The sequence below is a fragment of the Camponotus floridanus genome, unplaced genomic scaffold (genome assembly GCF_003227725.1).
Source record: "Camponotus floridanus strain SB8 unplaced genomic scaffold, Cflo_v7.5 scaffold8, whole genome shotgun sequence".
Taxonomy (NCBI): Eukaryota; Metazoa; Arthropoda; class Insecta; order Hymenoptera; family Formicidae; genus Camponotus; species Camponotus floridanus.
The window spans coordinates 3,006,476-3,294,833 of record NW_020229849.1 but is presented as its reverse complement, the minus strand read 5'-3'; the positions used below and the strand labels follow the sequence as shown (position 1 = coordinate 3,294,833).

The window sequence follows — 288,358 nt, the reverse complement described above, 5'->3', positions numbered from 1 at the left end:
TCGACTGTTTATATATCAACATTAATCGAATTCTGCTACTTTCGGTCGGTTTATGGCCTTATCAGCAATCGAAACTCGTTGCATTTCAATTAATCCTGTTTTCTGCTATTTTGACAACTTGTATTATATTTCAGGTACGTCTATATTTTTAATTGTACGAATAAACAAATAATTTACTGTTAGTTTTATTTACTGTAATTTTCCATTTTGGTTGCAAACATATTAATGTAATTATTTTCATCTTACACTCTTTTATTCTTTAACGTTAAATACATGTACACATACATACATACGTACATACATACATATATATATATATATATATATATATAAACAAATTTATTTTTAATATTTCCAATATATATAAATACAAATATGTATGTGTATATATATATATTTACATATATTAGAAATATTGAGAGTAAATTTATATTTTTATATATATATATATATATATATATATATATATAAATTAATCTGATTATAAATTACAAGTCCTAAATCATATATATATACATGATTTAGGACTTGTAATTTATAATCAAATTAAAAGTAATAATTTAATACAAATAATAGAATATAAAATAATTTATTTGCAGTTTACAACACTTTTAACTTCAAAATGTACTTCGAATCTTTTGATCGATGTTTTTTCTTCTGCATCATTTTACATTATTTTTGTTATTAAATACAGTTGGTTTAGAATTAACATTAATATTGTAAGTAAACAGAAATTTTGCACAGCACATTTGTGTGAGTACACAAACAAACATTTCACAAAAATAAATTTTATCATAATATGAATATATCTCTTCTCTAAATTTAATTAAAATAATACGGTATAAAAAACGATAGGTAAAATATTTATTGGAACAACTGCAGAAGATCTATAATCAATTGACAAACGAAAATGAAATTTGTATTATAAGAAAGTATGGCAACTATGGAAAAAGTTACACCATTGGATTAATACGTAAGACAAATTTTTTTGGACTTTCGTTAAATGTTAAGCATATATGTTTTGTTTGAATGAAATTAGTAAATTTATGTAGTAAATTTTTTCACATAGTGCATGTGTTATTGATTATTAAACGTTCTATAGTGATTGCCATATTAGTTATACCCGTTCCACTTTCGTATCCATTTTGGCTGTACTTTCTTGATACTCCAGTAACTATAAATGACTCTCGATCACGGTTTCCGCTTCCGCATAATACTGAGTACTTTGTCGATCAAAAAAAATACTTCTATTGGATTTTATTGCATGCAAACGCAGCTCTATTAATAGGAATAGTTACAATATTAGCGACAGGATCTATATTTATAGTCTATCTACAATATGCCTGCGGAATGTTCCGAATCGCCAGGTAAGAAGATAAAATGCAGAAACTATGAATTTTTGAAAATATGAAGATTTAAGAGAAATATATAAATGGAAAAAGAATCGTTTGCAGTTATCGTATCGAACAATCACTAGTTGATATTTCACGAAAAGGCAATCTACAAAACAATAATTTGATTTACAAGAAATTGATTCGTGCCGTGGTTATGCATCGCGAAGCCATGAGGTGAATATTTCATGAATAATACATAGATATATGCGTAATGCTCTCTTTTTTTTCAAAGATTCTCAGACTCATCCATATCTAGATTTAAAGTAATGTTCTCCTTTATGATAGCAGTCGGAGTGATTAGTACAAGTCTCAATCTTTATCGCGTAAGTCTTAAATTTTCTCTTAAAAGTACATTTATAAACATTATCGTGGAATCAGTTACTATTAAATTTTCCAATAACTATTAAATTTTCATTGATTATTCTGTCTGATTCGAAATTCCATTTGAAATTAATGCTCAGCTCTTACTAATTTTATTATTACACTTGCATTTTAGATTTCTCAGATACTGTCATTCGGATATGATGTCAAGAAACTTTTATTTCCTTTAATACGTGTGATAATTTTCATGTTCTACATGTTTATAGGAAATTATGTTGCGCAAAAAATTATAGACCATAATAATGTTGTGTTTGCCACTGCGTAAGGAAAATATCTATACCATACAATCATGTACGCGAACTCGTTCTGCCAATTATAAAAATAGAATTATAATTATACTATAATTAAAAAGAAACGAATATAATGTGCGTGTGGAATACAAAAGTAATTATCAAATTTTTTTACGCATCTCCAATTAAATTAATTTGTCGTTATGTAGATACAATATTCGGTGGTATGCAACTTCTTTAAACGTACAAAAGATGATTCTATTCCTATTACAAAGAAGAACCAAGGTTTTTTCTTTAAATATTGCTGGATTATTTGTGGGATCATTAGAGGGTGCAGCTATGGTAAGAGATACATTACAATATATAATATGTTTATTTCAAATGTATAAAGTCTGTTAAATTTTTTAAATAATAGTGTTATAAAATAGAGTATTTGGAATAAGGCTCACTTTGTTTAAAAAGATTTATATAAGGACTATGTATATTTATATATAATAAATATATATAGAAGTTTTTAATTCTTTTTTGATGTTATGACGATTCTATTTTTAAAATCGAAAAATATATGCATTTTATTTTAATCTTATATAGTATTTTATGGGAAAGTCGATAACTTACAATAAAGTAAGATTTTCACTAGTCGTTAGAAATATCTTCATTTATGTTGTTTTTATATGAGGGGAGAGACAAAATATCTCTTATAAAAAATTGTTTATGAGTCTTAATTTTAAATATTATTAAAAATTATTTATTATATTATTACATAAATCTTCTTAAACAAAATAACTAATATTCTTTTTACTTATCATTTCTTTTTAACAAATATTTTTTTATAACATTATTATTTAAAAGATTATTTGAATGTATACATTTAATCTAAACATGGTATATTATGAAAAAAAGTATTTATTTATTGTAAAATATATTTAATTATTAAATAAAACAAGTAACATGAAAAAAAAGAAAATATAAATCTCATTACAGTTGTTGAGTAGCGAAATATCATACTTCACCGTTCTTTACTCGATGCAGACTTGATACAAGATGTATTAGTTACTAATTTAATTGAATTAAAATAGTCAAAATAACTAGTGGTTCATCACAAATAATATAATTTATTATTCACAAAATACTAGTGGATCGATAAATGAAACTGTAATCTAAGTATCTAATTGTTAAGGAAATAAAAAAGCATATAAAACAATGTTGACAGTAAATTAAAAAAAACATGTTCTTTTTATCTTGTTATTATAACAATTCATTATTGTATAACAAATTAATAGCATCTAAACTACATGGAGCAAAACTGAAACGCGTTGAAATGTCATCATGAACTTACAAGCGTAACAGTAATTCCGTTAAGATATAAGATTCCTTGTTCAGAGCTATTCTATAACAAATATAAGCTTTCATCGACGTATTATTGTAAAAGTGCAAGTAATGTGAAATAAGATTACGTACAAAACTAAAAAAAAGAAGATTTTTAATATCGAACACTTCAAAAAAATATAGAAAGTTCCGAATTATAGTGATAAAGCTCCTTCATATTTTACTGATAATAATTTTATAATTGATAAGTCGATGCATGATGAATTAAAAGTTGCTTTCCAAAGTGAAATAACTCTTATACGCGCAAGGATAAAACACGTGAGAAATCGTGTTATCATGTTACTGGGAAAGAAATAACTACGCTTGCGCAAAGTTCGATCGCAAAGTTACCCCTCATTTTTATTATTCATATATGTGAAACAAATACTTGTCAAATTTCATTCCACGTGAAATCAAACGTTTAATCATCCCTTCTTTGATAAAATTGTTAAATTATAAAAACTTTGTTTACATTATTCTGTATTCTAATTATCACTGAATTACATAATGCAAAATTATTATAAAATTATTATAAAATATTTTTTATACTAACCAAAATTACAGAAATTCGCAGATGACAAAAATACAAGTAAAAAGTAATAAAAATATTTGATGATACAAATATCAAATCATACAATCAGGTTATAAATTTTTAAGATAAGAAAATATTAGCATGTAACTTTTTTCTGTATTTCTCGCTTGTAATTCTTTCTAACATTATTATTTCACTGGTTAAAAATATGAAAAATAAAAATGAATGATAACAAATGACAATTACAATCACGATTTTTGATTTGTCGAAGTTTACTGTTTGGAAATAAGAAAGCATTCTTTGTTACATTATTAGTTGTATCTATTAATATGTCGATATTTTAAATGGAACAATTGATGCTCTAGTGGATAGTCCATCACTTACAAGTGCAAGCACTAGACTAAAGCGAATTGATAATACATCGTTGCAAAGTGTCAAATACGCATGTGCGATTTATTTATAAGAGAAATGAAGAGAAATTCTTTCATGGAGTTATTATTTATGGGAAATAAACATGTGTTATATTTCCGCCAACATCAAAATCGATTACTTAATTATACAGTATATCGCGAGGAATGGTGTATAATACCACATGTTTCTTTAAAATGATTTCACGATTATATTACGCTACATTTATATGAAATCAAGCAAATTGCATTAAAATATAGAATAGTAAAATAAAGCTATAGTACAATTGGTCAATCTAAGGGAAATTGGTTGATAGAAAGGAATGAACAAAACAATACTTTCTTTCGCGTCAAATTTATTTTGATGTTCGCGAAGAGATGATCTGGATCGATTGTTTATACATCAACATTAATCGAATTCTGTTACTCTCGGTTGGTTTGTGGCCTTATCAGCAATCAAAACTCGTTGCATTTCAATTAATTCTGTTTTTTGCTATTTTGACAACCTGTGTTATATTTCAGGTACGTTTATAATTTTAATTGTACGAATGAACAAATAATTTACTGTTAGTTTTATTTATTGTAATATTTCATTTTCGTTGCAAACATATTATTGTAATTATTCTCTTTTTACATTCTTTCATTCTATAACGTTAAATACATACATACACACACACACACATATATATATATATATATATATATATATATATATATATATATATATATGATTTAGGACTTGTAATTTATAATCAAATTAAAAATAATAATAATTTTAATACAAATAATAGAATATAAAATAATTTTATTTGCAGTTTACAACACTTTTAACTTCAAAATGTACTCCGGATCTTTTGATCGATGTTTTTTCTTCTGCATCATTTTACATTATTTTTGTTATTAAATACAGTTGGTTCAGAATTAACATTAATATTGTAAGTAGACCGAAATTTTGCATAACATATTCGTGTGAGTTGACAAACAAACATTTCACAAAAATAAATTTTATCATAATATGAATATATCCCTTCTTTAAATTTAATAAAAATAATACCGTACAAAAAACGACAGGTGAAATATTTATTGGAGCAGCTGCAGAAGACCTATAATCAATTAACGGATGAAAATGAAATTTGTATTATAAGAAAGTATGGCAAATACGGAAAACGTTACACGGTTGGATTAACATGTAAAATAACTGTTTTTGTCTTTTGTTAAATGTTAAGTATACATGTTTTGTTTGAAAGCAATTAGTAAATTTTTACAGTAAATCTTTTCAACGTTTTATAGTGTTTGTCATATTAATTATACCCATTCCACTTTTGTATCCATTCTGGCTGTACTTTCTCGATACTCCAGTAACTATAAATGACTCTCGACCACGTTTTTTGCTTCCACATAGTACTGAATACTTTGTCGATCAAAAAAAATATTTCTATTGGATTTTATTGCATGCAAACGTAGCTTTACTAATAGGAATAGTTACAATATTAGCGTCGGGAACTATACTTATAGTCTATCAACAATATGCCTGCGGAATGTTTCGAATCGCCAGGTAAGAAGATAAAATGCAGAAACTATGAATTTTTGAAAATATGAAGATTTAAGAGAGATATGTAATTATGGGGAAAAATCGCTTACAGTTATCGTATCGAACAATCAGTGGCAGTCAATATTTCACAAAAGGGCAGTCTACGAAACAGAAATTTGATTTACAAGGAATTGATTCGTGCCGTGAATATGCATCGCGAAGCCATGAGGTGAATATTAAATAAATAATATATAAATATATGCTTAATGCTCTCTTTTTTTCAAAGATTCTCAGACTCATCCATATCCAGATTTAAAGTAATGTTTTCTTTTATGATAGCAGTCGGAGTGATTAGTGCAAGTCTCAATCTTTATCGAGTAAGTCTTAAATTTTCTCCTAAAAGTATATTTATAAACATTATCATGGAATTAGTTACTATTGAATTTTCTAATAGCTATTAAATTTTCGCTGATTATTCTGTCTGATTCGAAATTCCATTTGTAATTAATATTCAGTTCTTACTAATTTTATTATTACACTTGCATTTCAGATTTCTCAGATACTATCATTCGGATATGATGTCAAGAAACTTTTATTTCCTTTAATGCGTGTGATAATTTTCCCGTTCTACATGTTTATAGGAAATTATGTTGCGCAAAAAATTATAGATCATAATAATGTTGTGTTTGCCACTACGTAAGGAAAATATCTATACCATACAATCATGTACGCGCACTCGTTCTGCCAATTTAAAAAATAGAATTATAATTATACTCTAATTTTAAAAAAACGAACATAATGTGCGTGTGGAATACAAAAGTAATTATCGAATTTTTTTACGCATCTACAATCAAATTAATTTGTCGTTATGTAGATATAATATTCGGTGGTATGCAACTTCTTTAAACGTACAAAAGATGATTCTATTCCTATTACAAAGAAGTACCAAGGTTTTTTCTTTAAATATTGCTGGATTATTTGTGGGATCATTAGAGGGTGCAGCTACGGTAAGAGATACATCAGAATATATAATATGTTTGTTTTAAATGTATAAAGTCTGTTCTATTTTTTAAATAATAGTGTTATAAAATAGAGTATTTGGAATAAGACTCATTTTGTTTAAAAAGATTTATATAAGGACTATGTATATTTATATATAATAAATATATATAGAAATTTTTAATTCTTTTTCGATGTTATGACGATTCTATTTTTAAAATCAAAGAATATATGCATTTTATTTTAATCTTATATAGTATTTTATGGGAAAGTCGATAACTTACAATAAAGTAAGATTTTCACTAGTCGTTAGAGATATCATCATTTATGTTGTCTTTATATGAGGAGAGAGACAAAATATCTCTTATAAAAAATTGTTTATGAATCTTAATTTTGAATATTATATAATTTTAAAAATTATTTATTATATTATTATATAAATCTTCTTAAACAAAGTAACTAATATTCTTTTGACTTATCAATCTTTTTAACAAATTTTTTTTATAACATTATTATTTAAAAGATTAATTAATTGTATATTTAATTTAAACATGGTATATTATGAAGAAAATATATTTATTTATTGTAAATTATATTTAATTATTATATAAAACAAGTCATATGAAAAAAGAGAAAATATAAATCTCATTACAGTTGTCGAGTAGCGCAATATCATACTTCACCGTTCTTCACTCGATGCAGACTTGATATAAGATGTATTAGTTATGAATTGAATTGAATTAAAATAGTCAAAATAACTAGTTGTTCATCACAAATGATATTATTTATTATTCACAAAATACTAGTGGATCGATAAATGAAACTGTAATCTAAGTATCTAATTGTTAAGGAAATAAAAAAGCATATAAAACAATGTTGACAGTAAATTAAAAAAACATGTTCTTTTTATATTGTTATTATAACAATTCATTATTGTATAACAAATTAGAAGCACCTAAGCTACATGGAGCAAAGCTAAAACGCGTTAAAATATGTCATCATGAACTAACAAGCGTAACAGTAATTCTATTAAGATATAATATATAAGATTCCTTGTTCAGAGGTATTCTATAACAAATATAAGCATCCATTGACGTATTATTGTAAAAGTGCAAGTAATGCCGCGAATGTGTGAAATAAGATTATGTACAAAACTAAGAAAAAGAAGATTTTCAATATCGAACGCTACAAAAAATGTAGAAAATTCCAAATTATAGCGATAAAGCTTTTTCATATTTTGCCGATAATAATTTTACAGTTGATAAGTCGATGTATGATGATTCGAATGTTGCTTTCCAAAGTGAAACAATTCTGGTAAAACTGCTGTTTAGGGGACCCAGCCCCAATGACCTTGATTTTAACATATGTTGTCTGGGTCACCGTCCTGAGAAACGTGGATGAGGTTTTAGCCGTCGCTCGTTGTTTATTAAAAAGTTATTAACAAACGAAGTTTTACGAATGGAACTTAATTTTCGGACACTATTTTAGATAATTGTACATATAAAACAGTAAATCATGGAACTTAATTTTCGAGCACCATCTATGCTAAATCTGTACTTCTTGAGGGGAAATCAACACACACACACACACACACACACACACACACACACACACACACGCGCGGTGGATGCAAGGGGGCCTTCGGCCCTGCTCTTGCAACCACCCCATCGGTAGGGGACGCATTGCGAAGAGTTCCATCACAATGGATGTATGCTGTAAGTTGTAAAGCGAGGTCCACTTTGCCTACCGATGGGGTGGTTAGGGGGAAGGGCGAAGGCACCCTTGCACCCCCCGCATATGTGTGTGTGTGTGTGTGTGTGTGTACACATACATTTGTGATATTTTTAATTGTATTAAATTCTATATAAATTAGAAATTAGAAATTTATTGAATATTCAAATTTTCTAATGGATACATCAAATTCATAATATCGAAAAAGGCATTAATCCGTTCATCGAAATTGTATGTCCTTTTAAATAAGAATTCTGCGATGTAATGTGTGAAATGGCAATCATAGATATCATAACGAGGAATTTTCGCTCGCATATCTCTCTACAATCTTTTTATATTCTGCGTGTGAACGCCAGTTTCAGGATCTACAAAGTTGGTGGCATGGTTTACTGTTTTATGTGTATAATTTTCACAATTATCTAAAATGGTGTCCGAAAATTAAGGTGTCCATTCATAAAACTTCTTTTGTTAATAACTTTTTAATAAACAACGAGCGACGACTAAAATCTTCTCCATGTTACTCAGGACAACCTTGACAACATATGTCAAGGTCATTGGGGGTGGGTCTCATAAACAGTAGTTTTATCACAACTCTTATAGGCGAAAGGATAAAACACGTGAAAAATTGTGTCACTGTGTTACTGGAAAAGAAATAACTACGCTTGCGCAAAGTTCGATCGGAAAGTTACCCCTCATTTATATTATTCATATATGTAAAACAAATACTTGTCAAATTTCTTTCCACATGAAATCAAACGCTTAATCATCTCTTCTTTGATAGAATTGTTAAATTATAAAAATTTTGTTTCCATTATTCTGTATTGTAATTATCACTCATTCACGTAATGCAAAATTATTATATAAAATGATTAATTATAAAGTTATTATAAAATGATTATAAAATATTTTTTATACTAACCAAAATTAAAGAAATTTGCAGATAACAAAAATACAAGTAGAAAGCAATAAAAATATTTGATGATACAAATATCAAATCATGCAATATCATATTATAAAAATATGTTATAAATTTTTAAGATAAGAAAATCTTAGCATGTAACTTTTTTTTGTATTTCTCGCTTGTAATTCTTTCTAACATTATTATTTCACTGGTTAAAAATATGAAAAATGAAAATGAATGTTAACAAATGACAATTACAATCACGATTTTCGATTTGTCGAAGTTCACTATTTGGAAATAAGAAAACATTCTTTATTACATTATTATTTGTATCTATCAATATGTCGAAGTTCTAAATTCACACTACTAATGAGCAACTAATGATCTGGTGGATAGACCGTCATTTACAAGTGCAAGCGCTAGACTAAAGCAAGTTGATAATACATCGTTGCAAAGTGTCAAATGCGCATGTGCAACTTATTTATAAGGGAAATGAAGAGAAATTCTTTCATGGAGTTGTTATTTATGGGAAATAAACATGTGTTATATTTCCGCCAACATCAAAATCGATTACTTAATTATACACTCCATCGCGAGGAAAGGTATATATAATTCCACATGTTTTTTTTAAAATGATCTCACGATGATATTATGCTGCATTTACATGAAATCAAGTGATTCAGAATTTATAATAGTAAAATAAAGCTATAACATAAATGGCCAATCTAAGGGAAATTGGCCGATCGAAGGGAATGAACAAAACAATATTTTTTCATTAAATTTATTTTGATGTTCGCGGAGAGATGATCTGGATCGACTGTTTATATATCAACATTAATCGAATTCTGCTACTTCTGGTTGGTTTATGGCCTTATCAGCAATCGAAACTCGTTGCATTTCAATTAATTCTGTTTTTTACTATTTTGACAACTTGTGTTATATTTCAAGTACGTCTATATTTTTAATTGTAGGAATAAACAAATAATTTACTGTTAGTTATATTTATCGTAGTTTTTCATTTTCGTTACAAATATATTATTGTAATTATTTTCTTTTTACATTCTTTCATTCTTTAACGTTAAATTCATACACATCTACATACACACACACATATATATATATATATATATATTATATATATATATATATATATATATATATATATATGATTTAGGACTTGTAATTTATAATGAAATTAAAAATAATAATAATATTAATACAAGTAATAGAATATAAAATAATTTTATTTGCAGTTTACAACACTTTTAACTTCAAAATGTACTCCGGACCTTTTGATCGATGTTTTTTCTTCTGCATCATTTTACATAATTTTTGTTATTAATTATAGTTGGTTTAGAATTAACATTAATATTGTAAGTAGACCGAAATTTTGCATAACACATTTATGTGAGTACACAAACAAACATTTCACAAAAATAAATTTTTTCATATAATATGAACATATCTCTTCTCTAAATTTAATAAAAATAATACCGTATAAAAAATAATAGGTGAAATATTTATTGGAGCAACTGCAGATGATCTATAATCAATTAACGGACAAAAATGAAATTTGTATTATAAGAAAGTATGGCAAATATGGAAAACGTTACACGGTTGGATTAATATGTAAGATAACTGTTTTTGTTAAATGTTAAGTATATATGTTTTTGTTTGAATGCAATCAGTAAATTTTTGCACAGTAAATCTTTTCACATAATGTGTATTATTGATTATTAAACGTTCTATAGTGATTGCCATCTTTACTATACCCATTCCACTTTTGTATCCATTCTGGTTGTACATTTTCGATTCTCCATTAATTATAAATGACTCTCGACCACGTTTTCCGCTTCCACATAGTACTGAGTATTTTGTCGATCAAAAAAAATATTTCTATTGGATTTTATTGCATGCAAACGCAGCTCTATTAATAGAAATAGTTGCAATATTAGCGACAGGATCTATATTTTTAGTCTGTCAACAATATGCCTGCGGGATGTTTCGAATTGCCAGGTAAGAAGATAAAAAGAAACTATTAATTTTTGAAAATATGGAGATTTAAGAGAAATATATAATAATGAAAAAAGAATCGCTTGCAGTTATCGTATTGAACAATCACTGGTAGTTGATATATTACAAGAAGGTAGTCTACAAAACAAGAATATGATTTACAAGAAATTGATTCGTGCCGTGGATATGCATCGCGAAGCCATGAGGTGAATATTTAATGAATAATACATAAATATATGTATTATTCATTAAATATTCACCTCATGGCGTAATGCACTCTTTTTTCAAAGATTCTCAGACTCATCCATATCCAGATTTAAAGTAATGTTCTCCTTTATGATAACAGCCGGAGTGATTAGTACAAGTCTCAATCTTTTTCAAGTAAGTCTTAAATTTTCTCTTAAATGTACATTTATAAACATTATCGTGGAATCAGTTACTATCGAATTTTCCAATAACTATTAAATTTTCATTGATTATTCTGTCTGATTGGAAACTCCATTTGAAATTAATGTTCACCTCTTACTAATTTTATTATTACACTTGCATTTTAGATTTCTCAGATACTGTCATTCGGATATGATGTCAAAAAACTTTTATTTCCTTTAATACGTGTGATAACTTTTATGTTCTACATGTTTATAGCAAATTATGTTGCGCAAAAAATTATAGATCATAATAATGTTGTGTTTGCCACTGCGTAAGGAAAATATCTATACTATACAATCATGTACGCGCACTCGTTCTGCCAGTTATAAAAGGAGAATTATGATTATACTACAGGGTGCATTAGACCACCCGTGCCAGCCGAATATCTCAAAAACCGAGAACGGTAGACAAAAATGTTTCCTACAAAAGTTGTAGGGTTTCGAGTAACGCATTGTCGTGGAACGGATGGTCTGATATACGCTGTATAATTCAAAAAACGAATATATGCGTATGAAACAAAAAAGTAATTATTGAATTTATTTAATCATATCCAATTAAATTAACTTGTCATTATGTAGATACAATATTCAGTGGTATACAACGTCTTTAAACGTACAGAAGATGATACTATTCCTCTTACAAAGAAGTACCAAGATTTTCTCTTTAAATATTGCTGGATTGTTTGAGGGATCATTGGAAAGTGCAGCTATGGTGAGAGATACGTATATCAGAATATGTAATATGTTTATTTTAAGTATATAAAGTCTGTCATATTTTTTTAATAATAAAATTAAGTATATAAGTATATAAGTTATATTTTTTTAATAATAAAAAAAAGTATTTGAAATAAGATTTACTTTGTTCAAAAAGATTTATATAATGACTATATACATTTACATAATGAATATATATGTACATATATATATATGTACATATATATATATATATATATATATATATATATGTAAATGAAACTGTTACAATATCAAAAAAAATGATAAAAACTTTCTATATATATATATATATATATATATATATATATATATATATACCTATATAGAAAGTTTTTATCATTTTTTTTGATATTGTAACAGTTTCATTTTTGAAATCGAATAATATATGCATTTTATTTCAATCTCGTACAGTATTTTATGATAAAGTCGATAATGTGCAATAAAGTGAGATTTTCACTAGTTATTGTTAGAGATATTATCATTTGCGTGTTTTTATACGAGAGGAGAAACAAAATATCTCTTATAAAAAAGTGTTATGAATCTTAATTTTAAATACTGTTAAAAATTATTTATTATATCATTGTATAAATCTTCTTAAACAAAATAACTAACATTCTTTTTAATTGTCATTCTTTTTAACAAAAATTTTTTATAACATTACTATTTAAAAGATTAATGGAATGTACAATGTGTTTCCGCAACATACAGATCATTAAGTCAGGATGCACATCGTCAGGGGCATATTTTATTGGGCTCGCTGAATATGATTAGAATGCGAGTTTAACGGGGAAAGAAAAGGGAGGGAAATCGTACCATTTGATTATAATAAACAATTGCGAAATTTAATAATATAGATAAAATATATATTTAATAATACATATTATATATTTATATGTAATATATTTTTAATATTATAGATAATAATAATATATATAATATAATAATATAATAATAATATGTATAATATATAATGTAATAATAATATATATAATATATTCAATTCTAATAAACTGACAAATTTATTTAATAACAGATTATAATATTTAATCATAATATTTAATAATAATAACATATAAATAATAACATATAAATAATAACATATAAATAATAACATATAAATATTAATAAATATTAACACATATTAATAACGTAAATTTAATAAATAAATTCGAACAAATTTAGTAAAAAATAATAAACAAATATTATAAAATATACTTAATAAAATATATAATAACAAATAATTTTGATCTTTAAACGTAATAAATTATAATAAATGTTCAATATAATCATCATCTTCTTCTAAACATAAAACAATTCTGTGCATGAAATTTTCTTTCACGCGACCTATGAGAGAAGTGATCTCCGCACATGCGTTCGAATTCTATTTTCAAGAATTTCTGCACTTTCCGGTAGAGTGCGATACATTTTATTTTTTAAGATATTCCACATAAAAAATTCCATAGCCATAAGTTCCATGGGCAGAGATCACTCTTCTGATAAAACAAGTGAGAGACATTTTCAGCCGGATTGCTCTATGTTTAGAAGAAAATGATGATTATATCAAATTTTTATAATTTATTATCTTTAAAAATCAAATATATTTTTCATTATAAGTATTTTTTAATATATTTGTCCAAATTTGTTTATTAAGTTTTATTGATGTTATTTTATGTATCATTATTTTATTTATTATTAGGAAAATATTTTATTTATATTATTAAATTTCACAACTGTTTATTATAATAGAGTGATAAAAACAAATTCCTTTTTCCTTATTCCCATTTTGATCTTATTCTGCGAGCCGAATAAAGCATGCCTTTGAGTTGGCAGATAGGCCACCCGACTTAATGATGTGTATGTTGCAGAAACATCTTGTACATATACATTTCAACTAAACATGGTATAATGAAGAAAATATATTTATTTATTTGTGAAATATTTTTATTTACTAAATAAACCAAGTAGCATGAAAAACGAGAAAATATAAATCTTATTACAGTTGTTGAGTACCGAAATATCATACTTCACCGTTCTTTACTCGACGCAAACTTGATACAAGATGTATTAATTACTAAGTTAATTGAATTAAAATAGTCAAAATAACTAGTCGTTCATCACAAATGATATTATTTATTATCCACAAAACACTAATGGATCGATAAATGAAACTGTAATCTAAGTATCTAATTGTTAAGGAAACAGGAAAGCACATAAAACAATGTTGACAGTAAATTAAAAAAAACATGTATGCTTTATCTTGTTACTGTAACAAATTAATAGCACTTAAACTATATGGGGCAAAAAACGCGTTAAAATGTCATCATGAGCTGACAAGCGTAACAGTAATTCCTTTAAGATATATAATTCCTTGTTCAGAGCTATTCTATAACAAATATGAACATCCATCAACGTATTATTGTAAAAGTGCAAGTAATGTGAAATGATTATGTACAAAACTAAAAAAAAGAAGATTTTCAATATCGATCACTTCAAAAAAATATAGAAAGTTCCGAATTATAGTGATAAAGCTCTTTTATATTATGCCAATAATAATTTTACAATTGATAAGTCGATGCATGATGAACTGAAAGTTGCTTTCCAAAGGGAAATAACTCTCATACGCGCAAGGATAAAACACGTGAGAAATCGTGTTACCGTGTTACTGGGAAAGAAATAAGTACGCTTGCGCAAAGTTCGATCGCAAAGTTACCCCTCATTTTTATTATTCATATATGTGAAACAAATACTTGTCAAATTTCTTTCCACATGAAATCAAACGTTTAATCATCTCTTCTTTGATAGACTTGTTAAATTATAAAAATTTTGTTTTCATTATTCTGTATTGTAATTATCACTGAATTGCGTAATGTAAAATTATTATAAAATTATTATAAAATATTTTTTTATACTAACCAAAATTAAAGAAATTCGAAGATGACAAAAATACAAGTAGAAAGTAATAAAAATATTTGATGATACAAATATCAAATCATACAATATCATGTTATAAATTTTTAAGATAAGAAAATCTTAGCATGAAACTTTTTTTGTATTTCTCGCTTATAATTCTTTCTAACATTATTATTTCACTGATTGGAAATATGAAAAATAAAAACAAATGATAACAAATGATAATTACAATCACGATTTTCGATTTGTCGAAGTTTACTATTTGGAAATAAGAAAGTATTCTTTATTATTTTACATTATTATTTGTATCTATTAATATGTTGAAGTTTTAAATGGAACAACTAATGTTCTGGTGGATAGACCATCACTTACAAGTGCAAGCACTAGACTAAAGCGAGTTGATAATACATCGTTGCAAAGTGTCAAATACGCATGTGCGATTTATTTATAAGAGAAATGAAGAGAAATTCTTTCATGGAGTTATTATTTATGGGAAATAAACATGTGTTATATTTCCGCCAACATCAAAATCGATTACTTAATTATACAGTATATCGCGAGGAATGGTGTATAATACCACATGTTTCTTTAAAATGATTTCACGATTATATTACGCTACATTTATATGAAATCAAGCAAATTGCATTAAAATTTAGAATAGTAAAATAAAGCTATAGTACAATTGATCAATCTAAGGGAAATTGGTTGATTGAAAGGAATGAACAAAACAATACTTTCTTTCGCGTCAAATTTATTTTGATGTTCGTGGAGAGATGATCTGGATCGATTGTTTATACATCAACATTAATCGAATTCTGTTACTCTCGGTTGGTTTGTGGCCTTATCAGCAATCGAAACTCGTTGCATTTCAATTAATCCTGTTTTCTGCTATTTTGACAACCTGTGTTATATTTCAGGTACGTTTATAATTTTAATTGTACGAATGAACAAATAATTTACTGTTAGTTTTATTTATTGTAATATTTCATTTTGGTTGCAAACATATTATTGTAATTATTTTCTTTTTACATTCTTTTATTCTATAACGTTAAATACACACACACACACACACACACACACACACACACACACACACACACACACACACACATATACATATATATATATATAAATATATATATATATATATATATATATATATATTTAGGACTTGTAATTTATAATCAAATTAAAGATAATAATAATTTTAATACAAATGATAGAATATAAAATAATTTTATTTGCAGTTTACAACACTTTTAACTTTAAAATGTACTCCGGATCTTTTGATCGATGTTTTTTCTTCTGCATCATTTTACATTATTTTTGTTATTAAATACAGTTGGTTTAGAATTAACATTAATATTGTAAGTAGACCGAAATTTTGCATAACATATTCGTGTGAGTACGCAAACAAACATTTCACAAAAATAAATTTTATTATAATGTGAATATATCTCTTCTTTAAATTTAAAAATAATACCGTATAAAAAACGATAGGTGAAATATTTATTGGAGCAGCTGCAGAAGACTTATAGTCAATTAACGGACGAAAATGAAATTTGTATTATAAGAAAGTATGGCAAATACGGAAAACGTTACACGGTTGGATTAATATGTAAGATAACTGTTTTTGACTTTTGTTAAATATTAAGTATACATGTTTTGTTTGAAAGCAATTAGTAAATTTTTGCAGTAAATCTTTTCGCATAATGTGTGTATTATTGATTATTAAACGTTTTATAGTGATTGTCATATTAGCCATTCCACTTTTGTATCCATTCTGGCTGTACTTTCTCGATATTCCAGTAACTATAAATGACTCTCGACCACATTTTCCGCTTCCACATAGTACTGAGTACTTTGTCGATCAAAAAAAATATTTCTATTGGATTTTATTGCATGCAAACGTAGCTCTATTAATAGGAATAGTTACAATATTAGCGTCGGGAACTATACTTATAGTCTATCAACAATATGCCTGCGGGATGTTTCGAATCGCCAGGTAAGAAGATAAAATGCAGAAACTATGAATTTTTGAAAATATGGAGATTTAAGAGAAATATGTAATTATGGGGAAAAAATCGTTTACAGTTATCGTATCGAACAATCAGTGACATTCGATACTTCACAAAAGGGCAGTCTACGAAACAAAAATTTGATTTACAAGGAATTGATTCGTGCCGTGAATATGCATCGCGAAGCCATGAGGTGAATATTTAATGAATAATACATAGATATATGCGTAATGCTCTCTCTTTTTTCAAAGATTCTCAGACTCATCCATATCCAGATTTAAAGTAATGTTCTCCTTTATGATAGCAGTCGGAGTGATTAGTACAAGTCTCAATCTTTTTCGAGTAAGTCTTAAACTTTCTCTCAAAAGTACATTTATAAACTGTATCATGAAATCAGTTACTCTCGAATTTTCCAATAACTATTAAATTTTCTCGAATTATTCTATCTCATTCAAAATTACATTTAAAATTAATGCTCAGCTCTTACTAAAATTATTATTGCACTCCCACTTTAGATTTCTCAGATGCTGTCATTCGGATATGATGTCACGAAACTTTTATTTCCTTTATCACGCGTAATCACTTTCATGTGGTATATGTTTATAGGAAATTATGTTGCGCAAGAAGTTATGGATCATAATAATAATGTGTTTATCACAGTGTAAGGAAAATATCTATATCATACAATCACGTACTCGTTCTGCCAGTTATAAAAATAGAATTATTAGATTATACTATAATTCAAAAAACGAATATATACGTATGGAACACAAAAGTAATTATCGAATTTTTTAATTCATATCCAATCAAATTATTTTGTCATTATGTAGATACAATATTCGGTGGTATACAACTTCTTTAAACGTACAGAAGATGATACTATTCCTATTACAAAGAAGTACCAAGATTTTCTCTTTAAATATTGCTGGATTGTTTGTGGGATCATTGGAAGGTGTAGCTATGGTGAGAGATACGTATATCAGAATATATAATATGTTTGTTTTAAGTGTATAAAGTCTGTTATATTTTTTTAATAATAAAATTATAAAAAAAAGTATTTGAAATAAGACTTACTTTGTTCAAAAAGATTTATCAAAAAGATTATAATGACTATATACATTTATATAATATATATGTATCATGTATAACCATTTTTTCTGATATTGTAACAGTTTTGTTTTTGTAATCGAACAATGGGTATGTTCTTTTTAGCTGCACTGCTGCACTAGTGCAATAAGTTAGAAAGAGATAAACATACTTTCTTTCACTCTAACTAATTGCACTAGTACAGTAGTGCAGCTAAAAAGAACAGTCTCAATATATGCATTTTATTTCAATCTCATACAGGATTTTATGATAAAGTCGATAATATGCAATAAAGTGAGATTTTTCATTAGTTATTGTTAGAGATATTATCATTTGCGTGTTTTTATATGAGAGAAGAAACAAAATATCTCTTATAAAAAAGTGTTTATGAATCTTAATTTTAAATACTGTTAAAAATTATTTATTATATTATTGTATAAATCTTCTTAAACAAAATAACTAACATTCTTTTTAATTATCATTCTTTTTAACAAAAATTTTTTTATAATATTACTATTTAAAAGATTAATGGAATGTACAGGGTGTTTCCGCAACATACACATCATTAAGTCAGGATGCCCATCGTCAGGGGCATATTTTATTGGGCTCGCTAAATATGATTAGAATGCGAGTTCAACGGGGAAGAAAAAGGGAGGAAAATCTTACCATTTTATTATATTAAACAATTGCGAAATTTTATAATATAGATAAAATATATATTTAATAATATATATTATATATTTATATGTAATATATTTTTAATATTATAAGTAATAATAATATATATAAAATATTCAATTCTAATAAATTGACAAAGTTTAATAACAGATTATAATATTTAATTATAATATTTAATAATAAATATAAATATATATTAACACATATTAATAACGTAAATTTAACGCGTAAATGTTAACCCAATAAAGCATGCCCCTGAGTGGGCAAATAAGCCACCCGACTTAATGATGTGTTTGTTGCGGAAACATCATGTACATATACATTTAAACTAAACATGGTATAATGAAGAAAATATATTTATTTATTTGTAAAATATTTTTATTTACTAAATAAACCAAGTAGCATAAAAAACGAGAAAATATAAATCTTATTACAGTTGTTGAGTACCGAAATATCATACTTCACCGTTCTTTACTCGACGCAAACTTGATACAAGATGTTAATTACTAAATTAATTGAATTAAAATAGTCAAAATAACTAATGGTTCATCACAAATGATATTATTTATTATCCACAAAACATTAATGGATCGATAAATGCAACTGTAATCTATGTATCTAATTGTTAAGGAAACAGGAAAGCACATAAAACAATGTTGACATTAAATTAAAAAAACATGTATGCTTTATCTTGTTACTGTAACAATTCGTTACTGTAACAAATTAATAGCACCTAAACTATATGAAGCAAAACTGAAACACGTTAAAGTATGTCATCATGAATTGACGAGCGCAACAGTAATTTCTATTAAAATGTAAGACTCTGTTCGCAAGTATTTTATGAGAAATTTATCCAATAATATTAGTATGTGTGTGCAATTGGACGTATGTCCAATAGAATACTATTATATATACTATACCAGAAAAATGAAAATTATTTTTTAATATTTTTTAATATTAAATGTTACGATAAAATGTAGGAAGTTCTAAATTAGAAATTAAACTTCCTACCTTATATTCCGCTCGCAATAATTTTATAATCGATACGTTTATACACATGCATGACAAGTCAACAAGTCATAACGCTCCTCTTTAAAATGAAACATCCCCAACGAGTGCACGCACAAGACTGAGGCATATGAAACCATCGCTGGAAAAGAGGCAATTACGCTTGCGCACACTTCGATCGACAAGTTACCCCTTCTGTATGTTTCTGTATGTGAAAGAAACATTTGTTAAATTTCTCCCTACGTAAAATCGATCATTTAATCATCCCTTTTTTAATAAAATTGTTAAATTATAGGAGCTTTATTTCCATTATTTTGAATTATCTTTAGTTTATATTAAATGACGCAATTTTTGATAAAATATATTCCGGAAGTTATTTTCGAGAAAATTACAAAATATTCAATTTGAAGGAAGAAAAAAAAGAAACGAACCCTTGTCGTCATTTTTTGCAATCAAACACGTTTCTATGTTCTTAGAGTAATGATTTGCATCAAGACTCAATATTTTAACCTGAATAGAATTCTTTTACTTGCAGTTGGTTTATGGCCCTATCAGCAATCAAAATTCGTTCGCCTTCAAATATTCTTATTCTTTAGCATTTTGACAAGCTTTATTATATTTCAGGTACGTCTATATTTTTAATAATATTATTGTTTAATATAAAGTTCAGTTCCGTTGTAGCAAATGCCTTAATGCTATTCCTAAATATAATTAATTATTTAAATAAATTTAATTATTTAAGATAAAATGTTAATATTTATAAATATTTATAAATAATATTTATAAATATTTTATTAAATTATTATATATAAATTATAAAGTAAAAAAATTTTATTTATTAATTGAGATAAAAGAGCGTGTTTTTTTTAATCCAATTTCTTTATTAAATTATTGATTGATTCTAGCTCACAGCGCTTATAACTGCAGAATGTACACCTGAGTTTATCATCAAAGTTTTTTCTACCGCAATGTTTTTTGGTGTTTACGTAATTAAATATTATTCTTTTTGGATGAATGCTCATAGTGTAAGTTGATTCTTCTCATTGAATTTGTTCAACTTTTCTAAATAAATAAATTTGTAGACGTAATAATTTAAATTGTTGAATTTAAGATAATGTAGAATATTATTATCATGGTTATTTTTATAGGTAAAATGTTTACTAGAGCAAATTCAGAATATTTGTGATGAGTTAAAAGACGAAAATGAAATTGCTATTATGGAAAAATATGGAAGTAATGCAAAGTATTTTACAACTATATGTAAGATATTATTTCTTATTACAATCAAATATTAAAGTGAACTCACTACAATCGCGATAGAAATCCAAATATTTCAATAAAATATTTAAAAAATTAACTTAATCATTCAACATATTTATTTTGATTGCTTTGATTAATTTGATTACTTTATATATATTTAACATAATTCTAATAAAATAAAAAGTTATAAAAATTGCAATACGAAAGAATTTATATTTTACATTTTTGTACGTGTTTAATTATTGAGAGTAATCATTATATTATTACATTAAAAATATACCAAATTTTACAATCAATATATTACAAAAATATTAGAAAAAACAAACACTGAAGCAATAAAGCTTTTAAAAAAGATATCGATGTTTCTTGAAAACATGCAGAAACGACATATTTTGAAACATAAACAAATAGCAGTTTATATAACTATTTCTTCTAAATGTCCTTAGCGCTCGCTATTTGCGGTGTATTTATTGCCATTTTACTGCCAATTTGGCCACAGGTTCTTGGTAGTGATTTACATATAAACGAATCTCAACCACGCCAGACAGTGCAAATCGTGACTGAGTATTTTGTCGATCAAGAAAAATATTTCTATTTAATTTTATTACATAAAAACATAGTTATTTGTATAGGGGCAACTACATTGACAGGAACAGGAACAATACTCGTAGGATATGTTATATATGCATGTGGAATGTTTCGAATGGCAAGGTGAACAAATTGAATTTAGAAATAATTATGAAAATAATTGCAAATCTTTTGTTTTTCTTCTTAATATATGTGAATATTACTAATATTACTAATTTTATATAAAAGTTATACAGTATGTCTAAAAATAAATAATATTATTTCGTATTTTTATCCTATTTTAAATAAAAATATTTTTTTTATAGTATCAAAGAGCTCTAATTTCGATGCAAGAGTATTTTATGAAAAAATAAAGAAAAGATATTAATTAAAAATGTTTAATGACTTTGCACTAAGTTTCAAAAGTTTTTCAAAAAAGTTTTTGTATCCACTGCAAAGCCAATAAAATTTTAACGTTATTTTAAAATTCGATACAATAGATACAAAAGAAAATTTATCGAATTTTTTGAAAAAATTCTTGCCATAACTACAACAATCTCCTAAAGATATATGTGTCTATATCTTTAGACACATATATCTTTAGGAGATTGTGTCCTAAAGATATACATACGTCCTTGATATACGTCGAAACGAACGATTATTATTATGATTAGTCTCGCTGTATGAAAAATATTTGAATCCACAATTTCTTATCTAAAATAGGAACAAAAAATACGAAAAAATGTTATTTCTTTGTATATATCTTATATAACTATAGAAAAAAATTATATTCATAGTTATCGCATCGAAAATGCAATGACCACTAAAATACTCAACAATATTAATCTGGAAAATCAAACTATAATTTATAAACAAATCATTGATGCTGTTGAAATTCATTGCAAGGCTATAAAGTTGGTATGCATGCTATAGCAATTACATAGTGATTATTGTAATTGCATTTCATTTTTCTTAAAGGTTTTCCGAATTTTTAACATCTGCTTTTAAAGGCTCTGTCTCCTTATTAGTAATAATTAACGTGATTTCTTTGAGCCTGAATATTTTTGGAGTAAGTTTTTTCTTAAAAATCTTGAAATTTATATTTTTTTCGAATTCTGGGAACTTATTGTTCAAGAATGTAACATATATAAAAAATATTTTATAAAATTCGACGAATTCGTAAATGACAAAAATACAATCAGGAAGTAATAAAATGATAATACAAATATCACATAGTGCAATTATAATTCATAAATTTTATAGAAAAAAAAATCTGAGCAAGTGAATTTTTCGTATTTTTCGCTTATAATTTGTTTTCTAACATTGTTATTCTTTATATAATTATTTTTTATAAGAATAAATTATTCTTTATAAAGAATAAAAATAAAGAATAATAATGTAAGAAAAAAAATTATAAGTGAAAAATACGAAAAATTCACACGCTCGGATTTTTTTTCTATAAACTTTATAAATTTATAATATTATATATATGAAAAATGATAACTACACTCATATGTAATGTTTTAGATTTTTCGAAGTGCATTGCTTGGAGATAAGGAAGCATTTTTGTTACACGTGTTATTTGTGTTTGTCATTCTTTTATATATGTTTGTAGCTAATTATGCCGGCCAAGAAATTATAAATCATAACAATCACATATACTTTTTAGCGTAAGATGTAGATATTGCATTCACATAATTGTGTGTATATACACATATAATATATTCTACATATCTCCTTTATTGATTATTATATATTTATCTATTTTATTAAATAATAATTTTTTCATAGATACAATAGTCGATGGTATATAGCACCACTACACGCACAGAAGTTAATACTTTTTATATTACTAAGAGGCAGCAAAACTGTAAATCTTAATATCGGCGGACTGGTTGTGGCATCTTTAGAGTGTTTTACCATGGTAAGAGTTATAAATTACAACTCAAATTTAGAATAATACAAATTAATAATGTAATAGAAAAATTATTTTCGTTTGCAGCTAATAAAATTATCAATGTCCTACTTCACCGTTATGTATTCTATGCAAGAGTAATGTAGAAGTAAAGATACATTATCTCTTGACAGAAACTGGCTAGATACAAATCGTTTATAATACTTACTTAATATTTACTTTTCACTTTGAATACATAAAATATATGATATAGACAAATATTGAGCGATTTAATTAATACACTATCATATCATTGATTTTTTTTCTGTTGCAATGTTTATAAAATCAAATTACAATCATAACGTTTGAATATTATATATCAATTTAGTCTTAAAATACTTAATTTAAGATAAATTAAATATTACATTAAATTAAGTCATTAGTTTGCATAAAATTTAAGATAAAATAAAAAATAAAATAATATATGGCACAACTCAATTGCTCGATAGAAAAAAGAGAAATATGAGAAAGAATGAACCAGTTCTTTTTTTACATCAAAACGTATGCAACAGAAAAAAGAAAAAATTTTTTATAATAAATTTTATAATAAATAAGAAAAACGAAAAAAATCCTGAGTTCAATAGCTTAGTTCTTATCTCATGTTCCACCGATAATAATTTTATAATTGATACGCCTATACACATGCATGACGAATCTATTAATATTCCTCTCCAAAGCACGAAACATTTTTCACGAGTGCACGCACAAGACTGAAGCACGTAAAACCGCGTCGCTGGAAGGGGCAACTACGCTTGCGCAGACTTCGATCGATAAATTATCCCTTCTATATATTTTTCTTATGCAAATACTTGTTAAATTTTTTGAACCACGTGAAATCGATCGTTTAATAAAATTGTTAAGTTACAGAAATTTTACCTTTATTATTTTGTATTATCTTTAATTTATACTAAATTACGCAATATATGGAAAAAATGTATTCTGAAAGTGAGAAAATTAAAGAATATCCAACTTGAAATAAGAGAAAAAGAAATATGCGAATCCTTATAGACATTTTCGCGATCAAATGCACTTCGATGCTCGCAGAGTGATGATTTGCATCAAATCTCAATATTTTAATCTCAATAGAATTCTTTTACTTACTGTTGGCTTATGGCCCTATCAGCAATCAAAATTCGTTCGCCTTCAGATCATCTTATTTTTTAGCACTTTAATAAGCTTTGTTATATTCCAGGTTATATTTGTTATACGTCTATATTATTAATAATATTAATATAAAACATGCCATTTTATCAGTCATAGCCAATTCTTTTACTCAACTTCTGTATATATATATAATTAGATTATTAATAATACGATGTTATATTATTGATGATTATAAATATTTCATTAAACTATTATACGTTATATATATTGTAAAACAAGAAAATTTCGCTTCCTAATTAAAATTAAAAAATAGTATTTTTAACGGTAAAAATAGACATTTTTAAATAAATTGATTAATTATAGCTCACAGCGTTCATAACTACCGAGTGTACATCTGAATTTATCATTAAGATTCTTTCTACCGCAATGTTTATTAGTGTTTATATAATTCAATACTATGGTTTCTGGATGAATGTCCATAATGTAAGTTGATTTTCTTCACTTTATATTAATTGATATAACTTTTCTGAATAAATAAATTTTTAGATGCAATAATTCAAATGGTTAAATTTAGAACAATATTGAATATTATTATTATGAATATTATTATTATTATGGTTATTATATTATTATTATTATTATGGTTATTATTATATAGGTAAAATGTTTATTGGAGCAATTTCAAAATATTTGTAACGAGTTAAAAGATGAAAACGAAGTTGCTATTATTGAAAAATATGGAAATATCGCGAAATATTTCACATTATACGTAACTACTATATGTAAGATTATTATTTTATAACTACACTAAAATAAAATTAAATGAACAAATGAAATTAAACAAACTACAATCGTGATATAAATTAGAAATTGTAATTAATCTGATTAATCACACATTTTTAATCTACATATATTTATCAGATTTCAATTAAAATAAAAAATTATAAAAATTTCATTATAGGTAGTATATTTATATATATTTTTTTATATTATTTTATAAATACTGTTTTATAAATAGTTAATTATTTATATGATTATTTTATAAATAGTTACAATTGCATTATCATATTAGAAATATACAAAATTTTGCACCTAACATTTAGCAAAAATGTTAAAATAAACAAGTAATTAAATATATGAAAGATAATACAATTATTTAAAAAATATCGTTATAAATAAATATCGTTAATTGGAACATGTATGAACAATATATTTTAGAACATAAATGAACTATAAGTTTATATAATTATTTTTTTTTAAATGCCCTTAGTGTTGCCTAGTAGTACACTTATTTTCATTTTGCTGCCAATTTGGCAGCAGATTTTACATATTAATTTGCACATAAATGAGACTCAGCAACATCGGACAATGCAAATCGTGACTGAATATTTTGTCGATGACGAAAAATATTTCTATTTAATTTTACTGCATAGAAATATCGCTATTTGTATAGGGGCAACTGTGTTAACAGCAACCGGAACAACACTTGCAGGATATATTATATATGTATGTGGAATATTTCGAATTGCAAGGTGAAAAAATAAATTTAAGAATAAATATGAAAACGAATCTATCGTTTGTTTATTTTTTTTCATATATAAATATATTTTATAAAAATATAGCGCGTCTATGAAAAGTAAATAATATTTCCCATTTCTTTCTATTTTAAATAAAAACCTACAAAATTTTTTTTTAATTAATAAAAAATCCTATTTTATTGATCTACGGACATGTGTATGCGTATATGTGTGTATGTAAAAAAATGTTAAAATTTAAATTTGCACCATTTTTAATGTGAGTTTATGAAAATAAATAATATATTCATAAATATAAGTTATATTATTTTCAGAAAAAAACAAAAAATTATTAATTAGTTTTTCTGTATATCATAAAAAAATATCAGAAACTGCAATTTTTTATCTAAAAAATGGATAAGAAATGCGAAAAGACATTTTTCTAATATATTCCTTATATTGATAGACGAAAAATTATTTCTAGTTATCGTATCGAACAAGCAATGTCTATTGAAGTAATGGAAAACATTAATCTTGAAAATCAGACTATGATTTATAGAAAAATAAGTGATGCTGTTGAAATCCATCGCAAGGCTATAAAGTTGGTATGCATACCATAACAATTGTATATAATGTTGATTGTAATAGTGTTCTATTTTTTTTAAAGGTATTCCGAATTTTTATCATCTTGTTTTAAAGGCACTTTCTCCTTATTATTAATAATTGGTGTGATTTCCTTGAGCCTGAATACTTTTGGAGTAAGTTTTTTCTCAAACAATTAAAATTTACTGTTGAGTTTAACAAATACAATACTTCATACTAATTAAAATTCAAAGAATTCATAAATGACATAAACACAATCAGGAAGCAATAAAAATAATTAATAATACAAATATCAAATCGTGCAAATTATAAAATGATAAATTTTCAAGAAATAAAAATTTTACATGTAAATAGATTTTCCGTATTTCTCGACTATAATTTTTTTTACAGTATTATTTTATGTTATTATAAAATAATAATAAGTAATAGTATTATAAAAATATGATAATTACAATCAAGATGTTTTAGATTTTCCGAAATGCATCGCTTGGAGATAAAGAATCACTTTTGGCGCATTTCTTACTTGTATTTGTGATCCTTTTATATATGTTTATATCTAATTATGCTGGGCAAGAAATTATAAATTACAACAATCACGTATATTTTACAGCGTAAGTTATCGTTCATACAAAATATTGTGTATATACGTACACATATAATATATTCCATACACACATACACACACACACACACACACACACACACACACACACACACACACACACACACACTATATATATATATATATATATATATATATATATATATATGTATATATATATATATATACATATGTGTATATCTGTTTCATTATTAATTATTTATAATTTATTGAATAAGGATTATTTCATAGATACAATAGTCGGTGGTATGTAATACCATTGCATGCACAGAAGTTGATACTCTTTATTTTATTAAGAGGAAGTAAATCTGTAAACCTCAATATTGGTGGAGTAATTGTAGCATCTTTAGAGTGTTTTGGCACAGTAAGAATTATAAATTATCATATACTTTTAAAGAGACTGCTTTATATTATAGTATTAGACATACATTATAATATTATAACAGATGTAAAATAGTAATCGAAAATTTATGTTTTTGCAGCTAGTAAAAACATCAATGTCCTACTTTACTGTAATATATTCTGTGTAAGTATAATTGCAAATTTATATATAGAATATATAAAACATGGAACTATATAGGTAAAAATTGACTAGCTACAAGTCATATGTAACTTACTTTTTGCTTTGAATACATAAAATATACGGTATGGATAAATATTAAATGAATTAATTAATACATCAATAAAATGTGATTGATATTGTTTTCTGAACGTTGCAATGTTTATGAAATTAAATCATAATTATTTCCTGTATTACATATCAATTTAATCTTTATGATAAATATATTAAACATGTAGATATATAATACGTCATATGTTTCTCAAAAAAGCATAAAATGCACAACGAATGATATTTAATAATTTATAGTTGGCCTTATAAGGAATTAGCATGTTTATTTCTATTTAATTATACTACAAAAAAATTACAAATCAGAATGAATATGTGTTTGCTGTTGTAAGGAATATTTCAACTTTATATGTGAATTAAATTAATGTATTATTGTATTTGTTTTGTTAAAGATATTTATAACACAAATCAAAATTAAAAAATTCTGATAAAGATAATTTAAAAAAATAAATATGTATATATGAATATGTGTGCATATATGCGCGCATGTAATAAAAAAATTATTTACAAATTATTTATAAATTTTATGTAATTAGAATATTTCCAATTCTTTATTTCGTAGATAATTAATTATATGAACATTGGAGCTCTATATGCGAATAGGAAATGATACTTTTTCTGCTGTAAAGTTATTCTATAAGTTTCAATCTTTTGATTCTCAGTGAAGTGTTTGTACCATTCACGCATATCACTTTTCGAAGAACTTTTCTTAAGAAACTTATGTGCAATGTTATAATATATATAAAATGTATTACAATTTTTTTAATAATCTAATAAATATTATAATGAATTTTGATATCAATTGAAATTCATATTCTCTAAATCTGAAAATGAAGATTTAATACCAGAAATAAAGAGATCAATATTTACAAGCAGAATTTGTTTTTTAGATTTACTTATTCTTCTCTTTCATCTATTATGTAATCAAGAATTTAGTTAATTAGTCATAAATAAAAATTTGTGAAAAGATTTTTGTAACGATGCGCAAATGTACATATGTCGATAATCGTCTTGAAAAATTTTATATTTATACTAACAAACTGATAAAAATACGTTGATGGAACTATTGTTAAATTGCTCTGTAGAACTGACTGTACTTCACGAGTGTATATATTAGACTAAACCGTGTTAAAAATATCGCACGTAAAATGCGTGTCGAACGTGCATATGCGGTTTTCAAGAGAAACTTTTTCATGGAATTATTCCCTATGGGAAATATACGTATGTTATTATTATCGTATATATTATTTCCGCCACCGTCGAAATCGATCGCTTAATTATATCCTCTTATGCGAGGGAAGGTATAAATTTTCAAGTGTTCCGCTCTCACGACGATTACATATTGCGCTGCATTTACATTAAATTGAGCAATTTGCACTAAAAATTATCTCATAAAGTGAAAATATAGCGTAATTCAATCAGCCAATCGAAAAAGAGGATTAGATAGGCAGAGTAGATAGTGTTTGTTTCTGTGTTCGAACGCATCTTGTTGATAGAGAAATGATCTGCATAAACTGTTTGAATATCAGTCTTAATCGTATATTGTTACTCGCAGTTGGTTTATGGCCTTATCAACAATCGAAACTCGTTCGATTTCAATTGATCTTAGTTTATGCCATTCTGACAACCTGTATTATGTTTCAGGTACGTTTATATTTTTAATTATATCATTATGCAATGAATAAACTAGTTTATTACTAATTTTATTTGTTGCGATTTTTCATTTTGCATTCATGTATGTGTGTATGTATTTGGGAATGATATCTATGATTTCGAATATGTAGAAGAACTTTTTTTTATAATTATATAAAAAGCTAAAAATTTTTGTAAAGATAATTAATTTTTTTTAAATTATTATTTGTAGTTTACAGCATTATTAACATCAAAATGTACTTCTGATTTTCTCATCGATGTTTTTTCTACAGCATTACTTTATGTTATGTTTCTAATTAAGTACAGTTGGTTTCATATTAATATTGAAGTTGTAAGTATTACATATTGAATTCATGTACGTAACAGCATACATTTTGGAAAAATAAATTTTTATAAATAATATGAATACATCTTTATTTCTCTCTTTATTTCCCAAACTGTACAAACAACTTGTATAAAACAATAGATAAAATGTTCTTTGGAACAATTGCAGAACATATATAATAAGTTAACGGATAAGAATGAAATCACTATCATAAAAAAGTATGGCAGCTATGCGAAACGTTATACGGCTGGATTAATATGTAAGACAATTACTTTTTCTTTCATTAAATGTTAAGCGTATGTACATTGTTTAAAAGCATTTACCGAGATAATAATAATAATATATTATTGATTTTAAAACGTTGTATAGTCAGCGTCGTATTCATTTCACCGGCTCCAGTTTTATATTTATTCTACCCATACATTCTTGACATTGTATTATCTATAAATGAGTCTCGATCATATTCTCCAGTGCTTGTTACCGAGTACTTTATTGATCAAGAAAAATATTCTTATCTGATTTTATTGCATATAATCGCGGCTCTATTCATAGGAATAATCACAGTACTAGCGACAGGAGCGATATTTATAGTTTATTTACAGTACGCCTGCGGAATGTTTCAAATTGCCAGGTAAGAAACTATGGATTTGAAAATCGGGAAATATGAAAAAATAATATAATTTAAATATAAATATAATTTAATATAATTTAATATAATTTAACATAATTTAATATAATTTAATATAAAATTTAATTTAAATATAATATAATTTAAATATAATGTAATTCAAATATAAAAAAAATAATACTATTACGGCAAAAAAATCGCTTGCAGTTACCGTATGAAACAAGCAATAACAATCGGTAATTCACGGAAAGGCAACCTTTCACGAAACAAGAATCTGATTTACAAGGAATTGATTCGTGCTGTGGATATGCATCGCGAAGCCATGAGGTGAATATTTAATGAATAATACATAGAAATATGTGTAATGCTCTCATTTTTTTCAAAGATTCTCAGATTCATTCGTATCCAGATTTAAAGTAATGTTCTCCTCTCTGATAGTAGTCGGACTTACAAGCGCAAGTCTCAATTCTTTTCGAGTAAGTCTAAAAACTTTCCCTCGACACCTATAACTTTATCATAAGATCAATTATTTTCAAATTTTCTAATAACTATTAAATTTTTACTGATTTGTTTTAATTCAAAATTTCACGTAAAATTAAAGCTTACCTGTTACTATGATTCTTATCCTACTTGTATTTCAGATATTTCAGGCTCTGACACTCGGATATGATATTGAGGAATTTTTAGTTCCCTTAGTGTCCATGATCACTTATATATCATACATGTTCTTAGCCAATTATATTGCACAAGAAATTATGGATCACAATAATGATGTATTTGACACTGTGTAAGGAAAATATCCACTTCATACAATCACACATACGTTTCATTCTGCATAGATAATAAGAATAAAATGATCATAATTACCATAATTCAAAAAACAAACATGATGAATATACATACGCATGATAAAAATAATTAATAAATTCTCTTAGTCTTCTCTAATTATTAATGTCATCATTTAGATACAATATTCAATGGTACGCGGTTTCCTTAAACGTACAAAAGATGATACTGTTCTTATTGCAAAGAGGTACCAAAGCTTTTAATTTAAATATTGCTGGACTATTTGTGGGATCATTAGAAGGTGCAGCCACGGTAAAGAATATGTGCACCAGAGAATATGTATTATGAGAATATGTATTATGTTTGCTTTAATTGCATATATTCAATTTTTTTTAAATAATAGAGTTATAAGTAAGTCTTTCGAACAAATGGTATTTTACTTAAAATATACAGAGTGAGTAAAGCGAGTGACTTGAAAAGAAGACATTTCAGAAAAAAATGTTTCATATAAAAGTTGTAGAAACATCTATTTACTTACCTTATTAGTTTGATTTTGGAAGGCCAAGATCAAGAGAAGATCACAAGTTGAATTTTTAAAATAGAAACCCCTTTTTTATTGTACGTTCTTATAGCTTTTCAAAACACACTATAATAAAGTATTTTTTATTAAGTACTTTTGAGTTACACGATTTAAAATAATTTCTTTATTATATTATTTTGAAAAGCTTTCGAAATAAGTTATAAGAATGTATAATAAAAAATAGAGAGTTGCATTTATAAAAAATTCAATTTGACTTTATCCTAATCTTCGCAACGCCTCTAAAGTTCAAACTGATAAAATCGATAATTAGATCTTTTTAAACTCTACAACTTTTATATATATTTTTTTTTAATGTTTTGTTTTCGAAATATTTCACTGATCCGGGACTTTTTATTTACTTTGCATAATGTAATAGCAATTTTAAATTATTTTTTTTAAATATTATTCATGACAGTTTTATTTTTTCAAATGGAGAATATATTTATTTTACTACAATTTTATAAGGAATTGTATACATTTGTATAAATTGGTATGAATTTTAGTAATTTGATAAATTAGTATGAATTCGAAATTCGATAAAGAATAATATAATAAAATAATAAATATTCACAAAATATCTTCACTTGTGTTACATTTAAGTATGAGCGGAAAAGTATAACTCGAATAAAAAAGTGTTTATTAATTTTTATTTCAAATATTGCAAAATTATTTATTACTATAATTATATGAATCTTCTTAAATAAAATAACTTTAAACACCTTTATAACTCTATTATAAAATAATATAATATATATAAATTATGTTATAAAATAATATAAACTAATAAAATTAAACAATGTATATCGAATAGAGTATGTTTAACAAATAAAACGAAAGAATATACGTTTTATTACAGTTGATCAGTACTGGAATATCATATTTCACTGTTATTTACTCAACGCGAATTTGACACAAGATAGGTAAATTAATAATTTAGTCGAATAACAATAGAAGAAATATCCAGTTGGACTTCTAAATATAATATTAATTATTAAAAAGCACTTAATTAAACCTATGACTAATACTATAATAGATATGTAATTGTTAAGAAATAGAAATGCATATAAAGAATTTATTAGTCAATTTTGGATAATAATTTTTTGATAATAATTAGTAACTAATGAGAGCACACAGTAATTCTGTCAAGATGTAAGTCATTTTGTTATTAGGAAATGTTTTATAAGATATATATTCACCAATGTTAATATATATTAGTGTGTGTAATGCGGCATATATGTGGGATAAGATTATGTGTACAAAACTATATGATATTAAAGGACAAAATTTTTAATATTAAATGTTACAAGAAATGTGTTGAATCTTCTGAATTATAGTTTACGATTTTTTATTTCATGTTCGACAATACTCTTATAATTGATATATATATATATATATATATATATATATATATATATATATACATATCGAATCAACTAGCATTTCTCTTCAAGATGAAGCATTTCTCACGAGTGCACGCACACGACTGAGATAAGTGAAACCGTGTAACTAGACACAAAATAATTACGTTTGCACAGACTTTGATCAAGAAACTACCCCTTATATATGTGCCTCTATGTAATATAAATACTTGTTAAATTTCTTATCTCGTGAAATCAATTGTTTAACCACCTCTTTTAAGCTTCTTAACAAGTTCTATTATATTCCAGATATGCCTCTATATTTTTAATTATCTTATTATTTAATATGAATTTTTAGCCTTTAAGTATTAAGAAATACTTTTGCGCAACTTCTAAATATAATTAAATATAATTTGTTTTTTTCCTAATTATTACGCAGGAGAAAACATAACTAATTATAAATAATACAAAATCATAGCTAATCATAATATATAAATAAAAATATATAAATGTTTAGAAAAATGCGCAAATATGCATAAATCGTTAATTTCTTTGATAAAAATCGTATATTTATATATAATATATATAAATAATATATAAAACAATATATATTGATATTTGATGTTGTAAATGAAACTACGTATAAAGTTGGTAAAAAATATGTCGATGAGAAATACATGCAAATATATTGCACATACACAATGTATTTCAATTTTCTCAATAACATAAAAAATGATAATAAAAAATAATATAAAAAATAATATACATATAAAATAATTCCCTTTATAAAAACTTTATATTTACCAAAAATTTGAATAATCAATTCGTCGCTGTTTTATAAATAGAATAATTAATATGTTATTCCATTGGATTGACCATAACTTATGAACGCACGTATTAGAATGGAGCGCGAAATATATCGTTGCAAAGTATCGAATGCGTATGTGTGGTTCTCTATTGGGAGAAATTTTTTTATGGAATTATTATTATATTCTCCATGAGAAATAAACATGTGTTATATTTTCGTCGGCGTAGAAATCGATCGCCTAATTATAGTTTCTCTCGCAAGGAAAGACGTAAATTTCCAAGTGTTTCGATCTCACATAAATTGTTATTACATATTTTACATAAATTACGTTGCTCTTACATTTAGCAATTTGTATTATAATTTACGAAATTATCTTAATAAAATGAAACTATAGCGTAATTCAATCGGCCAATGGAAAAAAGGAAATAAACCAGTATCTTTTCTGCATTTGTCAAACGTATCTCGATACTCGTGGAGTGATGATCTGCATCGATTGTCTGCATATGAATCTTAATCGAATGCTGTTACTCGCGGTTGGCCTGTGGCCTTATCAACAATCGAAACTTGTCCAATTTCAATTAATCTTATTTTTTACCATTTTGATAACTTGTATAATATTTCAGGTCTATATTTTTAAATATATCTATGTTATGTAGCGATGAATAAATTAGTTCATTATTAGTTTTATTTGTTACGATTGTTTGTCTTGCGTTTGAATGTAATAATATCATAAAATAACATATGATAATTATTGTATAACGTTGAATATAAACATACGTGCATATAAATATATGTACTCCATATATATTTAACATTATATAATACAAATAATTTAAATTAAAAAAAAAATACTTTCTCTCTGCAATTTTCAATTTTCAATTGTATGAAACTATATTTGTGCAAAAAAAGAATTTTTCATTAAATTATGTACATACATACATATACATTTGAGAATTATTTTATATTTACAATCTAAGATATGTACTCTAATCAAATAATAAAATAGTCATATTAATAAAAAAACGTGAATATAATAAATTATTGTTTACAGTTTACAACATTTGCAACATCAAAATGTACTTCTAGTCTTCTCATCAACGTTTTTTCTTCTGCATTATTTTATATTTATTTTCTTATTCTGTATAGTTGGTTTCATATTAATATGGAAGTTGTAAGTACATATAGCATATTGAATTCGTGTGTATGTACATACATTTTGGAGAAATAAATGTTTATATATAATATGAATATATCTATTTCCCAAATTTTATAACAAAATGCATAAAAATGGCAGGTGAAGTGTTCGTTGGAACAATTGCAAAACATGTATAATGAGCTAACGGATAAGAATGAAATCACTATTATAAAAAAGTACGGTAACTATGGAAAACGCTACACAGCTGGATTAATATGTAAGAAAATTGCTTTTTATAATATAATTTTTGACAGAAAACCTTCTCACCAAATGCGTATATTATTGATTTTGAAACGTTTTGTAGTGACTGTTGTATTCTTTGCACCGAGTCTAGGTTTGTATCTACATTGGCCATATCTTGTCAATCGTTTATTACCTATAAACGATTTTCGATCACGTTCTTCTCTGTTTGTTACCGAATATTTTATCGATCAAGAAAAATATTCCTATTTAATTTTATTCCACACACTGACGGCTCTATTCATAGGAATAATCACAATAATAGCGACAGGAACATTATTTATAGTCTATGCACATTATGGCTGCGGAATGTTTCGAATCACAAAGTAAAAAGATAAAATACATAATTTATAAATTTCTAAATATTAAAAAGATACATATATAAATTATAGCAAAAGAATTGTTTGCAGTTATCGTATCGAGCAAGTAATGGCAATCGATACTTTACAAAAAAAGAGTATTCTACGAAACAAGAATTTGATTTACAAGAAATTAATTCGTGCTGTGGATATGCATCGCGAAGCTATGAGGTGATTTAATTATTTAATAGATAACAGATTATTTAATTATTTAATAGATAACAGACTATTTAATTATTTAATAGATAACAGATAAAAGTATGCGTAATGATCTTCTTTTTTTCTAAGATTCTCAGAATCATTCGTATCTAAATTTAAAGTGATGTTCTCCTGCCTCATAGCAATTGCAGTCGCAAGCGCAAGTCTCAATCTTTTTCGAGTAAGTCTTAAAACTTTTCTCTCATGCGCATCTAAAATATATTTTATCATAGGATCGGTTACTTTCGAATCGAGTTTTTCTCATTTAATGATTATTTTTAATAATCCTAATGATTATGCAATACAAAAAAATTTATTTTTCGAAAATCCTGAGGAAGCTAAAAAAACTTTAATGACTCTCCTTTTTTCATCAATCTATTTTAATTCGAAATTAGTTTAAAATAAATCCTCAGCTTTTACTAAGATTATTACACTTGTAATTCAGATTTCACAGGCACTTTCATTCGGAAATAATGTAGATGAACTTTTATTTCCCTTGATAACCGTGGGCATTTATATAGCGTATATATTAATAGCCAACATTATGACGCAAAAAATTATGGATTATAATAATAATGTGTTTGATACTGCGTAAGAAAAACATTCATACAATCACGTATACGTATTAGTTCAGCGGGTAATAAGAATAGATAAATCAATAGAATGATCATAATTACTATTATTCAAAAAATAAGCATAATCAATTATAAACATGTACGTGATAAAAATAATTAATAAATTTTCTTATTCTTCCCTAATCATTAATTTGTCATCATTTAGATACAATATTCAGTGGTACGCAGTTTCTCTAAACGTACAAAAGATGATACTGTTCTTATTGCAAAGAGGTACCAAAGTTTTTAGTTTAAATATTGCTGGATTGTTTGTGGGATCATTAGAAGGTGCAGCCAAGGTAAGGGACATGTGTAGAGAATATATATTGTGTTTGTTTTAAGTAAATACATATTTAATTATTATTTTAAATAATAGAATTACAAATAAATCTTTCAAGTAAAAGTTATTTTATTTAAAAACTATATATCATGTGACTTAAAGCAATTATAAATTATTTTTTTAAATGTTATTTATGATAGTTTTATTTTTTTTATAGAATAATCAATCCATTTTATTAGTTATTATATTCAATTTTATAAGTTATTTCATGACAGATTCGAGAGAAAAAGAGGTAATGTGCAATATATAAATTCAATAAATAAATATATATATATATATATATATATATATATATATATTCAATATATATTCAATATTTCAATATATATATATATATATATATATATATATATATATTCAATATATATTCAATATTTGTTCAAAAAATATTATTATTTTGTTGTTTTTAAGTATAAACGACAAAAAAATTTCTTGAATAAAAAAAAGTTTATTAATTTTTATTTAAAAAATGTTGCTAAAAATTATTTATTATTATTACTTTATATATGTTGTTAAATAAAATAACTTTTATTTGAAACATTCTCCATAATTCTGTTATATAAAAAAATTGCTAAGTGTTAAATTAAATAATGTACATCCTAAACATATAAGCGGGTCAAATTTTTGACAAAATAGAAAGAGTAATATGTAAAATGAGAAAATATATATCATTACAGTTATTGAGTACCATGATGTCATTCTTCACTGTTCTGTATTCTACGCGAGTTTGACGCAAGATGTGTCGATTAATAGTTTAATCAATCAATAGGAAAAAAAAATAGTTAATTAGATACAAGTGATATTAATTCCTCAGAACACTTAATTGATCGAATTAAACTTTAAGAGATAATGTATAATTGCTCAGGAAATAAAAATCATAAAAATCAACAATATTTATAGTAAATTCTGGAAACGTGTACTCTTTACCGTAACAAATTAGTAGCACATACGCTATATGGAACAAGACTGGGACATAATAAAATACGACATCGTAAACTAACAGACACACGATAATTCAGCCAAAATATATTCTTTATCACACACAAGAAATAATTTATCAGAAATATATGTACAAATGTCATTATGCATGTTTATAATGTGGTGTATGCGGCGTAAGATTATGTGTATAAAAATAGACAAATTTTTAATATTAAGTACTCCAAGAAATATTAAAAGTCTTGAGTTATAGTTGAAAATTCCTACCTCTTATTCTTCCGATGATAATTTTATAATTGATAAATCGTTACACACGCATGACGAATTAACTAACGCGTTTCTCTTCAAAGCGAAACATCCTTTATGAGTGCACGCACAAGACTGAAGCATATGAAACCGTATTGCTGGAGGAGAGCCTCTGCGTCTGCGCAGAGTTCGATCGAAAAGCTACCCCTTATGTATGTATTTCTATGTGAAGCAAACACTTGTTAAATTTCTTTCCACATGAAATCGATCGTTTAATCATTTCTTCTTTGCTAAAATTGTTAAATTACAGAAGTTTTGTTTCTATTATTTTGTATTATCTTTAGTTTATACTAAATTCTGCGATATATAATAAAATGTACCCTGAAAGTGAGAAAATTAAAGAATATTAAATTTGAAGAAAAAAAAAGAATATGCAAGTTTTTGTCGACAGTTTCGTGCTCATATGCGTTTCAAATGCTCGTAGAGTGATGATTTGCATCAAGACTCAATATTTTAATCTTAATAGAATTCTTTTACTCGCGATTGGCTTATGGCCCTATCATCAATCAAAATTCGTTCGTTTTCAGGCATTCTTATTTTTTAGCATTTTAACAAGCTTTATTATATTCCAGGTACGACTATATTTTCAATCATATTATTATTTCAATCATATTATTATTTCATATAAATTGTGTCAGTTGTAGCAAACATTTTTACACAAATATTAGTAAATTATTAATACTATAATAAAATATTACTGACGATTATAAATATTTTATTAAATTATTATATATATATATATATATATATATATATATTATATATATTTTTTTTTAAACATACAAATATTATTTGCTAATTAATATTTTTAAAAATCATGCCTTAAAAAAACCTTTTCTTAATAAATTGATTGATTGCAGCTTACAGCGTTTATAACTACCAAATGCACACCTGAATTTATCATCAAAGTGTTGTCTAACATAATGGTTTCTACAGCTTATATAATTCAATACAACTCGTTCTGGATGAATACTCATAATGTAAGTTGATTCTTCTCATTGTGTTGCATGGTTCAATTAACTTTTCTAATAAATTTTTAGACGCAATAATTCAAATTTTTGAATCTAGAACAATGTTCAATAATATTATTATAATTATTATTATAGCTAAAATGTTTATTGGAACAACTTCAAAATGTTTGTAACGAGTTAAAAGATAAAAATGAAGTTGCTATTTTTGAAGAGTATGGAAACATCTCGAAATATTTGACAACTATATGTAAGCCATTATTTCTTTACGACATGCGAAATTAAATAAAGTACAATCGCTATACAAATTAAGCATTTTAATTAATATGATTAATTATTCATAATTCTACATATTTATCATACATTTCGACTAAAATAAGAAATTATAAAAATTACATTATAGAAAGTATATTTACATACATTTCCATTTCTGTTTAATTATTATTACATTATTAAAAATATACAATATTTCACACTCACCTTTTGCCGAAATATTAGAGAGAACTAATAATTAAAGCTTCAAACAAAATAAAATTAAAAATAATTAATTAAATCATGTATAAACAATATATTCTGAGACATATATTAATTGTAGTTTATATAATTATTTTTTTTAAATGTTCTTAGCGTTTGCTATGTGCGGAGCATTTAATGCTCTTTTTTTGCCAATTTGGCCACAGATTCTTGGTAGTGATTTACATATAAACGTGTCTCAATCACGCCAAACAATGCAAATAGTGACTGAATATTTTATCGATCAAGAAAAATATTTCTATTTTATTTTACTACATAAAAATGTAGTTATTTGTATAGGGGCAACTACGCTGACAGGGACGGGAACAATGTTTATAGGATATTTTATATATATATGTGGAGTGTTTCGAATTGCTAGGTAAATAAATAAATTTATGAACAAATATACGAAATCTTTTGTTTATTCTTTCTTAATGTGTCATTAATATATTTTACAAAAATTATACAGCGCATTATAAAATAAATAATATTCTTTTGCATTACTTTCCTATTTTAAATAAAAATGTGACATTTTTTATGATATCAAACAGCTATAATTTTTTTATATTATACAAGAGTTACAATCTCCGTCAGGAAAAGATAATATATTAGAAATTGAAAATTTTTAAATTCTACTTCCTATTAAGTTACTTCTTTAAAAAAATTTTGTTTTTACAAAGCCAATACAATTTTAATGCCTTTTTAAAATGAAGAGTGTAATAGATTCAAAATAAAATTTAAATTTAAATTTATAATATATTTTTGCTGCAATTACAAATATAATATAAATTTATATCTTTGATAACAAGCTGTTAAGTTTAATGAAAACTTATTAAAAACTGTTTAATGAAATCTTATTAAAAAATTTAAATCTTTTATTGATTTTTGACTATTCTGAATATGTATGTGTGTGTGTGTGTGCGCGCGCGCGCTCGCGCGCGCGTGTGTGTGCATAAGGAAAAATGTTAAAGTTTAAATTTCCTCTATTTTTAATGGAATGTAAATTGATAAAAGTCAATTATCTGTTTGAAAAAATGAATGATTATTAATTTCCCTTTATTATAAGTAACAGACACTGCAATTTTTTATTTAAAATAGGAATGAGAAAAAGATGTTATTTTTTATCGTATCTTATATATATATATATATATATATATATATATATATATATTGAAATTAAAAATTATTGACAGTTATCGCATAGAACGTGCAATGACTACTAAAATACGAGAAAATATTAATATTGAAAATCAAACTATGATTTATAAAGACATAATTGATGCTATCGAAATCCATCGCAAAGCTATAAAGTTAGTATGCATTCGATAACAAGTATATATATTGTTGATTGTAATAATTCTATTTTTCTTAAAGATTTACCGACTTTATATCGTCTACCTTTAGCGGCTCTGTCTCCTTATTAATAATAATTGGTGTGGTTTCTTTAAGCTTGAATATTTTTGGAGTAAGTTTTTCTCGAGTATTATTGAACAAAAAAATAGATGTATATACCATTTTATAATAATCAAAATTTTAAAAAATTATAAATGACAAAAATGCAATCAGAAAGAGATAAAAATGTTGAATAATACACTGAGAAAAATCGTTTGATTGTACCAACAAGACGTATATGATTGAAGGCATTTTGATTAAATCAAACAAGAATTTCTAGTTATCATAATAAGATTTTTTATAACTAAAACGTTTAATAGATTTTACTATAAGAATTTGCTCAGTATTTTCTGGTTGGATCTATAAAATTTCTTTGCTTGCCGCTAGGCGAGCCATTTTAACTTAACTCGTATTCAATATTTGCCATGAAATGTATATAAAGAACTAGTATTAACATTAAATCCAAAGTATATATTTTTTCCTCTTACGAGCAGTAGTGCCAGAAAGAGGACGCTAGCTCTCTGATTATGTATTTGAGTTCCTTTTCTTGTATCACTGTTTATCAATTTAATTTCTAACAAATTAAATTTAAAATAATTTATTCAATAATCTTGTTGGAATTTGAACAGACTATTGAACAGACTTTTGAGATTAGATGGTCAGAATATTGAACAGACTTTTGAGATTAGATGGAAAAAATTTTAAATGACTTGGCTGACGAGTTTAATATTATTAACTAGAAAATTTGGTAAATTTAACAGGAAGAAATTAATCAGATTCATCTGGTAATTCCTACAAGAATTCTGGTTCCATTTTCCAACAGACATACTGGTTGAATCTAGAATTCTAATTAATGCAACCAGATTTTCCTCAGTGTAGAAATATTAAAATGTGCTAAATATAAAATTATGAATGCTCAAGAAAAAAATTTTAGCATGTAAATAGAATTTTCGTATTTCTCGATTTAATTATAATTTATTTTCTAACATTATTATATTCTATGTAAACTGAGCAATTGCACATGAAAAAATGATAACTACTAATCATGATATTTTAGATTTTTCGAAATGCATCGCTTGGAGATAAGGAATCATTTTTGTTAAATTTTTTATTTGTACTTGTCATCCTTATATGTATGTTCGTAGGTAACTATGCCGGGCAAGAAATTACAAATCACAACAATCACGTATATTTCGCAGCGTAAGATGTAGACATATTATTCACATAATTGTGTGTACATACGTGTAATGTATCCTATATAACTCCTTCATTATTAAATATTAATTATTTATCAAGAGATGATTATTCCATAGATACAATAGCCGGTGGTATATAGCACCATTACACGCACAAAAGCTGATATTCTTTATACTGTTAAGAGGAGGCAAAAGTGTAAACGTTAATATCGGTGGACTGATTGTGGCATCCTTAGAGTGTTTCACCAATGTAAGAATTATAAATTACAATTCAGATTTAGAATGATTCACATCAATAATATAATAGAAGACATTCTTTTATAGCTAACAAAAACATCTATGTCTTACTTTACCGTCATGTCTTCTATGCAAGAATAATGCGAAGATATAATACTTATATAAAGAAATTGGCTAGATAAAGCGGTTATGATTTACTTTTTACATTTGAAAAAATAAAATATATGATATAGACAAATAAACGAATTAATACATCGCTATAATGATTTTGTTTTCCCATTGTTGCACTATTAAGAGGAATTCACTATTTTGTTTCTAATAATAGAGATATTTATTCAATATTTATATATTATCTTTTTATATTAAATATATTATTTTTTATTTTAATCTTTATATATTAAGTACATTACGTTAATTGTATGTATATATGTGTGTAATAATGCACTATATGTTTTTCGAAAAAGCTGAAACACTGAGAGAAAGAGAGAAACACAACGAATAATATTTAATAATTCGTAGTTGGCCTCAAATATATACACAATTATAATCTGCATATTTATTAAATAAATATATTTCAAAATATTTTATATAATACTTTGGAGAGAATAATTTTGCTAACTGATTTGCTGACACATGAGAAATAGATCGACGTGATGTTCCTCTCCAAAGTCGAATTTCTCCTATGAAGGAACATAAGAATGAAACACGTGAGTCTTTGCTGGAAAAGGAATATTTGCGCCGCATACTTTGATCGCAAAGCTGAGTATTTCTTTGTATGAAATACATATCTAATAAATTTTTTTCTATGTGAAATCGACTGTTTAATCGCCTCTATTCACGAAATTATTAAATTACTAATGCTATGTTTCATATAATATTTTGTGCACTTCGATAATTATATAAAATTACATAAAAATGATATTGCTGTATCTGTATCCCTTTTCTTTTTCCTTCTCCAAATTAAGTATGTATTAAGTATATAATTTGATATAATTTATTCTATAAAATTAAAAAAGTTCGGAAAATTAAGGAATACGTACTTAATTTGGAGAAGGAAAAAGAAAAGGGATACAGATATAGCAATATCATTTTTATGTAATTTTTATGATTAAATATGACCAAATTATATCTTTGATTGCATTTAAAATATATTACTAATAGATATACTAATAAATATATTACTAATTAATAAAATAAAATTGACTCAAATAATAATAATAAAAAAAAATAATTAAAAATTGACAAGTAAAACGCAGTAAAACACGTAATTACAGCGCAAGGAAGAAATTCATCACAGGAAGAAAAATATCTCCTTCCTCTTTCTTTTAATTACTAATATATTTCAGGTTAAAATGGAACTTATTTGGTCAGCGAGCGACCTTTCAAGGACCTTTCGTGGCAATCGACATTGCATCCATCAAGCGACATATCAATATCGCTCTGGAATCGCAAACATTGCCTATTTGTAATAGTATTTTATTTTTCTTAAAGGTTCACTGATTTTTTCATAATCAATTTTGAAGACTCGATTTTATTGTTAATACTGCTGAGCGTAATTTCTTTGAGCCTGTGCGAATATTTATGCAGTAAGTATTGTCTTGTGTTTCAAAAATATATTTTTAAGTGAGATGTGCATGCATTTAACAAGAACTAAAATTTAAAGAAGGTATATGTAAAAAAATATTATAAAAAAATAATACATAAAAATAATTAATAATATGAATATCAAATCGTGCTAATTATAAACTCAAATAATTTTTACGAAAATTTCAATAAAAATATTGTTTCTATATTTTTTATCTATAAATATTTTATAATATATATATATTTTTTATAATATATATTTTTATATATATATATATTTTTTTTTATAATGAGTAGCATACTTTTCTTATAATGAATAATTCAATATACGAAATATACGAAATTGAATATACGAAATTCAATATATGTTAATCACAATCATGATATTATAGATTTCACGGAATGAATATATTAAATAAGAAATAAGAAAAAAATTTTATTATACTTGATGGCTACAATTTGTCGATTTTTCATACTTATTTGTAGCTAATTATGTCGACTAAAAAATTATAAATCATAGTAATCACATTTCACCACGTAAGAAACATACGTTGTTTCGAATTGTAAATATAAATATAAATATATATATGTAAATGTATATTTACTGTTATTTAATATCATTAAAGCATCACATACAGGAAATGATACTCTTTATTGTGCAAAGAGATAGTAAAATCTCGATCTAAAGATACGCAAGACACTCTTTATAAGATATTAGTATCTTATAAATAGTGACAGATATATCGATGTGTGACGTTTCCCTTCAAATTTGTCTACGAGCGTAAATATGAGAATGAAGCACATCGATAAACTGTGTCACTGGAAAAAGAGGGTAATCGCGCTTGCGTCGACTTCGATCGCTATTTCAATATTTTTCTGTGTAAAATTAAGCAACGCGACGCGAAGTACATAGAAAATGAATCCGACCAATGAGAGTCATTACATAATTAAATACCAAGTGATAAATTAAATAGCTTATAAATTAAATAGCTCCGGAAATTTACGTCAAAAATAAACTTTCGATTAAAATAAGATTTTAATAAAATAGGGTTTTAATCAATTCCGTATAACTTAAATAATACACTTTGATAACAGTTAAGTTTTATCACTTAACTATTGCACTGCTTAAAATTAAATAATCAAATTCATAATTTACTTTTCGATAATGTATACCTATTTTGTATTATGAAATATATACGTGATGAGAGAGATGTTTCTTGAAAAAAAATATAAGACCATCAAATAAATAATACTTTAAAATTAATTTTATATATGTATATATAGAATTACGCGAATATTTTTGAAAGAATACGATTGAATTCATTTCTCATCATAAGTGATGCATCATAAGAGATCTTGATATATAGATAAAAAAATATAGGTATAATATAAAACAATATAAAAGGATGCACGTTTTAATTAAAAGCATTAATTATTGAATCTCGCTTGTTAGAAAATATAGAAAACATTTATTTATGTTTCGGACAAGAGATTACGAATCATGGTAATCATATATATTATACCGCAAAAAAGTCATTTTTGTACTTTGTTAACAAATATGTTATGTAATGTACACACATATATTTATCATATTACTTTATAAATATAATGTTCGATGGTATAAGGCACCATTATATGTACAAAAAATGATACTTTATTTTGCAAAGAGGCAGTAAAACTTTTTATATAAATATTTCCGGAATATTTGTAATATCATTAAAGTGTTTTGCCGTGGTAAATCTTATCGTGCTAAACAATATGTTTAAAAGTTAATAAGTTTCAGTAAAATATAAAAAATGCACTTCATTATTACACAAAAGCATCAATATCTTATTTTATCATTTTATATTTTACGCAGCAATGATGCGAAAATTTTTTATATTTGAAAAAGTAAATAGTAACTTCAGTAATTTCGCATAAATTAAATAATACACTTCGATAACAGCGTTTAATTTTTTTAATGTTGCGCTGTTCAGAAAATTACTACTTAACTGTTAAGAAATCACAATTATTTTTTTATTTTCCGATAATGGATACTTGTTTTGTACTATGAAATATACACATCATGTGAGGATGCGTCTTGAAAAAATATGAGACAGATTAAAAGACATCTAATAATTCAAAATTGATTTCATAAATGTATAGAAATGTATAGAATTAACATATCTTTGAAAAAATAGAATCAATATTCATTCCAATTTTTGTTTCATCAATAGAAATAAATAATACAGCACGAGAGATATAATGAATAAAAATGTTGATATAATATAAAACAAACGTACATACATAAACGTACATACATACATACATGCATATTTGAATAAAAAACAACAGTTATTGAATCTCATTGCTACAAATATAGAAAGCTTTAAATTAAGGTGCAGGTAAAAGATATAAGGCACCTTATATCTTTTTAAGGCAATAGTTTCATAGCTTTGCTAAAACATATAGGCCTCAATTTTGTTCTTCTAGAATAATCTAGAAGACTAACTTCTTCCACGAGCACTCGCACAAGAATGAGACATATGGAACTGCGTTATTCCAAAAAAGAGCGACTGCGCTTGCGTCATCTTCGATCGAAAAAGTGCTTAAATATTTCTCTGTGTGAAATATTTATTTAATAAATTTCGTTGCATATTGACCGCACAATTGTCTTCTTTCATTGTTAAATTACACATATATTACTTCCGCAATATTTTGTGCAATTTTCTGTGAATTAGGTAATTTATGAAAATTCGTCCAAGAGCGATAACTTTATAAATATTTGATTTGGAGAAAGAAAAAAGGATAGATATGAATCTTTATCAACTTCTGCGCAGTCCAGCACGATTCTATGCTCGTACAATATGATTCACATCAAAACTCAACATTTTAGCCTCAATCGAATCCTCCTACTAGCAATCGGCTTATGGCCCTATCAGAAATCAAAATTCGTTCGGCTTCAGGTAATCGTAATTTATGGTATTCTGATAAGCTTTGTTATATTTCAGGTACGTACATATTTTTATTCGCACTATTATAGAATATGCTTTACATATATTGTTATCATTTATATCATACGCAATTTTTTTTGCAATTTTTAGATATGATAAAGTTATATTTAATTATTGATAATAGGATATATTATAATTGATGTAAATAATTATTAAAATTTTATTATGCTATTATATATTATATATTATTTTATATATTATGTGTATATATATATATATATATATATATATATATTACAAAATATGTAGATTATTATCTTAATCTGACAAAGAATGATGATATTTCTATTTTCAATAAATTGATTAAGTTTAAACAAATTGATAATAAGATTTTAGTTCACAGCTCTGATAACCACAAAATGTACTCTTGATTTTATTATTAAAATTATCTCTACTGCAATATTTTTTAGTTTTTACATAATTAAGTACAACATGTTCTGGATTAACATTCATCGTGTAAGTTAATCGTTTACCAACTTGTATAAATTAAGATTTTAATCACTAAATTTTTATATATAGCAATCTTCTCCAACTATTCCAAAACGTCAATTAAATATCAGTTATGTTGATAGGTGAAAAATATGTTGGAGCAACTACAGGATATCTGTGATAAGCTAAAAGATGAAAACGAAATTGCTATTATTTTAAAGTATGGAAATAACGCGAAACATTGTACAGCTATATTTACATGTAAGATAGCAATCCTTACCAATTAGTATACGTTATAAAATGTAGATCGTAATAAAAGTTAAATATCTACATTAATATGATTAATAATTTTGATTCTTACTTTATATTTATCTCATTAAATTTCTTAAAAAAAACGATAAAAATAAAAAATAAAAATCTTTTTCTTTTATGAAAATAAAATAATTCTTTTTTTTTAACTAATATTTTAGTAATAGCACGTAATAGTAGAAAATGAATAAAGACGTTTTTCAAGAAATTTATTTAGTTTTATTTTCTTTTTATTTCATTTTCTTTTCACCTTTTGCTCTTCCTTCATCAGAGGTTTTTGAGCAATAACTTCTTAAGGAAGCATTTTTCGACCCATGTTTATCGAAAATTTTTTGTTCAGAATTAAATTTCCTATAAGATCTCAAAGTCTGGCTGGAACGTTCGGAGCCATCCTATATATATATATATATATATATATATATATATATATATATATATGTGCGTGCGTGTGCGCGCGCGCGCGCGCGTGTGTGTGTGTGTGTGTGTATGCATACTCGATTTTTTAACTATCTTAAAACTTCTTATATTAAATATTATTCGAATTCGATTCATATAAAAGAATAAAATTAATTTCATTAAAAAAAATTAGATTAATCTTCACATGATCTACACCCAAAGACAAATTAATATCTCTTTCTTTTCCCTCTTTCAAATTAAAAAAAATTTTGTCTAAAATGTATTTCTGTATTCTTTATTGAGATATTCATTTCATTTAAGATATTTACCTGAGATAATTAAAATGGAGCACCCTATGTATATTTACCATTTAACAGAATAAATAAATTAAATGAAATATATATTTATCTTTACTTCTATTTAAATACATGTTTATTACATCAGAAAAAAATTATTAAAAAAATCATAAAAGGCATGATTGCATATGAAATATATATTTATTTATTCTTATTGTTAATTTTTATTATCGTAGATATTAGAAATACACAAAATTAAAAATCAGTGTAGAAAATAATTGGAGAACAGCAAAATTTAAATTATATATATATATATATATATATATATATATATGTATATATATTATTTTATATATATATACTATTATTTCTTTTAAATGTTTTTAGCGCTTGCTATATGCAGTACATTTATAGCTATTTTAATGCCTATTTGGCCACAAATTTGTGATACTGTTTCGCATATAAACGGATCTCGACAGAATCACACAATATATATCGTGACCGAATACTTTATCGATAAAAAAGAATATTTCTATTTAATTATATTGCATATAAATGCAGTTATGTGTATAGGAGCGACTACGATTATAGCGACGGGAACGACGCTCTTAGGATACATAATACACGTATGTGGAATGTTTAAAATTGCAAGGTAAACAAATAACAGCAAATAAATAAATTTAAAAACAGACGAAATATTTGTTTACTTTTTAACTTAATTTATCAATTTTGAGAGAACTTATTTACGGTAGACAAATTAATCACAGTTATCGTATAGAGCAAGCAATGGCGCCCAAAGTGCTCGAAAATATTAATGTGACGAATCGGACTATGATCTATAAAAAAATATTTTATGCCGTTGAAATCCACCGCAAGGCTATGAAGTTGGTATGAATTGATAGCAATTAAATAACATTTGTAATAATATTTTATTTTTCTTAAAGATTCGCCAATGCACTAATATCTAATTTTGAAGGCTCGTTCTTGTTGTTAATAATACTTAGTGTAATTTCTTTGAGCTTGAATATTTTTGCAGTAAGTATTATTTTTTTCCTGCTCTTTAAAAAAATTTCTAAGCGGAATAGGTATGATATCTACTAATAAAAAAATACTAATAAACGAAATTTAAATAATTTAAAAATATAACTATAATAAACTATATAACTTAAAAATATTATAAAACGTAAACTATAAAAATAATGAATCAGAAATATAAAAATAATAAATATTCATCTTTACTCATCCCCCTTAATAACTTTAATCTTGACATATCTTGTCACGGTCCTCAAATAACATTCAAAAAGTTTCAGTCATTCCTCGTTTATTAAATAATTATTTATATTAAATATTTATTAATACAATAAATTGAAGGAATTATAATCTTCTAATTGAATGAATTGTAAACTTCTAATATAAATAAAATATAATTATTTAAATAGGCACGTGTGACATTGATAATATATGTGAAGATCAAAGTCATTGATGGAGGATAAGGGAATAAAAATGAATATTTACCAATAATATGTATACAAAATTGTGAGACTTTAAAATATTTAATTTTATAAAATTTTAGAAAAATTTCAATATAAAAATTGTTCTTGTATTTTTTGTCTATAATATATATATATGTGCGTGTGTATGAACTTATAACGGAGCATACGAAATGTTAATCATAATCATAATTTAGGTGTTTCGGAATGCATTGCTTCGAAATAAGGAAGGATTTTTTTTACACCTGATAGCTATGAATATCATATTTTCGTTCTTATTAATAGGTAATTATGCCGGTCAAGAGGTTATAAATCACAGTAATCACATATATTTCACCGCGTAAGAAATAATTTTATGTGCTATGTTTGCAATTGTAAATATATTAATACACATATATGTGCATTTTTATATTACAAAATTTCAGGTACAATGTTCAATGGTATGTAGCACCGTTACGCGCACAAAAAATGATACTTTTTATTCTGCAAAGAGGCAATAAAACTTATTCTCTAAATATTGCTGGATTGTATGTACCATCATTAGAATGTTTCGCCATGGTAAGAATTATCATATGTCATATATTACAATATTTATAGCTTAAAATGTTTCACAGTGGAATATGAAAAACGTACTTCATTATTACAGCTAACAAAAGCATCAATATCTTATTTTACCGTACTACAATCTATGCAGCATTGATGTAAAGATACATTGTAACGGACCATAAAATCGACTGTAAAATAAATTTTCCGCGTTTGGAAAAATAAAATGTGATTTTAAGAAATTTTCCGTTAGAAATTAAATAAACACATTTCGACAACAGCGTTTAATTTCTTGAATGTTATGTTTAAAAAATTAAGAAATCACAAACACATAATTATCTATTTTCTGATAACAGATATCTGTTTTATGTTATGAAATTTACTAATGATATGAAATGTGTCTTCAAAAAATACAAAACAGATTGAATAACATCTAATAATTTAAAATTAATTCTACAAATGTATATAAAAGTAAGGTATATATATTTTTTTGAAAATATACACAATGATATATCAACTACTGTTCCATTAAGAGAAAGTGATACAGCACGAAAGATCTAATATACAAAAATATTGATATAATATAAAATAATATAAACACACACATACACACACACACACACATATATATACATATTTAAATAAGAACAACAACTATTGAGTTTCATTGCTACAAGTATAGAAAGCTCCGAATCAAAGTTTTCGGCATCTTATATTTTTCAGCGATAGTGTTTCATAACTTTACCAATACACAGGACGGATCGATTGTGCTCCTCTGGAAGGGCAACCTTCTTTCACAAGCGCATACATAAGACTGAGGGACTGAACCTGCGTTACTCAAAAACAGAGCGATTGCGCTTGCGCCGACTTCGATCGAAAAAGTACCTGATGAATGTTTTTCTATTTGAAACACTCATTTATTAAATTTCTCTCTACATGAAACTGATTACTTGTTCACCTCTTCTCGCAAAATTATTAAATTACAATGCATTGTTTCTACAATATTTTATGCAATTTTGCATTTAACCTGAATTTAAATAATTTATGGCAGAATTTATTCTAAAGAAATAGTAAGTTCAAAAATAATTTAGAGAAAAAAAAGAGGAAACGGGGGTGAATCTTTACCAATATTTTCGCAATTTAACACGTTCGCGAAGTATGATCTGCATCAAAACTCAATATTTTAGCCTCAACCGAATTCTTCTACTTGCAATCGGTTTATGGCCTTATCACAAATCAAAATTAGTTCGGCTTCAAGAAGTCATGTTCTTCGGTATTTTAACAAGTTTTGTTATATTCCAGGTATGTCGTAATCATATTCTTCGGTATTTTGATAAGCTTATTATATTCCGGGTACGGCTTTATTATGTGCCAGGTCTATACTTTTACTTGTATTATTAGAAATATGCAATACACACATTATTATTAATTACAAACGCTTATTTTTTTAGAACTTGTAAATGTCAAATTACGTTTAATTATTCAATAGAATTATAAAATAGAATACATTTGCAACTACAATAGATAATTAATAAAATTTTATTATGTTATTACATGTTATTATGTTATTACATTATTATATTTCGAATCAAATGATTGTCTGAAAATCGATCTGACAAATATGAAAAAAATGAATTGAAAAAAGGATTGTTCTTTACACAATATTTTCAATAAATTGATTGATTACAGTTCACAGTGTTGATAACCAGAAAGTGCACTCTTGATTTATTCATCAAAATTTTCTCGAATGCAATGTTTTTTAGTTTCTACATAATTATATATTACATGTTCTGGATTAATACGCATCATGTAAGTTAATTGTTTATGAAAGTATAAATGAATAATTCTAATAATAATTTTTATTAATTAAATTTTTATATATGACACTCTTTTCTAATTTTTTTAAAAGAGTGTTAATATTGTTATAATGATAGGTAAGAAATTTGTTGGAACAAATACAGTATATCTGTGATGAGCTAAAAGACGAAAATGAAATTGCTATTATTCTAAAGTATGGAAATTTTGCGAAACGTTGTACGGCTATTCTTACATGTATGATAACATTTTTTGTCAACTATGTCTAAGTATACGTGAAGTGGAGCAAAATCTAATAATAAAAATTCAATATTCAAAATAATATGATTAAAACTATCTTAATTCTTAATTTATATATATTGTATATATATATATATATATATATATATATATTTTATTACTTTCTCTCAAGAAGATATAATATTCTATTAAAATAAAAAACTTGTCTAATGAAAAGCATATTTATGCTACATATGTAAATATATTTTTATTGTACATATTTTTATTGTACATAAAATAACTTGTACATATAAAGAATATGTTTTATCTTGATCTTATCATTATTGATTGCTATTATTAATATTGCGAATGCACATAATTTTAGTCGATAAAAAATTAGCACAGAAAAATGAAGATCAGCGAAATTTCAATTATGTAGGCATTATGAATATCGTTTAGAATGCGAAAAAAATAATTTACATAAATTTTTTTTTGAAACGTTCATAGGGTATGCTGTATGCAGTACATGTATTGCTATTTTATTGCCTATTTGGCCACAAATATTTGGTAATGTTTTGCATATAAACGAGTCTCGACTACAGAGTCAGATAATATACATTGCAACCGAATACTTCATCGATAAGAAACAAAATTTCTATTTATCCTTACTGCATACGAGCGCAGTGTTTTGTATAGGCGCGGTTACGTTCACAGCAACAGGAACGATGCTCTTAGGATTCATCATACACGTCTGTGGAATATTTAGAATTGCAAGGTAAATAAAAATATGAATTTATGAATTTAGAAAAGGATATGAAATGTATAGGCTCGAATAGAATATATTTATTTATTTGGTTTTAACTTGTCAATTTTGAGAGAACTATGTATCTATGGACAAATTATTCGCAGTTACCGTATTGAACAAGCAATGACGACTAAAATACTTGAAAATATTAACCTGGAGACTATGATTATAATTTATAAAAAAATATTTTATGCCGTCGAAATCCATCGCAGTGCTATGAAGTTAGTATGCATGAAATAACAATTATATATGTAGTATTAGTAATATATTTTTTATTTTTCTTAAAGGTTTGTGAACGTACTCGTATCTAGCTTTGAAGGTTCGTTCTTGTTATTAATTGTATTGATCGTGACTACTTTGAGTGTAAATATTTTTGCGGTAAGTGTATTTTTTTTTAATTTACGCAGTTCAAACATATGAAAACAAATCTTAATATTCATGTATGTACCCAGAAAACCAATATGAAATGAAATGTTCATATGACCTTAATATAAATTTTCATGGGAAATATATATATAATCTGGATAAAAATCAAATTTAAAAATTCACAGATATAAGAAACATATAATCCTAAAAAATAATACAAAAAAATAATTAATATTATAAATATTAAATTTTATGATACTTATAAGATTATATATATATATATATATATATATATATATATATAAATACATATAATTTCAGAAAACAAAGAAATCCCAACATAAAAATAATTTTATATTTTTTGTTCATAATTTTTTTATAATTATGGCTAGAAAATAAATAATTATACATAAGAAATGTATTACTCATGATCCTGATTTTAGCTACATTATAACGCATCGCATGGGAATAAGGAAGCGTTCTTATTACACCTGATATTTGTATTTGTCATAGTTCTTGTCATGTTTTTAGCTAATTATGCCGGTCAACAAATTATCAATTATTGTAATCATATATATATCACTGCGTAAGAAAAAATTTTTTATGTTGTTCGAAAATGCGTGTATAATATTATATGAATATCACTTCTTCATTAGTAGTTTATCATTATTAAATTATCTTTATTATTTTATAGATATAATGTTCGATGGTATGAGGCACCATTACATGCACAGAAAATGATTCTCTTCATTTTATTACAAGGCAACAAAAGTTTCACTATAAATATCGCCGGAATGTTTGTAATTTCATTAGAATGTTTTGCAATGGTAAAAATTTTTTCATGTTATAAATCGTGATGTTGAAATGTCATGTTTTATAGTGCAATTTTCAAAGCGAATATTTTTTATTATTACAGTTAACAAAAGCATCAATGTCTTATTTCACCGTTTTACATACTACGCAGCAATGAAGCGAAGATAAATTATTTGATATTGACTGTAAAATATTTTTCACGTTTGTAAAAATAAGAAATGTAACTTTGATATATTTTGTAATAATATATAAGTAAATTGAATAATACCACAATGGCTTTGTTTTCTAATTAATAAATGATTTAAATAATTAAAAAGTCATAAATAAATTATTTATTTATTTTTCGACGGACATCTATTTCATTTTTCTGTTACGACAGATATACATATATCTCATGCAGTATGTTGTATATATAGAATGTTATATAATATAGAATAATATAAAAAAAGTATATATGTGTGTGTTTCAATAAGGACAACAATTAAAAAATGAGAGAGAGAGAGAGAGAGAGAGAGAGAGAGAGAGAGAGAAACTCGAGAATCTTTTGTTACAATTGTGGAAAGCTCTGACTCCAGGTTTACGGTATCTTATATTTTTGCCGATGATAATTTCATAACTTTGTAACAATACACATGGTGAATCGATTATGTTTCTCTGAAAGGGCAAACTTCTTTCACGAGCGTATGCACAAGAATGAGGCATGTGAAACTGCGTTACTCGAAGAAGGAGCGATTGCGCTTGCGCCAATATCGATCGAAAAAATACCTGTTGCCAAATAATTCGTAGTATAAGAAATGCTCAATTATTATATTTCTTTCCATGTGAAATTGTTCAGTTCCTTCTCACCAAATTTTTAAATTGCAAGTATTCCATTTTATAATATTTTGTGTTATTTCGTATTTATCTTAAATTATAGAATTTACTCTAAAAGAGATATAAGAGAATGTATAATTAAAGAGAGAAGAAGAAGGGATAAGTGAATGCTGATCAATTCTTCCGCATTTGAACACGTTCCTATACTCGCGCAGTATGATCTGCATCACAAGTCAACATTTTAGCCTCAATCGGATCCTGCTACTCGCAATCGGCTTATGGCCCTATCAAAAATCAAAATTAGTTTGGCTTCAAGAAATCTTATTTTTTTGTATTCTATTAAGCTTTGTTATATTCCAGGTACGTCTATATTTTTATTAATATATCATTACAAAATATATATTACATGTATTATTAATTATAGCAAATGTTTATTTGTTTGAAATTTTTCAATTTGATTAAATTATTCTAAATCACTGATTGTAGACTATATTGCAACTGCTGCAGATTGTTCTTAATATTCCATTATTATATAGAATGTTTCAATAAAAATGAATTCTTTTGGATATAAAACAGATAAAAATAATTCTAAGTTTCTATAAAAGCTTTTTCTACAACACTTTGCAATCTTTAGAATCATCATTTTATTTTCATCATTATATATTTTCTATCAGTCAAATATGTTTTCCTCGCAAACAACTAGTTTTGACGAAATGAAGCAAAAATATGCTTTTCTTTAAAAAAAAGATGTGGAAAAAAATCTAAAAACATATTTTAAAATAAAACAAACTTAGTCAAATATGTTCTTCTCATATGTTATTATAAAATAAATTATTATTTTTACTTTAATGAAATATAGAATAATATATCCTAATGGAATATTTTCGATAAATTATTTGATTAAAGCTCACAGCATTTATAACTACAAAATGTACTGTTGATTTAATTATTAAAGTTCTCTCTACTGCAATAGTCTTTAATTTCTATGTAATTATATACAACATGTTCTGGATTAACATTCATCATGTAAGTTAACTATTTATTGAGTCGTACAAATGAATAATTTTAATAATAATTCCTAAGAATTAAATATTTATATATGACAATATTTTCCATCTTTTTGGAAACAACATTAAATATTGTGGTTACGGTAGGTGAAAAATTTATTGGAACAACTACAGTATATCTGTAATAATTTAAAAGACAAAAACGAAATTGATACCATTCTAAAGTATGGAAATAACGCGAAACATTGTACAGCTATAATTACATGTAAGATAGTATTCCTTTACGACTATTATACGAAATGGTGCAGATTCTAATTATAATTAAAATTGTAATTAGAATATTATTAAAATATTGTAAGTAAAATATAGTAAATATAGTAAAATAAAATATTTAAATGAATCTAATCACATTTTAACTTATGTATATATATATATATATATATATATATATATATATATATATATATAATACCTATAATTATCAATTTTCCATCAAAAAATAAAAATTATAAATTTTACGTGGTTAAAGGTATGTTTATATATTCATGCGTACATTTCTCTACATATGTAAAATATGTATATTTGTTATTATCATATTAAAATATCACATTAAATTCTCTTTATAGAAATATTAAAGTAGGAAGATGATTGAAGAAAATCAAAATTTAAACTTTGCGCGCGCGCGCATGATTAACATAATTTCAAAATATAAAAATGTGCATTTTATAATCATTTTAAATGTTTCAGTAATCTCCATATGCAGTACATTTTTTGCTACATTATTGCCAATTTGGCCACAGATTTCTAATACTGTTTTAAACGTAAATGAGTCTCGCTTACAAAGTCATACAGTGTATATCGTAACTGAATATTTTATAGATAAAAAAAAATATTCTTATTTAATTCTACTGCATGCAAACGTAACGATATGTATAGGAGGGACAACGGTTATAGCGACGGGAACGATGATTTTAGCGTGCATCATATACGCTTGTGGAATGTTTAAAATTGCAAGGTAAATAAATAATAGATAAAAATAGATTTAGAAAAAGACATGAAATATTTGCTCGTTTTAATTTGTCAATACAATTTTGGGAAAATACATTTACAATAAATAAATTAATCACAGTTATCGTATGGAGCAAATAATGTCGACCAAAATGCTCGAAAATATTAACTTAACAAAGAATCAAACTATGATTTATAAAAAAATATATTATGCCGTCGAAATACATCGCAAAGCTATGAAGTTGGTATGCAACAAATAACAATTATAGTAACATTTATAATATTTTATTTTGTTAAAGGTTCACAAATACCATGCTATCTAATTTTGAAGGTTCGTTTATATTGATAATAACATTTAGTGTGATTTCGTTGAGCTTGAATATTTTTGCAGTAAGTATTTCTCTCGTATTCTTAGAATGTTTTTTCTTAGCAAAATATATATGACGTCTGATAATAATCAAATTTAAAAATTCATAAATAAGATAAAAATAAAAAGAAAAAATAAATATAATCACAAAATAAAACAAAGATTAATTGATATTGTGTAGCAAGTTATAATAATTCTAATTTTAATAGAAAACATAATTTTTTAGAAAACAAAAAAACTTCAATATAAAGATAATTTTACTGTATTCCTTGTCTACAATTTTTTCATAAATTGTCTATAATAAATATATAATTGTAATATATAATTGAATATATAATTGTCTATAATTTTTTATCGCACATATGAAATATATTAATCATAATTATGATTTTAGATCTTTCGTAATGTATCATTTGGGAATAAGGAAGCTGCTCTATTACATCTGTTAATTGTATTTCTCATATTTATATACATATTTATAGCTAATTATGCCGGACAAGAAATTACAAATCACAGTAATCATATATACTCCACTGCGTAAAAAACAATTTTATTACCTTTTTAATGTTGTTCACAAATGCGTATATATTATTATTATATGAACATAATTTTTTCGTTATGATAATTTATCATTATTTAACGTATTATTTCCTAGATACAATATTCGATGGTATAAAGCACCATCACGCATACAAAAGATAATACTCATTATTTTACAAAGGGGCAGTAAATCTTTCAATCTAAATATCGCTGGATTATTTGTGTTGTCAGTTGAATGTTTTGCTACGGTAAAAATCATCTATAAACTTAATATTTAAATGTTAGCATGTGTTTCACAGTGCAATAAAAGATGTTTGTCCTTCATTATTACAGTTAACGAAAACATCACTGTCTTATTTTACCGTTATTTATTCTACACAACAATCATACGAAGATACATCGTATAACCGGCCATAAGATGGGCCATAAAATATTTTTACATTTATAAGAATAAAAAATATGACTCTATGAATTTCGTATAAATTATATTTCGATCATATTTTGTTTTCCTAAAAATTCCACTGGTTAGATAATACTGATTAAAAAATACATATTTGTCAATAATTATGTTCTTTTTCTAATTAATACTTATTTTGTATTATTAAATGAGAGCATTATGCAAACGCATATAAACTATGCAGCAATAATATAATATTTTCTCATAGAAATCAGCCATAATATATTTTAGTTAGAAAGAATAAAATATGTGATTTCAATAAATTTCACATAAATTAAATAATACATCCCAAAAAAGAATTGATGAAAGAGTTTATTGATTGTTTCCTAACTCAAATAAATAAAAAATTAAATTCATAATTATTTATTTGCGATAATAGATATCTAATTTTTTTAATTGATAGATACTTATACACTAAGTCGTTTATGACTTGAAAAAGAAAAATAAAACATATGACATCTAATATTCTAAAATCAATTTTGCAAATGCATGCAGAATTAATATGTTATTTATGAACAATATTATTTATGAACAAATATGGTAATATGAATTATTACTTCAACAGTTAATGAGTGATATAGCATGAAGGATTATGCATAAATATATAAAAATATAAAATAATATGCTCGTTTTAATTAAGAGCAACGATTATTGAGTCTCATTTATTACAAATGTAGAAAACTCTGAATCAGTACTTTACATTTCTGCGGGCGTTTTACAGCTAGTTTTACAGCTTCGCCAACACGTACATACATAAGGCAGTTCGATTATATTCCTCTAGGACGACCTTCTTCCACGAGCGCACGCACAAGAATGAGGCATGTGGAACTGCGTTTCTTGACAAAGGAGCGATTGCGCTTGCGCCGACTTCGATCGAAAAGGTACCGGATTAATGTTTTTTCGTGTAAAACACTCATATATTAAATTTCATTTCTCATTCATGAAGTGAAGTTCATTACTTAATAGTCTCATCTCACAAAATTATTAAATTAGAAATGTTTCTATAACATATTGTGCAATCTTGCATTTATCCTGAATTAGATAATTTATAATACAATTTACACACACACAATTATTCTCTCTAAAAAAAGAGATAAATTCAAGAATATCTAATTTGGGAATGAAAAAAGAGGGTAAGCTTTATTAACTTTCTCGCAGATCAACATTTCTGTTTGCACAGTATGATCTGCATCGAAACACAACATTTTCACTTGAATCGTATCCTTCTACTCGCAATCGGTTTATGGCCCTATCAAAAATCAAAATTTGTTCAGCTTCAGGTAATCTTGAATTTTGGTATTTTGACAAGTTTTGTTATATTTCAGGTACGTGCATATTTTTATCTTCGATTATTATGAAAAATATGCATATTATTATTTATTTACATTATTATTTATAGTAAACTCTCACACTTTTCCAATTTTTAAATATGATCAAATTATATTTAAATTAATAATAGAATATAATTATTGAAGTTTTATTCCCATACAACATAGAATAGAATATTGCAGCTATATTGCTACAATATTGCAATATTGCAAATTGCAATGCAACATTATGGAAACATTGTAGACATGTAAATTAAAATAAAATACTTGTTAGATACTACAATGTAACATATTAATATTTTGGAAATAAACCATAACTCTTTAATCTTATAAATAACTCTTTATCTGTAAATAACTCTTTATTTACAAAAATAGAATGATGTAATAATTTGTTAAATTTTTGTATATGCGATGATTTTTAAATTCTTTACAGGTAAAATTAAATCAAGTAATGATAAAGATAATATTCGTTGAGTTAATATAATTCTAAAAATAAGCATTATTATTTTCTTATATTAAAAAATAGAAAATATTATATATATTAACGTTACACATATTTTATAATGTATTTTCTATACAACTTATGTATATAAATATTGATATTAATGGATCTCTAAAAATATATTTTATAAAAATTTCATGAAAGATTCATATGATAAGCAATAAAAAAAAATATGTAAGGCTGATAACTAAATGTAGAAGTCATTACGTAAGTTTGCATTTAATAAATTACTTACAAAAAAATTAATTACAAAGTTCGCAAAAAGATACAAACTTTTATTAAAGCTTTATTATTTCATATGTGTTTTTTTAATTCCAAGATATTCATCTCTCAGAAATATTCTTTATCTAATATATAATTGGATTTATTCAAATATATTATATTGCAATGTTGCTATGATATTTTAGTACAATATTACAAAAAAACAGATGTCTTAACGGTGCCACAATCTTACAATAATGACTCAGTAGTGTTTTGCAACTAATTTGCAATATTGCAATGTTTCAATGAATTTATTCTGCAATATGTCTACAACTTTTTCGTGTTAATGGTTACTTTGTTAGATATTATTATATAACAGAATATTATTGTACATATTATAAAGCAGATTATTGTTTTAATTTGACAAAAACTTTGAGTAAAAAAACATGATTATCTTATGCAATATTTTCAACAAATTGATTGTAGTTTACAGCGCTGATAACCACAAAATGTACTCTTAGTTTTATCATTAAAATTTTCTCTACCACAATATTCTTTAGTTTTTACGTGATTTTCTACAACATGTTCTGGATTAATACTCATAATGTAAGTTAATTATTTATCGACTGGTGTACAAGTGAATAATTTTAATAATAATTTCTAAGAATTTTTTAAATATTTATATATGACACAATATTTTTCATCTTTTCCAAAACAGCATTAAATATTGTTGTTACGGTAGGTGAGAAATTTATTGGACCAACTACAGTATATCTGTAATGATTTAAAAGATGGAAACGAAATTAATATTATTCTAAAGTATGGAAATAATGCGAAACGTTATACAGCTATATTTACATGTAAGATAGCATTCCTTGCCAATCAGTATATGTTATGAAATGTAGCAAATCGTAATAAAAATTAAATATCTAAAATAGTATAATTAACCATTGTTACGTCCAGCCGATTCCATGATTCTTTTCTTTTCGGAAAAATGCGGCAACAAAAATAAAAAAAGAATATCATTGATCATAGAGTCTCTCGCGCTCGATAATCAATCAATATTCATTGTCTGATCTACGGATAATCATAAGAAAATCACTTTAACAAATTTCGAAATTTATCAAGGAAGAAATTGATGACAAACCTAATAAAATGCCTAAATAAATGCTAAGAAATCGATGACAAATTTAATCAACAAATATTTAAAATATAGAAAATTCACAAATATCTAAATATCTAAAATATCTAAAATAGAAAAAGAAACGACAAATCTAATCATCAAATGCTTAAACAAATTCTAGTAAGAAATTGGTAATGAATTTAGTTCAGGAAATTTAATAACAAACGGACTGAATAAATAACACATTTTGCTAATAAAGAATAAAGAATCTAAAATGTAATCAAAGTACAAAATACATTCTAGAAAAGTTATCTAAATTTATTAAAGAAGGAAAGCTCGTAAAGAACAGACGTCAAGATCAATCAGTTCAGTCAATCACAGTTCAATTCAATTCGTCAGTCATTTTGTCTTCAATCTTCAGCTATCCATTCTCAATTTTAATGATGCAGCCATACATTTTCGATGATCAAATAAATGTTTTAAAGATCCTATCATTCTCACTGCAATAGCAGCGATCTATTCTTGTAGTATTAAAAATTGAATTTTGTTTTTTTAAATAACTTACACACACACACACACACGCACGCGAATGATCTCCGCATTTATGTAACACCCGAGATAAAATACATACAGTATCGTTCGTTATTATGTTCAATTTAATTTTGTTTATACGATTATTTTAGTCTTTTAATTTAAAAATCAAATTTCATGAATAAATCTAAGATTTTCTTTTATATAATCTGTATTCATTACTCGCTTTCTTAGTTAAAAGATCGCACTAGGTCCCATATAAAAGAGATTAGATTCTCTAATCAAAAAAAACCTCAAATTAACGTCCGAGTTAAAACAACATAGTAACAGACTGAATCAGTTTACCTGTTTTCCGGTCTTATGTTTAGTTCGACCTGAATCGCCCTCCGTTTATCACGTGACTTCGAGACTGTATGTTACGCCCTTTCTTCGATCCATCCCTTTTCGGTCTGGACGTAATACCTCCCATTTTTAGCTTATAAATATATATCTATCGCTTCTTCCCCAAAATAAAAAAACTTGCGTGGTATAAAACATATATATACGTACATTTCTACAATATGTTTATATAATATGTTTACCCTTATAATTGTTTTAATATCATATTGAAAATATATAAAATTTTACAGTCAAAAAGAAAATTGAAGAATGACTGAAGAACAACATTTTTTAAAATTATTCACACATTATAGTATATATTTTCGAACGTAAAAAGAAAGCAACTTGTATAATTACTTTTTTTATGTGTTCTTAGCGTTCGCCACATGTATTGCATTTATTGCTACTTTAATGCCTATTTGGCCACAAATTCTTGGTACTGTTTTGTACATAAATGAATCTCAACTACAGATTAATACAATACAAATTACTACTGAATATTTTATCGATAAAAAAAAATATTTCTATTTAATTTTACTCCATACGAACGTAGTTATTTGTATAGGATCGACTACGGTTACAGGGATAGCAACGATAATTTTAAGCTGGTTCATACATATCTGTGGAATATTTAGAATTGCAAGGTAAATAATAAAATTATATAAATGACACGGAAAAATATGTGACAGTGAGAACAAAATTTTTATTTCCTTGTTTTAATTTATAAATCTTGGGAGAATTGCATATTTACAACAAACAAAATCATCATAGTTATCGTATGGAGCAAGCAATAACGCCAAAAATGCTCGAAAACATTAATATGAAGGATCAGAATATGATTCGTAAAAAAATATTTTATGCAGTCGAAATCCACCGCAAGGCTATGAGGTTGATATATATATATATATATATATATATATATATATATATAAAATAACAATTAGGTAGCACTTTAATAGTTTTATTTTCTTAAAGGTTTATCGATGTATTATTATCTAATTTTGAAGGCTCGTTTTTTTTGTTAATAATGCTTAGTGTGATTTCTTTGAGCTTGAATATTTTCGCAGTAAGTACTTTTCTTTTCATATTATTAATATACATACATATATACATATATATATATATATATATATACTCCTAAGTTAAATATATAACATATATATATATACACATATGTAACATCTGAAATAAATTTTAAAAATTCATAAACAAAAAAGTATAATCAAAACATGATATATTATTTAATAAATAATAGAAATATGAAATCATATAAATTATAATTATAAATTATACATTTATGTGATAATTATATAATTCTCAAATCACAAAATTTTAGAAAAAAGGAAAATAAAGATTGTTTGAATATAAAGGTAGCTTTATTGTATTTTTTGTTTATAATTTATTTATGGCAGAGTTATGATTGTAATTGTCACACATATAAAATATGTTAATCATAAACACGAATTTAGATTTTTTATAACGCATCGCTTGGAAATAAGGAAGCCTTTCTATTACATCTATTAATTGTAATTATTATACTATTAGTTATGTTTCTTGCTAATTATACCGGACAAGAAATTACAAATTACAGTAATCATATATACTCGACTGCGTAAGAAACAATGTTATATGTTGTTTAATTGCAAATATATTACCATATATACACACACATCTTCATTAATTAATAGTTCATCATTATTTATCATATCATTTTCTAGGTACAATATACGATGGTATAAGGCACCATCTTATGTACAGAAGATGATACTCTTTATTTTGCAGAGAGGCAATAAAACTTTCAACATAAATATCACCGGACTGTTTGTATTATCAATAGAGTGCTTCGCCATGGTAAAAATTATCATAAGCTATAATATTTAAAAGTTTTACAGTGCTATATAAGAGATATATGTCCATCATTATTACAGTTAATAAAAGCATCGATGTCTTATTTTACCGTTATGTATTCTACGCAACAATCAAATGAAGATATATCGTATAACAGATCATAAAATCCATAAAATACTTTTTATGTTTGTAAGGGTAAAAAATATGTAGCTTTAATATAAATTTTGCATATTAAAATATAAATATTGCATATTAATGATATCAATTTTTGCTGCATTTATAATTATATCAATAGCAATATATTACGAGAGACTACTTTATTATATAAAACTACCACTATATTATATAAAAATGTAGATATAAAATAATAAAAAAGCATGTACACGTTTTATTTAAGAACAACCTTTATTGAGTCTCACGTGTATCAAAATGTAGAAAGCTCTGAATCAAAGTTCACGGAACTTTATATTTTTGCCGGAGATAACTTTGTAACTTCACCAACACGTAAAGCAGATCAATCGTGTCCCTCCAGAAGAACAAACTTCTTCCACAAGTGCACGCATAAGAATGAGGCATTCGATACTGCGTTACTCGAAAAAAGAGCGAATGCGCTTGCGCCGATTTCGATCACAGAGATACCTATTTTTCTACGTATGTATGTGAAATACTCATTTATAAAATTTCTTTATATGTGAAATTGATCGTTTAAATTCTTCTTCTCATGAAATTGTTATTCTATAAATGCTTTTGACAAAATTTTGCACAATTTCATATTTATTACGAATTAGATAATTTATGACAGAATTATCTTTAAGGATAAAGTCGAGAATATTTCAATAATTTGAAGAAGAGAGGATAAAAACGTAACTTTATCAATTCTTCCGCAATTTAATTACGTTCAGTCATTCAGCACGTTCCTATACTCGCACAGTATGGTTTGCATCAAAACTCATTTTAATCTCAATCGGAAACTCTTACTCGCAATCGGTTTGTGGCCTTATCAAAAATCAAAATTTGTTCTATTTCAAGGAATCTTATTTTTCGGTATTCTGTTAAGCTTTGTTATATTTCAGGTACGTTTACATTTTTATTCTCATTATTATGAAATATGTATATATATATATATATATATATATATATATATATATATTTACGAATGATACCAACCGCTCACTTTTATGCGATTTTTAAATATATTAACAAATATGAAAATATTAAATTATGCTTAATAATTGATACTAAAAGATAATCGATAGATAATAGAGATTTACATCAGAATTTAATTACAGATTAATTATTAAAAATTCAATACGTTATTATATACTATAAAATAGATTATTATAATATTATCTCGTTATAAATAAAATGTAGAATAATATTCTTCTAATGCAATATTTTTAATAAATAAAATAGATTATTGTGTTAATATTATCTCGTTAAGTAAAATGTAGAATAATATTCTTCTAATGCAATATTTTTAATAAATTGACTAATTCAAGCTCACGGCACTTATAACCACAAAATGTACTTCTGACTTTATCATCAAAGTTTTTTCTACTACAGTAATCTTTAATTTCTACGTAATTAAATACAGTATGTTTTGGATTAACGCTCACAATGTAAGAAAATGTTTTTTTACTTGTACATATGAATAATTTTAAAATTAAATTCTAATAATTAAATATTTATAACAATCTTTTTCAACGTTTCCAACGTCAAATATTGTTGCGATGATAGCTGAGATATATGTTGGAACAATTACAGTATATTTGTAATGAACTAAAAGATGAAAACGAAATTGCCATCATTATAAATTATGGAAATAACGCTAAACGTTATACAGCTATATTTATATGTAAGACAGCATTTTTTTCTTGCAACTATTTTATCATAAAATTCAATAGATTCCTATTATAATAAAAGTTAAATATTTATAAATTAATCTTTCTTTATATATATATACTCCTGAACAAAAATAATTTTTTTTCACTTTTTCTTTAAAAGCTGATATTTAAATTTTGACGAAAAATTTTAAAGAAAAAGTGAAAAAAAATTATGCGTTAATTTTATCCAGGAGTATATATATATATATATATATATATATATATATATATATATAATCTTTAGTGGGAAGTGGTATATGTATAATCTTAGTGGGGAGCAAATGATGAGTGTACATATAAATAACAAGTTTATTTGTGATCATACTAAATTTATTATTATTTTAATTAATTATTTTATTTTTATTATTATTATTTTATTATTTAATTTAATATTTATTATTATTATATTCAAAATGTACAAAATAGTATAGTCAATATTCTACGAAAATATTAGAGTTAAATTCGATAAGCGTGATTGAAGAACCACAAAATTTGAATTATGCATATATAACACATTTCTAAATATAACAGAAAGTAATTTTTATAATTATTTTATATGTTTTCAGTGGTCAATATATTCTGTACAGTTATTGCTATATCAATGCCAATTTGGCCACACATTCTCGGTATCTTGCACATAAATGAATCTCAACTAGAGATTCGGAAAATAGAAATCGTGACTGAATATTTTGTCGATAAAAAAAAATATTTCTATTTAATTTTATTCCACACGAATGCAGTTTTTTGTATAGGAGGAATTACGATTACAGCGACGGGCACCTTGCTCTTAGGATACATGATACACATCTGTGGATTGTTTCAAATTGCAACGTAAATAGTGAATTATGAAATATACATCTACGAGCAATATTTTTATTTCTTTAATTGTTTTAATTTATCAATACACATATTTTTGGAAAAACTATAATATATATTTACAACAGACAAATTAATTACAGTTATCGTATGGAACAAGCAATATCGACCAAAATGTTCGAAAATATTAATATAAAGAGTCAGACTCTGATTAAAGAAAAAATATTTTATGCCGTCGAAATCCATCGCAGAACTATGAAGTTAGTATGCATAAGATAACAATTATATATAGCTTTTGCAATAATATTTTATTTTTCTTAAAGGAGCATCGACTTTATGTCATCTAGTTTTAAAGGTTCATATTTGTTATTAGCATTCTTTGGTATAGTTTCCTTGAGCTTGAATATATTTGCAGTAAGTGTTTTTAAATTTTTGAAACATATTTCTCAACGGAATATGTATGACATCTAATGATATCAAAGAAGAAGTGTCAATAAGGAAATCGGCTTCAATAATTTTTGTATTGTTTTTGTTATAAATTCATATATATTACTAAGAACATTAATAATAAATGTAACATGCGTAAATGAATATTATTAATAAATATAAAAGCTTTATTGAAATATTTCCTTTATTTATCAACCAATGACGTGGTAATGATGATCTTTTAAACAATGATAGTAAGTTATGAATCTAATAAAATAGAATTAAATGGTAATTATCAAAAGTGTTATTGAAATAAAAAAGTAAATGTATATGTGTGTGTGTGTGTGTGTGTGTGTGTGTGTGTGTGTGTGTGTGTGTGTGTGTGTGTACTATTATTTTTATTTCAGTAACACTTTTGAATTACCATTTAATTCTAATTTATTAGATTAAACTTTAATTCTATTTTATTAATATATACAGAGTGTCAGGGCAATCTCTTCCCAAATAAAAGCTCTTGTAGCTTACCTCGAGAGCTTTTCAAAACACTCTAATAAAGTATTTTTTCATTAAGTACTTTTCGAGTTATAAGGCTTGAAATAATCTCTTAATTTTACATAAACCATAAAATATATCTAGTAAAATATTCATTTTTCGATCTTATCTTAATACTTTTATGTATGTACAAAATATAATGAGAGGAATCAATTGGTCTAAAGAAAACACATAATTGTTTCGAAGAAAAAATATGTAATTTGCAATTAACAATTATATATTTTTTATAGCATAATTATAATAAAGAATTCTACATACGAAATATATTCATAATCACGATTTTAGATCTTTCGTAATGCAACACTTGAAAAGAAAGAAACATTTATTTTACATCTTATATTTGTATTTGGCACCCTCTTATATATGTTTATATTTAATTATTGCGGAGAAGAAATTACTAATTATAATGATCATATATACTCTGCCGTGTAAGAAACAACTTTATGTTTGTAATTATATATATATTGTTATTCGATATATATTTTGTAATTCCATACATGTATATACATATGAGTTTCATTACTAATTCATCATTATATTACTTCATAGATATAATTCTCAATGGTATATGGCACCATTACATGTACAGAAAATGATACTATTTATTTTGCAAAAAAGCAGCAAAACTTTCAACTGCACTATCGCCGGATTATTGGTAATATCAATGAAACTTTTTGCCACGGTAAGAGAATTATGTGTGTCAGAAATTGCGATATTTATAGTTAACATGTTTCATAACTTAATGTGTTTCATAATGCAATATAAAAAACGTATATCGTCATTGTAGTTAACAAAAACATCGATGTCTTATGTCACCGTTATATATAGTACGCAGCAATGATACGAAGATATATTATCTTATAGAAATCAGCCATAATATATTTTAGTCAAACAAAGTAAAATATGTGATTTTAATAAATTCTGCATAAATTATATAATACAATAAAGAAGATTAATTTCCTTTGTTTTTTAATCATTTAAATAAATAAGAAATCAAAGTAATAATTATTTAATTGCGATAATAAATAAGTACTTAATTTTTCTATTATGAGAGATATACATATATTTATGTTATTTATGATTTAAAAAACTACTTGAAAACAAAACGACATCTAATATTTTAAAGTTAATTTTACAAATGTATGCAAAATTAAAGTGCACATTTATGAACGAATACGATAACATCAATTTTTGCTTCACCAATAATCAATACATGACGAAAAATAATGCATAAAAATGTAGATATCAAATATAAATATAATATGAGAAAATATAAAAATGGGCATGTTTCAATTAAAAGCTACAATTATTGAATCTCTAATAACTCTGAACTATTGAATTTCCTCTTAAGTAGAAAACTTTGAATTAAATCCCATAGTACCTTATATTTTTGCCAGCAATAATTTTATAGTTTTGCCAACACACGTAAGGCCGCTCGATCTTCTAAGGACGACCTTCTTCTATGAACGCACGCATAAGAATGAGACACATGACATTAAGTTACTCGAAAATGAAGTGAATGCGCTTGCGCCGACTTCGATCAAAAAGGTACATATTTCTCTACGTGAACTATTCATTTATTAAATTTCCTCACATGTGAAATTGATCACTTAATCGACTAATCTCACAAAATTGTTATATTAAAAGTGCTTTCGACAATATTTTGTGCAATTTTATATATATATATATTCTCAATTAGATAATTTATGACAGAATTTACTTTAAAAGAATAAATTGGCAAGTTTGAAAATATTTGTGTGGAGATGGAAGAAGAGAAGATAAAAGTGAATCCTCATCAATTTTTTCGCTTTATTTAACCGTTCCTATGCTCGCACAATATGATCTGCATCAGAACTCAACATTTTAATTTAAATCGGATCCTCCTACTTGCAGTTGGCCTATGGCCTTATCAAAAATCAAAATTCGTTCGGTTTCAGGGAATTTTGTTCTTCGGTATTCTGTCGAGCTTTATTATATTCCAGGTATGTCCATATTTTTATTCGTATTAATAAAAAATGTATTGCACATATATTATTATTAATTATAGAAAACGCCCACACTTTTGTGCCACATATGTGCGGTACATTCAAATAATTTTGAATATGATCAAATTATGTTTGATAATAGATGATAATAGATGATTATTGATAATAGATGATATATTGGCAATTGCTAAATAAATAATTACTAAAATTTTCCATTATTTTATTATATATTATTACAAAAATTATTGTTTTAATCTGTATATTTTCTATTGTTTTAATTTATTATTTTAATCATAGAATATTATTTTAATCTTATAGTAAAATGTAACATGCGCGCGCGCGTATGTGTGTGTATATGTAAGTTTGATATCTCCTTAATATAATATTTTCAATAAATTAATTGATTAAAGCTTACAGCACTTATAAAAAAAGATTGCACTAGTGAGTTTGTGATAAAAGTTTTTTCTATTACAATGATTTTCAATATCTATGCAATCAAATACAACATGTTTTGGATTAACACTCATAATGTAAGTTAATGTTTATCTACTTGTATGTATAAATAATTCTAATATTAAATCCTATTAATTAAATATTTATATATAACGATCTTTTCCAAAATAACGTTAAATATGTCGTCATGGTAGCTAAGAAATTTGTTGGAGCAATTACAATATATCTGTAATGAATTAAAAGACGAAAATGAAATTGCTATCCTTATAAAATATGGAAATAACACGAAACGTTATACAGCTATATTTACATGTAAGATAACATTGCCGACTATTATACATCATGAAGTTATGCTTAATTGTGATAAAAATTAAATATTTAAATTATTTCGATTTCTATTTTGACTCGCAGCTTAAATATACAGGATGTCTTATTTTATTTTTTGACAGTCAAATATCTGTGAATCATGAAATTTTAGAAAGAAATATTTTAAATGAAAGTTATATGATTTCAAGAGGGACATAATATCGCGATTTTGAATTGTCTTTGAATGGGTTTTTAATTAAATATATTTTAAAAGTTATATATAATCTTAATTTTTAAAATAGAAAGGAGCATTTTATTGCAGAATCAAAAAATATTTTTATGTAAAACGTTTCTAAAGTTTAAGCGTTAATTTTATGTAAAAAGATACTAGAATATTTTTAGTGTACATTTGTAAAGATAATTTATGAAAAAGAAAAAGGTTTTCTATTGAATAAAGTATATATAAAATGTGTACATGCATCGTTTCTTATCAGAAAATTAAATTAGGTCACGAGGTTAACAGTGTTATTGTGGAATATTTTTCAAACTAAAAATTTATACTGCATACCAGAGAAGTTTTGGAATCTTAAAATACTATATAACAAATTATGAATTTATAGATGTAAAAACTCCCACGTTTCTGTTTATGATCCTAGGTCCTAGTTTTGCCTGAGAGAGAAGCAACACGCGTATACATCATATATACTGTTCAATAAGGAAAAAGAGAGAAGCTTTTTCTTTTTTATAAATTATCTTTTTAAATGATGAGTTTATAAAAACATTTTTTTACGTAAAACTAAATGCTGTTTTCCGTTTAAAATAATAAAGTTGGCCTTCAAGTGGCTTTGAAAAATGTCATTTAAAGACAATTCAAGGTAATTATGCATAAAAAGGAAGGAAGAAGATATGACCTTGACAACATATGTCAATGACACATTTGTGCGAAGGTGGGTTCTTATGCATAATTACCCAATTCAAGAATGCGATGTTACATCCGCTTTGAAAACATTCCAATCTCTTTTCCGAAACATTTTATTCTAAAAACCCCATAATTTTCTCAAGACTCTTTGACTTTCAAAAAGAATAGGACATCCTGTATATGTATTTGTAATTTTTCTACCAGAATTTAAAAATTTCGAAACTTTAGAACAATTATAAAGCTTGTGTATAAAAAGCATACTTATTCTTCACATACTTATGTATATATTTCTACAATATATATTAATATATTTATTCTTTGTTTATATTGAAAAATATTACAATCAATATTCTACAAAAATAGAAGAGTAATTGAAGACTAATTGAATTAAAGTTTGAATTATACACGCGCATAAATATCACATTTTAAAATATAAAAAAGAACAATATTTATAATCATTTTAAATGTTTTCAGTGCTCACTATATGCTTGACATTGTCTACTGTAATATTATTAATTTGGCCACTGATCTTCGGTACTGTCTTACACATAAATGAATCTCAAGTAATAACAATGCTGACAGAATACGTAGTCGATCGAGAAAAGTATTTCTATTTAATTTTACTACATGTAAACATAGTTATTTGTATAGGATCGACTACGATTACAGCGACAGGATTGATGATTTTAGGATGCATCATACATATCTGTGGACTGTTTAAAATTGCAAGGTGAATAATAAATTAGAAAAGGACATGAAATATTTGGTCATTTTTATTTCTCAATATAATGTTGAGAGAACTAGATATTTATAGCAGACAAATTAATCACAGCTATCGTATGGAGCAAGCAATGACAACTAAAATGCTACAAAATATCAACCTGGAAAATCAAACCACGATTTGTAAAAAAATATTTTATGCTGTCGAAATCCATCGCAAGACTATGAAGTTGGTATGCATGTACAACAATTGTACAACATTATAATAATATTTTGTTTTTGTTAAAGATTCACCAATTTACTCTTCTCTAGTTTTGAAGGCTCATTCTTCTTATTAATAGCTTTTCTTGTTACTTCTTTGAGCCTAAATATGTTTGGAGTAAGTATTTCTTTTCGAATTTTCAAACATATTTCTACGAGATGATGTCTGATAATAATTAAATTTAAAAATTTAAGAAGAAATAAATGAAATATAATGAAAAATAATAATAAAATAATTGATAAGATAAATATCTGATAAAATGAGTAATTAATAAGATAAAACTATGTGTGTATATATGTTAATTATAAGTCATAAAATTTTAGAAAGCAGAGAATCTCAATCACGAAACCATAATTTTTCGTATTCCTTATTTATTTTTATTTATTTATTTTTTTAACATAATCATAAATCTAAAATGAGTTATTGTTATACGTACGAAATATATTAATCAGAGTTATATTTTTAGATCTTTCATAATGCATCGCTTGGAGATATGGAATCAGTTTTATTACATTTAATAATTGTATTAATCATGCTTTTATACATGTTTGTGGCTAATTATGCCGGGCAAGAAGTTATAAATTATAGTAATCATATATATTCTACCGCGTAAGAAACAATTTTATGTGTTGATCGCAATTGCATATACAGGATGAGTTTTATTGCTTGTTTGTGTATTGTCAATCTTTTTATCATGCGGAAGATTATCGACTGCATAATAAATTGATCGATACATATATGTTAATAATTTGGATCGATTATATCGAAGGTCAATTAAATTATTATGCAGTCGATAATCTCTCGCATGATAAAAAGATTGACACAAGCAATAAAATTCACCCTGTATATTAGTGTACATGTGTATGTACATACTTTCCTTATTAGTAGTTTATCATCTAGATTTTTTATTTCCTAGATACAATGTTCGATGGTACGAGGCACCATTAAATGTACAGAAGATGATACTCTTTATTTTGCAAAGGAGCAGGAAAAATTTCCACATAAAAATCGCCGGACTGTTTATAATTTCATTAGAATGTTTTGCTACGGTAAAAATTTTTTTATGACATAAACTGTGATATGTGTATCAAATGTTAACATATTTTATAATGCAATATGAGAGAATATATTTCATTATTACAGTTAATAAAAGCGTCGATGTCTTATTTCACCTTTATGTATTCTACGCAATAATGATGCAAAGGTCATTAGGCCAAAAAAACGACTGTAAAATATTTTCTATACTTTATGCAATAATGATGCAAAGATCAATAAACCATAAAACGATTATAAAACTGTACAATATTTTCCACGTAGAAAAGAATAGATAAAGTAACTTTACATTTATACGTTTCACATAAATTAAATTAAATAATATTTCAATAACAGAATTTTTTTATTATTATACTGTTTAAATTAAGAAATCATAACCAGGCAATTATTGCTACGGTAAAAATTTTATTTATTTATTTTCTGAAAATGGATATCTAATTTTTTTTCTATTATTAAATATATATATATATATATGTCATTTGATATGCAATATTTGAAAAAGTATGAGATAAAACGAGTGATGTCTACTACTTTAACTTCACAGTTATATATAGATTTGATATATATATTTTTGAATGAATATAAAACGATAATATCAATTTTTGTTTCATCAAAAGAAAGAAATTACGAAAAATTTAATGTATAAAAATGTAGGTATAACATAAAATAATATGAAAAATATATATGCATGTTTATTGAGTCTTGCTTATTACAAGTGTAGAAAGCAGAGACAATGTATCAAGATTCACGATACCTTTTATTTTTGTCAGCGATAGTTTTGTAGCTTTGTCAACACAAAAGATGGATCGATCGTGCTCCTACAGAAGGGCAAACTTCTTCCATGAGTGCACGCACAAGAATGAGGCATAAGGGACTGCGCTACTGGAAAAACAGAGCGATTGCGCTTGCGTTGACTTCGATCAAAAAACTACTCTGTGAGTGTTTGTCTGTGTGATAACACCTGTTGATTTTCTTTTGTTATAAAATCACTTGTTTCTCTATTTGTCTCTTGCCAATGCACATGTTAAAATATACATATGTTTCGATATATATTCTCGTAATAATATTTTATGTGGCATTTCATTTATACAAAATTAGACTATTTATGTTGAAATTTACGATGAAAATTATTGAATATTCAATCGAGCATTTAGAAAGAATAGATATGTATATCTGCCAATTTTGCATATCTTTCCAATCTTCCACTTCCGCATTTATAGATGTGTGTTTATGGGCGCAAAGAGATGATTCGTATCGAGACCCAATATTTTAGATTAAATCGAATTCTTTTACTTGCAGTTGGTTTATGGCCCTATCAACGTTCAAAACTCGTTCAATTTCAGGCAACTTTGCTTTTTGGTATCCTGATAAGCTTCATCATATTGCAGGTATTAATATTATGTTATTATTGAGTATAATAAATCTCATTATATATTTAATTTAATTTAATTTAATTTAAATTTAATATTGCATACGATTATAATTATAAAATTATAAAATTTTTTTTATTATTATTGATTTATTATTTGGATCAATCATACGTAGATTTATATTTTAAATTTTTTTATCCTTAAAAAGATAAAAATTTTTTTGTCATTATATAAATTTTAATATAGTTAAGTTTCTTTATAGAAAAATAATTTATTATATATATTTATTATATATATATATATATATATATATATATATATTATGTTTTATAATTTACAATCTGCAATTGTAAACAAGTGACTTCTACAATACTTTTACATAATTTTTTAAATAAATTTATTGATTATAGTTTACAGTATTTTTCACTACAAAATGCACACCAGATCTTGTCATCAGAATTTTATCTTTTATATTATTTTTTATTGCGTTTATGATTAAATACAATTCATTTTGGATCAATACTAAAACTGTAAGTAAACTTTATTAAATTCATCTTTAAAATTATTATCTATTATTCTATCTATTTTAAAATTATTATCTATTATTCTATCTATTTTAAAATTATTATCTATTATTCTATCTATTATTCTTTAAATAAATATTTAATTAGAAATAACATATTTTTTTCAATTTATAACAAGAAGTAATTTAAAATATTTTTTGATATAAAAGGTGAAATGTTTATTGGAGCAGCTTCAACAAATCTATAATGAATTGAAAGATGAAAATGAAATGGTCATTATAAAGAAATACGGATACAATGCAAAATGTTATACGATTAGAATTATACGTAAGATAAAATTTATTAATTTATATTATTTACATTTTCAAATAAAACAGATTAAAATTGCAGATTATAGTGATAAAATAATTAAGAAATTTAAACTGTACAACACAAATCGATATTCAAAATAAATTTACAGATTATTAATTTAGATGATTACTTTCTTAAAATAATCCTTACTTATCTTGTGATTCGTTTTCTTTGCAATTCCTCATATCTTCTCGATTATGCCTAAATATATTAATTACTAATTATGCCTAAACATGTAACAAATCGATATTTCAGAAAATTATAATAACGATTTATATGATTACTTTTTTTTAAATGCTTAGTAATTACAGTGTGCAGTGTATTCGTTATTTCTTTCCTGTCAATTTGGCCGCGTCTTCTCGATATCATTGTGCCCATGAACGAATCCCGACCACATTATGAAATAGAATTCATTGCTGAATATTTTCCCGATCAAGAAAAATATTATTACGTAATTATACTACACATGAATGCAGCCATTTGCATAGGAGGAATCGCATTTATAGCAACAGGAACAATGCTCATTGCATATCTCAAACATGCTTGTGGAATGTTTAAAATCGCCAGGTAAGGACATGTAAAAATATAGATAAAAGACAAGTGTATATTTGATAAACAAAAACTCATTTGTCTTTTTTCAAATATATTAAAAAAATAATATAAACAATTGTAACATAAGTATTATTTATAGCTATCGTATTGACCAGGCAATAGCGATCAACTTTTTACAAAATATCGAGAAGAATGAAATTATAACTTATAAAAAAATAACTTATGCAGTAGATATCCATCGAAAAGCTATGAAGTATTTATATGTATATAATATAACACAACACACACAATAAAAAAAGTGATATATAATCAAAAATGATATATAATAAGAAGATAAAGATTTTTTTCGATCTTTATTCAAGTCGTTCTCCAAAAATCAGCAATTAATTAAAAATAGAATTAGTTGCAAATCTTTCATCCAGAAGAAAATAAATCCTGAATAAAAATTGAAAATAATTGTGCTTGAACATATATATAATTAATAGGCTTGCGTATTTTCAATTAAACAATGATTGTAACTGAAAATGTGTCTACAACTATTATAGAATATTACAAAGCTTTTATCACCTATCGATAAAATAATAATATTTTTGCTTTTCAAGATTTGCCGAATATTTGATATCCAATTTTGAGGGATCATTCTTCGTTTTAATAGCAGTGACTGTCTGTTGCCTGAGTCTGAATCTTTTTCAAGTGTGTATTATAATATGTTTATACTTCTAGATAAATAAAATAATAATATAACATTGAAATATGAATAATATAATATTTTATATGATATTAAATTTAATGCATATATAATGATAGTTGAAGATATAATACATACGAATTCATGAAACATTAATATTAGTCATGCTATTTTAGATCTATCGAGCTGTATTGCTTCAAGATAACGAAAAAGAATTTTTACTACACTTTTTGATAGTATTTATTATACTTCTATACATGTTTTTAGCCAATTATGCCGGGCAAGAAATTATAGATCATAATAATCATATATACAGCACTGCGTAAGAAGCTTCATATATTGTTCACAAATTGTATTTCTCAATTATCTCTAGCAATAAAAAATAGAGCTTTGGTATATTTATATCAATATATTTTTATTTCTAGAGATTATTTCCTAGGAAACATATATATCTAAAATTATTATTAACACATTTTTTATTTATCATCTAAAATCGTTTGTTCATAGATATAATATTCATTGGTATGTCATGCCGTTACACGTACAAAAATTGATATTATTTTTATTGCAAAGAAGTAGCAAATCTTTCAGTCTAAATATCGGTGGATTGTTTGTAGCATCCTTACAATGTTTTGCCTCGGTAAAAATTATAGCATATATTAAACTATAGATCATGTAGCATGCATCACACAACTGAATGAAAGAGAATGTCTCTTTATTGCAGCTCAGTAGTACATCGATATCTTACTTCACTGTCATATATTCTACGCAGTAAAGTGAAAATATATCATCTAATATATTAAAATATAAAGTTTAATTTATTGCAAAAAACAAGCCTACCTTGTAAAATAAGAATTAGGTAAGTAAAAAAAAATTAGTTAAAAAAACCACAAATGTCTAGATTCCCTCACCTCCAATTAATTAAGTCTTATGTCTTAATAATTGGAACAAATTATTCAACATATATAACGTCTTTTTTAAATCATAATAGTCCTAATTTTCTTTTTAAATTATAACCCATGCAAGTAAAAAGAAAAAATTAATAGATTTACATATACATAGATTTTAAATTACGAAAAAATCAATCAAGTGATAATTTCATGTAAATATAATATAAAAATCAAATATTTATCAAGTGATAATTTCAAATATTTATCAAATATTTATCAAGTGATAATTTCATGTAAATAAAATATAAAAATCAAATATTTATCCAAAGTATGTAATACGCGTTAATTTTATTTTTACATTGTTTATAAATATTCACACATATAGAAAATATATAAAATTATTTATATTCCAAGAATAAATATTTGTTTTTGCATGTAACGCATATAATTAACAGCAAAAATAGAGAAATATATCGACAACAGATAGAATAATGATTATAGAAACATATAAAATGTTATCCTCAGTGTTACTACGCAACGAGAATATTGTTGGAAGAAGGCTATTAATATAGCATACTACTTCAAAAATGGATGATGTCACCCAAAGTATAACAGGTAAATGTAATATTATAATTTTATATTACAATTTATATATACATATATATAAATTTATATTACAATTTATATATACATATATTGACAAGCGAACTTCAATACAAAGTATAAACCGCTATTGTGTGCCAGAAATTAACGTCCAAAGTTAGAGAAATAATATAATATATAATAATCTATAATAATATATATACTTAACAGACAATATTATTTTCACGGCTGATATACTAGCGCGTAAAGGCGATCAATCAACACTGTCTTCAAATAGACAAACGTATCCTACGGGTGCACGAACTAGAATGAGGCACGGAAAAAATGCGACACGGAGGCAGAGGCGATTACGCTTGCGCAAACTTAAATCAAGCATTTTCATATTACGAATACTTTTGTGCAAGAAATAAATATCCGTCAAATATTTCTTCACCATTAAATCGATAGTTAAATAATTACCTACCTATATTGCCGAGCAATGATACAAAATTACGAATATCCTCATTGTTTGCGATCTCATGATATTTTGTATTATGATATTATGCATTTATATTAAATATTTTAGTTATAATCTACGATAGAAGAAAAAATTATGAAATATTCAAGAGAGAACTTAGGAAACACGGCCAGTTAGTTAAAATATTTTTTCATTGTCAGTTATATCTCAATTTTCATCGAAAAATGACATGCTTTGTGAATCAGCACTTTAGACTCAATCGTATCCTTCTACTCGCAATTGGCTTATGGCCTTATCAGCGATCATTACTCATTCGATTTCAACAAATCTTGCTTTTTGGTATTTTGGCAAGTTTTATTGTATTTCAGGTATGTCAATATGTTCAATTGTTGTGTGACTAATAAAATGTTTAAATTTGATTATTTATCATGTATAGTATAAATATAATATGTTTAATTATTATCAAATCAAATTAAATACAATATCAATACAATACTACTCAAGAAAAAATAGATTTATACTTAAATTATGTAATTATATAAGATCATATATAAATATATAGTTATATAAAATTATCAGATCTTTTCACATCTAACTACATATATTTAAATCTGACCCTGTATATTTAAATCACATTATACCCATTTTTTCTAGGATATAAATGCTGCATTATAAACATTTAAAATAAAATAATTATAATCAATTGTCACGTTATCATGAATCGGAAAGCAATTGATTGTTTCAAATTAATAATTAAATAAAGAAATAATTATTAATCAAATACAACTTTTAATACAACTTTTTCAATTGATTTATTAATTTCAGCTAACAAAATTATCGACGTCCGAATATAAAACAGATCTTATTATCAAAATTCTTTCTACCGCATTATTTTTTGTGATGTTTATGATTGAATATAACTCATTTTGGATTAATTCTCAAACTGTAAGTCACGCTATAATCAAATATGTTGAAAACATAATTAAATTAATCTCTTTCTTATATAATTATTCTAAATTTAAAAAATATATAATATAAATAAAATACTATTAACTCAATAGATGAAAAATTTATTGGAGCAACTTCGAAATATTTGTAATGAATTCAAAGATGAGAATGAAATTATTATCATGAAAAAATATGGAAATATGGCACAACGTTATACAGCTATAATAATAGGTAAAAATGATTATTCAACACTCATCGCAAAAAACAAAAAATTAAACGATGACAAAAATCAAATGATTGAGAAAGAAATTTCACTATTTTGTGCGAATTTACTCATAAGTATGTATGCTAAAATTGATCAAAGTACAAAATACGGAATCAAATTTTTTTAAATTACATAATTTATTTCCTTTAAAATGAGATTTATTTAAATAATTATTTAAAATAGTATATATACTTAGACTTTTTTAGATAATATTTTAAATAATAGAACAATATAAAAAAGTACGATAAAATTTTTTGTGCAGTTTTCTGCAAAAATATTCAAATAAAAGTGGTCAAAGAACTGATGAATTGAAGAACTGATGAACATAAAATATATCATAGAATCATAATTATAAAAAAAATATTCAAAATGATATTTCGAATTGTTATAAATTAATAGCGAGTAAAACATTTTAAAGAGAACAATATATATACCTTTCTAAATATATTTAGTGATGTCAACGTGCGGTACATTTATTATCTTTATTATACCAATGTGGTCGCATATTCTCGATATTATTCTGCCCATGAATGAATCTCGATCACGTTTTACAATACATGTACTGACTGAGTATTTTGTCGATCAGGAAAAATATTTCTATTTAATTCTTTTGCACATGAATGCAGCTATTTGTATAGGAATGATAACAGTTGTAGGAACAGGAACAACGCTCTTAACAATTCTTGCACATATTTGCGGAATGTTTACAATCGTCAGGTAAAAAAAATTTGTAATGCTTTTTCAAAATGTAAAATCTTTTTTTTCCATTTTTTTTATCTATTAAAATAATAAAAGAGTAAAATCATACCTATAGAAAATAAACATTATTTACAGTTACCGTATTGAGCAAGCAATGACAATTAATAATTTACAAAATAAATCAAAGAATGAAAATGTTATTTGTAAAGGAATAATTTATGCTGTAGACATTCATTGCAAAGCTATAGAGTTGGTATATTTATCCGATAATATAATATTTGCAAAAGTATATGTAACAAAAAATATATTTATGCTATATGTCCTTGAAGGTTCTCCAGATATTTAACATCTAGCATTCAGGGATCATACTTTCTTTTAATTGGAATTGGTGTGCTGTCATTAAGTCTCAATCTTTTTGAAGTAAGTTTTTAAACATATTTATAACTTATGATGACATATATAATATTACAATTTAAACAATTCGTTAATATAAAAAAATAATAATAAAGCTAAGTAAAATATTTCAAAATTTAAATTCTAAATTGAGTTAATTCAAAAATCATAAATATGAAAGAGATGTAAGAAGAAAAATTATTAGTGTACAATTTATACATTTTGTCTCTAAATTTCTTGCAACATATAATTTGCATACAAAAACTGATTGATTTAAGAGCAAATTAATTTATACATAAAAAAATTGATCGCAAACATATTATTTTAGATGTATCAAATTCTATCAGGTGATGGAGATAAAGAAGCATTTTTCATACATTTTCTATTTATATTCATAATTCTTTTATACATGTTTGTAACTAGCTACGTCGGACAGGAAATTATAGATCACAATAATGACATTTATTATACCGCGTAAGAAACAATTTCATATAATAATAATATTTAAAATTACGCACTATCCTTTATAAAATAAAAATATAAATTCATAAAATTCAAAAGACATATATTTTGCGATTAGTAACATACCTTTCAAATTATCAATCCTCGTTGTCTAGTCACTTGTTCGTAGATATAATGTTTGTTGGTATGTAGCACCATTACATATACAGAAGCTGATATTATTTCTGTTACAAAGAGGCAGCAAAGTTGTCAATTTGAATGTGGGCGGACTGATCGCAGCATCTTTAAACTGCTTTGCTTCCGTAAAAATTATTTATAAAAATATGTAATAGTAACATAACTGTATAAACAAATTAAAAAAAAGATGTATTTCATTACAGTTAGCAAGTGCATCGGTATCTTATTTCACTTTCATATATTCCACTCATGAATAAATATTAAGAATTATACATTTAATAGTATATAATAGTAAAAAGTAAGTAAGTATGTATGTATCAAATATCAAATGTCAATTTTCTTCTTTTAATTATTAAAATTTTAAATTATATTATGTAATGTTAAGTTGAATGTACTAATCAAATAAATAAAATTATTAAAAACATATATACAATCACTTTTTCAATTTTTTTAAATTAAAATTATCTACATAAAATGAATAATGAGAAAAAGATTACTTGAAACCTATATGCATTTAAAATCAATTATATTAAAGAAATCATAGATAATTTTTCTATATAAATAACATATATGTTTTAATGCAGACATCGGAAATCTTTTAGATGTTCTATGTGTATGTTAGTATTAAGTAAAAATTTAAAACATTAAATATATTTTACCCATATTTTCATGACTAGATAAGTATATACAATGTATTTCAAACCGATTTTTTTTCTTCTCATAAGATTAAATCTTTAGTATTTAAAGTGTAATGAAATCTAATGAAATCTTTAGTATTTAAAGTGTAATGAACGTGGTGAACAAAGTGTATTTGTACATTCTATTTGATGAGAAGAAAGGAAAAATGGAAAGAAATTAAAGATTGAAAAGAATAGATCTAACATTTAAAACAACATCGAAATGCTGAATAAAAAATATTCATGCAATATTTTTGTATTTTTTATAAAGATGGGAACAGCTTTATTTGAATATGCATAGTAATTATAAAAAATTAAAAAGAAAAATAATTATAATACGCAGTACTATTGTTTCTTTCCAATTTTTCAGTTTAGCATTTTCTGCTCGATATTATTCTGCTTATGACTCCCAATCATGTCTAGCAAAAAAATTCGTTACTGAATATTTCGTGTTAATTAAAAAAATATTTTTTATAATATTTTGAATTCTGTATATATATATATGTCTAAAAATAAAAAGATATATAATAAAATCAAGAGAATTGCGAATCTAATAATAAATAAAAAAAATACATTTCAAATTAAATCTTATAAAAGTCATTATTATAAATTATATACATTTAATACAATGTATATATACAACTTATTTATACATGTACAGATATTTTTGTCTCCCATAAAATATTAATATAAGTCATTTTAACTTTGAGCTAATTTAATATTGTCTTATTAATATATTGTCTTATTTAATATTGTCTAATGGCTATTGGCTAATTTAATATTGTCTTATTAATATATTGTCTTATTAATATTATCTTTGGCGCGTTGTATATATAAGAGACAGATACAGTGAAATGTCGACAATTGATAATGTAGTGCGATTTCAGAAATATATAAATCCGCATAGTATAGCGAAAATATATTGTTAGAGGAAGGACGTCATTAATCACCATATAGCGTGTTATATTAAAAATACTACAGAGGACACAACAGGTAAGCGTAATGCGTATTTAACATGATAAAATGACAAACGTACTTTAATATCAAATATAAGTCGTTATTGTGTGGCAAAAATTAGCGTGAAATTACAAAAAATATATTGTAATATATAGTTTATACTTAACGAGCAGTATTTTTTCATGGCTGATATATTAGCGTGTAAAGTCGATCAATGAACACTGTCTTCAAAAAAGAACCGTATCCGACGAGTGCAGGAACTAGAATGAGGCACGCAAACATGCGATGCGGAGACAGAGACAACTGCGCTTGCGCAAACTTGAACCAACAATTCATATTTTGAATAACATTGAGAAATATCCGTCAAATATTTCTTCACCCAAATCGCCCAAATCGATAACTAAATAATTGCCTATCTATTATGGAGCAATGATATAAAATTGCGAGTATTCTATCGCAATTTTACGTATCGTATCTTACCGTTTACAATCTTACGTAATATTTTGTACTATATATTATCATGAGCTTATATTAAAATTTCGTTATAATCTATAACACAAGAGAAACAAATTATGAAATATTCAAGAAAAAACTTGAAAATACGGGAATAGTGGAAATCTTGCCAACTTTTCAGTCGTCTCTCGATTTTCATCGAAAAATGATATGCATCGTGAGCCAGCATTTTAGACTCAATCGTATTCTTCTACTCGCTATTGGTTTATGGCCTTATCAACAGTCATTACTCGTTCGGTTTCAGCAATTTTTGTTTCTTAGTATTTTGGGAAGTTTTATTGTATTTCAGGTATGCTAATATTTTCAGTTATGTATTATGTGTTTAATAGGTTGTTATATATTTAAATGTTGTTATAGGTTGTTATAAATTTAATTATTTATAATATACAATTAAATATTATAATGATAATACGTTTAATTATTAGCAACACGAAATGTTATATAAATGCTGTTATTTAATATGATCAGAATCATTTTGTTCTGTTATCATGAATCAACAAATAAACTGAATGCTGTCAATCAATAAAGAAATAATTGATTAATACCACTTTTAATCAATTTACTGATTGCAGTTGACAATATTTCTCACTTCAAATTGTACATTTGATTATGTTCTAAAAATTTTATCTACCTTATTAACCTTTACAATATTTATAATTAAATACAATTCATTTTGGATTAATTCTCAAACTGTAAGTTACTATAATTATATATGTCTATAGAATTGAATTAAATTAATTTCTTTTTTATATAATTTTTTCAAATTTTAAAACAAAATATTTGTAAATAAAGTATTATTAATACGATAGGTAAAAAATTTATTGGAGCAACTACAAAATATTTGTAATGAACTAAAAGATGAAAATGAAATTATTATTATGAGAAAATATGGAACCAATGCAAAATATTATACACTTAAAATGATAGGTAAAAAGACAATTAACATCGAAAAAAAATAAAATTAATGATGAATGAAAATCAAATGATTAAAAAAAGAAAAATAAGAGAAATTTCACTATTTTTGCGCGATTATATTCTTGTGTTATAATATATCAAAATATAAATAGTATAAAAGAAATAATATAATTTGTCTAGATCACATAATTTATGTCCTAATAAATGAAATTTTTTTAACTAATTATTATAAAAGTACAAATTTTCAAATTTTTAAATGATATTTCAAAGTGTGAAATAATTTAAAGTTTAATGAAATAGTAAAAATTTTACGCAATTTTCTATAAAAATATTCAAAAGTGTTTAAAACGAATCAATAAGTATAAAATATATCACAGAACTATAAATATGAAAAAATATTCAAGACAATATTTCGAATCAATTATAAATTACGAGCAGAAAATTAATAAAGCGATTTATTTATGTTTTTTATATATTTAGTGGTTTCAATGTGCAGTATATTTACTGTTTCTTTTATGTCAATGTGGTCGCATATTCTCGATATTGTTTTACCATTGAATGAATCTCGACATTCTAAGATACAGATACTGACTGAGTACTTTATCGATCAAGAAAAGTATTTCTATTTAACTTTCCTGCATATGAATGCAACTCTTTGTATAGGAGCAACAACAATTATAGGAACGGGAACAATGCTCATAGCGTACCTCAAACATGCTTGCGGAATATTTACAATCGCCAGGTAAAGAAAATAATTTATAATGTCCTTTCAAATGTTTTTCATGTAATTAAGATCTATTTTATTATTCTACGAATAAAAAATTCATACTTATGTCAGAGAAATTATATTTATAAAGGATAATTATTATTTATAGCTATCGTATCGAGCAAGCAATGACAACTAATAGTAATTTGAAAAATAAGAATGTAATTTATAGTAGAATAATTTGTGCAGTGGATGTTCATTGCAAAGCTATAGAGTTAGTATATCCAGTCTACCCGATAATACAATATTTTCAATAGTTTATATAACGATATTTTCTTATTCTTCAAGGTTTTCTAAATCTGTAATATCTACATTTGAGGGTTCATTTTTTATTTTAATTGGATTTGGTGTGATTTCCTTGAGTCTCAACCTTTTTGAAGTAAGTTTTTAAACATATCTTGTGATAATATATATTATACTACAAATTAATGAATAAAATAATAAAACTTTTAAACATATATTATTTACTTTTAAACATATGTAAAATATTTGACAATCTAAATTATAAATCGGTAATTTAAAATATGAAATTATATAAAAAAGAGGGAAATTAAAAAAACTTTCTCCATTAATGTACGTTTCATATTTTTTATCTGCAATTGTTTTGCAATCTAATTCTCATAGAAACTGATCAGATTTAATATATGAAAAACATTAATCATAATCATATTATTTTAGATGTATCAAGTTCTGTCACTTGGAAGTGGCAAAGAAGAATTTTTATGGCACTTTGTATTGATAATCGTAATTCTTTTATATATGTTCTTAGCTAATTACGCCGGACAAGAAATTATAGATCATAATAATCATATATATTATACCGCGTAAGACATAATTTTATATAATATTTACAATTTTTTGCAATCATCTCTCGTATAAAATAAAATATATGAATTTTGCAAAATTCAAAAAACCTATACATCTAAAGAACTGCTGATATACTACTTAAATTATCAATTTACGTTGGCTATAGCTATTTGTTCGTAGATATAACGTTCGCTGGTATGTAGCACCATTACACATACAGAAGCTGATATTATTTCTATTACAAAGAGGCAGCAAAGTTGTCAATTTGAATGTGGGCGGCCTGTTCATAGCATCTTTAAACTGCTTTGCTTCCGTAAAAATCATTTATAGAAATATATAATAATAGTATAACATAACTATAAGAAAATTAAAAAAAAGATGTATTTCATTACAGTTAGCAAGTGCATCGATATCTTATTTCACTTTTATATATTCCACGCAATAATAAATAAGAGATATATATTTAGTAGTATATAATAGTAAGAAATAGGTAAGTATGTATCAAATATCAAATACCAATGTTTTGCACTTTCAATGATAAAAATTAAATTATATTAAATAATGTTTAGTTATGTTAACTAATTAACTGAATGAAATTGTTGACAATATATATGCTTAATATCTCTTTTTTTTTAATTTTATCTATATGAGTAATGAGAAAAAGATTAATTGATATCTATATGCATATTGCGGAAAACAACAATACTTTATATTCTTCAATTTTTGCCGAATTTTTGCCATCCAATTTTAAAGAATAGTAGTAGCTATGTGTTAGCGTAATCTGAATATTCTTCAAATATTCATCTTACATGTATCTATAAATGAATAAAATAATAATATGATGTTGAAATATAAATAGTATTACATTTTATAATATTATTTTGAATTCTGTATATATATATATATATATATATATATATATATATACATATATACATATATGTGTGTGTGTGTCAGAAAACAAAATATATAATAAAACCAAGGGAATTGCAAATCTCATTATAAATAAAAAAAATACATTTCAAATTAAATATTATAAAAAACATTATTATAAATTATATGCATTTAATACATATATATACAATTTATCCATACAGATACACATATTTTCCTCTCTCATAAAATATTAATATAAGTAAATCTAACTACGAGCTAATTTGATATTGTTTTAGAATTTCGGCGTGTTGTATATATGAGAAACAGATGTAGCGAAATGTCGACAATTAATGATATAGTATGATTTTAAAAATATATAAATCCACGGACAACAGCGAAAATATATTATTGGACAAGGAATGTTAATAATAAGCATACAGCGCGTTGCTCCACAAATACTAGAGGACACAACAGGTAAATGTAATACATTCAACATAACAAAATATAATATGACAAAACCCATTTTTAATATCAACTACAAATCATTATTATGTGCCAAAAATTAGCGTCAAATTAGGAAAAATATCTAGTAATTTACAATATATACTTAACAAGCAATATTTGCATGGCTGGTATACTACCGCATAAAGTCGATCAACACTGTCTTCAAAGAAGAACCGTATCCGACGAGTGCAGGAACTAGAATGAGGCACGTAAAAATTCGATGCGCAGACAGAGACAACTGCGCTTGCGCAAACTTGAACCAACAATTCATATTTCGAATACTATTGCGAGAAATATCCGCGAGAAATATTTCTTTATCGTTAAATCGCTAATTAAATAATTGCCTATATATTCCGGAGCAATAATACAAAAGTGCGAGTATCTACCCCAATTTTACGTACCGTATCTTACCGTTTGTAATCTCACGTAGTATTTTGTACTATATATTATCATGAACTTATATTAAAGTTTCATTATAATCTATAATAAAAGAGAAACAAATTATGAAATATTCAAGAAAAAACTTGAAAATACGGGAATAGTGGAAATGTTGTCAACTTTTCAGTCGTCTCTCGATTTTCATCGAAAAATGATATGCATCGTGAGCCAGCATTTTAGACTCAATCGTATTCTTCTACTCGCTATAGGTTTATGGCCTTATCAACAGTCATTACTTGTTCGGTTTCAGCAATTTTTGTTTCTTAGTATTCTGGGAAGTTTTATTATATTTCAGGTATGTTAATATTTTCAGTTATATATTATGTGTCTAATAGGTTGTTATATATTAAAATTAATTATTTATAATATACAATTAAATATTATAATAATAATACGTTTAATTATTAGCAACACAAAATGTTATATAAATGCTGTAATTTAATATGATTAGAATCATTTTGTTATGTTACCATAAATCGACAAATAACTGAATGCTGTAATCAATAAAAAAATAATTGATTAATACCATTTTTAATCAATTTACTAATTGCAGTTGACAATATTTCTCACTTCAAATTGTACATTTAATTATGTTATAAAAATTTTATCTACCGTATTATTCTCTACAATATTTATAATTAAATACAATTCATTTTGGATTAATTCTCAAACTGTAAGTTACTATAATTATATGCATATGTATATAGAAATTAAATTAAATTAATCTCTTTTATATATAACTTTCTCAAATTTTAAAACAAAATATTTGTAAATAAAGTATTATTAATACGATAGGTAAAAAATTTATTGGAGCAACTACAAAATATTTGTAATGAACTAAAAGATGAGAATGAAATTATTATTATGAGAAAATATGGAGCCAACGCAAAATATTATACAATTAAAATGATAGGTAAAAAAACAATTTACATAAAAAAAATAAAATTAATGGTCACAGAGAATCAAATGATTTAAAAAAAAAGAAAGAAAAATTTCACTATTTTTACGCGAATATATTCTTGTTATATTTTATCAAAATACAAATAGCATAAAACAAGTAATAAAATTTGTTTAGATTGTATAATTTATTTTGTAAAAGTGAGATTTATATAAATAATTATTAGAAAAGTACATATATCTATATTCTTAAAGGATATTTTAAATTGTGAAATAATCTAAAGTCTGATAAAATAGAAATGAATAGAATGGATAGAATAGAATGAAAGATTTGTACAATTCTATAAAAACATTCAAAAAAGTTCAAAATGAATCAATAAATATAATATATATCACAGAATTATAAATAAGAAAAAAAAATATTCAAGACAAAATTTCGAATCAATTATAAATTGCGAGCAGAAAATTTCTAAAGTAGCGACTTATTTGTCTTTTTACATATATTTAGTGATTTCAATGTGCAGTATATTTACTGTTTCTTTTGTGTCAATGTGGTCCCATATTCTCGATATTGTTTTACCTATGAATGAATCTCGATCACATTCTACGGTACAGGAACTGACTGAATACTTTATCGATCAAGAAAAGTATTTCTATTTAACTTTCCTGCATATGAATGCAACTCTTTGTATAGGAACAACAACAATTATAGGAACGGGAACAATGCTCATAGCGTACCTCAAACATGCTTGCGGAATATTTAAAATCGCCAGGTAAAGAAAATAATTTATAATGTCCTTTCAAATGTTTTTCATGTAATTAAGATCTATTTTATTATTCTACGAATAAAAAATTCACACTTATATGAGAGAAATTATATTTATAAAGGATAATTATTATTTATAGCTACCGTATCGAACAAGCAATGACAATTAATAGTTTCCATAGTAATTTGAAGAATAAGAATGTAATTTATAATAGAATAATTTGTGCAGTGGATGTTCATTGCAAAGCTATAGAGTTGGTATATCTACCGATAATACACAATATTTTCAATAATTTATATAACGATAATTTCTTATTCTTCAGGTTTTCTAAATCTTTATATAACGATATTTTCTAATTCTTCAAGGTTTTCTAAATCTTTAATATCTAGCTTTGAGGGTTCATTCTTTATTTTAATTGGATTTTTTGTGATATCTTTGAGTCTCAACCTTTTCGAAGTAAGTTGTTAAACATATCTTGTGATAACATATATTACATTACACATTTATTAATGACTAAAATAATAAAACTATTAAAAATATATAAAATATTTGAGAATCTACATTTTAAATTGCTAATTCAAAATCTTAAATTATATGAAAAAAGGTAATTAAAAAGAAAATAAAAAATTTCTCCATTTATGTATGTTTCATATCTTTTATCTCTAATTTTCTTGCAATCTAATTCTTGTAGGAAATAATCAATTTTAATATGAAAAACATTGATCATGATCATATTGTTTTAGATGTATCAAGTTTTATTATTTGGAAGTGACAAAGAAGAATTTTTATTACACTTTGTAATGGTAATCGTAATTCTTTTATATATGTTCCTAGCTAATTACGCCGGACAAGAAATTATAGATCACAATAATCATATATATTATACCGCGTAAGACATAATTTTATATAGTATTTAAAATTTTTTGCAAACATCTGTCATATAAAATAAAAAATATAAATTTACAAAATTCAAAAAACTTATACATCTAAGAAATTACTGATATACTACTTAAATTATCGATTTACGTTAGCTATAGCAATTTGTTCGTAGATATAATGCTCGCTGGTATGTAGCACCGTTACACATACAGAAGCTGATATTATTTCTATTACAAAGAAGCAACAAAATTGTCAGTTTGAATGTAGGGGGACTGTTCGCAGCATCTTTAAGCTGCTTTGCTTCCGTAAAAATTATTTATAAAAATATGTAATAATATAATATAATATTATAAACAAATTAAAAAGAAGATGTATTTTATTACAGTTAGCAAGTGCATCGATATCTTACTTCACTTTTATATATTCTACGTATTAATAAATAAAAAGAGGTATACATTTAATAGTATAAAATAGTTAAAATAGGTAAGTAGGTAAGTATGTGTCAAATATCAAATGCAAATGTTTTCCCCCTTTAATTATCAAAATTACATTGTATTAAGTAATATTAAGTTATGTTAACTAATTAACTAAATAAAATTGTTGACAACATATACATATTTTTTTGCATTTTTCTTTAATTAAAATGTTATCTACTTAATATGAGTAATAAGAAAAAGATTAAATGATACTTATAAACGACATGTATGTTGTAATGCAAGTCGAAATCTTTGAGGTGCTCTATGTATACGTTAATATTAAGTAAAAATTTAAAACATTAAGTATATTTTATTGATATTTTCATGACTAGATAGATATATCCAACGTATTTGATGAATCGATTTTTTACTCTTCTCAAAAGAATAAATTTCTGGTATTTAAAGTGTAATAAACATGTATTTGTACATTCCATCTGATAAGAACCAGAAAGGAAAAAGAAGGTGAATAATAAAATCAATAATAAAAAGAATAGATCTAACATACATATAATATATTGTCGAAATGTTGAATTAAAAATATTCATGCGATATTTTTGTATTATAAAGATGTGACTTTGTTTGAACATGCACAGTAATTATAATATATAGTGCTTTTATTTTTTTCCAATTTTTCAATTTAACATTGTCTTGATATTATTCTGCTCATGATTCCCAATCATGTCTCACAATAAAAATCGTTATTGAATATTATGTCAATAAAAGAATATTTTTATATAATCATGCTACACATAAATGAAATCATTTTTATAGAAGAAACTGCAATATAGTAAAATATTTTTACACAATCATTTTTCATAATCATATGAATGTAAACATATATATATAGGAGAAACCGCATTTGTAATAACACGAACGATGCTCACTGCATATCTCACACACGCTAGCGAAATATTTAAAGTCGCCAGATAAGAAAATATAAAAATATAAATAATGAAAACCAAATGTATATTTGGTAAAATTCAAACAAAAATTCATTTGTCGTTTCAAAAAAAATAAAAAATATTAGCAATTATAGTATAGAAAATGAATTATAGAATTATAGAAAATGTATTATTTAAATGGCTATCTTATTCAGCGATCAATGTTTTTCAAAATAATCAGGAAAAAAAATTATAAGAAAATAATTTATATTCTAGATAACCTTCGAAAAATTATAAAATTGATATTATTATTGAAATTCTTTTCCAAAAATTAGTAATCAATTGAAAATATAACAATAGTTGCCAATCTTTAATTGAAAATAGTCAGAGTAGAGATTAAAATTAATTTCGCTTGAACACATGTGTGCTTAATGACATTTTTAATTAGAAATAATTATAATTGAGAAATTATACAATATGTGAAAAAAATTTTGAGACTGTTGCGGATAATAACGATACTTTATATTCTTCAAGATTTGCCGAGTATTTATCATCCAATTTGAAGGAAATTTTTTTGCTTTAATAATGGCTTTAATAGTGGCTGTGTGTATTATCAGAATCTGAATAGACTTGAATACACATGAAAATCTTTTTTAAGTGTACCTCTTACATGCATCTATAGATAAATAAAATAATAATATGATATTGAAATATAAATAATGTAATATTTTGAATTCTGTATATATATATATATATATATATATATATATATATATATATCTGTGTGTACGAAAATAAAAAGATATACATAATAAAATCATGAGAATTGCGAATATAATTATAAATTAAAAAAATACATTTCAAATTAAATCTTATAAGAATCATTATTATAAATTACATACATTTAATACACATATATACAATTTATCCATACAGATACACATATTTTTGTCTCTTATAAAATATTAATATAAATCAATCTAATTTCGAGCTAATTTGATATTGTTTCAGATATAGTATATATAAGAAACAGATGTAGCGAAATGTCGACAATTAATGATATAGTATGATTTCAAAAATATATAAATCAACACAGAACAGCGAAAATATATTATTGGACTAAGAATGTCAATAATAAGTATATAGCACGTTGCTCCACAAATACTATAGAGGACACAACAGGTAAATGTAATACATTTAACATAACAAAATATAATATGACAAACACATTTTTAATATCAACTATAAATCATTATTATGTGCCAAAAATTAGCGTGAAATTACAAGAAATATCTAGTAATTTACAATATATACTTAACAAGCAATATTTGCATGGCTGGTATACTATCGCATAAAGTCGATCAATCAACACTGTCTTCAAAGAAGAACCGTATCCGACGAGTGCAGGAACTAGAATGAGGCACGTAAAAATTCGATGCGCAGACAGAGACAATTGCGCTTGCGCGAACCAACAATTCATATTTCGAATACTATTGCGAGAAATATCCGTAAAATATTTCTTCATCGTCAAATCAATAATTAAATAATTGCCTATCTATTCCGGAGCAATAATACAAAATTGCGAGTATCTACACCAATTTTACGTATCGTATCTTACCGTTTGTAATCTCACGTAGTATTTTCTACTATATCATCGTGAACTTATATTAATGTTTCGTTATAATCTATAATAAAAGAGAAACAAATTATGAAATATTCAAGAAAAAACTTGAAAATACGGCGATAGTGGAAACCTTGCCAATTTTTCATAGTCAGTCGTCTCTTGATTTTCATCGAAAAATGATATGCATCGTGAGCCAGCATTTTAAACTCAATCGTATTCTTCTACTCGCTATTGGTTTGTGGCCTTATCAACAGTCATTACTCGTTCGGTTTCAGCAATTTTTGTTTCTTAGTATTCTGGGAAGTTTTATTGTATTTCAGGTATGCTAATATTTTCAGTTATGCATTATGTGTCTAATAGGTTGTTATATATTTAAATTTAATTATTTATAATATGTAATTAAATATCATAATAATATGTTTAATTATTAGCAATAAAAAATGTTATATAAATGCTGTTATTTAATATGATTAGAATCATTTTGTTTGCTATCATAAATCGGAAAATAACGGAATGCTATAATCATTAAAGAAATAATTGATTAATACAATTTCGAATTTACTGATTGCAGTTCAGAATATTTCTCACTTCAGAATGTACATTTGAATATATTATAAAAATTTTATCTATCACATTATTCTCTACGATATTTATAATTAAATATAATTCATTTTGGATTAACTCTCAATCTGTAAGTTACCATAAATATAAGTGTATTTAGAATTAAATTAATTTTTTTTTATACAACTTTCTTAAATTTTAAGACGAAATATTTATAAATAAAGTATTATTAACGCATTAGGTGAAAAATTTATTGGAGCAACTACAAAATATTTGTAATGAACTAAGAGATGAAAATGAAATTATTATTATGAAAAAATATGGAACCAACGCAAAATATTATACAATTAAAATGATAGGTAAAAAGACAATTGAGATATGGGGACAAAAATAAAATTAATGGTCACAGAAAATCAAATGATTAAAAAAAAAAGAGAAATTTCACTATTTTTTGTCTTATGATGTTTTATCAATATATGTACAAATAGCATAAAACAAGTAATTTTGTTTAGATTTCATAATTTATTTTCTAGAAATGAGATTTATTTAAATAATTATTAGATATGTACATATCTGTAGTAAAGGATATTTTAAATTGTGAAATAATCTTAAAATCTAATAAAATAGTAAAATATTTGTGCAATTTTCTACAAAAATATTCAGAAAAGTATTTAAAACGAATCAATATTTATAAAATATATCACAGAAATAAATAAACTATAAATATGGAAAAAAATATTCGAGACAATATTTAAAATCAATTATGATTTGCGAGCCAAAAATTCCTGGAGTTGCGATTTATTTGTCTTTTTATATATAGTGATTTCAGTGTGCAGTATATTAACTGTTTTTTTTATATCACTGTGGTCCCATATTCTCGATATTGTTTTACCTATGAATGAATCTCGACATTCTAAGATACAGATACTAACTGAATACTTTATCGATCAGGAAAAGTATTTCTATTTAACTATCTTGCATATAAATGCAGCTTTATGTATAGGAGCAACAACAATTATAGGAACGGGAACAATGCTCATAGCGTACCACAAACATGCTTGCGGAATATTTAAAATCGCCAGGTAAAAAAATAATGTCCTACCAAATGTTTTTCATATAATTAAGATTTTGTTTCATTATTCTACGAACAAAAAATGTACACTTATAGAAATTATAGGATAAATATTATTATAGGATAAATATTATAGGATAAATATTATTTATAGCTACCGTATCGAACAAGCAATGACAATTAATAGTTTCCATAGTAATTTGAAGAATAAGAATGTAATTTATAATAGAATAATTTGTGCAGTGGATGTTCATTGCAAAGCTATAGAGTTGGTATATCTACCGATAATACACAATATTTTCAATAGTTCATATAACGATATTTTCTTATTCTTCAGGTTTTCTAAATCTTTATATAACGATATTTTCTAATTCTTTAAGGTTTTCTAAATCTTTAATATCTAGCTTTGAGGGTTCATTCTTTATTTTAATTGGATTTTTGGTGATTTCTTTGAGTCTCAACCTTTTTGAAGTAAGTTGTTAAACATATCTTGTGATAACATATATTACATTACACATTTATTAATGACTAAAATAATAAAACTATTAAAAATATATAAAATATTTGAGAATCTACATTATAAATTGCTAATTTATAATCTTAAATAATATGAAAAAAGGTGAATAAAAGAAAATAAAAAATTTCTCCATTTATGTATATTTCATATCTTTTATCTCTAATTTTCTTGCAATCTAATTCTTGTAGGAAATGAACAATTTTAATATGAAAAACATTGATCATGATCATTGTTATAGATGTATCAAGTTTTATTATTTGGAAGTGACAAAGAAGAATTTTTATTACACTTTGTAATGGCAATCGTAATTCTTTTATATATGTTCTTAGCTAATTACGCCGGACAAGAAATTATAGATCACAATAATCATATATATTATACCGCGTAAGACATAATTTTATATAGTATTTAAAATTTTCTGCAAACATCTGTCATATAAAATAAAAAATATAAATTTACAAAATTCAAGAAACTTATACATCTAAGGAATTACTGAAATACTACTTAAATTATCGATTTAGCTATAGCAATTTGTTCGTAGATATAACGCTCGCTGGTATGTAGCACCGTTACACACACAGAAGCTGATATTATTTCTATTACAAAGAAGCAACAAAATTGTCAGTTTGAATGTAGGGGGACTGTTCGCAGCATCTTTAAGCTGCTTTGCTTCCGTAAAAATTATTTATAAAAATATGTGATAGTATAATATAATATTATAAACAAATTAAAAAGAAGATGTATTTTATTACAGTTAGCAAGTGCATCGATATCTTATTTCACTTTTATATATTCTACGTATTAATAAATATAAAGAGGTATACATTTAATAGTATAAAATAGTAAAAATAGGTAAGTATGTGTCAAATATCAAATACAAATGTTTTCCCTCTTTAATTATCAAAATTAAATTGTATTAAGTAATATTAAGTTATGTTAACTAATTAACTAAATAAAATTGTTGACAACACATACATATTTTTTTGCATTTTTCTTTAATTAAAATGTTATCTACTTAATATGAGTAATAAAAAAAAGATTAGTTGATACTTATAAACGACATGTATGTTTTAATGCAAGTCGAAATCTTTGAGATGCTTATTGTATACGTTAATATTAAGTAAAAGTTTAAAACATTAAGCATATTTTATTGATATTTTCATGACTAGATAGATATATCCAACGTATTTGATGAATCGATTTTTTACTCTTCTCAAAAGAATAAATTTCTAGTATTTAAAGTGTAATAAACATGTATTTGTACATCCCATCTGATATGAAGCAGAAAGGAAAAAGAAGTTAAATAATAAAATAAATAATAAAAAGAATAGATCTAACACACATTTAATATATTGCCAAGATGTCGAATTAAAAATGTTCATGCAATATTTTTGTATTATAAGGATGTGACTGCTTTGTTTGAACATGCACAGTAATTATAATATATAGTGCTTTTATTTTTTTCCAATTTTTCAATTTAACATTGTCTTGATATTATTCTGCTCATGATTCCCAATCATGTCTCACAATAAAAATCGTTATTGAATATTATGTCAATAAAAGAAAATATTTTTATATAATCATGCTACACATAAATGAAATCATTTTTATAGAAGGAACTGCAATATAGTAAAATATTTTTACACAATCATTTTGCATAATCATATGAATGTAACCATATATATATAGGAAGAACTATATTGGTAATAACACGAACGATGCTCACTGCATATCTCACACACGCTTGCAAAATATTTAAAATCGCCAGATAAGAAAATGTAAAAATAAAAATAATGAAAGCCAAATATATATTTGGTAAACAAGAAATCATTTGTCGTTTTGAAAAAAATAAAAAATATAAGCAATTATAGTAGAAAATGTATTATTTAAATAGCTATCTTATTCAGCGATCAATGTTTTTCAAAATAGCCAGGAAAAAAAAATTATAAGAAAATAATTTATATTCTAGATAAGCTTCGAAAAGTTATAAAAGTGAGATATTATTAATGAAATTCTTTTCCAAACATTAGTAATCTAATTGAAAATATAACATTAGTTGCCAATCTTTAATTGAAAATAGTCAGAGTAGAGATTAAAATTAATTTCGCTTGAACACATGTGTGCTTAATGACATTTTTAATTAAAAATAATTATAATTGAGAAATTATACAATATGTGAAAAAGATTTTGAGACTGTTGCGGATAATAACGATATTTTATATTCTTCAAGGTTTGCCGAGTATTTATCATCCAATTTTAAGAAAATCTTTTTGCTTTATTAGTGGCTTTAATAGTGGCTCAGTGTGTTATCAGAATCTGAATAGACTTGAATACACATAAAAATCTTTTTTAAGTGTACCTCTTACATCTATAGATAAATAAAATAATAATATGATATTGAAATATATATAATGTAATATTTTGAATTCTGTATATATATATATATATATATATATATATATATATATATATATATATCTGCGTGTGCGAAAATAAAAAGATATACATAATAAAATCAAAAGAATTGCGAATCTAATTATAAATTAAAAAGATACATTTCGAATTAAATCTTATAAGAATCATTATTATAAATTACATACATTTAATACATATATATACAATTTATCCATACAGATACATATTTTTGTCTCTTATAAATTATTATAAATCAATTTGTATATATATCAATCAATATAAATCAATTTGTTTCTTATAAATTATCATAAATCAATCTAATTTCGAGCTAATTTGATATTGTTTTAGATATAGTATATATGAGAAACAGATGTAGCGAAATGTCGACAATTAATGATATAGTATGATTTCAAAAATATATAAATCCACGGACAACAGCGAAAATATATTATTGGACAAGGAATATTAATAATAAGCATACAGCGCGTTGCTCCACAAATACTACAGAGGACACAACAGGTAAATGTAATACATTTAACATAACAAAATATAATATGACAAACACATTTTTAATATCAACTATAAATTTCATTATTATGTGCCAAAAATTAGCGTGAAATTACAAAAAATATCTAGTAATTTACAATATGTACTTAACAAACAATATTTGCATGGCTGGTATACTACCGCATAAAGTCGATCAATCAACACTGTCTTCAAAGAAGAACCGTATCTGACGAGTGCAGGAACTAGAATGAGGCACGTAAAAATTCGATGCGCAGACAGAGACAATTGCGCTTGCGCGAACCAACCATTCATATTTCGAATACTATTGCGAGAAATATCCGTCAAATATTTCTTCACCGTCGAATCGATAATTAAATAATTACCTATCTATTCCGGAGCAATAATACAAAATTGCGAGTATCTACCCCAATTTTACGTATCGTATATTACCGTTTGTAATCTCACATAGTATTTTGTACTATATATTATCGTGAACTTATATTAAAGTTTCGTTATAATCTATAATAAAAGAGAAACAAATTATGAAATATTCAAGAAAAAACTTGAAAATACGGGGATAGTGGAAACCTTGCTAATTTTTCATAGTCAGTCGTCTCTTGATTTTCGTCGAAAAATGATATGCATCGTGAGCCAGCATTTTAAACTCAATCGTTTTCTTCTACTTGCTATTGGTTTATGGCCTTATCAACAGTCATTACTCGTTCGGTTTCAGCAATTCTTGTTTCTTAGTATTTTGGGAAGTTTTATTGTATTTCAGGTATGCTAATATTTTCAGTTATGTATTATGTGTCTGATAGGTTTTTATATATTTAAATTTAATTATTTATAATATGTAATTAAATATCATAATAATACGTTTAATTATTAGCAATAAAAAATATTATATAAATGCTGTTATTTAATATGATTAGAATTATTTCATTTTATTTGCTATCATAAATCGGAAAATAACGGAATGCTGTAATCATTAAAGAAATAATTCGTTAATACAATTTCGAATTTATTGATTGCAGTTGACAATATTTCTCACTTCAAAATGTACATTTGATTATATTATAAAAATTTTATCTATCACATTATTCTCTACGATATTTATAATTAAATATAATTCATTTTGGATTAACTCTCAATCTGTAAGTTACCATAATTATAAGTTTATTTAGAATTAAATTAATTTTTTTTATACAACTTTCTTAAATTTTAAGACGAAATGTTTATAAATAAAGTATTATTAACGCATTAGGTGAAAAATTTATTGGAGCAACTACAAAATATTTGTAATGAACTAAAAGATGACAATGAAATTATTATTATGAGAAAATATGGAACCAACGCAAAATATTATACAATTAAAATGATAGGTAAAAAAACAATTGAGGCATGGGGAAAAAATAAAATAAATGGTCACAGAAAATCAAATGATTAAAAAAAAGAGAAATTTCACTATTTTTTGCCATATCCTTGTGTTATTTTATGAAAATACAAATAGCATAAAACGAGTAATTTTGTTTAGATTTCTTAATTTATTTTCTAAAAATGAGATTTATTTAAATAATTATTAGATAAGTACATATCCGCAGTAAAGGATATTTTAAATTGTGAAATAATCTTAAAATCTAATAAAATAGTAAAACATTTGTGCAATTTTCTATAAAAATATTCAGAAAAGTTTTTAAAACGAATCAATATCTCGAAAATATATCACAGAACTATAAATATGAAAAAAAAATATTCGAGACCATACTTAAAATCAATTATGATTTGCGAGCCAAACATTCCTAGAGTTGCGATTTATTTGTTTTTTTACATATAGTGATTTCAATGTGCAGTATATTAACGGTTTCTTTTATGTCAATGTGGTCCCATATTCTCGATATTGTTTTACCTATGAATGAATCTCGACATTCTAAGATACAGATACTGACTGAATACTTTATCGATCAGGAAAAGTATTTCTATTTAACTATCCTGCATATAAATGCAGCTTTTTGTATAGGAGCAACAACAATTATAGGAACGGGAACAATGCTTATAGCGTATCTCAAACATGCTTGCGGAATATTTACAATCGCCAGGTAAAGAAAAAAATGTATAATGTTCTTTGAAATGTTTTTCATATAATTAAGATCTTGTTTTATTATTCTATGAATGAAACAATTATACAGGAATATAATTGTTTTATTACATTTATACATATTCTATGAATAAAACAATTACATAGGAGAAATTATATAGGACAAATATTATTTATAGCTACCGTATCGAACAAGCAATGACAATTAATAGTTTACATAGTAATTTGAAGAATAAGAATGTAATTTATAATAGAATAATTTGTGCAGTGGATGTTCATTGCAAAGCTATAGAGTTGGTATATCTACCTGATAATACACAATATTTTCAATAGTTTATATAACGATATTTTCTTATTCTTCAAGGTTTTCTAAATCTTTAATATCTAGCTTTGAAGGTTCATTCTTTATTTTAATTGGATTTTTTGTGATTTCCTTGAGTCTCAACCTTTTTGAAGTAAGTTATTAAACATATCTTGTGATAACATATATTACATTACAAATTCGTTAATGAATAAAATAATAAAACTATTAAAATATACAAAATATTTGAGAATCTACATTATAAATCGCTAATTCAAAATCTTAAATTATATGGAAAAGAGCTTAATAAAAAAAATAAAAAATTTCTCCGCTTATGTATGTTTCATATCTTTTATCTCTAATTTTCTTGCAATCTAATTCTTGTAAAATATGATCAATTTTAATATGAAAAACATTGATCATGATCATATTGTTTTAGATATATCAAGTTCTATCATTTGGAAGTGACAAAGAAGAATTTTTATTGCACTTTATAATTGTAATTGTAATTCTTTTATATATGTTCCTAGCTAACTACGCCGGACAAGAAATTATAGATCACAATAATCATATATATTATGCCGCGTAAGATATAATTTTAAACAATATTTAAAATTTTTTTTTGCAACCATCTCTCATATAAAATAAGGCATATAAATTTATAAAATTCAAAAAGCCTATATATCTAAGGAACTATACTACTGATATACTATTTAAATTATCGATTTACGTTAGCTACAGATATTTGTTCGTAGATATAACGCTCGCTGGTATGTAGCACCGTTACACGTACAGAAGCTGATATTATTTCTATTGCAAAGAGGCAACAAAATTGTCAGTTTGAATGTAGGAGGACTGTTTGCAGCATCTTTAAGCTGCTTTGCTTCCGTAAAAATTATTTATAAAAATATGTAATAATATAATATAATATTATAAGCAAATTAAAAGGAAAATGTATTTCATTACAGTTAGCAAGTGCATCGATATCTTATTTCACTTTTATATATTCTACGCATTAATAAATAAAGAGATATACATTTAATAGTATATAATTAATAGTATATAATAGTAAAGAATAGGTAAGTATGTATCAAATATGAAATGTAAATGTTTTCCTCTTTTAATTATTAAAATTAAACTATATTAAGTAATATTAAGTTATGTTAAATAATTAACTAAATAAAATTGTTGAAAACATATATATAATTTCTTTATCATTTTTTAAATTAAAATGTTATCTACTTAACGTGAGAAATGAGAAGAAGATTAGTTGATACTTATAAATGACATGTATGTTTTAATACAAATCCGAAATCTTACAGGTGTTCTATATACAATATATTTTAATATTAAATAAAAATTTAAAACATTGTGCACATTTTACACTGACTTTCGTGACAAGGTAGATATACCCAACGTATTTGATGGACCGATTTTTTCTCAAAAGAATAGAAATCTTTAGTATTTAAAGTGTAATAAACATGTATTTGTACATCTTATTTGATAAGAAGCAGAAAGGAAAAATGAAAAGAAGTTAAAGTAATTGAAAATAATGAATCTAACATTTTGATCTAAAATATTGTCGAGATGTTAAATTAAAAATATTCATGCAATATTTTTGTATTATAAGGATATGACCGCTTTCTTTGAACATGCATCGTAATTATAATATATACTTTCATTTTTTTACAATTTTTCAATTTAACGTTGTCTCGATATTATTTAGCACATAACTCCCAACCATGTCTCGCAATAAAATTTGTTACTGAATATTATGTCAATCAAAAAAAAATATTTTTACATAATCATTTTGCATAATCATATGAATGCAGCCATTTATATATTATAGGAAGAACTGCATTTGTAATAAAACGAATAATGCACATATCGAACACGCTTGCGAAATGTTTAAAATCGCCAGATAAAAATATATAGAAATATAAATAATGAAAGGCAAATGTATATTTGATAAACAAAAACTCATTTATCGTTTCAGAAAAAATAAAAAATATAAACAATTATAGCAAAAATATTATTTATATAATTATCTTCTTCAGCAAATCAATTTTTTTTAAATAGCCAGAAAAGAAATAATTATTTAATAGAAAAGAAATTATAATTTATAAGAAAATAATTTATATTCTAGATAACCTTCGAAAAATTATAAAATTTGTATTTTTATTGAAGTTCATTTTCAAAAATTCGCAATCAATAGAAAATACAATATTAGTTGTCAATTTTTAAATGAAAAGAAATAGAGTATTGAACCAGAGAGATTGAAATTAAGTCGCTTTAGCTCACGTGGAAACACAAGAAGTAAACATTTAACATAATAAAATGTAATATGACAAACGCACTTTAATATCTAATATACATCATTATTATGTGCCAAAAATTAACATGAAATTACAAAAAATATCTAATAATTTACAATATATACTTAACAAGTAATATTTGCATGATTGGTATACTACCGCATAAAGTCGATCAATCAACACTGTCTTCAAAGAAGAACCGTATCCGACGAGTGCAGGAACTAGAATGAGGCACGTAAAAATTCGATGCGCAGACAGAGACAACTGCGCTTGCGCGAATCAACAATTCATATTTCGAATACAATTGCGAGAAATATCCGTCAAATATTTCTTCACCGTCAAATCGATAATTAAATAATTGCCTATCTATTCCGGAGCAATAATACAAAATTATGAGTATCTACATCAATTTTACGTATCTTACTGTTTGTAATCCCACATAGTATTTTGTACTATATATTATCGTGAACTTATATTAAAGTTTCGTTATAATCTCTAATATAAGAGAAACAAATTATGAAATATTCAAGGAAAAACTTGAAAATACGGAGATAGTGGAAATCTTGCCAATTTTTCATAATCAGTCGTCTCTTGATTTTCATCGAAAAATGATATGCATCGTGAGCCAGCATTTTAAACTCAATCGTATTCTTCTACTCGCTATTGGTTTGTGGCCTTATCAACAATCATTACTCGTTCGGTTTCAGCAATTTTTGTTTCTTAGTATTCTGGGAAGTTTTATTGTATTTCAGGTACGCTAATATTTTCAATTATGTATTATGTGTCTAATAGGTTGTTATATATTTAAATTTAATTATTTATAATATGTAATTAAACATCATAATAATACGTTTAATTATGAGCAATAAAAAATTTTATATAAATGCTGTTATTTAATATCATTAGAATCATTTTGTTTGCTATCATAAATCGGAAAATAACGGAATGCTGTAATCATTAAAGAAATAAATGATTAATACAATTTCGAATTTACTGATTACAGTTGACAATATTTCTCACATCAAAATGTACATTTGATTATGTTATAAAAATTTTATCTATCACATTATTCTTTACGATATTTATAATTAAATATAATTCATTTTGGATTAACTCTCAAACTGTAAGTTACTATAATTATAAGTGTATTTAGAATTAAATTAATTTTTTTCTATATAACTTCCTTAAATTTTAAGAAATGTTTATAAATAAAGTATTATTAACGCATTAGATGAAAAATTTAATGGAGCAACTACAAAATATTTTTAATGGACTAAAAGATGAAAATGAAATTATTATTATGAGAAAATATGGAACCAACGCAAAATATTATACAATGAAAATGATAGGTAAAAAGACAATTGAAACATGGGGAAAAAAATAAAATTAATGCTCACAGAAAATCAAATGATTAAAAAAAAAGAGAACTTTCACTATTTTTTGCCATATCCTTGTGTTATTTTATCAAAATACAAATAGAATAAAACAAGTAATTTTGTCTAGATTTCATAATTTATTTTCTAAAAATGAGATTTATTTAAATAATTATTAGATAAGTACATATTTGTATTAGTAAACGATATTTTAAGTTGTGAAATAATTTAAACTCTAATAAAATAGTGAAACATTTGTGCAATTTTTTACAAAATTATTCAGAAAAGTATTCAAATCGTATCGTAAACCATTACGTATAAAATATATCACAGAACTATAAATATGAAAAAAAAAATATTTGAGACAATATTTCGAACCAATTATGCATTGCGAGCAAAAAATTCTTAGAGCTGCAATTTATTTATCTTTTTACATATATTTAGTGGTTTCAATGTGCAGTATATTTACTGTTTCTTTTGTGTCACTGTGGTCCCACATTCTCGATATTGTTTTACCTATGAATGAATCTCGACATTCTAAGATACAGATACTGACTGAATACTTTATCGATCAGGAAAAGTATTTCTATTTAACTATCCTGCATATAAATGCAGCTTTTTGTATAGGAGCAACAACAATTATAGGAACAGGAACAATGCTTATAGCGTATCTCAAACATGCTTGCGGAATATTTACAATCGCCAGGTAAAGAAAAAAATTTATAATGTTCTTTGAAATGTTTTTCATATAGTTAAGATCTTGTTTTATTATTTTATGAATAAAACTATTATACTTATATAGGAGAAATTATATAGGACAAATATTATTTATAGCTACCGTATCGAACAAGCAATGACAATTAATAGTTTACATAGAAATTTGAAGAATAAGAATGTAATTTATAATAGAATAATTTGTGCAGTGGATGTTCATTGCAAAGCTATAGAGTTGGTATATCTACCTGATAATACACAATACAATAATAATACACAATTTTCATTAGTTTATGTAACGACATTTTCTTATTCTTAAAGGTTTTCTAAATCTTTAATATCTAGCTTTGAAGGTTCATTTTTTATTTTAATTGGATTTGGTGTGATTGCCTTGAGTGTCAACCTTTTTGAAGTAAGTTTTTAAACATATCTAGCTTGTGTTAACATATTACATTATAAATTCGTTAATGAATAAAATAATAAAACTATGAAAAATATATAAAATATTTGAGAATCTAAATTGTAAATTGCTAATTCAAAATCTGAAGTAATATGGAAATGAGGTAAATAAGAAAATAAAAACTTCTCCATTAATATATGTTTCACATCTTGTACATCCAGTTGTCTTGCAATTTAATTCTTATAGGAATTGATCAATTTTAATATATGACAAACATAATATATGAAAAACATTGATCATAATCATATTGTTTTAGATGTATCAAGTTCTATCATTTGGAAATGATAAAGAAGAATTTTTATTGCACTTTATGTTTGTAATCGTAATTCTTTTATATATGTTCTTAGCTAATTACGCTGGACAAGAAATTATAGATCACAATAATCATATATATTATACCGCGTAAGACAATTTTATATAATATTTACCATCTTTTTTTGCAACTATCTCTCATATAAAATAAGAAACATAAATTTATAATATTCAAAAAACCTATGCATTTAAAGGATTACTGATATACTTCTCAAATTATCGATTTACGTTGGCTATAGTTATTTATTTGTAGATATAGCGGTTGCTGGTATGTAGCACCGTTACACGTACAGAAGCTGATATTATTTTTATTACAAAGAGGCAGCAAAGTTGTTAGTTTAAATGTGGGAGGACTGTTCGCAGCATCTTTAAACTGCTTTGCTTCCGTAAAAATTATTTATCAAAATATGTAATAATATAACATAACGTTATGAGCAAATTAAAAGGAAAATGTATTTCATTACAGTTAGCAAGTGCATCGGTATCTTATTTCACTTTTATATATTCTACACATTAATAAAAAGAGATATACATAGTAATTGTATATAATTAATGATATATAATGGTAAAAAGTAAGTAAGTATGTATCCAATGACAAATGCCAGTATTTTGCTTTTATAATTATTAAAATTTTAAATTATGTAATATTATGTAGTGTTAAGTAATTAATTAAATAAAATTGTTGACAACATATATATAATCTCTTTTTCATTTTTTTTAATTGAAATGTTATCTACATAATATGAGTAATGAAATCGAAATGAGAAAAAGATTAGGTGATACTTATATGCACTTGAAATCAATTACATTAAAGAAATCTTAAGTAATTTTTTAAAATAAATGACATGTATGTTTTAATGCAAACATCGGAAATTTTTCAGGTGTTCGGTGCGTCTGTATATGTTAATATTAAGTAAAAATTTAAAACATTAAGTATATTTTCATGACTAGGTAGGTATATCCAATGTATTTAATGAACCGGTCTTTTTTCTTCTCAAAAGAGTAAATCTTTAGTATTTAAAGTGTAATAAACATGTATTTGGACATCATTTTTCATGAGAAGAAGAAAGGAAAAATGGAAAGAAGTTAAAGTAATTGAAAAGAATAGATCTAACAATTAAAATGTCGTTGAAATGGTGAATTAAAAAACTTCATGCAATATTTTTGTATTTATTATAAGAGTATGATCGCTTTCTTTGAACATGCATAGTAATTATAATATATACTTTCATTTTTTTACAATTTTTTAATTTAACGTTGTCTCGCTATTACTCAGCACATAACTCCCAACCATGTCTCGCAATTAAATTTGAATATTATGTCAATCAAAAAAAATATTTTATATAATCATGCTACACATGAATGAAATCATTTTTATAGAAGGAACTGCATTTATAGTAAAATATTTTTACATAATTATTTTGCATAATCGTATGAATGCAGCCATATATATATATATAAAGAAAGAACTGCATTTGTAATAACACGAATGATGCATATTTCAAACACGCTTGCGAAATGTTTAAAATCGCCAGATAAAAAAATATAGAAATATAAATAATGAAAGGCAAATGTATATTTGATAAACGAAACTCATTTATCGTTTCAAAAAAAATAAAAAATATAAACAATTATAGCAAAAATATTATTTATATAATTATCTTCTTCAGCAGATCAATTTTTTTTAAATAGCCAGAAAAGAAATTATTCTTTAATAGAACAGAAATTATAATTTATAAGAAAATAATTTATATTCTAGATAACCTTCGAAAAATTATAAAATTTGTATTTTTATTGAAGTTTATTGTCAAAAATTAACAATCAATAGAAAATACAATATTAGTTGTCAATTTTTAATTGAAAAGAAATAGAGTATTGAACCAGAGAGATTGAAATTAAGTCGCTTTAACTCACTTGGGATCACAAGAAGTAAACATTTAATATAATAAAATGTAATATGACAAACGCACTTTAATATCTAATATAAATCGTTATTGTGTGACAGAAATTAGCGTGAAATTACAAAAAATATCTAGTAATTTACAATATATACTTAACAAGCAATATTTGCATGGCTGGTATACTACCGCATAAAGTCGATCAATCAACACTGTCTTCAAAGAAGAACCGTATCCGGCGAGTGCAGGAACTAGAATGAGGCACGTAAAAATTCGATGCGCAGACAGAGACAACTGCGCTTGCGCGGATCAACAATTCATATTTCGAATACAATTGCGAGAAATATCCGTCAAATATTTCTTCACCGTCAAATCGATAATTAAATAATTGCCTATCTATTCCGGAGCAATAAAATAAAATTGCGAGTATCTACACCAATTTTACGTATCGTATCTTACTGTTTGTAATCCCACGTAGTATTTTGTACTATATATTATCGTGAACTTATTTTAAAGTTTCGTTATAATCTATAATAAAAGAGAAACAAATTATGAAATATTCAATAAAAAACTTGAAAATATGGGGATAGTGGAAATCTTGCCAATTTTTCATAGTCAATCGTCTCTCGATTTTCATCGAAAAATGATATGCATCGTGAGCCAGCATTTTAGACTCAATCGTATTCTTCTACTCGCTATTGGTTTATGGCCTTATCAACAGTCATTACTCGTTCGGTTTCAGCAATTTTTGTTTCTTAGTATTCTGGGAAGTTTTATTGTATTTCAGGTATGCTAATATTTTCAGTTATGTATTATGTATTATGTATTATGTGTCTAATATGTTGTTATATATTTAAATTTAATTATTTATAATATGTCATTAAATATCATAATAATACGTTTAATTATTAGCAATAAAAAATTTTATATAAATGCTGTTATTTAATATCATCAAATTTGAATCATTTTGTTTGCTATCATAAATCGGAAAATAACGGAATGCTGTAAATCTTTAAAGAAATAATTGATTAACAATTTTACAATTCCGAATTTACTGATTACAGTTGACAATATTTCTCACATCAAAATGTACATTTGATTATGTTATGAAAATTTTATCTGTCACATTATTCTCTACGATATTTATAATTAAATATAATTCATTTTGGGTTAACTCTCAAACTGTAAGTTACTATAATTATATGTGTATTTAGAATTAAATTAATTTTTTTATATAACTTTCTTAAATTTTAAGACGAAATGTTTATAAATAAAGTATTATTAACGCATTAGGTGAAAAATTTATTGGAGCAACTACAGAATATTTGTAATGAACTAAAAGATGAGAATGAAATTATTATTATGAGAAAATATGGAATCAACGCAAAATATTATACAATGAAAATGATAGGTAAAAAGACAATTGAGACATGGGGAAAAAAATAAAATTAATGGTCACAGAAAATCAAATGATTAAAAAAAAAGAGAACTTTCATTATTTTTTGCCACATCCTTGTGTTATTTTATCAAAATACAAATAGCATAAAACAAGTAATTTTGTCTAGATTTATTTTCTAAAAATAAGATTTATTTAAATAATTATTAGATAAGTACATATTTGTATTAGTAAACGATATTTTAAGTTGTGAAATAATTTAAACTCTAATAAAATAGTGAAATATTTGTGCAATTTTTTACAAAATTATTCAGAAAAATATTCAAAACGTATCGTAAACCAATACGTATAAAATGTCACAAAACTATAAATATGAAAAAAAAAATATTTGAGACAATATTTCGAACCAATTATGCATTGCGAACAAAAAATTCCTAGAGCTGCAATTTATTTGTCTTTTTACATATATTTAGTGATTTCAATGTGCGGTATATTTACTGTTTCTTTTGTGTCACTGTGGTCCCACATTCTCGATATTGTTTTACCTATGAATGAATCTCGACATTCTAAGATACAGATACTGACTGAATACTTTATCGATCAGGAAAAGTATTTCTATTTAACTATCCTGCATATAAATGCAGCTTTTTGTATAGGAGCAACAACAATTATAGGAACGGGAACAATGCTTATAGCGTATCTCAAACATGCTTGCGGAATATTTACAATCGCCAGGTAAAGAAAAAAATGTATAATGTTCTTTGAAATGTTTTTCATATAGTTAAGATCCTGTTTTATTATTCTATGAATAAAACAATTATACTTACATAGGAAAAATTATATAGGACAAATATTATTTATAGCTACCGTATCGAACAAGCAATGACAATTAATAGTTTACATAATAATTTGAAGAATAAGAATGTAATTTATAATAGAATAATTTGTGCAGTGGATGTTCATTGCAAAGCTATAGAGTTGGTATATCTACCTGATAATACACAATACAATAATAATACACAATTTTCAATAGTTTATGTAACGACATTTTCTTATTCTTAAAGGTTTTCTAAATCTTTAATATCTAGCTTTGAGGGTTCATTCTTTATTTTAATTGGATTTGGTGTGATTACCTTGAGTGTCAACCTTTTTGAAGTAAGTCTTTAAACATATCTATCTTGTGTTAATATATTACATTATAAATTCGTTAATGAATAAAATAATAAAACTATTAAAAATATATAAAATATTTGAGAATCTACATTATAAATTGCTAATTCAAAATCTTAAATTATATAAAAAAAGATAAATAAAAAGAAAATAAAAAATTTCTCCATTTATGTATGTTTCATATCTTTTATCTCTAATTTTCTTGCAATCTAATTCTTGTAGGAAATAATCAATTTTAATATGAAAAACATTGATCATGATCATATTGTTTTAGATGTATCAAGTTCTATCATTTGGAAATAATAAAGAAGAGTTTTTATTGAACTTTATAGTTGTAATCGTAATTCTTTTATATATGTTCTTAGCTAATTACGCTGGACAAGAAATTATAGATCACAATAATCATATATATTATACCGCGTAAGACAATTTTATATAATATTTACCATTTTTTTGCAACTATCTCTCATATAAAATAAGAAACATAAATTTATAATATTCAAAAAGTCTATGCATTTAAAGGATTACTGATATACTTCTCAAATTATCGATTTACGTTGGCTATAGTTATTTATTTGTAGATATAGCGGTTGCTGGTATGTAGCACCGTTACACGTACAGAAGCTGATATTATTTTTATTACAAAGAGGCAGCAAAGTTGTTAGTTTAAATGTGGGAGGACTGTTCGCAGCATCTTTAAACTGCTTTGCTTCCGTAAAATTATTTATCAAAATATGTAATAATATAACATAACGTTATGAGCAAATTAAAAGGAAAATGTATTTCATTACAGTTAGCAAGTGCATCGGTATCTTATTTCACTTTTATATATTCTACACATTAATAAAAAGAGATATACATAGTAATTGTATATAATTAATGGTATATAATGGTAAAAAGTAAGTAAGTATGTATCAAATGTCAAATGCCAATGTTTTGCTTTTTTAATTATAAAAATTTTAAATTATATTATGTAGTGTTAAGTAATTAATTAAATAAAATTGTTGACAACATATATATAATCTCTTTTTCATTTTTTTTTAATTGAAATGTTATCTACATAATATGAGTAATGAAATCGAAATGAGAAAAAGATTAGTTGATACTTATATGCACTTGAAATCAATTACATTAAAGAAATCTTAAGTAATTTTTTTAAATGAATGACATGTATGTTTTAATGCAAACATCGGAAATCTTTCAGGTGTTCGGTGCGTCTGTATATGTTAAATAAAAATTTAAAACATTAAGTATATTTTCATGACTAGGTAGATATATCCAGTGTATTTAATGAACCGGTTTTTTTTCTTCTCAAAAGAGTAAATCTTTAGTATTTAAAGTGTAATAAATATGTATTTGGACATCCTTTTTCATGAGAAGAAAAAAGGAAAAATGGAAAGAAGTTAAAGTAATTGAAAAGAATAGATCTAACAATTAAAATGTTGTTGAAATGTTGAATTAAAAATCTTCATGCAATATTTTGGTATTTATTATAAGGATTTGACCGCTTTATTTGAACATGCATAGTAATTATAAAATACAGTACTTTTGTTTTTTTTTCATCAATTTAGCAGGATCTGCTCTACAGAGTGTTTCATAAGTGATGGGCAAAATTTCAGGAATGGATTCCTCATGCTTAGAAAAGAAAAAATAGTTAATCAACATAGGTCCAGAAATGATTAGTTTTTGAGTTATTAAGATTTTTGTAATAACAAATTTTCTCATTTCTCGTCTTAGAAATCCTTTTAAATCTTCCCCTTCCCCTGTTTCAATTTTTATTCGCAGTTCGCACATTAATGAATGATTACGATTCGATAAATATTTATCGTTGCTATACAGTTTCATGTCGTTTATTAAAAGTTAATTAATTTTTAATTATTAATATTTATAACAAATTATGTTTCGATACTAATTGTAATCGTGTTTAGTACAAAAATTACAATATACGTTTCTCATCACTATTTTATTACTCAAGTGCCATTGTGCGAATGATGACAAAGCCACGACATGTATAGCGCGCTTGCTATACATCGCCAAGACCAAATATATTATTATTGATAATTCTCTGCCGAAATATTTTACATACTACATATATACGCGGAATTTTAAATTATAGAGGTATATATTTTATTTTAAATTAATTATTAAACGATTGATGTATCACGGAACTTTTTGTTATGCTAACGATTTGAATTTATTCAATTGTTTTACCGCGCTCTTCCGAAGTCAAATTTTATAATATTTAGTTTTGCATTTTAAAAGACTGACTTAGAGCGAGCTAAATAAATAAATAAATAAATAATGTTGAGAGAAGAAAAAAAGGCATATAAATAAATAAATAAATAATAGCGTGAAAAGAGAGAACATACTAATATTTTTATATAATAAATTATTATTAATTAGATTATTTATATTTTTATTTATATTATTTATATTATCAGAGAGACATACATGTTACCCTCTGAGAACATTCGTAGACTTTGGCTTTGTAGTTCATATCCGTTTGACGTACGCTTTTTACGTAATCGGTCATCGGTAAAACCATTCATAAATTAACATATGTTGGTAAATGATTTTACTCTCTGAAATTGGCAAGACTGGCGTTTTGACAGATCAGGTTATACACAGCACACAGCGTATACAGCATCTGGTGCGGCTATGTAAACAAAATTGTTTATGTGGTAACGGCAAGAACAACGTGCGCGAAATGAAAATTATACGGTAGAGAGACGTCAATTGAATGTAATTTTGCTTTTCTGAAAATGCAAATTGCAAATGTGATAGAGTGACAATATCGTTGCAGCAAGTATCGTTGTCAGGATGAAAGTAACGACTTTGAAAGGCATTTTTCCCGATCCAAGTAAGTAATATATTACACATTCTTTATTCAAAATAATTGTAAAAGAAGCTCTAAAAAAGAGATTCTGTTTAATAATTAAAATAAAAATAAATTTCATTTAATCATGATATTAAGTGAAGAACTGATTACATGTAAAGTTGTACACAAAAAATAACATGAAATTACTTAATTAGTGCTTGTTTCAGTGTCTGACAGATAATTAATGATGTGCAACATATATTTTATGTGTAACATTTATTTATATGTGCTATTATAGAGCCAGTCAGAAGGAAGAACTTCATACAGGAAAATGTGAAAAATCTACGGCGAATGGAAAAATGCTTTCAAACCAATCGAGAGGTGGAAGAGCTACAAAAACTACAACTGCACAACCATCACAAGCTGACAGATAGATATCAGAATGTATCCGCAAGGGTGGTCACTAGTTTCCGGGAGAAAAACAAACATGAAAGCAATCATATCTGTCAAGTCTCAAAAAATAACATTCATTCGAAAACTAATAATCCAACATCGATTGACAAGGTGGAGAATGAAGCACAAATTCAAGATGGAAACAATATACTGGAATTAGACAAAAAGCATGCTGTTAAGAAAATTGTTAAACAAGGGATAAATAATAATACATCAGATAGACAAAAGAAAACTAGTAAATATAATAAGAGTCAACAGAAAGTGCAGCCAAAAATTTTATCTGAACCAAATGTCTTGCATAAATCTGAAAATGACATGAATGCACAGGTTATTGTAAAATATAGAAATCAAGGGGTTCAGACTTTAGATACAGACCAAACGGAAAGTATATATTCTGAAGGCGTTATTCGGTAAATATATACATTGTGTTATAAATTTTAAGACTTTAAGAACTATTATTAATCTATAAAATAATAAATGATTTAAATTAGGACAAAATAGAGATAATAGAAAAAAATTTGGAATGGAATTCTCTATATTTATAATTGATTATCTGTTAATTTCCATTTAATTAATTGTTTCACTTATATTATTTCAGTGTTTGTTTTATATTTTTAATAAACTTGATTTATACTAATCTTTTTGATGTTTATTCTGCATAGATATCCCTCCAAGAAAATTACAAAACATGATGAAACAGCAAATGGTGACTTAAATCCACAAGAGGAAAGTACTTTAAGGAATCAATTCAGTTCACCTACAGATAGAGGCGACATGCGTAATCTCGAAGATATGCAAAATGTTCATTTACGAAATTCTGTATCGCCGGCACCTAGGGAAGAAATTGACTTTATCAAATTGAATAAAGAACGTTCTTCCATTGCCACTAAATTGGCGACGCAGCTTAACAATGGTGTACCACCACCGAATTATCGCAAGGGTGTTATTCCTAAGTATGACATTGCAAATAACTTTTCTTCTTGACATCTTTCTGTGATTTTGAAAGAATTTCCTTTATTATTTTTTATATTTTTTAACCGTTTCTTTCTCATTGCATTGTAATATCTTATAGTATTTTGTCAGAGTACTTTATGTAATCTATATGTATACTATGTATACTATGTATACTATGACACTGGTAATTCTTCGACTAATTATGTTTTATACAAACATAATTATTAATAAGTAACAAATTATAAATATAGCTGAATAATTATGAAAGAAATATTAATCTGGTAAAACCTTAACATTATAAATTTGCTTGATTCTTTTTGTAACAATTTTTTAAATAGATATCTTCGAGATAGAAAGGAAGCGCAAGAAAAAGAGCAAAAGACTAAGGCAGAATCGCATTCTGATTGTCCAGAAGGTCATGTGTCCATACCTGACCACGAACGTAAGGAAACGCTGCGACTATTAAAAAAAAGTGTGTATATATTTTAATATATATGTATATGTGTGTGTATGTGTATGAAATTGAATAAGAAGCATATGATTTGTTCTGAAAATTAATTATATTGAATTAATTAAATCTGATATTTGATTATGTGATGCAGATTATCAAGATTACGTCAATGAATTAAATATGATGCCTATAAAAACAGATACTTTAAGAGCACAGAGACGTAAGATTGAAATAGAGAAGCAATTGAATAAACTGGAAGAGGGAATCAAGGTGTTCTCGCGTCCCAAAGTTTATGTGAAAATAAATGCATAAATTACAACTCAGAATAGGATGCACGTTTATTGATTATTATTCGACTATGTTTTAATGCATTGCCCAGTTTTAAGAATCCACGTAATTGTACATCTTGTTGTAAAATAACGAGAATCACAGTTGTATATATTTTACATGTGTATGAAAAATTGATTAGTCTAATGTTTATGTCTAACAGTTTCAAGATATGCTACAATGAAGATTGATCAACTATTTCATCAAACTATTTTCTTACAAAACTGCACGTACTCTGAGTTTGACAATTCTGTAGATAGTAACACATCTATTACAAAAAATAAATAATATTTTATTTAATAAATTAACAATGCTGATTATTCTCTAATATATTCGTTCTGTTTTTCTAAGTAACTCCTATCGATGGTATGCACAAAGGATATTGGATCGAAATGCAATTTTCCCAGATTATAAAATATCTCTTCATTGTCGTGCCACTTCTTCAAGTCAAAATCTTTAAAAAATATTGCAATCTCTCTCTTTGCCGATTCTGTTGAATCTATAGTAAATAATATATTTTTTTTATATAAAGTTTTTTATTTGAATATTGATATTATATTAATATTGTATTTATTATAGTGTTATATATATATACCAGATCCGTGTGTGGCGTTTCTAGTATCAGATAGACCAAACATGCCTCTGATAGTGTCTGGTGCACTGTATTGCGCTTGATAGACTTTAGTAGGACCCATCAATTGTCGCCACTTAACGATAGCATCATGAGCCGCCAGGATGTGAATATCGGACGGGCCGCTGCACATGAAAGAAACGAGACGATTGTAAAAGAACCTGTCCCTGTGCTCCTTGTAAAACAATTCGGCCTCCTCTCGAGATATCGTCGTCCTGCGCGATCTGACAACTTTGAAATTATTGTCGATTATTAAATCTCGAATCTTCTGAAAAATCAGAGCGAGTTTCAGTCATGGTTTTCTAAATTCTTTCTTCGCACGCTAAGAGCGCGAATCGGATTTGTTTATATTCATATCCTGCGGAGCTTAAAATTCTGTCTGTAGTTTTGGCGTATCTTGGAAAATAAGGTTAAGTTCTCATACCTGAAGAGCGAAGGGAGATTTAACGACGTGCGGCTTAAGTATCGCCAATGTTAACTGGAGATATTTCCTCGATTGCATATCAACATTCTTTTCAGATTGTTTACCGAGATCGAGAAACGTCACGGTATCATTACCGCGCGTACGACAGATAGAGAAATGCGACTACCACGTGTCTGACATACGCATGCGCGCCTGCGCGCCTCCGAGAGATGGTGCACGTCGCGCTCATTCATAATTATCATTGAACTATACATACTGAATGAGTCATCAAAAAGGAGTGGGGGCGGCACAACTTTGAAAGACTCACATCGTAAGATCTCATATCTATCCTTGTTGTAATTTTTTAATTGTTTAAGACAGAAAATTCACTTCGATAAAAGCCTTTTAAAAATATTTCCCCTTTCAAAAAATTCATTTCGACAAAGCATTCAAGAAAAGTCATAAATAATAATTCTTAAAATCTCTAATTGTTAAAAATAATTCTTACTTTTTGTGTATTTATTATATATGCATTTTCTATATTTTTGTGAAACTGCCGCAAATAAGTATTGTATTCTTTTAACAGGTATCCAAAGTATAAAACCTTGCAACAATTTTTCTTAATATTTATTTATTGCAAAATTATGAATTTTTAAAAAAATTTTTATTTTTTATTGATTTTTGTTGAAACTTTGATTTTTATTAAAAAAAAAGTAACGTAAAGTTATAACAGTAACGTAAAGTAAAGTTGTAACATTTGTTATAAAGTAACGTAAAGTAAAGTTGTAACATTTGACTTTAAAAACAAGTGGATGGTGTTATGGAGATTTTAAAGAAAAATCTCAATTTTTTCAAATTTTTTAAATCCTAGTAAAAAAATGTAAGGACTTAAACAATTTAGTTTGTAGACCGTATCAATAAAAATAATGTTTTGCAAACAGAAGGTTAATATCTAATTATACAAGATTTATAAATCGTGCACATATAATCTTCTTTTTCTTATATATTATTATAAATACAATAAATTTTTCGAGGCCTAATGATAAATAAATTTATAGATATTTGTTGTCATTTTGTATTATGCGTTCGATTGTTCACAGTTTAAAAATATATTACGCAATTTTGCTATCTTTATTTGCCCGAATTGACTATATTTAAATATATTAATTTAAAAATTTAAATATATTTAAATATATTAAAAATATATTAAAAATATATTAAAAATTTAAATATATTTAAATATATTAATTTTAATATATTAATGTAAATATATTAATTAAGAAATATAATAATTCTAAACTTTTTCTATTAATTAACTTTTGCTTCAACAGGAGTTTAACATATAAAATAATCAAACTTGAGATTCATCAAAGATTACGGTTGACAATTGTCTTGAGGACATCCTGTACATTATTGTATATTCAAACGTCGTCGAATTGATTGAAAACAATGGGAAAGATATGTCACGCGGCTACACCTGTACATAGACATACATATTTTCATGTATATGTTCGTATAAGTAAAATAAAGTAAGATGGGAGAGACGCGAGAGGCACTAAGGAGCGATTGAATAGGAAACATATGCTGCCAGTAGTCTAAGAACCAAGCAGCCAGCCGCTATCCTCCGTTCCAATTCTCTCTCCCTAATCGTTTCTTCCCCTCTCCTCACAATCCTCTAGTTCGTCAGACGTACAATGGCCGATTTTGCTTTCCTTTCTTCCCCATTGCTCGTCCTGTTGCGCTCCTCTTTCGCATCTTTCAGCTTCTTTCCTCCCTTCCTATTTCTGGTATCCTCGGTTATACTGGAGGAGCGAGGCAGTCGAAATACAATGGCCGGCTATAAATTACCTTTGGGAATGCCAGCATTAAATTCTGCTGGATTTACCCTTTATACACAGCCGCCCCTCGTGAGAGAGAAGGCTTAATTGAGCGATCTCGAATCGTGATACGTATCACGGACTATTCCAATCGTATTTTCGTATGTTACATAAAAGATTCTCTATGTTTGCACTTTTCAAAGTCAAATCCTTCATAATTATGAAAAAAAATCTCTACATTTTAGCAAAAAATAAAACGTTAAGCTGGATATGCAACAATAAATAATGTCACTGTCAACGTAACAACGTCTCAAATATTCTCATAAATATCGGAGATTTAAAGATTATATGTATAAAAATATTTCCGATTCTGTGACTGGTCACAATATCTATTGCCCCATTTGAAATCCATACAAGAATATTTGACGTTATATTGACATGAAGCTGATATTACATACAGAGTGTATCCATTTGTAGAGAATTCGTAATTCATTTTTACTATTCGTAAAATTCGTATCTTAATATATTCAGGACAAAACATATAAAATTAAATCGAAATTTTAATTAAATTTTTTATGAAAGTTGTTTTGTCTTTTTCCATTAGTAGAATTTCAATTAATATTCAGGCGTACAGAAGAAAATTCCAAAGGTTTTGTAGAGTGATTTTGAATCCAAAACTATAGATTTATATACTCCTGGACAAAATTAACGCATCATTTTTTTTACTTTTTCTTTAAAATTTAAATATCAGCTTTTAAAAGAATCGAATACTCGGCCTTACTTAATTCGCAGTTTATTTGTGGTTTATTTCGGCAATATTGTGAATCGGTAGCACCCCATCGGAAAAAATCTCGCGCCTTTCGGATTGATTTATCGCAACTATTAATTCCTATCGGAATGGTAATCGTGTGTCGCGCACGCATCTGCGGTCGATCCTGTCGTTAAATTCGTGCATACGTACGTATAAATGCACACATATATATAGATAGATAGAGCGAACGTGTTACGAGAACGAGCCAGCGAGTGACAAATTACGAATAAAATATTGATTCGCCGTCGGTTTGTCGGCGCGAGCGTTACGCCGAATTAATGTACCAGCGTATAATTGGACTACCGTTCGTATTAATTACCCGTTCGCAAGTTGCGTCAATCTCGAATTGCAACAGTAGCGGTCTCATAATCTCGATTATTCAACTACGTCCACATAGATGCAATCTTTATTACATTTTCCTGTAAAAGACATAACGATTCCGTTAATATACTATTTGCCACAAGATATGAGAGACACATGAAGAGATGTAAGAAAATCTTTTTCTAATATAAAAAACAAACATTGAAAAAAAAAAAACAAATTCATTTTTTTATTATTTAATAAAATACATTATTATTATTTAATAAAATATTATATTTTATTATAATATAAAATATTACTTTTAATATAATATTATTTTTTGAATATAAGAAAAAAAATGTCTCTAAAGTTCTTGTATTTTTAATTTATTTTTTTCTTTTAAATATTTTAATGAATTAATGAAATTTTTGCGATAAATTTAAACACGATCTAATTCGAATAATTTTCAATTGGACGCATAACAAAAATTTTTATTATGTATCTGATTGAAAATTATCTGAATTATGTCGTGTGTGGTATCATTTTAAGTGCAAAAATCATTAAATAATTAAAATTACTTTCGGAAAAATAAAAATAAAAATATAAAAACTCTTTTCAATTTTTTTACTAGATTAAAATAGTAATTAAAGTATATTTTTAAAAATTATTATGTTTTTGCAAAACTATGAAGACAAAAATATATTCCAAATTAAAATAAAAATTCGTCCAAATAATGAGTAATTTGAAATATAATATTAATAATTAAAAGAAAGAAGAAGATGTTTTTATTCTTTCTTTATTCTGCTTTACTGACTCTTTTTTGTCAATTTTTAATTAATTTTTCAAAAATATATTACACAAATTTCCAAATAAAAATTATTTTTTAAATCTCACAGAAGAATAGTTTGATTCTGTCAGCTTAAACGAATCGTTCTCGTCATACTATCGCCACATGTTTATCACTGGTATTCATGATGTACTGTCAGATTATCCGGCTCGTTGACCATGTATCTACAGCGGCGCGAACGGACAATTCACTGAATAAAAGAATACAAATGAGATCGTGGAAACTTTCAAATCGAATTCGGTCGGAATTTTACGAGCGGATTGTCCATAAAAGCGGCGGAATTGTGTTTTGTATTTTTTTAACTTCTTTTTTTCTTATCTAGACCAATTTTAAGTCACTTCAGGATCGTCTTTCTTTCTTTTTCTCTCTTTTTCAACTTTCTCTATTTTCTATCTCTCTTTTTGCGACTTACACGACAAACGCTTCTTTCGTTTGTTTAAAAAAACGACTTTAATCGTATCCAACTGTGCGAAAAACGCAAAGCTTTTCATCACCGAAAAAAAAAAAAAACAAAGAGCGTATGTTGACAGAAAAAACGCAACGAGAGATGATTCAGAATGAATACAAAGAATAAATATAAAATCTATGAAATATGCATATAAATGCAAATTTAAAGAGAGAGAGAGAGAAACATGCTTATAAATATTCGAATAATTAATTATGGAAAATAAAAATTTCATATAATCACAATTTTGTTAAGTGAAAAACTTAATTTTATAAGATTGTGATTTGCAGACAATACATTATTATCAGTGGTTGGTTTCATAGAAACTATTATGAACAGATTATAAGTACATTTATTTTATTTTGTATAAATTGCACCTAATCTTGTCTTGATATGATTATTTAAATTTTGAGAAAATTTTTTTAATCCCTCCTTTTAATAAAAGTATTTAAAAATTTCATATATAGTTTGTTTTTACATTAGAAATGCATCCAAATATTTATTCTGCGGAAGAAAACGCTTGAGAAATCAAAAGTTAAGAAAGAGATGCCGGCGATCTCCTTAAGAAGTTTATCCGCTACGGGCGAATCTTCTCTCTTTCGGTAACTTTAGCCATGAACTTTCACCGGAATGTTTTCCCGCAGCTGCAAAAAATCGTTTTCCAAGCATTTTAGAATAATTCAGCAAATTACTGGCAATCAAAATCCACATTATTTTTTACAGAAATTCATGGCTCATGTAATTTTTTAATGCACATATAAACACAAAAATTTTTATTTTCTCACTGTATTTTATATATGCTACAATTTATATTCATGAAAAATATATAATAATAATAATAATAATAAAATAATAAAATAAAAAATTAAAAGGGGAATAAATATTTGGAATAATTAGTCATGAAAAATAAAAATCGTATAATTATAATCTTGTAAAGAGGAAAAAAAAATTGATTTTATTATTAGTTTTATTATTACTATTATTACTATTATTGATTGTTTTCATAGAAATTATTATGATTATAAAACGTAAAAAATTTGTTTGTCGAATTGAATTTATATATATGTACAATAAATATTTTAAAAATTTATTCTTTTCACCAATATATCCGAAAAAATTTGACTTCTTTAGAATGCCTTATATTTGTTAAACAAGACACGCTGCTTATACACCTTCGTATAAATTTTACGAAGCATCTCTGCTCACGATGCGAACAAAATGACGCGATTTCTTCCATTTTCTAAAACTCATGAGCTAAGTTTCCAAACGTGTATAAAGAAAAGTTTTCTTATTCCTCGATAATCTCATTAAATACAGCTTCGAGTCGATGGGTAACAATAAATTTCCTTGGCAGTTTCGAAGTGCCGCTTTCTGTTTGCAACGCCATTCACGTTTCCGTCATATGTCAAGTGAGAGATCGTACGAGTCTCTCGTTAACTCTACGCGAGGATGAGTTGGCAGGAATTTTTAAAAACTACAGAGGCTTACAACTTCTTTATAGCGATTATTACTTTGATGATCTGATACAACTCTTAAGATTTCGAAGAGCGTGAAAAATATCCTTTTTTTCTCTAAAAGATTTTTTCAACATTCATACAATTAAAATTACTAAGAGATTAATTTCAATTTTATAATCGTAGTTCTCTCACGATATTGTGCATCGATTTTCATTTATTAAAGTATAATATTTTTTCGCAAAGTATTGCTCTAAACACTTTTATTAAATTTTTGTTAAACTTTTATTATTCCTAGAAATAATATTCCCACAAGAATATATATTTTATTAGCCTTGTATTTGGCTTTATATACGTATATATTATTTTATTATATTATTTATTATTTCTATATATTATTATTTTTGCTCTTGTTATTTATACAAAATATTATTTCTTAATAATAACTTGACTAAATTTTTGTACATATATCAATTTAAAAAAAAGAGATATTTGTTCAGCTTTCCCAAAAATCTTTATTCAAGTTTTTAAATTTTGTTTGTCATACGTTGGCGTGCTTTTATATTTAATTTCAGTAGTTAATATTAAGGCAGAAATTACAATCTCTTTTGCAACGAAGTGTTAAGCTGTACTAGTTGTCGTAATGAGAGACGGAAATCAGAAACGACGAGCGAACCGAGGAAACTTAATTCACCGCCAACACACCGCCAAATCTGAACGACTCGAACTGGATTCGCTGAAGATTTTATCCCTTCCCGAATCCTTGTTCACGAAGGGCGCGTCTTCAGTCTGAGAATGCCACTTACTCATTCTCTCCTTTGTGGTCACCTCACTCCAATCTTCTCCACCGTTCATTAGGATTTCCCACGTTTTCCATCTCCCTCACTCTAATCTAGGAAATCTAATTCGAAGGCTCTCAAAGCAATCCTTTAAGCATACATCTGTCTTTTTCTTATCTGGCGGCAGATGTAAAATTTTTATTATTCATGAAACACGTGCTGTCTTGAATCGATATAACAAATATGTTATAGCTAAAAAAAAAATCGGATATATTTTTAATACAGTACGCATGAGTAAATACATATATATGTTCATTATTCTGATCTAAAATCTTCTATCATATTTTTCGCTTTCAACTTTGTTTCAATTTTTTTCGTATTCATGTCTGCCTTTGAGCCTCGAGTTAATCTGAACGCCCTTGTGAAACTTCAGACGATCCTTAAGATTCTACCCTGCCTCTCGCACGTTGCCAGCGAATTAAATTTCGTCCTTGCGCTTTTCCTAACACGGACGTTCCTTTGAGTTCCTACCCTTCGAAATAAAATTCGTTTACTTATGGGAAGTACGATGAAAAGGCGAGGATAGGTGAGCGACCGGACTGAGAGCAACAAGACGAGAGGACTAAAAAAATCCTTGGCTGATCGAATAAAAAGTAGCCGTCCCTCGGGGAGAACTTGCGGCTTGACGTGACAGGAGAGCAAAAGTGTCAAGGGTCACGGAAAGACACCCGGTATTCAAAGGAGGGACCTTTAACAGCCTCGAGGGTCTTCTCGAGGAACGGCGGCACTAAAAGTCCTTGCCGTGCACAATGCTTTGATAACAGGAAGAAGGAAGGAAGGAAGGAAGAAATGTCTTAAACATCACAGCAACATTTGCGAAACTTGCAACGGATAACGCGACAAGAAGATTCTGTCCCATCGAGACGAACGAGAAGAAAAAAAGTTGGTTACAAAATGTTTAATATTGAAAATTAGCGGTACTGCAAAAAAAGACGGCGTCCAATTAAACTTTTCCCGAAGAAAAATGGTCACCGTATTCATTGGGGATCTGAAGCCGCTCGGAAGTTTGATGAAAATCTTGCGGTAGACGTAATCGAGATTATGGCAAATCATTCTCGATCGCAGTCTATGTGAATTTTTTCTTTTCTTCGCAACCTCTTTTAATTCTCGATATAAATGAATATTTTAGCGAACAGCTCATAAATTGAATCTTTTTTATTTATGCCATTTTTCTTCACAATTTTCTTTCGTAATGAATAGCATGGGAAAAAGGAACTTAGGTAGATAAGATTTATTAGTGTCTGCTTGATTTAAAAATAGTGCTTCTATTTTTTTTACCTAAAGTTTCCCTCCGAAAGTCTCTCTACTCTCTCCGAGATTTATAATTCAAATTCCCACCACGATATTTTCATTCGGCGAATATTGACTCCGAGATAATCGAAGAACTCTCGCAGCTATAAAGAAGCGAAGATAATTCCAGAAAATCCTGTACGTACACAGTGGCAACGTGCTCTATTAGAGCCACTAAATCACGCATGTGAGAAGGTGTAGTTTCATTACAAAGAATTTATAACCCTCGACTTTCCCTTTACCGTTAGCTTACGTATACGAAGGGCACCGATTTCTGTGCACAGAGCGATAAAACGATGCTCGCACGACAACGATCTATCTCCGTGGAAGCGTACGAAGAAACATCTCGGCGCAGCCGAGAGTTCTTTATCGTTTTTAATATTTTTCGCCCCCATGGGCGAAACCTCCAACCCTCTCTCTTCTTCTTCCTCACGTTCGCCCGGTAAATCTACAGGGATCGGAGCGAGTTTCCATCCTTTAGACTGCGGAGCGGGACTCTGCAAGTGTAAATAGCACCAAGCAAAAGGTGTTAAGCGAGATGAACTGGGATACCGAAGAATATACGGCGAAGAATATATGTCTTTATCTTTTTTCCACCATTCGTCTCTGTTTATGTTTTTATCCAATTATTAGAAAAATTTATTCGACATTTAATTTCATTTTTGATATTTAAAGATTTAATATTAACTTGATTAATTAGATTTTTCATGTATTAAAATTTTAGCATTATTCTAGCTTGTAGGAAATAGGAACTGAGATATCGAACGGGGTGTTTCTATTTTTTTGCTAATATTTTTCTACATTTTTATTCATAATTGTAGGAAAATTTTTTTGGATATTTAATTTCATTTATGACAATTGAAATTTTAAAATTAATTTAATTAGTTACGTTTTATATATATATATATATATATATATATATATATATGTATATATATATTAAAATTTTAATATTATTCCTGTGCAAATATTAGATGTTATCATACGTTATATATTAAATGTTCATTCTTATCTTTGATAATGGATAGATTGTAATAAATTGCAGTTAGGGATTTTAGATTAAAATTGAAAATTTGAAACACACAAAAGAATTCACGAAAACTTGGTTAACTTGGTTGCACAATAAATGAATTTTTTTATCTCGTACACTTTTTTTAATCTGAATATTGATATAGATTATTAATATTTAGACAATAACATTTCAAGGATTTTCATCTTTTATCTTTGACATTTATATTTGCATTTGTAGCTCTCTTTGCTTTTTTTAGAAAGGAAATTTAAGCTTATAAAGAATAACATTGCAGGATTATTATAATACCTTTTTATATACTTTTGGAACAATTTAACACACTTCCGTGTGTGTCTCCTTCCCAAATCTCCTCTCGCTTTCCTTATCCCCCTCTATCTCGAGTCTTTGATGTAATATCTCGCATGGGGTACAAAGAGCCATAAAGATAGACCTGGTGAGAGGCCGAGCATAAAACAGCTACTGCATTTGTGTAGGCGAACAGGACAAGCATAAAGTTTCCAGCAATACGGGAGTGTAACAAGAAATGACACGAGGGGGGAAAAAAAGGAACCAGGGACAAATAAGTCGCGTCAAGCAAGAAATCGCGTCCTCATCTCGCGAAGAGAATCTCTTTTTTCTCGTTTTTCTCCTCCTTCTCACCTATCGTCGTTCCTTCCGCTCTTCTTCCGCTATTCATTTTGCCCCTTTGCCTTCGTTCCCTCCCCCATAGCTTAAGGAAAGTTGCGCAATTTGTTCCTCTTCCTTTCTGATCTTCGACGTATAGCTGTCCCGGAACTCGCGCCATTCCTTTCAACTAAAGATATCGAATATACGAGACAAACAAAGAAAAATGCCGGTTGTTTCAATATCAAGACGCAAATGATTTTCAACGTGAAAAAGTGATTGAATATTGAAAGCTCGAAAATAATACGGACGAATAAGTGAACGACATTCCTGATAAAGTAAATATAAGTCTACGATAATTATTTCATTACTATTATTACAATTATATACCTGTGTTTGATTTTATTCTCATCAATATTTATATTGCTTATCTTTTCTACGGTATATATTACACACGGGCGCACCAATTGAAAATGCTAGTAAACCGGAAGTAATATGCGCGTGTTATAATATAATTAATGAAGGCAATAAATTTGTGTTAATGAACTAATTACGATCTGCAATATACCAAATTTTCAAGCGGATACAAGAATGGCGTGTAATTTATTTGTTTGTTCGATAAAATTGAAAAGGATCGGTATCAGGTGCAATAACGAATACGATAATTATTAAAATTAACGACGAGAAATTATCAAAATTTATCGGTTTTTACAACTACAAATCCAGCGTGTGTGAAATATTCATGACAGTACCGGTTCTTGATGTCATGGAACCCTGTGCGATAATCAATATGCAGGACGAGAGCAAAACAAAAAATATAAACAAATAAAAAATATATATATTTATATATAACAATTAAGGAAGTGAGAAAAAAACATGTTTTTTATTTATTACAACTATATATCATCAAAACAGATTAAGAGCCAATTTTAAAAGAAAATTTTTGAAAGAGCTGTAAAGAGATATTTTTATAAAAAAAAAATTTCTGTTCAGCCTACTCGCTCATGAACATTTTTACAATCTTTATTAGACACTCTGTATATAAAAATCTATTTGTAAAATAATTAAGGAAATGAAAAAAGAACATTTCGTGTTTCTATCTTCAGCGTTTTTCTATTACAATTATACATCATCAAAACAGATTAAGAGATAATCTTGCAAGAAAATTTTTTGGAAAATATATCTTAAATTTAATCTTAGTTTTAAATTAATTTTTGTAGCAGAAATCTCATCTTGCATTATTTTTTCTAGATCTTATTAACAATTTTTATCTAAAAAAATATTGAACAATTATTTAAATTTAACATAATTTTTATAATATAATTTAAGATATAAAATTATTACTATTTATATCATTTTTTTTAATTCCAAAAATAATACACATATATATATATATATATATATATATATGTATATTTTTTTTTTATCTTTATAAAAAAATAGTTATAGCATATGATACCAGACTGCAGATGTATTTCACACACACATACAATCATATACTGTCCGCAAAGCTTTGTATGGTTAAATAATCCCATAAAATCTTATATCATATATTATTAATTGTTTTTAAATTTCTTAATATATATTTTTATTTATTAAATAAATTTATTAAAAGATTTTAAATTCATAATATTTTTTTTCTCATTTATATTTTTTCTTATTTAATTCACATATATATATATATTTTAGCTTCTTTTACAACAAAAAATCTTGACAGAATTACTTATCTTGATAATCTTAGTCTTGACAATTAACAATCTTACCTTGGTCTTGAATTTTAAAACAAGGCAAGACACTGTCAAGACTAATCTCATACAACCCTAATAAAAAATACTGTTCGGCTTTAACCCGGGAAAATGACATGCTTGCTGACGGCCTTTACAGAATGCGGTAGACCCAATCGATCAATAAGAGCGACATTAGCGATAGCGTTTCATCATGGGAGCAAGGGAAGAGGAGAGACCACCGGATAAATCGGCAGTAAACGGTCGGTGTGCGCGATTTATTCAGTCCGTTCCGGAGCTGAGAGCTGAAAAGAGGCGTTTCCGAGTGGCGATAACGAATGGGATAATAATTGAAATTAGGTGGCGGAGAAGGGCTAATACGCTCGCGCGCCGAGAGCTCGAGTTCGTCGAGCCGGCAATTAAATCCCTGACGTATCGCGACCGCGATCTCCGCCTTAAGCCCGTACCGTCATCCGTGATGGAACGCGCGGCCCTTTTACCGCAAAACGGCCCTCGCTGAATTCGCCTGCACATGAATTACGCACTTGGCACGCTCGCGTAGAGAGATCGTCTCGCTAGTCTTGTAAGAAACAGTACCGCCAGTCGTCGAGTCCGCTGCACGCTGCTTTCGCTAGATATGATTGTGACGGTGAGACTGGAGAGAAAAGGGAGGCTATATATGTATAACCCGGGTTGAGAAATACGTAGCTTTGCAACGTCGAGCTTTTATTTTATTTTATGAAATACGGCAAGCAGCTGCAACTCCTTATTAATTGCTAATGAAATTGTAGTGCCCTTCTGTTCCGAGTAAATTCTAGGTCTCATGTTAGTCTGTGAAATATTCAGCCAGTAACTACAATCCACGAATTGTTAATAGGTACTGTTACACGTATATATTTTTGCATAATAACTTTCTAGGAAATTTTTGTAAAAAAATTAGGTACATGTTAAATGCATGTTAAGCTTGCGCCCTTTCTTCAATCACCGCGACTTCTAAGAAAAACGAATCAATACGGCAACGATTTAATTTTACTTTTTGTAAAAAAAATTTCAAAGTCCAAGATAATTAATTTCAAGATTAATTGAATCTAATTTATAATTTATTTTTCTCAAACTTGAGATTAATTAATAAAAGGGTGTTTGTTAGGAAGAGTATAAATCTTCGTAAAATCTGCAAGTAACGACGTGAGGACGAAGAACGTGATTCTCGTGAACTCTCAACCCAAATGTGTATGCCAAGTACATTCAATAAAGTGCCCCACTTATTCATTCATCTGGCATCAAATAGTATTTCCATCGATGATCACGTCGCTATCAGGACCGTTCAGGAAAAAGAGGAGAATGGAGGAGACCAAGAGATATCGATAGAGAGCGAAATAAGTTGGTGACAAAGTGGAAAAGACGAGGAGAGCGAGCAGTGCTTCTCTGAAACGATAGGCATCTTCAGACAGTCTGCGATGAACTACCCTTAACCGTATTCAACCCCTCGATCCTTCGGGTAATAAACGACTGTCTAAAGCGCATAAAGAGCGGATTCGAAGATCTTTACCGTGTCCCTCTGACAAACGGCCTGGTACTCAAGCGCCGATCTTCGTCAAGATTGCAGCCCGATCGCTCGTCTTTCATTTCACTTTGGGCATCCCTCGACAATTTTGAGTTCGTACATATAACGTACGTCCTGCTCAGCGATATACTAAAGATATGAATTCTTTAATTAATTAAGAATCGATTTCTCGTTGGTGGAATTTTGAGGAGATGACACGATTTATCTTTTCTACAAATATCTATTTACTTGCTCAATTTGTGTGCCCATCTTTACAAAATAGATTTCTATTATAATGATTATATCACGCTGATATGTTTCAAATTGAGCACATTTGAAAAGTTATAGTTATCTTTTACCGAAACTACCGAAAGAAAATATCTTAATAATTGCGATTTGGCACGTCAATTTTGCAACGCAATTCAGTTTCCTCTTCTGCTCTTGGAATTGCGCTCATCCTGCTGCTCAATCACTTTCAATCTTTCAGCAATTTCAAATAATAAACGGATCAGCGTGGAAAGTACGCGACTGCAACTACTTGACAAATGATACCCGGCGACGATTCCCGATTCCTCTTCATCACGATGACGTCCGTATATAGATACTTTGTTTCACTCGCATCGCGTTGGCGTACACTCGCGACCAAGTAATTCCCGGCGTGAAATTTCGCCCTCGTCGAAAGAGAATCCCCGCGATGCCCCTTAGCGTGCTCTTTCAACTCGCCTCTCGTAATTACACATCTGTCTTAATTCATATCATAATCCTTATTCCTCACTTCGCCGTATTTTATGACAGAGCCCATTACGATCTTCGTGGAATTAGTCTCGTTATATGTGTGACATCGTAAGAATGAATTTCATAACGAAACTTGCACGAACATCACAATAGACTCTGCAAAACAAATATGTACATATATATGTACGAGTATGTGTGTGTATGAACAAATATTAATATTATATTTACTAACATTTGCTTTTGAAAAAATTAAACACTTTGTTTTTTTGAAAATCGACATTCGAATAGGACTGATAAAACTGTTATAAAATATTTTATAAAATTTTATAAACCAAGTAAAGATAAAAAAATAATATCGATTATAAATAAAAAATTGATTTTCACAATTGAAAAGGAAAACTAATATTTTTCAACAATTAGTATAACTAAATCTTCGCCAAATAAAATTTTGTCACTCTTAATTCAAGAAAAAATTTAAAAAATTTCCTGTCTCTCTCTAAAAAAAAGTTATCGTGTATAAACCTAGATTTTACCAAATTGTAAAACTCGTTTGACACTCATCGAGCTGCATGCATGACGATTGTGAAAAATGAATTAAATTTTCTCTAATTTTCATTAGTATTAAAGATAAGAGTACGAACTATAATATATTCGCGATTCATTATTATACTCTCTAGCATTTTCCTGCACTCTGCCGCATCTGAGAACCAATATTGCCTGTTTTTGAAGTCACACAAATAGATGCATATCGATTTCGTTCGACTTTCAATATCTATTCCTCGAACGTTTACCTTCCACGGCAGTATCGAGTAGTGTAACCTCAGTTAGTGTACTAGTGCAACCTCACCTGTTACTACCATAGTTTCTCTCTCTTCCTCTCTTGACTTTTTCCCGCAGATTCCCCGGGATTTCGGCACAAAATCAGTGCCCTTGTTTTATCGAGATTTCACCAGTCGATATCGCCCGCCTCACATCCACTTACTGATCATCTCTTTGCTCCCTTCTATAGATCTTTATCTCTCTCGAAGAGGGAACATTAGCTCGCGTTCGATGCTTTATCAAGCAACTAAGTAGTAGTGTCACAAGATTTTCGAGCAACTCAAGTCTCGAAATTAACTTTAGTAATATTGGACGTAAAAAATCCATTATTTTATATTAACTATCTATTCTTTGTAAGAAAAGCCTTGAACTTATTATAAATAATTTTGAAATACACACTATTCTATCTATTACTCAATAGGACCAATAAAAATTAATTATAAATATTTAATATTTATATTTAATTTTTATTGGCCCGATTGAATTTATTCATTAAATATCGTTTCTATTGTTAAATGTTATTTATTTTCTGTTAATTACCTTATATAATTGTAATTATAAATTTATTATATTATAAGCGTCCATTGTGATGTATCTTTCTTACTCTTTTTTTTTATTGTATTCTAAGGGAATTTTCTTCCTATTTATTTCTAATAAATAAATAAAAAAAATTATATTTCCTATTTATTATATTTTCATAAAATTAGATTTACATATTTTCTAATTATTACCAAGAGTTGTGATTATAAATTTCTCGCATTGCAAAACAGATTAATTATTAATTGTTAAATATTAATTATTACCAAGAGTTGTGATTATAAATTTCTCGCGTTGCAAAACAGATTAATTATTAATTATTAAATATTAATTATTACCAAGAGTTGTGATTATAAATTTCTCACGTTGCAAAACAGATTCTTTTCCTTCAAAATTATACAACCTATCAATTACATCTTGTCTCGTCTATCAATTACATTTTGTCGCATCGCGTAAATTGCGACGTAATAATTTCTCGGCAATTTATTTGCGTACGCACGTTACGTTGTCGGCGGAAGTGCTTCCCTCCTTCCCCCTTTCTCACCCTCGTAAAGGTTAACTCGTCTACAGTATTCCCAAACTTTGCATACTAATTAACCGCGCGTTTATCTGCTCCCGGTATCTGGTACTCGAGGGGCCTCTTCCGTTCAGGGGGACGATTCTACTTTTTGTTTTCCATCTCCCCTTCCTGCAATTCCTCGCGTACGCTGATTAAATATTCTTTTATCTCTCGTTTTTAGTCGGTTTTATCGACAAGTGCAAGCGCCCGCGACGATGTTATTACGACGCTTTCGCCCCTGTTAAAACTTCGCGTAATGACGCGTCGACCTTTCTGTTCATTCCAATGAGCTTTTACGTTGCAGTAAGTCGATACATTTTCGATATGGCTACGATTGTGATTGCATAAAGTTTCAGCTCAATTTTCCGTTTGTCCCTGTACGTGTGTGATTATTTTTTATATTTGAATATTTACATATATATATATATATATATATATATATATATATGTAAATATTCAAACATAAAAAATAATATATATATATGCGAGAGAATTTAAAATATACTATATTTACGATTAATAATTTTTATTTAATATTTTTTGTATTTATATATATCACGTATAATTATATATTTGCAACTATATTTTAACATTCTAGTTTTAATATTTTTAATATTTTTTTATGGATAGTAACTTCAATATTCTATACATTTTTTAAATGTATTTAGATAAATTTTCAATTTTTTACGTATACATATGTGTGTGTACGTGTGTATAATTCTTTAATAGGATTTTGTTATAATTTTACGTGTAATTATATAAGCGGATGGTCGAAACCTTTTAAAAAATTAATTGCCGCAGCGTGTAGATAGGGATCTCCATAAAAAACTCTCTAATGGAAAAAATAAGCCCGCGCATTGACGTGTCAAGTAATAAATCAATGATAAAATTGAGGTCGGGTCAATAAACTCGCCCCGAAAAATGTAATTTGGCATTTCTCTCTCTCTCTTTCTCTTTTTCTCTCTCTTTTTCTTTCTGCAATCGCAGTTTCTTGCTATACATAGCCAATAATTATATTACACATAAAAAATTTAATTATCGCAACGAAGGAAAAAAATATTAAATTAGCTTTGTTATTACTTTCTAATCTTACTTCTTCTTGTCTGATCTTTTCATTTTTGCTTTTTCCTTGAACGTGTTTGTTCTCATAATCTATATCTAATTCATAAATCTGCAGAAAGTTCAAACAAAAAAAGAACTCGATTCTGAAAATTTTCTCATCCTATGCTCCTTCATGATTAATATATATTAGAATTAAATAAATAATATACATAGCATTTTAAAATAAGCTATAGATATTAACAATCTAATAAACTGTCAGAATTGACATATTGACACACACACACATATTCACTCTTAAATTATAAATAAACATGTTCAATATTTTTTAATTTAACATTTTCAATTATTTAATTTTATATCGTATTATTTAATTTTATATTTTTTCATAGCAGTCAAATAATAAACTTGTTAATAAATTCACATATTTAATTCTTAGTCCTTTGTATGTGGATTGTGTTTGTGGTGTTATATAATTAAATCTCATAGAACTTTAATAGTAATTAACTGTTAATTATAATTCTTCCAAGTCAAATAATAGAACAGTTAATATTAATATATATTATATAAATATTTATATAAAAATTTATATAAATATTTGAAATAAAAGAAACGATTAAATATTATAGTATACTTGAAAAAATATTATAGTATACTAGTAAAATATATATATAATTTACATAAAAGTAAATAAAATATTAATATTGTACTATATTTCTGTTGTACTATAAATAGTACAACAGAATCATATGTGCATATATGTATTATATAAACAATTTTATAATAACACAGCCTTCTTACAGATTAATTAATTAACTGAACTGGCAATTTTATTGCCAGTTCAGTTAATTAATTAATCTGTAAGAAGAGAGAAGGAGCTAAAGCTAGAGTAGATCTCCGAAAAAAAAAATTGTCTCCACATATGTAAGACCCTTTTGCGCGAAAGGAAAACTTTTGTTTCGTACCGCTCGCGACTTACTCTTACCGCGACTGCTAATTAACGATCTCGTTATCTTCACGGGTAATTGCGCGCGACATTTGTACGGTAAACGAGATTCGATGGCGCCCCGTCGTTTTCCCGCCATTTGATTTCTCGCCTTCGACGTGGCCCCATTGTCTCCGTTAAGTGCCCGAGGCAAAAGTAATTGGTCGCGCATCGAATGAGCCGGAACGCTTCCGATAGCGCTTATCGACGCTGAACATGCGAGCGAATTGCTAACGCGCGCGAATACACGGCGGTTTCGTCGGCAGGCTGCGAGAAAAAAAGAAAAAAGAAAGAACATGACCGACGACAGTATCCACGAGCGGCCTCAGGAAAGTCGCTCGTTTGCGCAGAGTGTGATTTGCATCCCTCTCCGCATTTTTACAAAAGAAGGAAATTAAAAGAAATGCCAATTTATAGATCGAAATTTTGCGAGAGAACAATATCCATTGTAAATTGCATTGTGTGTTGGAAAAGAGGATCGTACAGCTTAAAAAAGTATTCATAAAGACATTTAAACGCAATAATTTATAATAAAAGAAAAAGAAAAATTCGAATTCCGATAAAATCGATCGGGTAATCAGCTCGTGATCCGTTTCGTATTAAAATGATAGATAGCATAATTTCCCGCAATATATTATATATATTTCGCGAAAATTCCCTCGAATTTCGATAATTTTTTTTTTTACAAAAGCCAAAAACCGCGGGTTGACGATTTAGAGGTAGTTCACAGAACATTCTCGCGCGAGTTTGCTAATCGGTCGAGCAATAAAAAATGGCGGAAGTAAAACCGGACCGGAAAGGGACCGGAGATGGTGGAAAAACGCGCGGTGGGAAGTCACTGAAGGATTCTTGCAATTACGAGAGTTTTAGCGGCGCGAGAAGTGCGCGCGTGTTAGTAGCAGTACTCGAAGTACATATTTGAACACGAGGGTGAAATGAGGGACTGCACCCGACCGGGAGAATGTTTCTCTCCCTCCCCAAATTCCACGTTTTCGCGCGTTCTCGCCATCGTCGACGTATCATGGCCCGGCGACGTAAATTAAAAACTTCGGTTACTCGCTTTTCTTTGATTTTTCTGCGAGAGTCTTTCTTTTTCGTTTTACAACCACCTGCCTGCGACGAGAACGCGATGCAAGGTATAAAATTGAAGAAAAATCAGCGGGCGTAAATTCCTTCAGAGAATTTCTCGAATAAACACGTAGCTTTACATGCGTGAATTTTTAAGTCGCGAATTTATATATATATATATATATATATATATATATATATATTATTTTTAAAAGAATATATTTTATATATTAATTTTTTATAACAGTTAAATTATTAATCGTATCTTATACATTAATTCCTTTTATTCAAAAATTGTTCTCTTTATCGTGCATAATGATTCGTAAATTAATATCCTTGTGATCGTTATCTTACGATTTTCTCTTTCTCATTTTAATGTTTCATTTCTTAATATATGCAAATGATGTTGAAACACAAAACATATCGCTTTATGTAGCTTATCTGCAAGTCGAAACTTGTACGATACTTGTTGTAGATGCTCGATATATAACGCAATAACTTTGCAGTCAGGTCGTGTACATGCATATTCAAATCTGGGCAAAAGCGTTACATTGCTCTTTCTCTTTAACAGTTCATTTCTTTTAAGAGTCTTAAATTATTTTTCTCGAAAAATAATACTAGAAGTATTCTATATATTTGACAATTTTACATATCTTTATTATTTCATATATATAATACTATACATATATACTATTGGTTAAAAATATTGCATCACTTTTAGAAACTGAAAAGTCGTTACTTTTTTGAACAAGAATATATGTAAGAAAATAACAAAATTATGTAATTTATTACTATTATTTTATTTATTCACTTTGCTTTAATATCGCAAAAATTATAACAAATAATAATAGAAATATTAAATTTTTGATTCTTCAAAAAAATATATAACTCGCTGTAAATTGTATTTATTTTTAAAAAGAACTATGTATTTTTAAACGCCTAGTGACTTCAAAAATATTGAGGCAAGATAATTAAAAAATTAATATTTTATGAAATATCTCGTAGTCTATGTAAAATTGTCAAATGAAAATATAAAAAAAATATCTCGTAAAATTATATTTAATTTTTGCTCTATTCCTACCATTTTATACTATACGTTTAAGTGCATTGTGGACTCTCGTTAATGCTAGCGAGAGAAAACGAAGAGCTATTAATCGATAGTAATTGGCCCCCGTTTCATAGCCTTTCCGTTTTCATTCGCCTATTTCCCGACGCGTGGCTGCGGCAAACATAATATCCGCGTGAGCCTCGAAAAAGGATAAAGTACTTACCTTGATTTGCAGCATGGCCGGCTGGATTAATCGTCGTGCGTGGACGTAGCAACATGGATGCAATGGCAGGGAAGACGACGTCGCAGTAAACCCCGGGTGATTTGCAGGTTTTGCATCGGAGCACGGCGCGAATTGTTTTAATCCGCTATGCGAGACACAGTCCGCTATGGGAAGACACAGTCTTGAAAACCGCACGACAGGGACGATCATCGCCGTGACATATCGCCGACTTATTCATTTGCATATTACAACTAACCTTCTACGGTTGTAATCGCGGTAAACATAATGGCGCACCTGCAAAACGCAACAAAGTGCACATGGTTATAAATTATTTAGCTAAACTTGATGTAGTACGCGATAAAAGAGATAGACTGTGTAAGCACGAGTGGATACATCAAATATACGTATGAAGAGAGAAAGGGAGAAATTATATGAATTTAATTATTTAAATGTTTTTTCATTATAATTATTTAATTATTTATACATAAACTTATAAAGCCTTTTGTTTCTCTTGTCTCTGTTTCTCTAAACACTACAATTCAAGACACAACTTTTTTCAAATGATATATTGTGCAGTTAACAAAAAAATATCAACATTGTATATTAATTCATGTAATTCTCCTTTCGCTTTACATGGATTTAAAACGATATGGAATAGGCATTTTGTCAGAAAATCTATAAATAAAAGTTGCCTCGAGATCTTTATCAATTCGAATATTTAACATATAATAATTAGCGAAATATTAATTAACACAGTATGATACATACCTAAGTCAATGAACTTTTGATGTCATGTTATCGATCAGAATATCGATTCCCGCGTAAAGTAACATGATGTAACATCTTCTTTCCTGCAAAGGATGCACAGAGGCGAATTAATAATTTTCATATAGTCCTTCGTTTCTTTTTATATATGTTTGAAATTATATTAATATAATTATATTAATATATTATATTAAAATATTATATATTATATAATATATTATATAATTATATTAATATTATATAATTATATTAAAGTACGCAATTTATCAAAAAATTATAATTTATCAAAAAGTTAATCAATAAAGTAATTACCTCGAAAATTTGCTCGTATTAATTCAAATATGCAACTGTTTCGATTCGCACTCGAATTATGTCCTTTATGTTAACATAAGAAAATCGAATTCTGCCTAAAGTAGCGTGACATAACAACTTCTTTCCTGCACAAAAATGCGAATTAGTAATTTTCACGTAATCTTTCTCTATATTGTTTCTCTGTATGTGATTAAAACGATATAAAAGCACGTCATTTGCTACAAAGATCTTTATATAATAGTTACCTCGAAAAGTTTAATTCGCATTAATTCGAATATGCAATTGTTTCGACATACAATTGACGCTCAACGATCGGTGAAAATATTTAATACAACGCGATGCGTACTTAAAGTGCGTCCTTGCGCCATGTTGGCATAAGAATGTCGAATTCCGCGTGACGTAACGCCTTCTCCCCTACTCAAGAATGCGCGAAGACATATTAGTAATTTTCGCGTAATCCTTGCTTTTTTCACATGATTAAAACGGTATGAAAACACGCTATTTGCTAAAAAGATCTTTATATAATGATTACCTTAGAGAAGTTTAGTTCGCGTTAAGTCAAATGTAATCGCTTCGACGTACAATTAACGTGTACGATTGGCGAAAATAATTCATAAAGCGCGTACTTGAAACACGTCCTCGCGCCATGTTGGCGTAAGAATATCTAATCTCGAAGTTTGTGCGACGTAGTGTGACGTCGTGTGACGTCACTCCCCCTCTCCGCGCGAAAGCTGCCCGCGGAGGGGGACAAAATAGTCCCCAAAGTTCTTTCCTTCGTCGCGGTTTTATTCGGTAAAAATGAATAATATGCGCGAATTGAACGCGAGTGAGAGTCGATTCGAGTATCGCGCGAATTTCGCAAGACGTCAACATCGAAAGTGAGTATCGCGAACGTGAATTGAATTGTCGATGAGCTCCGAAATATTCCGAGCTTTCCGAAATATTTTTATTTCTTTACAACCTACCATTGTGTCTCGCGTTCTCGACTTTTCATATATTATAAATAATACACATATCATTGTTATTATATTGTTATACGTTATATTATGTTATATTATACGTACGCACCATTAAAGTTGTTATTATCGCGGCGAAGGGTCAAACGTAAACATGTGTAACCTCCAACAGAGATGACTAAACAAGCACGTACATTATCGCCATATTAGTTGTACTTTGACATTCATGTGGTACTCTTCGTTTCCGCATAATTTTTACGCGTGAATTAATATCGCGAGTGCCGAATATATTAATATTATCAGTCATGTATAACGGGAGTGTCGAATCGAGTGTCGCGCGATCTATATATAATATAAATATGTATAAATCGCGCGTACGTAAATGTCGGGAGTGTCGAATAATTGCGTGCGATTATATAATTTGCTACAACAATCGTATAAAATCGCGAGTGTCGAAACCAGTGTACCTAAGGATTATTATTCCTCGCAATCATCCCAGATTATCGAGCAATACGTCGAGAGACAGACTTTCGAGAGACGATCTTCGCATCGTTATTAATTGAGGTAAGAATTTATATTATATATTAGTATAAATATATCTTTCTTTTTTTCTCTTTGATAATAATTTTTAGATATAAATCAGAAATGTTTTAATCGCCAACTGTTCGATGCAAATTGTATTTATTCTTAAAAATAAATAAATCAAGACATATTTATAAAATATTAATTTTTTAATTATCTTGTCTCAATACTTTTACACAGAAAAAAAGAACATTCTTGTTTTGAAAATATATTTAGTTTTAACATGGAAATCTTGAAATGAGATTATATTGCGTCAATTAAAGAAAAATATAATTGTTTGAATAATTGCTTACTTGAATGAAGTTATTTTATATAGTTCAATCGAGAAAAATATATTCTTATGATTTAAGATTTAATTTTCTTGAATGGAAAAGAAACAATGTTAGATAGAAAATAACATTTTTGAATCAAAGATTATAATTTTCTTAAAGTAGAATTAAATAATTATATATTCTTGAGGTGACAATTACAATATTAAAATAAGATTATAATATTGTTAAAATTTAAAATTATTAAATTCTTCTGAGAAGATTATAAATTGTTTCATATATACGAAACAATGAATGTGTTAGTTTAAGTATATAAGTTGTGATTTGACACTTACTTTTTTTTTTCTGTGTAGCTTTACATGCGCGAATTTTTAAGTCGCAAATTTATATATATATTATTCTTAAAAAAATAATATATTTTATATATTAATTTTTTATAACGGTTAAATTATTAGTCGTATCTTATACATTAATTCCTTTTAATTCATTATTGTATTCTCGTTAGTTGAAGAATTAATTGGCGATTAAAACATTTCTGATTTATATCTAAAAATTATTATCAAAGATTGTTCTTTTCATCGTGCATAATGGTTCGTAAATTAATATTCTTGTAATTGTTATCTTACAAATTTAAAAATATAATTGCTTGAATAATTGCTTACTTGAATGAAGTCATTTTATATAGTTCCATCGAGAAAAATATATTCTTATGATTTAAAATAATTAATTTTCTTTAATGGAAAAGAAACAACGTTAGAAAATAACATTTAACAAATAATTTAACAAATAATTAATTTTCTTTAATGGAAAAGAAAAAAAAACAACGTTAGAAAATAACATTTTTAAATCAAAGATTATATTTTCTTAAAATAGAATTAAATAATTATATATTCTTGAGGTGACAATTAAAATATTAAAATAAGACTATAATATTGATGAAATTTGAAATTATTAAATTCTTCTAACAAGATTATAAATCGTTAGTTTAAGTATATAAGTTTCGATTTGACACTTATTTTTTTTTTCTGTGTATGTACCAAATAATGGGAGAAATCAATAGAAAAAATAGCTAACTAATAAAATAACTATGTACTTTCTTTATTTCCTTATTGATTTCTCCTATTATTTTGTACAAAAGTATTGAAGCAAGATAATTAAAAAATTAATTAATTTACAAAATATCTCGTAGTTTATGTAAAATTGTTAAATGAAAATATGTAAAAAATATCTCGTAAATTATACGTATATTTAATTTTTGGCTTATCCTTACAACTTTTAATACCGAATATTGCAAAAATCGATTTATATAAAAAAATTAGGAGGATGGTCCATTTAAAAATAATCTAAATTCCTCTTTATGACATTGAAAAATGACCATAGTTAAAATTCAAGATTATCAACTTTCTCCAAAAATCCTATAAATCTTGTCTGAAACATATTTTATACTACGTTTAAGTTTCATAAAACAAAACATTTTGTAATACCTTTTTGAAATATCTTATACATAAAATAGCGAATGTCAATTTTTAATTTGAATCGGTCGTCAATTTTGCATATCCATAGCAGCGTGTATGTATGGTAAAGACAGACATACGATAACATATCGATCTCTGAGAAACGTCACAGGATCTCTCCTTCGCGCTCCGCTCTCGCGTCTGGCATGCACGGGCTCTTATCACTGTCACTTTCCGGCCGAGCGACCGACTTTCTCCCTTGCTGGTGGCCGCTCGCTCACCCCCGCCAAGGGAGGGGGCGAGGGGGTGACCAATCGGCGCGTCCCTTTAGCGCCGCAGCGTGGCGCGGCGTCACGGCCGGTGCGGCGCATGCGTGCGTCGTATATCTATAAGGGTAGCTACCCTCGGCGAGGCCGGTCAGTTCTCGCCCGTCCGGGAAATCGGGCCGTTGCGATCGCGTGACATTTCTCGTGCGTCGCGTTTCGTCCAAACCGACAGCATCAACACGCGTCTCGTCGTCGCTGATGAGAAATAAAGTCCGCGATGCCGATCGTGGCTTAGAAACTCCGTCTCCGGACGGGGGAGGTTTATACGAGACACGTGTACGTTTACGAGACGCCGTGAGGTATCGCTTATGCCAGTAGAGGGTCGTACATCGGTCTCGCTCTGGTGATTACTGATGGGTACAAGTGTTCTCGTCGTGGGAGTAGTGACGAATACACAGTAAGGATCACGAAAACGCGATCGATCTGTGCCTTGCTCGTCCGAGAAACCTTCCGACGACGAATCCTGAAGAGAACTGTCATTATCCTGCGGATACGCCGGGCGTAAAAAGAGCCACGTCCTTCCACCGGATAACGAGGGTTGGTTAATTCGCGTCTCGATTTGATCGCCTCGGCATCGATCGACGATGCTGATCAATTTAGATGTCGATTGACTCGCGATAATTTTTTATCATACTTTCCGCGATGCCAAACAAGCAGGGGATGACATTGATCAACAACAGCAATCAATTCTTTAATTACATAATCGTATATTGTCCGGTGATGATACAGCGATATCAGTAAATGAAATATTGACCGACACGAGTGAAACGTGTGTGATTCAATCGTCACATATTAACCGACGAATACGTTGATCTAGCAAAATCACCTGACGATTCATTTGTCAGAAGTATAGAGCAATATTAAGTGAGAGGATGCGAGAGAGTTAATCGACGTCGGACGAATTTAATTGTTCTCCATTGCCGATTGCAACATCGATCGACCGAAATCCTACGGCAATTAGATTTCCAGTGAGATTACAAGTTAGTATCGTATTCGCGGAGATAAAATTTGTTAACAACGACAACGTAATAATTATCGCTTGAGAATAAAATCTATCTGCATTAGCTAAAGATATCTAACTAGTTAAAGGAAATGGGAAACTAAAAGAAATGCTTCTATCTTTCAATTCGACTTTCGTCAATTGACAGTTGTGCTGATGGATCGTATCGTTAAAACTCGCTTCTACTGCTAGAATTGATGGTAATTTAATTTGTTCTTTTATTTTTCCTCAAGACATATATGGTAAGATCAAAAGTATTGTATTATTTACAGAAACATGAAAATCTATGATGAGCAAAACTTTTAAAAAGTATATAAATATTGACAAATTATATTTTATGCCTTCGTAATTTTCTTTATGAACACGAGTTAAAAGAAAATAAGAAAACTTGTTCATTTACTTGCGTTTTCCTTATTTTTTAGGGAAAACGTAACGCTGTTGATCGATACTGTATAAATAAAAATAATAACTGACATAAACTTTAATTATATTTATAATTAATGCTTTTAAAAACATTCTGTGTAAAAGTTAGTTTTGAATATCGTGAAGCAACACAAATAAATAATATATGTAGATAACAATGTTACAAAAAATCTGCATGAACTTCGAGAATTTGATTGCATGAAAATATCAAATTATTTTTAAATATAATTATAAATGGTAAGTGTCAAGATTATTTATCGTGTGATAATTAATGAGAATTAATAATTGATAACAGTTGTTGCTCGTTCAAAACACATTCCCTTTAACAAGAACGTGTTATAACATTAGTTGTATCGATGAGTTTTAACAATGCAATCATGAAAATTTTAATTAAAATTATAAGCATATTTAATTAACCGATAATGGTTTAGTAATTAACGTAAGTATATATATATATATATATATATATATATATATATATCATAGATATATAGATTGCGCGAGTAAAATTTATTTTAATGAATAAAAGAATTAAATTTCGTTTTAATAATAATCTACAATATTTTTTAATAATCATCTAGCATATATGTATCTCGTTAATAATAATCATAAAGCTCAGATTTTAAAGGACGTCTAAGTTTGACGAGTTTATCGTTTCAATAGAGTGAGATACCATTCAGTCGAGTGACTTGTGTCTTTGAGTCAAGAGCACTGCAATTAGACGGAAGAGTTTGATGTCGAGCGACATGCTTCAAGTGCAATCATATATGATTGCCCTTTGATCCTCAGAAACGCGATCATTATGACATAATCCCCGGACAAATTTTGACGTGAATACGTGGACGGAAACTTACCTCGATAACCTGGGACTCCATTATCTGAATTAAAGCAGAGAGAAAGATAACGCGATTTATATTCATTATATGAGATAACACATGTCCATTAGGCAAACGAGAAAAATATATTCGTATTAATTAATATATTAATTGTTATTGGGCAGTGAGCGGACAAAGCAATTCGGTACATTTACATTTCGACTGAACGTTTCGTTGCACCACCATAATGATGCTTTATAACACAATGTATAATAATTGCCGTATCTTTTGTCAAAGAAAAATTAAAATCCTCTCTTATCATTATTAATCTTCAAAAAATTCTCAATTATTCAACTTCGAAGCGTAATCGTACGGTGCTCGAGCGTGTCTTTTAGTTACAAATAATTGCATAATTATCAGTATCAAACGAACAAGCTTGATTCTCTCTATTCGTCGTGGGAAATTTCTGTAATTTCGTTAGAATGCCATTCTCCCTCCTCCCCCTCCCCCTCCTCCCGCTTCCAGAAAGGGATTCTCCGCGGGTGTAATCGAGTGTGGCGCATTTCCATCCTCGGAACGGTCTCCGGAGAGATTATGAATTAGCAAGCGTGTTTGCCGAGACAATCTCGGACTCGTAGACTCGTAGAGCCAGCGATATCCCAAGCGCCGTCTCTGAATCTAGTTCATCGTGTTTAGTTAACGTCAAATGAGTTATTCCGTGCGAGAAGCGCAAAATGGATTCGCTGCTTGCTGCGCTGCATTTACTGCTCTCGCTGAGTTACACATAAATCCTTTGCATTTTACATTAACTCTCCTCCCTCCCTCTCCTCCTGTCGGGCCTAGTGCAAAAGCGCGTTAAAATATCTCTCAAGTAACGATTAAGTTGGCCGGCGTTAAATTGATTTCAAGACGATTGCCTCCTTTAACGCGTAAATTTCGCGGACCGTCATTCAATTTTTTGCGACAATTAGTTTTTAACGTATTAAAATTTTGTTTACACAAAAAGCTTGCTTGTGAAATTACACAGTAAAATATAAAATATTAATTATAACATTTTTATATTTATTAATTATAACATGTCCCAGAAAGTCCACTCTAAATTTTAAGTTAAAATAACTCACTCGTCGTATGTTACTTATTGATAAACTAAAAATGTTAAATAATTGACACAATACTTTACATTTATTTTTGTGACTTTAAGTGTAATGTAAAAATAACATACAAATTAATTAAAAATTACATGAAAAATAGTTACAATAATTTATAAGAATTGTTGTAGGACATTAACAAATATAATAGTAATTATTTTAGCTTAAATTATTTGTAATAGAATTATTATTTGTAATAGAAGCATTTGACTATTTTACTACATCTGATTATTTTGTATGTCAAAGTTCAAGATTATTTGAAGATTCACTTTAACTTTTCTTAGAATGTTAAACTAACTTTGAGACAAATTGATTGTTTAAAATGATAATGTTAAAAAATACTCAAAATAATATTCCATTTTTAAAAGACATATACAAAGTGTCAAGTTATGAAGTTGACATAAATGTAACACATGAAAACGTTAATAACATATAAAAATAATAGCATATAAGTTGTATGTTAATTTTACATTAAAGTACTAATCAAAACGTGGTAACACAAAAAAATTTTTAACATATTGACGCGCAATTTTTTACTGTGTACGTAAAAGAAATAATTTTTCATCCGTTTGTATGCTACTGAATCTATTCGCGAAAAAAACCATGTTTTCAATTCGAAATTACAGGAAAATGCGAAACGTCGAAATGGAAAAAGACAGAGTCGAAAAGCGTAAAAATCAAAAAGACAAGACAATTCTAACAGCAAGTAGCGTAGTTTGTTGTTTAGACAGACAGGATTGTTGAAAATCGTTGTATTGTAAAGAAGAGTATCGGGCCAAATCGAAAACATCGATTCGATGGCTTGAAACACGATGCTATCGCTAGTATTGTGAGTCTCTATGTTGTAATTGCATTTAGAATGGGACAGGAACTATTGAAGTTTCTCCTAGAACAACATTCCCTAAGGCATTGCAGGCATAGTTGCAGAATATAATAATAGGAATATAAATGATACATTCGATTATTAATTTAAATTCAAGTGTTTTTTGATTTTCCCGAAAATATTAAATCAATATTCCGCCAATGAAATTTTACAGAAATTCAGTAATCTAAAAGTACATATATTTTACACACTTTCAGTAATTGTTCTAAAAGTACATATATTTTACACGTTCAACATTAAACATTCTAACAATGAAAGCTTAAATGAAATTTTTAATGAGAATGAATTAAATTTTCTTAATTAAAATGGAAAATTAAATTAATTGACGCAAACCTGAATATTTTCAAACTAAATTTCAGAATTGCAATTTTTTTTGCTTTACAGACGTAGAACAAAGTAGAATTTTTAAGCGCAAAAAAAGGACTCGTTTCTTAGACTCGCTTAGCGGTTAATTTAGAGTCTAGTCAAATTCTCTCGCATTATGAATTCTAGAGATTCCCCTGCCGGTAGCGAGACAACTGATTAATGTTGAATGCGTGTTTGATAAATGATCGACTCCTCCGAGGAGGAGGACGATGGAGAATCACTGGCCCGATGCTCTCTTGCGGCTCGTAGCTGCGGTTTGATCGAAGGGATATGTATTTCCCTTCCCTCATACACGCGAAAACTTCTTTCGGAAGATAAACCGCTCTCTTTCCCAGCCACCCCCGTCGCCCTTACGGGCCGAGGGGCACAAAAGTTTCCGTTCACGAAGAAGATTCACAAAAGATTTTTTTCTTCCCGTTCGCCGCGTGACGTAATCCGAAGAAGGTCGACGGAGTTTCGTTTGGGAAATTTATAAGAAACTAACGAACGCGAAACTCTCTCGGCCGGAAATTCTCGAGATACCCGGAAAGCGATCTCATTCAATCGCAGAACAGAGTCTGAGTATAATTCGGAGGAGGGAAAGTTATGAAGCTTGATGAAGAGATACAATTCTCGAGATACTTTGGTTTGGAAATAATCGACTGAACTTAGTTCGAAGTAATTAGGAGCAATGTAGAGAGGATAATATTAAGTAACAGCAGTATATGAAAAATAGTAATGGCAATACCTGGCTTATTAAATTTATTTTTTTATTTATTGATATAAATATATATATATATATATATATATATATATATATATATATGAATAGATTAGAATTACAATATACGAGCCTCCTTATCAAAATTTCAATTCTGTTAAAATACATATTATTTGTGAATAAAAAAGCAATAAATATTTTATCTATATATGTCAATATATTTTAACAGAATTGAAATTTTAGTAAAGCTTATTAATTATAATTTAAAAAATGTTAAAGAAGAAGAGAAATAGATTAATGTTAAGTTTGAAAAAGAGTGATAAAATTAATTCACTCGTACTCTTGTTACAATTTTTAAATCCTCTTTTTTTGTGTTCAATATACAAATAATTAAAAATTTGATTTTTCTAAAAAAGCTTGTTGCACGTGATATATTATTAAAAAATCGTTCAAATCGTTAGCGTGCCTGTCACGTGTGCAAGTCTTTATAATCCTGGTGGTTACAACGAAAGTAGGTCGAACTTTCGCATGGGAGGAAATTAGGGACGAGTTTCCTCGTGCATCATTTCTGCCAAGATAGATAGATAGAGAGAGAGAGAGAGAGAGGGGGGGGATCGATCCTGGAATTATTAGGTAATTACCATGGCGGGAATAATTCCAGAATCGATTATACAGGGTCGGAGGTTGAGGAAGAAGCAAGGAGGACCAATAGCAGAGCGTATTTTTGAATTCTTCCTTCGCGCGGAATTAAGTGCTAAAGCTCGTTTAATATTAGATCGCATATTTCTATCAAATCATGGTATGTAACTCGGAAATTTAGAAAAGAGAGGGAGAGACAGAGAGAGAAAGAGAGAGATTATCGCAATTGTCTTATTTTAATTTGTCAATTTTTGAATTGAATCGAATGACATTTAAATTTGATGTCGAATGACACTTAAAAAAGATAATAAGATGTAGAAATCATTTGACGATATTATGGAAAAATTAAAAAAAAGTCACGTGTCAAGAAAGACTTCGCGGGCGAGCAAGACACATCCTTCCCATAATCGAAGGATCGAGGCGATTTCTCGAAATGGCAAGTCAGAGCGTGGGATGAATTTTGCAGAAAATCGAGAACGCGGCGTAACGACGACGACGACGACGAGGATTTTATATGAGACGATTCTACGACCCTTAATGTCTCCATCGTGAGATCGCCGTCGGTAGCTTATACCCTACGCGCGAGGGACGCGAGCTCCTGCGGGACTCGGGATCGACTTGTGGGTGAGGAGGAGGGAAAAACGGACGGATAAGAGGCAAGATAAGGACGATGGGGGTGCCGGATGTGGAACAGGCCAAGAGGCGACTCCAGGACATACTTAGGCGAGCGCAGAAGCTGGAAATACCGACCCAGGAAGTGATCTCGACGAGAACAGCGCGCAAATTGCTCGCGAGGACACGCAACGTCCTAGCGTGGACCATCTGGATCGGCGTCTTCGTCGTCCTGCTCAGCGGCGTCGTCTATGCGCGTTGGCCGACACGACAGGACGTGGAGACCGTCAGGACTGTGCTGAGGCGAACAGTCAGTATATCAATTTATCTTTTTCTAGTTAAGCCTTCGAAATAACATAATCTCGAAATATCTTATCTTTCACATATATAAGGGTTGGACAAAATAATAGAAACGTTTAGTAAATTAAGAAAATTAAATAGCGTCACACAAAGCTCAAGACAAGACAATATTTGTAAAGAAATATTGTGTTGAAAAATTGTCGAAATCTTGTCTTAATTTTGAGTGAATTTTTGTAATAAAAATTTTGTTTTATCTGGATTTTATTAATAATTTTTATCTACCATAGAACAATTGTTTAAAATAATAAATTTGACATAATTTTTATAATAAATATAATAAATATAATATTTATAATTTAATGTAATTCTATCTTCACTAAATTATTACTAAATTATGATTCTCATCTAATTCTTTTCATCTAATCTAGAAATATATATATTTTAGCTTTATTTAGAGATCAATTATTCGAGACAAAACTAGACAATATCTAGATTAATCTCAGTATCTCGTGCACGAATGAAAATTTTTTATTACTATGATGTAGGACTACTTTTAGCATTTAATAATCTGAATTTTCTTAGAAATGGAATCATACACTTTCTCCTTGTGTCATAATGGAGTATTATACCATTCTTCATGTAAAAATTCTTTAGAGATACTAGAGGAAGATATTCGTTTCTAATTCTGTTTTCCAAAATAAATCAGAGTGACTCTGTGATGCTTCTTTTCATACAGCTAGAAATGTTTAGTCTTGATTTGAAAAAAAACATGAAGACAAAATTAAACATCTTTTTTGGCCAACACAATTGTCAGATTTAAACTTCTGCAAGAATGATATTATATTCCATTAAAAACGCTATATCCAGGATGTTGTATGATTTTATTCTTAGGTAAATTTAGACCATATTAAATGCCAAAGGTCATCCTATATCAGGTTGATAAACGATTTTCGTATTTTACTAGATCATTTTGTCCAACCCTTATGCATATATGTCCATTTTTCATGAATCGAAGAAGAAAAGAATTTGAACTCTTGACAAATACTTTCTTCTTGAGAAATTCACAAAAACAGACGATATTTCATCTTCTCTAAATTCGCATAAAATTTTTTTAAACATACGACTCATCCTTTTCTCATTTCATTCACACACAAAGGAAGACTAAAGCTTTCTTCGCTAAAAATTTTCTTCTCGCTTTTTCTTTGCTTCTCGTTGCAAAGAACTTTGATTCTCTATCAAACATCTTCCGACGAAAAGTATTTTATCTATTTATCGATACTGATCTCGCTTGAAATAGGTACTTTTATTCAAATTTTTATTCAAATGATCGCGATATTTGCACTGATGTTATATTTTGATCAATTAAATACACAACTTAACAGTCATAATAAATACTGATAATACCGAAGAAGCATCAGAGGTGGGGAAATAAAATTCACCGGTGATATTTATTAAGGACGGCACCAGCGATGGTTATGACCGATAAATGGCGGCATGGAAAATTCTCCTCGTAAATGAAAAGGTGCAAACAACAGTTACCGGATAAGCATTTCCGGTAAGATAAATACGGATCGATCTTTGACGTTCTATGCATTCTGCCAATTCGCAAGTTTTTCTCAAGCGAGATAGATATAACAAATTATTATTCTGAAAGAATTATTATTCATGAAAAGAATTCTTATGTCGTTATAAAAGAAGATATAAAATAAATATAAATATATGTATTAATAAATTATATTTATATTTATAAATATATAAATATGTATATTTATTTATTATATATAATATAATAATAAATAAATATACATATCATTTTTAATATAAATGTAAAAAAAATATGAATATATAAATATAAATATAAATATAAGTGTAAATATAAATATAAATATAAATGTAACAATGTTGAAAAAAAATTTTTAACACATATGTATCTCGCCTGATATTGATATGAAATGAGATTGATATGAAATGATTCGATTCCTAAATTTGATTTCATGATTTCTACTGTATTCATTTAATTCTCGATCAGAAAACGCTAGTTTCATCATATTTCCCAATGAATTTCAATATTAGAAATGCTCGATCGCGCGAAATTCTGCCAAAGGTGTGCCGAACGGAGCGTTAAAGGGACTAAAAAAATCGGGGCAATGAAATAGCCTAAATAAAAGAGATTGCGAGTTCAAAAGAAGTTGTGTCACATGTAACCCAGAGTGCACACGCACGGCGCATATACGCACATACACACACACACATACAGTAAAATCATTTTATGAATCTTATCAAATTTGAGTCGCGTTTTATCGTTGAATATGTTATGACAACTTTCGAAATGACCTCTCTAGAAATTACAACTATATAACGCAGTTTTCAAAAAATTCGCGATCCGATAAAAGTGCTCTTTGGAAAAATACATCGATATAAAAATAATAAAGAAATAAAAATATAAAAAAATCATATGATTGAGAAATAAATAAAAATATCAAGAAAAATAGAAACAGATATAAAGAAATAGGAGAATAAATTGTACAAGAATCAAGAACTTCCTTGCATATAAAAAAAATTTTCATCGCCGTTGAAACCCAATACATTCTAAAATAGCGCACCAGTTATTGCGAAAACCCAATCAAAATTATCAGTTGCAAAAACTAAATATTTCGGTTTCTCGGTTAAAAAAAGGGAAAAAACAAACAATACGCACCGCGTGCGTGCCTTTTTGTTCGAAACAAACACCGGCGGCGTTGTTTGTAATTATTTCAAAACGGCGGGGATCGCATATGTTTCAATTTACGCTTCGATATCTTCGTTTTGCTTTTTCGTCGCGTATTTGTTACTAGTTGTACAGTTGCGTTCGTTATTCCTTCTCGTTTTTCCCCGAGCGACGCTAAAATGCCAACGGTATTTTCAATGTTTGTTAATTAAATAAAAGGTAAAACACTTAGAGGTCGGTTGAATTAATAAGAAGGCAAAGAATGGAAAATAAATTCATACTCCGATAATGTCTCTAAACACAATTACAATTTTTCTTTCATTGTTCAAAGGAAAAATTTATTTCAATTAAAGAAAAATTAAAGAAAAATTTAAACTAAAAAATTACAAAATTTGAAATAATAAAAATGACTCTTGCAAAAATATTTCATAACTTTTTCACAACATTTTTTTTATATCATACAAATTATGTTTAATTTTTTTACATACCTAAAGCTCTCTTCTCATGGCAGTTAATAATTAACTTCGATAGACTTTTAAATATAATTCTACGTAATGTAGAATTACACTTACACTATTTTCTATTTTAAGATCAAAATATAATTAAAAAAATTCTAAATTTAAATTTAAAAGTTTTGTATTCAATATATGGTATGACCTTAAAAAAATTAACTTTATTTTATAAATCTCCAATTTTCTAACTTATCTAGGCATAGCGATATTTTGTCTCGTTTCCACTTTTCAAGTTTGATAATTCGCGTTCTCGATTTTTCTTTTTTCCTTTTTGCACTCTATCGCGCGCCGCGAATCGAGACGTCGAAAAGCAGCTGGAAACCCGGCGGGCCGTCTCGAGGTGCTCAATTTCCATGGAAATGGCATCGAAACAGCGCGATTTCCCGCACTTCCCCGCTGCTGTTTCCCCATCACGTTTCTCTCACTTTTACGCGCGCATGCACGAGTTTGTGCGAGTAAATACGAGCGAACCCGCTTTCTTCTCATTCAGACACCATTCTTCATTCAATCGATTACTCAGCGCGTTTCTCACAAGAAGAAAGAAAATATGTAGAGAAAGAAGAGCTTCACAATCTCAAATGTAAAATGATAAAGTCGATAAGCTTATACATATAATCGTCTTATGAAATGACAGACTGTGTATAACTTATCGTTTGTTCTAAATTGATCCAAAACTAGAATTCCATTAAAATGTCATTAAAATCGAATTTTTTTTTCAATGTGATCGAAATTAAGAAAGCGATTATTATACTAATTTAAAGCTGAATATTATAATGACATTTTAATTTTTTCGATAAGCGGAATTTGCCGAGTTTATATAATCATCATTTTTTAAACTCCTTAATATGTAATAATTAATATACTTAATATTCGCATCGTTTTTTCTAACTGTACATTCTAACTGTTACAATTTTTTTTAATTAATTTCTACTTTATTAACTTACATAATTTTTTGAAAATTAATATTTTTTACTTTCTCTTCTAAAATCAATGATTTATTAATCATTACAGAAAATATTATCACATATTTTGTCGCAAATATTTTTATAGGAAAGAAAATATAATATTTTGTTATGTTATAAAGTATCGGAATCAAATACATTCTTGGCATAATGAAAACATACCGCACTTAAATTTGAAGAACTCGTATATAATTAAATAAAAAAATAATTATATTATTTTAAAATATAATACATAAAATATTTAACGTAAAATATATAATATAAAATATATAAATATATATAAAAAATATAAAACAATATAATATTAACAATATAACATACATGAAATATAATGTAATGTTGATTAAGATTAAAATACATATTTTGGAAAATTTTTAATGACATAATTTCTGCTAAAGCTATCATATATTTGTAGAATGTAATAGGCATATAAGTAAGTAATAACTTTTTCTGTAAAATTCATTTATGCGAAAGAATGCAAAGAAATGCGTGCAGACCCAATAAATGCGTATAGTCGCTACCTGTGTCATAGAATGTTCAACTACGTCTGAACGGAGTTTTTTTCTCCGGAGAAAGAGCAGTGAACTTGAAAAAGAATCTCGAAGGAATTTTAATATCCACGCAAAGTGTTCGTCGCGCGGACGCTCCGTGCGCGTTCGCTAAATTAAAAAATGCTCCGTTAAATAGTAGTAAATAGTTGAAAAAGTACGTGGAGTGCGCGTAAGAGAACACTAACAAGGTCTACAAAGTATGCATAAAAGAAGCGATAAGAGTCCCGTCTCGGGATTAAACGAGGAGTTGTTTACTCCCGGTAGCTTTGCCCCTACCGAAAGAAAAAGAGAATCGGAAAATGAAACTTTATATTCTCATACTTTTTCATATAATCAAAAGATGATATTAATCAGTGCAGAGAAAGAGAGAAAGACAGAGAAAAGAGAGCTATTGTTAACCTCCGGTAAACGAATTTTTTGATGAAAAATTCCAATTGCAATTAGATTAATAACAGATGTTCGCATGCAACTAACGAGGTACAAAATTGTACAAAAAATAGATTTAACTTAGCCTCCCTAAACAAAGTTTTTCCCTTCTGAAAATAAGGAAGTCCCATTTCATATAACATGGCTAATAGATAGATATTCTTATATAATTGACAAGACATATAAAGTATTAATCAATAATACAGTTAATTCATTTAAAAAGAAATACACTCAGTTTAAAAGTAATCAGTAATAGATCCTTTTACAATCACGGAAAAATGAGAAGGAGAATGAAAGAAAGAAAAAGAAATATATATAAATAAAATTGTTCTTTTATAAAGAAAAATAAAAACCGTATTAATAATAAAAAACAACACATCTCTTTTGCTCACTATTTTATACATGTGTATTATGTGTGCATATGTATATATGTGCATCTTTTCTTTCTTTCTTTCTATCTTATCCACTTCCATTCTTATTTGCCAAGCTTTCACGCTCTTAAAGATCGATGTATAATCGCATTCTCGCCTTTCGGAACTCGCCAGCAAATTGTTCAAAGAATTCGATAAAATGCGACGCTTCGTGAAAAATAACACAGGTGACTTCCTTCGTAAATAGCGAAATTATATTTTCGTTCAACAGTGCATCCATTTTGTAACAATCGCAATTATTTGTGCTGACGCCGCGATGCATCTCGCTCCGCGATTATTTACGTCGCTTGACGTATCGCGCGATTCCAACTCGTCCCATACACATATGTACAATCAGCGTCGTGTATGTATGCTTCGAAAAGGGACTCGGGGCATCGAAATATTCAGGATATTTATTCTTCTGGTTACTTTAACAAATAATTTTACAAATATGAAATTACTTGTGATATTTATTAAAGATAAAATATGAAAATTTTATACATATTATTCTTTAATACGTCTTAATCGTTCTCTTTACATGTTCCAGTGCTCATATATTTCTTTTTTATAATTAAAAAAATTTTATAAATAATTAATAATGATTGTGTTATATATTAAGGGCTCAAATTTATTTTAAGAGTTTGAAAAAATCGATTATTTTCTTAATTTTTTGAAAATATTTAGGGAATATATCTTTCTCAAGTTTTCTTAAAAAATTTTCGAAATTGACGGAATTATAAAATTTGAATAGGAAAGCGCACAAATTTTCAAATGAACAAACCTACAAAATTTTAAACACGTTTTTCTTAAAATATCTACTGTGTTCAAAGTTGGTGCGATAGATATCTTGAAATGGAATAGCTTGATTATTATTATTTTTTTAATGAAGGGGAACACTATTTTGGGAACATTGAATCTAATTAGAATTTAAAAAATTATTATTTAATTTTAATTTTATTTTTATTTTTATTTAATTAAAATTTTATTTCTTTTGACTTTCAAGAACTGAAAAAATTTCAACAAAATTAAAATATTTAATTTTAAAATGATATATTTTATTATTTTTCAATTTTTTCCTATAATTTTATGTTCAGTATCTTAAAAATATATTCTACAGAATAAAACTAGACTGAGTTTTTTTATTACATGAGAAACAGCATATCGATACACTATACATTTTTAAACATGCTATGCGCAGAAACTTGTTAAAGGAAGTTATTAAACAAGGAAAAGCAAAATGTTAGAGATGTTAAAAGATTTAAAAATAAGTTAAAGATTTAAAAATACTGACGTATTGTTTATACATGAATAAAAATATATGTTACATGAATAAAAACGCTAAAAAGATCAATTTTTAATATTTTTCAAAAAGAATTGAAAATCAATCGTTCATATTGCTAGAGTAGACCGATCTCTTAAAATGAAAAATAGGCAATTCTACATGTTTGAAAATATTGTAACATAGATCCCTAAAATTTGAGAAATTATTGCTTTTCATTGATAATAGAACACATTACTGTCCGCAATTGTGCGCAATACACACAATGCACACAAGGCTGTGCGTTATCGCGGCAATTTACAGTAGACTGTATCCACTTGTGTCCGACCACAGTCGCGTTTCCACTGCTCGGTTAAAGGTGTATTTACTAGGGATTGAAATCAGTTCAATTCCACTGGGTCAATTCAATCTTGAATGCTACGCACATGAAATGATTTCTATTTATTTGCGATAATAGTATTTGCAACGGTTGACTTAAGTATTTATTTTTCCTCGTCTTTATTTGTCGTATTTTTCCTACCTGGAATATGCTAGGATTTTGACAGGAAGTAAACGCGAGCGTAGAATTCTCTACACAAAATTAAATTTTCGCTAACGTCGAAATCTTCGAGAAAAAAATCGTAACTTTTCATATCGTTACCTTCGTTACCTACTCGTTGGAGAACTGTTGAGTACAAGCGCTGCTTTATGTCGGTTTCAATACAGATAAAATATTCTCTGTAGCAACAAGTGAGAGTTGCCGACAAAAATAAGGCGTCACCGTCGACAATGAAAAACTTGGTTTTATTGAAAGCCGCGGTCTTTCATTTGAAATTATGAGCAACAAATTATAAGCGTAATATGACGTCATCGCGCTATAAATCTCGCGTCGAGAGGGTAAATTACATTTCTGATTCCCGAGCAACTTTACATATGACATATGTATACACGTGCAATGACAAATGCACATGCACATTACATTATCGACGCGTAATGTGACGTGTCATACAATAACAAATTTGACAATGCCAGAATAATGGTTGAATATCAAGGCTCACAATCATCATCATGTGCAATATTCTGGAAATATTAATTATACAAAATAACTCCTCAAGGCATCTCCTCAAAACTGTCTATTTTTTCTTTCAATTACGTTCTCGTAAAAGTCCCCATACAAGAAGACACGTACATATATACAAGCAAAATCCGTAGACTGCCATCAAGCGACGGGCAGCGGTAGCGTGGGGGAGGGGGGAAGGGAGGGGGTTGAATAGCTGGAGATTTTAATTAGGATAACCCGCGGGGCTATACACTCCTGAATATTGCATTAGCATGAGCCTCGCTCGCGGCGAACCCTTTAAACAAACATCTCGAAAAAGCTCCCTTCTTTCGCCGATAAGGGCCAGAGGGGGCGAGTGAGATGGCGAACATAAAAGGGGTAGAGAGTAACGCAAATAGCCTTTTCGGTAGTTCAGTCACACGCGACTACCCCCGTTCCGACGATCGGAGGGTTGATGTTTACCGTTCACCGACTCGTTCCTACCGCCCACCCACACGGTTTGTTTGGTTTCGCCGGTAAATCCACGGAAATAACCCTGGTCGCACGGGTCCCAGGAATACGCCGGTCATCCGGAGAGCATTTCCGGATTACCGTAGTTTCGTGCGACGTGTTTACTCGCGACGTTGTTTTTAGAGCCGAAAACACTTTAGCGCCACGTAAGAGATTTTCTTTTAAGAGAAATTCAAAATCTTCCGCGAAAAAATACAACTCCAGGTTGAAGATGACTTAAAACACTTGAAGAGTTCACAATCACTAAAGTTCAATCTAGTTTATTCCATATGATATTATCTGTAGGATATTTTTGGAATATTAAATCTAATTAGAGAGAGAGAGGGGGGGAGGGGGCTAGAGGGAAAGAGAAAGAAACAGAGAGAAAATAATTAATATTTATTATCTTAAAAATTAATGTTTAATATCTCTTTGATCTTCAAGAAGGGAAAAAATTTCAGCAAAATTGAAATATCTAATTAAAAAAATGATATTTTGTTATTTCTCAATTTATTTCAATGATTTATATATATATGTATGTGTAAAAGTATTTATATCTTATTTCTAAAATTTCAAAATTTATTAGATTTGATTTTTTATTATACAAAAATTAATTTTTATAATTTAATTACTTTTTTATAGTCAATTATGTATATAAAAAATTTTGTTCGGAAATTTAGGTCGAATTAATTTTCTCTTAAACTCAGTTAAGTCTAATAATGTAAAAAATTGATGATTTTTAGGAATTTTTTAAAGAATATTAGAAATTGACAAAGAATATTAGAAATAGTCAATTTTTAAAAACGTCAATAAATCTTCGATATTTTGCAAATTTTGAATTATCTTCTTTTAGACAATACAAATCCTTGCACGTAGAGACTTTAAAAATGTATAATTATTTAAAATACGTATAATTATGAGAAAATGAGAAAATTAAAATGAGAAAATTTAATCGAGTTTTATCACGAGATATTTCAGAATAGGATATTTCTGGAAGATATTAAATCTAAAAGAAAGAGAAAATTTAAAAGATTTAATATTTATATAAGTATTTTTCTGGTCTTCTGCAAAGAAGAAAAAAAGTCAGCAACATTCAAACATTTACTTTTAAATGACACTATTTTGTTATTTTTTCTAATAAACTGAGGTTCAGTATCTCAAAAATGTCCCATAAAACTAGACCAAGTTTTTTCGTTTCAGACAATAACAATGAGAAGCAACATATATCGTCGAACCATGCATCTTTGAATATATTACGTGCAGATGCTCGTATTGAACAAAATAAAGCTAAATATTCAGGATTTTAAAAAAATACTGATACTCCATTAAACATCAATAAAAACATGAAATGCTAAAAAGATAAACTTCTAATGTTCTTTCTAAAAATCGTCAATTTTCCAAATGCTAGAGTAGGTTAGACTCTCAAATATTTATCCTCCATCATCTAGAACCTTTTAATTTTTTTTTCTTTGATATCACATCACCATTATGCGAGGAGACATACACACATAAATATAATATGATCGCCCACGGGAAGGAAATAATTTTGAAAACGTGATCATCATGCCCGTAACGCGAATAGTCGCGGCTTAATTGTGCGCGAAATTGCACCCCGTTTCAGCATGCATGACCCGGCACGAGCGTATACGTTATCAGTCATTCCACGGCATAACTATCGCAATTGCGTACGCAACGCGTTCGGCTATCTGCATGTACGAGGTCGTTTCCTTTAATGCTGCATAACTGTTTATATCATTAATGGTTGAAGCTACGCGATACTGTCTCACGGACTCTGCCATGAGTGATGAGGCTATCATATATATATATATATATATATATATATATATATATATATATATATATATATATTTCTCTAGCTTCCATAAAAGGGAGATTATCACTTGTATCCTTTATACTTTGTCTTACCGACTCTGATATCTCGTTCATCTCGTTTGCGTTTGAAAAATAAAACGTGACATACATACTGTACAACTTGTTAGAATTCAAATATTTTCAAATAGGGTCAAATAGAATAATAGAAAGAAAAGAATAAAATAATACAATAGAAGTCAACTACTGTTAATTTTGATTCAAAAAAACTCTAAACAAGATAAAAATTCGTAAAAAATATTGTATTGATATTGAAAATTATCGAATTAAATTTTGTCTTGATCCTGACTAAATCTTTGTAGCAGAAATTTCTCTTTGTCTTGTCTCGATCTTATTCACAATTTTTATCTAATATTTAATAACTGTTTAAAAAATATATTTAATATAATCTTTATAATGTAATTTAAAATAATAATTTGTATCAATCGTTTATTTTTCAAAATTAATATGTATATATATTAGATTTTTTTTTATGAAAAGGCAATTGTGTACATTTATATCAATATATAGACGTGTTTCACATGCATACAATTGTAAAACTATGTACATCTGTTCCTCGCAATGTTTTATGAAGCTAAATAATTGTGTAAAATTTTATATCATTGTATTAATTGTCCTCTTTAAATTAATATAAATGTTTTTATTTATTAAATGAAATTTTTCGTGGATTTTTCATAAAGGTTCATACAATATATGATTTTTTCTTATCTATTTAATTTACAAATATACGCGTATTTTTTATTTTGTCTTGACAACTAATTAAAATTTTTCTGTTTATCTTGTGAATTTCGAAACAAAAGAAATGCTATTAATATTAGTATCTTGTGCAATCCTACTTTTAAATTTTTCATACATATGAAAACTGCGTCTTTTGCTAAAAATATGAAAAAAGAACTTGTTTTTAATAGAATTTTAAAAGTTTCACATTATATAAATATACGTTTTTCATGATTTTACCTCGAAAAATATGATTCAATACACATATCTTGTTTTTAGGAAAAAACTTTTTTTTCTCTTGTTTCCCTAATTTTTCTACATTTTCAAATATCGCAAAATATTACACGATCCAATGTAATTTCTCGCTAAACGTTGAAGGCGAAGGCAAAAAAGTGCAGAGAAAACTCGGTTTTCATTATTCTCACTGTCCGTCCCACATTTTATAGCTACTTTGTTGCGTTGCGTGGAAACTGAATTTCATAATTGAATGATAACATCTCGTACGAACCCATAGGTCATGCGATTTCTTCGGGGTTCTCGAGCTGCTGATAAAAATCCCGACAGTTTTCCCAAAAATTCAACATCTCTCGCGCGATAGCATAATTCAAAAATAATATACCACTACGAAAGAGAGAATAATTTATATCTCATTCTAAACGAATCAATCTTCAGCTTGCTATGTCAATATTGATTCTGTTTCGGAAAATGCAAAACGAGTTTCCTTTTTGAGATAAATAAATTTTTATTTTATTTTTTAAATTATTATAAGATATTTCACCCTCGTCAAAAATTATTCAATTTCTTGCGTAATCTGCGATTTATCAGTCATATTTATAAACTTCCGTTTGTCACTTTTATAAACTTTTTTTATCGAGCGACTTCTCGTTGTATAAAGATACATCCAGACATATAAAATAAATTTTTTCACGTAACGTATTCAATATCTAAATTAAAATGTCATGAGAGAGATTTGTGTATCTGATAAAATATTAAAAATATTATGAATCGCAAAAATAATCTGCAAAATAATCTGCTCAATCACTGCATGGCTAATTAATTCAACAATTAATTTTTTAAAGGCTTATTAAGAAGCATAAGGAAAAATATGACAATATACGATTAATGCTGCCTTAGTTCGTTTCGCGAATGCAGCAACAAACGCGCCGCAATAGCGAGATTAACGGATGTACGGATAACACCCCGAGGCAACGAACGCGCATCAGTCCAGGCGTTATTTCGACTACTAATTAGGGGGTGCGACGAGTGCGAGAGAATAGCAGAGTGATCAACAGGCTGCGCGGGGGGAGGGAACGACGGCGGTTTCGTAACGAAGCCTTCTCTTCTACCTCAATTATGCATGTAAATTACACACGTTGACTTGGGGGCCGGTCCCGCGCGTTCACTGAAAACGTTACATACACCCACCTAATTCGCGTTCCTTCAAATTCAATGTTGACACAAGGTGTTCTACACATCGCAAAATTGACAGGTTTATGTACCAAGAACAATTACGATAATGAATATTTCGGAAAATTATACATTAATTATTATTATTGTTATTTCGCTAAAATTACAATAATAGCTTCCATAACAAAACAAAACAACAAAACATATTTTACATATATATTAAATTTTACATATAAATTAAAAAATATATCAAATTAATAAATAGATAAAGAAATTAGGCTCTGTAATGTATTAAACAACAATTCGGGAAAAGAGCGATTAAGAGCCACCGCGGATGGTAGTACGTAAAATTTTTAAAGATTTTTAAAGCGTTTTAATTTTCGCGAATTATTAATCTTTAAAAATTTTACGCACTATCATCTGCGGTGGCTCTTAATTGCTCTTTTTAAATTATGTATTTAAATATATGTATAAATTATAATATATATAATATGTAATATATATAATATGTAAAAAATAAATATATCAATTTATTGAAATATATATATAAAAAAAAAAAATATATATATATATAAATTTATTCAAATAAATTTATTAAACTTGTTAAATCTATTAAAATCTTTATAAATTCATTAAAATTTAATATCATTCCCTCTTTTTGTAAAATTAAGCTCTTTCAAATAAATAATTGCGAAATTCCAACTCGTGTAAATTCATCAAGGAATCTGCAATATAAATCGAAATCAAATTCACAACATTTAAAACATCCGATGCATGTAGTTCTACACAGAATGTAGATTTCCGTAATTTGGCAATTAGTATTGGGTAATTTACATATCTCTATCTGTGTGAACATGATGTTACTTTGATCAATTGGGAGCTTCAAATTACAAGTTCTAAACTAATCGGTACAGTAATGATTAATGAGAAGGATTATGTTAACTCGAGTGAAAGATTTATATTCGAATCACATGATAGATCTCTACTAAATTATATTATAGAGCGTCACAAAGAGACTAGTTAGCTCGCAGAAACGAGCTTCTGGCGTAATCAAGCCGATTTTAATCACGTATGCAAATTACACGCACCAACTTGACGAACTTGATAGACACGTCGATCGAAGACGAGCTTTGCAAATGATTAGACACGGTTCAAGAAAATAACTTTTACATGCATCCACACTAGCAAATGTCTCTTGGAAAAAACATTTAAAATAATTATTTAGAATTAATTAGAAGTATTAAATAATTGTTTATAGAATTCTCTCCCGTTAAAAGTATTAAATCAAATTTACGAAAATTGATTGCACAAAAAAATTTTGAAAATGGTGAAAAAATTCTATTAATTGGGCGATTTCCATAATTGGAAATACCCCTTTAATAAAATAGTTATTCTATTAATAAATATATTATATTATATTTTTATCTTTACGAAAACTATATATTAGAGAATAAATAAATATATAATTATATAGCATATTTTTTAAACTATAGTCCTTTTTTAGGTCAGAAATAAATCTAGACAAATATTTATAAAATTTTAAATTTAAATTGTATTCTTGCATTGCATTGTAATAAACAAATTAATGAGACAAAATAAGGATAATTATGTTGGATTTTGTGAAATTTCATTTTCATTGACGTCTTGCATTTTACAGTAACATATTTTTCAGATCTCATATTGCAATTTATATATTTAGTATTTTGCATTTAAAATACATGTTTTTATTCGTAACATTTCATGCCAACCTCCCGTCCTTTCTCTGTCCCTTCTCTGTACCTATGTATATGTGAACGCCAGTTCGGTTCATGTTTATTCGTCTCGCTCCGGAGACACGGTGGCACATGAAAAATGAAGTGAACAGCATTTACGTGCGTCGCGCGATTTATGGTCGGTGCGTACACGCAGCGTCGCGCGAAAACGCACGATCATTTTTCTGCGGGATATGGAAAATGTGAGGGACGAACCTCTCGTTTTCTCGTTCTAAAACAGCTTTGATATCGTAAATAGATAACGAGATCTTATTTCTCGGGCAATTTCAAATAAATTTCGTTCGAGCAGACTTTTCGGACGAGATTTAATCCGGGATAAATGACGTTTAAAAATCGTTTTACCTGTCAAGTACGCTACGCATAAATTGAAGCCTGAATAAATATTTAGAATTTATACCATTATACAAGATATTCGAGGCAAATGTAATTTCAGTTGACTCATTGATCAAAGTTTTGCCTTTACTTTTTGAGAAATTTTCTTAGAGAATATTAAATCACTCTATCGGAAGATTAAAAAATTCAATTTTTTTATTCAATTTTCGAGAGTAAAAATTTTAGAAATATAAATTTTATAGAAAAAAGCTGAGCACATAAATGTGTTATAATGTTTTATCTTCAAGGCAAAGACGACGCTATTTTAATTTTCTCTGAATTTTGATTATTTTATGTAATATCGAAAAGCCTTCATTTATCCCTCACCTTCTCGAATCACCTCCGATGTTTACACGAGTCTCCTGCCGGTGAAAGACCGTAATTTTACAGCGATCGTAACATTCTTTCTACGTGACAGTGTAATTTCCGGCAGCATCGTAATTCCCATGGCTTTGCGTTGCCATAGCTGTAGTCTTGTAATCTTGGCTATACTCTTCTTGGTAATTTTCTTTTACATTCGCGTAGAACAGCAAATTATGGATGAGAGACACGAGGATCGTGCACTCGAATATGATACAGCTGATTTTCATCATTTAATCAAACTGACTGTTAAGATTGATAATAAACTGACTGTCAAAATTGATAATATAGTCTTTCGCTCCGCAAAATAGATAAAAATCTGTACTTTTTTTCCACAAATATTTTTTTCAGACGAATTTGATTTTGACGTCGATATTAATAAAAACTACTCCGTTTTAGATTCTACAGCTTCGTAATAAAATCGTCAGTCTTGACGTAGGTGATGGACGGACTATCCGTAATGGAAGAATGTAGTAAGGGAAATAGCCCTCGCACGTATACAGGTATTTGTCAGTGATGTAAAAATGGCGCGAATCTTACAATTTCAAATTCCCCTCGCGCCCTCTCCCATTCTCATAGCGGGAGATATTTCTCCGCGGGTGGCCGGAGATACCAGACAGAAAAGCGCATGATAAACGAGGAGTTAGTCTTTTATGGGTACGGAACGATTTATAGCACTGTCCAGAGAGGTGGATACGTCCACCCTTGCAGCACGCAGTCGTAACATTATTTCCCGGCAGGGGCATTTCTCGCGGATTTTGCGCGATAAATCACACACCGGGAAAATTCTTAAACAACGTTCCTTTCGATCGCGTAATTGTAGCGGTCGTATTAGTCGGATAAGTAAAATAATAGTGGGCTCAAAAATGTATCATCTCAAAAAAAAGGATGCGGATCACTTAAAACGCAGCGAATATGAGCTTTATAAAATCAGTCAAGGAGCGGAAACTTGCTAATTTTTATTCGAAGCAATCAATAACAAAATGAAAATATAACAAGCTTGTAAAATTATATAGTATTTAATGTAGGATTGCACGAAGACTCAAGACAATATTCGTAAAAACATTGTATTGAAAATTGAAAATTTTTAAAAACGGTTAAATAACTAAATCTTTGAAATAAGTCTTCATCTTGAGCGAATTTTTGTTAAAACATCGTCTTGTGTATTGTCTTGTTTGATTTGTCTTGTTTCGATTTTATTAACAATTTTTATCTAATACTAAGTGAATTGTTTACAATATATTTAACATAATGTTTATATAATTAAAAAAAACAATTTATATTATTTGTTTACTTCCTATGATTAATATATAATTAACACAATATATTATTTACATATATTAATATATAATTAATATATATATATTAAATTTTTTGAAAAGGCAATTACATATAATGAGCCAATATATAGACACATGCACACAAATAAAATTGTGTACATCTGTTGTTCGCAATGTTTTGTGAAGCTAAATAATTATAAATTTGATATTGTTTATTGTATTAATTTTTTTGTTAATTTGTTAATATAAATGTTTTTATTTATTACAAAAAATTTTTTAAGTTTGTAAAATATATAATTCTTTTTTCTATTTTTAATTTACACATATTTTAACTTTTCTTTAATCAACAAATCTTGACAAGAATTATAATCTTGATAATCTTAGTCTTGGTATTGTCTTGACAATTAAATAAAAATTTTGTTTTGATCTTGTTTCGAATTTGATATTATACAAGATAATATCAAGATCAGAGTCTTGGTTAGGTTATATTTCGTGCAACCCTATTTAATAACTTCATATAATAATAAGTAATTATAAAATTGCAATATTAAAAAGAGAAATATTAAATTACATATTAAAAAGAAAAATCTATTGTACACATATATATATATATATGTATTGCTAAAAAATAATTCTAAATTATAACTGTTTAGTATTTGAAATTACACGGTGATTATTTTCAGGGAATAATAAACAATTCTGGAAAATTAATCAGTTAAGAAGTAAATTTACTAGCATGGCGTGTATATAAAAGATATTAAACTCCATAATACGATCGATAAATCTATCCAGTTGTATTCCCATTGCAATATTCCCCTATTCTGGCTTACCATACCTACTAAAACTCGGCTCCTCGATTATACTCCCGTACAATTGTTACCTCACGCAATTTCAGAAACATAACCGCATAACCGGCGGATTAATCCGGCGGCATAAGTTTAGCAACGTGGCCAATTCATCCGTTTTGCCGCGCCGTTTCAACGAGAAGATCGTGTTTCACGGTATCGCGAATCACGAACGCGCGCTCCGACGCGAATAAATCGGGTATCAATGATACTAGAATGATCAATTCATTGTCAGTAACAAATAATCCCGTAATCGTACACGTAATGCCGTTAATGCCGCGAGGATAACGGTTGCCGATAAACTACCCTTCTCCCTTTTCTCCCCAAAATGTGCTACTACATGAAATACGGATCAAATGCGATCTCATTTGCTGCGGATGTAATTGAAATGTATTTTTCCACACGCAACTCGCTATGATTTGCGCATAAGAATTTACGTTCATAACGAATTTTTTTATATATCTTTCCTTAGATCAGAGAAATGACAAGTAAAAAAAATTAATATTTCCCCTTTGTCAGTTATAATATATAGTTATAATAAAAAAAAAATTATTTCGGGAAAATTATCGGCGATTTTGTTAGGCAACATTTCTACTTGGTTAGGTTATATTTCGGCGCGTGTAATCAAACTAAAGTGATTATTAATAAAATTAGTTTATATTCAAAGCTGGTATATACAATATATATTGCATATAGTGTATATATTGTATATACCAGTATATATATATATATATATATATACATATATATATATATGTATACATCGTATAAATATATGATTGTATCAAAATGCACTGCAATAAATTGTATGGAAGCATTTGTACGCTCGCACGATCATATGAAATATGCAATAAAATTTTCAGCGCATGAGTTTTGTCAAATTTTCGATGGCATTTTATAAATCATTATTTAATGCAAAAGTATGCACGATATCCCACAGCCTATATTCGACAAAAACATCACTATTAAAATATATGTATACATGCATTTCAAGCAAGGAAAGTTTAAAAAAGCATTTTTTACATTTTTTTTTTTTGCTGAAAGGCTCGATTTGACAATTGCATAAATTCGCGTGAACTCGTGGATGACGTGTTTCTGACAGAATAGATACCTATAGAAGGACAACATATTTTACGGACAGAGTGACACAAATCGTGCATATAGCTACAAAGATTCGGAAGCCAAAGGTGGATGTAAAAGTGACGTTTCGATGATGAATTTGAGAACGACAATTATATAGAAAAATTATATAGAAAAATATTGATATTTATTTTTATTAAACTATTCTCCCATATTACAAAAATCAAATTAGAATATATTCAAATAAACATGAGAATCACATTTACATAATTATTTAATTTAGGCAAGAATTGCTTCTCTTTTCACTACAATAGATAATTTACAAATAATTTATAGATAATTCCAATTTACTCGAGAGATTTATTTGACAATTGTACAATAGACAATTGTTTAATACATGTATATACACATATATATCTATTAAAATAAATATTTCTCTTTTTTTTAAAGAAATGTAATTACTTTAAGGCTTTCTCTTTACGAATCGTTTGCACATATTTTAGCTCTTTATGTTTCTAAATCTCTTTCCGTGATCTATCTCGTATATTCACGAATGCAAGAACCGTGGAAACATATTGGAATTGCTAGATAGAGAAGCAGGATACTTTGGTCTATGTAGTACATCCATATTTCGATGAAATACGAGACAAGTCATCGAAATCGATACGATCGTTCGATACCGAAATACATACATATGCACGCACACACACGCACATTTTTAAAGCTGCGTGCATATGGATCTCATAAAAAATAAAATCAATATTAGATGAATATATATGTATGTAATCCATCTCTCTTCCATCTTTATTTCTTAAGAATTTTAATCGCATCATAATGTTATCTACTAATTTTTGGTGGAAAATAAAACTTTAACGTTGTTTCTAAAATTTAAAATTATAATAAATTGAGATGTTTTATCATATTCCATTTAAAAAAATAACATATAAATTAAAGATATATTCATCTTTTGTTTTGTTCTTTTTTGCGAAATATTAAATTATTATTCTTTAAAATTTTAATTATGAATCTTTTAAGTTTATAGAAATTTTTAAATATTAAAAAAAAATAAAGTTAAATAAAGTTAAATAACAAATTAAATGAAACAGAAGACTTAAATAAAAAAAAGTTTGAGAAACGTAAGCAATATTTAAAATTTATTTGATATTTGTTGCACTAGTTGGCTTCACAGTTGTTGCAGCATCCATACATGGAGCATACAAAGTTACTAGTTACGTACATCGACGCATGTTTATGCAGCGAGACAAACAAAGAGGGAGAGACAAAGAGAGAGAGAGAAGGAGAGTGAGCTCCGTCAGAGTTCAGCCTGGGATAGCTTGCAAGATATATAGCCTTATCGTGATGTTAATTTGATTTCAGCAAACCGAATAGGAAAGTACAGTGTATTACAACCTGTTACCATTTTGATGTCGATGTAAAACAACGAGAGTTAATTACAAATACAATCGCCATGCGCAATATCTATTTAAAAACATCCATCGTTTTTTCAAATTAGAATAGATAAATAAAATAATCAGCCATTTTCGATTGCCAAAAATATCTTCACTTTTTTTCATATATCTCCGAAAAACCATCGTAGATTTCTAAAATTTCTTTTAGTTTATTTTTATATTCGTGATATATAGGTGAAAATTTAATGCTGCATTTTTTATACGTCTAATACAATTAATATATTTTGTGTGAAAAGCTCGTGAGAGTTTTAAAAAGAAGATTCGAGCCAGATCCGATAAGATCTTGAATAATCTTTCGTTATTTACTTTTTCAAATGTCGATTCGATTTTAGCCTTTCGCTGATCAACATAACCGTCTCTATCTAAATTTTTATATATAATTTCAGTTAACCTTCGTCGGGCGTCTCTATTTAATATATGTATGTGTCTTAATTTTCTCTTATCCCATACAGTACAAAATATTGCAACATTGTAGTAATGTTACAATATTCTGCATGGGAAAAGAGAAAGTTAAGATACGAATATACATACATTAAATATGAGAAGTAAAATTGCAGCAAAATGCAGTAAAATTGCAGCAATATTGCGGTAATGTTCTGTGCTGCATCGATTATAGAAAATAGATTTAAGAAAAATCAACAGCATTTCCATTTAAATAATGCTATAATCGTTTAAAATATTACTTTATCATTAATTTTAGAATTTCATCGGAAACAAATAACATTCGGATCGTTATATGTTCATTTCAACGAAGCCGATTGCAAATCTATCGCAAAAAAAATTGTCGAGGAAAGCTAGATGAATTACAATGTTGATTCGACTCGCGAAACGGGAAGATCCGAATTCCCAAAAATTCGCTATCTCGCAGGAAAACAGTGCATGCGACCCACGCACGATACACAATACGCGATATTTATGGATAAAACTTTTTGTCGTGGTGCGTACGCGAAAAAAAAATCGTTGCAGTGTCTGTTTTTCAGGTAATTGCTTTTCTAGAGAAAAAAACCGTCACGTCATCCCCGACCATCACGTCGTTTTCAATATTTACATGTGCGCTCGTCGCATCGCGCGCACAAATCGCGTTGTCGATTTTGATTTTGCTTTTTCTCTCTGTCCAACTTATATATTGACAAAAGAGAAAAATCGCTGCGCGGATACGCGAAGGGAATTTTTTTTAAACGCGATACGCGCTCGTCAAATCGAGACTCGAACTAAAAATCTGAGCGCCAGATTGACAAGGCTAAAATAATGATAAATAAAACTTTGATATTTGTCATCCCATAATGATTATCTTCGCTACTTAGGAATATTTCGAATGTAATAACAAAACAATAATAACAAAATAACAAAGAAACAAGAGGAAAGTTATAACATATTAATGTTGAGACAATATAAATTATATATTAGTAAAAATAATAAAAATAATAAAAATAGTAAAAATAATGAAAATTAATAAAAATAATAAAAATAGTAAAAATTAGTAAAAATTAGTAAAAATTAAATTTTTCATGCATTGAGCTTTATTGTAAATTGCTTAATGCAAATTATTATTTATTATATATTGTTATTTTATTCTCTCGAGGACAAATCAAAATAAAAAAGTTCAGAATAAAAAAAAGCATCATCTCTTAAAATTTATTTCTTATTCTCATTAATTTATAATCAACAGCTCATACGAAATACTATATAAACTGTATAATTACTAATAACTTTTATTCATATTTATTAATATTTAGCAGAATATCATTTTCATAAAATGGCTTGGCAACTGCGAAGAAGCTTTATATCGTATATCTCACGATTTTCATAGCTATGCAGGTTTTAATGGCAGCGTATTAAGAAGTCGACTACAAGTAGTTACAGTCACGCAATGGTCAGACCGAGTCAATTCACGTACCTCGGCGTAACAATCGCGTCTGTTCGCGCTATCGAGCGACTCTAATCGAAGCAACGATCCTTTTCTTTTCAACGATTCATCCCGGAGAAAGCGGAAATTATTCCGCTTCCGACACCGTTTGGTTGGCTTCGACAATACTTTCTCGTACAGATAACGACGTGACGTAAGCGAGACGCAAATTATTCGTTTTGAAAATTCAAATATTACCGTAGAGTGTGTAACACATTATCTTTTGCGCATTTTAAATATTTGTTAAACAATAGAGAACGTTTACAAGTGTTTTTGCAATCGATTAAACTAATTGAATCTAAAAGACTATTTAAAAGCCTCGAGTGCTACATTTTCCCAAGAATTTATTAGCATTACATTCCCGAGGTAATCCGATAAAATCTAATTTCGCTTAAAGCATCAGGTCGCCGATGAAATGAAAGTTGTACGAAATAATGCCGGTCGAGCAAGAAAGAAAAAAAAAATAGAAAACTAGGGGACGAAAGCATCGTTTGTAAGGAGATGTATCTTTAATGATGGGAAGCAGCCGATTCGATTGTCGGACTTGTTTTCTGCTGTCACAGATACCGTACTGGAGTACAAGATAAATAGCAAGTAAAGAGGGATCGTTGTATCTCGCTGTAACTGGTCCTTCTCTCTCTCTCTCTCTCTCTCTCTTTTTTTTCATCTTTCTCTCTTTCATATAAAAGCGACTACCCCTTCTCGGATCTTCTCTCATTCTCCTGAAAACTTTAACCGAGTTTTACGCCCCTCGATAAACACTGATTGCTTCTTAAATTGCCACGAGCTTGCACCTAAACTCCATGCAATTGTGTCGTAGCAAATTGTAACTGCCGTTTTACATAACCGTCATTACGAAATTTAACTAGACATAATGTATCACAATTGATTGTATATGTTTATTTCTAATTTTATTTTGTTCGAGAAAATGAAAAAAAAATTCATGTTGGATTATTTTAAAATACCCTACAAAAGTCAAGATTTATTCATGAGAGTAGCATGAGATATTAAAACTAGTCTTGATATTGTTTTGTCTCGAAATTTAAGACAAAATCAAAATAAAATTCTTGATTAATTGCCTTGAAAAATTAAGGTTAGGTTAAAATAAGGTTTTTAAATTTATTGAGTTTGTCAAAATGATTGATTTGTTAAAAGAATTAAAATACGCATATCTGTAAATTTTAAATGATCGAAAAATCATTATGTTACATATGAATTTAAAAAATTTTATTTAAGTAAGAACACTTATGTTAACAAATTTAGAAAAACAATTAGTATAATAAACAAAACAAAAAATGATATAAAATTTTACACAATTTTTTAGCTACATAAAACTTTGCGTGCGGAATATGTAAACGATTCTCTGATTATATTAGATTATACACATGTGAGTCGCGTCTGCATTCTAATTGTATGCAATTGTCTTTTCATAAAAACAATGAAAATATATATTATGGGAAATAAACGAATGACAAATAATAATAATTATCTTAAATTGTATAAAGATTGTTATTATTTTAAATATTATTCTAAACAATTTTATGTTATTATTTTAAATATTTAAACAATTTTACGTTATTATTTTAAATGGTTTTTCAATATTTGATATAATTGTTAATAAAATCAAGGCAAGACAATACAAGATTTTTTACATTTTACATTTTTTACATATTTACATTTTTTTAGATTTTTATGTAGAGATTCACTTAAGACCGAGACAAGGTTTAAGTTTCCGCCAATTTCCAATACCAATACGATATTTTTACGAATATTGTCTTGAGTCTTATGCTCAACAATAATGAGAAATAAAGATTCTGTTTGAATTATTTTCAAAGTGACGAAATGGGCGCGATCTATTTACATGCATTTCGATAACGAAGAAGGTGCAACAGACCAATTCAGTTGAACCAACCAACTGAACTGTTGCGTGACCGCAACCACTTCGGGATACGACGAGTGCAATGGCATTCAAAGCCTCGGGACGCAGGTGCTCCAGCACCAAGTTCCGTGCCGTTGAATTGGCTACGACTGTTCGTGCGACTATTTGCACAGTGCAATTTTAAACACACATACGCGCGTATCCCGAACCTCAGAAAAATACTGACGGAAATATTTCGTGAGATACCGTTCGTTTTTACCTATCTAAATCACGGAAATTTAATTCGCCACAATTTCCACGATCTCGATCTGTTAAAAGCTCTTAGTATCGCGATTAAGAATCAATCATATTCAATTAGAGAAATTTTATGAACGTTGATGTGCAGAAAGAATAGTTGCGACAAATAGTATATTCTGTAACTTATATTAAACTTTTATTGTATTTTTAGAAATACAAATACTCTATAAAGTGCAACAACATGTATAAATAGTATGTGTGTCAAATATTAACAGCGCGATAAAATTGCATTACAACATTATAGTGTAGCAATGGCGGGCGTCACGTAAACGATATTTTAATCTCGTCCGAATTAATCAGCTGACCGATCTAACCGGGGCGGGTGAGTTATGGACCAGCTTTCGTGAATTCGTGCCGAGAGAGAGACCGAGGTCATGACTGTTACAAAACTCGCGTGCCTTTTCCACGACGTGGAAAAAGCAGCATCTGATCCGTATGACCTTTCCTCGGCGACGTTGATGGACGAGACGATGATTGGTATTCGGGATTCGAACTGAGAAATAAAGTACCACCCCTAAGTTGAACCCCTGATGTATTCCTTCCGAACCCTAGCAATTTTGTTTCAGAAAAATCGAACACCCGTAAACGTTGTCGAGAAATCTTTCGAATCGACATCATTAAGATGTCAAGGGTGACTAGGCATATGCCTACATATATATATTATATACAAGGAATCTTTATAAGAATATATCTTATAAGAATGTTTATCAGTGAATTTAAAATTTAAATTATTTCGTACATAAAGCAAAAGATGTGAATTGTATCATAATTAAAAAATGCCGTAATTATAAATTAGTGCTTTCTATAAATATGAATAAAAATATATGTGTGAATGTATACAATTATTTTATATGCTTAATTTTTCTATAAATATTTAAAATTATATTTCGAATAATATTTATAAGAATAATATTTATTTAATTATATATATATATATATATATATATATATATATATATATATATATAGAATAATAATATTTAAAATATTAAAAATTTTTTAAATATTAATAAATTATTTAAAATATTTAATTTAAATAATATTAAAAATATTAATTAAAAGTTTTAAAATTTATACTTTGAAATATACTTAATAATTGTGGATATCTTGTCTGACAGTTATTTTGCTGTCGCCCGATGCCTCCCCCGCCCTTTCTCCCTCTTCTTATCTTGTTTATTTTTCGTGATCCTCACGAAAACAGTTAATTACAATTGCACGCACATCAAATTAATTAAATATGACGGCATTCCCGACACTTTCTCGATTTTATTATATCGCGATGAAAGAACAATGTGTTTTCAAATTGTTAAACTACGCGATTATAAATACGGCTATATTTAATATTAATTAATTAAATGTAGCCGTATTTATAATCGCGTAGTTTAACAAACACATTGAAAACACATTCTGAAAACACATTCTCGACATTACTGTTTCGGAATCGATTCGTTCTGAATATCCGCTACGTGTTTTATTAATGACTATAAAGTTCTAAAATTACGGAGCAGGTAGCAATATCTTTTAGCTCGAACGTCACCGTGACATGTAACATGTTAATTATATGTAAACATCTACGTCGTAAAACTTGCTTCTCGTTTATATTCTTTGTTAAAAGAGTGAAAAAGAGAAACCATGCCTAAAGTATATGTAATGATATATTCTTCAATTGTGAATCTGCTTCTTTATCGTTATCCCTACAATATAAATGTGCTATATGTTTTATTAATATTCTTATTTGTCATGTAAAAAAGAATAAAATAAGTTTTATTTTATTTAAGTACTCGCAAAAAAGGAAAGAAATAATTAATTTATAATTCTTGTTCAAAAATGAAAGAAAATTAAAAAAATTGAGTAAGCTCTTTGGATCATAGATTTAATTTAGTATTTTCTACAATATAAATAAAGTACTATCTATTTTATTAATATTCTTATTTATCACACAAAGGGAATAAAATCAATTTTAAAAGTATTCGGAAAATTTATGAAAAAAACTTGATTCATAATTTTTATTCAAACATAAAGAAAACTAAAGAATTGAGTCGTTGAATTTAATTTTGTAATTTTTACGATATAAATGAAATATTTTTTGTGTTTTATTAACACATTCTTATTTATCTTAAATGATTATTTTATATGAAAGTGTGTTGTTTTATTAATATTTTTATAAAAGAGAATAAAATCAATTAATTCGATAAATATTCGATAAATTTGCAAAAAAATATTGATTTATAGTGCAGATAAAAGTGAAGATAAAAAAAAACTGAAGAATTGAGCCAAGCTCTCTCTCTCTCTCTCCCCCTCTCTTCCACATTGATTCAATATTTAAATCTTCATTAATTAAAATAAATATATTCTTGGTTTACTTCTAATTCTTTTTCTTCGACATTTTCATCCTTTTCTATGATGGCAGAAAGAATGAGCCAACGAGGAAAAATGGCAGGACGGAATAAAGCAAACGCGAAAGTTCGCGAAGCCGGAGGAATTTCTAGAATGTGTTCCTGCGTGCACTTTATTCGCAGCCGCGCTACTTTTTCGCGGAAAAAGGCGGAAGAGATGATTCGCCGCCGTCAAAAACCGTCCCAACCCTCGTCTTTTTTTCCTGGGCGAATATAAACCGTGCGCACGTGACGGCGAATTCGTGATGTGAGAGAGAAAAAAAAAGAGGAGAGAAGCTATGAAAAGAGAGCATTTCGGTTAAAGAGTCTTCTTTTCATCCTCGCTGTTATTCAGAACGTAATATCGTCTCATCCCCTTGGCGAAACTCACCCTTACGTACCTTCGCCTGTTCGCGCGTACCTTTAATGTCCGTGTTGCCACTTTTGTTACGTAATACGATAATGGCGCATTAAGCGCGTTCAAAAGACTCTTCTCTATTCGTTTCTTCCTATCACGCATAGTTTCCGCTTGCCTAAAAGTGTGATGTATCTGGAAAGAATAAAGCATATATTTATTCGTCATTTAATTTTTTACAATGCTTCCTTAAACAGTGATTGATGAGCAAGATAGTTACAAAAGTTAATATCTCTTCACAATAATATGATATAAATAATGATAATATTATAGGTTTAACCAATTTTTCTACAAAAGATGTCATTTTTTAAATAATTTTTATTTTATCTCTGCGCGCGAATCGTAATTATTTTATAAACTTTGAAAAAACTTTATATTTTAAATTTCAAAAATTTATTATATATGTGTACGATTAAAAATAATTTTGTATATAAAATAAAAACATTTTTTTAACGATTTTTACTTTTTCTCTGTCGCAAAATTCTCTTCGCGAAATTATTATTATTTTATAAAATTTCAGAAATTATTTTAAAATTATACTTTAAATTTAAAAAAATGTATTTTATACATACGTAAAATTATAGAAATAATTTTGCACATATATAGAGTTAAAAATAAAGAACTTTAAATACATAACAGTTTCATAAAATAGCAAATATTTATTATGTTTAAAAGTTTTAGAGTTTTCTTATTAAAAACTATTTGAGAGTTGAATATCATGTTTGCGATATAACAACCCTTGTTAAAAGGAGATTTTGAATTAAGATAAATTCGAGAGTACCGTATGCGTATGTGTGTGAGTATAATATACATGGCGGCTTTATACCTGTTTTCAAGAGACTCTTAAGTATACCCGAAGAGGTGAGAAGTATTAATTCGAGCCATTGAACCTCGGGGCAAACATCAAAGGCAAGGAGGGAGTTATATCGAGTTTCTCCTTTCAAGTGACGTTTAAAAAGTGTAGGTACTTCATCGCGCTGAGATAATTAGAACAGGGGCTTTAAATTCACGTAAAGTTGTTAATTTTCTATAAGATTTTATAATTATATAGAAAATAAAATTATAAAGTACCGTTAATTTAATACAAGTTCTCTTATCTTTGCTTCTCCAATAGAGAATTTCTACAGTTTCTTTTTGCACTTTCTCTCCAGAGAAGAGAAATAAAATATCATAAGGCAATTGATATTCTTCACATTTTGTCTGGAAAATCATTTGTAATTTTATTAGAGAACGTAAAAATACTTTAGTTAATACTTGAGGAATCAGATGGCGATAAAGTCAGATGTCAGAAAACTTGATGATATGACCTAATTCTGTCACGAACTTTTCGATTCGACCTTATCCGAATTGACTCTTCTTCTGACTCCTTTTTACCTTCAATTTTTTTGATGAAATGCGTCAATTCCTCATTACACCGTAAATTCTATCGTTTATTATTCGCAGGTGAATCAATCCCAGAAACTCGACGTTCATTTTGAGGACGGATCAAAAGAAAATAAACCGCTCGTCGTTCGTGTCGAGATGATTTCCTTCCGCGGAAAGATCGTAAACCGACATATCTGTGTTTTCAGTCTCCTGTAACGGACGTACGACAGCGATGCTGATTTTCACCGACTTGGAAACCACGATAGCATAGAATTTTTTCCACTTCTAGATTCCTCCAATCTACCTTTTCTCAAGTCTGGCTTTACGATTTCATACAATGACTGAGAATAAATTTTATACGACAACGAAAGCTTCTTTCCTTTTATTATTTAGAGGGAAATCTGTTTCCAAAAAAAAAAATAAATCAAATAACCTTTTTTCCAGGAGCAAGTAAAAATACACTTATAAATACACATACATATATCTAAATCATATAATAGTTTTCATTTCGTTGTTTTTATAATAATATCAAATATTAAAATTAATATTTAATATTAAATATTAAGATATTAAATATCAACACATACAAAAACTTTAAAAATTAATTTAACAAATTTGAAAATGAACTTTACAGTTTAAAAATCAAATTTTATAGAATACATTTGCCTGATGTAAGAGTTGTAAGTTTTATAATTTATAGAAAACTACAATATAGAATTAAAATTTGTAAAGAAACATAATAATTCAACTGTTGCTCATAATTAAATTCATAAAAAACTTTTCAAATTAATAATCACTAATCATTAACTTTCAATTATTATGGAATATAATTTAATGCAAATATTTGATGATAATGACATATTTATTAGGTATTGCTATAAATTTTTTATGGCATAAATTTTGACACTATAAACATTTAAACATTGCAATTGCACATTTAGAACAGTTAATATTTGCTAAAAAAATGCTGATAATTGACAATTCTATAAAATGTATATATTTTAACAACCTATCGGAAAATAGATATGGATTATTAGTGATATTCCATTGTCAAATTAGAGGAAGATTCAATGATGATAGGTCCCATTTTCTTTGTCAAGTGGCAAATTTAAAAAAATTGCTCGTTCATAAAATAATACCGCAATTTCTCCAGTATGGAGATAAGAAAAATAACCACCTCGAAAGATTCTCATCGTCGAGACGTTTTTTCGTTGTGACAAAATGCTACCAATTTTTTCTCTCAAAGTTTCTTCTGAAAAGATATTCGCCGAAAAGAAATTCTTAATTCTTGTAAAAGTACAAATAAAAACTTTGATATTTTTATCTAGATTAATATTAAACATACAAAAATTACACATACTAATTATAAAACTAAAGAAATATATCAAGAATATTATAGACATTATAAATTAATATTAAATATTAAGAAAAATATAAAATTGATTATTTAAATAGTATTTAAAAATTATAATTTAAATATTATGATATAATTATAATTTTTATTTTAATATTAATTAAAATTTATAATAAAATATTGATTAATATTAAAAATAAAAATTACATTGAAAAATAAGAACGTTAATTATACTTGACACACATTAAAGATACAATTATAAGCTAATATCTTAAAAATGAAAATGGAAGATTTCTACGTTGGTAGATTAACAACGTATATTCGGTTCTTTTTCTATTTATGGACCGCAATGCAGCGCCCTGGTCGGATAATACATATTTCTAGGCGCTCTCTTTTCCAATTCAACAACGCGAGAGAACGGGGTCGACCAATGTCTGCCCTAATATTTCAAAGCACTTGAGAGATATCCGCAAATGGACCAAGTACACAAAGAATTTTCTCTATCTCGCTCCCGCTCTTTTTCCCGAATACGGTCTCTTTCGTACGCGGTTATAACCGTTTCCGCGAAAGCTTTTATCGGAATAGATTAGACAGCTGAAAGGGCTGCCACCATATTCTTCGCGGCGATAGTGTTTGATATGATCTTACTGCACTCGGTAGGGAAAAAAAATAATCCCTTGGCGTGGGTCTTCTTCGAGAGGGTTTGATATTCCACGGATCATTCGTCTTGAACTCCTCTCGTCGGTAAGACATTACTTGCCGCACCTGGAATATCCTGCGCGATACTCCATTTTCTCGTCGGCAGGATTTCAGGATAATCCCGCTCAGCCTCAAAAAAGAATGGACAAAATGGAGAAATGCATGGACGAAACAAAGAGAAAAACACCGACGAAGTGACATTTAACTCTAGCTTTAAATGAATGTTTAAGTTTTGAAAAAACGAAACATACACAAACATAAAATACAATTGCAATGATATAATAACTAAAATATGTGCGCGCGAGAAAACGTCAGAAATTCGTTTTCGAAGTTAGAAAAAAAATAAGTTTAAAAGTTTCGATAAAAATTACTCACATCATTATGTGCAAAAATTATTATTGCAAAAAAATGGATTAAAAATAAATTAAAAGATGTTTAGAGTAATAATAAAGATAAATAAAAGATTGCGAGCACAAGAATATCATATTAATACAATGACAACAAGGGGACATACACATATAATAGTTTATAAAAATTAATTTTTTCAATTAGAATTAATAATACAATTAAATATGTAATTAGAAAAAAATAACAAACTTTGCATATTTTCAAATTTTTTTTCAGATATTTAACATCTTTATATTTTGATTATTGCGTATATATATTGATTTTTAATTATTTTTTATTTTATAGATTAAATTTCAACTATTAATCACTGTTATTTTTGTGTCAATCGCATTGACTGCATAGTTACATAATTTTAGTATTTTTTATTGAATAAATTTTCCAAAAATAAATGGAAATTGAACTCGAATGAATTATTTTCATTATAGATGCAAAAATAGTTTATAATTTCTAAAAATACACACTTTAGTCAGTATTTTAATCTAATAAACAGAACTAAAGTTCTTATAATTTTAATTAATTTGTTTTCGAAAATTATTTTCATGAATTAGTGAGATTTTTGCAATTAAAATGACACCAAACATGATATAATTCGAATAATTTTCTACTAGATATATAATAAAAATGATTTTGTGATTATATATTTTGAAAATTATTCGAATATGTTTGTGTCACGTATTTAATATAATTTGCTATAAAAATTTTACTAATTCATGAAACTATGGCTACCTTGGAAAACAAACAAATAAAAAATATAGGAACCTTAATCTTTTTTATTATATTAACAAAAAATGTAAAAAAAATAATATATTAAAAAAGGTAATGTGAAAGAAAAACACATTAAATCAAAAATATAAAAATTATATACGTGTACATTTACCGAATTATGCACGCTTTCCTCGATATGACTAATTCAATTCAATCGCGAATAATATCGGAAAATTATGAGTCGCACGAGGGAGATACGAAAAAGATTTGCCAGATACGGACCTCAAGTTGCTCGTCATAACCACTGCGGTAAAGCCACGGGAAAAATCTTGCCCAAGAAAAGTTAAAGTTTTGATCCTCGACGACCCGATATCGCGGTACGTGCCGAACATCCTACGAGTCCTGGCTAACTACCAGAGCTTTTCCCTTCGAGCTTTCCTCTTCTCTCATCCCCTAGAAAAATAGACCATAAGGTCGTTAGCCGCCCGAGGATCCTCACTCAACGACGTTAGTCTTTCAAGATGGCTTGCGCTTCCTGAAGCTAGTACTTTCATAAATAATTATTACATGAAAGAAATATAAAAATTATTAAAAAATAAAGTTCAATAACCTCCTGCGCAAATAGCTCAGCATTTTCAAGATAGTATCTATCATCAATATGTTTATATTATTATATTTTTCTAGTAATCTATATAATTGTAATTTCATCATCTTTCTTTATTTTAATTACTAGTACGCTTTAAAAAATCCTTTATTTTCCAAACACACATATTTCATTATTATATATTTATACTAAGGAAATATCGATCAAATATTTTGATATTTAATAATTTCTTAATGCTGTAAAAGTACACACCGTTAGAAGAATATACGTAATATATTCTCACGAACGCGCACCAAATGTCAAATTATCAGCGTTCGCAGCACAACGGGACCAAAATGATGGTGAACCAACATCGTGCGAGCTAACGGCGTTCGCAATTTTGTCGATAGCGCAATTTGCCCGCCGTCTCGTTGCGTTCATGTACATACACACACCCGCGCGCGTATCGTAATCGCATAATATCTCTCGAGATACCAGTTTACGCCATGCAAGTGCCAAATTGCAGCTGCAGCCGTAGCTGCTGGATCTGCGCGATGTGAAATATCCGCCGCGATAATAATAGGACGCCGCCCCCGGGCCAGGTCAGACGTGCATTCTATTCCGCAATTGTTTCGTCGCGTCGTAATTACGGCATTATTTCGTTTCTCGTCTAATCTACTATACCTGCCACTCTTTGCCTTGTCACGTCCCTCCCCCAACTCGTCAGTTATATTCACCTGCGGGAAATCGAGCGTATTCGTATCTCGTTATATTTCATTCTTGACTAAACTAAAACACCGTACGAGATATTTCCCCGCACTTTATCCCCAAATTCGTTGATAAACTTCCGCAGGAGTTTTTCTCTCAACTTTTACGACAGTTTCTCGAGATCCAGAGAGAGAGACATTATTTTCATAAGTTTATAAATTTTCACGAAAATATATTCATTTCTCTGTCTCTTATTTTATCAATGATAAATTTCTCGTAAATTTGCAAATTTCTAAACCGCTAATAAATTTCTCACGAGTTTTAAAAATATCTGGGATATCTTTATATTTTTTTAATATTATATATATATATATATAATATTTTTTAATATTTATAATATTTTTTTATAATTAATTTCTATAATATTTTTATAATATCTTCTTCCAATCCTCGACGCTTCGTTGGACCACATCGACCTCTTCTCTCATTATGAAACATTCTATGCAACATTCTTCAAAGTGTAATATTGCAAAATGTACATTTTCCACGGTAAACGTTCCAGTTGGCTCGATTTCCCATGAAAATTGAACGATCTTCATTTCTCCGGAGATTCACCCGCATCTTCTGCCGTCTGATCGTTAAAAGTGCCACCCTTATAAGCGCGCTATTACTCTCGGATGTCGGATGCCATCGCATGTATCGGGATACAGAGGTGCGCGCGCGACAAAAGCGGAACGCAAACATCAACGAGCCGAAAGTTAGATAGAATTGAGTTCACGAAACTACGACGTCGGCTTTTACAACTTGTAATTAAATTACCTTGCACACGCGCGCGCGAGATCGCGTGTAAATTGTGTCGCGTGTATCGATCGACAGGTCTTGACGAAACCCGTAATTTTTCGGGATTATTTCCAGCGCGCGCGCAAAAAAAGGAATGCAATTTGCATACCCGTCGCGTAAAAGGAGAGCTGAATTATTTTTTTAACGCAAACGAGAAGCCGTAATTGTGACATATTATATACTCACTGCTATATATATACACTGCAACAATTTCTTTCTTATAGATATGTTTCAAGGATAATAATTTAATCAAGGAATTTAATCAAAGAATAATCATTTAAATTAAGAAATAATAATTTAGATTGAGAAATAACAATGTAAGATACATATCAATAATTTCCCATAATCTTATAAACAATGTGAAGTTTTGCGTCCCTATAGAATAATAAGTATATTTCATTTAAAGGTTCAACTATTTTTTTATTCTATCAATATCGAAAATCTATGATTTTTAGAAATGTTTTTGAAGCATATTAAAAACTGATTTTTTTATGTGTTTACATATGTTTTTGTTTTTGTTTAAATTGTGTGAATTTTCAAATCTTGAATATTTAACTTTATTTGTGTTTAATATAAACCTCTGCGCATAACATGTTTACAAATTCATAATTTGACAATATTTTTCCTCGTGTAATTGTCTGAAATATAAAAACTCGACCTAGTTTTATCCCGTAGAATATTTTTGGGATATTAAACTTATTTTTATTTCATTAAAAAAATGAAAAAATAACAAAATAATGTAATTTTAAAATTAGATATTACGATTTTGCTGAATTTTATCATGTTTTGAAAGTAAAATGATATTAAATATTAATTTTTTAAATTTCATTTAGTTTTAGTATTCCCAAAAAATCTTTTCTTTCATTTAAAAAAGAAAATTGTTATCCATTAGTTTTCAATATCAACATTCATCGCACCAATGTTTTGAGAAAAATTTGTTTAAAGTTTTGCAGGTCTATTTGAAAACATGCGTGCTGTCCCATTCAAAGTCTCAGTTCCTTCAATTTTACAAATTTCTGAGTGAAATTTAAAAAACATCAAATATCGTACTTTAAGAAAAAAATCTATAAATATTTTAAATAAAATTGGAAGGAGAGAGACTTATTTTTCAGACATAATATTTTCAGAAAATGTAAAAAAAAATCGGCTTTTTACTCTCCAAAGTAGACTGGCCCTTAATTATGTACATTCCTCTATATTTCATTTTGTGAAAAAGTCTTCGCGTACGCGGATGCACCTGCGAGCGGAACCTAAACTTTATCGGAGTCGCGGGGGAAAATGAGAAACAGGGATCGGGATTTAAGGGCAGTAGGATAGCGATGGTACTCATAAAACTTGTACGCACCGGAGACTGGCGAGAAATAAAAAAGCAGCGCGGAGAAATCCCCTGGTTGAGGAGGAACGAAACGAAAAACGACAACCACCGAGGATGCACCGGGCAAGTCTACACCACACATTTTCCTATCCTAAGACAAAAGTATTATAAGTTCGAGAACACTCGTGCCTCTCGCTTCCTCACCTGGGCTTTTGCCTCCTCTCTCAAGTCAATCCTTTAGAGTCCCAGGATTTTGTGATTGCGTTATATACTTTCTCAACATATGCATGTGCATCTCTCATGCAAATGAGAGATTCATGCAAAACGCTTTATTCCGTGAACAGCGGAAGTTATAAACTTTGTACAAATGTTGTTAAGATATCATAAGATATCATAATATATCCGCATTTTAAATGAAAAATTTATTTTTTGCTCGTAAAAATCTAATTAATAAAATATAAATCATTTCAACAGTTTAACTAATGGACAGTTATTTCACTTATTTTCTTTGACAATTATTTTATTTTATTTTGATTAACTTAACTTTAATTATTTTTATTTTGATTTTTGTTGAGATGATTTTGAATGATTGTTATTAATTTTATCAAAATTTTTTAAAGCCAAAATGTATTTTAGCTTCTTTTAAAAGTCAATAAGCTTAATAAGATCAATAATTATAAATATTGATAATCTCATGTTAATATTGATATTATTTTGACAACTAATTAAAAATTTTATCTTGATCTCATCTCGAATTTCGCATCAAGACAAGACGATATCAAGATTAGTCCTCGAGCAACGCCCTATTTCTAACAGAAAGATCTGGCTATTCACCCTGAAGAATAACAGGCTCGGGGAGACCCGGTTGTATCGGGTTTTTGAGGTGAAAGGAAAGCCTGCGGCACGTTAGATTTACTAATGGCGTCGATAGTTCACATAGCCCGAATTAAACTTTCACGAGCGCGGCTCGCTGACTCCCGCATACTCGATTCGCGGGTTTACACGATCGTTACACGAGTGTCATGCATAATGCATGTACTTTCGTGCACTCTAATCGGCAGTTTACTGTTAATCGACTGCCATTGTTTCTGTTGAGATGCAGCTTCGCCTCTGACGCTATTGTTCGATAATTTCATCTCCTCGAGTGCTCATCCGGGGGTAACACGCGCGCTCAGGTGCGAAATGCCGCATTGTCTTTGATGATTATTGATTACCGCGAGTGTGTCAAAGCGAAAACAATAAATTTAGCCTTTTAAAATTGCCATAAATATAAATTCTTTCATTGTCTTCATTGTGTTACTAACTACGCCTTTTTTAGTAAAAAAAAATGAGATAAAATATCACAGATCTTAATAAAAAATGCTCTTTATTATTAACGATATGCATATATATAGACGATTTTATATAAAAAAATTCCCGATTAATTTTTCCAGTAAGGGATTTTAATAAAAGTTTAATTTTAATTAAAAAATTTTTATCAAAAATTACGTATAAGACAATTTAATTAAAATAAATTGCAACTTTTTATCAGAGATAATTTAATATAAAAGTCCAGTATAAAAGTTTCAAGTAATCAATTTAAATCATTGTCGTTTAATTAGGTCTTCTTACAATCCATTAAAATTTCATCTTTTAAACGATTTTATCGACACGTTGATTACCATTTCTTTCGTCCTAAGATAAATGCAATTTGCGTCGCGTTTTTAAATCTTGAAAAAGCGGATCGAGGAGTCTCTGTATTAGGCGGATAATTATAGAAACGCTTGGCAAACACTGGCGAACCGCTGCGTAAACGGAATGGAGATTATGCTAATTACAGTCGCAGATGTAATTAGTAAATTATGTATTGGACCGTGTCAATGCTGCGCAGAACATTGTAAATTATGTTTCTCATGTGCAGCCGTTTGGCACAAATCCTATTCATTCTATATAATATTCAACATTTTGCAGGCGTTCGCAAAGAAAAAAAAGCATCTATAGGAGAAAACAAGTTTTAAGAAAAAAATGTATTTAAAAACGTACTCATTCTTTTATTTTGTGAAATGCTTGGCGGTGACTTCTTCTCATTAATCATTCATTAAGATACATGTAGGGAATTATCTCTGTACGCAAGTACGAGTTATAAAAATAAAAATGTTAAAAAAGCGCATTTTTATTTTCTTTTATTTCTCCAACATTATTTCTGGCTATCTAATTTTTTCATCGTAAATTAATTTCGGATGCAAAAAATGTTTCCGCCCGGGATTGAACCGGGGACCTTCCGCGTGTTAGGCGGATGTGATAACCACTACACCACAGAAACTTGTTGGGAATAGTTTCCCTCTATTTTAGTGGTATTCATATTTTTGCTTTAAATTGCATCTACTTGAACATTGTTTAAATTTGTTACAATTATGCGAAAGAATTTAACGCTTCATGATACAGTATAACATTATACTACGTTTTATTTCCGAAATTTTTACAAAATACAGTAATCATTCATAGATATAATAGTCATGTTGAAATATATAAAACCTTAAATTTTTTTATATATTTCTTCAGAATAATAAAATATATAAAATTATTTTAGCCCAGTATAATTTTTATTCGATTTCAGTGGACACATACTACATGATAGAAATGTAATCGTAGCATTATCGAAAATATTATCGTTATCACAATAACATTACATAACATTGCATAACGTAATATCTGTGTTGATGCTCAAAATCAGAATAATTTACAAGCATGTAAATAATTATAATAAGCATGCATGTAAATAATTTGTTGTTACAAAATCAACTGGCAAAATGTCTCTGTGGGAAAAGTTACGTTAAAAGTTTCGAATTTGAGTCGCTTCTGCAAAATGGCCTGTTTTCGTCTAAAGTTGAATAGTTCTACACTTGTTGCTAAAGCCTTTATTGTGTTTTGGGTGTTTTTGGTCGTAGCCAGCGATCTGCTTTCATCCCGGATTACGTGAACAATCCGATCTTCAAAAACATAATCGAAAACTTTACGTTGACAGCCTAACAGCTGATTAAATTTGTATCGCTGATTTAATTCGTAATTAAAATTAATGCGCGCTAAATTAATTCCAATAATAATTTTTAATCTAAATTAACATCGCAAAAGTAATCGAATTATTAATTTCGAATAATCTCTTGAAATTAATCCGGCCAATAAGGCAAATAATCAAAGTAATTAAAATACAGATACGGAGACAAATGAAGGCTTTTCTTTGCCAGAATGTGTTTCTATCGGATAATTAATCCGAGGGAAAGTAGCTTTCCCTCTCGTTCGGAAAAGCTGATCTCTCCCAGATAAGACATAATCCCTAAAGGCAACTCGTGTAATCTTTCCTCTCTTATCGGGTGTCGCGTATCCTTTGGTAAGCCCTTCGTTACTAAAAGCACGCGTGGGAGGGATCCCTCGAGGGCCGAGCTTTAAATATTCACGATTTAATCTAAACTTACATCTTATCGAGGCAATCCCGAGCCCGCGGATTGGCTGTCGTCGCGACGAACGAGTTCTCTCGCGAATGTGCGAGTTCCACCTCGAGGGTACAGAGACGACGACGACGACGATGACGACGACGACGTCGCGTCGTGCAAACGAGACGAATAAAGAACGTTCTTAGAATCTCCAAGGCGAGAGAGTTATGTCGTAATATTTTATGGCGAAACGCCGCCGCATCGAGATACCCTATATCAAATTATTTCCCGTACCGGAAATATTACGCGCAACATTTTTCCTCTATCTAAAAATTTAGACATGTTAGACGTAAGAGTTTGCTAAAACAAAATAAATTGTTTGATATCTTTGTTTATGCGCCATGAAAATTAAGCTTCCATGTATTTCCCTAAATCTTGTCTCGAATAAATCTTTGTAGCAAAAAATTTCGTCTTGTCAATTTTATTGACAAGTTTTATCTAATATTGAACAATTGTTTAAAATGATATTAAATTTTTCTAATTTATGGATAATATAATGATTTCCTTCTCATGTAATTTACACACACGCGCACACACGCACACATATAAATAAATATGTTGATATAAATGTTTTTATTTATTAAATAAAATTTTTTAATTTCGTATGTTTTTATTTATTAAATAAAATTTTTTAAATTTGTATAATATAGTATAATTTTCTCATCCAATTTATAAATATATATATATATATTTTAACCATTTTTCAAAAGCAGTAATCTTAATAAAATTAATGATTTTAATAATCTTGATAATCGTAGTCCTGATCTTAACAATTAATTAAAAATCTTGTCTTTATTTACTCTTGCATTTTGAGGCAAAATAAGACAAAGAAGGACAATATCAACATTTTTCTTGATATTTTGTGCAGTTCTAATATATATGCAATATTTTGTGACAAATATATACGCGCTATTTTATTCAATAATTGTACAAACAATTTTCTCTTCTTTATTAACCCGTTCCTATTTATACATTCTATATTTACAGATTCGTATTAAAATACTATAAAAAAATATCATTGATGATGTGCCTACCAGAAAAATTACACAATGTCATGAAACGCGAGGGAAAACACGGCAAAGATTCTCCTTTTACGGTAAATCTTTTTTCCCGGTGCGCGAGAGCTGCTTTTACGATGATTATTATGTTCAATGGAAAGGAGCATGGATGGGAAATTTTAGAAAAAGCGATGATGGTACGCAGAAAAAGCAGAGTAATAGGCACGCGGTGTGGCAATTTATTATCTGGCAAAAAAAATTAGTTGTTTTCCACGTTCGCGCGCGGAAACCGCTTGAAAAATCCCTTGTCACGTTACTTACAATTCTCGTACAATATTAATGAGCTCCTACCTGTCGTGGCAAAAGTGCGTCGCCGCGAATTCATTTGAAAAAATATACAGTGATTACGCATTATTCCCTTACGTCGTGTTTACGTCATTTCGTCGTAGAATTTTATCATACATCTCATTCTTCTCAATCATCCTCTATCATCCTATCCTCAATTATTATTTACAAGAAATATTTAGATTAATATATATTTTTTTTCATCTTAAATTTAAGATAAAATATAATAAAATATGTGAAAACGCGCATATATTAATACGTTCATAAATTTCGAGGTAAATATATTCCATAATGATAAGGCAATTTTGTAACAGCAATAACTCAGAAATCGTTATCACCATCAATATAAGTGCCCTTGCAATATTGGCACATCCTATATGCTATTATAATCGACTCGCTATCGCCGTATACACACATACGAACATACACACACATACGCATACACGCTCAAGAAGTTTAGGGAAAATTTGCTGACGCATCTTATAAATGAAGGGTTTCGGATAACAACAAGTTCGGCCACGCGTGGCAAATTTTACAAATGATGCGTCTGAAGCGCCGTAAATCATTAACGAGATTTAATAAAAATTCTCATTTGTCGAGAGAGTGATATAGAATTTCGCCGTACTTATGCGATCGACGTCATACAATACCGGTCAAAAGTGTCATTGAAATAGAAAAATTGTTAGTTTGTTGTTTAATGAAAATAAAAATATATGTAACTATTACTAGCTCTAATAATATTTTATCATAATACTATTTTTTATCCATAATACTATTTTTTGCCTTAATATCATGAAAATTAAAAATTATAATATAATAACACTCTATTAATCAAAAATAGCTGAGCATTTGCAATTAAATATCAGTAAGAATTCAAAAGAAAAACTATTGTCAAGAATGCCAAGAATATTGAAAGCAAAAGTTATTTTGAAGAATCCAAAATTTAATATTTCTGTTAATATTTGTTCTAATTTTTAATTTTTACGACAAAGCATAAAAGAGCAGCAATAAAATATTATTCATTAATATATATTTCATTAATATATATTTTTGTTCATTAAAGAAACTATTTCCCTATTTTGATAAATGATGCGATACTTTTGATTGATATTGTACGTCCCGACTAATATTACATCATAATCTGGAAAGAGTATCTCCGGGAAAAAATTATAAAGCAACGTCGCGAACGAATATTCGCGTCATTTTATTCGCACTCCGCTATTGCCAGTAATTACAGAAGAAATGCCGCCATCGAGGTGAATTGAAATATCGACGCTGTACTGAAAGATTGATCGAAAAAAAAAGAGAGAGAGAAAGGGAACAGTGAGACAATTACAAAGGTCGGACCAGATTGACGATATTTCAACGTCAAGAGTGTAAAACGGAAATGCACGAAGGACGCGCAAAAAGCGAAGAGTATCGTCGCCAATCGATGTTCCTAATCGAAGGCAAACGATTCCATTAATATTCAATAGAAAAGAGAAAGAGAGAGAGAGAGAGAAAGAAAGGGTTAACATGTATTCTCTTAATATTGACAAAATATTCCACAGCGTATTACTTTTATGTTTCGTGATCGGCAGAGCTTTCGATACACTCTTTGCATGTCGGAGCAGTCCATTAACGATATTTATGTAAACGGAGATAATAAAAAAGAACGATAGAAATATTAAATGTATCCTGCTACACATGATATGTTTGAGCAAGAATATACAGGGTGTCAGGGAAATCTCTTCCCAAAAAAAGCTCTTGTAGCTTACCTCAAGAGCTTTTCAAAACATTATAATAAAGTATTTTTTCATCGAGTACTTTTCGAGTTAAGCTTGAAATAATTTCTTAATTTTTACATAAACTATAAAATATCAACATCAAAATATTCATTTTTCGATTATCCTACCTTAATACTTTTATGTACAAAATGATGAAAAGAATCAATTGGTATAAAGAAAACACATAATTGTTTAAAAAAAATATGTAATTGTTAATTGCAAATTACATATTTTTTTTTCGAAATAATTATGTATTTTCTTTACAGCAATTGATTCCTCTTATTATTTTGTACATAAAAGTATTAAGGTAAGATAATTGTGAAATAATTTTGAAATGAATATTTTACTAGATATTTTATGATTTATGTAAAATTACGAGATTATTTCAAGTCTAACTCGAAACGTACTCAATGAAAAAATACTTTATTATAGTTTTTTTAAGCTCTCGAGGTAAGCTACAAGAGCGTCTTTTTAGGAAGAGATTCCCCTGACACCCTGTATATATTTAGTAATATATATTACATATATATTAAAAGTACTTATACATTTTATATTTACATATTTTCTGCCTGCAATATTTAAGTAGTATGTTTATAGTCCGATGTAAGCTGTATTTAATGTAAATGCTATTACAGTTTTTTCTCGATTACGCTATTGATATGAATATTCTTATTTCGAAAGTGCGGTTGGCTGTTTCTCTGGCGGTTTCTCGTTTTCAAGACTGCTTCTTTGTGAGAAGCTTCCTCACTCGATATCGATTATCCTCGGCGGTTGTTCTCTACCTTTCTTCATCGACGTTTCTTTCCCTTCGTCCTACTGTTTGATTTCCACTCTCGCCTTCCCCTAATCGTTCTAAAGATCTTTTAGATTCTCACAAATAGCGAGAAATTCCCTTCTCGATTGAACGATCCTTGTCTGTTCCATTCACGGGAAATCGTAGTGAGCCACTCTTTCTTTCCCTTTCTCTTTCTCTTTCCGCCTTCCCTCACAACGATAATTAATTAAATAACGATAGCAAAACTTTTACAGCAATTTGAAAGTTAGAGGCATTCGCGCATTCACATAAATCTTATTCTAATTTCGTCTATTTCGCTTAAATAAAATACCTAAAATTATAAAAGTATTTTCGAGCTCTTGGATAAAAAAGAAGGAAAGAAAGAATATAAGATGCTTGAAAAATTATATTTTGATATAGGGTAAAACGATGTAATATACTCTGGCAACGGAAAATATCCCACTCATTGTTTTCAGACGTAATGACTTTACCAATAAATTTCTTATTAAAACGGGAATCGATAGATGAGTGCACAATCAGCTGGGAAACCGAACAGAACTGCTCTATGATTTTTAAAAAATTACAAAATCTTAATAATTTTTAAGAAGAAAACATAAAATTTGTTATAATCCTAATTACGTAAGTAATCCCAATTATTTTTCATTCCATAAAAGTAATTGTGATTACGTTTACACATTTTCTTTCTATATAACTTTTGTAAAACATAATTGATGATAGCTACATATGATATATACAAACGTTTTTTTTATTCGATATATATGAGAATATATTTTTTTTTAATGTAAAAATATCGTATAGAGATAATATCATAACTCTTTTTTTCAAGAAATAAAGAAATATGCAATTCTTGTAAATAAATATTCAATCAATATTTTTATTGAATTAAAATATGAATTTTTATGTTCCGTTGTGTGCGTGTGAATTTTATACATGAAATAAAAAATTTATTTTTTTTATTGAATATATAAAATTCGTGACAAAACATAAAAATTCATATTTTAATTCAATAAAAATATTGATTGAATATTTACAAAGATTGTATCTTATTATACTTCGTATCATATTATAGTTATTAAAAGTATTTTCATGGAAATCCGGAGGTAAACGCCCTTTTCAATATTTTTAAAAAGTTGATCTCATAATTAAAATATAACAATTAATCAAAAATCGATGCAAATAATATATAATATTAGTAAATCTTTCTAAATTTCAACAATAAAATTTGTTCATCAGAAGTGTATCTTAAATTGATTTAAGTAGATATGAGACATGTTACATCATTTTACCCTAGACATTTTTACAAATCAATTAAACTTTTAATTTTTAAATTCACTTTCCTCTAATTAAATCAGATTGATATATTATCCACTTCTGTTTTCTTCCACTTCCTAATTAATTTATGGTTCATCCACGGTCTCTCGTAACAAAGATTTTAAGTTATCGAGGAACAAGGTTTATACATCGCGTACGAACGAGTATGGTCGAGCATCGTTTGAAGCACTGATTGATGCCGCCAGAGAAGAAGCCCCAACAGGATGGGAGGAAAACGAAAATGGACGGGATCGAGCGAGAAAGAAATCGGTCGCAATCGCGCTTGGCTGCATACGTCAGATGCACGTATGTACGTACATACATCGATTGCCTCCAATCGATCTTCCGTCGAGGCGAGGATCTCGCGCATCGACGGAATTTCTATCGCCAACTGGCTGCACATCCCTCAGGGAATGTGCTAGAGCTGCAACTTCAGTCGACCGAAATGAAGCTACATCTGTGAAATAATTAATGATTTATTGAACCACGCAATTGCAAGTTTTTATATGGCTTTGCGAGTCTGTGATCTCTTTAGACCATTAAATCTTGATGTATTATATGTGCAATGCGATAATTTTGCAGCAATTAAGTTAATTAAACTAAATAATTAATATAACGATATTTAATAGATAAATAATATGTAAGTTAATTATCTGGAAATGATTATTTTAGAAAATTAAAACTTGTAATTGAAAAATTATGATAGAAAAGTTAAAGAAGTTAAAGAAAGAGAATTTAATTTTTTTTCATATTTACTATCCACTCGATATAAAAATTTTTTTAAATATTTAGGACTTTTTAAGTCAATCTCTATAATTATAAGGATCAGAGATATATTTTTTTCGAATTTCACCAGAAATTCTTCTATTAATTTCTTTTAAATCGCTTCTTTTTCTTTTTTTTTACAGACAAAATACTGTATTCCACGTAATTACAAGTTTTATATATCAAAATATATAGTAATTTTGTAGCAGTAAAGTTAATTAGCTTCTAGAAAAAAATTATCTTAGAAAATTTAAAATTATAATTGAAAAATTATAATAGAAAAGTTATTATATTTAGAAAATCAAAAATTATAACAATAAATAGAAAGGTCATAGGCGATAGAGAGCATGTAAATAATTAGATAATCAAGATTAAAATAGAAAAATCATAATTTAATAAAGCAAATTAAGTACGATATAAATAGCTGAGAAATGTAATATGATTAAACATACAAAAATTAAAGATAAGAATATACATAAGGAACGAACGTTTCTGGCTCTCGCTTTGAGCCTTCTTCAGCGCAATAATAATAACCAACAGAAATTAATATAAAAACTAATAAATCATGAATATAATAAGGTATTGAGTAACATATAAATAATGATAAAATCGCAATCGGCGCAACGTTAATAGACGCTTATCGAAGTAATGGATCTTCATGGTAAAAAATAGAAACCTTATTGTGCAAGTGTAATTGGTGGTGAACAGAAACTCGACAACAGTACCAAATGCAGCAAAGAGACTGTTCAACGATAATACGAAAGATGGAGAGAAACAATAAGGTTCAACATGAGAAACAGTTACTGTTAGGGTTAGGCAGGGTTAGTTACTGTTAGGCAAAAATTATAATACAACAAATTCAATATTTTTAAAAAACAACAAAGAAAACAGAAATTGATATAAAAAAATATTCAGAATCTTTTGTTTTTCGGAATCAAAATCTTTGTGATTGTAAACGACATTTTCTTTTAAGATTTAACGGGAAATTTCTCTCTCTATTAATTTTTTTTAAATCATTTATTTTTCTTCACAGAGATCTCGTTACATTTTTTCTCCTAAATTGTTATTTACTCAAGTTATTTACCCGCTCAGCGTATCGAGCGGCCTGATCGAAAGCTCAGCACACGGAATCGCAAATTGTTTGCCATCCACCGAAGGGGATCTTCGTGGAACGCGCGCGAAAGGAGTATCCGGGACATGTGGTATCCGAACCGGGTCTTCAACGATCGTCTACAGGAAGCTTCAAAGGAAACGTATCACGGTCGGTGGATCCGGATTTCGTTAAGCGTTTCTGTTGTGCAAACACGGATTCTAGAGTCGAAGTCTTGGCAAGACACCCGGTAACCAAACGACTCGCGGCGTGTATGCGTTCTCAAATATATGCACACGAATCGCAATCGAAGATACTGACGAATTCTCGTAGTCTGGGAACATGAGCGAATTCCGTTTCTATGAAACAGATAAAAAAACTTATTAAAATAATGGAAATTGTTCGTGTATTCGGTTTATTCTACTTTACTTACGTCGAGAGATATAATTTTATTTAATAGCTAACTAATTCTATTTGTTTCTTCATTATATTTGGTTTCAATTTTCTTCTCATTGAAAAAAAAAACGTTCAACGTTGAATAAAAAATGATTTTAAAAGTTAGTATTTGTTATTAAAGTTATTATTAAAATCTCAAACGTGACTGGTAGATTAAAAGGTACTATAAATTTAATTTCTCCAATCTTAAAGAAATAATTGATGGGGACTAATAGATAGTGAATGAAAAAAGTTATTTTGATGAATTTTTACCGTAGTCTGTAACAATTTATATATTTAATAAAATTAATTAATAAAAATAGATTTAAAATTGATTAAATAAAAATTATAAATTATAAAATTAAAAAATATATTTAAATTAATTAAAAAATTATAATTAAATAACTAAAAATAAAATAAAATAAATAAAATAATTAAAAATAAAATTAAATAAATTAAATAATTAAAAATAAAATTATATAAAAATTTAAATATAATTAAAGATTAAATTTCTTCACAAAATTTATGCACGATAACAAGAGATTGTTCAAGGGTTAAAATTAATCGGTGAATTAGATAATTACCGAGACATGTCGAATATAAATGAGATTAAGAAAAGATATAACGTCAGTGATTCGCCTACGTTATTTGAAAGATAACCATCTCCATTTAACGCACCCTAGCAGTCAAACGTGAGAGACAAAGATGTATATTAGTGTATACATATGTATGTGTGTGCATCGTAGAGAGGAAAATGCTTGAATTGGGCCTGTGAAAACAACGCGACGTATCATGTTCTCTCACTACTGACATCATGTTGCACAAGGAGAATGTATGCGAGTGTACATGCTGTTTCATACTGAGTGTATAATTCACGGTGATAAGTTGCATTAATTTGTTCGTCATTTTGTACATTTGTGACGCAAGCATCACCGCGCCTGCGAAAAATGTTTTTTTTTTTTTTTCAGAATGATAATATGTACAATATTGCATCATCATAATAAAAGAAATCACTGTCATATCAAGAAAAATTATTGTACGCTGACAATATATATATTTTAAAAAATATAACATAATGTAATAATAAATAAAATAATAATAATATTATTATTATTATATTTCCTTTGTGTTTTCTTTCAAAGATAAAATATTATTTTACATAAAAATAAGGATTATCAAGAGTATCTCGAGATTTTTTCCTCAAGATTTATTTTTTCTCAGATATTTTTTACATAAAATATGTAGACCATTATTTATTATCACAAGTATTGCTCATATTTTAATTAACGATTCGATGTTGACAAGATCTTATTCATTATTCAATTCGCAGCCAATTTAAATTCATCGAATCTGACTGAGAGCTATTTTACAAGCCAAATGTAATGAGAAACATAAAACATGGCCATTTTTATCGATGCGCCGCTAACAGCCATTTGCGATTATCGAGGCATTTATATTTTATTTACGACTGATGAATATAGAAAAATCATAACAAAACGAGAAAATCATCACAAATAAATAAATAGACGATCGTATTAATAAATACTTCATTACGACGATAAAGGCTTTCATTTTAATAAATGACCGTGGGAATCTATTGATTATATGTACAGAAAAAATGTTCTCCAAAGTTTATCAATCCTGACAGTATCATCGATTCTTCAGAACCAATTTTATTTCATATATGTAAATTATACCGTTTGTTATCTGGTAATTAAATCAAATCGAAATAATTAAAAATATAAGTTTTACTATTAAATAAACAGTTTTCAGAAAGTTAACATGAGATCGACACTGTTGACGCAATTTCTACTAATGTTCAAACTCATCAATTTTCCTGTAGACGCTTAGAATACACCTCGTGTAATCAAGATAATGAATCATCAAATGAAACTCGTTTCCCATTCGAATAATCTATCATTGTACTTTAAAAGTGAAAAGTTTCGACCGTCCGGTGGATCGGTTTACACTACTTTGTTTGCGAATGACTGAGCGTAACTACTTGTTTCTCAAGCGGAGAAACATAGATGTACACATGTACGTGTACGTATAAACACACAAAAGAGGAGTGCGTGAGCGTGCGACAAATAAAAGTTTCAGAACTCGTCATTTTCCGTTTCTATCCTTTGCTCGATCTAGATGGAGAGAGATTACCAGGCGCGAGTAAATAAATGAATAGCGTCATCGCTCGTCTTCTTCTTTCTCTTCAAGGTCTCTTTTGTTCTCCTTCTTCATGAACAAATATTATTTCTGATTTTCTCTTTAAAGTTCATTCTTGAAAATTTCTTAAGGTCTTAGTCTACTTTAGAGGGTCAAACAGATTCTTCTTTAATTTTTAAACAAATGTAATTTCTGGAGAATGTGTCTCTTCCATATTTTATTGGAAAATTTGCAAAATTAAAATGGAGTTATAAAACTTTGAATACTTACAAAACTTTTTTTAAAAACATTTTTCTAAAAACATCCTTTTTAAAGTGTTGGCTTGATGGATATTTATATCGAAAAATATAATAAATCTAATAATTATTTTTTTAATTATTTTGTAAATTGAAGAGAACTCTTTTTCATGATATTGAATTTAAATAGAATTGAACTTATTAATATTTTTGTAACTTCAAGAAATAAATAAGCAAAATTAAAATTTGATTAAAATATGATTTTTAAAATATGATTTTTTAAAATAGTATTACTTTGTTATTTTTCTCTGCTGTAATTAGATTCAATATCCTACGAATATTCCATAGAATAAAACTAAAGCAAGTTTATTCATTTCAAATAATTACACAAGGAGCAACTTATTGTTTCATCGAATCGTGTATTTTTTAACAGAAAGCATATTGAACCAAAAAAACTAAGATCTAAAAACTAAAGATTTAAAAATACTGACATATTATTTTTAAACATCAATAAAAGCATAAAATGTTGGATTAATATCTTGGAAAAAAATTTCTAAAAGTTATCAATTTTCATATTATTATAAAGTAGATTCCTATCTATTATTTTCTTGTCGTTAAGTGTAGATTTACATTATAAATTCTGATGATAAGAAAAAGAAAAAAAGAGCATGTGCAATCATATTAAAAAATAATATTCTAAAATATGTTAAATTTACTTGTTAAATAATATTAAATGTTTAAAATTTACATGTTAAATTTTTAAAAATGTTCAATGCGAAATCAAAATAATTTAAAGTTTCTAGCGAAATATTTTACAGCGAAATTACAATTATATTTTGTAAAATTAATATTTTTGACGCCTATTCGAGCATAGAAAAAATTTATTAATAATAAAATTTAAACTACGCATTATGTAGTTAAATTTGATACTAAATTAATGATATCAAAGATAACACTATGTGAACGATTCTGGAAAGAATGGGAAGCACAATGTAATTTACATTTAAAAGATTGTGCCGGGGTATAAAGTGGATTTTCTTTTCGATCTGAAAGAATCGAGAATGAGACGACGAAAAAGAAAGGGGGCGGAAAGATCAGCGGAGTGGTCTATTCGACAGTAATTAAGAAAGTTGCAAGCGCACGAATCGTCTCTTATTAAAGCCCAGCGTTCCTAAATCGAAATTTATATCTAGGTTACTGTTCGGACGTGCGTCCAAAGGAAGGCGAATTTATCATCGAAATTATGCGGGAAATTTTAATTAACTCATCCTCTGTTCCACTTTCGCTTGTTTCTGGAGATTCCTCTCGAATTCGCGAGAGTAGAAATCGCTTTGAATGGCACCAAGTTCGAAAATGGTCATATTTTATAGAAACATAATGTCAAAGTTTAGAGATCTCATTTAGATGTAGAGTTCATGAGATACCAAGACTAGATTTTGATATAGTCTTGTCTTGTTTCAAAATTCGAGACAAGATCAACATTAGATTTTTAATTAATTGTCAAGACAATTCCAAAAATAAGATACAATTATCAAGGAATTATTGGTCCTGTCAAGATTATTGATTTTTAAAAAAAGCTAAAATATGTATATTTGTAAATTAGATGAGAAAAAATCTCATGTTATATAAAACTTAGATAAAAATTTTATTTAATAAATAGAAGTATTTGTATTAAATTTAGAAATAATTATTAGAATTGCACGAAATAATAAGTTTTAATATTATCTTGTTTTGTCTCGAAGATCAAGACAAAATAAAATTTAAATTTTTCAGATTTTTAATTAATTATCAACATATCAATATCATCAAAGTCTATATTTATACTATATATTTAATCAAGATTATTGATTTTTAAAAAAAGTTAAAATATGTTTATATTTAGATGAGAGAAATTAAATGAGTAAATATTAGTTGAGAAAAATATAAATTAGATGCAAAGATATAGATCCTAAATATTATTATTACCCGATATTAGAACCTAAATATCTATATTATAAACTTAAAAAAAAATTATTTAATAAATATATAAAAACATTTATAAATTATTAATAAATATTAATAAATCTAAACAATTAACACAATAAGCAAAATAAATAATATAATAAAATTTTATAATTACTTACAATTAGTTACACAAAACTCTTTATATGTATACACCACACATATGCGGTTCTCCGCATATTGTATATATTTTGTGTATATGTAACATGCATCTGCATTTTGATGTCACAATATGCAACTGTCTTTGTATAAAAATAACAAAAATACATACATTATGTTTCAGGAAGTAAACGAATGACATAAATAATAATATATAATCTTATGTTATGTTATAAAAATTATATTAAATATTATTACTTTAAACATTCAATATTAGATAAAAATTGTTAATAAAATCGAAACAAAACAATAGACGATATTGTTGCTACAAAGATTTATTCAAGATCAAAACGAGATTTTCGAAATTTTCGAAAATATAATATTTTTGTCAATACAATATTTTTACGAATATTGTCTTGGATTTTACGCAACCCACATGAATGAGAAAATAAAAAAAGTATAATTGCAATTAAAAGATTAAGAGCAAGAATAGTTTGATTTATATAAAGTCCATTTTGAATATAAAAGTTTATTCGAAGAAAAATACAATGGATATAATCCATAATCCTCCTGCTTCGAACCCTTCGATTTATCGTAAGAATTAAAAACAAAATTCTATATACAAACGTTATTTTTATTCTTGGTATTTCTCCGCTTTCGATTATAATTTAATCTGTAGCTGCCGGATAGAAGTAACGCGCAAAACAAACGGCTCGAAAAGGTGAAGCGAGCACGCGGGTTTTCGCGATAAATTCTCGAGAAGCTCCCGATGAAAACCTCGTGGACGAAACTCTCGTGAGATAAGCGAGTTATCGGCTCTCGCTAATCAAGTTAAGAATGTCCTTCCTACAGGCGTTACGCGGCCGTAATCGCGCCAACGAGTCCTGGCAGTAACCCGTTAATGAAGGATCATCCACGAGAAAGGATACTACTCGACGAGATTTCGAAACCCATGAAAGTCGCGCTTTTCTGACCCATCTCTCTCTCCCTCTTTCTCCTTCTCTTTCTCTGTTTCGTCTCTTTCCCTCCCTCCCCCCCCCTCTCTCTCTATCTCTCTCTATCTCTCTCTCTTTCTATGTTTCCCTCGCCATACCCGCAGGACATTATTTCAGGATTAAAGCTGCTGTTCTCTCGCCCGGGTATCAACGGCGGATAATATACGAGCGCGAAACTCCCTCGTGCAGTTTGCATTCACGGCAATTCGACCCTCGCGAATTTGTGAACGAATATTTTCGCGCGAAACACTCGAAATTGCAATACGTACTTTCAGAGACGCGTGAAAAAATAATTCGAGCTTTGCATTTTTTTTTCGAGAATTGTTTCACAAATATATACCTTTTAAAAAACATGTTATTTAGCAACTATAAAATAAATATACTAAACAGCTTATTAAAAAGTATAGTAATATATTAAAAATATATTATAAAACTGTAATAATATACTGTAAATACTATATGTATTTAAATATATTTAAATATATTTAAAATATATAATAATATACTAAAAATATATTTGAAAAATATAATAATATATTAAAAATATATTTAAAAAAATATAGTAATATACTAAAAATATAATAAATATAATAAATATATATTAAAAAATATAGAAAATATAAAAGAATATAATAAAAATATAGTAAAATATATATACTGCGCATATGCAGGGGGAAATTTTTGCGTGAACAATACGAAATTTATAATTTTCAACTAAAATAGATATTTAGATATTTCATTTATTTCTCGATCTATTCCGAGAGTTTACCTCTCTCCATTTGCGTAGATAAATTGTAGAACGAGTATTCGCAATATATTATTTGTGACAGTTTTCCATTCGAGACTATTTTCACGTACACACAGACACTTGAATTATCCTTCATATTTCTACGTGTCAGAAAATATCAGGTACGTTTACGCGCCGTTAAATCCTGCGATATTCCTCATTTTATCGACGCGTCGCATATTTGGCCGTCTAACGCTTAACGCTTGCAAGATACAAGATTTGCCGCCTCTTACAAACTCATATTCGATTTTATTCAAGTAACGGACGCGACTGTAAATGTCGGGATCATCCGCGGACGCATATTTTTCGCTATTAGCATTACGAGCCACTGTTATGGCGGGTATATTTTGAAACGTAGTTGCAACGCATCCGCGGTCGATGTTACGATTTTATTTTATATTCCTTTTTTTTTTCAAATTTCCACGTAACCCATCTATACGCCAGACACGGACCCGGTGATATAATTCTCGACACGCGCCGAGCATTCGTTGTCATTTATCTCTGACACCATGCACAATACGTGTAATCCTCTTTACGCTTCCACCCTATTCCCTTTAATGCCGCGGCTATTTGACATAAGCTGATATATCTCTCCTTACAAGTCCCCGGGGGAAATATTACTTATGCAATGGCCTGGCGCCGCTGTAATAAAAACGTATTTCTCGAATGCTTCCTTACTGCGCGCTCATTTTATCTTGTAATATATTATGGCGACTTGCTTTATTTTCATTATCTTATGATAATGTGACGCGAGAATATTGTTTTTTTCCCCTTTCAACATTTTGCGCGATAATCAGAAAGGAATAGGTAGTTGCTTTCTGTTTGCCATAGCTTTCTCAAGCAAGATTTACTAAAGTATATAAAAGGAAAAATAGATGGTTTTGATCTTTTAGAAGATTTATACATTAATACATTATAATTTATATTTTCTTCGCGATAATTTATCGGGTATAATCGATGATATTAAAAGTGAATTAAGATGTGAATGTGTCTTAAGGATCTAATCTATCCTAGCATATGGAAAATTGATAATTTTTAAATTTTTTTTTTAATATTAGAAATTAATCTTTACATAGCTTTACATATATTTTTATCGATATTTGAACAATACATCAAAATTTTTTAATCTTGGATATTTAGTTTGTTTTTGTAATAAAAACCTCTACGCGTTTAAAAATGCATGATTCGACATGCTGCTCCTTGTGTAATTGCTCCACTGAAATGAAAAATCTCGATCTAGTTTTATTTCATCGAATATTTTTGGGATATTGAATTTAATTTCATCAGAAAAAATTGAAAACTAATAAAATTTAAAAAATGACACTCTAAAATTAAATATTTCAATTTTGTCGAAATTCTTTCATTTTTCTTAAAAATCAGAGAAATATTAAATATTAATTTTTCAAATTCTAATTAGGTTTAGTATTTCCAGAAAAATATTTTTTTTTATTAAAAAGATGAAGTTATTCGATCCATTAGTTTCTCAGATCATTTTGAAAACTTTAAGTGTTTTGAGAAAAATGCGTTTGAAATTTCGCATCCATTTGTCAATTTTGCTAATTTTGTCCTAAAAACTTAAAAAAACATTCTCCAGACATTATAATTTCAGAAAAAAATCAATTTCTCTTTACTTAAGATATAGATTATGTCCAAAGTATATAAAGTATATAAGAAAAAAATGATTTCAATAAATTTTTCACAAGATATTTCGAACATGTTATAACTTATGTCTCTTCGTATGATTTATCAGGCACGATCAATGGCATCGCATGTGAATTAAGGTGCGCCTATCTTAATGACGAAATATCCGGCGTGGCGACTTGCGACTTCATTCACTAGTGACCCACATCCTTAATACCCCTCGCGGGGTCGTTACTCCAGAATAAAATGGCTAATGTTTCCCGTCTCGCGCCGCGATTTCACCCCCCTTTCCCTCAACGATAGGTAGGTCCGAGCAGCGGGCTTATGCACGCCGGCAATTGCACAAGTGCAAAGTTTGTTATTGACACGGTAAAAGCGGACCGAGCCGGGCATTATGCAGATCAGGAAATTCGTATTCCTCTGCGCGTGAAGAGGTGAAATGGGAGGCAGGGGTAAAGGGACTGCGGTAAGAGGTCGGTAGTTGCGGCGACTACTCTTGCTCCGTGGCTTCGGCCTTTAACTACAGAGCTATGTATAAGTACGTAGTGACCCACTCTCAACCACTCCTTTAGCAACTTGTGAAATGGAGAATAAAGGGGTTGGAAGGAAGCGACGTGTCTTAATGTTTGAAAGTTACGAAAAAAGTACGAGTTTTTACTGCCTTTATAGTTTGAATTGCCGCATCTCTCGATTAATTTGTTCAAACAAAGAGAGTACGCGTGTAAATGGATGAACACACTTCCGGTTGGATTTTCTGAAAAAGATAATGGCGACTTAAACGAGATAAGTTTGACGCTATGTGTATTAAAATACAATAAAGTTTACGAAATTACGGCCCAAAAGTTTTGTCACACTAAATCTTTTTCGCATTTTTTATTCTTAATTATATTTTATCTGAGATTATCTTATAGTGCGTATGTTTCATTAAAAAAGTAAAATACATAATCGCATTATTCTTTATTACATATATTAATTTTAAAATGTGGTATAATAAAAGGATTGAATTTTATACCATTGAAATAATAATGACATAATTATATAATAATTATATAATAACTATATAATAATTATTATTATAAAAATAATTATAATAATAATATAATTTTTATTTTCAATTAACCATTTTTTTCATATCATTACTTTTATAAAAAAAATAAGTTTGAACAATAACATATACATAGAAAAAATTTCTTGATACAATTATTTTTATAAAAAGATAAAATGTATATTTTCTTGTATAACAATTTTCTAGACTCAGATACGTAAATTTTACGCTCCTTTTTTAAAGTAATTTTTTAAAAGATACGTAATGTAATACGTGCAGAGAGATATGAAAAAAGTTTTTTCATTTCAACGATCTCAATAACACGCAATAATTACAGGATATATGAAACACGAAAGTATGTGTAACATTTTCATCATTTTCAAAATATGAAAACAATTGGTGAGAAGAATGTTGATTAATAAAACATGAAAATCTGTGCCATTGCATTCGGTGAATATGAAACAATGTAAAAAGCGCATTTAAAATTATGTAAAAGATACGGGAGATTTTCCAGCGCTAAATTCTATTCTATAAAATATTTCAGAAAAATACTTTTAATTGTTCGAATGTACGGAGCGTAATATTTGTACCAAACTTTATATCGCAATGCGCGGAAATAAAAATTCCATTCGTGAAAAGGTAGTTTTAATTTACAGAAGAGCTGATATTAGTTGTCTAGTTTTAATTTCACTAATTGTAGGAGCTATCCATTTTGGAGAATATATTTAAGTACGAAAGCACGATGGGGAAAATAATGTCCGTCGCGAGAAAACCGTGTCCCGAATAAACACCCCGTCGTAAAGAAACAAGTTTACAAGAAGACATCTTAGCTGTCTGGCGTTTCGCAAAGCGGACGACTCTCATAATGCTTGCAGCTTTACGATTTTTACGCAATGCGTGTATAGTGTGAGTGCAGTTACCGCTATTTCGTTTTTCTGCCAAAATAAAAATTCCCTCTACGAGATACACGGACGGACTCTAAGAAAAATATAAACACCGTATATCGAGCTTCCCGTGCGTTTTATAGATATCGATATTTTGCAGTTTCTAGAAAACACAGTTATTATTTCAATTGTAAATACCCTTATTGAAATAAATAAAAATTAATTCTTTCTTCTCTCTAAAGATAATAATTAGAAAAATTAATCTATACACTAGTATAATTAAGTATTGATTTTACATACATTAAAATATTGATATAATAATCATATCTCATTAACTGTTCTAGAATTGCACAAGATTGAAGACAAGACAATATTTATAAAAATATTATATTGGTGTTGAAAATTTACATCTTGTTTTGATAGAATCTTTGTAGCAAAAATTTTGTCTTGCATTGTCTTCTTTCAATTTTATTAATAATTTTTTATCTAATACAGAACATTTGTGTAAGATAATATTTAACATAATTTTTATAACATAATTTATGATTATTTAAGATTAATTTAAGATTAATTTAAGATATATATTATTTATGCCACGTTTATTTCGCAATACGCAATATATATTTAATTATCTTTATATGATAAGGCAATTGCATAGTGAATAAAAATTCGATTCATATGCATAGAATTACAAAACCGCGTACATGTGTTGTACGCAAAGTTTTGTATAAAATTTTATATCCTAATTGTGTAAAATTTTACATCGTTTATTCTCTTTATTGTAATTGTTTTTAAATTTATGAATGCTAATTTTATCTATTAAAATTTTTTAAATTCGTACATAATAAAGTATGATTTCTTCTTTAATTTACATATTTTAACTTTTTTAAAAAATCCATAACTTTGTTCTTGATATTATCTTGAGTAATCCAAAATCTTGTCTTGATCTTACTTCAAATTTTTAGACAAGATAATCAATATCAAAACTAGTCTTGGTATCTCATGCAATCCTAATAAACTGTTCGATAAAATTCATAATTTTTCTCATAAAATTTTTTCAAAAATCGGAAGAAGATAATCAATTATGAGATCTTCCCTATCATGAAACTATCCAACACCTCCACGACTTGTAAATCAATATCAGATATAAAGAAATTAAATGAAATCGCGTCTTTCTTCCTGATTGTGATTCCGTGTGTGCCTGCAGAAGCAGCAAGAGGGTATAACTCACGGTCGAACGTATCTCGCGTCTACGTATCTACAAATAAACCAGCTCGGATGCAACGATGCATCGCTGTTATTTCCTCGTTACGCGATGCGCCGCTTGCGACTCTTGTTTTTCTAGCCGGCAACGTGGACGCGCTTTGAATTCCGTACGGTCGGCTCGGCAAACATTCTCGGTGGAATTTCGGAATTTCGCAAAATGAAGCGTAAAATGCTTCTACACTTGGGTGAACTTCAAATTCTTGCGATGCCGCCTCGTCGAGACTTTCTTCCGAATATCCGAAAAACGCCCATTAAATTTTTGAGCTTCTTGTTAAAGGCAATATTATCTGCTTTTAACGAGTTGTCAAAAATTAATTGATTCTCATAAATATTTTACGAGGATATTAAATAAATGATTCATTAAAAGATTCTATTTATGAGCGAGACAGTTTTATATTTTTTAATCGAAATTTTTATTAGAAATAAATTGAGTTTATATATCAAATATTTTAGAAAACGAAATAAAGTGAGAAGCAATTAGTTATTCATTTTCAAGCCCCGATCGCGAAAAAGTTGAGAAGACAATAATGGCATGACACGGCCTGCAAAAATCCGATATACGATAATTCAATGCTACCGGAAGATCAAACGACTATTGATTAAATACGAGTAAAGATAGAAGCCTGTCGATAAAAGTATTTAACATCGTTATTTCCTTCCGGAACAAAATTTTACCAAGACGTCGACTGCACTTGCCATTTTCTTTGTTCGTTTTTATAATATTTTTATAAAATATCTAAGAAAAAATTATTATAAATAAATAATATATTATATGAAACGAGATTTTCGATATATTCGAACTAAATGTCAAATGTATGTAAAATTTCAAAAAAGTCCTGATAAAGAATAATGTGGCGACACAATAATACACATGTAATATCTTTCTTTGAATCAACCTAGTCTCAATCTAATATAAAATTAATATAAAATTACTAAAAATAATAATAAAAAACTGTTTTTACTATTTATCTTTATAATATTGAAAAAAATAAATCGAATGCGATAAAATCCGATAGACTAATTGAATTATCCGACAAAAAATTCGCGAGATTCATTTTTCGAATTAACTCGAATCTTATAAAAATTAATTAAATAGAATATCGAATTTTTTGAAAATTTCTAAAAAATAACCATAATATCTTAAACGTATTTCAGACATTCTTTCTGGGCTCCCAAATTATTTGAAATATGGCTCGCTTTCTACAAGTTTTCGCTATTTTCGCATTAATCCAATACATGCTGACACGCATGATTTGTGTGGTTGGCACGTTAATATCCCCTTCGATTAGAGAGTCCCCTTTGCCTTCCTACCGGCGGGAAGTCGGATATTATAGCGCTTCTCAAACACTACCCTCATAATCGAGACGAGTAGCGCCGTTGGCCTTAATTGACGAACTGAGAGGGAGGAGGGAGATTGAAGAGAAGGTAGGAGGACTAATTACTATCCGATTTCTACTGGAATCTCGTTTACCGCGCTTGCAATAAAGAGGCCCGAGATACCGCGATGTCATTGACGCAGTGAGGTGCGCGAGAGAGTATTGCCTTCCCCTTCCCCAAAAAAGGGATGTTAATTAAACGGGTTGCTAATGGAATTCCATTCGCGACGAAAAAACTCCCCGCGAAATTTTTATTTCCGTGAAAGTCCCAAAGTCCCGAAATTCCCCGTTAAAGGAACCATCAACATCAAAGGAGAGTTATTCCTCGAAATGTTAAATATTCCTCAAAATTCTGACTTTTTACGGAAAGGTAAAATCTTGTATTTTGTAACAAGAATAAAAATTGCTGAGTGAGAAGTTTAATTTGAAAGAAACGATACAAAGTTGGGTGCGTGAAAGAAATCGGGAAATCTCGCTCGATACCTGACATTTTCTTTTTTTTTTTCTTTACGTTTCTCTTAACAATCCATGTTATAAACTACTGAAAATTGCGTACAAAGGAAAAATGATTTCTTACAGAAATTTTTTCTTTTTGCTGGAATATGAAACCGGTCAAAGGGAAATTTGATATAAGAGGGAAACTATCCGGCGCACTGGATAAAGGGGCAAATATTCGAAACTTGATATGTCCTTTGTGCCGCAGCTTCGGGCAAAGACAAGACATCAAAGGGATATCCGACATTACGAACGGACAAAGTATGTGCGACGAGTTAGTTAATTGACTATGAAGAGTTCTTACAATGGAAGTATTTAAGTATTTAAAGATGAGAGACAAGATATTGCGTAAGTGTTCCCCCTTTTCCTATTCCCGTCCGAAATTATTTTGGTTTATGATAATTAATTTTCTTGACAGGTAATTTCCTCACAAACGCATATTGAAACGTAAAGTTGAAACCAACGAGAGATGGAAAATTCAGAAAGTTCGGACTTCTCTCGAGCAGCTTATAGTCATCAATTTGCGCTCGCACCATTTTAGTGTATCGTTAAATATTCGGGAGAAAAGTTCCATGGTGCTTTCCATAAATCAATTACGGCGTTTAACTTTGTTTCACTATATTCAGTAATTAAGTAGCTGATCAGTAATAAATTGTAGATTCTAAAGATGGGAAACAAAGAGAGAAAGAGAGAAAGAGAGAGAGAAAAAGAGAGAGAGAAAGAAAAACTATACTGTCATGTTATATTTATTTAGAAAAATATATAAAATTTATTTCGACTATCATAAATTTATGTTCTTCCCAAATGATCAAATTCCAAGTACAGTTTTCGCATATCACTAATAATAACATTTCAATATTTATTTTAAAAAATTATAAGAAATATAATATAAAATTTTATTATATATATATATATATATATATATATATATATATATATTTGATGTATTTTGATATATTTTTTTGTTATTGGTTCTGTAATTATTTCCTAATATAAATAATTTACGTTAATCTGTAACACTGAAGATGGTAAAAAAATTCAATGTGCCTGCATTTATTTTATTTATTAGCACAGAGATTTGCCCTATTTAACTCATTTTATTTATTCTCTATAATTTTTAATATATATACGTATAAGTAAATATTATTGAAAAATAAATGTTGAAAATAATAGAATAAAAAATAGGTTATATATATATATATATATATATATATATATATATATATATATATATAGATTGGTATCTCTTTGCAATATCTTCGTGAAATATCGAGCAGCCAGTAGGCAACCACAAAATTTAATAGCATTACGAAGCACTTATCGTCTCCTGAAGCTTATCGGATTGCTCTGAGAGCTCACGACAAAACGGTCACTACCATTTTCGACTGTCATTATACGACCGAGATATGGTCACTCGTTGGAGAACCACACATTTTATCCAGTTATAAAGCACTCAAACCCTTTAGAGAGCCGTTACTCTTGAATTAACGTGGTCTCCAGAGACGCCTAAAATGTCATATAACGCAAAATAGCGAAATAATTGGCAAATTTCCAGTGTCATCCGATCATCGATAATTATAATTAATCCATTATCAATTACATGATCTGTCCATTTTGTTAACGCCGTATCTATCGATGTAGTCGAAATGGAATAATTTCAACCGCGTAACAGAAATTTGGAAAATGACTGACAGCGGCAAAAACCGTTTTCCAAAAACGTCGCTACTGGGAAATGCAAATTGAATGGATCGACGTTTAAAAAGAGATGGAAATTTCAGTAGAAAATGAGAGATGAAATTAGTAATTAGCCATAGCAAGTGCTATTTTAGTCTCAAATATGGATCATAATTCTCTTCTTTACAAAATCATGTCAAAGAATAAAAAAAATTAGTATTTGTAACCATTCATTTTTTCATAATCAGTTTAATTTTGAAGCTTTTTTTAAAACCAAATTGATTCAATCACATCAATCTGTTATTCTCTCAAATGGAATCTTTCTCTCACGGATTAAAATTTTTTTAGCAGAAAGTTATTAAAAATTTACTTAAATATTATAGATTTTCTTTCAATTTTATTTATAGAAAGTATTTGTTACTGATTTTGGTGAAAACTCCGGTAAATGATAATCAAATGAAGGATCTATTTGTGAAATGTATGTGAAAGTGCACGTTCTGATGGTTTGCCATTAAAATCGTGCTAACATTAAGTAATGACCGACGTACCTTTCGCCTTCTCTTAGTTACGGAAAATTTATGGCGTGAGACATAAACTTGCATTTGCGTGCCGTACGAACGAACCGACATCCATTTTCCACAGGAAATTGACATCTGACCGTTTCTTCCTTATCTGATGAACTTCGTTAAACATCTGAATGGCTATCGCTTTTCTAACTATTATCATCTAGTATTTTAATTACTTTATGGATTGGCATGGACACATTGTAATTTAAAAAAAATTCATATTAACATTTTCTTTTATCATATTTCTCTCAGAAAAATTTCCTAGATCCACACTATCTCCTTCATATATATATATATATACATATATATATTCTATAGTACAATATAATTTTACACTCATTTTTTGGTTTTTTAGGATGATAAACTTAGTTTCAAAATAGAAAAAATATATATAATTTTTATGTAAAAAAATGCTATTATTTATTCCTATTCTTATTACTCTCACTTTTGTTATTCTTATTATTAAAATATATATATATATATATTTTTTTTTTATTAATAAAATATATATATTCTTATTAAAATATATATTCAATAAAGAAAAAATTCAAAATTTCTCTAGTTTGTAATTTTTTAAAAAGAAAAAAAAAACACAAATAGATCACGACCACTTTACTTGGAATCTAGGGAATTTTTCGAGAGACGGCGAGATTCACGAAATATTAATTTTATATCGTGGAAATCGTGCTATCACAATCATAACCAACGTTCGCCATTCTTCTACAGACGGAAGTAATGTTGCTCTTTTAAACAAAATGTTGGCGCGAGACGACACGGCTGTGAATTTAATTAAACTTCCCACAAGATATTTCGCTCCCAGGAAATTACTGTCTGCGGCTGTCCCTTTAGTTTAATGTCTAATTTATGAAACTGATTCCACCCCTCCCTCGAACGTACTCGAGAGACGTCATACCGACAGCTTGCGGGCTTCATTGGCCGAGGATTCGATCCGTGAAATTAAGAGTAAAATAATTACCGAGAGGCGTAATTACTTGCGCGATGCACGAAATAATTAAAATGCGTTTTGTTATATATTCAATCATAACAAATTGGATGCGACGCGCTTTACTTTTTCATTTCTTCACCGACGAGTTCTCTGAGTGGCATAACTAATTAGTTTCCTCCATTTGCATAATCTGAAATGCTTCAAATTAAAAATTCTTTATTCGCAAATAAGTAAAATGATAAAAAATAAATATTAAAATTTTCCTGTTCTTTGTTCGAACACTTTACAAAAATTTTTGTATATTTGTGCGAGAATTTATTTTGTTTATCAAACATTGTCTGATAAAGCTTCAAAACTTTGATGCCAAATTTTCATTATATTATTTAAATGATTTCGTACACACCATTTTCTATTTTCTCTACAAGATATTTTTTCAAGTATGTCGTATGTGCGTATTTGTAATCTGTAAATATTTAAATTACATTTGTTGTGAAAAAATTACAAATTCTTTTTAAGAAATAAGAAAAAGATCCAGGCTTCTTGACAAATCTACCTTGGAAAAACATATGGAGAACAAGAGGCGATAAGAATCGCGCGAAGGGAACGATAAAGAAAGGAAATTGACGCTGGCCACGAGCTCGGCCACTGGCAACGGTGACGGCTTGTATTTTCGGGACGAGCGGTGCGAAAATACCAGTAGGTAGGTTATACGTGACCGAAAGACCGGCCAGAGGGGTCCGATGGTCGCGTATTTTTACGGTGGAGTTTGCGCCTCCGGCACCTCGCTTTTCACCGCAAATATTTATTTTACGCTCGGTGGCACGGCTCTTTAACCCTCGCACCAGCTGCCTGCTCGGCCACCGATGCACCGACCACCGGAAATTGCATTTGAGAGTGGACAAAAAATTTATTTGTTGCGCTGGATCTAATGAACGTGCATTCTATTTTATATAATTTTCTAGATATAATGTTTCGTTACACATCAATTTATTAATAGATTATTTATTATTAGATTACATTATGATGATTTTTAATTCTATTTTATTCTGATTCAAATATAGGATGTCCCGAATGTATAAATCCGGTAAGAAAAATACCGGATAAATATTCAGTCAATATTTTTATTAAATTAAAAGATGAAAATTTTTATATTTCGTAGAATTTTATAATTTAATAAAGATAAAAAAATTTTTTATTTTTGTTGATTAATAAAGTGTTTTTTATCAAAGCCCGGGAGAAAACGCTCTTTTCAATATTTAAAAAAAATTGATCTCATAATTAAAATACCTCAATTAACCAAAAATTAGTGCAATTATTATTAATTGTATTATTAATCATTTTTTGTATATTTCAATTACCAGTAAAATCATAACAAGTGTATTTTATATTGATTTAAGCAAATATGGGATATATTACGTTGTGCTCTTTTATTTTACGTGTCATCAATCGTAAATAGCGCAAAATGTTCATGAAAAAATATTTTTCGTTAAAAGAATTTTCATCAAAAAAGAAATTTTTTCCCTCGATTAAAATTTTTGAAAAAATCTTGTTATATATTATTTCTCATTTTTCATATAAGATATGATTTTCCAGTGTGTTACTTCTCCGACTAATAGATCTTTATTGATATATATTATATATATATATATATATATATATATATATATATATATATTTTAACATGACTCAAGTTTAACATGACTCAAGTTTTGACTTAAATTTCCAATAAAGGACTACTTGATATAAATAAATAACAGGACTTCCTGCTTCTGACGTTTCTTATCTCAAAAACCGGAAACATCATACCGGAGACGACGCCACTCAGAACTTGATGCTGTAAGGAGAGTCTCGACGTTTCTCCCGGCGTTGACCCGCATCTCGATTGCTGCCAACAGCAAAATTCTCATCAGTGCAAGCATTTCCTGCGAGAACTCTGCCTGATAACAGATAAGCCATGGCGTCATTGACAGCTCCATAAATTGCGCGCTAAAAATCCTGATAAGATCCACTGTTTGTTACGAAAATTACAGCAATTATCTACTCAGCTTGATAAGCAACTCATTCAATAATTATAAAAAATTCTTAATGCGAATAATATTAGTTTATTTTTGACGTAAACCTTATTCAGTGCATTTTTCTCGCTACATGTGAAATCCATATTTATTTATATCTGTATCTCTATACAGATTACGTTTTCTCCCAATCTTTAATTCATAAATTTCAAATAATATTTAAAAAATACTATTAATAATTTGACTAATTATCTATAAAAGTGAATCTTAAAAAAGAATCAGCCATATAGAACTGCAATTTTTGAGCAATAAATGTAGAATTAGCGCGTTAAATATCCTGATAAAATTCTCTTTTTGCCGCGAAAATTTTAGTAATTACTAAGCAACTCATTTATTAAGCAATTATAAGAAAATTTTAATGTCAATAATACTAGTCTATTTTTAACGTAAACTTTATTTTGCCCATTTTTCTCACATATGAAATCCTCATATTTATTTATATCTTTAGAAAAGTGAGAACAGTAGAAAACTTTAGAATAGTATATTCTATATACTGTTTACAAATCGCATTTTCTTTCAATTTATATATTGATTCATGAATTTCAAATAATATGTAAAAAATATTGTCAATAGTTGACTAATCTATAAAAATGAATCTTAAAAAAGAGTCGGTCATAGACTTCAATTTTTGAGCAATAAATGCAGAATGAACGCACCTGCTGTATAGATAAAAAAAGGGCAATATCGATGTATGATATTCCTATTTTAAGCTTCAACCGCCCAAAAACGTTTTCTAGATAGAACAATTTGGCTTCAAAGTCCGCTTATTGCATGCGATTCCCGATATATCGAAACTGTTTCACCATCGTTTTTAGAGAAACAAGAATTATTGCATTTCTATGATTATCAATCAGAGTTCGGAAGCGTTAGAAAAAAACAGCACTAGCTGTTTTATTTTTATGAAAAAATAATTATGCATACACAATTTAGTTTCACGTAGTATTTTTAGTTCTGTATCGATCAAATTTCCTCTAATTTAAAAAAAATAACCTTAATTTACTTAATTTATTTTTGAATAATTTACGTAATTAAAAATATAGCAATTATATAAAACTATATAATCGATCTATTTGAAATGGTGATTAGATAGAATTAAACTAGGATAATTTATTAAGTTAATTCAAATCTCTATCATTTAAAAATGCAACTATCATTCAAAAACAACAAAAAATCAACTTGCAATAATCAAAATACAAAGATACAAATATTTGAAAAAAAAAATAAAAGTTTAGAAAAAACGAAGCTTGTTTTTTTTTCACGAAATCATCATGTGTTATAAAAAAGTATGTGTCTTTCTCTAGCTGTGTATAATAGTCCCGTTATTTCTCACAATTCTCAACGCATGTCGGCGAGGAGCATCTTCCATTAATTGCAACAGCTCCCTACATCCGTAACGAAGTTAAAATCAATGCCGGGATGAAGTTGCCGACGTTCGGCTCATCAAATCGGAGAAATCTGCCGCGCGCGGTGCATACAAACGGCCGCGTTTCGTACGGACCGTGCGGATCCGCAAACTGAATCTGCCTGACAATGAGGTTCCTTCGGGCAACAAACCGACACGCGTATACACACGCGCACACACCGACATCCGCATACGGAAGTTTCCTTCCTCGCGAATTCACGGAAATCGGAGCAAAAGCTGCAGGCGGGACAAAGACAGACACCTGCATAACAGCCGTCAGGTTCAGAACTCCGTACCGAATTGCATACCTCGTTTGTCCTCCACGTCGCGTCAGCGGGGATGACGGTGTAGCATAATTAATCGGTTTTCATAATGGCGTCTTATGCTAATACGATGAGAGACGCGACACCAACTCTATTTTCCAATTATGCGGCTGCGTTTTCAGGGCCTCTCGTTTGTGCGTCGATAATTAGATCACGTGCTTTCTAAAAGTGAATCAGCGTATTATCACTGAAAAACAATAAATAGTCACTGATTACAGCACTTATAAGTACAGCACTATAAATCAGTGATATTTTATTGAAAGAATTATTAATAATGTTGATTATTTCAATCAGTAATATTAAACTACAATTCATCTCTCTATCTATTTCATATAAAATTAAAAATTTTATATTATAATTTAAATTTTTATTATATTAAAAATTTTATTTTATTTATATTACATGCATATTGAACTTGTTATTTTAAATAGATAACGAAGGAATAATTTTCATTAAGTCAGCAGACATTTATTTGCCCCACTTATAAAATCGATTTAATATCCGAAGCCTCTCTATTAAGATTGTCAGAAATTAAATCGAAGTAATATTTTTAATTTTATCTGCCGCTTTTTGCAAGCCTTATATAATTCTTATGACTAAAACTTAAATACGAGAAAGATAGCGATAAACGAACGAACTAACGATTATTGGTTTTATAGTGAATTTTACTTTAACTGACATAATCAGTAAGATAAAATAAGATAAAATAACAAAAAAATAAGCGTTTCCACTGAAGATCAGTAGAATACTCATTAATTCTCAGTAAAATCTTATTTTACTGTTTAAATTAGTGATATTTTCACTGATTCACTTTTAGAGAGTGTTCAAATTAGCGAAATAGTGCAGAAATAAAGATGTTTTTAAATATCTCGGGAGTGGAGAGATTTTATTGTCTCATAATCGATTTTGCGGTATTTGTAGAAATATCATTTATAATCGCAACCGCGTATAATTGTTGTCATTACTCTCTTTAATCAAAGTTTAAAATACAACATATATATATTCTATATATATTCACGTTGATAAATATAATCGTCATAATTCCAAATCGATCACGAATATATACATAGTCTAAACATGTCGGCACATTGGAAACATTTGGAACAATTTCGTTGAAATTTTCAGATGAAATTTGAACTGGAAAATCAAGTTAACTGAAATCGAGTAATTCAATCCCGACGTAATGGTATTTGCAAAATGTTCATTAACAAATTTCCAATGTTAATTTGGTTGGCCATTTGCAATGATCCAGAGAGATCTGAATTTTTTGATATTTTAATATGTCATCATTTTCTACTTTTTAATATCATAATTATTTCATGATAAATTATGATTGAACAAATATTGATATAATAATGTCACGATTTGATACGATTTGAATATCAATTTTATTCGTGTGTATGTGTTTCGTTTCTAACACATAGGATTGAAAGAAACTTTTACGAAAATTTTTCTGTGTATCACACAAATGCATTTTCATTTATTTCAGGATTCTATTCAAATCTTATAAAAAAATTCTCTCAAAATTTCACAGATAAAGAAAATAGTTTAAAGATTTTTTAATGCAAATTTCTAATATAAGATTTTTTTATTATACGCCTTTTTGTAATGTTTTTTACTTATACGAAAGAAAAATACAGAGAAAATTTTTCAGAGTATCACATAACTATATTTCCATTTTTCATCAAAGTGTCTACTCAAATCTTGTAAAAAAAATTTCCTGAAAATTTTTTGACCTTCCAAATATTTTTATTCAAAATTCGAGGTAAAGAAAATATTTTAAAGATTTTTTTATGCAAATTTCTCTAAAATAAGATTTTTTCTTATACGCGTTTTCTAATGCTTTTTACTTATAAGGAAAAAAAACAGAGCCTCTTAAGTTTCAAGTACTTGACTTGCAAATGTATTGAAAAAGGAAAACTTAATAGCTCTCGTAACATTTATCACTTTTTTAAGCATAACATTTTCATTTTTTTATCATTAAAAATTATAATAAAAATTACAATACATGCTGCGTATTTGATTTTTATTTTACTTAAGACATTGAATATGTAAACAGAAATAGATACATATTTATGAAATATCCTAAATGCATTCACTTCACTTGACTTCGACTATTTACAATATAAAATTATTAGAGAAAGAATTTATGAACAAGTTTCTCGATATAAAATGGAGAATTCTCTGATTTTTCCAGAATTTTACAAAAGAAATCCTTGTGAGAAATCTTTCCATCTTTTCTTCGTGTTATTCCAAACATCCTGTTTACATATAAAATCGTATTGTAAACGCGTAGTCCAAAATCAGGCGCGGTTTCGCGGAGTAAATAATCGCCACGTGGGCGGATCTGAAAAGCTGCGGAATAAATCGGCCCTCGAGTTTCCCTTTCCTTAAGTGCCCCTCGGCGTTTAATTCCAGTAGATTTAGCAGGATTTCTGCCTATATATACCTCCTCGCGAAGAGACGTATATTTTCCAGCGGGTCGTAGCAATCCTCTCTCTTTCTACGAGCTCCATTCAGTAAGCCGCGGCGAGATTTCTTAAAGTCCCGAAAATAAATGCGTGATTTCTCCACCCCTACACCCCGCCCCCGTTCCTCCCGCTCCTTACGTCCGTTCCTCTTTCTTCCCGGGGTAAGAAGACACCCGGCTCGTATATCTGCTGACTATTCGCTTGTCTGCCTCAGATACGGTTGACGCTCGCGCGAGAAAGAAGATTGGGCAGAATATCCCTTAAACTTTGAAATTCCATTAAATCGCGGAACGAGACCTGTCGTCGGCAGCGGTACGTGTGCACTTTCAAATTTATGAAATCAGTTAACAACGCAACGAGGTCAACTTATATTGTAGCCCGAAAAATTAATGTTTGAGCTTTCGTATATTAAATTTTAATAATTATAAGCAAGAATTATATACAATATATGGAATTATATTATTTATAATTATTACAACAATTATAAATAATTAATGATTCTTTCGATCGCAATTAGAAATGTTTTTTAAAAATGTTGCCCTTAAAAAAATAAAGAAATAAATAAGAGATGTAGAACCTCGTACACACACATCTCGAAAATTTGAAAAATACAAAATATGATGAATCTACACACATACATATACAAGAAAGGTATTTAAATATTTTTAATATCTAGAGAATTGCACGAAAAAGCAGGAATGAGCCCGCTATTGTTTTATCTTGAAATTCGAGATTAAGACAAAATCAAAATTTTTAATTTAAGTTAAAATTAAGATTGTCAAGATTATTGGTTTTATCAAAATTATTAGTTTCAGGAAAAAGCTAAGACGTATATATTTATAAATTATAATTGTATATAAATATTTATAAATTAAATGACAATAAAAACATACACACATAAATACACATTGTATTTTAGGAATAAAGAATGACATAAATTGTAATAAATTAACTTATATTAGAAATTAATTAAATATTATTAAATATTATTTTATTAAATATTATTAAATATTATTTTATTAAATATTATTAAATATTAAATTAAACAATTTATTAAATATTATTAAATATTATTTTAAACAATATATTTAACAGTATTAGATAAAAATTGTTAATAAAATCGATACAAGACAATACAAAACGAAATTTCTGTTATAAAAATTCGGTCAAGATTAAAGTTATAAAAATTTCGAATATCAATACAATATTTTTATGAATATTTTCGAATATTTTTACAAATATTTTAAGAAATGATCTTGTCTTGAGTCTTGTGCAACTTCTATTGTAGCTTGCGGAAAATTAACCTTGAGCTTCTATATATTTAAATAATTATAATCAAAAAATATAACCGTTATATACAATGAATTCCTTCAATCTCAATTAAAAATGATTTCGAAAGAATGCCTTTAAAAAATTAATGAGAGCTACATATAACGCATATACATATATTTCAAAAAACAAAAAGATGCGAAATATAATGAATAAACGGACACATACGCGAGAGAGAATAAGAAAGAGAGAGAAAGAGAGATATTTTAATATTCTTAATAAAAAAAGAAATTCTCTTTTCTGTTAAATAAGACTATTCATAACTGCATTTATATCAATTACGGATCTAAATATCTCAGCCTATTAATTAATGAAAGTGATCAATTTCGTAACTTCATCAATGCTACACTTAATCATCGCGAATGCTTTGAGCATCGCGCGATATCGATGCTTTGCTTCTGATGGAAGTCTCGCCGTATATCGGATGGATTAATACGTTTCATCGGTATTCTCGATGCTCTCTGTCTATCTATCTCTTACTCTCTCGGACTGTTATTACTTCGGCAATGCCTGATTACGATCGCTCGCTCGATTATGCGAAATCTGCCACAGGACCCCGCGAGATTGTCCCGCTTGTTTCATGCGCTCAAAGCACGCGAGGGGGGGAAAGAGAGGACGAAGAGAGAACATTGGAGAAAGGTGGATCTCCTTCCCTCCAGAAGCTGGTATCCATTAAACTTGCTGGCGGAATGTATGAACTCTAATGCACCATGAATTAACCCATTGATGATACCATAAGTCTGTTCCGCCGTTCATCTTGATTAAAGTTTAATTATGAATCCGTGTATATGCATGTATGTATATGTATATGTATTCTATGAGATATCGATGTGTGATTAAGAGGCTTTGTTTCGCATATTAATCCATTTTTTTGCGCTTATATAAGATCGTGCAGTTACATTTGCGAAATTTATTGTTTGAATATATTATCTTTCTCTTAATCTTTCGATATGTCCATATTTTGTATTATTTCGAGAAATGCATTCCATTTAATGCAAAATTACTGCATAATTTTAAAGATCATTGCAAAAATTAAGAAACAGATCTTTGAGTTTTAAAGCAAATGTTTAGAAAATTACGGAAATTTATATATAATAATAAAAAATATTTTATATTAAAAATTTTAATCTCGTATTGACGACTTTAAATGTAATATTTGTATTATTTTAAATACTATTTCTAATATCATATAACATAAGAAAAATAAATTGAAAAGCAACGAAAGTAAAAAGCACTTTGTGTGCATATACTTCGAAAGTGATCATGATTTATAAATCTTTCTTAAACATTTCGTGTACAATTTTATTTAAAATAAAAATAATAATCAAATATTTTAATACAATGTATAACGCACGATACACGAGTACAGTGAGATTTATTTCATTTAATTACTATGTTATTAAAATAATTTCATATAAAATATTATTAATTAATTATGTAAGAAAATCCAATAGAAGCAGCAAATATAGATATTAATACTTTTTATTTCGAATATAATTTTACTCAGTTCTTTCACAGATTTTAATTACTTCATTTAATTGTTATACATATAATTAATAATTTTATAAATTTATATTATTAACTCCATTATTTGAGATAATGCAATAAAAAAAGCAACACATAATAGTCATTTATATTTCTAACTATGAATACTATTTCACTCATTTCTCTCACAGATCTGCTCATCGTTAATTAATATCTGGAGCCATTAACATTAATGCCTGGCTCACGCGCCGCAAAAGCTTATATATATATAAGGTAGTTAATATATCTCTCGGTCTTTCAACTCCGATCTTTTCTTCGAGCACTTCCACTGCGGTCGCGATCTTCCCTCTCGTTTTCCGTATTACAAACGCGGCTGAACCGTATATATAATATACAGAGTCTGAATATTTAAAGGCGGAACTTTTTTTCAAAATTCACGTCTCTTGATATAAACAAGACAGACGAGAAAGAAAGGAAAGAAGGGTCGCGCTCGAGAAAATGATGCCATCACAAAGATTATTAGCCCTAGATATTAATCCTCTCTCGAGGTAATAATTTTAACGCCATTTTATAAGTCTTATCGCGCGATAATATTTGCACACTCGTAGCAAAGCCTACGAATGTCCACGCGAAAGGGTTGAAGTAACCTTTGGTACATTAGAATATCGCGCGACGAGAGAAGCGGTGGCAAAGGGTAGCCTCCCTCTCTTTCTCTCTCTGAAACTCTAATGGAGGCGAATGGACCTATAGTCCTTTGCTTCTCCCAAGGAAACCACCTCGAAATCCTTCCATCTGACTGCTCGCATTCTATCTCTGGCGCCGTTAATACCGTCTACTCCTTTATGACCGCTTCTTTGTTTCACGAAATTTCTCCCCCTCCCTCTCTTTTTCTTGTCGCGCTAATTTTGAATGCAGTGGAAATGGAATTTCCTCTCCTTTTGTTTTGACGGAATAAATAGAAGGATAAAGAAATTTATCTCCCTATTAAGATAATTCTTATTTCCAAATGAGGTTTTTTAATAATCTCATCTTATCATAAAAGCACACATCTCGCTATTTGATTTAATAATTAAGGAATAGCCTTTAAGGTCTCTTGAAATATTGAAAAATTTCGCCATAAAATGCATTCGTTATTTTTTCCCACATTATTGCGATTATATGTATAATGCGAAAACTTAACGTAAAAAAATTTCTCATTTGCTCATGTATAATTTCTTCCCTCTATTTAACGAGAGATCCTATTCTTCTGTCCTCACATTTCTCATAAAGTAGGGTCCTTCATATTCCACTTGTATAAGATATCAATATTTATTCATCTTCCCTCCCGTAAAATATTTAACTTTGCAACATGATAATGGCGAGCGATTAGAAGCAACGGTAGCGGTAATTTCCGCAATTCTCTCGTTGCTGTAGAAAATGAGAGGGATTCGCATCGTCGCGCATCGACGATGAGCTTTATCTCAGGATATTCCGGAGATTACGACGCGAGTGAGACAGAATAAAAGCGCGAAGGATGTGGACGAAGGTGAGAAATAAATAGGAGCGAACGAGCGATTTTCTCCCTCTCGCCATTTCCCTATCTCCTCTTTACTCGTGTCAAGCGATGCGTGAAAATCCCATGCATGCTATAAAACAAAATGATCTTTACGACACGGCTTTTGTGAACTCGATTGTTTCGCGATATTTTTTTTATATTTTTCTTTCCCTCTCTCTTCGATGCACATAAACTTTTAAATAAAAAAAGGAGGAGAGAGGGTGTTTCCCCCTTAATGCTCTCCTCAAAACCCGCAATCCTTTGATGCAATCGAACGACAAGGAAACCCGTTTATCGCTATTATATCCGTTATATAGAGTACCATACCCCAGCCCATTCAAAAAAACTGCCTTTTACAACATTTAATCCTATTGAGTGTTCAGGTTATTCCTTTACAGAAATACGAATAAATACAAATCGCTTGCGCTTCAGACGACACCTATATCATCTAAATGGCTTCTCTCCCTCAAATGGAATGTAAAAAAAAAAATAAAATTTTTTCTATTTAGAGTATAATCTTTTTTGATATAATCTAATATATTTTATTGTATAATTAATTTATAATATTTTGTACAATATTCTACAAAGTTACACGAAATAGCAGAACTAGTCTTGATTTTGTCTTGTCTTGAAATTCGAGATAAGATCAAGACAAGATTTTTAATTAGTTGTTGGAAAATAAAGGCTAAAATATCAAGATTTATTAATAATTAATATTTATTATTAGTTATATTCATATATATATATCACTTTTCTAGGAAGGAGAGTATTCTAATTTTACAATTCTCTTCGGAATATTCTCTGATACCCTAAACTCATCCCTTATTTGAAAATTTCTCATTATTGATATAATTCAATTTTCATATGAATGACATATGATACGTCTTCTTTCCACTCACTCTATTCTTTCGAGTATTGTATCAAAAAAATAAAGCTGCCGATATTTCGCACATATTTCGAGATACTTTGTATGCAGGACGATCGTGTGTTGCAACGTATTGTTCTCGCGATATTCTTTCCACAGTTATATGGTCTTGTTATGGATTCGAGAAGAACGACTCTCACGCCTCGGGCCAAAGCTAGTGGTATAGAATCCGCAGAATGCTGGTCGCACGCCATTGTCGTGTAAAGACGAGCTGTTCCAGGCATCAGAAAGCGCTTCCATTTAACATGCGGACGGGAAATAAGCACGATAAACGCGCTCGCGCATTTCCGAAACAGACGGTCCACCAGCCGTTACAGAGATAGAGTCGAACGTCGTCGTTTACGATAGAAACGCTACCTCTCTTATTGATCAATGAATCCCCTTAAATCCATCGAGGTTCGACGTAGTGTATTGTGGCAGACTCGCATTGATATCTGAGGTGAGGATAGAATAGCGGAAATGGAATATTTTACTACAGATTTCACATATTTCATAAATTTGTAGCATTTTTTCCAGGAAAAATATGCCTAATATTTAAGCGACACAAACGAATTCCATTAGTTGTTCCTTTAATTCCATTAATTGTAATCAACAACAATTAATAGATTTATTCATGATATTGTAAACATATTTTGGCGATTTTAATTTTAAGGCACACAGCTTGCTTTTTCGAAGTCTTCGAAACATTTTGTAATAAATCACCATTTCGCGAAATTATGGCTGATTTTTATTTTTAACATTTCGAGAGAATAATCATGTACAATCATCGATTGTAAAAAAGAATGTTGATTTCTCCTTGCTTCTGAGTTGTATGTTTCGGATTGTCAGATTTCTTTTTAAAAACCAATAATCTTGGCGATTTTAGTCTTGATATTGTTTTGACATCTAATTAAAAATTTTATCTTGATCTTATCTCAAATTTCGAGACAAGATAGTATCAGAGATTATCCTTGATATCTCGTGCAACCCTACTATTATATTTTAGCTTTTTTAAAAAACCAATCTTGGCAATTTTAGTCTTGATATTGTCTTGACATTAAGAATTAAGAATTTTATTTTGATCTTATCTCGAATTTCGAGACAAGATAATATCAGAGACTAGCTTTGGTATATCAAGCAACCCTACCTGCGTCCGAGTGAGAATCACTGCGAACCTGACAGCTCTCGAATCTTTCGCAGTTCTCTTGTCTCACGACGCTCCGATCTTCTCGGCTACGTGTCTGAGACTAAAAGCCTTTTCCACTTGTGCGAAGTACGGTGCTATTTGCCGCATAAGGAGGTAAAGTACACGGAGCGTCTCGCGAGAGCAATACTAAAGGAAGCAATACCAAAGAGAATTCAGAGAGAGCCTTTTTGCGGTGGAGATTCTAATAATTAGATTTCATGCCTGGCTGATTATGATTTTTAATTACGTCGCTGCGATGAAAAAAACAACGCGTGATAGTACATACGGGACGAATTTTGCGTAACTCAGGAAAAATTTTTCTTTATTAAAAATGATAAAAATATCAGAGGATTGAGAATTGTGAATAGCATAATAAGATTCCGAGATTACACAAAATTCTTCTAATTTCGAAAAAAAAAAGGAAACAATAGTATCCTCTTTTTATGTCTCCTGCTACGTTTTAATTAGCTAATTTCTCTCATTTGAAGAATTTTTAAAAATTTTCTAAATAAAATATATTTTTTACCAGATTGAAGAAAATAACGATGAAAAAACTGAAAATTCATCTCGCTCGCCGAGTTATTAATCCTGATTATAAAGCCTGCTGGGGAAAAAAGAAGGCTGAAAAATACAAATTATTCTACACCATCATCATTGTTCTTTAAACTCTCGAATAAATGAAAGAATAAAATTCTTTCGCGAAAACAGAATCGAAAGAGCAAGATACGCCGAAGGGACGCTTAAAACAGGACGTCTGTAAGTCGTTACGACGATTTATGTCATAAACTCATGCTGCTAACTGCAATAAGAGATTTTACGCGACAGAAAGGAGAGCTCGCCTCTTTTAACATTACCCCTCGCAACCCGCATCGCGTGAATAGTCGCGTTAAATCTTGCAACTTTTCGCTCGACTTGTTCCGAGCCCTTTTGCATACGAGTAATTCTTCTTCGTATATTACGCACACATTTCTATGAGCTATGTACCTGGCACGTGTGTATGTATCTCGTTAACTTTTAACACATATATTTTTATATTATCGGAATAAAATAAGTACTGCCTATCTCCAGGTCGCATTATGAAGAAAAATCCCAAGCTGTTCTTGGATAAAAATGTCGTGCAACTTTTATACATCAAATATCTCGTTATACTCAAATAAAAATTCAGAGATCTTTTTTTAAATTCCACGGAGATTATTTATCTACGTAAGAATTATTTTTAACATATATTATTTTTACGCAAGCCGAGAGAATCAAGATTATCTGAAAAGCCCTAATTTGAAACATATTCAATGCGTAACACACATTCGAATGCATAATGGGTAACTGACAATTCCCTTTGTTTTACAATTGCATCCGATGAATCTGAGAAGAAAGGAAAGAGGGAGAGACAGACAGAGAGAGAATTATACCTAACCAAGCTCTCCGATAGCGAACCAGTACATACTATCTACCCTCATCGCCTCTCGTTTCCCATTGCTCTTTCCCTCTGTAAATCCATCCCTTTGTCACGCTTGAAGGGAAGCACTTTACGGCGACCCTTCGCCAAGCCAAGTTTTGTGGACGTACGTTTCCTAGGCACTTCCGACTTTCTCCTGCATACATACGTATATACACCATGTATGTACGTACGTATATACGTGCGATACATACATACAGTATTGTCCGTAAATCCGCGACGGAAACTGCCTTGTACGGAGAGACAGAGAGTCTTTAACTTCCAGTTTTAAGAGGTTTCACTGCGTTATGTTATGTTTCTCTTGACAAATTTACACACAAGAGTGAATAAAATTTTAACATAAATCGCATTAAAAGCCCAGTCCATTTTAGAGGATGAAGAAAATCGCTTTTTTTTTTATTTTTTTGAAAATTTCTAAAAAATACGTCTTTCAAATCTCACTAGAAACTCGCAAAATTGAGTTACGGAGATTTTAAACAGAATAACGCGCATGTTTCCAAATGAGTGCAAAACTGCAAAACTTGTTTTAAACGCGTTTTTTCAAAACACTATTTTCGAAGTTGATATGACGGGTAATTTAAAATTAACGGATTAAATAACTATTTTTTTAAAATGAAAGAGAATTCTTTTTTGCAGATTCTAAACCTAATTAAAAGGGGATATTAAATTAGTATTATTATATTAAATTAGTATTTAGAAAATTTATATTTCATATTTCTTTTGACTTTCAAGAAAATTTTAACGAAATTAAAATATTCAATTTTAAAAAACTGATACTTCGTTATTTTTCAATTTTTTTTCCAATGAAATTAAATTCAGTAGCTTAAAATTGTCCTAAGGAAAGGATCATTTTTTTCTTTTTATTTCAGCCAATTATATTAGGATATAACACCGTCAAATGCATTTTTTAACAGAGGCTTGTATTGAGCAAAAAAAATTAAATATTCAAGATTTACCCTTCAAACATATCAATAAAATCATAAGCGCTAAAAAGTTAAATTCCTAATTTCTTCAAAAAGAAAATTCTAAAAGTTATCAATTTTTCATAGCTAGAGTAGATTGAACCTTAAAAAAAACTTGATTTATATAGATAAAGAGGCTGAATACAAGACCAAAAATAGCTTTCTTATACAGCTAAGAAAAATTCATAATAATAATATATATATTACTGAGGTAATTGTCGTAAATTATCTGATATGTCCGAGAGAGAAAGAGTTATATATATGTATTTGACGCTTATATATTATTAATATAATAATATAACTTATATAATACTACTAATCGTAGGCAACAATATAGTGAAGCGATAAGTTTAATTTAAAGTTATTAGAATTTCGCAATTCTTCTGCAATTTCGTGGAAGAATTTAATTTTTGGCTGTAGTGTCTTAAGAACTCTTGCTACACTACGATATTTCTTGGAATAATAATACAACAGGTATAGAATACGGTTATAGTACCGTCGAGATTTACCCGCATAATTGCATTCCATTCAGCCGACTTTAAGCCATGGAAGCTCGCGGAATGTGCGATTCTGTGACGTGCGTATTCTCAGCGATATCGTAAATTTCAGGTAGGCGAGTCGCTGCGAATTAAATTCAAGTGAATACCGTAAAGCAGATTGGCTTGGAAGGAGTCTAATAATATCTCCGTCGCGTATTTAAACGCCACGCGGCAAGTGTCATTTCATCTCGACAATTCTCCCTCAAACTATGTCGCCTTAAATTAATTGTCAGATATTGAAACGGATATCTACCTCCGTTATATGATTAACATTTACAAGGGAACCTCACGAAATGTCAAAGTCTTCATTCTAATTTTTACGAAATTTTATTCATATATCGGGGAGAGCGGCAAATAAATAAATTTAGAAATTTTCAACTGTTTAAAAACGATTTTAAGGAATGAAACTATCCCTCTTACATAAAGCGACTTCTTGATATCTCAAAAATTGTTTAAGAAATCAAAAAACGTTTCATATAAAAGTTTTTATTCAATAGAGGTATTTTAACCATGAAGCTTTTGTATAGAACATTTTTCGATATTTTGAATAATTTTCGAAATATATCGAGAAAAGTAAAAGATTGCTCTACAGATGACGAGTGGTTTCACGAATCATTTTTCGACAGCAACTGAAAGTTTTTAAATTTATCTATTTTTCCTACATGTGTGCAAAGTTTCATCAAAATCAAAGTTCTGAGTTCGCGAGATTTTCTTATTAATACCTACATAAAATATAACTCGTTTAATGTTGCAAGATTCTGTTAAGCAAGACCTTAATTCGTCGATTCAAATATAATTTTGCTATAAAATCCCCTTTTCTAAAAACGGCGATGTTTCCTCTTCCAAGATTAGAGAGCACGTGATATTGGCGAGAAGAAACGATCGAAGGGAGAACCTAAAGAAATCCAAAAGAGCAGAAGGATGTCCGCTTTGATGTCTCGCACTGGTCAAGCCACGGAACGCTGCGGTCGACCACCGATATAAAGTTTTATTGCCGAATTCCCTTCGATCCTTTCCAACCCCTTATCCCGTCCCTCTTTCGCGTAATCTCCTCAAATTCCTCTCTCTCTCTCTCTCTCTTTCTCTCTCTCTCTTTCTTCTCCTATATCCTACCGTTTCCTCCTTCTGACAATGTGGCTTTCAGAGAGAGAGAGAGAGAGAGAGAAAGAGAGAGAGAGAGAGCATGTAAAGGGATGAGACTGAATGCGTATTGTGTCGCACGAGTTGGCGATTGTACTGGTACGAGGACAGCTAGTTGAAAGCAGAAGTATCGCATTGTCCCGGATGACAAGATGTATACGAAGCGAGAATCGGAAAAGGATAACATGCGTTGAGACTTCTTGATACTGCGCTTTAGAAAATGTTGGCGGTATCGAGGATGCGTCGAAGAAAATGCAAATGAAATGTCTTGCAAATCCCAGAATAGTTCAACGTATTTAGCAATTATCTCATTGCTTGTTGATCAAAAGCAGAATAGAAATAACTTTCTTTTGAAAAAGATGCTCTGAAACATTTATGTTCGATTTAAGCGAAAAAAAATGATTTTAAATAATTGTTTAAATTTGTTTAGATTGATTAATATTTGTTTGATTGTTTAATATTAGATGAAAATTCTTAAATCGAGATAAAACAATACAAGAAGAAATTTTTGCTATAAACATTCACTCAAGAACAAAAGAAATTTAAATTTTCGAAAATTTACCAATACATATACACAATATAATATTTTTATAGATACTGTCTTATCTTGAGTTTTGCGCAAGCCTAGGAATAAGAAACGATAATAAATTTAACTTTAAAATGTCTTAATAAAAACTTTTAATGAAAATAATTTTAATTGAAAGCAATTTCAATTGAAACATTGCCATATATATAATCTTCTAACTTTTTATAAAAAATCAAATAAGTTCTTAAATTTTTATCAAGAGATCTATAGCAAAAAATGTAACAATAGAAAACAATGTAATATCAGTATGTATTGCATTTAATTAATAAATCAAACTAAAATATGGAAAGGGCAAAACAATCTAATTAATGATTCTTCTAACTGTATCTCGCTTGATGCGCTTATTGCGTGACTTTTTATTGACATTAGTTCTGACTCATTTCGCGAAATTGCAGTGCTGCTCCTTCAGCGTAACGCTATTTTAATTTGCACGAACTGCAAGGCCGTGAATTTATGAGAAAACGATGCAAACGGCGATGTATTGTCTGAACTTTTTTATTAAACAACTTCGAGATTCAAATAACATCAGCCGGCACGAGCACGAACCGCAAATGTTCAACATCGGTTGGTATCGAAACTGTACAATGTAATTTTTATGTAACTCCTACACATTCGACTGTCTTTTTTTAATTAATTCATAAACAATGTATAAACTCTCTCTCGAAAAAAAAAATTTTAACAATAAGTAGGAAATGGTGAGAACAATTTAAAAATTAAAAACTAGTAGCCTTTTGTTTTCAGAGCCACAAATTACAATTACAATTCCGCATAATTTTGGGCAAATGGTCTGCGGTATTTGGTATTAATTGTATTATATAACATATATAATCATTAATAATAATTCCCCAGATAGTACAAACAATAATTATAATTAATTCCAGTTTAGTTATATAATTCCATATTGATATATTATAGTTTAATCGTATCTGTAGATAATAATAGAGTGATCCACTTAATATTACCTGCCAAAATATTCGTTTAATGTTCAGGTAACTCTCTTGTCAAATTATAAATTAATCTGTATTCAAAAAATTTATTCTCTTAAAATATTTAAAAAATATCAAGAATAAATATTAATAAATGTAAGAAATAAAACTATCTCCCTTGTATACACATATAAATTAATAATTTTTAACTTGTAAATTTTTTCTATAAATCAAACTTCGTAAACCTTCGACTTCTCTCTTATTGGTAATCTTTAATCCTATTAATCGGCTTGTTAAAAATTAAGATAACTATCTCAACAGAGGACACTCTTGGCATGCACCTGGCCTCGCTCGAGGAATTTAAATTGTGGGCATCGACGAAAGGATATCGATTGCTCGCGATGGCGAGCGAGGACAGACGTAGCCGCTGGGGAACGCGGTCGGAATCCTTGAGGCGACAAAGTTCATCCTGGGGGGATGAACGCCATCTTGTCCCTTTTTCCTTTCCATCGGTTACTTATGCCGTGCGCGTACCCCGGATAATGGAGCCAAATTATAACCCCCTGGGATTACGTTATCTATCTATATCCGCGATATCGAAGACTCGGCCAGACCTATAACCCTCACCCTTTTGCCCCAAGACGGAGGAATTTATTATTGGGATCCTAAGTGGAAAAAAAGGGAAAACGAGATCTCGAATTAAGCCTAAGAAAGGAGAAAAAATCTCCCTCCGACTTGGAAAATCTCGCGATGCTCCTTTAGATTAAATATCTTCGGGATATTTAATTTGAGATACTGCCGTCGATAGAGAAAGGAATGGGAAGGAGAAAACCTGTATTCAAAGAACGAGCGACGGTATCTTTTATCAAAGAATACTTGACGGAAGGGAGGAACCGGCCTCTTTCTACTTCTTTATGGAATATTGGATCCCATAAAGAACATTGCGATAATTCTTTCTTAACGTGAATTGACACTATGATTTTTTGAACCTGCGACTATTTAATAAAATTCGTCTTTATCGTATCGATTTTTTTCAAATGCACATTGGTACATCCTCTTTTAATTCTGTACAAAATAAATGCAATGTAAAAAATTCTGTGTATTATCATGAATTTAATTTTTTCCTCAAAATACCTTTTAATTTTCAGAATTAAATATCAAAATAAACTAAACTATTGCAATTTTTAAAAATCGATAATATAAATTGAAATAAACTATATCAATATTTTCAAATGCACGTTACTGTCCTCTAGATACCTTTAATTTTACAGCAAGTAAGTGCAATATAAAAAGTTTCTTCGTATTATAAATTATTCAGTATTTTCCCAAAATATCTTTTAATTTTCAGGATAAAATAAGTTCAAAATAAATTTAAAAAGTCATAATGTAAAAAAAGTTGACACACAAATTAATTAAATAAATTAATTATCTACTATTCAAAAAATTACTACATCTCACTCTTCATCAAATTTTTAACGTTTTTTTATTTTAATTCGTTTAATTTTTTATTTTAATCTTTTTTAAATTCAAATTTTATTTGACGATCATTATTACATTGAATTTTACATATAATACTCGTCCCCTGATCTTTTGGTCCTACTACTTTGGATCTACTGTTAATTCCATATAAAATAAATGCGATATAAAAAGTTCTGCGTATGATCAATTATTTAATCTCTGCCTAAAATATCTTTTAATTTTCAGGATTAAATATGTCAAAATAAGATACAACTTTTTAAACATTTTTTAAGAATTATAAGGTACAATTTTTAAAATTCGAATATAATTAATCAAATAAACTTAATTTAAATATAATTAATTAAATAAACCTTATTTAAAAGATTACTAGATTTCATTGTTATTTTTCTTTTGTCATTTTTAGCAACTTGATTTTTTATTTTAATCCTCTCTTAGCTTCCAATTTTATTTTGTCTATCGTTAGAACATTGAATTTTGTAATATCTATCTTTTTACCTTTAGTTATGAAAATATTTCTACACCTATTTTAACAAACATACATTATTATTAAGATCTATCGCACACATTATTATTAAATCATAGCTGTTTCGAAATAATGTTGTTTCTTTCGAGAGTAATTCGCGTAAATTTTAACCTTCTGGATATGTTATTCTCCCTCTTCTCAGGGATTTGCTGCAATAGAGGTTCGAAGTATCACAAACTCTTTGCATAACAATACGTATTGTAAAAACAAAGACAGCAGAGAGAAAAGTCACTGCCAGTTTCGCGCTTTCGATCTCTCCTCTCTTCTGCCCTTTCTCTATCTATCTTCCTTTTTCTCTCTCGTTCTCTTTTGCAGAGACGTAAGTAACCGCTTTTTCGGTACATTGTCGGATGCGGATGATGGGCGCGCCATTAAATATTCATGAGGCACAAATCGTCAGCAAGAACAAGCCTAGAAATCGGGTCAAAAGTTCAATCCCAATTCACGGAATACGTGTAAGTTGTAATGACGAGATAGTAATGATATCGACATAATGCTTCGAAAGGTTTTCCATTACACAGTTACAATTTAATAAAGTACATGTACACAGGAATTCGTTAAAACGTCACCGATAAATCTTTTACAGAAATTCACAAAGCTTTTAATACATGTTTTTGAAATATCTATCCTCCAATCTTCTTTCTTACGCAGATTTAGTAGACAGAAAATTCCTATGAAATTTTTTTTATTATTTATATTAATTTATTATTTATAGTGAGATTAAATTATGTCAGATTGGAATTAAATTATGTTAATAAAAATATGTTTGATTGTAAAATAAAAAGTAGAGTAATAAAACTAAGATAAAAGATAAATTAAAGTAAGATAATTTCTTTTAGTGTTCCCAATTATTTATTATCTCAAAATCTTAAAAATTTATGGTCCACACACAAATCGTCCGATAATTAATAACAGCAGTCTAGATAGGAAAAGCTGATATCGATTGTAGGACTTTTCGACATGATCAGTCGAACGACGGACTCGTCAATCAAGCGAAGAGGTGCGTAAATTATAATCGGCACTGGCTTCAAATTGACTTGCGTAATTATGGATGCGAAATCAGTCGCGTCGCGACGATGCGTGCAACGCCTAACAGCCGAATGTCATTCCGACCGAGCGGTCTTGACAAATCGCGGCCCCGGCTTACGAATATCCGGACAGCATCGATTTATCGATCGATGAGATCGAGCACAAACGTGAACATTGAGTGACGGTCGTCTTTTTCGTTTATTGATATCGAAATGAATTTTAGTATTAATCCCTTCAAGAGCAATTCAACAATTTTATTCACTAAAAAATATATCTACAGCGCAGATATTTCAGAATGTGTTTCACTCGTAATTAGAGATATAAAAAAACTATTTTTTTCCTAATAGAAAATAAATATTAAAAAACATATTTTTTTCATTGAAGAAAAACAAATTTAATTTTTTTTTCATTATTTTTTAAATATCGTGTTATTTTTCTTCATATTTTCTTGTTAATATAATAAAAAAAATTCTTTCTCTATCTCTTTCTCTATAAAAAGTTCTTATATTTTTAATTTATCTCTTTTCGAAAGTAATTTTAATAAATTAATAAGATTTTTGCAGTAAATTATATCAAAGAAGACATAATTCGGATAATTACATATCAAATTGAAAATCTGAATTATGTCGTGTTTGGTATCATTTTAATCACGAAAATTAATTTAACAAAATTGTTTTCAAAAAAAATTAATTAAAAATGTAAGAATTTTAGTTTGTTTTATGTTTCATTGTATTAAATAATATAATAAAGATGGATCATTCAATTTTAATTTTGATTTATTTTTGGAGAATTTAAAATAGTAAATTAAAATTAATTATAATAATTACATAACTATATAGCGTCAATTGAATCTACACTTAAAATAATGATGTTTCACAACTAAATCAAAAATAATAAAAAATCAACTTGCAATAAAAAATAAAGCGATGAAAATAAAAAAAGAAATGAAGATGTTAAATCTAGATCTAAAGAGAAAAAAAACAAGATTTAAAAAGAAACAAGACTTGTTGTTTCTCTTTATTAAAAAAATGTATTTTATGGAAAAAAATATTTTATATTTCTTCTATTTATCTCTATTCGCTACACATTACTCAGTATTGACAGAAATATTCAGAATCATTTATAGATACTATGTTTCTATAAATTTTTCACAGTCTAATATGTTCTAATTTTCTACTAAAATGCTTCAAATATATTCTTGATTCGTCGCCTTCTCTTCCTAAATTATTCCAAATATCTGTAATTATCGGTTTACTTTCGATATCTTATCTCAACCTTTGAAAACTCCAAAAAATATATTTATACATTTCTCGGATATAATCTTTATCATTCCGTTAAAAACCGATTGCTTCTCTTGAAATCGCTTTTTGATTTTGGCAAGGCTCCCTAATTCTTATTCCGGTGAAAGCGTGGACGGAACCTCCATAATGTGCGGGTGAATCGCACGGCCTCCGGTATCGACCGCTTTAGTTAAAAGTTACAGCAGATGCTGGGCGGTGATGAATAATTTTCAGAATCCGTCCGGCCCCCGGCGGCGAGAGCCTTGTCCTTTCTTTTTGGCTTCTCCGGCTTTGTTCTATCGCGCGCTCTCATTATGTACCCGTGGGCGCAATTCTTCCGCTCCGCTTTCTACCGCTTTGCTCCTTTCTTCGTCGATATTTTTCCTTAATTTTTTTTTCTTTCGCCAGAGACGAGTCGTTCGTCCGATAAAATCTTCTGTCCAGAGAACCAATCATCTTCGAAAATGGAAGACCTTGAGAACGATGGAGATAGGGACCAGTGACAAATATACATACAGAAAATTTCGAGGTTTCATAGTAAAAAATAAAATCATTCAAAATAATTTGACTATAAATGGAGCGAAGTATATTTCCAACTATGATTTTAAATACATTTAAATTAATTGCAAATATTTTGAAATATGTTTTGTTAACGGCTATTAATATAATTAAAATAAATTTTAAAAATGCTAATATTGAATGATTATTTTTCCTTCAAGAAAAGAGAGATTAGCATACATTTTAATTAATTTTAATTTAGCAGCATCCCTTTATATTCAAAGATAATCTCTGTCAACTAAGAGAGATTAAATTCAATATAATCTTTATATGCTGCTGATTCTTCTTTCACATACTTTGTCTCAATATAATATCTTTAATATTAAATTGGTCAGAATATTATAAAGATATTTTATAATAAGTCATTGATTGATCATTTGATAAATTATAATGCTTCTTATTATAAATGGAAACGTCCTATTTAAAGATAAATTTTAAAACATAACTTAATGTCAAGAAATTTTCAAAAATTCAAAGAAAGATTAGCATATATTTTAATTAATTTTAATTTAATAGTGTGTTACTTCATAAGTAGTAAAAAAAAAGAATTTCTGTCAATTAAGAGAGATTAAATTTATACATCAATATATAATCTCTTCGTATGCTGCTGATCCTTCTTTTCATATTTCGTCTCAATGTAATATCTTTAAATATATTAAATTTCAGAATATTATAAAAACATTTTAATGTCATCGATCATTTAATAAATTATAATGCTCTTTATTATAAATAGTTCTATCGGAACATAAATTTTAAGAGATATGCTAATCTCAAACAATGAATTTCAAAAATTCAAAGAAAGATTAGCATATTTTAATTAATTTTAATTTAGTGGTGTTACTTCACAAGTAGTAAAAGATAATCTCTAGCCGCCTAAAAGAGATTAAATTTGATACAACTTTCAAATGCTGCTAGTTCTTCTTTTCATGTATATATATGTTATATATTTATATATTTCGTCCTAATATAATATCTTTAACTTTAAGTCCAAAATATTATGAAGACGTTTAATGAATCGTTAACCGTTTGATGAATTATAACGCTTCTTATTATAAATAGTAATGTTCTATTTGAAGATAATATAGTCATAGTGAATTAATGAACCTGATATTAACCGATCACGAAATAAATTTGACGAACCCAAGTAAGCCGCGGTGAGAGATTACCGGATTCTTCAACGTTGGAACGAATGCGCAGTCATTTGATCGATACATTCCTAGATCCTCGCCATTCGCCAATTCTAGGTCGGTATTTCCAAAATCCTGGCTAACAACAAGGAGAAACAGTCAAACTTTTATAATAGTCTATACATAATTCAGGAGAATTGCAGCCGCCACAAAGAAGAGTTGGAAAGTCGAGGGTAGATGATATGAGGAAGAAAGGGGGAGCGAGAGGAAGGAATAAAAGACACCTTGCTACCTTGCAAAGTAGAAGCAACAGTCAAGTGGTATCGTGTATCTACTCGTGTAAGAAAAAACAATAAAGAAAGCAAAAAAAGTCAGAGAAGAAAGACAGAGATAGTGTTGGATATCGATTTCGACTGCCTCAGTGGCGTAACTTTCTAAGCGAAAACTAACATTTCGATAAGGGAAACAAGAGCTTTCTTGAAATTTTATTGCTTTCATGTGTTAGCTTGTTGAAAATTCAGTATCGCGCTAACTTTCAAAACTTTCATTATTTTTCTACTCTCTCTCTGTTAAAAAAGATTACATTTACATAATTTAATTCTTCACACACACACATTTGACAGTAATAAAAATTTTCAATTACTCTTTAACGGTCGAAAGTATTCTTAATTTTTTATTATTATAATTTTTATTGACCAATATTTTTCGGATTGTTTCATTCAATTTGTTAACTATTTTTATCTACAATCATCATTTATAATAAAAAATTTAATTTAATTAATAAAAATTTAATTAAATTAATTTTTATAATAATCTAAAAATTAATTTTTATAACACTAAAACTTTATTTCTTTTATTTACTTATTTACCTTTAATTTATATTTTTTAATACATATTAATTTATATCTTTCTTATTTCGTTTTTAATTTTTATATCTTTTGATTTCTTTTTTTACCCCTCAATCTCTCCCCTCTCCTCTTTATAGATCCAATGCTCGAATCGGATACAAGACACTCCTGACAGGTTCATCTTGTTCATTCTGCCGAGTCGGGAGACTCAATTCAGAGGAGTCGAGTCAGGAAGCAGTGGAAAAGTCTCATTTATCGCCAGGTCGTGCCAGTTTGTCTCAGTATTTCTTTGGCGGTAGTTTGAGAGCGGGCTATAACGGACCTTCGGAGTCGGCGTAGTCGGCGGGAATCCGGGCTTGAGTGTAGTAGAAGCAATTCACTCTAGAGCGGCAGAAAGATCGGTTGTATATATCGCAAATATCTCATCGTGCTGTCCTATCTATTTTTTTTTATTCCCCCCCGAACGTCGCTGAATTTCCGATGAAAGAAAAGCACTCGAAGACAATGGAATCATCTCTCGTCCCTTTACGTCACTTTAAGATCCATCTATATCGAGGATCTTGTTGCCTCCGAAAAATATTACATTATATGTATCAAAAATCGCGTGAGAAAAATGGTGATTTGAGTTAAATTTTGTACGATTGTTATTAAAATGATCTCCAAGAGAAAAGCGTCTTATTGCAAGGTTAAATTTTCATTTTTTTCAGAAATTTGCGTATAGATAAAACGATGTACATATATGATTGAAGAATGCAAACTTTCGAGGAAAGTAAACCTCGCAATCTTCCATCATATGCAAAACACTATGCATATATAAATTTACATGAAAATTGGACACTTCGTGTGTGTGATCATCATAAGCCTGGCACGATATCATATATACTTTGTTCGAGTTACATCTCAGAATCTACACACTACATGAAGATGAACATTCAACGAACATTTACTCGAAAAATTTTGTAATAATGCCTTCAGAAAATAGGATGCTCAATATTTCTTTGTAATTTTTCTTAAAAATATTTCATTAAAAATCAATGCGAGCTTTTAAATAGTGTTGAAAATCATCATTTTTATTGTCACTTCGTAAATTTACACGAATTTATGGTTAAAATTATTTTGCAAAAATAAATAATTTCCGAAAAATGCAGATAAGTTTAACTTCAAGTAATATAAATTTAAAAAACCTCGGAATATAAATTATTTTTCCAAAAATAGATAAATTTTCATAAATGTTGCATTTTATACAAATGCTCTTTTATACGAATATTCGGAAACGCGATGTAAAAGATGAATTTTATCATGTTAAAAATTTGAAGGAAATTGATATTTTGAAGTCATCAAATGTCAAAATGGAATTAGTCCATGTAATATGTATCAGCGCGTTATATCCAGTGGTATCTTAGTAAACCTTCTCTTCTCTTTGCTTTTCATGTATCCGAGCCACTCCCGCACTTTTAAAAGAGTAGCCCAGAAAAAGATTCGCGGTCCTTGAAGTATCCTTCATTTTTTACATGTCGCAAGACGGAAGTAAACGCGATAAAAGGAGGACCCCGTATAATCAGGGAAACGAAACTGACCTCGTAATTTCCGTCGGGAACATTTCAAATCATTCTCTGCCTCCACTTCCTTTCTTCACCCGTCCCTTTATCTCTCCCTCCGCCCATCATCATCGAAGAGATCCCTCGGGAACAGAAGTTTCTCGGACTTGCAGATATCGATGGTCCGTTTCTGATGAGACTGCAATATATGCGATGATCCTGCGAAAAAATACACGTTTGTAATTCCCTTAATTTCACTTCCGGGAATGATCAGTGTATATATTTATAGAAAATACTTGCTCAAAAGTCGCGTGTGTTAAATAAAATATAATAAATCGCTTAAAAAATTATGTATTTATATTTTATATTTATTTCTTAATTACTTTAAATGACTTTCAATTTTACATTTTATATTATTTTATGATTTTTTTTGTAAATATCAAACTCCTTATATATCGGAAAAATAGTTACGGTATCTAACAATATTTAGAATAAAACTAAAAATCATCATAAACTATAAGAATAAAATATAAAATGATAAACTTTCGAGAAATGAAAAAATTAAAACTAATTTTTCTAATTTTAAAATAATACTGTTTTGTTATTTTTCACACACACGCACATACACACAATTTCTTCTAATAAAATTAAGTTTAACATCCCAAAAATATTCTACGGAATAAAACTAGACAGAATTTTTCCATTTCAGACAATTACACGAGAAGTAACATGTCGTCAAACCACGCATTTTTGAACAAGTTACGCGTAGAGACCGCTTTTTGAAGATAAAAAGAATAAAAATTAAATATCCAAGATTTAAAAATAATCACATACTGTTTTAAATATTAATAAAAATATTTTAATAAAATTGTGTATCGCCGAAAAGAGATAAATTTTTGATATTTTTCAAGAAACATTCCTAAAAATCATCCATTTCTCACGTTGATAAAAATTCGAAGGAAATTGATATTTTGAGTAGAACCTGGGACTTTAAACGATACAAAGTTAAGATGCAACTGGCAAAGGTGCGGCAAGTTAAGAGCGGAAATATCGCTGTAGTCAGCTCGCACACTTCCCTTAAGAATCCAAACTCGCGAAAATCGTCGATACTTTCGAAACTTGGGTCTCGTTTAAACGAATATCGCGATAATCGCCGTGCGAACGGAATGGAACCTTTGCAGCTCGTGGAATCGAGTAATCCGGCGATACTCAGCATATCGTAAGCATGTGCTACGGATTAATGTCGCAATCTTAGCAACGATTAACGTCGAACGATTAAGAACACTGAGCTAGGCCATTATCCCGAATTTGAATATCGTTCAACATTCAAATACACGCGCAATTTTCATTAAAAAAACGTGAAGTGAAGAATTCAGATGATAATCAATTTAATTATTTATTATATCATACAAAATGATTATTGTTATAGGCAATCCTTTTAAAAAACAATAACCCGATCAATTAATTTTCTCGATTAATTAATTCTTCTAAAAAACAATAACCCGATCAATTAATTTTTTCGATTAATTAATTCTTCTAAAAAACAATAACCCAATCAATTAATTTTTTCGATTAATTAATTCTTCTAAAAAACAATAACCCGATCAATTAATTTTTACGCCAAGTCACAGTCATGTTAATTATATAATGAACAATAATTAATAGTTCAATACACTTAACAACAAGAATTGTTTAATCTTAAAACTTGAATTTAATAATAATTCTGTCGTGCAGGAAATATTGCAATTATTTTTCTTAAGAGGATGTTTATCAAAATGCTTCATGTCACGAGCAGCTTACAAACGTTATATCTCGCTTGTAACAATTTCATACGATTTTGTACGATTGAAATTTAATCAGCGAAATTTTAAGAGAAAGAGAGAAATATAAAGATGTTAATTTTATTCTTCAATTATAAGGCACACTTTTTGCACAATAGCCCTTCGATCGAGAAATCTTCTCGGCTCGCTAATCGCCTCTAAAACGGTAACGAGAACTGCTCTCGGAATCTTTGACAATGGTACAGCTAATCTTCGACTTCGTTTGAAGTTCATTATTTTAATTGGAATTCTCGGATCGAACATTCTCTCCTCGCTTTGTTGAAAATGATTGTGCGAGAAGCGGTAGGGACTTATTGTTCCAAGATTTTGTCACGAGTTAAATCAATTTCATTTTACCCACTATAAACCGTTTGACAAGACTCTTATTGCATATATACGCACACAATATAATTTTTTTCATATATTCCAGCTCTCTTACATACAAATAACTGAATTCTAACTCTCGTTAACAACGCGAGCATTTTATTCCAATGGAATGTTGCTTTGATGAACATTCTTTTGCGTTTGATATCGGATTTTCCATTAATACACCATGCATTCGTACTCGAATATAAAATCCCTTTCTTTTCTTTTAAATCTTTATTATTAAGATATTTAATTTAAAGAGAGAGATACGTCATCGTGTGACATTTTCATTAAAAAAAAAAGGCAAAAAACGTAGATCAAAGGAGTCTAACAATAAAAGTAATTCCAGCAATCCAAGACCAGTTCAAGGCTCAAAGGAGTCCGCATTCGAGCTTTATCCGATGAATCACGACACGGACGTTGAAATTTAATTTGAATGCTCGCTCGTCGTCGCGATGGTGAGGGACGGAAGTGAGAGGCAGAGCAATTATCATTAGCAGCTCTCTCGGTGGCTTCTTGTTACCAAAATTAATTCAATTGCCCCAATGGCCCTCGGACATTGTAGCGACGGGTTTTCGAGAGATTAGAACAACAGGGCTTATCTCCATATCGAACTGATCGACAAATCCCTATATGATGTATCTACCTGTTCGATATCTTTACCAAATGTCATGACGTGTACAAAATGCTGAATTTCTAGCCGAAATGACTTTAAAGAGTAGTAATACGATTTTTCTTCATATTTCAATATCTTTAAAAGTGTAAAAAATTCAACCCCTCTCCCTATCCTAGATTTAATTTAAATTTAAGTGATTTTTTAAATTAGTAAAAAAATTGTTTCTTTCAAAATAATTATTAATTAGCACGACAAGAGCTTTTTTTCTTTTTTTTTTCTTTTCTGTCGAAAAAGTTTGCGGCGAAAAATATTAAATTACTTTGACTTTCTATTCGTGAATTCGGAACTGACGAATTTTCGGATCGACTTCTCTTCTTTGGACTTCAATTAAATTTCGCGGCTGGAGCTTGTCTGCGGAAATCGATGCGTTCGAATAAATCCTTTTTTTTTCGCGTCAATTAAAATCGTCCTGCGCGCTTTGAAAAGTCCATACCTTTTTCCCCTCCTCTCTAACCTCGCTTCGACTTCAACTACATGGCATTGCTTTTGAAATATCGATCGCATTTAATAACGAAACAGAGAGAATTCTTTTCCATTAATTATTTCTGCATGATACCAATGCAAAAACGAAAAATAAATTTGCCAACTGCGGTCTAGAATCAGAAATCTACATTTTTTATAGAGCTGCACATGTAAATAGATATAATAAAATAAATAACAGAATAACATATATTTAACAAAAAATAAAATATTATAATATACAAAGCAAAAAATAAATAAAATTTAGTTTATATATGTCCACAATAGATGCATCAAAACTATTAAGTAAAATTGCATGAAATATCAAAATCAGTTCTTGTCTTGTGTTGTCTCGAAATTCAAAACAAAATTAAGACAGAATTTTCATATATAACTTTATATAACTTTATATAATTTACATAACTCTAATCTTTATATAATTATTAGTTATCAAGCTTAAGACTGTCAAAATTATTGATTTTTAAAAAATGCTAAAATATATATGTATATTTGTAAATTAGAGTAGAAAAAGATTACATATATATGAATTTAAAAATTTTACTTAAAAAATAGAAACATTTATATTAACAAATTTATATAGAAATATATTAATACAATGAATAAAATAAAAAATATAAAATTTTGTACAATGATTTAGACTATATAAAATTAAATGTATGTACGTAGTTCTTTGATGATTGTACGCATGTCGCGTTTACAATTTAACATTAATGTATGTGACTATCTTTTCATAAAGACAGCGAAAATATATGTATTTTGGGCAGTAAATGAATGGCAAAAATAATAATAATTATCTTAAATTATATTATAAAGATTATGTTAAATATTATTTTAAAAAATTGTTGGATATTAAATAAAAATTGCCAATAAAATCGCGACAATACAAGACAAGATTTTTGCTATAAAGATTCATTCAAAACCAAGACAAGATTTAAGTTTTCGAAAATTTTCAATGCTAATATTTTTGCGAATATTGTCTTACGTTAAATTTTGTGCAATTCCTATTATTAAGGAACTTAGTTTCTTTGAAATACAAAAGTACCTCGTTCTCACCACAGTTTTGTGCCGGAAGCGATGACGGAGACAACCAAGGGACATGTTTCGAGAAAATTGACGAGATTCATCACAATTATAGCGATGAGGTCGTATATATATATATATATATATATATATATATATATATATATATATATATATATATATATATATATATATATCGAATTGGGAAGTTTAACTCATCGCCATCGGCGATGGAAGATTTCGAGACGCTTGTGCATTTCGGCTTGTGTATTTCTGTGTCCGTGTTTCTCCCCTTTTCCTCCTTCCCACAAACCGAGGATCGAACTCCAGTTGAGTATATCTTACACTCCATTGTTCTCCGCCTTTCTTGTTGTCGATGCAATTCTCTCGAAAAAACCCAAATCGTCATATCCATCTTTATTCTGTTGCTACTAATTTTGCAAAAAGAGGCATCCGCGATTACGAATGATGAATTATGAAAAATGTTTATTCATATGATGTGCATGCTGATTCTCCTGAATGTTTTTTCTGTTTTCTTTTATTAGTTGTTTATTTTTTAAAACCAAATAATGATTTCTTGCGTCAAAAATTTGAACAGTAGTTGAACTCTAAAGAGGAAACTTCGCAAATCTGGAAATTTTGATGAAACTTTGCACATATTTTCAGATGTTGTCCAAAAACAATTCTAAGAGTGAAACCACTCCTCTTAGAATGACTTTTTACTCTTTTCGATATATCTCGAAAATTATTCAAGATATAGAAAATGTTTTATACAAAAATTTCGTGGTTAAAACATTTTTAATAAAATCATATTAATAAAATTTTGAAAAAATAATTTTTTAAAGTTTACTTAAAAACGGAAAATATTATATCCGCTTATTTTTCGATTTTTAAATCTATAGATACTGATAATAATCTTTCTTTAACGCCAAATATTGAAATTTATAATTATAATTTATAATTTATATTAATTATATAAATTACAATAATTATAATAATTATAAATTATACATAATTTATAATTTACATAAATATATATGTTCACACATTTTATCTTTTCTTTTCAAGTAGAGAAAGAATATAAATTCGTTAGACAAAGATGACTTCATATAACGAATTTTCTTTCTCTTTCACTCGCAGTTACACTCTTTGACTTTTTCAATCCTTTCTTCTTCCTTCGAACTGAGATATTTTCAGATTTCTCAACCTTCTCCTCTATCTTTTATTCTTCCCTCCTTGTTCTTCGCCTTTATAAATTACCTATCGGAGATCGAGACTATTTGACCTGGGCCAGGCCCGATCTACTCAGACTCCAGTTGAAATGATAATGGCCAACGTACACACCAGGGATGTTTAAATCCTGCCCCTCTGCTTTCCATAAATAATTGCCGGTGAAAATGGAGCGGATTCCCCGGTGGTTCGGACCAGAACAAGTTTCATTTCTCGATTATCCGGATCGACGGAGAGCTCTTGCATATTTTCCACGCACGTCTCCTCACGAATAATTGAGCGTCCATCCCCTACTCCCATCCAGGAAAGTTCAAAGAAATGGAGTTAGCACCCCGAGGTGCTTGCTAATGCTGATTAACGACGGACCCGTAATTTCTTCCTCGTAGTCGACGTCCACGTTGCGTTTTAATCGAGCTTAATGGAGTTCTTTGGATCCGCGTATTGTATAATGTCCCGACCATTATGAGTTGAATTCGAAATTATCTCAGATATCGCTCCTTAATTATGATGACGCATGTTTGAAAAATATTTCTATCACTATGAAAAATATTTTTTCATAGAAAAATTATTTATATATATAATTTTTTAATGATATTATCTATAAAAATAATATTCACGATAAAAATATATTAATTGTATTAATCAAGAGTGTGTGTGCGTAATAAAAATTTTGCACACACTTGAATTTAGAAAATAATCGACATATATAATTTTCTTTAATATTAATAATTTTCTTTAATAATATTATCTATGACAATAATATTCACGATAAAAATATATTAATTGTATATTAATTAAGAGTGTGTGTGTGTGTGTAATAAAAATTTTGCACACACTTGAATTTAAAAAATAAAAGATTGAAAACATATCACATCATTTTCGTATCGCGTTTAAGTTATTTAAACGCGAAATTTCTTGCGAAATATATCTTATAAATATATCTTTTCTTGCGAAATATAAAAGAACAATGCTACCAAAAAAGAATATTGTAACTTCAATATATACTTTGTAAACTTCAATATGTCTTGTAACAACGTCCTATCTAGAAACAGAAATGGCATCAAATTTCTAGAAATGTAGAATAGATGTTTGTGATTTATATGCATGTGTATGCGAAATATATCTCCCTCAACTTGAAAATCTTCTTACTTAGTAAGTCTTTTATAAATTTTTAATCATCCGTAAAAATAGCTAATTAAATCCTTTAAAATAGAATAGAAATATTGTAAAACTATTTCACAAAAGCTTTATAATTTTAATTATTTATACCTAAGGCTAATTAATTAATTAAAAACCACAACTTAAAGATAATATAATAACTTCAAAATAACTCACTACTTTAATTAATTATCAAAATCACTAATTAATTATCTATTAATTAATTTTACATCGATTGGATTACAAAAACTATTTCTTCAGTGTCTAAAACAGCTCAAGATTTATAATTATCCTGTATAATTCATTGATTAAATATTTCTATTATGTATATCTCTTTTCACCTTTTCTTGCATCATATGAGAAATTAATAATATCACATAGAGCATGCTTGGCGCATCGAGCGATTTCCCGAAACAATTATCTCGATAAAGATGTTCCTGCGAGGGCAAACATCTGGTCGATAAGAAACAGAAGCCGAAGTTATCCGAACAAAACAACGGCTACTGAGAGCGTCACTTTGCTGACGGCAAAAACTGTCAGACAGACATCTGCGAGGTCGCCTGTGTGCGTGTATTTAAGTTGCAAAGTTGTTGGATAGAGACGAGAATAATATCTCGCGACAAAAATTTATATCTCATCATAATTCACAGCTCAGGAGTAGCTAAATATAAGAATCTAGGGTTGCACGAAATAACAAGTCTAGTTTTTTTATTGTCTTGTCTCGCCTCGAAATTCAAGACAAGATCAAGATAAGATTTTTATAATTAATTGTTAAGATTGTCAAGATTATTGCTCTTGTCAAGATTGTTAGTTTAAAAAAAATTAAAATATGTGCATTGTAAACTAGAGGAGAAAAAATCACTACTTTGTATATATATATATATATACATACAAACTTGAAAAATTTTATTTAATAAATAAAAACACTTACATTAATAAATTTATAGAAACAGTTAAAACAATTGCAAAACTAGAATTACATAAGATAACAAACTTAATCTTGTCTCGAAATTTAAGATTCAGACAAGATTTTTAATCAATTAGCATAGCAAGATTATTGAATTATTAATAGAGATGATTGGTCTCATCAAGATTTTTAATTTAAAAAAGAAATTGAACCATGTAATTTATAAATTAGATAAAAAAAATTACTCGATACTTAAATTGAAAAATATTATTTAATAAATAAAAACATTTATATTAGCATATTTAGAAACAATTAAGACAACAAACAATATATAAATATAATTTTAAACAATTGTTAATGTTAGAAAAAAATTTTTAACAAACTCGAAACAAGACAAGATTTTGCTACAATGATTCAAATCCAATTCAAGACTTAAAATATAAATTTTCGAAAATTTTTAATACCAACACAATATTTCTGCCAATATTATCTTAAGTCTTATTGCCATATAAGGCTCCACTTATAAAAAAGTTTTGGAAGTTAAATATAATTCATCAAAACTATATAAGAATTCATACTTGTAATGATATACAAAATGTTATAAAGTTAACAAGCTACATTTTCTCAATCTTAACTATCTTCTTAAATACAGTTTTTTTTTTCCTTAACTAAAAGTATTGAAAAATATAATAATTTTATTCAATATAAAATTGAATTTTCTCAATATTAATAAATCTCTATTTTAATAAATTTGATAAATTATTGTACAATAGATTTTATTATTATTTATTTATTATTGATCGTCTCTACAGAGACAATGCTTTGTAGTAATATCTATCTTCATGTGGCAAAATACTATACTGACGTAATACTCCTAGGTATCTATACGAGCTTGCCGTTATTGTACTTGTGTGAAGATGCTTAGGGAGTCGCCGTATATTCTCACGTTACAAGCACGAAATACAACGTAACCGATCCTACCGAGCATGTAAGATATACATACGGTACCGGTAACCGGCTCAACTATTCACGATTTAATTGGTATCAGTTACGCCTTAACCATGTTGCGGATATGGGCAATGCGCGATGTATTTTGGGTCGATTTATTTAGCAGGTTGATTAACTATCTTCAGCCTTTACGTCTCGAGTTGTTGCGTGCTTTAATCCTAAAAATACTGAGATTTCCGATGCACGCAAGAAACATATATTATTATTTATTAATCTTATAAAATTAATCAGTAAAATTAATTATTATTAATCTATAAAATTATATTTATTAATCTAAATAATTGCATCATCTTATCGAAATAATTTTTTCCGTATTATTAAAATGTAAAAATAGTAATAATAATATAATTAAATATAAGAAAAATATATATAATAGTAAAAGTATATATGTAGCTCTTCTCATACACGTTATCTTATTATTAAGTAAAAATATATTTATATTATTTAAAAAGAAAATGGAAAAAAAGACTCGTATGATCAAGTTGAATTAATTTTTTCCGCTTCACATAATTTCTTGCAATTTTTAATTAAAGATTAAAAAACGGAAATCGTCCTTAACGGAAGTTAAGGAATTGATAACAAGAGAGAATTAACAGTCAGGAAATCGTTATTCGTTCCCTCGTAACAAAGTTAATTGAAGCGATAAAAAGTGTATTTCCGCATCCATTTCCTGCTCGCTTCCACAAACGATGAAAAAATAAGCGAAACTTTCTCGAGAAATGCGATCGATTGTTTTCTTAACTAACTGTTATGATAATTATTTCCATAACACAATGCCATTTTTTCGACGGGCATAACCTATTTTATGAATTATATTATGAATTATTTTATGAATTATCGAGCAACTTATCCTAAAATCCCAAAGAGAACTTTTGTTCGCGGATTTTTTTTTCCAGCCGATTAATTTTCATGCCGACTTTTCGGCATTCGCGTATAAATCTCCGTCACGAGCAGCTTTTCCCGATTTCTTCTCACGTTTGTCTCTTCATCTCGTGTAATGCTTTCTTATCCGTATTCAATAGAGTTGCACAAGACTCAAGACAAAACTGTATTTGTAAAATTTTGTATTGATATTGAAAATTATCGAAAATTTAAATTTTATTTGAGTGAATCTTTGTAACAAAAATCTCGTTTATTGTCTTTTATTGATTTTATTATTTTTACCTAATACTGTGAATTGAAATAATACAAAATTGAATACATAATCTTTATAATGTAATTTAAAATAATGATTATTTATATTAATCGTTATTTCTCAAAATAATGTATATAAAGTTTTGTGTAACTAAATAATTATGTAAAATTTTATATTATGCATAATAAAAAAATCTGATTTTAATTTTGTCAAAAATCTTGCTTTAATAACTAATTAATTTTACGTTGATCTTGTCTCGAATTTTAAGATAGGACAATATCAAAACTTGTCTTGCTACCTTATGTAACCGCAGTTTATTGTCTTAATTATTCATAAATTTGTCAATATAAACGTTTTTATTTAAAAAATAAAATTTTTTAAGTTTATATAATATAGTGACTTTTAATATGAGATTTTTTTCTCATCTAATTTACAAATATACATATTTTAGATTATTTGAAAAATCAATAATCTTAATTTTAGTATTGTCTTGACAATTAATTAAAAATTCTTGTCTTGATTTTGAATTTCTAAACAAAACAAGATAATATCAAGATTAATTCTGATATCTCTAACCCTATTAGTATTCGAAGTAATAGAGAAAGTCGAGTTCATGAAAAATAGACAAATTAATGTTATAATTTCATATATGCAGATCATGTAGAGATGTTAAATAAAAAATCTTGATTAATGCGAAAACGTAACAGACTACAATGCTGTAATATATTATAAAATATATTACATGTCCTTTTAAATAAAAAAAAAGAAATAAAACGTGTACGTTCCATTATTTTATCTGATTTGCATAAATACTTTATATCTTGCATTTTGTCGTTGGCAAAGTCAACTCAAAGAGAGAGATAGAGGGAGGCAATAGCGAGATATCCGCCATAAAATCAGCATAATGGATAGCGCGATAAAAGCGTACTCGAATGTACGGTACAATCGCGAGGAATAGAGAGATTTAGAGAGATGGGAAAATCGCCGGAAGGAAATGGAAGGGTTCGGCGCTGCGGACACCGACCGATCGACCACAATGGCGACGGATCATTTTTATTCTTCCCCTCTCGAAACATGTGACTTTTTTTATTCTTCCCCTCCCGAGCCATTTGACTTTTTTTATTTAATCAAGCTTCTTTATTTGATTTATACGAGCTGATTCTTTCGGTCGGATTTTTTTTATCTCGAAAATCACCATATACATAAAATGCTTATATATATATATATATATATATATATATATATATATATTTATTATAATAATCGAATAAAATAAGATTAAAACTTTGAAAATATTTTATTGAAATCATTATACACGCAAAAAAAATTCACACACATGTGTAAAAAAAAAACCATGAAAAGGAAGCGATTTTTATTTTTACTTTTCCATTTGCATTTAACTCGAATAAATAAAAGAGTTACGATTTCTGAAATATTCACAAATTAATAAACATTTCTATATAAATTATATTTATTGAATAAACGATTTGTCGAAAAATTAACAGTAATATGAATAATAATTACACAGTTCTACATTCAATTAATGATACGAAAATGGCATATGGTTTTATTTTTGTTTCCTTTTACATCATTCATATTCAAAACGTTATTCGAGTGCAATGTACATTATGCAAACTTCAATTCTCATATTTCTCTCCCTTCTATATCATTTCATTGCTCATCAACAGATATGACGGTAATTCTAGTGTTTAGTAACACGTACACTTATTATGCGGACATAACATTAAGCCAGTTTACCAGTATAATTAGCATTTCATTGTCATTAAATTACACTTTTCCCAACGACAACGTAGCTCAATTACATCTCTCGCATATGCTGTTACGAGATACTCATATCAATTATCCTTTACGGTATCGACGTCACGCGTAGATGTATGCGTTTGTCATTCCTCAAATTTGCAATTAATCGCGATATGATTAATGTCAGAATTCATCAGGACATTTTGTTAAAAAATTGCGAAATGGTTATCACAATAATAATTATAAAAATGTGAATGAAGTGGAAACATAGTGAAAAAGAATTGTTTTTATAAAAAAGACAACGGTTATGGAAAAAGAAGCTGTTTTAATATGAAAAATTCTTAATTTTAATTTTTAATTTCTTAATTTTAATTTTTAATTTTTAATTTTTAATTTTTAAATTTAAATTTTAAACTTTCCTCGATCTTTAACGTATATCAAGATTAATGATATATATTTGTCAAAAGTATAACATATTTAATACATTGATATATTGGAATATATAATAATTCTAATGCTTCTCCCTCTCTATTATTCTTCTCTAATCTGTGCACTTTTGCTGCTACTTTTTAGTTTATTTCTTTTTTTTCTTCAGTTATATCTATAATTTTTTTCATAATGTCATATCAAAGGAAAAATAATTCAGAACGTAATTCGTTACGTAAATTTGTAAAATTGCGTTTGACAGCTCCAATGCATTTATAAATTCACGAAGGTATACATTAATGTTAAAACTGCGAGTTGTTTTCAAAATAATAATTAATATTAATGTATACAGTGAAAGAGAACTTTATCTTTATAAAAAAAATGTTCATAGAAAGTAGCCATTTTAATACAAACAACTTTGAAAAGTCTTAATTTTAAAATTCTCTCGATCCTTAACGTATATTAAGATCAAAATGATATATACTGAGAAAAAAAGTTGTTAACTTGAATCGTTCACCAAATTATTATTTTTTTAACTGAAATATTTAAGTATTTAAATTAAATAGTACATATTAAATCTAACATGACATCTATTTAACTTAAATATTTCAATCAAAAAAGTAATAATTTAGTTGAACGGTTTAATCAAGCCAACAACTTTTTTCTCAGTGTACATTTGTCTAAAATAAATATAACATATTTGACACGCTGATTTATTTTAATATGATTCTTTTATTTATTTTAATATAATATTCTATTCTAATTTTAATATAATATTCTATTCTTATTTCCCTCTTCTGTAGTTTATGCGTTTCTAATTTTGTGTTGCTATTTTTTAGTTTTTTTTTTTTCACGAACGTGAAGACGTTTTTATAATTATAATTTATAATTTTATCATATTTGTCATATTCATCATATTTATAATTTTTTTTATAATACTTTCATAATAATTATTTTTTTTCATAATAATTTTTTTTTCATAACATTGAAGGAAAGATAACTGTAGGACGTTACAAAATTCACAAAGCTGCGTTTGGCAGCTTCACTGCGTTTACAAATGCACGGAGAGTATATACATTAATTAATTAAATTATAAACGAGCTCATTCATATGTGAGAAAGGGAAACGAGAACGGAAGGGGAGATTCGCGCAACACGATATTTCGCGGCACGAACGTTGATGTGCAACAGTATGATGTGCGTATCTACATAAATTAATTGTGTGAGATACGCACATGTGTATGATACGTAATGGGCCACGCGCATCGCACGCACGGCCTGCATAATAATTGCGCGTACATAAATGTAAGAGGCGGGGAAGGGGAGGCCCGGATATAACGCTCGAGTATCGTTTGCTTTACCTACAAACGCGCGTTTGCCGACGGTAATCGTTATCTAATGAAACAGTCGGGCCGGCAAATAGAGTTGAATTGAATTTACTGTTACCGTACACGTGGCTGGAATTTACCGATGGACGCCTAAAATCAATAGAGTCTATTTAACGTTACTTTACAATTCATGCTGACATTTCGAACCCCGGCATATTTGCGGTGGACGCCTCCGACACGTCTCGCTCCCCTCTCGTGGCTTTCGACGAGTAAATTTTATCTTTCGTTCAGCAGCCACGTATAGGTATTGTCTATGGTCGATGCAAAATGTTCAATTATCGTCATTTGCTACAAAAATTCTACCGTTAATTTTCAATTCAGTTTTTTCTAAAAGTGATATCGTTAAAAAAAAGGACATTGGCGTATCGTATTTACCGTACCATAAGCTAGATGGAAAATAAAGCTCATCACGAGCGCAGAAAATTTCCTGACCATGTTTCTTTTGCTCTTTTTATCACTCTCATAATATCGTATTTACGCGAGACTAATGATATCTCGCGTGGCAGCTAAAGGCTCTTGCGGAACTCAAGTTTATCTCATTGACGTTAAATAGGAAAAAGGGGGATGAACCAGAGAAGAGCGAAACGAGATATCGAGAGCAAGCAAGCCTAATAAGGGAAAAAGAAGGACTGTACATCGAGAAATTGCGAGACGACATAGCGAAGCGATATAAAAAGTCCGGAATGAATAAAAGTGTGTGGAAAAGAATGAGAGTAGCTCGCAGGAATAAATTAGATTTCCAATTTATGCAGCTTCGTTGGAACGAATAATTGACGATTCGCCAAGTGTAATTTTTCATGTAGTAATTATATTTTAAAAAGGACTCTGCAATGTTACGGATTTACGTAGTCTTTGCGCCATAAGCCGTTCAAATTGTCACCTTTACGCCTCACCTCGGAGGAAACCGAAAGGCCGGTTAGCCGAAGGGGATCCCTAAGGATATTTGTTTAAGCACTGAGACCGCAGAACGTTCCCCACATTTTCCGTAGAATTTACGCTTTCGAAAACCCTCATACATTTTCACGACTTCATCTTCCATGCTTCGAGCCTACTTGATTGCTATTTTCCAAAATTTTCACACCAAATGCAATATAAATATCTCTGCTGTTTTATTCTAAACTCGTTCCATGCAGAGTAAAAATTTATTTATTATTTTTTATCATATAAGATACCGATAGTAATTCTTCGAAATTTTTGAATTTTTATTTTGAAATTTAGATCGTGTTTTAAAATACATCTTTTTAAATTTTTAAATTAGAAAAATTATGAGCATTAATTACGCTAATTTTAGAAAATCATCTGCAGGAGGAAATATATATAATTTTTACTATATAACTTTTTATATTTATTTTTTCCTGTATTATATTTACGTAAGTAATGTTTCTTTTTTGTACAAGAAAAAAAGGCGAGTAACCCCATTAAAATTCTCTAAATAAATTATCTTTTTTCCACATTTATTTCAAGCGGTTTATTATCCACATAGGAAAAAATAAACAATACTTACAAGGAATCTTGAAGGAAAATTCTGATGCTAATGAGTCTTTACACATGTAAGGAATTACTGAAATTAAGGAACTGACAGTCGTATCGCGAATCGGAATGACTCCCTGCATCGAGAATAAACGACTGTTGTTTCTCAAATGCAAAACGTATCTAGTCCGCAACGTTTGAAGTTCAACGACGCGGAACTTCCATTCGACGGTTTATCCTTCTGCCCCTTGCTCTGTCCCTCTCTTTCACATCGGTAGTTGCCGAATCAAAAATACACGATGCTGGCGAACATCGACTAAACAACCCTTGGGTGTAGATTTATAGACGAGCGACACCCGCTGGGAAATCAGCATCGTCTATGCTTTCAGCGATCTCGCTGAAGAAAACGAAGAAGTTTTCAAGTTTTCATTGACGACGCTGTATCGTCACGCTGACAGAGAAAAAAAGAGAAAAGAAAGCCAGGAAATCGTGGATCCTATCGCTGTATTCTATTTAAGAAGACTCTTAATTAGAGTTGCACAAGACTCAAGACAATATTTGTAAAAATATTGTATTGGTATTAAAAAGTTTCAAAAACTTAAATCTTCCTTTGATCTTGAGTGATCTTTTTAGTAAAAACTTCATTCTGTGCATTATCTTGTCTCGTTTTTATTAACAATATTTATCTAATTAACTGAAAAATGTTTAAAATAATATTTAACAATCCTTAAATATATAATCCTTAAATATATAATACATCTGTTTCGTTATATAATTTTCATAATATAATTTAAGATAAAAAATTATTACTATTTTCCTCATTTGTTTATCTTTCCGAGAAACAACATACATATATATATATATATATATTTACGGACTAAAAAATGACAAATATTTATAAATATATTTTAGCTTTTTCTAAAAATCAATAATCTTAATACAATCACAATAATCTTGACAATTTTAATGTTAGTATTATCTTAAACTAATTAAAAATTTTATCTCTATCTTGTCTCGAATTATAAGACAAGACAAAATTAAGACTAATCTCAGTATCTCGTGCAATCCTATATTTAATCTTTAACGCTATAACCCTAATCTCTTTAATTTAATTTTCTTTAATTTAATTAATTTCAAATTTAAACATTGCAGTTAAACATAATCTAATAATTATTGGTATTATAAGTTATATTTATATTAAGAATATTATAAGATTTATCAGTCTATAAAAGTCTACAAAATCTTAATGTCTTTTGCGCTCTCAATCCTATTTTAAATCAAAGAACACAAAAAATATTATAAAATTAAATTATTAAAAATAAATAGCAAATATTATTTACTTGAAAGAATATTTTTTTTCAAATATTATCACTATTTTCTCCAAATATAATAATTTCTATTTAATTAATATTCTATTATTTAATTATAATTAAAAGTGGAGAAAGAAGAAAAGATTATTTGTATATATTTTTATTTTTAATTGTAATTGTGTATTAATTTTATGTTTGGTATGTTACGAATTATATGCACGTTGATAATTGATCAATAAAATAATATGTTCTCGGAATTAATACAATAAAAAAAAAAGAATAATGAATCGACTTGAGGTATCTCATCGATACCTTCAATCGATCGGCATTAAAGTTTCAAGCTGTCACTGTATCCCGTGGGGGATAAATGCCGCGAATGTGCGCTGCAATTTAACCACATGCCCTCGAATTTCCACCTCTCGCTAAAGTGCCAAATGTTTTGTAACTTTTTATTTTATTTCTTCATCTTGCTTTTATTTTAACGTATGCAACGACAGAAATTTCGCATTCGATTTTCTGCCTCGTATTATTTTTTTTTATTTCCCCGTTAAATAATCTCGAATAAATTATTGAAAGAATCAAAAATATATTGAAGCAATTATAAAGTATTTTGTCATTGATAAGAAACTTCTTATTGGAAAAATATTCTATTATTCAGGATATCTGAATGTTGGATTATTTTTGTTACATATCTTATATGTCTTATATCTTTTATATGTCTATCTCTGCACAAATTAATCAATTAAGAGATTAATCATTATTATTAAAAATAATTGCGAGATTGTAATCTTCCTCCTGATGAAAGACTGAAAGTAACAAATTCCATCTTACACATAAGTAATATCAATAATTATTACAAACTTGTTCCTCGCCGCATGCGGCGACGCGGAAAGCGAAAGATAGGGAGAGAAGAGTCACGATAATAGTTATCGTAATAGCGAAATCATGACGCTTGTTTGCACGTGCGTTCCTTAATTTCACCCACAAACGAACACTCTCAACAGATATTACAGTGAAAAGTAAAAAAATGAAATAAAAGGAGAACGAGACAGGTGCAAGGAACATTTATTGGATAATTTTATCCCCGTAAACACGTAATTTCGGTTATCTTCAAATCGATCATTACTCTTTCTAAAGGAGAAAAGTTATACTAAAGATCAGATAAGAATGTTGGCTCTAGTGTAATTAAAAAGTGACACAAACATATACAAGTTATATTAATTTTCATATACAAGTAATAATAATAAATAAATAAATATATATATATATATATATATATGTTATATATATTAAATATAATATATTTATTATATATATTAAATATATATATATATATATATAATAATATAATAATATGCATATAAATTGAGAAATAAGTTGAACGATAAATTAATTTATTAAAAAATTAATTCAATAAAAAATTTCTTTAAATATATTTATGTACTCAAAATGCAAGAAATGCTCAAAATTGAAAATCCAGAATCGTTATATACATAATATAATATAAAAATAATTGACTATTTTAATTTAATATTAGGATATTTTTGAAGAAAATAAAATATCTAATAATATATTTTATTTAGTTTCGTTTTTTATTACATTATTTTTCGCTATATAAAATTTCTTCGCGTTCTAAAAATATTTAATTTATTCATGGCATCGATCAATTTTTGCTTTCAGTGTTCCAGTACAGCTTCAGGCGATTTCTCGGAGCGAGTAGCGGCGCTTCTGCAATCATCTTCGACCCAGGACGACTGCTAGTAGTACGCGCTACGATATATGACAGCGCTTTCATCCCTAATCCAGCACATCAACGAGAGGGGTAAAGGGGAAGGTGCAGCCGAAGGGAGAAGCGATTCAACACGCTCCAAATGATTTTTGTCGAGCTAATCTGTAAGCTTTAAGAAGAAAGCGAAAGTGTCGCGGAGACAAACGATTGTCAGAGCAAATCGCGATTTTCCTTGTCTGAAAATCGATCCCTCTTGAGGCTCTTCTCTTTCGCGAGAAAATCGATTGGGCGCTCGATATCATTGCTCACAAGTTAATTTTCTAAATGTATAGCAAAATTATATGTTAGTAGCAATTAATGCGTGTAGGAAAAATTAAATTTTTCATTTTTATACAAATTAATATATTTTACTTTTCCTCTCAATTAGAATATACTCGTATATAATAGAATATGTAATAGATTCAGTTTTGTATATTTTTTTATATTAATGTTAATAAGATATCATTAAAACAATATTTTACTTGCAATTAGAGGCATCATTAATTTTGATAAGATCATATATTTATTTAAACGCTTGTTAAAAATATAGTTAGCATTTTGCATAATCCTTTTCTCTTCAAACGAAAAAATGAAAAATAAAAAAATTTATTTTAATATAAAACAAATTTTGTGGCAATTCTCTTAAAATAAAATCCGAATATGACATAATTAATAAATATATCCGCATGTATCTACATGAGAAGTAACGAAATCGGACAAAAGTGAGGATAATACAAAGTTTTCCGCCGTCAAAAGTGAGTGAATAATACAATGAACGTGTGTGTACGTATGTCTGTGTCTACATGTTTGTGAATGTGCAGGCAGAGGTCGGAAAACGTGAGAGATAATTTTGAACGAGCATGTGAGTAGATGGGTGGGAGTTGAAATGGCAGGGTGATCTTTCTGGCGAGGGCGCAGGCGTTAAATTTCCAGATAGCCCCGGCAAATAAGTGCCGCGTAGATAAGCGCGGAAAAACCGTGCCAACCGAAGGTAGGAAAACGAGTAGAAAAGAAGGTAGCACCTGCGGAAAAAGCGAAAGGAGGGAGCCGTATCGTGAATACGGGTGCGATAATGACGCGAAAATGGCGTCGGTGTGTGTGCGAGAGGAAGAGAAGGCGTCGAAATTGCGAGTCACCCGGTACATACGCAAAGAAATTTTCCAAAATTAGAATCGTATTCCGGAAAAATCAATACATAACGTGTTGCATTTGCAGATTTATCATCTCGAGAAGGATTATAATTATAGCAGGGTTAATTTCTGTAATATAATTAAGCCGTAAATATAATAAAAATGGCTATTTAAAGAAACCAACTTCTATCATTTATTTATTAATATTATACTAATAACAGCATTAGGTAATTATTAATAAAATTAAGGATTTGATGAAATATACTCTGTAAGTTTTCAAACAAAAAACAGCATATTAAATTTTCAAAGTCTCTTCAATGTTTTAAGAATTTAAAATATGAAATAAAAAAAGGAATAAAAATAGAGAAATAAAAAAAGAAAACAAACAAAATTTAACCCATAGCACAGCACGGAACATTGCAACAATATTCCCACAATATTTCTGCAATGTTCTGTGATGTATGGCAATAGTTTTGAATATTTTCATAAGAATTTATAATTTTGGAAAAGAAAATGAATGTTTTACTGTAAAATTTATTTAAATGACAATTTTCAATTAATATGTTTTCTTTTCACGATTGTTATCGTCTTCGATTTTAGCGGTAAATACGATGCTCACGGTAACGGATGCATAGCCATTTCGCGTTCTACATATTGAATTTCGCGCAACGAGATCTATACAAATTGACGCCGTTACAGATGTCACGTATATGTATATGAAAGCATGAATATTCACGCTACGAAAAATATACGGAGGCCCGAGCCCCGCGAATATCGATACCCAAGATTGCCTAACCGCGAGCGAAGCGTGAAATATTTAAATCCACGTGCTGAAATGTTCTGAAAACCGCGTCGACATTTGCATGACACATTTCATCAGTGGCTTCGACAAACTCCAAAGGTTTCGAATCGAAAGTAAAAACTGAAGAAAAAGAAATAAGAGAAAATACACAATCGCGATTTACACGTATCGAAGATTTATAATTCAGAGTTTGAAAAATATGGAAATATATACATAGATTCGTAACAAGTCTATTAGAATATGTAACAACAATAAAAAGAACAATTTTTATTCTATATATATAAACATATATATATATATATATATATATATATATATATATATATATATATACAGAGTGTCCCAGTTATCTTCCGTCATCTTTCAAAGACAGATTCCTGGGATCACTTGAAGACGATTTTTCATCAGCGAAAATGAAGGCATCATTTTTTGCATGTTCTCGATTTTTGTCATCATATATCTTTGCAATTAAGTCTTAAATTAAAACTCAACTAAAGTAAACTCTATTTAAAATTAATCGAAGAATGTGATTTTGTTGATATTTTATTTCTACAAAGTTTAGTTTACGAAAAACCCCTTATTTCCAATCACTTATAATTCGAAAATTATTAGTGCCTCGACATTTTCGTTGAGGAAAAATCGTCTTCACATGATCCCAGGAATCTGTCTTTGACGGAAGATAACTGAGACATCCTGTATATATATATATATATATATATATATATATATATATATATATATACTTCCTGGTATATATATATATATATATATATATATACTTCCTGGTATATATATATATATATATATATATATATATATATACACCAGGAAGAGAAAATTAAAATTTTATATCGAATAAAATACAATTTTATTCTTTTTTATAACAAATTAAAATTTCACGTGTGTTCATATTTTGTTGTAAAAGTTACATATTATTGAAAACATAAAATGCCAGCTACATTCAAAATAGAATTATTTGACCTCAAAAAAATGTCTTTTATAGATTTTCGAAAGTGTTTCCATAAAATTTAAAATCTCATACATTGAGCAAATCATCCAATCGATTATGACAAATTATGTTCCTTTTCGCGTTTCACAAATATTATAATTGAATCGTACTGTTACTCGAGTGACTCATTCGTCATCATTAATCACGTCGCAGTCAACCGATATCGTTTTATTGACTCCGTTACACGCTACGCCTGTTCTATAATGACACTTGGAGTTTCCGTGTCTGTGAAACTGGGTCGTTTACGAGTCGCAAGCGCAAAAACGCTAAAGTAGCAAAATCGTTTGTGATTTACCTGATGGAAAGAGTTATAAGCTACGGCCTCGTTATAGATGGACTGCGATAAGGCAGTCAAAGATTATCATCTTCGTGATCATCATAACTTCAGCGACACCCAAATTATAACAATTCAAAGAAAAATAGATAAAGACTTCAGAAAAATCAAAAGCTAGGTATTAATTAAGGAGTTTCAAAAAAATTCAAATAATGAGATGGAATATAAAATATCATAATCATTCTTCTTAATATATAATTTTTTTTTAACTTTATATATAAATTTTCTAATTGACATTCTTTGTTGCGTATTTAATATTAAAAAATATAATCAATAAATATAAATTTAATTAAAAAATTAAAAGTTAGTTCTTATTAGCCACTTTTTTAATTTTTTAATTATTGTTATTGTTTGAGCCAATTTTTTATTTTAAATATAAATTTTTATCTTATAATAAAAAGTTTTCTTGTAGTTACAATTTAATTCTTAAAGTTTTATTTTAAAATAATTCAAGATGGTATAATTATCTAAAATTGGTAAATATATTCATACCTCGGATTATGTTTTGCTGATTCGCGCGTAAACTCAAGTGATAGGTGATCGATTTTGATCGGACATGTGAAAGGAAATGCTATCATTTTCTTCGTCGCTCTTTTCTAGAAGCTCTATCAAATAATTTCATTATTCCCTGAAATATTTTACAAAACGTCGAAGTGAAATGATCGAATTTCGATCAAATTCTTGAAAAGACAGCCATGCGAGGGGTTGCTCTTTTTTGCTCTCTCTCTCTCTCTCTCTCTCTCTCTCTCTCTCTCTCTCTCTTGTTTCTATGTCTAAAAGTTCAATTTTTCTCTCCGATAAATGGAAACGCGGATCCACGGCAGCATTTTAACGTGAACGAGAATAAGTATACTAAATAAAGTCTGCCATTCGACTATGCTCTTAATCGGCCGCCTGACAAGCTTAGAATAGCTATATATTCTAAATGTATAATATAACTCATTATGCTAGTTATTCCAATAATATAATTAGATTCCAATAAAATATTTATAACATCGTCGCGACTATATTTATAATATCATTGTAACCATCCATCTTTTAACATAATTTTAATTAATTATTTTAATTCGCGTAAATGAATTGATTGATGAAAAAGTTATAAGTTTCATAAATCATCCACTTGTGTATGTAAAAGTACAATTGATAGCGACGTGGATATAATTAAAAAGATTGTAGTTTATCCACTTATTGATTAATTATTTTCTGCAAATTACAACGTAAATTATAATCAGTAATACAGTGTATAGTGAAAAATAATAAATTTATTAAAATATAACAAATTAATATTTTTCCACTTATTTATTATTTTAAATAATAAAAAAAACATTTTAATTAAAAAATATCTGACAAAAATGTCATTTTTTTCTTATTTGTTTTTCATAAAGACATAAAATAAAAAAATTTTAATATAAAAGAAAACTTTTACATTTAACTTTCAGTGATTTAATTACACAATTATTTATTATTAATTATTACATTTCAATTTTCTGATGTAACGCAATTGCGGAATCGAAAATATTATAATTTACTTTGTATAAATTCACCAATGCAATACCATGAATAATCTCTATAACTGGTAATGGTTAATTTGTTATAAAATTAACCGTAACTTGACAAAGCATATTTCCATATAGCAAGCAATATCGCTTCCGGCGATTGGACAGGCAGCAATGATGTAAACTGCATTGTAAAATCAATATTCGCATAACGCTAATACGCCACTATGTTTTAGTCAAATTAGAATTTCGTGGTACAATGTGTACACCGAGAGTTTAATGTCGTTAGTATAAATAAATTTAATCCCTCCCAATCGGAAGATTATTACAAACTACGGTCATAATGATAAAACACAGGTAGAAATATACATATAACAATATAAGTTGTCACTGAAACAATAAATAGACGAATGATAAATAAATGCGCGTCTTTTAAGCAAATCCCTTATTGAGATTCCGCGAGAGAAAAAATCGTATAACAAAGGTATAATTTTGCAAAAAATTCCTTTGAGCAAAATGACGCGCTGTAATTTTTAACGTTTGCTTCTATTGCGATCGTAAATGAAAATGCGAAAAATCATGCTTTCACGAACAAAGCGATTTCGTCGCCAACGCCAATCGGCGCTTTAACTTTTGTTCTCTGAGAGCGAACCATATAAATAATACCGATACGAATAAATATTTGCAATCAAAATAGAAGGAGAGAGCAAGAGAGAAAGAGAGAGAAATATATCCGAAGCTGATTTGAAAGTAAATTCGATATGTTTTGAAACATAAAACAACTCCAAAGCTATAAAGTTCGAATGCTAGTCGGCTGCGTGCAGTTTTGCCGTGGCCAGCATTAACTGTATTTATTCTGGCCGCAACAACCGACATTATTAATGCCTCCATATTGACCATGTGCTGCAAATTCAACCGCAGATTATAGACGTGTCGGAAACGTCTACGTCGGGGAAAGTTCTTGCGCTCATCAATAATAAAACGGATGCACCATGATTCGCGAGAGATAAAGTCCCGATTATTTTATCTATAATTACATACCTAACTTCTATATTAGCGAAAAGATCTCAAGCTTAATAAATAATCCGAAATTTTTTCAACAATAAATAAAATTATTTTTTCTTAATTCGAGAAATATTATTGATGTTTGAATATTTTAGGTACTTAAATATGTATAGATTATTGTATTTAAAAGAAAATGAAAATAGGAATATTTGTAAATTAAATACCATTGTTTTTTCATGAAGACAACGAATATACATATGTATGTGTGTGTATGTATGTATGTATGTATGTATGTATGTATGTATGTATGTATGTATGTATGTATATATATATATATATATATATATATATATATATATTTTATCTGAACAATTATTTTAATTTTTTTTTATAATTGTTCAGATAAAAATTGCTAGTAAAATCGAGACAAAACTCGATTTTTACTATAAAGAGTTGATAAGAAGAGTTTGACTTTTAGACTCAATAATATTTAAATAAAATAAATTAAAATATTTAAATTTAAAAAAAATTTAAATAAGATTTAAGTTTTCAAAAATTTTCAATATTAATACATCTTTACGAATATGCTATCTTAAATCTTGTTACTTTGATTATACAACCTTATACAACTCGTATAAGATGGCTCGGGTTTTATTTCGATCATTCTTAATTTTTAATCGGAATACCGTCAATTTTCCATTAATCTGTAACTTTAACAAAAAGGTCCTTAGGAAAGCTATATATCCAGTGTAGCTTTATACAAATTTGACGAACGCATTTCCAATATGTTGCGAGCGCGTTCACATATCCGGACACACATGGTGCATTTTGCAGTTAATTCCGATTTCTCGCTCTGGCAAAATTCCTTTTTCGCAATACACTTTGCGCGCGTTCGCAGTATCAAAGCTAAAAGTCGAATATTGGAATCTCGAAACGGCCGCAAATGCGGCGGGGAAACAATTGTGCGGAAATTTCGCGCATTGCTCGCGCGCAACGCGGCTTCCGCTTTGCATGGACGACCGCGAGCGGTAAAGGCGGTTAACCGATCAGCCACGGTACTCAATATCATTAAGGCTTTCCATATTTATGGTCCGTCGAGCATGACCGCAGCTATGAATTTATCGTAAAGCCGAATTACGCGCGAAATTATTCCTGTCGTTATAATCGTAGACATGTGAAATGTTACGCTGAATCGGTGTCGTATACGTTCCATTACTAATTCTTAAATTGCGACTAGTGTAGTTGAAATCAGAATTCGCCGGAAAAATTTTATCTTTATTAATTTTCATTATAATCTTATTTTTTCAAATATTTGAAAATATTTATAATTAAAATATTTGGAACATTATATTTTTACATATTACATATTATGTGCAAAATGTTTAGAAAATGTATAGAAAACGTAATATTATATTGTAATTTGAAAATAACTTTATGAAACGATTAAAGAAAGAAAGAGAGAGAAAGTTTTGTTTAATATATATACTTATAATACACTTATAATACATTTAAAACTCGTTAAAAACAGAGTCTGTAGTTGTGTAATATTTCAAAAATTTAAGTCGTAATATATATTTATTATTATTATATAATATATATTTTCCTCCTAATATTTTAAGTACAATTAATGAATCAGAGAAGAAGAGAAAATATGTTTCTTGTTTGACTAGAATGGAAGAAATTTAGAGAGAATAATATTAAATTTATAAAAACTACATTAACTAGAAATGTCAATAGAAAAAAATTAAATGTTTTTTTCATAAAATACGATCTTTTATAAAAAAATAAGTTTCTTCTTTTTAAATTTTCTATTTTTTAGATATTTAATAATTAATTTTTATTCCAATTAATTATATAATTATGCAAGTACTATTTTTTAATTAGATAAATTAAAAATTCTCCAAAAATAAATCAAAATTGAACTTGAGCAGATTATCTTTATTATACAAAAATACAGTTTGTATTTTTTAAAAGTGTACTTTAATCACTATTTAAAAAAAATTTGAATGTTAAAAAATCTCTCTCTAAAATTCTTATATTTTTTTTGAAAGTCATTTTAATGGACTAATAAGATTTTTGCGATTATAAGATGATATGAAACACAACTTGATTTGAATAATTTTGCCGCAAAAATCGCATTAAAATGCACTAAAATTGCTTTTAAACAAAGATAAAAATATATAGAAGCTTCAATTTTGTTCTCAAATTAACAAAAAAATATCAAAGAAAATATTTAAAAAATAATAATTTAAAAAAATATCAAATTGGTTTTTTATTTTTTTTTTCAATGATACAAACCACATATATTCTCTCAACGTTTGTTTTTTATTAGGAAAAAAAATAACTTTTTTCTAACTAAAGCATAAATTTAAATACATATTCATATTGTTCACACATATTTCGTATTTTCGTCTCATAAATGGCAAAGGCTTTCCGTGACATTGACGTGACGCGATATCCGCTACCCGCAAAATGCGAATAGCCCCATCATTCGAAATCTCACCAAGAATATCTAACTGAAATTCAATCCCCCACACCCTTCTTCACGCTTCAACTTGAGCCGACTTTACTTTTTATTCGTCGATCAGAAAGTTTCACGGAATTAATTAAAGGCACGTTAACTTCTCTCTCTTGCGTTTTCCCGCTCGACGATTACGGATAATCGGTTGGCGCCACCGTTCGAGATGGCTTGTCCATCCCTTTCTGGTGGTGGTTCTTTGTCCCGTCTTCTGCCTGTCGCAAAATCAGACAAACGAGAAAAAAATTATCTGATTTCGTTGCTTCATTTTTGTGCTCAAGTCAGAAAGAAAGAGGAAAAAAGGGAGAACGAGGGAGAACGAGAGAGAGAGAGAGAGAGAGAGAGAGAGAGAAAGCGAAAGAGTTAAAAAACTTTTTAGAAAAATTCGCGAGTTTTAATATTTTTGTGTAATCATTTAAATTAAAAATTATTATGACAATAAAGCCAACGTAACATATTAATATTATTTATTTATTGCTGTTGTAATATTAGCAATTACTTACGTTATTATTAGTTAATTATTATTAGTCAATTACGTTACATTACGAGTATTTACATGCATTTTCCATTAAAATTTAGAAATACATTATGTACACAAAATATATATTTTCAGAATAATTACTAAAATCTAAATGGATGGGTGTTCTGAAGAATATTTATATATTATCAGACTACTATAAAATATGAGCAATTGTGTTATTTTAACAATCGAATACACGCATTACATTAATTGCACATTTAGATCGTTTCATTATATTCCCATAATGAGATTTCCAATCACTCAACAAAGAGAAGAGTCTTAAAAGAAGCTTAAAATTCGCTTCTCTAGCAATTAGGTGTGCGTTTATGATCACATATAATTATTATTATTATTACATTGAAATATTATTATTATCAGGGATCGATATCACTTTTGATTACGAGATGCAGCGAAATAGATATACACGTATACAGAGTGTCTCATCATTATACATCGGGATAAAAGGGAATCAATTAAAATTTTATATCACTTTGAAATCATTTACAATGCGCGATCAGCCTGTCACAAGAATACCTTTCGTGTTTTATTATTAATTGAATTATTATGTTTTATTCCACGCAAGAGAAATTTTTTTACATACGTACATGCAGCCAAACATTTTCTCGTGAAGAAAGTGAGAAATAATAAAACGTAAGAAGCTCTGTATACAGTTTGACACGTGTGAAAAAACGCGGGCAATGCTAATCGAATGGTATCAGACGTCTAATCGAACTATTAATATGTAAACTACGCACTAGTCGCTAAGTTCCACGATCGATAGCCGTAATTTATCGTTAAAAGCAGGTAACGTAAGGCAACTTTAAACTCACGATTAGCAATTAAGTCTTGCTCACGGAGCCCAGCTGTTCCCGGTAATACGCCTCTGAGCCCCGATCCTGCCTCATCTCCACGCGTCATCCTCTTTTTTTCTCCCGCCCACCCTGTAGTTTGCGCATCCAGGGCTGGCCTGTCACCGACCTTTTTCTCTTATTCGCGCAGAGGCCAACCGCGCGCAGCTGGGTTAAGGATCAGGAGGATCTGATTAAATTGCTTGCGCGGGATGCAAGTCCGCAGGTGCGACGCGACGTTGACTGCGCCAGGAAAATCCATATCGTCGTCGTTTCGAGAGAGAGAGAGAGAGAGAGAGAGAGAGAGAGAGAGAGAGAGAGATGCTACCGTGTGTCCACCCGATTCTCAATTACGAATTCACCACATCTGCGGATACGCATGAAATTCAGGAAAAAGAAAAGGAAGAAAAATTCCCAAAGACGAAAGCGCGAGAAAACTCGAGAGAAATTTGTATTTATTAATGTAATCTGAATAATTGAAATTTGTAATCTGTTATTCTGCGCGAAACATATTGTAAAAAAACTGTACAATTGTTTCGAGATAACAAAAATTCGCAACCAGTACGGATATAATTAGAGATGTAAATAGGAAGGAAACGAAATATTTTCTTTTTCATAAAATACGATTTTTTATGAAAAGAAAGTTTCGACCTACTCAAATTTTTTTCAGATATTTATAATTTTTTTATTTTGATTATTGTAAGTTGAGTTTTCATTATTTTTATATTTTTTTATGATAGATTTAAACTAATCATTACTGTATTTTAATTGTAGTAATGTTATGTAATTCTTTTTAATTAGATAAATTCTCTAAAAGCAAATCAAAATTGAATTATCTTTATTTTAAATGAAAAACACAATTTGTAATTATTAATAATATACTTTAGTAATTATTTTAATATAATAATAAATATAAAAGAATTAAAGGTCTTATATTTTTCATTTATTTTTTTCTCGAATATAATTTTCTCAAATGGAATTTTGGCGAAATTTTTACGATCAAAATAATTATAAACATGAAACAACACTAATATTTGCGATTAATGATATTATCATGAAACAAAAAATAAACCAAATACAAAATAATCCAGATAATTTTCAATTAAACACTTAATTAAAAATTTCTGTTATCCATGTAATTCTAAAAATTATCCGAATATCATGTAATTTTTCAGAAGCAATTTTAATAAGTTAATAAAATATTTGCGATGTAATTTATCGCAAATATTTTATTAACTTATTAAAATTGCTTCTGAAAAATTGAAAAATGATAAATTAAAAATATCAGAATTTTATAGAGCTCTTTTATTAAATTAACAAAAAATATGAAATATAGTATTATATTTTTAAAAAATAATAAAAGAAAACAAATTAATTTTTTTTAATTAAAAAGGGAACACTTTTTTCATTTGTTTATTAAAAAAGAGGAACGATTATTCTATAGATTATTCTGCAGATATAATATACAAATGTGTCAAAATATTGCGATCCCGAAGATGGAGCCGCGAGTAAATGTTCATGGAATCAATCGATTGGGCTTGTGCGACGTATCGTAAGATGCTGCGTAAGGAATTTCGGAACGCGACGAAAATTCCGAGACGCCGATCGACCGGGTGCGAATATCAGCATTTCTCGGGGCGCCTGATGTACCCGATCAGAGCGCGGTGACATTTCTGCAAAACGCCCGCGCGGAACATCCACGGAATTTCATTCTGACAGGATGCGAACGAGGAGGAACGACTTCCTCCTCGAATCGAAAACAATAGGAGCAAAACGATGACGGGCGCAAACGAAGTCGCACGCTCCTCGCTTGGCGTCCCGCGAGCAAGAGGAAGAAAGATTTTTTTAAGATATTTATATATTCAAGGGAGTTTTTCTCTCTCTCTTTCCCACAAGAGATTCTTGATCTCTTTAAGATGGTATATTGAAAGTTCATAATCAGAAAGGATCCTGCCGAGCCTCACGCACGTTACATCCATTACTATCAGCGTTATTCTCGGCAAATATATTTCGCGATCGCAGACGAACTGATCCTATCGAAATTTTCGGCTCAGATTTATCTAGGTAATTATTACTGTTATCGATGTAAGAGTGTGTATGCGAGAGATTTCGGAATCAGAAATTATCCAGATGGTGGAAATTCATATGCGCGGCACGTATATTCGTACAGAGTGTGTCAGGTTCGTTACCTTGCCTTTCAAGAGCGGATTATCTCCCGAAGGAGGTGAGAATTAAATATTTCTTAAATGCTAATCACAATTCCATATAAAATGTTGATATCAAGATGATTTAAATATTAAAGAATAAAAGAATGCGAATCTCGATGACGGGTTTTCTCGAAAGAAAGAAATAAAATTGAACGAGAAATTTAAAAAAAGGAACGGTATACTTGGGACACTCGGTATATATAGAAATACATATGTGTATAACGCGTGTACATAATATACGTAGAACGGTGGGAATATACAAACTCTCATGTGTGGCGCGGAAAAAAAGTATTATAAATATAAATATATAAATACATATATATTATATACATATTATATACAAATAGCCTATGCGAGTAAGTTGTAACTATCCGTTGGTACATATCGCACATATGAGCGAAAGGAACGGGGAAAAATAAAAGGCGGGAGATCAGGTTTCAAAAGTCAGCGAGGGTAATGCAAAAAAAAAGGAAAAAGAAAAAAGAAAGAAGCAAAAAGAAACGCACCAGAGAAAGGATCGAGAAGCAATATCGAAGTAATATCACTTCAATATTAAAAAATGTGCACAAACGTGCTGCGTCGTGCATTTCTCTAACTGCCGTTACAGTAGAAGCGATTTATTAACAGATAAAAATATTTTACACCGCATTTATATACGTTGCGATTTATGATGCGATTTTATACTTCTAAAAAACTTTAAGTAACGATGGCAACTTCAAGAACAAGCTTTTTCTAACTTTTTCGGATTTTAATATAAAAGTTTTCAACATAAAGTTCTTTTTTCTTTTTCTGATATTTTTTCAGTTGTTATTTAAATAAATTGGGAAAAAATATTATGATATTATTAATAAAAAGGACATCATTATGTTAACAATTATGTATAATAGTAAAAAGTTGAAATAAAAAATCAGTATGTTAATTAAATATATTAATTATTATATATTATATAAATATATTAATTAAATGCAAATATTACATTTTTAAAGCATGATTTTAAATAAACACTTAATAGATACAAATATGGATTTTTTCGCAATTTTACACCGATAATTAAATATATTTCAACTTTTTTCTGTAATATCACCATCCGAGGGAATCGATATTTGAAGTGATAAAAATAGAAAAAAATAGGGAAGAGAAATAAGCTAAAGATTCGCTCATTTAATTCTACCACGAATCGAATCGATTGTACAGTTATGCAATGTATCGAAAATGGAGAGGGCTTTCGGAACAAATCTCTGTATAACGAAGACACGACGACGATAACCATGAAATCTCATGACACAACGAATGTAATAAAAAGAAGTTCTTCGTTTTTTACACGTCGTGTATTCATTAATATATCGCCCCTTCCCCCTCTTGTCCTGAAAATAAGATACACGTACATAAATATATACATACGTTTATATACATATGTATATGTTTACTTATTTCAGAAATATTTCTTCATATCATATTTTTTTCATATTTTTATATTTGCATCGTATTTTCGTGTATTTTATATTTCTCTTTATTTCATCTCTTTTAACGCTCCCATTTTTATTTTAATATTCTGTATAGTTGACACATTAATTAATCAATTCAAGCGTTTTTATGAAACACTGGTGGCTCACAACGTGCAATTTATACACGCAGGAATATAGCAAGGTTATATTTTAATCAAAAATATACTGCGAGCAAATACGAAAATATCAGCTGATTGTGAAATATTGTACATCTACATTTACAAACTAACATGAGAGCTTATTTTGTGTTTAAATTTATTTTAATGTAAGGATTTATTTTATGACATAACATGAAAATTTACTTATCCAACAAAATCTTTCTCTTCTTATAGTTTCATCAATTTTATCAATTTAAACATAAATAATTTTAGACGCATACATATATATGTATTTACGAAATCTATTTTCGATTTTTTATAAATTTCCATATTTTTTTCATTTTTCATACTACATATTTTCATATATACATACATTTCGTAAAAATATATAGTCAACTACATATTTATTCTTTATTATCATTTAAACAAGGAAATTTGAAATTTTGTATTAATTAAATTGACGTTTATATAGTCGATTTTCTTTATAATTAATAGCTATTATTAATTTTTGCAGCATTCAGTAAAATGCATATATTAATTAGCCGTGATAATATTATATAAGATTTTTATAATAAATTATATATAGATTCTTTCCCTATAAATATTCATATTAATCAAAAATTAAAATTGGAATTTTCAACAGAAATTTTTACTCCACCAAGAAAGAAAAATGTAATCTTGGAACCAAATTTTATCTCAGATTTATGTCAGATTATTTTTTGCCATCGATGTGGTATATTCTTCCAGGTAAGTAAACATTTGTTTCGCAAATGGTGTGATAAATCAAATTCTCAAATACAACAAATTGCACTTACTTTTCACTATTCATGAAAAAGCACGTTTCCCTAAAATACTATCTTCTTCCTCCTGTGAAGTAAAATATATAGGAAAATATAATTTACTTTGCCTCGTAAAGAAAACATGCCGTACTAAATCTAAACGAGCTACTAGATGGTTTCTTGTATTAAAAATGGATTCTTATATTAAAAAATGGATTCTTATACTAAAAAATATATGTACGAGTGAATAATAATTAATAATACATAATTAATAAATTTAGAGATTAATCATTAATAATTTAGAGATTAATCAATTAATAAATTTAGAGATTAATCATATTACAATTATATAATAATACATAATTATTTTAGTATGTTAAATCTTAGATTATATTCTTTGTAACCTTCTTCTGTGCAGCATTAAAGAATAATAAAATATTCCACATATAATAAAATTATATACATATATATATATAATTTAAATTTGTTTAAAATCATTTAAGAAATTCGCAAATAAATTGATATAAATGTCCATATATAAAATTATATTAAAAAAAAATAATGTTAGTGTGAAAAATATTTTAATTGATAAAAATTGTTCTATTACATTTATTAAAGAAAAATATAAATGCTACTAAAGAAAAAGAAAAATAAACTTTAATGAGCGAAATGTTCAAATTTCTCATTAAAGTAAATACGCTATAAATCGCGTAACTGACGAAACATTAAATATCAATTTGTCCGCACATGTGACTGAGAAATTTCCATCGTGTTTCAAAATTTACTTTATCAATCTCTCTTGTACTCTTTTCGGTTCATTGCCTTTTGCAAAGCCTTTTAGCTCTCAAAACGAGAGAAATCCGATTTGTATCTCTGTTCCGCGCAATGGCTCGAATAAAATTGACCAGATCGCGACTATAATATAAAAACGAGGGATAAAAAAAGGAGGACAATTTCAATTATAAGCGAAATCCATTTGCGAGTCGGGGCGAATCGACTAAACGTCGAGATCGCGTAGCGTTTTCCGCGAACATCGACACTACTGCCGGAAAATCCCGCAGGATATAGTTTTTCCCCTCTATATGTATATAGATATTTTGTCGAGAGGCGCGGAAATAAAATGGATACGCAACGGGACGATAAATCGTCGCTAGGTCCTTCCTAGCGTTTTGCGCCAGCCGACAACCGGCCAGGAACAAAAGGGAGGTGAGCCCCCAACGTCACGTTCGGCCCCAACTCGGCTCGGCTCCGACTGAAATCCGACGAAAATTTTCATCGCGAGCGCGCAGCTATTTATTTTATTCTCATACACACGCGAGAATCGGATCTCGCGTCGCGTTCGAGATCTACGCGCGATAAATCATCTCGATCCTCGGCCAGCAAACGCCACCACGTGCCGCGTTCGAAAATAAAACAGCGAACGAACGGAAATGCAACACACACGCGAAACGGATTCTGAAAAATTCATCTCGACAGAGGAGAGCCATCCTGGTTTTTTCTTTTTTTTTTTTTTATTTTTGTTTCGTAAAAATCCCGCGATCGTGATGACAATCAGCGACTGCTCTCTAATTTTGCAATCGTGCCAATTTCCTGCGCGAAGATGCCGAGCAAGATTTTTCTCGCGAATTTTTTATATTTATTTATTTATTTTATTATTATTATTTTTTTATAAAGCTATCTTAATTATTTTAAAAATCTCGCTAGTATTTATGATTAAAAGGAATCATGTATAACGATCTTTTTTTTTCTTAAAATCCTGCGATCGACAATTAAAAACTGTTTCCTAATCATGCCAATTTTCTTCGAGAAGACACTGAGCAAGAATTTTCTTATGAGTTTTTTACATTTATTTATTTTATTATTATCTTTTTTAAAAAAGGCTATTTTGATTTTAAAACAAATCTCATTACAGTATCTTACTTTAGATTAAAAACAGAACTTATAAAAAATGTATTTATATTTATTATTAACAAGAAAGAGAGGAAAAAATAACATTTGAGAAAAATTGAAAAATGTATTTATCACACTAGACTATATAACATAATATACTATAACATACTATAACATAATATTAAAAAAATAGAAAATTATAGAGATAACTATATTTTAGAATAGATTTTAATAGGATTTTTTTATCAAAAATATATTTTAAAATAAAATAAATATGAGAATGAAATAAAATATGAGAATGAAATAAATTTAATAAAAATCTACGTAAAAAAAACATATGAAACGTTAATAAAATTTTTAAAATTTGCTTCATTCGATTATATAATTAAAATTCATGCGAGAAAGATAGAATTTCTATATATAACTTATTATAAAATAAAGTAATTAATTAAATGTTTTTTATTAATTCAAGAGAAAGCAAAATCAATGCAATATCAATGCAAAATGACATATGTTGCGATTACAAACATTTAGTCACAATAACACCAAAAATATCATTGAACAAATAAATAATTATTCTCAAGCGGATATAATTAATAAACTCACCGGGCGATAATATCGTTGTAACTATCTTGCTCTGCATCTCGATCCTGTGAACAGATTGAAAATTCATTGTTTAAAAAAAGGAAAAAAATAAGACAGTCAAATATATATGAGCAGATTTTCATAATGCGGATGTGTGCATAATAAGAATATTATTTTATAATAATTATACTAGAAATTTTTTTTTAAATTCATTGTTGGTTTTGTTTCTTAAGCATAGTGATTGATATATTGCATGCATCAAAATCACTGTTATATAACGTCTTTAAGACTTTCTAAAAATTTCAAATGAATGAACGAGATATAAATCGTTTGAGAATAAATCTCATAAGTGTCGAATAAATTGGCGGATAATTGTATCGGTGTGTTAATTCTGATTGTGAGTGAATGTGAGAGCGAACTTCATTCATCGGAATGTTTTGTTGTAATTTGTGAGCAGCAGGTAAATATTGCCATGATGATTGGGCATCGGGTCGTTTTTTTGCTCTTCTTAACAACCGACAGTATAATAAATCTCTCGGCTTCAATTCGCGTTAGAGTCATTCAGTCAGTTAGTCTGTACAATCACTGTCGTGAACGACAGAGTCGAATATCGTGTGCTTGATTGATATTGTTCAGAAAGTAATTATCAATTTCAAATAATAAAAAAAAGATATTTGTTAAAACGTTATTAACAAATTAGTCTTTCTTTATGAAAGAAAATCGGAAGTGACCTTCACGAGACAAGACTCTTAATTCGTCTAATTTATCAAAAATTTTCTGTTATCTTTTGATAAATTTCCGATAGTGGTTTCAAGATTTCACGCTCTTATATTATTAATTAAATACAGTTGGTAACGGGTGTGATGAATATAATTTTTAATAACTGTCTCGCGAAATTAATGAATGTTTCGCATCCTCGCGCGAATTAATAAAATTTAATTAATTTTTATCGTCTACCCGATTGTATAATAAATTTTAAATTTCTATTGCGTGCTTTCAAGCATGGCACCACAAAAAAAAAAATTTACTTATGAATAATTAATTTACTCGATACAAAGAACTATATCTACTTCTTTGTTATTTTCCGCTTCGTTTATTTGTCCGTAAAAATCTATTTAAGAAACATTAAATATACAAAAAGCAGGCATTTTTCATAAATATGAAAAAAATTAAAATGATGACTTCTTTTTAAAAATAGAAAGGGAATAAATGTGCATAAAGTGTGCGTTTAATTATAAAGTCCTTCTTCATGACAAGAATTATTTACTTTATAATGTAATTATCTGCAGTGTTTATTTTGATTCATTTTGCAAACGTTTAGTTTCGTTTACTCTTCCTCTCTCTCTTTCTCTTTCTTTTTCTCCTATTTAATCTTAATGTTTTTGTAAATAACATTAATCGAATATGTCGAATGACAATGGATTGTGTGTGGACGGCTATTCATATGCTTATTAGTTTTGTGTTTTATCTTTTAATCTACAGAGAACACAAGTAGCAGCAACTTTTGCAAAATTGCCACTAATTACGTAGCATGCAAATTGAATTTCAACGCTCATTTTGCTCCAGCATCGGGAAACGCATTATTGTACAATGTATTTCATATGTCGCACAGTAAATTACGACGAGTACAGAAAGTCCATGATCAATGCTTTATTCTTAAAAATTTTCATTTAGAAATAATTTTTACGTTTCTTATCATCTTTTTCTTCAATTTTCCAAATCATTTATTTAGCTTATTTTTAATCGTTCGTGATTCCAAAATTAATACTTTTTCGAAATTTTAATTCAGTAATTTATTAATTCCAAAGGAATATATCGCTAAAAACAATTACATATATATTAGCTTACGTTTTCCACATATGATATGTACTAAGAAACTATACAATTTTTATTCCGTTTTTTCTTTCTCAACATTACAAATGGGATTTCATAAGATATTAAGGCCATTTTTTTGATATTTTTGTCTTGTCTCCAAAGTCGAAGGTCAAGACAAAATTTTTTAATTGTTGCCAAGACAATACCACGATTAAAATTGTCAAGATTATTAATCTTAATCGAGATTATTGATTTAAAAAAACTAAAATATGTACATTATAAATTAAACGAGAAAATCGTATATTTTATATTATATGAACTTAAAGAATTTTATTCAATAAATAAAAACATTTATATTAACAAATTCAGAAACAATTACTACAATGAACAAACATAAAATTTTAACAAACAATAAACATTATAAAACTTTATGCAATTATTTAGCTACACAAAACTTTTCACATGAACTTTTCACATGAATAATTTTTTGATTGTGTGTGCATGAGCCGCGTCTGCATTTATATATTGTAACTGTTTTTTAAAGATAAAGAAAAAAATATATCATTTTGAAAAATAAACGAATAATATAAACAGTAATAATTATTATTAATATTATTTTAGACAATTGTATTAGATAAAAATAAAATCGATACAAGACAATACAAAACAAGATTGTTGTTTTAAAAATTCACTCAAAACTAAATAAGACAAGATTTAAGTTTTCGAAGTTTTTCAATATCAATATGTTAAAATAGACACTGAAAATTGAATCAGTGTCAATAATAATTTTGCGAACATACATAGACTACATATAAGAAAGAAACTTTTCAGAATATAAATAAATAAAAAAATGGAGCATCTTGTTGTGTGCTCATTCCTTTTCTGCCAAACCGTACATTTCATCTATTTTGTTACCACATAAGATAAGTGAACATTTATATCCTTCGTTCAATGACAGATTCATTTATTTCATTGATTGCGTTTTATTAATATATTTATTAATTGAAGTCTCAATCTTAATTTGCATTTATATCGTTTATCAAATTATATTAATTACTATAAGACACAAATATAAAACTTGCATAAATAATACATGCTTAACTGGCCTAATATTTCCTAATAATAATTATTATAAAACAATATTTTTATGAATATTGTTTCTTCTTGAATCTTATGCAACCCTAATGGAAAAATTTGAGGCATTTAAATACCATTATTTAGAAAAAAAAATGAAAAAATTGTGCATAATTATCGATATGATGCACTCAAACGCAAATAATGGCAAATTTTCCTCTCTCCGGAGTTTCTTTTGGTCGAAACAAAAACGACTCGTTCGTCGTCATCCAAGAAACAAGCCGTCGCCGACCGGGAAATTGTAAACCAACCTAATTGACCGTGTGCTTTCTCGCGCAGGTAACTCTCGGAGCTTACAACAGCTGGAAGCTTCCATCCGCACGATAAAGCGACTGAAAGAAAAACTTCCTCCCGTTTTTTCCCCTTCCCCCCGTTTACTTCTTCGTCAGTCTTTCACCTCTCGTTTCTTTCTCTTTCTTTTTTTTATGACTTTCTTACGTTTTTCAGCCTCTTCCACTTCGTCTTCTTCGTTGTCTTCGCTGAGAAAGTTCGTTCGACGACGTTAAGTGGAGAAACGGTTCGTCAAGTCGCATATCAAGAAGTTGTCACGAATGTATTACGATACGCGAAAGTTACGCCACCATAACTTTCCATTTTCTTTGTCGGGGTTAAGGAACTTGATTACGAAATCGCGACGAGAGAAAGTCAGAGTAATATCACCCTCTTTTACGCCGCTGCGATTCTGTAACTTTGCAACTGTCTTCGCGAGTTCTTTCACTTATTGTATACGCAAGTAGTTTCGTCCAGATATTGAGCAGACGCATCTTGCGTTGATGAGATAAATTGCCATTTTTTCGCCGAAATTTTCTAGTAATTGGTAAAATATTATATCTTCTTAAGAAAGATAATTGTTTTAGATTATTTAATTATATAATTATATTTAACTTACTTTAAATATTAATTAATATTAATTTACATGTCAACACATTATTTATATATTAATCTTAAGCTCTCGTAAACTAATATATTTGTTATTCATACATTAATTTAATGGATATTAATTAATATTTATGTATTAATACTTATATTTATATTAATTAATATTTATATATCTCGCGTACTAATTTATACGTTGTATACTAACGTATAAATTAGTACTAACGTGTGTACTTATATATAAGAACATTATACGATTTTTTTATTTAATTTAATAAAATATTTTTGAAAGAATGTATCGCTTTTTAACAACAGAGGTAACAAACCACAGTTATAACACTTTGAAAAAAATATAATTAAAATTTATTTCATTCCTTGCAATGTAATTTTTTCATTAATTGCAATGTAACACGTTAATTTTAACAACAAAAACGAAGGAAAGAAACAATAAAATTACATTTCGAGTTTTGAAAACATTTTTTCAGTGAAAAAGTCTAAGAAATTTGATTATAAGTTATTAATTATTTTTATTCTAAAAATTTCTCTTTCACAAAAATGTAAACTCGTACAAATATAAATTTATAAGTTTCAAACTCTGAATAATATATGCGCCGGAACAAGTTTCCTTAGAAAAGCAACGAAATTGGCAGTCGCGTTCGCGATTTTTCGCAAGACTCTCAAAGGCTTATATCCATCCGGTACAGTAAACTCGAACGAGTAAAATCGACAGGAGATTCGTTTGGACGCACACCGGCATCCATTGCGGCCAACCGCGTGTGTTCCATTGAAAGTTTTAGTGCGATCGAATCTTCGGTACAAAAGGAAAAATACGACCGCAAACATATGAGCGAATTCCGAACTTCTTATTCATACTTTCGATCGCGATTGTCCTCGAGGAAGAATCTAATAATAAATTCCTCAAGAGCGCGATCGAAAAAAAAAACAATGAGATGAAAAGAAATATTTCTCAAGAAACATTTATAACTCTAATATAAACTTTTTGTTGCCTAATACAAAATGTCAAAATTCAAAGTTTCGCACAGTTCCTTTTCTTTAAATTATTAACGTTTCCTTTTCTGAACAAAAATTTTATTTCAATAAAGTATAATTTTATTTTACGATAAAAATGAGTCTCTATAAATATTATTCTCCAAACTTTCTCTCTTGAAAAATTATTATTGCAAAATAATTTAATGACTTGATGTTTAAAATAATTTCATGTTCATTAATAAACTCATAAATTAAATTAATTTAACTTTCAAAAAAGAAAAAATTTGAAAAATAATTATTTACCGCTTAGAATTATTTTTATCGTAAAATAAAATTATTTTTTATTAGAGTAAAATTTTGTTTATGTTTCTAATATCAATCTATAGATTTTTCAGAAAACTGAATGAAAGCAATTACGATTTAACGTAATGAAAAAATGTTGTACATTATAATTACAATCTTTATAATGGATCATATCTATCATTGTGTATGACATTACATTTACAAAATTTCTTTATCATTCTGGAATATTTAATATATGCGGTAGCAACTTTATTTCGAAAATCTAATATACTACTTTTACACACGAGATAACGGAACTCGAAAAGCCGCAAATTCTTTCGTCCCACACGAAAATGGCTATTCTTCTCGAGCTCAGCATGGCACTTCCACTTTCTGAAGTACATTCACGCCGCGACACAACAAGAATAGATAAACGCACGTTGCACAACCGAGGCCGGTCGCCGGCAAGGAAATTCGCTTGCGGGTTCCAGTTAAAACAGATGGATGGACAAGAAGAAAGATCGAGGTGCTCGCCGGCTTGAGAAAAACGCAGGTGTGCCCGGCAGTGGTGGCAAGAGCTCTTAAATCCCTGAAAAAAGGGGAGGATGAAATTTTTCTTGCTAGTCCTGCCTGCCTGATGCGCCCCTGGCCATCGTTGTCCCTCGGGAACCATCATCCTCCCGTCTCCCCACGTTCCGCTTCTCTACCGAACTTAAATTATTTTTGTCCGCGGCAAGAGAGGAAGGGAAAATATCCGCGGTGTGTTCTTACTTCTCTATTTTTCTCTCTCTTTTTGCGTCGCGCACATGTTTCCAGGTGCAATTCGCCGAAGAACAACCCTTCTATCCATTTGCTCCCGGCAGATAATTAATTTCTAACGAAAAACGCGCTGCGTAGCTTGCGTTTCTTATGACTAGAGATGTAAATAGAAAAAAAAACAAAACTTTTTTTCATAAAATATATTTCTTCCAGAAAAACTAACCTTGTTTTATTTCAATTTTTTTCAGATTTTATTTAATATCTTTACATTTTAATTAATGTTTCATTAATTTTAATTTTTTGAATTAAATTTTTAAATTAATCATCATACTATTTTAAATGTAGATCGCATTTCAATTGGCTATATAGTTATTATTATTTTTGATTATTTTTAATTAGTTTTTGTTTTTAAATTCTCTTCTCTTGTTTAAATTTGTTTTGGTTTAAATTCTCCAAAAACAAATCCAGACGATTGAATGAATTGTCTTTATTACAGATATAAAAGTACAATTGTAGTTTTTCTAAAAATGTATTTTAATATAAGTAATATATATAATTTAACATTTTTGTATGATGATGAAAAACAACTAAAGTTTTAATATTTTTCATTTATTGTTTTTTGAATGTAATTTTAATGGATTAATGAGATTTTTTGCGATTGAAATGATAAATATGACATACATAAATATGACATTGGATAATTTTACAGTTAGATGTATAATAAAATTTTTTATTATACAGCTCAAGTATCTCCGAATCATTTCGTGTCTCATGTAATATGTCGTAAAAGTTTTATTAATTCATTAAAATTATTTTTAAAACAAAATAAAATAAAAATATAAGAACTTCAACTTTTTATTGCATTTATAAAAAAGTGTAAAAAAAATAATATTTTAAAATAATAAAAGAATCCATTTTTTTCATTGAGAAACACTTTTTTGATTTTTATTCTCTAGAAAGCAATTTTTTTAGACCTCTAGTTATACTATTCTACTATTCTTATTTCGTTCATTTTAATTAGAGCTCTAATTAAGCGAATGGTAATTTAAGAGATAAGAAAAAATTTGTAATAATATAAATATCTTTAAAATACATAAAATATATTATGTAATATATATTTAAACTTGGGTTTATATTTATTTAAACATATTAAATGTATTCTTTTTAGGCGATATCATTTTATTATCGTTATTATGATTTATATTAATAATTTCTTAATCTAAAATTAAAATTAAAAACTAAAATTTCTTATATTTTTTAAATTTATATAAATTAGAAAAATATATAATAAAAACGCAATATGTGTATGCACATTATTTAAAATTTAAATTGAATTTTATTATTCTCGTTATTCTCGTTGTTCTAAGGAAAGTAATAAAAAGTCTGGTCAATGATCCTGTTAAATGTTGCTTTCTTTCTTCCGATTTTTATCTCTTCTATAGTGTTACCCTGCAGCTTCGGATCGGATTCTCTCTTGTCTGAAGCAATTGTTCTCAAATTAAAGAATGAGATCATCCGGGCAAGAGAGAGGAGCCTTTGACGAAATTGCGCGTTCTCGGTATTAAGACATTGTAATCCAATGAGTCTCTTCTTTCTTCGTGCACTGTATATTCTTTTTTATTTTTTCCTTTTCTTTTTTCGATATTCCATAGACATGCGTCATGTCATTATTTCATATATTCGTCTACCCTTCCAAGCAATGACAAGTCCTGTTATCGGCACGACGCTCTTGGATAAAATTCTCCAAGACTTCTCCCATTCTCGTAATAGGATCTCTAACGGACACTATTAACGTAATTAGCCCCTAGAATAAGAAGGAGAGAGAGAGAGAGAGAGAGAGAATGTGTGTGTGTGTGCGTGTGTCAAGCAAAGCTCTTTACCTCTCGGCCATTAACAGAGACTTTCTTCCGGTAGCTCGTCTCGAATTTCTTCAAGTTCTTTAGAGCATTTCTCGCGCGAAAGCGGGGTGAGCGCTTTATTTTTTTTTAAAGACCACGACGAAAGTGGAACGACTTCGAAAATATGCTGCCTTGCACATTTTTCCATCACGCCGTTAGCTCGCCTCGTCCTCAAGAATAACGAACTCTCACTCGGTTGATTAAGCCCCACCTCATTCTCATTTTCGACCGTTTCGCGATTTTTTTCCCCGCATTATTTTCGCCTGGAACGACGATGCGCTCGATATAATTAACGATGCGAAAGAGATTCGAAACTTTGTTCCCCTCAGCAGTATTTCACCATCAGCCAGCCGCAAGTGTATTCTCAAATGTAACGGAAATGTGTGAAAATCTTGGTGAGATAATTTTAAATATATAATTTCTCAATCACACACATACACACACTGACAAGAGAACTTTGCGAACTCGGAAATTTTAATTGTTATAAAATTTTATACACATGTAGGGGGAGGGGGAGAGTCTCGGATCTAAGATTTCTGTATGTGTGTAGGAGGGAAGGGAAAATGACGTATCATTTCGTGAAAATCCATAAATAATTATAAGTTCTGGTTAAATTTTAAAAAATGTTTCGGAACAAACTGACATAAGACGCCAAGTTTTTATATCCAACATCGCACTTTGCTCAGTGACATTTTCTTTCTTATTTATTTTTTGTCGGTTCAAATATTTCTTTACGTGACTTCTAGACAGAGTTCTATCAAAAACAAAAAATATCGTTTAAAATAAGAGATAATTATATATGTACGAATATTGAGGTGAGATAGTATCAATATTTTCAAGAGGTCTGTTTATCCTAAAATAATTAACTGTAATTTTAAATAAATTTTTTAAATAAAGGCAAAATTTTTAATTATAATAATTATAATAATTAATAATTATAATAATTACACACACACATACACACACACACACACACACACACACACACACACACACACATATATATATATATATATATATATAATATTTTTAATAATTATTTATAAAATAATACAGTTTAGCTATTCATATTCTAAAGATTATATAATATAATTAATTTTTCCGAAGTACTAATTATTTTTTCAAATATTTTTATTTGTACAGCGAATTTTACGAAACATTTAATTTAATTCATTGCCATCATCATTTTTGTGCTTGAATCCGAAAGACCGCCAATGAAGAATTATCATGTCCCTCTGAATTAATTGTTCAACATCCAGACTCGCGCGAATTAGATGGCACGCGAGCTGAATCGTTGATGGGTTTCTTTGGGTATCGATTAGATTGAAGAGCATGAGATAAAGGGGCAATGAGATCGCGAACGCAAAAGAGAAGGAACACGGATGATTTACGAACGTGCTGGATTTCTGATCGATCGTCATTACTTATCTTTCTTAGCACAGGATATAAATCTCGCGGGCGCAGTGGTGGATATAGAAAATACGAGAGGGACGAGTATGGAAAATTAAGTAAATCCTCCAAAAAATTTTAATTATTGGATGAAAAACTTGCCTATATTGTTAATATATGTACAAAATATTTCTTTTCCAAATATTTCTTTTTTTTAAATATAATTCTTTTGTGAAAAAAACAATAAGCACTGTTTTTTTTTCTTTTTCAGATATTTAACATTTTTTATTTTGATCATTGCAAGAGCTAATTGTTCATTATTTTTAATTTGGATCTATTCCAAATCAATTTTCCATTATTTTTCATTTTATAGATGATAGATTTGAACTAATTATCACTATTTTAATGATTCGTTACATCTCTAATCGTATAAAAACGATAGAATTATATTTACATGAAGTGAAAATTATGCGGAAGTAAAAATTGTCGCCAAAGATAAATGCTTTAATGGGGAAACATAATTCTCTTCTTTACATTTTTCTTTACATGTTTTTCTTCGCGAATAAAATCTTTTCTTAAAAAAATTTCTTTAAGTTATATATATATATTAGAAAGCATAAACCTTAAAATATCCAGCCACTGAAAAATCCGGTACTGCACGAACGAAGGAGAAAGATAATCGCTGATATTTCTTCACAGGCTCCTAAATAAACTCACGAGGCGCAATAATTCACAGCAAATGCACGATGCATCGAAGAAGTTTCGCGAGTGAGTGAATCGCGCGCTGAAACAAAACTTTGAAGGAAGTATTTATCGCTTGTCTCTCCTTCAGGAACAGTACTCTTCTTCGGCCTCTCGGCTCGCAAACACGCTTTAAACCCTTCTCTTCGAGTTGCATTCAGCTTGTCACAGCTTCCATGCGTGTTCTGGATATTGACAAGACTGAATTGTCTTCTTTCAAGACGGATTCTCTTCTTAACTTTGAAAAGAGAAAAGTGACGGAATTTTAACCGAGCGAAAACGAGAAATGATAAAGGTTAAATAATCTGTCTAGAAATGCACAGAGAAAGATAGTAGATGATAATTAAGATAATTTTTCAAATATAGCATATATTGATTCACATTGTTTCTAGAGAAAAAGGAACTGATTAAATTAATTTATTAAAAGAAACTTAATGAATAGGATTAAATTATTTAGATCTGATTTATAGTTTCATAATCTTCCATCTTAAAATTTTCTGACAACGAAATATTTAACTCGTGTTTACTCCCAAAGGAAATGTAAATTAATTTAAGAGAAAAATAAAGACTTTAATATATAGCAGAAAATTAATAAAACTTACAGAATTACATGGCTGAAATGAATAATTTGAGTCGGCAAAAACTTTGTTAGTTTTTGTAATAAACAATTGTTAACCAATTAAGAAAATATCATTTACATCATTCGAAAGAAGCTTTGCATGTGCTCTTGTCAAAGTAATCGGACAGAGAAGACCCTAATTAAGAATGCAAGAACAAAATGTACTTTAAAAGTAAAGAGAGAAGAGCCATCGAGCTTCTCCCTCTCTTTCTTTTGACCTGAAAACAAATGTCAGTCGGCTTTAAAGCGGGCAAATGTCGCTCGCTTCCTGCAAGGACTTCGCCCAGGTTGTAACGATCGTTGTCGTCGAACAGAGCAAGCGGAGGGAGGTTTTGGCCACGTTCCAACAGGATAAAACCTTGAAACAGACTTACAGACGCTAACCTCTTAGCTCCTCCGACGGGATTAAGTCCTTTCGAGATGCGCGGGAATTCACTGAATCGCTCCTTCATCGTTGCCGAAATGTCAACTCAGATCTGCTTTGATCTTCCGCTGTTGGGAATCCACCTCGCGTCACTTCCGGTGTAACATTCTCCCTTCTTGCTAATCTGTCCTATCTTTTATTAAAAAATAAAATTAAAATACAAAAATGTCCGACTTTCAATCTATTATTTTTTTTTTATTTCTTTTTAATTTAATTAATTATCTTATTATGCGAAATTTATGCTATAATTGCATTAATTATATTGTTATTTACATTTATATATATTATTAACAAAAGTAAAATTGTTTTAATGTTAACTTTATATTAATATAAATGCGATATTTAAATTATAAATTAATTTTAATATGGTATTAAAATATTCAATATTGGGTAATTTATTATAAATGATTTATATAATTTATTATTTTTTCTATTTTTTCTTTTTATTTATTTTTTACTCTTTTTAAAATAATATTTATTATAATATTATTATTTATTACTTATTTTTTCTATATTGCACCATTTTGAATATACCCATAAATATTTCATTATATTTATTATTTAATTTATAGTTAATAGAATCTTTAAAAATTTTCAATTCTTATTGATACAGTTTGCACAGCCTCTTAAAATAATAACCATTAAAATAATAATCATTCTTTGTTATTTTAACAACAGCTCTGACTACGTGCAACTATTTTCACCATTTTTCCATTCAAACTATCGTCTGTCATTTTTTTCTTATCCTCATTTTGCCAGTTTGTTCTCGGAGCTTTTTCGGAATTAATCCCTAGGCACCTACTACTTTTTCCTAATTGCTTTCTGCTGGTAATACTTTCATTTCCACGCCTCCGTGCACCGTTGTAACATGTCTCAATTCCTAAGCGGACAACCCTCTCTTGCCACTTCAATCCTACCTGTCTCGCTTTTACTCTCAATAGCTCCAGCTACCAGGATACTTAACTTTTTGTGATAAATTACTTTGATTTTTGTTATAAAACGAATATTCAAATCTCTCATTTCCTCATTACATCTAGAAAATACGAAGTCTGAATTTTTTATACATTAACTTCAATATTTTTTACTATTATATTATTTTCACGTATCATTAGCTACAATAGAGATTATGGGCAACTAACATTGTTGCCATATTCGCCAGAGGAGCAGCGTTTAAACTGTCGTTAGGTTTAAGCATTTTGGAAATTTGAACAGCCTTGATTATAATTGCGCTAGATTTGTTCAAAACTAGTTTCAGTTCAAACATTCTCTCCTTTTGTGAGACAATTGAAGATGGGACTTGTTCCTTGAATCGTCCCCACTGTCAAACAACTTCTTTTCTTTTTATATGGCATTATTACCGTGCTATTGAGGCGAATAACTGTATTGTATCCCGAAAGCCTGGCATATTCTTCTCTCTTCGATTCTAAATCGATAATTATAAATGAAATGGCAAACATATTTGCAATGCAATTAATACATAATACATTTAAATAATTTCATATTACTTGGCTATCGATAATGCTTTAATTAATGCATATATATTTAACAATTGTAAATATTTAGTAACATTCTTTGTATTTCGTTATTTTCACTACGCTTTTACAAGTTATTAACTATTTATTAAATATTAAATTATTATATATTAATTAAAAATATAAAACTTCGTTGAAATCATAGGTTTTTATTTTGCCGTTATTATATTTTTGTGAAAATGACAGTTAATATTATATAAAGATATTACAGAAAAATAATTGTTAATTTCTTTCTCAAAACGAGCGAAATCAGCCAAGCACACACATGTCAACTGTAATTTTCACAAAAATATAATAACGACAAAATAAAAGATTATTATTTCAACGAAGTAGTATTAAATTTAATAATTAGAGACTTGGTTCAAATAATCAAAAAATTGAAAAGGAAATGTTGGCTCTTATGCCATTTTCTTTTTAATTTTTTGAAGTAGTATTATATTTCTAATTTACAATTAGTATAATTAATAGTAGAAAAGAATAAAAATTAAAATGCGTAAATATTTTCTTTTGCACTCCACTATTTCTGTAGAAATAATTAATTAGTCAAGATAAAAATACAACGAGCAAAGCACTCGCTAATTACAATTTAAAGTGTGGCGTCAAACAAGAGGAAAAAACTGTCGCGATATTGATGGATTCAGCGCAATTTTTAGAGAAGAAAAAATAAACTGTAAATTACTAACGCAATTACGACAATCAAGTGATTTAAATTAAAAACGAAAAAACAGACCGATAGTGTAAAAACCGATAGATGTGTATGTAGTTCATATAAATTGCGAATAAATCGAGAGAAGAGGATAAGCAAAGTTAAGCTAAAACATTCAGGTGATCCGAGAGAGTTCGTATTTATATTTTGCAAATATGACAAAAATCGTGCAAATTTATCTTCATAAGTCTTGAAATCGCATAATAAATAACGCACGAAATATCTCCACACGAATGTGGTAAAAATAATAATAACGCAACGTAAATTTTTTACAATTTTCTGATGCTAAATAAAATCTGTGCTATTAAAAAAAAATAAAGTGCACGTTAAAAGATTATCATACATACATTCTATCAGTCATAAATACAAAGCGGATAAAAATAAATTAAAGAGATTAAAAAAATTGGATTAAAAATCAATAAACATATATATATATATATATATATATATATATATATATACATACATATACATATATATAAAACTTATTAGAAAAAATACGATAAAATAATTGAATGTTTGAATAAAATATTTTTGGACGAAAGACACTTTCAAGCTTTATCGCGCTACGATATAATCGATGGAAGACAATCCTCTTTCAGCGCGAAGATAATTCATCCGGACGAGAAATTTCGAAGACGCCCGAACAGTTTTAGCTTAGCGGCAGTTCTGGCTCGCGAACGTTGCAAATCGAATTTAAATCTACGAGGTATAAATATTCGTCGAGAAGCACGGGGGGAGAAAGATGGAAAAAAGGTGCAGTTACTGTTATCCGGGATAATTAAACGTTCGGGGCTAATTTTACGCGACTGGGGATGAATTGGCAAGGCGCTACCGACTTCCTTCGAAGAGGAGCGCTTTATCCAAACCGAATTAAATGAGAGTAATTTCCTGATTGTTTGACGCTACCGTCTTATGCACCAGGGACGAGACCATGGCGGCAGGATAACGCGAAACCGGAGAGGGAGAGTGGATTTAAAAAGAGGAACGTGCCTCTCAGTTTTTTCTCACGACGAGGAAAACGCGCAATTTAATTTAATTAAATACCGACTCGCACACATACAACACGCACGCAAAAAATTCTGTGCGGAACTTAAGGAGGCTTTTCATACCGCGCAATGTGTCGCGCTCCGGAATTCACCTCCTAAACAACACAACGACCCAGCATCATCAGAGAGTTGAGCAGATATATGAAGGCAAGTGAAAGAGAAGAGAAAAAAAAGAGAGAGACAGAGAGAGAAAGAGAGAGAGAGAAATGCATACGTTGCATTTTTGCTGGCTTAAACGCTTCCACCTTTGAACTTTAGAACTCTTTACGTGTAGAGTAAAGCAATAATGTTTTTCAATTTCCAGCAATATTAATATTTAATGAATAATTATACAAAAAATTTCAGAATCCCAATGTCCAACCACGAAGTTATTTAAGATATTTTCTGTTTAATAAGAACTTAATAAATGCTACTACTTGTGCTGAAAATCATTTAATTTTTCCTTCGTTAAATATTTTAATATTGAAATTATAAATTCGAGTCGTTTTTCATATGTAAAATTAGCATTACATGAAAATCCAGACAAGATGATATACATAAAAATATTATATTATTAATGAAAATTGTCGAAAATTTAAATCTCTTAGTTTTAGTCCTTATCTGATTTTGTCCTGACTTGATTTTGTTAATAATTTAATATTAAATTGTATTTTGCGTAGCTAAATAATTATCTAAAATTTTATTTCGTTTATTTTGTTTATTGTATTAATAGTTTCTAAATTTATTAATATAGATGTTTTTATTTATTAAATAAACTTTTTTAAGTTCAAATATAATAGTATGCTTTCTGCTCATCTAATTTATAAATATACAAATAATATAATTTAGTTTTTTTTTAATTAATAATCTTGACAAGACTAATAATCTCTCTCATGATAATTTTGATTTAGTAATTAAAAACCTTTTTTAAGTTTATGTTATAATTTGAGTTTATATAATATAACGATTTTTTCATCTAATTTACAAATATCTTTTACACATACCTTAGATTTTTGAAAACTAATAATCTTGACAAGACAAATAATCTCTTGACAATTTTAATCTTGTTATCTTGTTGTCTTGATAACTAAAAATCCCATTTTGATTTTGTCTCGAAAATCGAGACAAAGCAAGACAATATCAAGACTATTCTTGATATCTCATGCAATTCTAATTTCCAGCAAAGTTAATAGTTATATAAGTTTCAAACTTGTAAAGAATTTAGCTTATGGAATATTTAAGACGTTCAATATTGATTTTCCTATTTAGCAAAAACTTAATAAATGCTATTGCCTGTGTGCTACAATCTTTCAATTTCTTTTGCATTGAATATATTGTCGAAGTTATAAATTCAAGTTCCTTTTTAAACATAAAATTCAATTTTGCAGCTTCAAGAGTCTTGGAAAAACAATGAAAAAGTCATAAAAATAAATATAAATGAGAGGGATCACGTTTTGCTTCGATCATGTCGACAGAATACTTCTTGATTCTTGATGTACCTTATTTGTTCGACGATTTGGCTCGGATTCGACGACAAATTCGCCTGATTGGTGCAGGACACGTGCTGAGGAATACACATGTGTTTTGAAGACACAGAGACAAAGAGAGAGAGAGAGAGAAAGAAAGAGAGGGGGAGACAGAGAACGAGCCAAGTTGAGAAACGCGGTTAGTTAACTAGTTAGTATTTACTAACTACGAATAG

General features: G+C 28.2%; 18 protein-coding genes, 8 long non-coding RNA genes and 1 other non-coding gene across 34 annotated transcripts in view; 24 read left to right on the top strand and 3 right to left on the bottom strand.

Moving 5' to 3' along the window:
• Window positions 1-3,468, bottom strand: part of LOC105254940 (non-structural maintenance of chromosomes element 3 homolog) — a 256,144-nt gene extending 252,676 nt beyond the window's left edge. The window contains exon 1 of the mRNA XM_025414419.1: window positions 3,345-3,468. The gene's annotated coding sequence lies outside the window, so the exon portion shown is untranslated. The remainder of the gene's footprint in view (window positions 1-3,344) is intronic.
• Window positions 710-3,208, top strand: LOC109610625. The gene is made up of 8 exons (XM_020030135.2): window positions 710-719; window positions 856-973; window positions 1,103-1,367; window positions 1,455-1,568; window positions 1,627-1,717; window positions 1,891-2,036; window positions 2,215-2,347; window positions 2,990-3,208. The coding sequence occupies exons 3-8, from the start codon at window positions 1,351-1,353 to the stop codon at window positions 3,041-3,043; spliced, it is 555 nt and encodes a 184-aa protein (XP_019885694.2). The 5' UTR covers window positions 710-719; window positions 856-973; window positions 1,103-1,350; the 3' UTR covers window positions 3,044-3,208.
• Window positions 3,469-5,237: 1,769 nt separating the features above from the next.
• Window positions 5,238-7,715, top strand: LOC109610626. Its single transcript, XM_025414431.1, has 8 exons — window positions 5,238-5,247; window positions 5,384-5,501; window positions 5,603-5,867; window positions 5,956-6,072; window positions 6,130-6,220; window positions 6,394-6,539; window positions 6,718-6,850; window positions 7,497-7,715. Exons 3-8 carry the CDS (start codon window positions 5,851-5,853, stop codon window positions 7,548-7,550), a joined length of 558 nt encoding a protein of 185 aa, XP_025270216.1. The 5' UTR covers window positions 5,238-5,247; window positions 5,384-5,501; window positions 5,603-5,850; the 3' UTR covers window positions 7,551-7,715.
• A 3,120-nt stretch (window positions 7,716-10,835) lies between these two features.
• LOC109610624 lies at window positions 10,836-20,954 on the top strand (the record flags this gene model as incomplete). The annotated part of the gene is made up of 16 exons (XM_025414314.1): window positions 10,836-10,847; window positions 10,986-11,127; window positions 11,226-11,490; window positions 11,565-11,693; window positions 11,778-11,868; window positions 12,042-12,187; window positions 12,495-12,627; window positions 14,650-14,702; window positions 16,903-16,927; window positions 17,061-17,178; window positions 17,370-17,565; window positions 17,655-17,771; window positions 17,830-17,920; window positions 18,094-18,239; window positions 18,409-18,541; window positions 20,886-20,954. Coding segments are annotated over 16 exons (1,866 nt in total), but the record flags the coding sequence as incomplete, so codon positions are not given.
• A 2-nt stretch (window positions 20,955-20,956) lies between these two features.
• LOC109610614 (odorant receptor 4-like) lies at window positions 20,957-24,241 on the top strand. The gene is made up of 9 exons (XM_025414411.1): window positions 20,957-20,974; window positions 21,256-21,375; window positions 21,499-21,610; window positions 22,057-22,321; window positions 22,975-23,091; window positions 23,156-23,246; window positions 23,705-23,847; window positions 23,969-24,101; window positions 24,180-24,241. Exons 2-9 carry the CDS (start codon window positions 21,319-21,321, stop codon window positions 24,231-24,233), a joined length of 972 nt encoding a protein of 323 aa, XP_025270196.1. The 5' UTR covers window positions 20,957-20,974; window positions 21,256-21,318; the 3' UTR covers window positions 24,234-24,241.
• An 882-nt stretch (window positions 24,242-25,123) lies between these two features.
• On the top strand, window positions 25,124-25,911 carry LOC109610623. The gene is made up of 3 exons (XR_002192950.2): window positions 25,124-25,323; window positions 25,599-25,718; window positions 25,894-25,911. It is a non-coding gene; the product is annotated as an uncharacterized LOC109610623 (long non-coding RNA).
• Window positions 25,912-26,495: 584 nt separating this feature from the next.
• LOC112639661 lies at window positions 26,496-27,917 on the top strand. Its single transcript, XM_025414433.1, has 4 exons — window positions 26,496-26,767; window positions 27,234-27,350; window positions 27,417-27,507; window positions 27,812-27,917. Exons 1-4 carry the CDS (start codon window positions 26,496-26,498, stop codon window positions 27,818-27,820), a joined length of 489 nt encoding a protein of 162 aa, XP_025270218.1. The 3' UTR covers window positions 27,821-27,917.
• Window positions 27,918-27,923: 6 nt separating this feature from the next.
• Window positions 27,924-28,608, top strand: LOC112639663. The gene is made up of 3 exons (XR_003123614.1): window positions 27,924-27,963; window positions 28,206-28,338; window positions 28,457-28,608. It is a non-coding gene; the product is annotated as an uncharacterized LOC112639663 (long non-coding RNA).
• A 1,381-nt stretch (window positions 28,609-29,989) lies between these two features.
• On the top strand, window positions 29,990-33,570 carry LOC105247783. Its single transcript, XM_020030129.2, has 9 exons — window positions 29,990-30,246; window positions 30,467-30,586; window positions 30,749-30,839; window positions 30,950-31,211; window positions 31,416-31,535; window positions 31,594-31,684; window positions 31,850-31,995; window positions 32,174-32,306; window positions 33,431-33,570. The coding sequence occupies exons 1-9, from the start codon at window positions 30,103-30,105 to the stop codon at window positions 33,482-33,484; spliced, it is 1,161 nt and encodes a 386-aa protein (XP_019885688.2). The 5' UTR covers window positions 29,990-30,102; the 3' UTR covers window positions 33,485-33,570.
• Window positions 33,571-35,170: 1,600 nt separating this feature from the next.
• LOC109610615 lies at window positions 35,171-38,571 on the top strand. 4 transcript variants are annotated; one of them, XM_020030127.2, is made up of 9 exons: window positions 35,171-35,363; window positions 35,792-35,911; window positions 36,035-36,152; window positions 36,270-36,501; window positions 36,574-36,705; window positions 36,823-36,913; window positions 37,178-37,323; window positions 37,513-37,645; window positions 38,364-38,571. In XM_020030127.2, exons 1-9 carry the CDS (start codon window positions 35,220-35,222, stop codon window positions 38,415-38,417), a joined length of 1,170 nt encoding a protein of 389 aa, XP_019885686.2. In that variant the 5' UTR covers window positions 35,171-35,219; the 3' UTR covers window positions 38,418-38,571. The 4 variants fall into 4 exon arrangements, with proteins under 4 accessions (XP_019885686.2, XP_019885685.2, XP_019885684.2 ...); XM_020030126.2 differs by having other exon boundaries at window positions 36,240-36,501; window positions 36,586-36,705; XM_020030125.2 differs by having other exon boundaries at window positions 36,240-36,501.
• Window positions 38,572-39,301: 730 nt separating this feature from the next.
• Window positions 39,302-43,482, top strand: LOC109610608 (odorant receptor 4-like). Its single transcript, XM_020030116.2, has 9 exons — window positions 39,302-39,500; window positions 39,789-39,908; window positions 40,035-40,146; window positions 40,524-40,788; window positions 41,603-41,719; window positions 41,784-41,874; window positions 42,859-43,001; window positions 43,115-43,247; window positions 43,322-43,482. Exons 1-9 carry the CDS (start codon window positions 39,357-39,359, stop codon window positions 43,373-43,375), a joined length of 1,179 nt encoding a protein of 392 aa, XP_019885675.2. The 5' UTR covers window positions 39,302-39,356; the 3' UTR covers window positions 43,376-43,482.
• Window positions 43,483-47,648: 4,166 nt separating this feature from the next.
• Window positions 47,649-51,477, top strand: LOC109610609. The gene is made up of 9 exons (XM_020030117.2): window positions 47,649-47,808; window positions 48,148-48,267; window positions 48,384-48,501; window positions 49,629-49,893; window positions 50,009-50,125; window positions 50,186-50,276; window positions 50,929-51,071; window positions 51,157-51,289; window positions 51,378-51,477. Exons 1-9 carry the CDS (start codon window positions 47,665-47,667, stop codon window positions 51,429-51,431), a joined length of 1,185 nt encoding a protein of 394 aa, XP_019885676.2. The 5' UTR covers window positions 47,649-47,664; the 3' UTR covers window positions 51,432-51,477.
• A 2,804-nt stretch (window positions 51,478-54,281) lies between these two features.
• LOC109610618 lies at window positions 54,282-59,476 on the top strand. Its single transcript, XM_025414313.1, has 12 exons — window positions 54,282-54,334; window positions 54,401-54,491; window positions 54,923-55,065; window positions 55,174-55,306; window positions 55,396-55,446; window positions 57,260-57,377; window positions 57,860-58,127; window positions 58,242-58,361; window positions 58,420-58,510; window positions 58,882-59,024; window positions 59,143-59,275; window positions 59,361-59,476. Exons 1-12 carry the CDS (start codon window positions 54,330-54,332, stop codon window positions 59,442-59,444), a joined length of 1,380 nt encoding a protein of 459 aa, XP_025270098.1. The 5' UTR covers window positions 54,282-54,329; the 3' UTR covers window positions 59,445-59,476.
• Window positions 56,285-57,281, top strand: LOC109610621. Its single transcript, XR_002192948.1, has 3 exons — window positions 56,285-56,465; window positions 57,012-57,131; window positions 57,260-57,281. It is a non-coding gene; the product is annotated as an uncharacterized LOC109610621 (long non-coding RNA).
• A 5,091-nt stretch (window positions 59,477-64,567) lies between the features above and the next one.
• LOC109610620 (odorant receptor 4-like) lies at window positions 64,568-65,588 on the top strand. Its single transcript, XM_025414434.1, has 4 exons — window positions 64,568-64,613; window positions 65,017-65,159; window positions 65,266-65,398; window positions 65,476-65,588. Exons 1-4 carry the CDS (start codon window positions 64,575-64,577, stop codon window positions 65,557-65,559), a joined length of 399 nt encoding a protein of 132 aa, XP_025270219.1. The 5' UTR covers window positions 64,568-64,574; the 3' UTR covers window positions 65,560-65,588.
• Window positions 65,589-69,460: 3,872 nt separating this feature from the next.
• LOC109610612 lies at window positions 69,461-69,937 on the top strand. Its single transcript, XR_003123612.1, has 3 exons — window positions 69,461-69,500; window positions 69,622-69,754; window positions 69,860-69,937. It is a non-coding gene; the product is annotated as an uncharacterized LOC109610612 (long non-coding RNA).
• An 879-nt stretch (window positions 69,938-70,816) lies between these two features.
• On the top strand, window positions 70,817-74,983 carry LOC109610616 (odorant receptor 4-like). Its single transcript, XM_020030128.2, has 9 exons — window positions 70,817-71,054; window positions 71,468-71,587; window positions 71,705-71,822; window positions 73,210-73,465; window positions 73,568-73,684; window positions 73,744-73,834; window positions 74,184-74,326; window positions 74,634-74,766; window positions 74,861-74,983. The coding sequence occupies exons 1-9, from the start codon at window positions 70,911-70,913 to the stop codon at window positions 74,909-74,911; spliced, it is 1,173 nt and encodes a 390-aa protein (XP_019885687.2). The 5' UTR covers window positions 70,817-70,910; the 3' UTR covers window positions 74,912-74,983.
• Window positions 74,984-75,670: 687 nt separating this feature from the next.
• Window positions 75,671-79,036, top strand: LOC105247781 (odorant receptor 4-like). Of its 2 annotated transcripts, XM_025414380.1 has the most exons (10): window positions 75,671-75,705; window positions 76,070-76,158; window positions 76,551-76,670; window positions 76,874-76,991; window positions 77,318-77,582; window positions 77,707-77,820; window positions 78,170-78,260; window positions 78,432-78,577; window positions 78,763-78,895; window positions 78,980-79,036. In XM_025414380.1, the coding sequence occupies exons 3-10, from the start codon at window positions 76,632-76,634 to the stop codon at window positions 79,028-79,030; spliced, it is 957 nt and encodes a 318-aa protein (XP_025270165.1). In that variant the 5' UTR covers window positions 75,671-75,705; window positions 76,070-76,158; window positions 76,551-76,631; the 3' UTR covers window positions 79,031-79,036. The 2 variants fall into 2 exon arrangements, with proteins under 2 accessions (XP_025270165.1, XP_025270164.1); XM_025414379.1 differs by lacking the exon at window positions 75,671-75,705 and having other exon boundaries at window positions 75,992-76,158.
• A 1,303-nt stretch (window positions 79,037-80,339) lies between these two features.
• Window positions 80,340-81,285, top strand: LOC109610622. Its single transcript, XR_002192949.2, has 3 exons — window positions 80,340-80,573; window positions 81,031-81,150; window positions 81,267-81,285. It is a non-coding gene; the product is annotated as an uncharacterized LOC109610622 (long non-coding RNA).
• Window positions 81,286-81,339: 54 nt separating this feature from the next.
• On the top strand, window positions 81,340-83,406 carry LOC109610617. The gene is made up of 7 exons (XM_025414312.1): window positions 81,340-81,384; window positions 82,045-82,135; window positions 82,253-82,366; window positions 82,447-82,537; window positions 82,839-82,984; window positions 83,142-83,274; window positions 83,353-83,406. Exons 1-7 carry the CDS (start codon window positions 81,354-81,356, stop codon window positions 83,404-83,406), a joined length of 660 nt encoding a protein of 219 aa, XP_025270097.1. The 5' UTR covers window positions 81,340-81,353.
• Window positions 83,407-97,578: 14,172 nt separating this feature from the next.
• On the top strand, window positions 97,579-98,080 carry LOC112639645. Its single transcript, XR_003123603.1, has 3 exons — window positions 97,579-97,660; window positions 97,818-97,950; window positions 98,031-98,080. It is a non-coding gene; the product is annotated as an uncharacterized LOC112639645 (long non-coding RNA).
• Window positions 98,081-107,350: 9,270 nt separating this feature from the next.
• On the top strand, window positions 107,351-108,285 carry LOC109610535. 2 transcript variants are annotated; one of them, XR_003123609.1, is made up of 4 exons: window positions 107,351-107,408; window positions 107,804-107,858; window positions 108,022-108,154; window positions 108,235-108,285. It is a non-coding gene; the product is annotated as an uncharacterized LOC109610535 (long non-coding RNA). The 2 variants fall into 2 exon arrangements; XR_002192898.2 differs by lacking the exon at window positions 107,351-107,408 and having other exon boundaries at window positions 107,777-107,858.
• Window positions 108,286-112,170: 3,885 nt separating this feature from the next.
• LOC112639648 lies at window positions 112,171-113,076 on the top strand. Of its 2 annotated transcripts, none has more exons than XR_003123608.1 (4): window positions 112,171-112,217; window positions 112,598-112,652; window positions 112,814-112,946; window positions 113,026-113,076. It is a non-coding gene; the product is annotated as an uncharacterized LOC112639648 (long non-coding RNA). The 2 variants fall into 2 exon arrangements; XR_003123607.1 differs by having other exon boundaries at window positions 112,507-112,652.
• Window positions 113,077-114,791: 1,715 nt separating this feature from the next.
• Window positions 114,792-117,283, top strand: LOC105258695 (altered inheritance of mitochondria protein 21). Its single transcript, XM_011270133.3, has 5 exons — window positions 114,792-115,092; window positions 115,349-115,913; window positions 116,166-116,456; window positions 116,796-116,929; window positions 117,060-117,283. Exons 1-5 carry the CDS (start codon window positions 115,053-115,055, stop codon window positions 117,218-117,220), a joined length of 1,191 nt encoding a protein of 396 aa, XP_011268435.1. The 5' UTR covers window positions 114,792-115,052; the 3' UTR covers window positions 117,221-117,283.
• Window positions 117,284-117,529: 246 nt separating this feature from the next.
• On the bottom strand, window positions 117,530-118,468 carry LOC105258694 (nucleoside diphosphate kinase 6). 2 transcript variants are annotated; one of them, XM_011270131.3, is made up of 3 exons: window positions 118,291-118,468; window positions 117,831-118,134; window positions 117,530-117,734 (listed from the first exon to the last, which is right to left on the bottom strand). In XM_011270131.3, exons 1-3 carry the CDS (start codon window positions 118,366-118,368, stop codon window positions 117,553-117,555), a joined length of 564 nt encoding a protein of 187 aa, XP_011268433.1. In that variant the 5' UTR covers window positions 118,369-118,468; the 3' UTR covers window positions 117,530-117,552. The 2 variants fall into 2 exon arrangements, with proteins under 2 accessions (XP_011268433.1, XP_011268434.1); XM_011270132.3 differs by having other exon boundaries at window positions 117,831-118,131.
• Window positions 118,469-142,779: 24,311 nt separating this feature from the next.
• LOC112639631 lies at window positions 142,780-256,014 on the top strand. Its single transcript, XM_025414253.1, has 3 exons — window positions 142,780-143,066; window positions 149,110-149,565; window positions 255,650-256,014. Exons 2-3 carry the CDS (start codon window positions 149,314-149,316, stop codon window positions 255,728-255,730), a joined length of 333 nt encoding a protein of 110 aa, XP_025270038.1. The 5' UTR covers window positions 142,780-143,066; window positions 149,110-149,313; the 3' UTR covers window positions 255,731-256,014.
• On the bottom strand, window positions 186,201-186,273 carry Trnav-aac. Its single transcript has one exon. It is a non-coding gene; the product is annotated as a tRNA-Val (tRNA).
• Window positions 256,015-288,358: the final 32,344 nt, after the last annotated feature.

What these genes read in the sequence shown, in the direction of transcription:
- LOC109610625 (XM_020030135.2), top strand. An exon ending in ATGCATCGCGAAGCCATGAG is followed by an intron (nt 1,569 to 1,626) that starts GTGAATATTTCA and finishes TTTTTTTCAAAG; the next exon opens with ATTCTCAGACTCATCCATAT. An exon ending in CAAGTCTCAATCTTTATCGC is followed by an intron (nt 1,718 to 1,890) that starts GTAAGTCTTAAA and finishes CTTGCATTTTAG; the next exon opens with ATTTCTCAGATACTGTCATT.
- LOC109610626 (XM_025414431.1), top strand. An exon ending in CAAGTCTCAATCTTTATCGA is followed by an intron (nt 6,221 to 6,393) that starts GTAAGTCTTAAA and finishes CTTGCATTTCAG; the next exon opens with ATTTCTCAGATACTATCATT. An exon ending in AATGTTGTGTTTGCCACTAC is followed by an intron (nt 6,540 to 6,717) that starts GTAAGGAAAATA and finishes GTCGTTATGTAG; the next exon opens with ATATAATATTCGGTGGTATG.
- LOC109610614 (XM_025414411.1), top strand. Translation starts at nt 21,319, where the DNA reads ATGTTTTTTGGTGTTTACGTAATTAAATATTATTCTTTTTGGATGAAT. An exon ending in AAAGTATTTTACAACTATAT is followed by an intron (nt 21,611 to 22,056) that starts GTAAGATATTAT and finishes AAATGTCCTTAG; the next exon opens with CGCTCGCTATTTGCGGTGTA. An exon ending in TGAGCCTGAATATTTTTGGA is followed by an intron (nt 23,247 to 23,704) that starts GTAAGTTTTTTC and finishes GTAATGTTTTAG; the next exon opens with ATTTTTCGAAGTGCATTGCT.
- LOC112639661 (XM_025414433.1), top strand. Translation starts at nt 26,496, where the DNA reads ATGCCCTTAGTGTTGCCTAGTAGTACACTTATTTTCATTTTGCTGCCA. An exon ending in GGAATATTTCGAATTGCAAG is followed by an intron (nt 26,768 to 27,233) that starts GTGAAAAAATAA and finishes AATTATTTCTAG; the next exon opens with TTATCGTATCGAACAAGCAA. An exon ending in ATCCATCGCAAGGCTATAAA is followed by an intron (nt 27,351 to 27,416) that starts GTTGGTATGCAT and finishes TTTTTTTTAAAG; the next exon opens with GTATTCCGAATTTTTATCAT.
- LOC105247783 (XM_020030129.2), top strand. Translation starts at nt 30,103, where the DNA reads ATGATCTGCATAAACTGTTTGAATATCAGTCTTAATCGTATATTGTTA. An exon ending in ATGCATCGCGAAGCCATGAG is followed by an intron (nt 31,536 to 31,593) that starts GTGAATATTTAA and finishes TTTTTTTCAAAG; the next exon opens with ATTCTCAGATTCATTCGTAT. An exon ending in CATTAGAAGGTGCAGCCACG is followed by an intron (nt 32,307 to 33,430) that starts GTAAAGAATATG and finishes GTTTTATTACAG; the next exon opens with TTGATCAGTACTGGAATATC.
- LOC109610615 (XM_020030125.2), top strand. Translation starts at nt 35,220, where the DNA reads ATGATCTGCATCGATTGTCTGCATATGAATCTTAATCGAATGCTGTTA. An exon ending in TTCATATTAATATGGAAGTT is followed by an intron (nt 35,912 to 36,034) that starts GTAAGTACATAT and finishes TAAAAATGGCAG; the next exon opens with GTGAAGTGTTCGTTGGAACA. An exon ending in CATTAGAAGGTGCAGCCAAG is followed by an intron (nt 37,646 to 38,363) that starts GTAAGGGACATG and finishes ATATCATTACAG; the next exon opens with TTATTGAGTACCATGATGTC.
- LOC109610608 (XM_020030116.2), top strand. Translation starts at nt 39,357, where the DNA reads ATGATTTGCATCAAGACTCAATATTTTAATCTTAATAGAATTCTTTTA. An exon ending in TAAGCTTGAATATTTTTGGA is followed by an intron (nt 41,875 to 42,858) that starts GTAAGTTTTTCT and finishes ATGATATTTTAG; the next exon opens with ATTTTTCGAAATGCATCGCT. An exon ending in CCTTAGAGTGTTTCACCAAT is followed by an intron (nt 43,248 to 43,321) that starts GTAAGAATTATA and finishes ATTCTTTTATAG; the next exon opens with CTAACAAAAACATCTATGTC.
- LOC109610609 (XM_020030117.2), top strand. Translation starts at nt 47,665, where the DNA reads ATGATTCACATCAAAACTCAACATTTTAGCCTCAATCGAATCCTCCTA. An exon ending in AATCACATATATTTCACCGC is followed by an intron (nt 51,072 to 51,156) that starts GTAAGAAATAAT and finishes ACAAAATTTCAG; the next exon opens with GTACAATGTTCAATGGTATG. An exon ending in CATTAGAATGTTTCGCCATG is followed by an intron (nt 51,290 to 51,377) that starts GTAAGAATTATC and finishes TCATTATTACAG; the next exon opens with CTAACAAAAGCATCAATATC.
- LOC109610618 (XM_025414313.1), top strand. An exon ending in TGAGCTTGAATATTTTTGCA is followed by an intron (nt 58,511 to 58,881) that starts GTAAGTATTTCT and finishes TTATGATTTTAG; the next exon opens with ATCTTTCGTAATGTATCATT. An exon ending in AATCATATATACTCCACTGC is followed by an intron (nt 59,025 to 59,142) that starts GTAAAAAACAAT and finishes ATTATTTCCTAG; the next exon opens with ATACAATATTCGATGGTATA.
- LOC109610620 (XM_025414434.1), top strand. Translation starts at nt 64,575, where the DNA reads ATGCTTAGTGTGATTTCTTTGAGCTTGAATATTTTCGCA. An exon ending in TGAGCTTGAATATTTTCGCA is followed by an intron (nt 64,614 to 65,016) that starts GTAAGTACTTTT and finishes ACACGAATTTAG; the next exon opens with ATTTTTTATAACGCATCGCT. An exon ending in CAATAGAGTGCTTCGCCATG is followed by an intron (nt 65,399 to 65,475) that starts GTAAAAATTATC and finishes TCATTATTACAG; the next exon opens with TTAATAAAAGCATCGATGTC.
- LOC109610616 (XM_020030128.2), top strand. Translation starts at nt 70,911, where the DNA reads ATGATCTGCATCAGAACTCAACATTTTAATTTAAATCGGATCCTCCTA. An exon ending in GGACTGTTTAAAATTGCAAG is followed by an intron (nt 73,466 to 73,567) that starts GTGAATAATAAA and finishes AATTAATCACAG; the next exon opens with CTATCGTATGGAGCAAGCAA. An exon ending in CATTAGAATGTTTTGCTACG is followed by an intron (nt 74,767 to 74,860) that starts GTAAAAATTTTT and finishes TCATTATTACAG; the next exon opens with TTAATAAAAGCGTCGATGTC.
- LOC105247781 (XM_025414379.1), top strand. Translation starts at nt 76,015, where the DNA reads ATGATTCGTATCGAGACCCAATATTTTAGATTAAATCGAATTCTTTTA. An exon ending in TTATACGATTAGAATTATAC is followed by an intron (nt 76,992 to 77,317) that starts GTAAGATAAAAT and finishes TTAAATGCTTAG; the next exon opens with TAATTACAGTGTGCAGTGTA. An exon ending in GGAATGTTTAAAATCGCCAG is followed by an intron (nt 77,583 to 77,706) that starts GTAAGGACATGT and finishes TATTATTTATAG; the next exon opens with CTATCGTATTGACCAGGCAA.
- LOC109610617 (XM_025414312.1), top strand. Translation starts at nt 81,354, where the DNA reads ATGGCACAACGTTATACAGCTATAATAATAG. An exon ending in TTATACAGCTATAATAATAG is followed by an intron (nt 81,385 to 82,044) that starts GTAAAAATGATT and finishes ACATGAATGCAG; the next exon opens with CTATTTGTATAGGAATGATA. An exon ending in TAAGTCTCAATCTTTTTGAA is followed by an intron (nt 82,538 to 82,838) that starts GTAAGTTTTTAA and finishes ATATTATTTTAG; the next exon opens with ATGTATCAAATTCTATCAGG.
- LOC105258695 (XM_011270133.3), top strand. Translation starts at nt 115,053, where the DNA reads ATGAAAGTAACGACTTTGAAAGGCATTTTTCCCGATCCAA. An exon ending in TATTCTGAAGGCGTTATTCG is followed by an intron (nt 115,914 to 116,165) that starts GTAAATATATAC and finishes TATTCTGCATAG; the next exon opens with ATATCCCTCCAAGAAAATTA. An exon ending in GCTGCGACTATTAAAAAAAA is followed by an intron (nt 116,930 to 117,059) that starts GTGTGTATATAT and finishes TATGTGATGCAG; the next exon opens with ATTATCAAGATTACGTCAAT.
- LOC105258694 (XM_011270131.3), bottom strand. Translation starts at nt 118,368, where the DNA reads ATGCAATCGAGGAAATATCTCCAGTTAACATTGGCGATACTTAAGCCG. An exon ending in AATCTCCCTTCGCTCTTCAG is followed by an intron (nt 118,135 to 118,290) that starts GTATGAGAACTT and finishes CTGATTTTTCAG; the next exon opens with AAGATTCGAGATTTAATAAT. An exon ending in AAACGCCACACACGGATCTG is followed by an intron (nt 117,735 to 117,830) that starts GTATATATATAT and finishes TATTTACTATAG; the next exon opens with ATTCAACAGAATCGGCAAAG.
- LOC112639631 (XM_025414253.1), top strand. Translation starts at nt 149,314, where the DNA reads ATGGGGGTGCCGGATGTGGAACAGGCCAAGAGGCGACTCCAGGACATA. An exon ending in GGACTGTGCTGAGGCGAACA is followed by an intron (nt 149,566 to 255,649) that starts GTCAGTATATCA and finishes TTTTGCTTTCAG; the next exon opens with TGTTCCAGTACAGCTTCAGG.